Source organism: Harpia harpyja, chromosome 5, assembly GCF_026419915.1.
Source record: "Harpia harpyja isolate bHarHar1 chromosome 5, bHarHar1 primary haplotype, whole genome shotgun sequence".
Classification (NCBI taxonomy): Eukaryota; Metazoa; Chordata; class Aves; order Accipitriformes; family Accipitridae; genus Harpia; species Harpia harpyja.
Genome location: NC_068944.1, coordinates 32042869 through 32331226, shown reverse-complemented (window position 1 = coordinate 32331226; position 288358 = coordinate 32042869). Strand labels below are relative to the sequence as shown.

The window sequence follows — 288358 nt, the reverse complement described above, 5'->3', positions numbered from 1 at the left end:
TATTCCATACCATGTGATGTCATGCCCAGTATATAAACTGGGGGGAGTTGGCCTGGAGGGATCGCTGCTTGGGAACTAACTGGGCATCGGTCGGCGAGTGGTGAGCAATGGCATTGTGCATCACTTGTTTTGTATACTCCAATCCTTTTATTATTATTATTATTATTATTGTCATTTTATTATTGTTATTATTATCGTCATTTTATTATTGTTATTATTATCATTACTAACTTCTTCCTTTCTGTCCTATTCAACTGTTCTTATCTCAACCCATGAGTTTTAACTTTTTTTTTTCTGGTTCTCTCCCCCATCCCACTGGGTGGTGGGGATGTGAGCAAGCAGCTGCGTGGTGCTTAGTTGCTGGCTGGGGTTGAACCATGACAACATGTTAGAGCAGGATAAACAGAGAAGCCAGAAAGGAAGGAGCATCAAACCACTCTGGTCACATTGTCTTTTCTCTCTCTGTGCATGTATCTCATTGCTCATTGGCTACCAAGCTCTCTAAAATAAGTGCTATACAAACCCATTCAAATAACTTGAAAGGTAAACACAACCTGGTTAACTATACTGTAAATTCAGTGCAGAGGGAATTCATCCTGATGCATGTGCCTATTTGTTTTTACATTATTGAAATGAAAGACAATCCAGTATTAAGCAACCAACCAAGTAAAGGATTTAGACAGTGACAGTCCTGAGACAATTTCTCAAAGTCAGTAACTGTGGCTGAGCAGTGAAGAGCCCATCCCTCTGCTGCTGTAGACTGGCATAGCTCCACTGAAGCTAATGTTGTTAGCTAAGCATCAATTTTTGCAAGACAAAAGAAAAAAAGTAGTCAAAGACTCAGGATAAAGTAAGAGACCTTTTAGGGTATGGTTTATTCATGTTGGTAGCCTCAGTGCTAGCATAGTTGATACATGTTTGCTGAGTCCACTAGGATGCACATATTACCTTTCAGTATATGCAGAATATGCAGAATAATAATACCTGCAATGTTTGTAGGCAGCGGTAACAGTTCACTGGAGTAAGAGGCTGAATGTTCCAGCCAATATACAAAAGCAATTGCTTATACTGTTCCAAGAAGTTTGCAGTGGTTTAAGTCCCCTTTCCACTGGCTCAGGTATCACCACGAATTAACAGACAAGTAAGGGTGTAGCAGCAGTGGTACACTAGGTTACACCACAGATTCTGAGTTAGTATCACTTATTTGATGTAGGAAATGGGAGCTCGCAGTACTAATGACAAAAGGTTGAGGCATCCAGTGCCAATATAAACTATCTTGGCTTTTACTGACAGCTCCTTTTCTTCATTTCCAGAGAAGCATTTCCAAGACACAAGATTTGTATCTCGCTGCTACATGCTTTCTACACACAGTGCTTAAGGGATAATCCCCAATGCACTGTAGTATATGAAGCAATAAATGGCTGCTGAGATTAATAGACTGAGCAAAGCTGAAGCATTTAATCAATCTCCAAAAACTACTCATTGCCAGAATATTACAGGCAAGAGAATTTGTTCCTCATGTACAACAAACCTTAACAGGGAACAGCAAAATTTCTATTCACCAGTGAGGACTTAAACTGCTGAGCTGTCCTCTTTCTTAACAGGATACCTCAGTATGGGGTGGAGATGAGGGGACTGACTGCAGTCATAACCTAGCAGGAAACGTGTACAGGCTTAGACCTGACTGGATAAATATGCTGCAGGCAAGGGTTTCCATGCTTTACGTGGAAGGGATAATGTCCTATTTCTCTGTGCCGTGTTATCTTTATTTAAGACAGAGAATAATAACAAGTAGTAGGGCCTTTTCCTGGTGTATGAAAGAGCAGAATATGAGGAGACTTTGGATCTTACAGATGGAGCCCAACTTAGACACAATTTACACAATTGCAACTTACAGCATTGCTTTAAAGTTCTTAACTGTGCATCAGCAGGGATTACTGAAATGAGGTTTACTCTGATAGACATTGATGGACACCTTACAGCATCTAGGTGGTAGAATGCTAACAATAGTAAGGAGCTCCTGTCCAACAGGGAGCTCTTGTATGAACACACGACCTACGTATGCCTTACCAGCGCAGCGGTCAGGCTTTCTGACTTCAGAAGTTGTCTGTAGGCTCCCAGTTTCCCACAGAAACACATTCAGTGACCTGCCTCAGAGGGCATCACACACCTCTTCCTGGCCTGCGCCACCAAAACAATCCACAAAGTTCAGCAAGTCTCTCTCAAAAGAAACTCATACTTCATGGTAATGATTAATGTAAAGATGTGAGCCCAGAGGGGGCAGGAAGAAGATGGGAATACCTTTCCCTACACCTCCTCTTTTTACTCCCACACTTTGTCCTGTATCCTTCAATTACATGTTTATTTGTACTTTCCAATATCTGATCAAATGGAGAGTTAGAATTTTCACTGTGAAACCACTTACTTGTTATTTCATCTGCTCTGAGAAATGCTGGTGCATGGATTGGATGCTCTGAGAAGTGCTGGTACTGCATGCCATCTCACACTGGACTCTTAACTCATCTCTGTTTGCTCCTCTTCTCTAGATGCTATACATTTTCCCCCTCCTCTCCTTCTCCAGAATATTGTTGCTGGTTGTCCCAGTTGTACATGACCCCTACCACAGTCTCTTCCAGGCCTTCTTCATAATTTTTAGAAGGTCAGTCCTAAACACTTCCAGAAAAATCATCCATGTTAAAGGAAATATATAATCAGTGGTCACTTGAAAATCTTCTCCTACATGACCAGTTGATGCTTGCTCAAGGTTGTGTGAGAATGCAGATGAAGAAGCATTGCTGCTTCAAGCTCAGGTGTTTCAAAAAGCAGATTGATAGACTGGATTGGATCTGAATCAGGTTTCTAATACTAATCTTTTCAGCTTCACAGAGAGGGGGAAACTATAAAAGCACAATAAAGAAGATAATGGCTGTTCATTTGTAAGGAGTTTGAAAACAAACAAACAGACAATAAGCAAAACCAGATTTACCTTGCCATAAATCCAAGGTAATCTGCTTTTCTCCAGTATCTTTGTAATGAATTCTCATTAGTTTACAGATGGGGTCATGACACTTAAGTGGATAATGTTACATGCCATTGTTGATCTTTCTTCGTTCATCTGATGGATGCCCACGCTGTCCCTAGGATGTTCTTACTTTTGAACTCCATGTGACTGAAATATGTATCAACTTTCAGTCTTTCATATAATGTTGGAAAGGCATGATAATTTTTAATGAGTGCAATTAAGAAATTATTTATTAGAACAATACACTGACTAATCTAAACTGAAAGTTGATAGAAAATTGTCCTAGTAAGTTAAATGGGAGGAAGGACTTTCTTAAGGCTTTACTCCAGGTTTCATTTAGACAGGCTTTATGCTGAGGAGATTCTTCAGATTTTAATTACATCAGCATAAACTTGGAATATAGTGCAGAGTCAGGTACTTTATGTTTCCATCTGTAGAATACACTCTCCAGAAACCTTTCCAGAGCAGAAGGAACTCTAGATATCTTTCACGAGTGTAGCACAGTAGGAATAGTTGTGAGTTTTATTTCTTTCACATGAGAAACGTGAGTTTTCTGGAGCCAATTAAGTTCATCAATCCTTATCACTCCCAGTTCTGAGAATTTTAAGGGACAAGTTAGAGCAGTTGGCATTGCTAACTTGAAATGGCCTAATGTTGCATTTTTTATTTTCCAGACTATATCCACATTTCAGATGTGTATTTTACAGGTTTTCTGAAAAACTCTGTCATCAAAATTTACATATGTTCCCATGAGAACTTAAGGGATGGAAAACGTCATGCTAATGTAAAGAAACAGATTTTGACTGTGACAATCCATAACTAATTTGAAGGAATATTACCAATTAGTTTGAACTCAAAGCTTGACCTGCCTTAAAATCATTTTGCTATGACAAGAAATGTGTTTTTCATCTTAAAATCACATTTTAACTTTTTTCTTTTTTTGAAAAAAAGAACATCCACTACTTTTTCTCGAAAAAATAGAATAAGCTCTAACAGAGTAACAATTTAAATGCATGATATTTGAAGTGCTGTTGCAAAGAGAAGAACTGTCCATGTGGAGAAAACAAATTAACAAATGGGAATCCAGTCCAATTCTTTATTCCGATGATGAGTAAAGATATTTAGATGAGACTGTATACCCTATTTCCAGAGTACTGTAGACTTTACTAATTACATTGCAGAGATTCATGAAAAAACTCAAAGTAAACCACATCACATGCTTTTGACATATGATCCATAAAAAGTATAGAAGGGGGAAAACTTTATTCCTATTGACTTTACTGGGAAGAGCAATTAGGTACTTGAAAGAATAGATAGTGTCAGAACTGAGGTCACTCAGTCCTTGCCCACATGTTTAAAGGACAGTCTTGCCTTCTGACAAAGACATCATTTTTCTGATTTATTTAAACTGTACTTAAATATCTACAGCAAGAGAAGTGGATTTGATATTGCCATATGCAGAAATTGACAACATAGTAAAATAAGTGTGAAGCTCAGTGCAGCCAGAATAATGGCATTTTATTCTGATGGTGTATTAGTATTTTTATGCCTACTTTGCAAAAGATGTAATATAGCCGGTACAGGGTGACGTGGGCACCAGAGATATTTCCCAATTAGCTGCCTTCATTAATTCAATGAACCAAGACCAAGTCCTATTCTGTGCTAGTGCAGCTGATTTTCAATAGGGCTTTGCTCTGACACAGTTACTCTAGTGGGAACTTTTTAAAAATCGAAACACATCTTTCCCAACTTTTTTTAGGTACATATATGACCATCTAATGGCTCCATGAAGAGCTTTTTGTAATCTAAGCTTTCTTGTTCTTAGCTTGAGGGCCTTTCTTCTTGACCTGCTATTTTCTGAGAACTAAGTAATTCCCTTCTTTCATTTATGCTGTTGGCTTGATAGTATTTATAAACCCTGCTCTTTTCTCCCTTGAGTTTGCACTGTACTAGACAATACAAAATTTGCCTTATACTTTCTCCATGTAGTACAACTTATTTTCCAGGTTGTTGTGCTTTAACCCCAGCTGGCAACCGAGCCTCAACACAGCCGCTCGCTCACTTCCCCCACAGAGGGATGGGGGAGAGAATCGGAAGGGTAAAAGTGAGAAAACTCGTGGGCTGAGATGAAGACAGTTTAATAAGTAAAGAAAAAGCCGTGCACACAAGCAAAGCAAAACAAGGAATTCATTCACCACTTCCCATCGGCAGGCAGGTGTTCAGCCATCTCCAGGAAGGCAGGGCTCCATCACTCCTAATGGTTACTTGGGAAGACAAACGCCATCACTCCAAGTGTCCCCCCCCTTCCTTCTTCTTCCCCCAGCTTTGTATGCTGAGCATGACATTGCATGGTCTGGAATACCCCTTTGGTCAGTTGGGGTCAGCTGTCCCAGCTGTGTCCCCTCCCAACTCCTTGTGCCCCCCCAGCCTCCTCGCTGGTGGGGTGGGGTGAGAAGCAGAAAAGGCCTTGACGCTGTGTCAGCGCTGCTCAGCAGGAACAAAAACATCTGAGTGATCAACACTGTTTTCAGCACAAATCCAAAACATAGCCCCATACTAGCTACCATGAAGAAAATTAACTCTATCCCAGCCAAAACCAGCACACAGGGCTAAAATAATTTTTATTGCCCCAGACCATATTTTTTGGTTCTTTTTGTGGGTGCACAGATTTTTACACTGTGTGAATTGGAACTGCTCATACTTCCAGGTGTGGCTGCTACCTGAGTCATGCATAATCATCTTAACTCAAGATTTACATATAATCCTCTCCTTTGATATATAACCATGAATACCTTTGAACTTTGTGGTAATGGAGGTGCACTGCAAATTTTATTTGGTTTCTTACTGTTCAGGAAAGTCCTAATCCAGCCCCAAAGAAGACTTGATATTAAAGCTACTTAGCTGATTAGGAGGAAAAAGGGGAACTGAACTGTGCTATAGCCAAAAAAGCATAGAAGAGACAAAAAAGAAGGGAAACAAAATGCAGGGAAAGTATGTAGAAGCAAAGTTAGAGGAATTTGGGGTGATTCCATCAAATGTTACTAGGTGAACGGGATCCTTCCTTACAGAGCAAACTCAAGGTTTCCCAGCAGAACAGGCCAAGCTGAATTTACCACCTCAGGGCTGGGAGGCAAGTCTGCCTTGGCTAGCACCGTCCTCAAAGAGAAAAGGAGGGAGGATTGTAAACAAAATGCAGTGTGTGGGGTAGGGGGAAAGACAGAGCAGCTTCTGGGTCCATACTCTCTTCTTCCTTTATTCCTCAAGCAGTAGCTACTGCCTCAAGCATCCTTCCACCTCCCCTGGTAGCACCTACACCAGGTCCAAAGCTTGTGGTTTGCAGGTATTTTACCATCACTAGTTTACTAACAACAGTTCCCTTTGACTAGAGCTGGCCATGCTTTGTCATGCATGAGAGCTCAGAATGGCAATATGAACTCATTCATGTTTGAGACCTCAGGAACATGCACTGGGGAGATTTTCCAGGCTGCTCTTTATGTGCCTGCTTCCTCTACTTAGGCTTGAAACATTGGTTTGAGCAGGCCATACCCAAGCAGTGAACCTCCAGCCAAAAGCCCTTTCTACACATCAGGCTGGTTTGGTTTGTACAGCTTACATAACCTTTAGCAGAACAGAGCGAGGAAAATAAAATCTAAAATAATAGCAAATAAAGTACTGTCAGCAGTTTCTATAACTCAGTGGAGTTTCATATGCAGAAGAAATAAATAGAAAGGGAGCTTGACTGCATGACTGAGACTCTTTCTGCTACTGTATTCTGTATACTGGCTACACTAGAGCACACCTGAAGTCTTACGGAGATGAGTCAGGGGCTCCTGAGGTAATACAAGCCAACAAGGAAACGCCAGTGAAATACCTCAAAGGAATTAAGGGGTGTTCCTCTAGGAAGGCGACATGGCCAACAGCCCAGCTGAAGTGCCCCTACACCAATGCACGCAGCGTAGGCAACAAACAGGAGGAGTTGGAGGCCACCGTGCTGCTAGAAAGCTACAACCTAGTTGCCATTAGTGAAACTTGGTGGGACGAATCCCATGACTGCAGTGCAGCTATCAATGGCTACAGGCTGTTCAGAAGGGACAGGCGAGGAAGGAGCGGTGGAGGGGTTGCCCTCCACATCAAGAAATGGATAGAGTGTGAAGAGCCATCTCTGAAGAATAGCCACAAGCAGGTTGAAAGCTTATGGGTAAGAATTAGAGACCAAGGCAACAAAGGGAATCTTGTCGTTGGTGTCTACTACAGGCCACCCGATCAAGGGGAGCCTATTGGCGAAGCAGGCTTTACTCCAGCTACAGGAGGCATTGCACTCACAGGCTCTCGTCACGCTGGGGGACTTCAACCACCCAACATCTGCTGGAAAAGTAGCACGGCAAGCTGTAGGCAATCCAGGAGACTCCTGGAATGCGTTGAGGACAACTTCTTAAGTCAGGTAATAGATACCCCTACCAGAGCGGATGCGATACTGGACCTCTTGGTCACCAACACAAGTGAGCTAATTGGTGACATTGAGATTGGAGGCAGCCTGGGCTGCAGTGATCACACACTGGTGGAGTTTGCAGTCCTGAGGGATATGGGACAAGCAAAGAGTAAAGTCTTTTAGGAAAGCAAACTTGCAGCTGTTGAAGGAATTAGTCAATAGGACGCCCTGGGAAACTGCCCTCAGGGACAAGGGAGCAGAACAGAGCTGGCAGATCTTCAAGGATGCTTTCCATAGAGTGCAAGAGCTCTCCATCCCCAGGTGTCAGAAATCAGGCAAGGAAGGCAAGAGACTGGCATGGATGAGTCAAGACCTGCTGGTCAAACTAAAGGGCAAGAAGGAAATGCACAGGCAGTGGAATCAGGGACAGGTATCCCAGGTAGAGTATAAGGACGCTGCCTGGTTGTGTAGGGATGGAGTCAGGAAGGCCAAGGCACGGATGGAGCCGAATGTGGCAAGGGGTGCAAAGAATAATAAGAAGAGCTTCTATAGGTATGTCAGCCAGAAAAGGAAGGTCAAAGAAAGTGTACCTCCCCTGATGAACAAGACTGGCAAACTGGTAACAACAGATGAGGAGAAGGCTGAGGTAGTCAACAAGTTTTTTGCCTCAGTCTTCATGGGCAATCTCTCTTCCCACACCTCTCGAGTGGATGGACCACAAGACGAGGACTAGGGAGCAAAGTCCCTGCCATTGCAAGAGAAGATCAGGTTCGTGACCACCTGAACATACATAAGTCTAAGGGACCTGATGAGATGCATCCCAGAGTCCTGAGGGAATTGGCTGATGCAGTTGCCAGGCCACTCTCCATGATATTTGAAAAGTCATGGTAGTCAGGTGAAGTCCCTGGAGACTGGAAAAAGGGAAACATTGCACCCGTTTTTAAAAAGGGTAGAAAGGAGGATCCTGGGAGCTACCGACCTGTCAGTCTCACCTCTGTGCCTTGGAAGATCATGGAACAGATCCTCCTAGCAGCTATGCTAAGGCACACGGAGGACAGGGAGGTGATTTGAGACAGCCAGCATGGCTTCACCTTGGGCAAGTCCTGCCTGACCAACCTAGGAGCCTTCTATGATGGAGTGAATACATCAGCAGACAAGGGAAGAGCTATGGATGTCATCTATCTGGACTTCTGTAAGGCCTTTGACATGGTCCCCTACAACATCCTTCTCTCTAAATTGGAGAGATAGGGATTTGATGGGTGGACTATTCAGTGGATGAGGAATTGGTTGGATGGTTGCATCCAGAGGGTAGTGGTCAACGGCTCAATGTCCAGATGGAGATCAGTGACAAGTGGTGTCCCTCAGGGGTCTGTATTGGCACTGGTACTGTTTAATATCTTCATCAATGACATAGTGGCATCAAGTGCACCCACAGAAAACTTGCAGATGACATCAAGCTGAGTGGTACAGCTGACACACCTTGAGGGACAGGATGCCATCCAGATGGACCTGGACAAGCTGGAGAAGTGGGCCCATGTGAACCTCATGAGGTTCAACAAGTCCAAGTGCAAGGTCCTGCACCTGGGTTGGGACAACCCCCGGTATCAATAAAGGCTGGGGGATGAAGGAATTGAGAGCATCCCTGCGGAGAAGGAATTGGGGATACTGGTGGATGAAAAGCTGGACATGAGCCTGCAATATGTGCTTGCAGCTCAGAAAGCCAACCATATACTGAGCTGCATCAAAAGCCAGCAGGTCGAGGGAGGTGATTCTGCCCCTCTACTCTGCTCTGGTTAGACCCCATGTTCTGGTTTCAGCTGGGATGAAGTTAATTTCCTTCCTAGTAGCTGGTACAGTGTTATGTTTTGGGTTCAGTATGAGAAGAATGTTGATAACACTGATGTTTTTAGTTGTTGCTAAGTAGCGTTTATACTAAATCAAGGATTTTTCAGCTTCTCATGCCCAGCCAGCAAGAAAGCTGGAGGGGCACAAGAAGTTGGCACAGGACACAGCCAGGGCAGCTGACCCAAACTGGCCAACGGGGTATTCGATACCATGTGACGTCATGCCTAGTATATAAACTGGGGGAGCTGGCCACTGTGGGATGGATTGCTGCTTGGGAGCTAACTGGGCATCGGTCGGTGAGTGGTGAGCAATTGCATTGTGTATCACTTGTTTTGTATATTCTAATCCTTTTATTAGTATTGCCATTTCATTATTATCATTATTAGTTTCTTCCTTTCTGTCCTATTAAACTGTTCTTGTCTCAACCCACGAGTTTTACCTTTTTTTTTTTTTTATTATCTCCCCCATCCCACTGGGTGGGGGGAAAGTGAGTGAGCAGCTGCATGGTGCTTAGTTGCTGGCTGGGGTTAAACGACGACACCCCACCTGGAGTACCAACTCTGAAGTCCTCAGCACAGGAGAGACATGGACTTGTTGGAGCAGGTCCAAAGGAGGGTCACAAAAATTATCAGAGGGCTGGAGCACCTCTCCTGTGAAGACAGGCTGAGAGAGTTGGGGTTGTTCAGCCTGGAGAAGAGAAGGCTCTGGGGAGACCTTATAGCTGCCTTCCAGTACCTAAACAGGGCTTATGAGAAAGATGAGGACAAATTTTTTAGCGGGGCCTGTTGTGATAGGAGAAGGGGTAATGGTTTTAAATGAAAAGAGGGTAGATTCTGATGAGATACAAGGAGGAAATTTTTTATGATGAGGGTGGTGAAACACTGGAACAGGTTGCCCAGTGAGGTGGTAGATGCCCCATCCCTGCAAATGTTCAAGGTCAGGTTAGATGGAGCTCTGAGCAACCTGATCTAGTTGAAGATGTCCCTGCTCATTGCAGAAGGGTTGGACTAGATGACCTTTAAAGGTCCCCTCTAAATCAAACTATTCTACGATTCTGTGAATAACACAATCAGGACAAAGGTAATCTTTGACCTGCGTATATGCAATGTATGCACTTTTTCTAACTACTCCATCTTTGGTATTTCCTGCAAACCTTGCACTGAGATCCTGGCCTCACCCAAACCAGAGAGCAGCAGCTAATTCTCCATTTACCCTGTTGGCAACAGAACAGCAGACCTCTGCAAAGGACAAAACAGGCATTCCTGAATGATGTGTTTCTAACAAGCGTGACTGGAAATCACAGGAGAAGTGTCCTAACGTTTGCACACCACATTACAAATGATACAATTCAGCCACCAATTAAAAAGGATCTTATCAGGCTTTTTAAAAGAGATGCACGTTTTACACACCGCAGAGACATTTCTTCCCCAAAAGACAGCAGGAAAAAATGCTCTAGGTACCAATACAGGAAAATTCTCACAAACATCTTTCCTACACTATAACCATCAAAGGTGTTACTCTGGGTAATTGGTTTTTGTCATAAGGCATTATAGCTTCTTGCATGTTTTCAAACCATAGAAACATAAAGCATTGCAAGATCTTTCACCACTGGCTCATGAGGAGATCAGTCTGTTCCCCTTGGCCACTGAGCAGTTTCTGTAAGAGCCCTTACACCTGTGTCACTACAGTTCTTTCTATTTAACCCCTTCTGGAAGCTCATTTAGAAACCACTACTTGCAGGGCAGGCAGAAGTATGCTTACTTATCTCAACAGACCTCCAGCATTTCTGGCTCTTCAGTAGCCGTTTAATGTTGGGCCCTCAGGAGACAGGAATCTAGCTGTTTCAGAGCAGATTCCCCAAATTGTCTCTGTTAATCTTATTATTGTGTGCTAAGGTCCAAGGATCTTCTACAGCCGAGGCAGAGGTTTCTGCAGCATGCAGCAGCTTAGCTCAGTGCCCTCTGTGGGGCAGAGGTACAGGGAACAGAAATACATGGCAAATTACTGATATTTTATAAGGCTGGTACCTGTCCCTTTACAGCCTGCTACTGGCCCAAACCAAGCCTGCCGCTATTATCTTTATCAGTCTAGAGAAGGTGCGACACCACCAGTCAGTTTTTCTAAGCCACTAGGGCAAAAGGATGCATATTAAATCTGTCTCTGCCCAGGGATGGATTTCAGCATCTCACAGTCTGTCACAGCAAACATTGCAGCCCTGTTGGTGGTGATGGTAAAGGTTTCCTCCTAAACAGAGTAGAGGGAGAGCTGCAGTTACAAATAGCAGCTCAGGCAATCAGTTCCAATTAAAGAGTAATTCAGTGACAAATAAAACTCCAGGCATTAGTGAGTTCCCATTTTGGTGAAAGAAAAAAAAACCCCAAACTTCCAAATGTATCAGATCTGCTTACATTATTTCATTATTATTAATAAGGATACTCAGGCAAAGCAGACCAAGCCTTTATTAGCTGAAGCAGCAGTTTGGCAGCGACTGGAGTTTTATTTCTCATTGATTAAGTAATAGGTACAAGCTGAACCAGTAACCTCATGTGAAGGGTATTATTGCTGAATGCCTAGCAGATTTGTGCGAAGTCTTATGGCCACAGGACAGATAGATCTATCTACGTTGCCTAGGGTAAAACTGCATGAATGACTCTGAAAGGAGATGCTGCTGCATCACATCATGGCAAATAATTGTTAATTCATCTTAGTGTGAAATCTTTCTATATCTCATGTAAAATAAGCCACTTTTGTGGGAGGGTTGATGCAAGAACATTCCCTTTCAGTGCACTGATGGGGTTAAGTGCTGCCTTTTGTGTGGAAAAAATGGACAGTGATTCAGTGGACTTCAAAGAAAAACCTGCTCTTCCTTTGTTAATCCCTGCTCTGCCAGAAATACTGAGCACGTACCTGGAGAAACGTCCTGCCACAGAGGATGACACCCAGTCCTGCACCCATGGGCTGCACAGCACCTACAGAGAAGCTCTGGCAAATCCAGTCCTGTCGTCCCCAGATGTCAACCTTGTCCCAGTGCCTAGAAATAACACTTCTGTAGAGGAGCTAGAAGAAGAAAACATTTGTTCACGGTTGGGTGTGGGCATACTGGTTTAAACCTCTGACAAAGATGAATTTACAGTGATACGTCTGCTCTGGCATTGCAGTGGCTGAAGTGCAAACATTTTATTGCTGACACTGCTGTGAGAGAACTAATCTGCAAAATAGAGCATCCTAAGCCACAGCAGCTCTTCGCCTCAGGGAACGTGAGTCAGGGTGCTTAGATTGCACCGGTTTCTATTAATTGCCTACTTAACTCCAAAGAGCCAGACATGGCTATTTCATTTAAACTTAAGTTTTTACAAACTTAAAATAGAATAAAATATAGGTTATAGCAAGAGTTGACTAAAAAATTGTTAGACTTCATTTCCCTGTCTTGTAATGTGATGTGAGAATGAAATGATGGCAGACATGGAGCCACATGTATAAAAAAGCCTCTCTTGAACATTCCCTTTGCCCAACATTCAGGCCTTACTTACATTTGACATGAATGTCATGGTCTTCACAGAACAGATCTTTTCCAAAAGGTTCAAGCTCTGTCTTGCATAAGCATAAAAATAAATCATAACTAACACTTCATAAACTAGTAAGCTTACACTGTGTGCTGCTGCTTTTTCCTAAAAAGCCAGGAATGCAAATACCCATCTGGATGTAAAGAGGGTTTGAAATAGCTACAGGAGAGATTTCCTGGGCAAACAGAGGCATGCTCTTTATTCGTGGTTGGTGAATTTTCCTCTCGTATAAACCCCATAGCTGGGGCCAGCTATTGCAGAAAACAGTTATTAAAATCTGCTTTGTATTTCAGAGAATGCATGATCTTGGTCAGTAACACTTGGGACTTTCTTTTATTGTGTGCTGCAAAAGTAGCCTGGGATACAAGCAGACTGTTGAGGCAGAGAGCAGATATTTTCTCCGTATCTGATTTATTGGTTGTTGCATGGTAAGTAGTGGATCCCATTTTGCCTTATCATTTCCAAGTGAAATTCTCGAGTGGAGCCTAATCGGTGCTTGGGTGCAATGACCTGTGCAAACAGAGGCAGAATTTCACACTGCACAAAAGCCTCCCATGAGCTGTTAAGAGACGGAGTTGTTGAAAACAAACACTGGAAAAAATTTTTAAACACCTGAAGATGCATTATTCAAACTTTAAAGGCCCTGCTTCAGTACAATGTGGGATAGCCACTGACTGTTGCAGTGCTGTGTGAGAACGCAGAACATTTCACTGCAAAAATGTGATCTCGTGGGCTGAACAGAGGCTCTCCAGTGCACTTGTTTTACAGCGATTTGGAGACTGAGCCCGAGGGCAGCACAAGGTCTGTTTAACTTCGTTTCCTGCAGGCAGAGACTGAAGCAATATTAGAAGCAGACTGCACTGGCCTGTAGGAAGCTCACAGTGTTGGTTTGGTTGGTTTTTTTTTTTCAGCTGCCTGCCAAAGCCCCTGATGTTCCAACTTTACCCCAACAGGGAGACAGAGGAAGGAGAAGGAGATGTAATGGCAGATGGCAACCCACAAGGAGGCGAGAACTGCATACTGCACTTTGGCACTCGGTGACAAGGACAACTTTACAGTAACCTAGTTTGCTTATAAATTGGATGAGGATTATTTGCCGCTTTTTTTCCCCCCCATCTTCAGTCAGATCATTGCAAGGCATGCTAAAAAAATTTAATTAATTAAGTGACTTCGCTCTAGGAAGCTGTATTTCTAATGCTGATGAGACATAAGAGAACTGATTTTAATGTCATTAAGCCAGACAATGTTGTGTTATTTCAGGCTTTGATACAGTTTCAATGTGTAGATGAGCTGGGGGACAAATTTCCTTACCCAGTAAAGCACCAGTGAGTTGCTCAGTCATCACTGTTACCTGGCCTGAATGCCCCAGAAGTCCGCAGAAATTCAGCAGAGGTTTTGCTGTGCTTTCTGCATGTCTTTGCCTTCAAACAAAAGTGTGTTCGACAGAGGCAGACAACAGGTAAGGGAAAAGGAAATTTGGCTTTCTCATAGTTTTCTGAAAAATGGTTCTCCTGTCTGCTTCTATCCATTAAAATTAACTTGCTATCTAAATGGATCTTGTCTAAATTAATTGTGCTGTCTCCGTGTAGTGTTTCCCCAAGGAATGGACTGAAATACTGTTATGTCTTTGTCTGTTCTTGGCTGATTGAGATATTAATTAATTAATTATATGAATAAGCCTAGGAAAATAAAAGTAGGTTTCTGTCTTAATTCATGTGAGTAATGGGGGCTAATGCCTCACACGCGGAGCTTGCCAGTGGTCACTTTGCTGTGTGACCTGGTCCACTACTCCGTCATGCCCTAGTTGGTCAGGGCAGATGCAAAGAAGAAGCCAGCTCACGCAGGGAGGGGAGACACGTGCGTGATGTGGGGCACCGCAGCTGGCTCCCAGCAAGCGCCATACAGCGACCGGTGCTGCGGTGGGCACAGGTACCCTCTCGGGTCCTGGCCGCAGGGTCGTCCCCTTCGAGCGGTGCTGCTCTGGGGTTGATTCAGACTGGTTTTGCAAAAGTCGGCTAGGCTGGGCTTAGTGCGCTAATGCTGCTACCTCGCTTTCTGCTCAGGGCTCGCTCATTAGGTGATCGTTTGTTCCGGACGTCTGCCCTGCCCTGCCTGATGTAGCTATGTCCCGCACATGCCGGAGCCTGGCAGAAAGCCTTTGGATGAGCAGGGAGCCTCAGAGTCCAAGATGTTGCTTTTTTGAAACTCCTGGACAAGCAGGACCCCTTTTCCGATCCAGCAAATGGAAATGTGAGTGCTCTGCAGTGCTGACATATTCTTTATGATTGAGATGGACATGGCAGCTTTGCTTTCTCTTTGTTTGTTTGCTCATTTTACAAGGCCTCTCCAGGATTTTTAGCTACAGGAAGAACTTCCTTATTGACACTCCTATTCTTCCCATGGCGTGGAAAGTAAACACCTGAATCATATAAGCTTACCTTGGCTCTAAGCTGAGGGGAAGGTAAATGTACATTTTCTCTGCCACTAGCTTGCTTAGAACATTATATATATATCTGCATATAAAATCATAAATATTTAGTTGGAACAAGAAATGAGTACTTAGTATTGTTTAGGAACGCTAATATTGCAAACTTAATAGTTACAATGGCTATTTTATGCTGCTCACCAGTGAACACTTTATGCTCCTGCAATATGCCTACTTCCAGTGTGCTTATTAAAAAAAAAAAAAAGCATTTAAACATTTGAAAAACAGAACTTACTTTGTAATTTAGATATGACCGGAAACATTTAAATTTCAAAACTCAGACTTGATTTGAAAATAACCATATTCCAGGAAAGTAGGTGTTAAAATTGCTTCTATGTTCGGTCCAAAACTTTCTCTCTCTGTAGGCTCTGCAAGCTTGTGTAATTCATATTCAGCTGAATACACTGAGAAGGGTTCAGGTGTTTGCTTCCCACAACAGGAGAAATTCTTTCAGACATAGTTGGGATTTACCAGGTCCCTCAGTTTCCCATTGCAGGGTTGGCGGAGCCCAGAGCCTGCGGGAGGGAAGCGGCACTGTTTGTAACACCTGAACGTCTCAGAAATGCTCAGGCTCTGCTGTTGGCTCCTCTGAATTAAATGCAGAGCAACTCACTGACTTCAATGCTGTTGCCTTGCATTGCCCCTGACAGACTGAAAGCACAACTTGGTTCTGTGTAACTGTCACCTTGCTGATTTTGCACAATCGTTTTGCTTGAAACGATGAATAATGCCTGGATAGTGTAAATTCCCCAAGGGCCATAGCAGACGCTATCAACTCTGCCAGTGGTATCGAGGCATCTGGGAAATTCTTTTATTTCCACACTTTACACTTTAAGAACTTGGACACTTGATTGCAAAGGAGTTGGCTTTAAGAGGCTGCAAATTCCAGAAGACACACAGATAGCACTGAAATTTTCTCAGACAATTAATAATAATGACTGAAGAGGCTGAGGAACAGGAAGCATATTCTCCTGTCTGTAGTCTACACAAGGAAAAAACAGATTCAACTCAGCATTAGCATTCAATACCTATTTTTCATATGCCATCTATTGTCCGTGGCAGGGAGACCCTACCTTTGAACCAGATACCCCACAACCCACAAGCAGTTCTTACTTTTGTGAAGAGCAAAAGCATATTCAAGCCCTGACGACCCTGAAACTTTGCTTAGGAGTGCTGTAATTAGAGCTTGTGTCTCTCTACTTCAAGCTTTGGATCTGCTCAGGAAACCTGGAGGCTTGGCTCTAAAACCAGCATTCATGTTAAGATGCTGTGCTAGTTACACTCTAGACTTGTCAAAACAATCTAACCAACTCTGATAGGAAACCAGAAGCAAGAAGGAAAAATTTGGCTGAATTCCTATATCCAAATATTTTTACAGCATGAGAAATTGAACTAATAATGCTTCTGTCTGGTTAACAGCTGTCAAAGGATGAAAAATAAGCTACTGGGAATGTAGTCAATCACTCACTCCTTTTAATGTGGTGTGAAATCCATAAAGGCATTTATACTGAATCTTAATGTGTTTTATGGAAAAATCACTGGTAGCTGTGTTGAAGAGATGCCAATTTTTAACAAGCAGCGTCTGGTGCTTTCCGGGCCACTCTACGCATGTGTGTTCTGTAGGGAAAGATGAGTTTGCACTCTGTTTGCCTCTGGGAATGCATGTTTAGTAACATTCCCTCTCTTATCCCTCTGCTTGAGGTGGGTCACCAGGACGTAAGCTTCATTCACAAAACCCACATCTGAGCTTCATGCAATTCCTCTCTGCCGGCGACTGCAGTTTTTACCTTCATGCAGGACGACGGCTCCTCTCCTGGCAAAGCACACACGCTGCAGTCCTGCAGACGTGGCAGCACCCAGGGATGTAATAACCACGACAAGCCCTACTGATTTTGCAAGACTGTTTTTCTAAGACAGCGAAGCAGGTGTAGCACCGTTTGCAGGGCTGTGGCCCTAAGTTGTGTGCTGTGTTCTGTAACCAGTGGGTAATGCTAACACTTCCCTGCATGACACAATGAGATATTAATGTGTGTGAAGAGCCCAGTGTTGAACCGCATGCAGAACAGCCTATATATAGCAACAGATAGCAGCTTTTGAAATCAGGATGGCAATTTTTGTGACTGATAGCATTGGGAAATGAAGTGCTCAGTGACTGCGCACAGAGAACACGTGGCTCAGGTTGTTGAAGGATTTGTGTTTCGCTGTGGCCCTGCTCTTCACTGGGTTTTGTTGGATGGATACAGCTGGATACAGCTGGATATAGCTGTGATGGTCACGGTCTGTGGCATCTTCCTCATCCTGACCCAGAGGAGATATACTGTATCAGGTGGTGCTAATGTATGGGCTAAAGCCCCCTTTGGTCACCCTCCTCCTCTGGATCAGCAGACCCATTGCAGGTTTTAGGCTGGTGAGTCCTGGGTGACTGCAGGGAAGCTCATCCTGCCCAAAGCACTCATACACGAAACCAGAGCCAGTCCCAAGGTTTTCTGCCATTGTTTAAGGTAAAAGCACCATGTGAAATGTAACTCATGACACTCCCTTCTTTACATCTCCACTAGTTCATCTGACTATCAAAATCAGGCTAGCCATTAAGGGCCACTCTCAGTGGTAGTTTAAATCTACAGTCCTAGGGACCTGAGTAGGTGATAGCCCCTTTCCCATAAATTCACAACCACTTGAACCTCACTCCCCTTTCTCATGACGTAGACTCATTTTGTGGTCTGAAGCTCACCTGGTATGCTCAATCCAGGTGATGTTTTTAATTAATTTTATAGAGAGACAGGAACAGAAACAAGACAGTACCCCAACTATACACCGGCATATAAATTCCATGCATGAAAATTGTAAAAAACTAGAAAAATACTGAATAGACTCTTGCTGTTTTCTTTTCTGTTGGTTACCTTTACCTAGTGATCTGTAGAGGTGAGCAGTTACTATTCCTCAAATCAATTATTTACTCAGTTTCATAATGTATCTTTCACACGTGACTTAAGTCTCCGGTCCACACTTTCTCATAGCTCCACAGTACAAATTATACAAATCGAGGCAATAGAAATGCTTAGCAGTGGGATTACACCCAGAATATCTTCCTGATGTCTTGTCACAATGAATTCTCCTTTCCAAACTGGGAAGGGCACAGGCACAGTCATAACAGGTCAGTCCAAAATAGAAAGTAAGTGCCTCAGGATGGCTGTAGGGCTAACACTGGTGTCACAGTTCCTGTCCAGCCTGATGCCATCAGTATAATAAAAGCTGTGGTTTCAGCTGAGTTCCTTCCAGACATTAGTTCAGAGTGCAAAAACTACCCAGCAGAACCAGGGTCTGTGGAGGAAATGACCAGGGCTGAACAAGCATGATGGTTAACTCCATTCAAAAAAGAAGGTCACCTATAAGGCAAATACACATTAAACAGCTGTCTGCAGCCTGCTAAGCCAGTGACCAAATAGGAGCATTGGACTTCCAGTCCCTTAGCTCTCAGAAACATAACTGTTCCTGAACTGTTTCTGAATTTACGCACTGTGTAACATGCAACTAGTACTAAATATATTATACCAAACCAACATTCATGCTTTCTTTGCTCTATTTATTCATTTTCCTCTTTTAACTTAGATCAGCTCCCACCCTCCAGAAACTGCATCTTACAGTAACATTGTATACTAGTGATACACAAAAAATTTGGAGGCTTTCCTAATATAACCCCTGTGTTCCAGTGTGCTGGTTTTTTATTCAACTAAACATATTACGGCCTTGTGCTTCTCCCTTTCACTCATGCCAGAAAAGATACATCATTTGCTTCATTAAGTTCATACCTCGTAACATGCTGTTTTTCCTACTGGATGACAAGTTCCCTCAGCTTCCACTGAATTCAGTAGTGATAGGGGATGCTTATGAGACTGAGCCTGAATTCTCAGCTAAGTGAAGCATTTGGGGTTTATTGCAGTCCCACTGAAATCAGTGGGGCATAAATATAATTTTAAACAAACATTGAAGTACTTTGCCAAATGCAGCTAGACTGCTGAACATAGGTCTCAACAAGAAACTGTTTTCTATTTCTTGTCATGATAACGTATTTTGACACACTGTTATGGTACCAAGTCAGTCATATAATCTTTAACACATTACAACCAAGAGAGAAGTCAGCCTGCTGTACTGAAATTCATGAATAAGAGTCATCTGTAGCTGAAAATCAGCTACACCCATTTTTATATTAAAAGTGCGATGCCCCTATTTCCCGAGAACTCTTTCACTTCTATATCTCCAAGGAAGCTCAAACTAGGAGTTAGGCAGCCGGTGAAGAGATGGGGTGCACAGACTTCCAGACACATGTTTTGCCCATGTGTGGAGAAGGGAATGTCACACGTGGAATGCCCAAGGGCGCGAGCATGCTGGAGGAGCACAGGGGCCCACTTATGCACCACAAGACCTCCTGAAGACCGCTGTGGCATTGACCAGACATTTTACACAGCCACATATCTTCCCCAAATACATCCTTTTAATGTTTGGTTTTAATTATTATGTTTAGTGTATGGTTTCTCTTTCATTTAACTTGAATCTTTGTTCCAGTGTTACAGCTACAGTGCTGAACACTTCCTTGCTGTTCCTGCAGTTAATTCTGTCTTCCTGGCTTTGATTAATTTTTGGAATTTATCTAAATTATTCCTTAGAGTGTTTGTGGTAATAAATCATTGCCTAGTTGCTAATTTCCTTCCTCAAATTCAGATACTAAAGCAGTAGGAGTTCTAGAAATGACTGTGAATCTAACACTTGCGATGGTTACATATATATGGAATTGTTCTCCCGGCGATCAGCAGCATGAGCTTATAGCATGTAGGACGATTACATTCTTTCAGTCAGCTCCTGCGACACCTGAGAGCCTGTATGCAGACACCTAGACCGGCAAGGGTTCCCAGACTGGCAAGCCTCCACAAGTCCCATAAGGAGAAAGTTTTATCAAGAGGGAGGAACCGGCAGAAGCTTTATAAAGAGGGAGGACCCAGCAGCAAACCCATCTACGCATGTTAAGGGTGAAAATATCATTCCGCCACTAACTCTGATTAATGTCCTTTATTAGACCACTGGGACTATCCCAACTATTAATCCTTGGTCCCCACTACCTCAGTGTGGAATCACAGCAACGCTACAAACGCCTTTCTCCCGCCGGGCCGCCTCGTCTCCATCGCTCCCGCCGCCCAAGGCAGCTCAGCGCCGCAGCGTTGCAGAGAGGTGCCCGTCGAGCCTTCACCCGAGTCCTCTCACCTCTCCTTCTGTCACCTTCGTCTTTCACCACGAAGCCCCGTACGAGGACGGAGAGCAGAAGCAGCCCCCCCAGCCCCGCACCGCGGCGGGAGGAGCGGCGGGGGGCAGGGGAAGGGATTCCCTCCGCCCGTGCTTTGCCCTTTTTACCAGGAGAGGGAGCAGGTATCTGCACATCCCCCGGAGGTTTTGTTCAACCTCTCCGCAGACTCGCAAAGCTCCGCGTTTTCCTAACTGCAGAGGCAGGCGCGTGTTTAGCTTAAAGACTTTCTCACACACGCACAAGTGGCTTTTAAGCACCTCTTAAATGGCTGTACGTTTTTGCACCTGTGAGTCATTAGACACAGTCCTGCCACCCTTACTCATAATCCCGAGTTTCACAAAGAATTTCCCTGGAACCTGGGGGTCTCCTTTTTAAAAAAGAAGAATTCCTGGAATTAAAGATGACGGGAGTAGGCTGTCCAGAGTATGCGAAGGAGAAGTGTTACACATCTTTAGTTTCAGCAAGCAGAAGGTAATGCACTCGATTCAGGAATGAAAGACAAAAAGAGAAATAGGAATGCATTTGAAAGGTCATGGGAAAACAGCACTTCCAAGAGGAAAGCAGATTTTTTTCAATAAAAAATGTGAGGACGGCTGGGTTCAAATAGCAATGCAGCAACAAATACCTGTGCTTGCTGTCTGCAGTAGCAAATGCTATGTTGTATGACTCCAATTAAACACAGCTTTACACAATGCACGGCATAGTATTTTCCTTTCAGCTGCGAGGGATATAAAGATCTTCTTGTTCTAAATTCTAAGTAAAATAAAATTGCACAGAAGACACTATCTGTGAATGGGAAGCTGTTATGGCTGGCAGTGCTCCCATGCATGCAGGCAGGACAGTGGTCACTCTGGTCAAGTAATGCCTTGTCACACACTGCAAAGTAATATTGTGAAAGACACTAATGATCGTTTGAACTTAGACAACTTCATGAACCCACAGCAACTGCATTTGATTGTTACCTGCCCTGGGGAGTAAGTTGTCTCTATATTGCCTACGTGCCATGTGAAAGCATCCAGTCTGTGTCTACATAGTTACCATTTCTTTTAGATCCATAATCAGTTCAATATGCTGGAAGATGCTAGTGTTATCATGCATCTTTTATATCTTGTGACAGAGACAATTTCATCTGCAAGTATTACAGGGCAGACTATGCCTGTAAATAGAGGAGGCAGCTCTGCTCCCAGACTTTTTGTGCTCTTGGCAAGTTCATGCCAACACCCAGAAACTGCAGGAGCAGCTCCACCACTGCTACATCGCCACCCTTGCTCAGGAGTGTTGCATTCTTTAAAAAATAGCTGTTTTCCACAGCAAGCCATGAAGTGGGACCACCTGATGCCCCAGGCCACCTCAGGCAAGTTAGACAGCACTGCAAGGGTAGGGAACCAGAGAGGCCTCCAACTCTCTGCTGCGATTTCCTATCAATATAATGCCAGTTCTTCCACAGCTTTTTGGTTATATTTCTGTATCTGGACTTCCATCCTCAGGAACCTTGGCTGTGCAAGATCTGCCAGACCTAGGGATTGTGAAGATGTCTGCACATCTTTTTGCAGGATGATGTGCTCTGAGCTGAATGGAAATAATATTGTAGGTGCCATGCCTGTAGAAATAAAAGGAACCTGAAGACATGCCCTGAGTCAATCCCAGTGCTTAGAAACCAGAGACAATCAGAAAGCAAAATGACTGCTACTGAAATAGATGATGTAATGGTTGTTTAAAGGAAGATTTTGGATTTTCTTCTTCATGGAGTTAAAACTGGAACAGACTTCAAGTGGTGGACCTCACCCTGCCATTTCTGCCTGCATCTGCATCCTGTGTCCCATCTGTCTGACTTCCCAGTTTCGCAGAAAGTCATGCCCAGGGATGAGAGAAGGCAGCACCTCATGAGGGCCAGCCATGCTTTCCCAGCGAACAGGAGACAAATCTCCCCACGCCAGTGCCCACCTCCTCAGTGCAGTACTCTTCTCCTCCATGGAAGACAGGATGGCAAGAGCAGTGGCTGCAAACATCTTTCCTAAACCCAGGAGTTGGCCTAATTTTCTTGTTTCATGCGATTGTTAGAAAGGAAAATCAAAGTTGGGTATTAAAGAAGTGTCAGCAAGCAAATGGGTTAAATGGTGCCCTAAGTCCGTGAACACAGATGCGTGAGGGCAGAACCTGTTTATAAACTGCAGCGACCCTGCTGCCTGGAGATGACTTCATGCCTGAAGAACTCCTGTAACCTTTTTCCATCAACGCCTTTCTTTTCCTTTCGCATAAAAGTCACGCAAGGACATACACTACATTATATGAATGTCAGAGATAACTGCCCAGCAATTGTGCTTTCCTTTTACTTCCCTTTTCCCTCAAAAGCAAGTCTTTCCTTTTTGCTGCATGTGAACAAAAATGGGATTTGATGATGAAAATCTAATCCCCAATCAAGTCTTTCTTTACCAGTAAAATTTTCAGAGAAGATGATAAGCAGACACATAAGTGCAGCTCTTTGCTGTGATGATCACAGAGGAGTATAATGAAGATTAATCATCATTTTATCAAACTATATCCATTTTTTTAAGCACCTTGATTAAACAACAGCTTAAATTCTGTAGAAGTGGCCGAACCCAAGATATGCTACAGTGATGTGCTGGCATCTTCTCTTCCCTGGGAGCCCGAGGACAAATTCTCTCACGCTCTCCGCAGAGGAGCCAGAAGGAGTAACACAGCAGTTAGCTTCATTCCCACTTCTATGCTATGCGCTTTGCTGCACTGGGAGTTATCCCCAATTAACTACCTTCAATTAATTTCCTGAGTAGATGCTCTTATTTTGGAGCAAGCACACCTACTTGTGAATTGGTGTAACTATTTTGCACACAGATATAAAATAGGTATTCCTACGTAATATATGTGCAATGTCATATCTCTCATGCATGCCTATGGGTGAGGCAGTGGGTACAGATGGGACTGGATGCATGGTGAAATTAGGGCAGGCTGCTCAGGCTGAAAGGGAGACGTTTGAGGCTGGGCAGCATCTGTAGCTCCCCGTTATCCTCATTCCCACATTATTTGTAAAATCAGCTGGTTGGGGAGGAGGGGAAGCAGCTGCGTCCCAAGGGAATGCTTGCTCCGATGCTGTTTCCCCTGCCTTCTCCATGCTTCCACCATGCCTGTGGCTGCCTGGCCCCGCTGCACCACACTGTGGGTGCTCCAGGCCCTGCACCCCCCCAGCCTCCCTGCCAGCTTTACTTCACACCGCGGGCATCCTCCCTGGGTGAGGCGGGCTCCTGCCCCACTCCCGCACCCCAGGGCGCACAGCCAGGGCACCCAGCAGCTAACCCTTCCCAAAGAGTGTCTAGCAAAAAGGAATACATCTTGGAGCTAGGAGCTAAAAAACTACCCTAGTTTAAGAAGGCGGGTTGATTCCCAAGCGTGAAATACCCAGGCCATAAAATATTCAAAACACCATTTCTGCTCATTCTTACAAATAGCCTTACCCAGATGGGAAACACACAATTCTCCCACTTCCCCTGTAACTGGCTTGGCTGGTGGGCAATGCCTTAAGACACAAGTTTTCAGGCCCTCAGCATTTATTTACCATCACCACCGTGACTAGCGAAGCATGTGCTCAAGCCTGTTGTTGGGACAAAGCCCCGAGGAGCTGGGCTATAGCACGGGCAGGCACAGGCAGACGGCCAGTGCCTCAACGAGAATAGTCATTACACAAACTTAGGTGTGGGCAAAAAAACCCAAGCCATTTTCCTGTAGCACCAGTAAGACTAACAGTCACATATAGGTTGCCTACAGATGCCTTTTTTCTGGAGGCCTCAGATTGCCAGTCCCTAAGAGAGCAGACAGGCTCCCGCTGTGTTTGCCCCTTGCTGGTGTCCCTCCCCGAGTACCTGCTGTGACCCCTGTAGGGGCAAGGACCAGGGGGAAGCCTGAGCAGCTGTCCCCATGCTCTTCCCACCAACGCTCATGGGATACCTTCCTGAAATAAATATCTTTCTACTGGTTGTGGGATATTTCGGTCTGCTTGCTCCTGCTTTGCTCTGAAATAACTTCTCCAGCAAATGCTCATCCTAGAAGTATTTGGAGATTTGCCTGACTGAGAACCGACCAAAAATGCGCATTTTTGACCTCATATTTTACATCTAATAGATCATTTAACGAATTCATATTTCTGTCCCTCTCTCTGATCGTTTACTACAATTGGATGCTTGAAAATAAAGAAAGCATTAGGTGTTCTGAAGATTTCTAGGCCTCCTGACATGGCCATTTTCAAGATAATATTAGGAGACAATAGGAAGCATAATCATTAACTACCTGGTAGTGATGTCAGACCTTCTGTTCTCTTGGGTTAATGTATGATTTAATCACCACAAATGGAGGTCTTCAATATGCCCTTTTACTGGGATTAAGTTCTGGTTACATTTTGACATCCATAAAGACTTCAAATAAATACAGTGATCTATATGCGTGATATGGTAATTGTGATAACTTGAAATTGAGAAAGATATTGATAATTATATGCAGTGAAAATGGCTAATGTTGACCACCTGATAGCATTGGCTATTTCACTGATTAACAGCATTAGTTAATAAAACTCCTGCTGACTTAAATCTTACCTATGCCTTATCATAAGATAGAGAGAGAAAGTAAAAATGAAATATATAATGGTTTATATCTCAAATGTAGCACAGCTGGCTGGCATTTTTGGCATGATGTATGTGCAGACACATCACAAAGCAGCCAAAATCAGCACAAAGCCCAGGGCTGCATACATTGCAGACTAACAGTGAACCACTAAACCCTTTATGCTGTGACTCCAAGGCCCCCAAAGATTACTGTATTTTATCCTACAGTTTCCTTTCTTTAGCCCACCCTTACTTAAAGTATACTCTACTAAATGGGCACTGATTTCTCTTATTAGTGGCACTCCAGAAAACAACGGGAAAGCTAAACCCTGTGCAAATTTACCTTGCTTTACTGCTATTTTATTAATATCAAAATGTGGCTCCTGCCTGTGGAACTGGTGGTGCTGGAGCTCTGCAGCCAGTGAGCCTGCCCAGCCACTGGCCCTACAAGCTGCCTTGCCTCTGGCCTGCTGAACCCCCGTCATGGGCTGAGAAGGCAGCTCACTCTGGTCTCTCTATCCTTGCTACTTTGGCTAATTGTGGTATAGATAGTTGTCAGCAGGACTTAAGCAAAAGCATCAACTCATTTTCCTAGGTTAGTGATTTACAGCCAGATAACAAGTTATGGTCACTTTTGACAAGGATCAGAGGTGAAGCAGTGACCCAGAGTTGAAAGGTAATGCATCCTATTACCAACCCACATCTGACCGCTGCCTTGCAAGCCTCCCCTCGCACTCGCTAGGGGAAAGCAGATGTCTTATTAGCTGCCATCCTTAAGTGGCTTTTGTCATCATGTCAACCTTGAAATAACACAGGGCTGGTGGGGGAGAAACAATGGCCAAAAAATGAGCTGCTAGACAGTTTAAATAGAGCAAGGAAAGACATTGGTGTTTAGAAAAAGCAAAATGCAAAAATGCACAGAAATATTTTTTCTAGCTTTGTGGACAATAAGGGACTAAGACTTGCACCCAGTTATCACAAATTATTGTGATACTTAAAATAGGAGGTGCTTCTATAAAGGATGGACTAAAGAAAGCAAGCTGCAGAAAAATTTGGGGTAATACTCGACACGCATACGTTTATAAAATGTATAGTTAGCATAAAGCCTATCTGACAGGTAACCTACTCTGTCTGCCAACATCTAATTTAATTGATGCTTTAGAAATGTGGATGCCCATGCAGACTGCTCACCTGGCTGCTTGAAAGATATTCTTCATATCCCTGAAAATCACTCTTTTAAACCAAGGGATTAATTTACTGGGGCTGAGATAAAACCTTTGATCCCTCTTTTCTGTCCATAAGAAGGAAGGCAGGTGAAGCAGAAGCTGACACTGAGCTAATCTCGGGCTCTCCTGGTGCCATATGTATTTCAAAGCCGAGGAGGACTAGATCCGGCTTGTGGCAGAGCAGCCAGGGCACAGTGATAGCTGGTGGCTCCATGATGGGGGACAAGCTGGGAGATGAGGGCAACCACAGCACGAGCTGTGCCCTCAGCAATGGGGCGCAGGCCCACAGGGTCTGGCCGTGGTGGCCAGAGCCAGGTCCATTGACAGCCCCAGGCAGGGAAAGCGGCGAGCCAGGCCTGGAGTCCAGCCGGGGAGGCCTAGGCACCTGATCTGGCATTTGCCAAATTTTTTCACCCACAGAAGATGTCGTGTTCATGCTGTTGTGTGTGAGAGAGAAGGTTCACGGCTGTTGGGCCAATAGTTTTTCTGGCTCCAGAGAGGGTGATGGCCATGTGTGCCCTTGGAGAAAAAACTATCAGCAAGGAAGGAAATTAATGATGGAGTTGCTCTGGGATCAGCCTTAACGCTGCCCTTGTTCTGCTTTAGTGGTAGAAGCGCAAGGAGGGAGGTAAAGCAGCACGCTGTTGATACCAGACTGGGAGACACTGCCAACAGAGCAAGGGCTGAAATATTATGTGAAGGCATAATGCATGAGCATGAGGGCCAGTGGGGTAGAAATGGAAATTTGTCTAACAGCAAAGTAATAGTCTCCGTGTTTCAGGATTAATCATGGAAATTTCTTTGAGTTCATCAGCTGTGAATGACAGAGGAGGAGTAAGTCTTGGTTTTATTAGTCACAAGGTGACAATGAGCCACTGAGATGTGTTGGCTGTGAGGAAAAAAAAAGGTGACCGCAAAATCTATTAGGCAAGGTACTTCCTACAGAGAGCAAGACTTATTAATGCTATCACAGAAGTCTCTGGAGAGATCTCATCCCTGCTGCTTTATACCAGTCACTCTCAGTCAGGAAAGACGTGGCCAGCCTGGAGCAGAGGCAAAGGTGACGGCTGGGGGCAGTCACTGTCCTATGAGGGAATACGCACAAGAGTAATTAGCTCAGCAAAAGACTTTAGAGCTTATATGATCGCTCTTCATAAGTAATTCAGAAGAGTTAGCAGCAGGAAGGGAAAAGGGCTATTTAAGTTAAGCTAAAGAGCAGTTTTGGCACAAGAACGAGTGGTGTGAGAGGCTGTGGGGATCCCACCGTGCCAGCGAGGGAGTTGAAGGAAGTGAGAAACACCATTAACCTTCCCAGCCGTCCTTGGCTGTGGGCTGAGTAAGCCGGCTCAGTGGCAGGGGACTTGGTGGGCTTTAAGAGGGGACTGGGAGGCTAATGACAAGTTCATTGGAAAAGAGAGCTCGGTTCTGGGTAGCTAGGGGCTTTGGGCTGGGATAATTAGTGGATAATACAAGCTGATGTTTGCTTTTCTAATAGGCTATAGCTATTTTGAGACACTGAGAAGTTTGGGATATTGAAAAGGGTGAAACTCAGTTTGGCCTGTGCTGAAGAGTGAGGTTATAAAGCTGAAGTGGGAGTTGGCAGTAAGCACAAAATATCCTTGTCTGGGTCTGGGGTCTTCTGCCCCTGTGCCTTGTAAATCAATGCTGGAAAGGGTTGGGGAAATACAAACGACAAAATGAGTATATATGTTGAGAGTAAAGAAGAAAAGTTCTTCGTTCACACTTTCAAGTTTAAAGTTACTATGGCCAAAGTACAGTTCAGCTCTTGGTAACTTCAGGCATATATAGACTTGAATTTTTTCATATTCCCTGTCAGAAACTACCCGGCCAGATACTTCACTGCAAGAGCAGAAGCTCTGTTGTACAGTAGCACAGAGGACAACACACACTCTGCAGATCTGTGTGCTATCTACAGCTGTGTACACTTTCAGCCTCCAGAAGAGCTATTCCCTTTCCTTCTTATGCTGGCAAAGTCAATGAAGAAGACTTCATTAGCACCAAGTTGAGGTGTATTTGTGGTGGGGAGTCTTGCACCTGTCCAAGCTGTGTTGATCTGAAACTGTGAAGTTGTTAAAAGGTGAGCCCAGGTGTCCCTGTGTCGTTTTTAAGTGATACTGTAATACCTCTTGAATGTCTTAACTGCCTTCAGAAAGAAGTGTCCAGGGCAGTATCCGTACTCACAGAAGTGCCCTCCAGGCATGCGCCACAGAACAAACACCAAATATATTAGTTTTTTCAAGCTCTCCACCATTACACACACAATACCCTTCAGGATTCTAAGGACTGCTTATCCCACTCGGCTCCCTCCTAGCTGCCAAAAGCCTCTGCAGCAGAAGGAAGCCCCTTCTCTCTACCAACAGCACAGCCTCCACGGTGCAGTGCAAAGCTGGTCTTCAAAAGGTTGATGTTTGCTGTTGTTAAGGTGCAAGACACAAGCAGACAACTTTTCTCTGTGTTAATGGAGAGCTTCTTTTTGCCTTTGACTAATCTGAGAAAGTGCAGGTCCACTGACTGTATCTGCTGTTCCCGGCGAGGGCTGCATTATGGTTCATATGACTCTGTGTGGGAAGTAGAGATCCCAAGTAGTAAATGCTACCTCAGGAAACAAACAAACAAATCAGATATGTCCTGGTAACTCCCCCCGCCCCGCCTTTCTTGTCACACATTCATTTTTACAGCAGAAAATCAAAAGTCAAAGAGCAAGATCTCGTGTAAAACTTTGTTGCATTAAATCACGGGAAGGCAGTACCTATCCTGGCATCTCTGGTTGCCTTCTGAAAGCAAATGCTTGCTCTCACTTAACACTACTAGCTTGAATATAAGATGTCAGTATTGAAGGTTGGCTTGGTATGTTGACACAGAAGATGTCCTAACACAGGAAGACAGGGTGGGAGAGTGACAGCAGGTGATCAAGGACAATCCACCCTAGTGAATGAGCATTAAAGGCTGACAGAGAAGCATGAACTTGATAGGGGCGGGGGAGGAAGGAGTTTGAAGAAACACTGATTGAGGTCAAGAAGATTTCTCTTTTAAAAGGAGAGAGACAGAGGAACATTAAACAGGTAATGACAAAGTAAATGGAGGAAAGCTACTGCACAGTACAGCTGCATGATAATCAGGAGAGGTTATACATGTATTCACTAGCTATTTGCACTGATCAGCCCAGGGACTTGGATCATGATGGTATCTGAGCATACAACAATAAAGGGAGATTTCCCAGATGATTGTAGGCATGAACCAAAATGAACTACCTGCAGATCTGTGGCCATGTTGTAATGCAATACTGCAGTATACCAAATAAAATATCCAGGAGTTCAAAGGCATGCTCTGGACCCTGTCTGCCTCCATTCCCTGAGAAGCTGAGGGAATGCATTTAAAGAGAATAATCATGTGAAAATCAGGGTCTGTACAGCTCTCCTTCTTAGGGACAAGTAACTCCCACTGAGATCAGTGGGACATAGTCATAAAGGGTCTGAATTGAAATCCTTTCAAATAAATGGGAGTCTATAGTCCTTCTATTTGCTTCAGTTATGCTTTGTTCTGTATTTTTTCTGAGTTAAGAAAACAAGATCTCTGTTACTTCAGGTCTGGAGAGAAGTGATATTTGTATTTCTATTAGTGTTAAAAACTGCATCCTTCTTTTAGTGTAACCGCCCTCCCCCCAAAACCTTGTAAGCTATACTTCATAAATACTACCTTTTGGACTAGGCAGGATTAAGACAGACTTGTTAATGCCATTGTTCATAAAAGAACCCTTCCGGTGCTTCAACGTGAAAGTGGGCTGCCCTAGAATACGTATCTGCATCCTCTCAACTGCACCATCACACTACAGCAGAGCCTGGCAAATTTAATTACCACACAGCATTCTGTTTTCTCCCAAAGAGAAGAGAAATGTGTTTGCCTCTTGCCCTGGGCTTTCACATGTTGTTCAGAAAGCTCCTATGCACCATCACGGGCTGGGTGAGAGCTCTGCGAACACAGGCCAGCTGCCAGGAAAGCTGCCTCCAGCCCTGCTGCTCTCATTCCTGAGCTGTCAGCCTTGCTCTTCCAGGGGAGCAGAGCTGTTGGGGGCAGCCGGAGCTGCACCACTCTGCTGCCCCGTTGTAATTACAGCACACCCAGCATGCGGGCTGTTAGGAATACCTTTATTAAGCAAGTGTCGCTGACGTGGCTTTCCCTGCTAACGTGTAACACGGCTCTGCTTTAAACCTGAATGTTTCTGAAGCCCCTGCAGTGGCTTAGCTGTATCAATCGCTGTTGCTGTTAGCAGTGCAGGTGGAAGGGTGGGAAAGAGCCTGAAGCCGATCCAGAAGAAGGCCTGCATTGATAGTGCTTTTCCTGTCTATGTGATGTGGGAATTGTCAGGATGCCAACAATTCTGCTCCTTTTGAACATCTTCTAGCAAAAGAGACTTCGGATTTCTGTTCCAGTTGAAATGCTTCCACTGGTTTCTCTTGGTTCCACCTGAAAAATAGGCTTTAGATCAGAGTGTTTGGGCCACTGATTTTCTGGGCACATTACTGATCCCTGGGGCCATGGTGCACCAGCAGAAACCCCAGGAAGGTTCCAGTGGAATGTCGTCTGTGAAAGGTAAACTTGACCTGAAAATAGATTTCAGCTTCACATATCAAAATTAACTGAAATGATTTTACTTCCTGGACAGAGACTGTCTTTGTGATGGTCAAGAAAAAGCAGTGCAGGAGGCACTAGCCGGAGCTTTTTGTACCCTCAGAACCTGCCTCAATCGTCTACCTTCTGCCCTTTAGTAGACCCGTGTCCAGCTGATGCCATCTGCCCATGGCCCTAAAATCACTACAGTTACACCCGCCATGGTTCAAACTGGGAATACCTGTACGTTCACAGCAGTGCCTCACATCAGGCAGTGCATACAGATTAGCATGAATCCAACAGTGGCCTTGCATCTCCCAGAGATTCTCCAGGGCTGAAGACTCCTCATATGATTAGTTAAACACTCTTCACAGTTGCTTTGCATTATTATAACACAGAGTACCATGACCAGACTGGAGGATCTGTTCCATATACTGTACAGAGCCACAGCCCACAACACTTCTATTCACAGTCCACTACGTGGGACTATGTCTCAATTATAAAATCACACTCAAAATATTTCTAGTTAGTACAATTACAATTCAAAGAATATTAAACTATTTTTTGCATGAGTTTAGAAAAAAAAAAGATTTAATCCAACCAGAAGAATAATATGTCCTGACTCAAAGAAGGGAATCGCTGATTAACTCTTAGCATACAAAAATCCTGCCAGTTTCTGCTAAAAGTCACCATGCTCCACACAGAAATCACTGCTGAAAATCAGAAGACGAAATTACTTTCCATGTAGAGGTAATAAGTGCATTTAATGATGGGCAGAAAAGCCTGTTAGGACATTTCTCATTCTGGGAATTTGCAGGCTAAGGAATTAGCAGAGACATAAAATGAAGACACTTGGACAGGATAAGAAACTCAAGTTACTTTCACCAATATACAATGTGATGGACTCAGCAGCCACTTTACTGGAGCCTTTTTTTAACTGGGATTGATTCTCTATGGGTTAAAGGTGCTTTCACTGCTCCAGTTTTTTCAATTGGCTTGGAGGGTGATTATTTTTTTCAGAATGAGAAATTTGCATTTAGATGGTCAGTGCAGCTACTTCAATCTTGACATCCAATATAGCAGGCTGGGTCTGTGCATGGTGGCAGAGACATACCAAAGACCACTCCATGTCCTACACTGTCCCTTCTCCCCACACAGGAGGAAGTTAGTCTGGATTTCTTTTCTAACCTGGGACACACATGATTGATCAAGTGAGCACTAAGCCCTTGTCCAAGAAGGTTGTATAGGGTGGCAGTGTAGCTTGTTTCAGGGTTGTAGTTTTACTGTACAGAACAGAAGAATCACTACTTGATTTGTTTTAGTATCCTAAGAGTCTCTCAGACCAGGTGCTGAGACTTCTTGTGGGCAAAACCCAAATGGATCCCTTCACCCCAGGGGGTTTACCATGCCAGGCTCCAGTCTTGGCAGTAAACCTAATAGACAGCCAACCCTATGAAATCAATGGGGCAACTTACGTATTCACAGCTATGGATGAGTGCACGTGTTTGCAGGATCTGGGTCTTCTTTTTTCCCCTCTTTCTTTCAACTTGCTGGACTACTGGAAGTCTTTATGTGTGTGGCAGACTGCTTTTCCTTACGCTGCTTAGATGAGACCCCTGAGATAAGCGTGAGTATGGGAGCACAGTGACTTCAAGTCAGCTCTGTGCAAACACAGGGACTGTTTAGCTTTCCGTGAAGTACTGGGATGTCTGTGCTTTGCCCAAGCATTGTTGATCACCTTCTTAGGAAGCAGTGCTCTCCTTTAATTTCTGGCCTTTACCAGGGAAACCATTGATCTAACTGGCAGCTCAAATTTATCAGATACTGATCAGATGCATGTTTGCTGAAGACAAAGGTCTTTTTGATCAATTGCATTGGGAATTTTACCTGGAATTCAATACACATACAGTCTCTGAAGGCAAAGATTTTCACTGAGTTTTATCCTGAAGTATAAATAGCCTTTGACTATAATTGTTTTACTAATTTGCAGTCATGTCTTTTCCGTACGTGGATAAGATTTCTAAGTAAGTGTAGGTTATTAAGATCAGATTCTAGCAATGATTATGCTGCTGGTTACTTTCCTGCTTACAGCATGTAGCCTTTTTTCTCTTCCCTCCTCAAAGGGATTTAGTTCTAGTAGACACCCTTTTGTACTGAAACTGTAATTATTCTATCGTCTGTTGTTCATTTACTAATGTTGTTAATTCTCTTCAGGCATATTTTTCTCTTTTTTGTTGGTGCCTTAACACTTTATTCTGTAATATGCTTACTGTTTTTTCCAACCTTATTGCAAACTAGAATTTTAATCTCTGAGACAAAGAATATAAATCCAACTTCCTGAAAATAAAAAAACAAGGGATTTTATAGTTTATTTGATATTAAGAGCTAATAAACTCAAGAGACTGGAGAATGCTTACCATCTCTTAAAATTAGGCTTTAAATTTCCTTAATTGAATTAGAAGAAGTATTATAGAGATTTACTTGATTTTCTGGAGCTCTTCAAACCATGTGCATTAAAATGCAGCCAAATGTAAGTTACATACCCAGGGCAAAGGAATAGGGGTCATACCTACAGAATGGACGCTCACATCTTAGGAAACGGCAGCATGCAAGAAGATATGAGGGTCCTAAGAAACAGGCAACATAGCAGGAGCTCCCAGTGCCCTGCCTTGGTGATGGGCACTGTGTATGAACTGCCAACTTGTGAGGACAAGGGATTTTACCACTAAATGGGTCATCGGGGTCACCATTACTGGAATAGTACATGTCATTCTGCTGCTGGTGCTTTAAAAAAAAAAAAAAAAGCAGGAAACAAACAGGAGAAGTCCAGAACTGAAAAGGACAAAGATGGGGCCTGGACAAATGCTTTGAAGGCTGGAAGAAATGCCTTGCAGTGAGAGACTTTGAGAACTCAGTCTGCTTAGCTTAGCAAAGAGAAGACTGAGAAGTGACTTGGTATCACTGCAAAGTACCTTCACAGAGGAGGAACACAAATCCAAAAGGCTTTAACCTAGCTCAGAAGGCAGGAGAAGGAATGAGGCTGACGGAACAAGGGAAGCCAAAGACAGGCAAATCCAAAACCAGGCATGTTTTTAATGTTGCAGAAACCTAACTGTTTGAAGACAGAGCTAAGCGGCATTGTTGATTGATTGTTCATTTCTTCATGTCTTCAGTCTTGTCTAGAAGATAAGGTTCAGTTAAACATCAGTAATTTTGTGCATGGGTAACAGTTCATGTTCTCTGACATACCAGGGGTTAACCTACACAACCACAACACTTTTGGTGTTAAACTTTACGCTACTACAAATGAAGTGCTGCTTCAAGTGGAAGTGAGTCTCATAGAGTTTGAGGTCTCTTTTGTAATGTCCTACTGGGTCAAGCAGTGATGACAGGCAAGTTTTTTTCTCCTTCTATGCTTTTTCTGCTTTTCCATTTCTAAAATAGTGGATAATGTCACAAGTTTCAAGTCGATGTTTAAGTCCAGTGCGTTTTGAGATCCTTGGACAAAAAGCTGAAGCATTAAAAGGATAAAAGAGTACTTCTGCCTTGGATAAAAAGCCAAAATATTAAAAATCTCATATTTGCTCTAGTATAAATCTATGTGTATTTCCAGCTGTGGTGGAGCAGAAGAAAGACTGGACTATTTGCTTCCTGAAGTCTTATGCTGAATACCAGCAGGTTACCACTCATGGAGAGAAGAGGTACCCATATCTATCTGTACATCAGGCAATTATTTTCACCATAAGAATAATGATAGGAGTGGGGTAAACCATCACTGAAACTTATTCCCTCACCACTCTATTCCTACGGAATACAGTTGTTTTACAAGGTCCTTTTAAAAAAAGTTTATGTAGCATTAATTACCTGCTGTAACTGCCGTGTGAGACCAGTGTTTGTCAGAGAACAGTGACTATGAGATCTCCCATCTGAGAATTGCCCCAACGGAGACTTGAGGTGCTCTGGAAGTATAACCCATATCAGATTTGCTACGGAATTATTCTTGGCTGCTTGCACTGGTCTCATTTGAGTCCTAGCTAACTGAAGAGCCAAGAGCTATGAAGTTATTTTCTATTTCACTTTGATAATTTGGTATTGAGAGGGAATATTCCCCAAGGAGAGGTGAAATCATGACTACAGTTCATGGGTGGACATTTGCTGCTTTTGGTTTATTGCAGGTAGGAGTTCCCGCCTACACTACAATCAAGCATGCAGAAGCTGCGGCATAGTAGGATACTGCTTGTAGAAAATGCTATTGCTTTTGAGTTCCTGTAAAAAGGCTTCTCTGATAAGAGATATCCTAAAGAATATTGCTGTAGTATTATATGAAAAGAAGCTTGTTCTGGAGCCATCCTTGACAGGCTGCAGGTTGTGATATTTTCTATCTTTTTTTTTAAAACCAGAATTATCTGCACACAGACAGTGACTTTGCTAGTGAGCCAGGTGATTTTCCTGAGCTTCACAAGCACAAGTTGGTCAGATGTCCTGCAGAACATCTTTTTTTGCTTGCCTTTTTTTCTTGTGCACATTGGTTTTAAACAATTCAGGAAGTCCAAAAGCAGCATAAATTTTCTCATCGCCCTTACACATGTGGTTTAAAACTTTGTGGACATGTTAATAGTCAATTATGTTTAAAAGTTTCTTCAATCATCACCTTGAAGCTTGAGGCTGGGGATATTAATGGTGAACTGGGCTGGTACTGGTTTTGTGAGGAGGAGTTTTCTCCGGTATGATAATCTATGAACACTAGAAAAAAGTTAGGTCTAGCAGATATGCATTGCACAGTACTTAACAGTAGTTTGAAAACCTAGTGCAGAGAAAAATCTCAGGTTGGGCCCTTCTTGTTTGTTTAATTAGTTTAATTTCATTTGCTTCATAAAGTTTAGTCCTTATAATTTTAGTGCAGATAAGCATTGCATCAGTTTAGGTGCTTCAGTGAAGTGTTTCTTAATGGCTCAGATTTAGCTCAGCAGATAGATGGAGGTGTTTGCAACTTGCTGAGCAAAATGCTGGTGTTTTGTGTGTGTGTGCAACTTCTGCTCAGCACAATAAGAGCTGTGTACTGAGCATGAAGTGAAGGACAGCTGGTGAGAAACATTTGGCTGAGGCCAGTTCAACAGGTAGAAGGTTCCTGGTAAGGCCTTAAATACACATTGGCCATTAGGTGTGGAACTTGGATTTTATGATTAGGTGCCTACTTTTGTTTTATTGGGCTAGGGAAGACTAGAAAGCTGTTATTAATTTCTGGACCTATTTTATAACATTTCATATTATCAAAATGAATCGCATTTGAAACCTCCAAGACTCACGTTCTCAGTGTTTTGCTTCATCTTTATTTTTCTAGTCACATGGAAATCTTGGTCCAAGGTTCCCAAGGGGACTGTAGACATATAAACATTTTTAAAACAGGTATGAAAATTGCAGCTAAAAACCAAGTCGAGACTTGGAATGCTCTGGATGCTAGTTGTAGCTCTGATGGATTAGTAGAAGGACTAGAAAGGTTACTTCTATTAATGCTTCGGTACTTCAATAACCCTAATTTCCCTGCCTGTAAAATGAGCATTTACCTACCTCTCAGGCTGCTATAGAAATCAAGCTCAGGCCTTTGGGAAGTTAACAGGGACATTTGCAAAGCATGTTATAGTTTACAGGCAGCATCCTTCCCCCCCCGCCTCCATTTCACAAAACAGGAACCACTTCAGTACCACTAATACACCAGTTACCCAGTAGGAATCCAGTGATTTCAGCTCCAAAAAGGTTTGAATAATTCAATGCCATTTGCTATGTGAATGTAAGCTGTGACAGGGAAAGGTCCGAACCATCAACAGCCTTGACTCTACCCCCTCTTCCCACTACAAAACTGCCACGTTCAGTTAAATTTGTTGCATTTCATGATGAGGAGTGAAAGCAGCCATGCAGCATGAGATGAGCCTCCACCGCCAATGATACTTTATTAGCTTCTGTTCACCAAATAGCATTTTCAGCAAGTTGCCCTCTTCTACTATACGGAGTTTCCTGGAGATACTGTACATATATACAACATGCATGTGAGTGTATTAGCAGTTGAAACCATATTATTAGTCTTTTATTAATTTGATTTGTAGTTTGCCCATGACAAATGTATGTTTTCCTCCCTTCAGAGCAGACTGCTTGCAGTCTGTACAGCCAGAGACGCTGCTAACAAAAACTAAGCCACCACCCACCAAAGCGAAATGACAAACATGCTGGGACAGGGTCTCAGTGAATTTATTTCTCACTTGTTCACTAGAATTATGTAGGTTTTGTTGCACAACCAGTACTGACAGAGATGTTACTGAGGTTTGAAGCTTTTTCTTTTAAACAGAGGCTGTTCTTTCCTTTAGGAAGAAAAAACCTAGCATGCAAGCCAGCCCGGAGCGCAATGCCAGCTGTGCAAAGAGGGCTTGGGGATGGGTGGTCCTCAGGCCACCTCATTGCTGGGCTTGGTGGTGGCTTCCATGCGGCAGTGTCTGCTTCTCAAGCTGATGTAGCATGGCCCAGCCTGGCTTTTCTATATGGCATTTCTCTATCCTGTGCAAGCTGCTGGTACACTTAAAATAGCAAATATGAGCTTCTGAAAGGAAAAAAACATTAAGGAGAATGTTATTTCCACAGTTAACAAACATAAGACTCTTGTTACGTGTTCCGCCTCCCTCTCTCCTTCGCATCCACGTCTGTACACATGCAGAAAGAAAGGGAGAAAACTGAAAAAAAAAAAAAAAAAAAGCACCATTAAGACCACCAAAACCATCTGCACTCAGACTTGTTACGTGTGTGCATGCCAACCATTTGTATACAATAACACATTTGGAGAAAGGATTTTAGGAAATGTGCAGCCCCTGGCAGCGAGTGCCTGAAAAGCATTTGTGATGCCTAGTTTTCATTTAGTGCATGCTTTTGGGTTTGTGAATGTATCCGGCCAAGAGCACTACCCTCTTGCCATGTTCTCTTAATAGCCAGCATAGAAACAAGATGCAGATCATGACTGAGGCTGCACATTTTTTTAATAAGACACAAGTCCCTTTTCACGTTGGAAGTTGATCTCCTTTAGGGAGAAATCCTGCTTTAACTCTTCTCTCCTTTTGAATTTTCAGGAAGCATGGAAGGAAGGTCTGCAGGGCAAGGCTGGCATTGTCTCCACGCTGTAAAGCATCCTTATCTATAAAGGTAGCTAGCTTTGCACTTTATGGCTTTGTCATTTAAAACAAATAACTCATTTTGTTAACTGAGCTTTGAATTTTGGGTTTACACTTTCTCAAAAATAATTTTGGAAGTGAATAAGGGAAGAAAGTAAGGCAGCGGGGAATAAAATCAAACCATACTGATTTCACATAGGTGTTTATTCACAGTCCTGTGGCCAAAAAATCAAGGCAGAAAGCACTACTTTTCAGTATGAAAAAAATCCAAGTAAATCATAGAACTAACAGAAAGCTAAGGGCTTCATGTAGGAAATAATCTACAAAATTTTTTACTTTATGAGCAGCTCTTATAGATTTATCTTTTTAAGTAGCTAGAAGGCCTTTAAAACTTATTTGTGGTATGAACATGTGATCCCTGCTGCTTATGTAAAATGCACAGGAGTGAGAAGACCTCGTTACCGAGCTAGGATCATTTATTAGCTGCAAAGTGAAATAATTGAAGTTAACCTTGGGCATTGCTGTAAATAAAACAGATGTACATCTGCACTGAAAATCAGCAATATTATCATCATTAAAGTAGATTTCAGGATTATTTATGCCAATTCAGAGGACAGCTCAAATTATTGAATCACGAATTTTCAATATCCAGCTTGTGTTATGATTGTATATGGCAAAACCAATTTGAGGTGCTGGGAAGAATAAGCATTGCCTATTTGAAGCACCTCAGCATTTAGTGCTTTACCTCTGATTGTGCTTTATTGCTGCATAGCAGCTTCCACACAACCAGGAACAAGCATTTTGCTGGATAAGCAAGAGGTGGTCCTTTAACTAGTCACTTTTTCAGAAGCACAATAATCTCAAGAAAAAAAATTTGCAAAATCTCTGTCTAAGTTTGTTTCCACTCAGTTTCAGTCAAAACAGCATTCGTTCTTCATCACAGTTACCTTGGTGAGTTTGGATGGCAGTAACTCTGCAAAAATAGAAGTTTCATAATAGCAAATATAGGCCATAAGAAACTCAGGCAAATGAGTGTTATCTTTCTGTACATGTGCTAAAGTTATAGGTAGGAGTTTTAAAAGTACATTGATCACTTAGGCAAAAAAAAAATTGCTATTGATTTCCAATGGGATTTACACCTGCAAGTCATTTAGAGATTTTCAAGATGTATTTAAGTAGGTAAACATCTAAGAGGATTCAGAGAAACAGGGAGGTTATATTCTCAAGGGCTCTTCAGCATTTGCAGTGGCCAGCATCTAGCTGCCCTATCATCTAGTCCCACCCTTGTCCAGGCCCAGGACTACCCCAATGTGATCGACACCAAGTCAGGGCACTCATGTAAGAGAGCCCAAGAGACCGAAGAGCAAGGGACAAGCTAAGCAAAGGAAAGACCTATCTGAAACACCCATGAGGTGCTCACTCCATCCTCCTTGTTTTCCATACTGCAATCATCGTTTTATATGGAAATCAAGGACAATGGCATGCAAGGCAAAATATTTTGTTCTTAAAAATCACTTTTTTAGGGAAATAAGATTTCCTCAGAATATTTTTCTTTCAAGTGTACATTCCTACCATCTTCAAACACAACTCAGTTATAAGTCTCAATTTATTGTGTAAAATGGTACTGAATGTTAGTTGAAACATACATTTTTAAATCAACCTATAAAACTTATTGTACATAGAGTTAAAATTTATTTGTACCTGAGCTTCAAGTTAAGGTTTAGCAGGCTTCTGTCACCTGTCCAACAATGCTTATACAAGAAAAATACTCTTTGCAGTGCTGCATTTGAGGCTGGGCGTAAATTCCACACCACTTAAAAATGTGACAGAACCAAGCTTTGAAAACAGAACATGAGCCCATTTCCTAACACAAGACTCCTAAAGTATCTACTCATATCTCTTACTAAATCTCGAATTTGCAAACCCCTCAAACACATGAATATATTCATATCCAATTTTTCTTCAGTTTAATCACATCACTGAGACTTAATGTTTCAAAAAATCAACATCTTATTCAGAGAAAGACTGCATTACAAGAAAGTCCCTTGGCTGAAAACAAAAGGATGAAACTTTTCCAGACTTAACATGAGATATCTCCCTGTTTTGTCTCCTGTGCCATGTTATGATTAAGAAATACATTTTCTGTTGCATTTTAACGTTGGCAAAATTAAATACCTCACAGAAATCTGACACTCTTTTGACACACCTTTCTACATAAAATGACTCCTCTCTACAGTTGTTTGCTGCATCATGCAGCAGAATCACAGAATCACAGGGTCGCTTAGGTTAGAAAAGACCTTTAAGATCATCAAGTCCAACCATAAACCTTGCACTGCCAAGTCCACCACTAAACCATGTCCCCAAGTACCACGTCCACACGGCTTTTAAATACCTCCAGGGATGGTGACTTAACCACTTCCCTGGGCAGCCAGCTCCAGTGCTTGACAACCCTTTCGGTGAAGAAATTTTTCCTAATATACAGTCTAAGCCTCCCCTGGCACAGCTTGATGTTTCCTCTCGTCCTATCTCTTGTTACTTAGGAGAAGAGACCAGCACCCACCTCACTACAACCTCCTTTCAGGTAGTTGTAGAGAGCAATAAGGTCTCCCCTCAGCCTCCTTTTCTCCAGGCTAAACAACCCCAGTTCCCTCAGCCGCTCCTCATGAGACTTGCTCTCTAGACCCTTCACCAGCTTCGTTGCCCTTCTCTGGACACGCTCCAGCACCTCAATGTCTTTCCTGTAGCGAGGGGCCCAAAACTGAACACAGTACTCGAGGTGCGGCCTCACCAGTGCCCAGCACAGGGGGACAACCACCTCCCTGCTCCTGCTGGCCACACTATTTCTGATGCAGGCCAGGATGCCATTGGCCTTCTTGGCCACCTGGGCACACTGCTGGCTCATATTCAGCCGGCTGTCAACCAACACCCCCAGGTCCTTTTCCACCGGGCAGCTTTCCAGCCACTCTTCCCCAAGCCTGTAGCGCTGCATGGGGTTGTTGTGACCCAAGTGCAGGACCCGGCACTTGGCCTTGTTGAACCTCATACAATTGGCCTCGGCCCATCGATCCAGCCTGTCCAGATCCCTCTGTAGAGCCTCCCTACCCTCAAGCAGATCAGCACTCCTGCCCAGCTTGGTATTGTCTGCAAGCTTACTGAGGGTGCACTCGATCCCCTCATCCAGATCGTTGATAAAGATGTTAGAAACAGAACTGGCCCCGATACTGAGCCCTGGGGAACACCACTTGTGACTTGCCACCAACTGGATTTAACTCCATTCACCACAACCCTTTGGGTGTGGCCATCCAGCCAGTTTTTTACCCAGCAAAGAGTACGCCTGTCCAAGCCGTGAGCAGCCAGTTTCTCCAGGAGGCAGCAGTCCCGTACCAGGATTATCTAACTTTTTTCAGCTTGTACGTCCCTAAAGGTTTTCAGTGGCAGAATAAGTACCAATAAAATGAGAGTATGTAGTACAGTAAATTTTATGATAATACTTCCTAATTTATGTTTTTGAGACAGTTGAGTTGTTCTGGCTTCAGAAAGAGTCTGTTCTTTCATTCTTTTGAGGTTAGCCACATGGTTCCCAACTTTCCTTGACAGCCTCCTCAGCTGCACAGAGCAATTTCTCCCCTGCCCAGAGTGATTCCCCCTTGGGGGGCTCCAATTCTCAAGTTTAGGCTCAAGCCTGGATGGAGAATTCCAGAAAGCTTAACTTACAGCTTTGCTTACAAACCTGGTGTAGGGCCTACTACTTACTGAACCACTGGAAAAAAACCAACATGGAAATGATCTTATTTAAAGTATTATTACTCACTTATTAATTATTTCCAGAAGTTTTCTTCCTTTCATCTTATTTTGTAATCTGGGTTATGAGTGTAAAAGAAGAAGTATGTATAACATTTCAGTGGGGAAGTCTTGAAAGCATAGCCACATCCATGATTTTTATTTCAGATGGGCAATTCAGCATGGCTTTAGGGAGAAAACAAAAGAGAACACTGTTTAGACACCAATAAAATTCAAGGTTGGGGTCTTCAAAATAAAGCATCAGCTTTGTCAGCTTACCAAATCCAGGATCTGGAGTTGCACAGCAGTATCTTTTAAATGAAATTGTCAGTATTAATTACTATTAAATATCATAATAGAAAAACAGGGCATAAAGGGACTACCTAGTCCCTCTCACTGTTTCAAGGCAGGATTGACTATACCTGCCAGCTTTTACTCATGTCAACTGCCAATATTCCTTGCACCGATTTAAAGCCATTGCTCTTATCCACCATATTTGAAGAGATAGCCTCTTCCTCCCTGAAACAGTCACTATATACTTGCAAATTGTGACTATTCCTTTTCTCCCACTCCCAGATTTTTCTTTCTTAATCTAGATAACTTTTAAAAAAAATCTTTTATTTGTAGGTTATGTTCTTTACTAAGGAGAACATGTTATTCTCCTCTGGATGTTCTCCAAGTGTGCCACATTGCTCTTAAAGTATAATATCCAAAACCAGCCACAGTTCTCCAGCTGAGGCTTGATCAATGATGGGTGGAAAAAGGATCTTTCCATGTGTCTCACAATCCATATTTCTGTCTATCTCCCACTCTTATGAGATTCAGGGGGAGTGTTGGCAACAGTACAGTTATGATTTATGTTTAGTATACTCCCAAGACCCTTTTCTGAAAAAATGCTACCTAACCATTTATTTTTCATCCTCTATTGGGGAGGAATAATCAACTAACAAATGTATTGCATCTTATTTATCTTTATTGAATCTCACCCAGTATTTTTAATCCATTTTTCCAGATCTTTTAAATTCTAAGTAACCCTTGTGTGCACTTGCAGTCCCTCCCACCTTGAATCATCTTCAAGTTTAACTCCCACTTCCACTGCCTAAGTCAGAGACCAAACAGATCAGCATTAAAACAGCCAAGATGTCTCTGATGCTTCACCCCAGCTAAAAGGCCTATTTCAGTGTCAGAGAAGGTAAGGTGGCCTGACACCTCCATGAGGAACCAGCATAGGCTGTTACTCATTTCTTTGCAATTCCCCCCATTACTTACCAGTCTTTTTATGTGTGTTCTTTCTAGGAAGTGGCATCAGGCTGGCCAATCTACACCTACCACTATCCTCTGCTTTTCCTGCTTTTTTTTCCTGAGAGATCTATCCCATTTGTCCTTTTGCCAGAGCTTTTTCCTACCTTCAGAAATATCCATCATGTTCTAACACAACTTTAGTCAGTTTTTAAGTATTCCAGGCCCAGCTGATTTCAAAATAACTAACTTACTTAGGCTAAGAGCACTTAGCTCTCTCCTTACTCTTGGAGGAGATCGGTACTTCAACTAATAACTACTTTTACAACACGTTTTAAAGTTAGCAAAAGCTATACACTCGTCATGAAACTTGATGGGTTTTTTGTAAGCACGCATTATAGTTCCAAAAGTACATAAAACACTGGTGGGACTCTATGCTTTCACATTTTAGATGTATTCACCAATTTATTAGTAAGTGAAGGGCACAACATAGTTCATAGAACATTGTTCAACAGCATTCCTAAATTTTGATCAGACCCTCCTTGCAAGAATCAAGCTTCTGAATTAGCTGAACACTGTTCTGAAAGCAGAAATCCAGTTGTTTACTGCCGAATCTATAGGCTATTGATGAAAGCAGAGATTTGTTACTCCATAGCTTGTCCTCCCCCCATATTTATTGATCACTATCCAACAGCTGTATTATCACGCAGATTTCTTGCTTTGTAAAATGACTGATGTCTGCAGCAATTCTATCAATGCCTTTTATTCCAGTCATGAAAGAAAGGAGACGGGGGATGATAGCAAGAGTCAAAGATAACATCAGAACTCAGTCTTAATTTAAGCATATAATCTCTAAAAAGCTCTGCTTTACCCATTTATTAGAGTAAAAAGACGAACTTAGCACACGCTTTTGATGGCCATTACTACTGCCTTGTTAAATGACTGCTCCGAACACCTCCCTGCAGGTGATCCCATCACCAGCGACCACAGAGCACTGGTTAAAGCCTGATGAAGTTGCAGCTGGAGGATGGTCCAGATCCAGGGAACTGACATAGCAGAGACAAGAGAAAAACGTGAGTATTAAGCAGTGCCATCTAGTGTAGTGCAGGCACTCCTTCGCAGGGAAGGGAGCCGGGCCCCAGGCCTTGTTTAGCCTTGAACTGGAAGAGAATCACAGGACTAAATCCATACACACCACAGAAGGGTTCTGATGGCAAATACAAGTAAAAGATGCCAGAGTGGTTTTGTGCCTTTTAAGTTCTGCCTGATTTGCACCCTGAATACTCGGATCCTTTTCTTTTTCTTTTTTTTTTTTTTTTTTGGATCTTTGCCTGAACTACAAAGAGAGGAGTGTGTCTGCATAAGCCTCTCTACATTTGAGCATTCATACTGCTGGATTAAGAGACCCATTTGAGCAGTGCAATGACAGATGGTAAGAACTTGGTTGGAGGGAGATACCAAACCAATTTGTGTACAGCACCTGGTACTGCAAGGCTTTAAGGGAAGCTCTAGCAAGATTTGAAGCCCCTGATGGTACAGACTCTTTCATTAGTGACTTAGAAGAACTCCTACAGAAGAGGTTAACACATTCCCTAGTTTTAGGCATTGCCCTTCCTATACAGAGCTCTGCATTGCATGGTGGTAAACTCTCCACGTTCCTTATTGGAGTTTACAGCTGCAACATAGTTCAAGGACAAAACCATGGATAAAATACTCTACGAAATCACATCAATTGCTGTTAAAAGACAATGGACACATACCACAGTCAATTCTCTCACATAGGTCAGCAAGGATTGCTGTAGTAAAATAACCTTTGCATCAGCTGAAAGTTTTCCACTTGGCAAGCGTCTCCTCAGTCCTGTTTCCCTTTCGCAGACTAGCTAGCTGAACTGAACTGAATACAGGCAACACTTTCTGAGACTCTCCCTAAAGGGACTAAATCAATCACAAGCATAACTCAAAGCCAGGTAAAATAGGTAAGCCAAATCTTACCACCTGACTCCTTCCAGCTCTCTACCATCACCTAGATAGCAGGCAGATCACCCAGTTTTGCATAACAGATCTTTATCCTTAACATGACCCAGTCTCTTTAGCTCTAGCAGGCTCCCTCCCTTAAGTAAGCTGCTTGTTAGCCTTATCTTATCAGCTGGAAGACAGCTGATTAGTTACAGGTAGAGGCTAAACCCATCATCTCAAAGTCCCATCTCACATGTGACCTGATGAATTATATTTTTTTTAAATGTGTGGAAAATGCCCGTCTTTCTAAGCACATACTTTGAGAATTACAGGTTACTAAGAAAACAGGTGAAATTATGTGACCTGTGTTATGCAGAACAAGGGGTTAGATGAGACACTGCCTTCTTCCTTCTTAAAAACTATGAATGTATTTTGGTTTGAGCAGTACAAGAAATGCTTCAACTTGTGCCTCAGTTGTAAAACTACATGCCTTACTACATGAGAGCATTGTTGTCACAAAGAAACTGTCTCCATAAAGGAAGTAAATTCTTCAAAAATGGTTACCTATAGAAATGGGCAAACTAAAGCTTTTGAAGTTTTCAATTCTCTGTTTGGGCTTCTAAAGTCATCAAGTCTGCAGATAAATATGTCTGTTGTTATTCAGGAAACAAATAGTTGGAAGTGCACTGAAAAACAGAAAAAAGCGGGAGCATGGGACACGGGGACGGGAAGGGCAAAGCACGCAATGGCCGGGCGCTCCCCACCTGCTGCTTCGCCCCCAGCCCCACCTCCGCCCCTGCAAAGTGGGGAACTACAGGAGAGATTTCTTCTCGCCCCTCTGCTCTTCTGCTCCGCTATCCTGTGGCTTTGCAGATGTCACCTGCCTCCCTGTCTCCTCAGAGAAGGTGCCTCTCTGCTTCTCTGGTCAGCTGGGAAGCTGCAGGGGAGGAACACGCCATGCGGCTCGCTCGTTACACCCAGCTCTGGCTGAGGCTGGCAGCAATTATACAAAACCCCAGATGAAAGTGGCCTGACTTTATGCTGCCCACTTGTTAAAACCTCCTTCCTTTACAGCAAGATCATTGAAGAGTGCATGCCAATATTGTTGGCAATATGTCATTTATTGAGAAAACTGGAAAAGATGTCCTGTATTATTCCATCGTGGATCCCCTGTTAAAAAACTCATGATGAGGAAACAGTCAATTATCCCACTGTGGGCTCTTAGAAGCTACTGCTGAGAGCAGGCAGCTTCGGCCATCCTGATGCCTCAGGTAGACAGGCCCTTAGATTTGGCCCTGTGTATAGACTCAAGGTGCAAGCTAAATGTGGTGGTGACTTTTACATTTTATCGCTGTGTAATTTCAAAATGCCTTTTCAGAGCCTGTGTAAAGCAGCCAAGCATAGCATTCCCCTGAGAAATTTCGCTGTACAATAAAGGATTTTTACCAATATTTGCTACCAGCAATCCAGTTCCCAAAGCAGGTACAATAGTGGAGGTGGAGGTCTCAGAATAGGCAAATCCCTTATGCCCAATACACTTCTCCCACAGTATCAATAAACCTAAAGTGTAGGTTTGTCTAGCAACAGTGATTCACATTAGAAACTGGAGCAAGCTTTGGGGCAGGGTGGGTTGACTGCAAAATTCCCACCTAAAAAAAATGTTTTTAAAAGTTAAGTGTGAAGCAGTTAAATGTTAGCAGTGCCAGAGTCCAGCCTAGCAGGGGTCTGTCAGTATTGCCCTGCACCAGTGGGTTTTATCCACTAACTGAAGGGTTCTGAGTGAGTTTATCTTGCACGTCCAGACCGCACTTAACCACATTGATCACCCTTCTCAAAGGGACTGTTGTTCCTTCCTATTAGCAAAATCTCTGACTAAATATTTAGTGATTGCTATCAAAAAAATTCAGCTGGAGAAATAAAAAAAATCAGGCCACTGTGGATGTCCTCAGCAAAATTATGCAGGATGTCATGTCAAAAGCAGGAACTGCCCCAATAGCACCCTGATCTGGGCTCACTCTCTAATCACGTAATTAACCCAATATTGCAAATAGGTGAGGTTCTGAGTGATTTTTATTCTTCCAAAGTTGCTGTTACCTGTTAAATTGCACTGCAGATAGCAGCAATTTTCCCTCCTTCTCCCTCATCCTCCAAAAATCTCCAATGCTTTACAGCGCATCGCCACTTACTTATTGCTTAGTTTGCCACCTGAACATTCACATAGAGCTGACTGACTAATCTCTGCAGTTAATGCACATCGGCGGTAGTCAGATCACTCATATCTGAATCATTCATACCTTGTGCAAGCTGACTCTCATTCAGGTGTTTAACATGCTAGTCCAAGCATAGCTCTACATTACAGTCATTTAGTAAATGAGTGATTGTTTTGGTCTTCGGAAAGGAAGGTGGGAGAGGGGAATATTTTTGTTTTCTGTTACAGCGTTGTTGCCACCTAACTTGCGCAGAAAAAAGAAGTGATACCCAGTGTCTAACTCTTCTTCCCTTCCTTTTTGTTTGGTTAAAATTAAAGATTTTTTTAAAATTGTCTTCATTATGTCTTGATACGAATTTAAGAAAAGCACTTATGAGTTGGTCCTTCTTCAGAAAGAGATGGTGCATGATTATAGCAAATAGATTCATCTTGACTGCGGATAAAATTCATAGAAGAATATATTCTGTGAAGTAAGTAACTGACACGAATAGTTCGACCTATGGATTCTTTAAACTATTTTTTTATTGCTATTTCTACCCAGACCTAATGTGGAGGGAAAGGGCATTATTTTTACAGACAAATTTGTCATCTCATTTTGTTACCCCCCCCCCAAACAGTGAGAATATCTAACTATTGGTTTTCTCACCTATGCTTTAAAGTGCATGCTTTACTGTGTATGATCATTGCTTTTGTTTTATTTCTCAAGCATTCTGTGCTGTATGTAAAGTCAGTTCTATTAACAATACTGTTTATGCAGAAAGAGTGGTAGCACTGTAGCTGTGGCAGTTCAAAGATGTAAAGTTTCCAGGAAAAAGTAACCTCTTCAATTAGAACAACTGTTATATTCATTTTTCCAGCTGTAATAAAAGACACTTCCTCCTCTATCTTGACTCTTTTATACAGCTACGTATGTTGTAATGGCTTCAGATGAACTATACAGAACTGCCCAGAGCTACACTTTGAAGTAATGTTTATTTACAGTTCTCTGTATAGTTGGTCTCCATGACTTACCATCAAAATATCGAAAGGGTTCTCCTCTTCCTTGTGAGCAGTAATTTTCTAGGTCAAGTAACATTTGCATTGAGCACTGCTCAGAGACAGACACTCTGCTAGATTTAGACAGTAGGGTTTGATGCAGTGGCTGGGAAGATCTTGGACAAATATTGAAACAAAAATTGTCTGCCTAGTTTAAAGTAGATTTTTCCTTCTTATTTCATACACCTCAGTGAAAGGTGACCAGGAATAGAGAGGTCCTGGTCAGAGAGGTCCTGGTCAGAGAGGTCCAATGGTGTCTTATTTTACATTTAATTCTGCATAACAAAATCCATGAAAAGCTATTAATTGATTTTTTTGTATATTTTCAGTGTGGCAAATGCAGCATCATTTTGGCTTATCCAGTAGAATTCAGTGAAATCAAAGTCAAGGTGCCTGCTGGCTTCAGCAGCGACAGGACCTCATTCCTTAAATTGGGTCTGGGGTGTAATTTACAGAAGAGCCTGGAAAAATCAGGAGCTCACATTCCACTGAGATGGACAAGGAGTGGGGCATCCCGCTTCCCCCTGCACCCCCGTGGTGAACTATAACCCACATGCCTTTTGGAAACAGCTGCCATCAATTAGATGTCAGCTCCTCAAGTAGTGCAGGAACGGTGGGGTGAAATGCAATGCTCTGTGCTGGAGGTACTCAGGCTAGATGATGATTAGGGGTTTCCCAGCCTTAAAATCTTTGAATCCACATGCCAGACTGAATGTCCCACCTGAACAGCAAGCATGGAGCTTATGTTATAGTCCTTCACTGTACATTTCCCAAGCAAATGTAAATAAAGGGAAAGATGTTTGAATCATACTTACTAGTTACAGTAGGAGAATATAGGACATAGGCAGCTACGCATTAGCTATTTGGTGCAAGTTTATAGATCATAAAGCTGGAAAGACCATTTGTGATCATCTATGTTTGTCCTGTATTACGCAGGTTACAGGACTTTCTTGAATTAACTCCTGTAGGAACTAGAGCATTTCTCTGAGAAAATCAATCAATTTCAACTTCAAAATGTCTAGTGATGGAGAATCCATTACAGTCCTTGGTAAATTGTTCTAATAATTAATTACCTTCCATGTTTAAATGTGTCTGGTTTCAAATTTCACCGTTTTTTGTCAGACTTTTTTCCACTTCACTGAAATGCCATATATTATCAAATTTCTACTCTTCTATTCTATTTCTACAGGGAGAAGGGAAGTTTATAAATGATAACCAACTCTCCCCTTAACCTTGTCTTTGCTAAGCTAAATAGATTGATCTACTTAAGTCTCTCATTGAAAGACATCCCTTCCCCTCTTGTAGCCCTTCTCTGAAGCCCTCTCTGTCGGCTGATGGTGGACTCAAAAGTGCACACTACTTCAGTCACCACTGCACCTCTGCTGATACAAAGGCAACACAGCTTTACTCTGAGAAATCCTGCAGTAGATAGGAGGCATTGACCCTTTGACTCACATCCCCGGACTGAAAATTTACATTTAGCAGATTATTCACCATTATTCTTGATTTTTTTTTTTTTTTTAGAGAGCCTTTATACATATGGACAAGACCCCAATACTACAAATGTATATACTGAGTCCTGAAGTGAGCCTGGAGATCCTAAGCACAGTTATGCTCAGTCTGAAATGGGGCTGATCTGGCAGGAGTTGTGTGCAACAGAGAAATTGATTTCTCTGAAGAAGGGGCACATATAAACGGCTTCTCTAGATACACTAAACTGCGCCTCAGACATGGAGAACAAAATGCAGCAAGCCCCCTTAACAGACCAGTTTTCATGTGTACTCCAAGGTCTGTGACCGTTGCTTGGTTTCCCAGACAGAATTGAAGATATTGGCATTTTTCTACAACACTCCACATAGTCTTTCTGGATGTGTCTCCTTTCCCGTTTGGGACACCCAGCAATACCAGAGAGTTACAGACAGAGCGGTATCTGGAAAGGTCTTTTACCTTTAGTTATCCTTTAGGATATATTTCACGCTTACTCTTTAAAACAGGCCGATGAGGAACTTCTTGTGTTGTATGTGTGCTTTGGGATGGTTTTGAGAACAGAAGTGACACAGTTTGCCTTCAACACACCACGATTATTTCCTGCAGTATGTTTGCAAACCTGCTGTCTGTTTTCTAGGGATACTGCATCTACCGATTGATTTATTGTATTTTAATGCATTCTCAGAGGCCTGTAGCAAGTGATGGGCTAAGGGATCACCTTTTTCATGAATCCAGATGTGTAAATAAAAAAGATAGAAAAAGCAAGGTGAACAATTGGGCCAGCCAGCATGAGCTAATGTATGACGGACAAGTTCTGGTCTAGCCTATGTTCTTTTCCTGTTTCCTCTGATAAATGAATACATGAAATAGAAAGTCACTAATATGCCAACAGGTAGCTTTCTGACCATGCTAAGCACAACAACAGAGTGGGTGGTTACAGAGTGGGGAGTCTTGCAAGTTTGGAGGCAAAGGCCAAAATGGCCTTTTCCTTCCCATCAGAGACTGGAAAGCACCATGGCCATACTTGAGCTTACAGAGAGAGTAAATATCTTTAAAACAAACAACCAAAGCAAACCAAAACCAAACAGCAGAAACAGTAGAACAGCTTCCTAAGCTACCCGTTCTATGGCCACGTACATCTCTATCTCCCTGGTCTCTGGCATGACTGAGAGTAGTGAAGGCAAGATTTTGCTCAGGAAGTTGAGTGTGTTACCCGATGAGTAAAATTCCCCTACTGAGTCATCATTTCTCTAGCATGTAGTATCTGTATAACAAGTTGGCCAGAATTTCAACACTGCATATGGCTTTTTCACACATGAACACATTTTCAATCGTGTACTTGTTTGAATGGGGATATCAACTTCAGAAAACAAAGTACACCTCTGGTTCAAAAAATGGCTGTGGGAAGTACAAGGAGCTCCAGTTTTACTTTCTTTCATAAAAAACAACACACAAAGTTCAGCTGGAAATGTATGAAAATATATAGAGCTTAACACTGCAAAGTTCAGTATGTGTTAAACAGAGTGAGGACTTTGCTAAGGCAGCATTGTTCTCTATGGGATAGTGGTCATAAATATAACTACTCATGCAATCCTTCCCATTTCAGGCATACTGCTGTCACTATTGAGGTTCTTCACTAAGCATTTTTTTCTGTTTCAGAGCCTTGAAGCATTACCCAATGGGCTGGTTTTTTTCAGATGGTCTTTTCCTTTTGGGAAGAGAGAAATCAGAATGATATAAGAGAACTTCCTGGTTCAGGTGAATCACTCAGGCTTTAGCAGCAATGGACAAGTCTCAGAGGTACCTTGGAGACTTGTAAGCATCCAAAATACAAGGCACCAGGATCATTTTTGTTAAAGCCACTTCTGCATTGCTTTATATACTAGAGAGTGGTCATTAAAAGGTTGGGGACAGCAGGTAGACAAATGGCACTGCTTAAAAGAAGTCCTTCCTGACACAAACCAGGCATTTTTGCTGCCTCGTGCTCCATCTCTACCTCTCTTTCCATATCCCAAGCACAGAGTGAGGGGCTGTATCAAACAGGTGCCTGGGCAGATTGGTCACGGTGATGTCCAGCTCCAGCTACACTGTTGTAAGACTCCGATTGTGGATTTTGTTCCAAGTAACACGAATATGGGATTAAGGACCTCAGGCACACTGAGGTCTAAATGAACCTCCTTCTAACAGCAAATAACCTGCAAGGTCTTGGTACAGATAAACGCCATGATTCTGGCAGATCTCCAGAGACAGAGCACAGAGGGGCAGTCCTGGGCTCATACCTCATTTAATTCCTGAGTGCTGTCATCTTTCACACTTGGTGCCTCCTTGCTGCACTGCTTGCAGTAGGGCACAGCTAGTTAGAAATCAAGAGAGCCACAACTATTTCCCTGCTGTTGCAAACTATTGTGCATTTTTGCTTCTATCTGCAGGTTTCCAGATTGACATAAGGGGTTGGGAGAGCCCTGGCGCATAGGAGAAATATGGAATAGGTGTTTTGTCCTTGACTAAAAAGCTACAAGGTACTTAGAGTAGATGGGACCTGTGAGGAGGTCCTCTCCAGGCCTGCAGGCCCAAGCTAGGAGACCTGCAGGACACAACGACAACTATCTCCAGCTCCCTATCCTGGGCATTTTCTACATATAATGCCTTGAAATTCTCTACCTAATTTGATTTGTGGCAGTGTCCCGCTGCCCTACAGGGGGAAGGGACCTTTCCTGGTCAGAGGTCCTCTCCTCACTCCTGAGAGGTGAGGAATAACCCAGTCATGCAGAGTACACAGAAAGCAGCAGACCAACAAACAAACAGACAAGCCCAGGAAAACCCTCCAAACCAAACCAAACCTACTTCTTGGGTCTGAACCAATTTTACTTGCCATAAATTAATGGAGATCTGCACCCCACTTCTATTTGTAAATCCCCAGTTGTTCTGAGAATTCTTTTTATTTAATCAGTTTGGTTGTTTGTGTTTACTTTTTAAAATTAATGATCTTTCTTCTGTTGTTACTGTTCAGAATGGGGTTATACTGAGTAAAATCTATTCAGTATTTTAACAGCAACAGAGAGACCAGCCTAAGAAGCGTGCAATAGATAAGCTGCAGTTGGTGAGTGGGGAAAAGTTGCAGGAGGGCAGATACTATTTATACTGTTCTGGATGTGGTGTTTTGATGACAACTTTATTCAGGACACCGAATATTACCAAGTCAAAAGCTACCAATTATGACAGTTTCTGAAAGGGCACTTTTTTATGACCATTTTATGACCCTAGACATATAACCGCAAAACGTGCATGGTGTTTTCCTTTAAAGAGCATGGCTGGCTTATATTAAAACTACCGTGGCAGAAATTTGGGAAGTACTTTGAACAAATTTCACCTGTGAAGCAAGATCAATTAGGTCAAGGAGCTAAAAAAGATAAAATAGTGAAGGAAGTAGTATCTGCAACATGAGCTGACACTCATTTCTTCCATCTTGGTCTTTAGCTAGCAATCCCTTTAATGTTGTGAAGTGGTGGGAGGGCCCTATGCTGCTGATGCAAAAGTAAAATTTGCATTTTTCTTTTACATCATATGCAAAAGTAAAATTTGGATGATCTTTTATACTGGGGAGGGATTAATGTTGTATTCTGCCAAATATTTCAGATTGAGTAATCCTCTTCTTTTTTCTTCCTCCACAGTTTCCTGCTGTTGCAAGGAGGACAGTGCCAGCTGGTTAACCACACTCTGCTCTGCTCTTGGCTTTGTCTAGTCGTGCCTGACACAACGGCTGTAGAGCCGTATCTGGAACTTTCTGGAAAAATTTCCAATTATCACATCTTCCTCCATGGCAATAAAGTTGAGAATGCTAAGAGAGATAAGCTGCTAGCATTTTCAGAACTGCCTTGTTAGTCCTGGCTTGGCTTAGGCAACACACTGGGTGATATTCCAGTAGCTGGTTTATATTAGTGTTGCTCTAGCTGAGAAAGATACGTTACCTGTAGAAAGAATAAAAAATCCTACACACACACACAAAAAAAATCCTTTGTGCACACCTTCTCCTTTAGGATAAAAGCAAGCAAAGTTGAATGTAAGGCATCATTATAACATTAAAAAACATTCGATGCCCATATACAAACCTTAACACATTTGAAACATTCTTTTTTTTCCACTGTATGTTACATATTTAATCCCTTTTCCTTTCTTTATTACTAAGGAAATGAGGTCATTTGCATGAAAACAAGAGCTTAGATTCTTGAAAGTTTGTCTATTCCTGCTTATATTTTCCTGCTCTGAAGGGATCGGAGCCTTCTGTAAAGGGTATCGTCATTGCTTCCAACCCAACGAGCTGTGATGAATAAAAAGCAGGAACTTTTAAACAAAGACCCTGTTTTCATGCAAATATTCTCAGTAATAAAGCATAGAGTAAAAGAAATATGTGAAGTTATGTTTTGCAGAACTGCTACTTAAAGCAAAGCAGCTTTGTAGAACGAAGCCGAGTCTGAATTTTTCTAACTGCAGTTAAGGGCAAGTGAGTTTGAGTATTTTCCATACGAAATTCCAAATGTCTACAAACAAGATCGTTAAAAGGCAAAGATGGAATATATCCCAATATTATTCTCATTAGGGTCATCAACATCACTCTATGTGAAAAGTTCCCAGCCAGAATTATGGCACCATTCTCCCATTTCTTTATAAACCCAGGAACATACAGCCTCTTTCCCCCAAAGGTTTAGCAGCCTAGTATGTTCTTATAATCCATCCCCGAGTCATTGCCTTGGTCTACGCCCTCTTAATTTTCCAAACTCAGCAGTAACTCACCAAAACCTACTGAAAAAAATAGAGAAGAAGATTGGAATTGGAAACAATAGAGAATCTGTAGGAAACATTTATATTTGACAACAATGAATAGTTTAGGCTTTGCTTCATGATAGCTCACTCAGTAGATAAATCAAAAACCAGGAGGTGTTCATTTGCTTGCAGTTTTCATACATTAAGACCACCAAGTCTCGACCTCCCTAGTTTCTGATCTTCTAAGCAGCAAATGCCTTGAAGTTATCATTAAGAACAACTTTCTAGAGTGGTCCTTTGCCAGTAATATTAGTAGGTGGAACGGTGACTATTTTCTCCTTGTGGAAGCCATGTCACGGCAAGAGTCCTACCTCCTCAAGTGTAATGAGGTGACTGATCATCCGACCGCTCGGGGATTTTGTCATGTACCCGAAACTAAAGGAAGACAGTGCAGACAAGCTCATGCAGTGCGTGAACACTGAATTCTGCCTTCACAAGCGGCAGGGCTGCCATCACTCATTGGTACTGCCATCACCAGGCTGGAAAGGGCATGAGAAGACTTCCACTGAAATTGTCTCCTGCAAACAGGAAAAGCGCTAGCAGGTATGCAGTTTAAAATAAATAATTTGGAGTTGCAGTTTCTTTATTCCACAGCGCATCTTCTCTCAGTTCAGCACAGAAGATTTTCAGTCTGCACAGAACGCAGACTTTCCCTCGTAACTCATGGACATGGCAAGTTAGAAGTGTCAAAATCATTTTTCTAACTATGTCGGTGAAGAAAAAAACAAGAGACAGAAAATTCTTACCCTCAAAGGCTACTCTTAACCATCCAGTAACTCCATAACAAGCACTGTGCTGAAATATTATGGTGCACATTTTCTAAACGCTCCTCTTTGGCAGAAGTCGGATGACAGATTTCAGCCAAAAGCCTCCTCTTTTCTTCATCAAGTTTTAAAAACTTGAAAAGTGTCTTCTCAGCTTTTTCCATGGACTCAGTGCTACGTCACCACAATGCTGCAATTTCATCTAGAAACACTGGTAACTTTAATGAGAGACATTAGGCCCCATTCTGCCTAAGTCTTCACTTTCTATTGCCAGTGGACTCGTTAGAGCTGATAATTCCAAAAATACAATATTTATAACTTATTCATGATTTATTTCAAACCTCTTTCACAGCCTGATGCACATGAGGCAATTTAAATTGCCAAAACTCTGTTTTGCAGCTAACACTTCATTACACTGAATGGAAAAGTTCACACATCTGTTGGTGTTGTATTGTTTCGGGCTGGCTGCAGAGCAAACAATCCAGCAAGGCACAGATTTGCCATAGGAAGGCTGTCTCCAAACCAGAGGACAGAAACTTTCGTTTTCTGACAAAGGTGAGTGAGTTCTGCAGCATGCAGAAGAGCCTCAGCCCGTGGCACCGAAAAACCGACACAACCCCTTTCCTTCAAGGATGCTAGGGGAGATTCTTCAAGTTCAGCTGAGTAATGGGCTGTCACTAGAAGCCTTGACAGAAGGAGGATCTGTGCAAGCCCTTTTCATTGCAAGGAGATCCCTGTCTGCGTTATTAAACCCTGTAAATTCTGATACCATAAAACCGAAACGGTGAACCTAACCTCATGCAATTTTCCTTATTTAAACATAATCTCATAGTTCTAATTTCAGAGTCTCAGATGATTTAAAAATTGGAAATTAAAAATTTGCATTCTAAACTCATCGTATAATTCTGCTGAAATTACTATAGACATATATATATATATGGATGTATGTAATGAGTACAGGTTATGCAGATATATTCTATAATGTACATTTATATGAAAGTGAAGTCGTGTACCATGCAATTGACCGTATTTAGATCACAAATTCTTCACGGTAAGCATCATTTTTGTGTCCTGTGCTGATCCATTGCCTGGCACGGTGGAGCTCCAGGATGCTCCTAGGACTTTTGCCCACGTAATTGAATGGAAGCAGTAATAAAACATCCATACCTTTCACCAACGCAAATCAAACATCCTAACTGTAAACCAAAGAAACAAATCCAGCTGAGTTAAATATTATGCTAGTTTCTACACTCCATCCCCACTCCACACCACAGTTGGTTTCCATCCACTTTTGTTTCTCTCCTGTCATTAAACAGTTTGAAAAAATAATGAGTTATTTCTGGTTTTTCTAAGGCACGATCCAAACTCAGCTGAATTTAGGAATTTGTCTCTGCTGAGAAGGCATATGGCTCTTTACATGATCCAAAGCGGTACTCCTGGATAAGGAATTATTTTCTGATACACTAAAGTGCTCCTGCGATATTATTTCAAGCATTTCACTCATCCATGCTACAAATGTCTGTATCACCACTCCTGACTACATCGCTTCCTCCTTCCCCCCCTTGCTTTGTGAGCTTACTTGGGATTTAGGCGTAGCACGGTATCAGTGTGATATGGAAGTTACCGAGACCCTCAGCAGGAGGTTGGTTTGAGAACAATTATCTGACAGAATTGTTTAGCAGTGCAGCCCCATCTATGTTATGACCCTTTTTCTAAATGGAGATATAATGGCACATTAAAGTAATGTTACATCTCATAAAGCCTGCTGGGTGAGGGTTCAGCGAGGTTCCCCTCGCTTCCCTTCTGCACAGCAGTTCCTTTGTTACTGCCTCTCCTCCAGATCCTGTGATGGACGGGAGTCCCGCGCTCCTCTAACACTAAAATGGGGCTGCCAAGATAATTTACGGGCCCCGTGGCCAACAAAAAGTCTCAGGCCTCCCTGGGTTATCTCTAAGTCCTGCTTTTCTCCGCCCATTGTGCCAGCTTGTCCTCTCAGATTTTACAGATGCCAGGAAAGGTTTTGGCAAGACAAGCATCCTTCAGCGCGCTGCTTTTAAACAACAGTCTTCTCCCGGCTTCGCCTGCGTCTGCGGCGGTGTTTCTACACAGAAAGCAGAGAGTAAACACGGGACCGGGGGGAGGGAGAGAGCAGAGGAGCAGAGCAGCCACGGTGCGGGCGAGTTGGGTCAGGCACGGGGAGATGGTGGCCCGCTTGAGGTGCCCACACGTGGGGCCGGCCCGATGGGCTGTTGCGGTCCGGCCCGATGGGCCGTTGCGGTCCGGCCGGGGTGCACAAGGAAAGGCCTCTCCCAGCTCTCTTGGCACCTTCCCTTTCTGCACTAGAAATCCAGGCTCGGTGTGAACGGTTTTGCTGGCACCGCAGGCCGCGGCAGCCTTTTCCCGCGGGGTGCGAGGTGGTGAAAGCGGAGGGTGCTCGTCCCTGTCCAGGCCTGGGCAGGAAAAAAATCCACAGCGTTGGATTCGCATCCTCTGCACCGTGTCCTTCCAGGCCCCGAGTGACCGCGGGCACAGGCAAGATTTCTGCGGAGGACGCCGGGTTAAAGCTCGGGAAGCCCACAACCCCCTTCATTTCCGCGCGGCCGGAGAGACAAGGGCACGTGCCCGGGTTTCACCCGGTGTCGGCCTCCCCTTCCACCCAACGGCCGCGGGACAAACGCCGAACCGTGAGGCGGCCGCTCGCCGCCAGGAAGCACGGCGCCCTGCCCCGCCGCAGCCCCGGGCTGCGATGCCGCCGCTCCGGCCGCCCGCGCCCCCCCAGCCTCCGCCGCCGGGGCCCCAACCCGCGGCCGCGCCCCCCGGAGCCGCCGCGGAGGGTCCCACAGGCGACAGGAGATGCGGGGAAGCGCCGGCGGGGGAGGGTGGGGGGTGCGCCGGGGGAAGCGCGGCCCCTCCGCTCCACCGGGCGGGGGCCGGGCCGCGGCGGGGGGGGAGGCGGCCGGGCCGCGGAGCGGCTTCGCTCTCCGTTTCCAAGGGAGAGCCCGGCCCGGCGGCGGCCACGTGTCCCCGCGGGGACCCCCGCCCGGCCCGCCGCAGCCCCCGCCGGCCGGTGCGGCGCAAAGTGCGCGGTGCCGCCGCTCCCCCCCCGCTCCGCCGGCGGCTGCGGCGTGCGCGGGCCGGCGGCGGCTGGGGCGGGGGGACGGACGGACGGACGGACGTCCGCCGGGGGCGCGGAGGCCGCCAGCCCCCCGCCGCGGCCCTGCGCGCGTTTCTTGCTCCAATAAGCAATAATTAGGTCCTAAGCTAATGATGTGTCAGCTGATCCGCTCGCTCCGTCTGCGCGCGGGGAGGCGGGAGGGGGTGCTGCGCCCGGAGACATCGCCATGGAAACGCTGCCCTCCCCTCTCCCCCCCCACCCCGCCCCGGGCGGCCCGCGGCCGGCTCCGCGCCGTCCTCCGCGCCCCGCCGCGCCCGCGGAGGCGGGGGCGCCGCGCGCGCCATCCCGACATGGGACAGCGCTGCCCGTCACCGCGCCGCGCCGCCGTCGCCACAGAAACTTTTGTCCCGGCGGCCAATCAGGGCGCGGGGGGGGGCGCGGAGCGGCGCTGGGCCCGGCCCGGTGCGCCGCCGCCGCCGCCGCCGCCGCCAGCCCGCCGCGGAGCGCAGCGCAGCGCGGGGAGCGGCGGAGCGGAGCGGCGGTGCGCGGCCTGCGGCGCGCAAGCAGCGGCCGGGCCCGGGTCGGACGCGTGCCCCAGCCGCGGAGGTGCCGGCTGCGGGCGGGGGCGCGGAGCCGGGCGCTGGATGGCGGAGGCGCGGGCGGGCGCGGCCGCGGAGAGGCGACGAGAGGAAAGCGCCGCCGCGGAGCCTTCCCCCCGCGGAGGGGCTGTCCTGATTAGCGCGGCGGGGGAGAGCGCGGAAATCTCCGGCGTGAACTGAAACTGTGGCAAAGGGAGGGGGACAAACCCCCGAGATTGCTTTTTTTTTCTTCTTCTTCCCCCTTTGAAAAAGGGGGTTCTGCTCAGCATCCGCACGCAAACTTACTTGAATGCCTTGTAGCCAGTTTAGCCCAGAGACCAAAGGATACCCCGCACCCGAGGAGTCCTACATGTGTGAGCACCATCATTACACTGGCAGAGCAACCGAGAGCCGCCTCCTTTCCTTTACCAACATCCTCCTGGGACTGATCTCTCTCTCCTCTGGTCCAATATCCGAGCCTATCTCGTATATATCTGGTTGGTTTTTGTTTTTTGTTTTTTTTTTTTTTTTCCTCCATCTGCTGGGATTGCTAAGTAAATAAATAGAGGAAAATTCCTAAAAGGGCATCTGAAAATTCAGTGGGACTGAACATGAGGAAGTGAAATGCTCACAGACCGTTATTATTTTTTTTTAATATAAATTAGAAAATATGTGCTTAAAACGCGGATCGGATATATTAGGCTTAGAAAATAGCAGGTAAGAACTTTCTTTCTTTCTTTCCAGTACCTTCATGCCCGGAGCGGGGATATCTAAAGCAAAGCCGCCCAGCCCTGGAATAAAGGGGGAGCGAAGAGACCAGTTTGCCCTTCAGTGCTTCCTCCATCCTGCGCGGCGAGGCTGCTTTAGGGAAGAGGCACAGCCCGCCAGGACAGAAACAGAAAGCCTTTCGAGAAGGCAGCCGAGGGCTGCCGGGGCGGAGGAGGGTGGGCTTTTTTTTCTTCTTCTTTTTTTTTTCCCTTCCTTCACCTGCACTATGCAGGGTGAATCCGGGTGCAGCTGATGTATGGAAAAGAAGAAGGATCCGAGTCAATATTTTATTTTCTCTTCGCTAAGCCGTGGGATAGGATTTTAATTATTTATCCACCCGAACCCTCTCCGGGTAAGACGCTGCTGGAGCCAGTGGGATAGTCCTGCCTTGCACAATTATTAAAGAGACTGATCACGTACAGTGGAAGGATAAGAGGAGCCTCCACCAGACCCGTTTTGCCTCCCGTGAAAAAAAAAAAAAAAAAAAAAAGGAGAACATTGCCACACCACTGAATTGATTGCTGCCCCCCCTCACCCATCCCCCTCCCGGCCCCCCCACCCCCCCGAACCACCACCACCACCACCACCACAACAACAACAACAACAACAAAAACCCCGCTGGGATCTGCCTGCACCGGGACCTCCTTCGCCCCGGCTCGGAGCTGGATGCATTTTTCATGAGCGCTGGGTGAACAGGTGCAAAGTGCGGCAGGGCGGCCCGGCCCCGCACCCCGGCCCGCGGCGGGGCGGCGTGTGCGTGTGTGCGCGCGTGTCTGTGTGTGTGCGTGTGAGTGAGTGTGCGAGTGTGTGTGTGTGTGTGTGTGTGCGCCCCGGCGTGTGCATGTGTGCGTGTGTGTACTAGGAGATTATGGAGAGCGGCGACCGGGACATGTACCGCCAGTTTCAAGACTGGTGTCTCAGGACTTACGGGGACTCAGGAAAAACCAAGACGGTGACCCGTAAAAAATACGACCGGATCGTCCAGCTCCTGAACGGCTCCGAGTCGAGCTCCACGGATAATGCCAAATTCAAATTCTGGGTCAAATCTAAAGGCTTCCAGCTCGGCAACTCGGACGAGGTCAGTGGTGGTGCTGGAGGAGGGAAGCAAGTGCTGTACGTGCCAGTCAAAACCACGGTTAGTAGAGAATTGTCTTCCTTGTTCTATGTCGGCCGCTGCAGCCCGCTCCGGGAGCGAGAGGCACAGGGGGAGCCGCAGCCACAGTTGGCTCCTTCCTCCCTCTTCCCCCAAGTCATCATCACCATGTTGCGTTTGCCTGTCACATTATACACCGCCGAGGTCTTTGTGGGTCCTTTTATTTAAAGCGATCGTGCGCACAACACACCCTGCCGGGTCGGTGTCGTTCTCCTCCTCGTCCTCCTCGTCCCCACCGTCCCCCTCCGGGCCGCCGCGGCGGGTTTGGGGTGGGCTATTGTCCCGCCGCCGCCGCCGCCGCTCCGGCCATTGTGCCGGGCCCCGCCGCCCCGGGCAGCGGCCCCCCGCCGCCGGCGGGGCTGATCGATAGCGCACGGGGGTAGCCTGCCTGGCACAAAGCCAAGCGTGGCGCCGGTCGGTGATTTGGGGGGGTTTCCCCGGGATATCAGTTGTTGGGTTTGGTTTGTTTGTTTTTTTTTTTTAATTTTTTTTTTATTGTTAGCGCGCAGCCCTTGAGCCGCCGAGCCGCACGACTGTCCCCGGCTGGCTGGGAAGCGCCGGCTGCGATAGTAACGGCGGCGGGGGGAGAGGATGGATGCTCAACAAAGGGAGAGAGGGTTCCGCATGACCGAAGGAAGGGTGTTATTTTGTTCCTCTTGCTGAGGGTTGCACGGGTCTCGCAGCCATAAGGCTTAAAACTCAATTTGATGCGCTAGGCTAGCGTGGCATCCCCCGGCAGGCGCTGGAGCTGCAGAGCTCGGTGCAGGTCTGACAGCGGGAGAGCTATTATGCTTGGTGGTGGCAGAAGCGATAGATTTTCCTATGTAAGAAGATGGGGACTGTTGGCTGCAAGTAGGTTTTGCCTATTGAACTCTCTTAAATGTACCATTATTCTTACTTCTTACGCTCGGGGTCACGCAAGCTAAGCTTCTTTTGTCTGTGCGTGGGGCGGGTGGGGAAGGGGGAGCTGAGAACGGAAACCCGGCAATTAAAAATATCCCTGCCTGGGCATTTGGCTTGGGTGAGCAATATTCTCTCTCTCTCTTTTCTTTTTTTTTTTCTTTTTTTTTTGAGTGGTAGCTTATTCTGACCTAACGGGAAGGCTGCTGGGTGGCGCAGCAAAGGGGGCTTCTTGGAAAGTATTCTGGGTTGGGTTGTGACGTAGGCTGCCGGGGAAATCTGCCGCTCTCTGCCTCGCTGAAGTCATAAACCTGGGCATTCCCAGGGGCCGGCTTGTATTTGCCCCCTTGTCATCAGTGCCGTCATGCCTGCGAGGAGGCAGAGGTGGGAAATTAATTTTAAGGAGTTTACAAATATGAAGATGGAAAGTGAAAGAGGAGCTCTGGACAGAGTTTGTTCCCTCTCTATGGTTTTTATTCACCGAAACGTTCTAGGTCTGCCTAACCTTCAGGTTATTTGCCAGATTTCTGTTCTACCATTAGATGACTGATTGCTAATCTCTGACCCCAGAGGGTACTGTAGATACAATTTATAACGAAAATGTTGTCTAAAGCAGAAGTCTCCAATTAGGTCGATATTTTTTAATGTCTCTTCTACTTACTGAAATAATAATTTTGGAGATCCAGTAGGCAAGATCGTTTGTTCCTAAGACTACCCTTTTCACTGCAGGCTCAAAACTGTAAGCAAATTCAGTATTTTTTTTTTAATTACATTGACTACGCTACTAAATAAAAAGGCTAACCTATATTTCACATGATAGAATTTTAAAAATTAGGTGCTGTTCTGGACCTCTGAAACACAAGACTCAGTGATGATCAACTTGTCTATTTTCTCTCACCTTTGCTAGGCCATGAAAGCCTGGAGTCCCACCTTGCATCCCCTCTTCTAGTTTATTTTCAGATCAAATAATCAAAATTTTAAAATCCTAATAAAATAAGGATGCTTGCTAATAAAATCAAGAAAGGAAAGTTAGCATGACCTGTCCTGAATATCTGTACATTACTTGAACAATGACATATAAACCCTTACAGAAAACGTCTTGCATGTAGGTAAAATTCCCTCCTGCTGGCCAACATCAATCTGTTATCCAACATAAATGAGAAAAGGTGACACTCAGCACTCTCATACAACATTCAGCTCTGAGAAACAAATGCTGCCCCCCCTCCTAAACCCATGAATCTGGTGTCACTATCCCATCACAGGAGGCAGAGGAGTATTTAAGTAGGGTGGCAATGGTTTGTATGAGCTATTGCCAGGGCAGGGGCAGCACCTGCCAGGTGCTGAAGGCTCAGAAACAACCCCTTTGACATGACAGGGATGCAGCCCCTGGCCCACAGAAAGCCAGTGGCAAAGCTCCTATTGACTTCAAGAGGCCTAGGGTTTCACCCTACCGGGAATGATAAGTTACCAGGGGGAAAGATGGGATTTTCATCAGACAGTAATTGTTTGTAAGCCTTGAAAGCCCATTCTCTCATTTCTTTAATTCTTACTAATTATTTAAGAGTTTATTAATTTATGATCATTTAGAAACATCCCCACTGGTTTTTTTTTTCTCTCTCATTGTTATCCCATACATTTGAGCCTGTCCAGTCCGCAGACAGAGCCACAAAGAGTAACAGATCCCCAAACTGTGAATGTCTCCCTCATCCTCTCCCTCTTCTTGTCCATCACTTGATCTCACCATAGGTAAAAGTAATTTCAATTTAATATTAATCCCTGCTGGCAGCATGAGCGCTCCCTCTGCAGTAACAGGATGGATGAAATTACAAGTTGGACTCTACAGTCACAAGCTGGTCAAAAATAAGCAAATATTCAAATACTTCATTAGGAATTATTCTCTCCTTGAAGGTTTAAGATTTGCTGCTCAGCTTTGCTGTCAGCCAGAGAGATTTGCTCCTGATGGTGCTGTAATCCACTGCTGCTGGTAATTAGGCATCATTACTGCTGCGTTAAAGGGAAAGAGAGAAGGAGAGAGGACAGGCTGGGGCTAATTAACTACTTGATTCTAATGAAAGAAAGAGAGCCTGATAGCAACTGGGAGGTTGCACCGGAACAGGCTAGATGTACAACACAGACTTAATTGAAGCAGGGGTGTCTTGCAGTCTCACAGTAGCTGAGGCTTGGTCTACTGTCATATTCTGTGGGCAGTAGTGCATGAGGTATTATTCTGTTTTTCCCCTGCCTGGTTGGGAAGTAGCTCAAAATCACAGGCCTACCTTCAATATCAAGTTTAAGCATGCCAGCAAGGAGAATGCATAGATGATTATATGCTGGCCTAATCTATTTTACGGGTATGGTCTCCTCAAGAGCAACAGGAACAAATCAATTTCTGAATGTTCACATCCCTCTGTGGCCTAGGAGATGCACTTTTGGTCACCAGGCAACAACATCCCCTGCAAAACAGCCATTTTAGGTCTGGAGTGGGACAACACACAGTAAGGTATTCCTATATGCAATCCAGTGAGTATCTCACTTCTGCAACTTTGCAGATTGCTCCTGTTACCACCGTAGGTTTTCTTTTATTAAGCCCAAACTGGGCTTTATGGAAGTAGTGAAATTATGCCTAACCTAGACACACTGTATAAACATGTTAGGCCAATAAATTTGCCACATGGCTGACAGTATCGACTTTTAATGGTTGGTACTTGCAATCCATCAGGAGTCGTGGAACTAATATTTGTAGTATACTATCTTTTCCAATGGTATACATGATTTTTATGGTGGATTTTTTGGTGTGTATTTTCTGCATATTTCTTTAACTGAAACTGTTTATCGATTGGCAACTTGAAAACAAATTTCTTTTCACCACTTTTCTTTCTCTTGCTTGATGTTGTCCATAGACACAAATATGGCTCCTAAAATCAGTCTCGATTTAAAAATAAATTCTAAAATAATGGCCCAAGTTGTATCAGCAGATTCTAAGCAGAACTTTCCTGTAAAAAAGAAGCGCCAAGATGACTGCAGGATACCTCTCACATACAGAATTTACACGGTATTAGCAAACTAATAGAATATAACCTCAAAGGCCAAGTTCAGATTGCTTTTATGTCATTATTAATTTGGAATGACTCCACTGACTTTAATGAAATCTCAAGCCTAATGTATGAATTTTCCTGTGTCTTCTTTTATATTTTCCAACTATAAGCATAGAATGAACTTTCATTCAGAAACCAAATTTTGTTCAGTTTAGTTAAATCTTTAGATGCTCCAGGAGGATCTGGTACCTCTTGGATTGCTGCTAGCAGACCAGTGAGGGTCTTTGCAGGTGTGGGGCTCTACTACTGAATCTGATTACAGGATTTAGGGCTTAAAATTACAGGCCAGTCAGTTCTGTGGAACAGGCTGCATCCCAGCCCACCTCTTGTTCTGTTAGTGGTGAAGAATAGGAGGTGGACGTATGACTTTATGGTTCGTTTGATTTTGTATAAATGACTTTGTTTATGAACAATAGAAGAAACAGATCACAGTATAGATAGCTTATATGTCAAAATACGGTGCTTTAAATTATGTTTTAAATTGTTCATTATTTTAGGGTATTTTATAGCAATCTGAAAATATGCAGCTTTGCTTCATTGCATTCCTCCCCATTTTTGTAGCCATCAATATAAAAAATGAATAAAAGTGTTTGTCAAATATATATTGGTAGCTCTGTAGCCTACTGAACTGCCAACACATAATGGCAGTAAGTACCACAGAAAGGTGATGCTGAGGGTGAGCTACAATTTATCCCAAGGTACAATTCTGCAGTAGTTTACAGTCCCGTTAAATGCACCTTCCAGGCTCAGAAGTGGTATTTGAGCCTTGCCATATCCACCCCGTTTTAACTGCCCACCACATTTTCCTTAACCCCTGTTCAGGTCTGCAGAGCTTCGTCTCCTCTGGTTACCCACAGCCTCTGCCCTGCCATTTGCAGACCTCCCAGTGGACTCAGTGAGGAGGGATGCTGGTGAATCAGACAGACAGTGCTGGAAAATGGTCATAGCAGATGGAACAAAACCGGTTGAGTTGGCAACTCTGCCATGCAGCCATTCAGTGAAGTGTTCATGAATAAAGAGAATAACCCTGTCCCAAAATTTAAAGATGTTCAAGCGGCCATATGTAAGACGCCATCTCCACATGCGTGTGTGAGAGAGAGGCAAAGGGAGACGAGATCTGAGATTTCTTGGTAACAATGTTGAGCTAGAATTTTCCAAAGAACTATGAGCCAAAGAGAGCAAATTTTTAAAGAGGGAGCATTTTAAAGTGCTGCTTCTGTAACATTAGAAACTGTTAACGATACTTTAGAAACATTAAATAGGGTGTAGCAATACCATAACAAAACCTACTACTGATACATCCATCCCATGCATACAATGAGACAGGACGACAGATTCAGTGCTATCCCCTGGTAAAGGCCAGGCTTGTAGCTCAAAAGCCCCAATCTTTCCAGTCATACAAAATAAAACATCCCACTTTAATTTTCATGCTGCTATGAACCTTTGCTGAGAAGACTGAGGCAACAGTGAGCTTGGTTCTTTGCTGTCTTACCTCAGCCTCTTGTCAGCGAAGCTGCACTGGATTCAGTCATGATGCAGTGTGGTAGGGACTCCAGCTCAGACACTTCAGCCCTGATTTTCTTTAGATGTACCTAGTGTTGTTTCTGTGGCTACATAGCTATGTGATCAGTAGGAAATAAGCAGGCATTTGCTAGCAGGTTAGTGCTAAAATGGGCTGATGGGCATCAGTACAGCATAATGGGACTTTTCCTGATCTTTTTACAGAGAAAGTTTCTTTCCCTTAACTTCTGGGGTGATCACAATTGCTCTTGTTCAATGATCTAGACGGAAAGGAGACATAGTCCGGAGAGACTATACACATATGGGCACAGAAGGACTCCATGTAGAAAGGGCTTATCATGCAAACAGGGCCCTGGGGGAACAGGGCTAGTGTTAGTGCTGGACGAATGTTAATGGAGTTAATGATTCAAATTTCATTTTATGCTACAGAAATAAATTAAAATTGGCTGACATTGAACCATGCATTTTTTGGTCTGCTGTTGAAAGGAGGCAACCAGCAGCTATTGGGTTTGGTCTGAAGGAAGCTATTTGGGTCCTGATCTTTCCCCATATGCAGGATACACCTGTTGAGAGTTTGCTGGTAAAAGAGGAACAAAACAAGCAGGGCAAATGTTGAGGAGAGATATAAATGAGGTAGATGTGGAGAAAGATCATGAGACAGCATGACAGGAAACACTCTCCAGGAGCATCATACCAGATTCTGCAGCCTCCCATGCACCACAGAGCATCACAGGAATCTTTTGTTCCTTGTTGAGTAGGTTGACCCTGGTCAACACAGCCTCCAAAATGAGTAGAGCTTTCCAGGACGTAAAAGATGTTTTTATCTTGTTATGTCATTTTAAACCTGCCAGAAGCCTCTCTGACTTTAGAAAACTCAGGAGGTATTAACTGGTGCATGATAGTTGTTTGCATTGTCCTGCAGCAGCACTGAAAATGATCCTGTAGCTTTCTTAAATTACCTTTTTGTTCTATTTAAATAGATGAGCCTTGAAACCTTACAGTTCCACTAGCAAGGTATTTTTTAATGGTTTATAAACATAAAATAACCAGGTAGGCACTGCCAATATCCAGGAGAGACTTGCTACAAGTTATGGCATTGAGCATTCTTCTGGATGCAAATGGATTTTCTTAGCCATGATCAACTTTATCACAGACAGTTGTACAGGCTTCTAACTGCTTATTCAATAACTCTGCAAGCTGCAAACCCTGACAGTTACTATGTGCATCTGCAGGGATTACAGCTAGTTGTTGAAATTGAATTGTAGGGTTTGAACCATTTAGTTGTATATGTGGATACTCTTCAACTTAAGGGGCTATCTGTAGTGAACATTTTACTTAATAAATCTGATCTATGTTAGACTTAACCTCAAGTAAAGACTTTTTTCAGAAATAAATATTCTGTATAGACTTGGAAGGACAATTTTTATTAAATGACCTACTTGAGCCTAGGATGAAACCTTATTCAACCTTTTTCACTTGAGTGCCTGTAATTAAGCTCCTCTGGGAAATGAGAGGTTTTACATATTACATTGCCAGTAAGGTCTGTGCATCTGAAAGTTTTGTAAATTTTGTTACCCCAAAGTTTTTAGTATGACAAGACATGGATGCTATAACATTTTGACTGTAGTGAAGAAAATTTAAGAGGTGAGGTCACTTGCACTTAAATGACTTACGACTCTAACTCACCATACAACTTTTAAATGCGTACATCATGTGATTGCTCTCTTTGTTGCCTCTGGACTAATACCAGTACCAATACTGCAGGTGGATTTTGTAGAAAACTTGTTCAAGGCAGATCCAGAGCTGAAGTAGCTGCCACTAAATCGTGACCTACCTGTAGGGTAAAGTAGCACTGTATTAGCAGATGGGAAATCAAACTTGTGAATGGACTAATGCTCACTAGCCTGAGCTGATAGAAGATGAGTAACAAGCAAGTAATTATACAAGTATTGAGATACAGTAAGAGAAGAACAGCTAAGGTATGGCCAGAGGTTTCAGCAGACAGGAAAGACAAGGAGCATAAAAAGGTTTCACAGAACTTCATTTTTCAGCGTGTATCTTCTCTATTGTAGGCAATGAGGAAATACCTGTCCTGGGTTTACATTTCTCAGGTGATGAAACTGAAGACTGGCCAGAAATAGAGAAATAAAAAAAGAGATGATGGAAAATCAAGGTATTAAACTGCAGTGCATCACCAGGACTAATACAAATCCAAGAACACTGAAGAATGAAGTAACTAAAACATTATTAAAATCTGTCATTTGCCACTATATATGGCAATGATACTGGAGGATGGCAAAAAATGTACTAGAAAGAGAAAAAACAAGGTGGTAAAGATAGCTCATAGAAATGACAGACCAGTGAACCATATTTCAACACCAGAAAAAAAAAGGCAATAAGAAAATCATTAAAAATAGAGTTAAGTGTCAATATGAACTGTACCTGGTTGGTGCAACTAGTTTGGATTTTGTAAGGGTTAATTATGTTCCTCTAGCCTGTCACGTTCAGAAGTCTTTTGGAAACAGTTTTCAGGTGAAACTTTGCTTCTGGCTTCCTTCTGAAATGAAACCAATCTGATACTGACTTTATTAAAGCAGGGGTGAAACTTTGGCTATGGTGACAAATTAAAGCTGGTGAAGAGTTGGGAAACCATAGGAAGTGTTTGAGAGCTATACAAATGCAGTCCGATGTGCGTATATACGCACACATAAGTATATACGTATACATATACACACATAAACTGAGACAAATGAAGGAGTTTCAACACTGGATGGAAATGCAAATTAATTAGGTTAAGCAAGTCAAGGAAGAATGGGAGGGAAAATAGAAATATCATAACAAAGGAAAAAAGGAGAAATCATGGCAGGCAGAATTCCCTACAGACCATTGCCAGATAATTTACATTTTATGCCATTGTGACATTAGCTTTTTGAAAGAAAAGGAAGAATTCAAGCTTTTCAATCACATGTAAAATGTATAGAATTAGTATAACATCTTAAGGGAAATATTTAGGAATAATTTCAAACAAATCAATAAGCATCTCTTCAATAAGCATAGCAGGTATATCAAAAATTGGCATTAGGAAAAGTGTAGAGAATAATATTGAAAACTTATTCTTCTCATTAATTAAATGGTATGTGCTCGCCTTTAATAACATGCTTAGTGTATTTATCTCATCTCTAAAAGGTCATGATAGATGAGAGGTCCAGGGAAGGTAACTAAGCTAATTAAAGAAAAGGGGTACTTATAAGAGGAATAGATTTTAATGGTTATATCACCCAGAAAGATGAACGTTAAAGAACACGCACAGTAGAAACCAGACATGTAAAGAGGTAGAAAGAAGCTGAGAGAAATGGTGTGGTGTAAATACTGATGAACAGCAGAGATAGAAAATTCAGCAGCCACCCTTTTTATTCCTACTCCATCTTCTAAGACTCTTTTGACAACCATCTCAAAAGGTAAATTCAAAGCTAGGCCATTGTTTCATAACCCGCAGTGTTGGGAGTGGAAAGTCTGCATTGCAGCCCCTAGAGAAACTCTGATTGATTCAGCCAAAATTTCTTCCAAGGATTTTGCAAGAGAATGATAGTTCCGTGGCTCTTGTAAGGATGTAGTATGCTCTTCACGTCAGTTCAGCTTTGCTGGCTGGAGCAGAAGTCAGGACAAGGTTATGTTCCTGCCCTTCCCACTCTGTGCCCCTGGGAGCACGGGCATTGGTGATGGATGGCACTTACCTGCTGCCTTGCTGTTACCTGGTCTCTTGCAGCATCTGCCCAGGTGTTTTCCTGTAAAGTGTCTATCAATCAGGGTTAGTCATGTTGCAGCCCATAGAGTCAACACAAGGAAAGACTTGTGGAGGGTGGTGAAATCCCAGCATCTTCTCAGCCCTTTCCCCTTTGTACTGAATTTTAATATTGCTGGTGGTCTCAGCCTTCATGCTCTTGTTTCATGAATAGATTATTAAGCTTTAGGTATGTGTTCTTAGGTTGGCCGAAGCTAGCAGAGGAAAATAATTTGGTCATTATAGCACAATACACCTGCAGTTAGAGATTTATTTGTTTATTTACTAGTTACTGAGCTCTGAAACATCTTTTGCAGACTCCCTTGGAGACTGGGACTAGATGGTTCGTTCATCAGTTTGGCTGTAGCAGTTTCTATGGCTCATTGCTGTACTGATATTACTAGTCTGGAGGAAGGAAGGAGACCATCAAGTTTCTGAGCTGCAACTCTATCCTATGTGGACTGGTGCATGAGAGTATTGTGGTTTCCACAGAACGTTTGCGATGTATCATCACCTCTGTTTTCCAATTTGCTCCACTTGTGATGAGAAGTAATGTGCTGTTTTCACCTCCATATTTTTGTCTACTTGTGCTAGTTTTTTTGTGTGTATTTGTTGCAGCTATTACCAAACTCTTACTATGGTGGGAAGAAAAGAAAAAGAGAGCAGAATTATTAGAGAATTAATTGCAAATATGAGAGGAAATTAGCTCATTCAAATGACAATTTCTGGAAGACTTTGCTTTTGACCACTCTGACCAGCAAGTGTGGCACATACATAATTAGATGACTCGTCCCATTGCATTTCTCAAGAAACTGCAGTGGAAAACAAAAAGAGTGTAACTCTTCCTTTTCTCCCTTAATCTAGTCATAGTCACAATTTTTTTTTTTATGACATCTTTTGATAACCTTTATCTTTTTATATTCTGAGAGTTCAGCAAAGTCCCACGGCCATGGTTGCCATAATACTAAAATATTTCATATGTAGCGAGCAAACAGCTCAGCCTTCTTTTAATGAGTGCTATATTCCAATTCCAGGCATCCGTCTAAAACTTGTAGTTCAGACAGACCACATCTTTTACCCCTTTTCTTCTCAATTTGGGCTTATCCAACAAAGAGATGGGATAGTAAGTTCTGTATGGATGCAGCAGCAAGACCCAGAACTTCTCAAAAAGACATATGTTGTAAACTCATTGTACTTTGACCCTGCTTTTTTAGAAAACCTACACAGATCCTCTGCTGTGTTTTGCCAGTGCACAAGGCCTGGTTATCATTGTTTTGGTGTAACTGAGAGTTGAATTGGGAATACGGTGAGCTTTCAAGGCGTTAAATTTGCACCGAAGCAAATAATAAAGCAATATAAATAAAGCTGGGTCTAGAGCTGAATAAAGCTGGTTAAAATAAGACTACTTTCTTCCTTTTTAACTGCCCTTCTGTATAGCAAATTCTAGCGTTATTCTCTTCAAATCAGCCCAATTTTGGCAAGATACATCAGACTTTGATGAAACTGAGGAACTGAAAAGATTGTTTTACCTGTATTCCTAACTGAACCTTACAGTTTCAACTTGAAACAAAAGGACTGCTTTCAAAAACTGAGTAGGAAAAAGCATTCCTAAATAGGAGAAAGTGGGTCAAATTTTGTTAGTAATAGTAAGTAAGTAGAACATTTTAATTAATAGAATTCTAACTTATCATTGAACTTTAATGAATTTATACATAATTACCAGGGTGGTTTTTCTAGAAATTTAATTCTTAATAAATGTAAAGTCAGGAAAATTTTCACATATACAGACTTCAAAAATTTTAACAAATTTGCATTATCATGGTTGCTGTAATTTGAGAGCAGGCAAATACACAAAGTACAATATAGATGGTTATGTGAAAATATTTTAAAGTGAATTAGTACTTTGCCTAATAGTTCCAAAGAGTGAACTAAGACCTACAAAAGAGCTGAAAAACTGTAGCTTTAGGTAGTTGGAAGGAGTCAAGCTGTTTAAATCTGTGAGGCTTTGAAGGACCAGTCCTGTCATCCTAAATTGTGCTGGATGAAATGCCCTCCTGGGATAGGACCAGCAGCAGGTCTGTGAATCATTTTTTTGGCACAAAGATTATGCCCCTGTATTGAAGACATAATGCAGCCCTCGGGTGATGCTTAGTCTTTGTAATGGCCAGTACCCAAGGGAGGAGTCCACCCACAAAGCATCCGCCATGTGCACTCAACACCCCGATCAGTTGGTATCGGTTGACTAGGTGGCAATGACTGAATTCTCAATAGGATATGTTCAGATGAAGTTTTTGTATTTGCAAAGAATAATTACCCATAACTGCTCTCTGTTTTGCCACAGTATATCCCAATGTGCTAGACCAGTGCTTAGTAAGTGTATAGACATGTTTATAAAATGTATAAAAATATCTAGAAAGGTGTAGTTACAGCAAGGCCCAATTCAGCTGTAAAATAATACTAGGAGCACCCTGCTCCCACCTCTTTGGTTATAATCTTCTGGTTGCACTCATTGCAATGCACTGTACAGACAGTTCTCCGTTATAGAAGTCCCCATATTCTGATTGTTTAGGGATGGAAAAACCAAACTGGAGAATGGGCTTGATCTTAGTCCTTTAAACTCTCCATATATTTGTCGACTGAAAGTGCATCTCTCATCTTGTCCTCTTCCCAACTAAACATACACAACACACACTCACTGTCAATTACACTGTTGAGGTTGTTTGTTTGCTTAAGTATTCTCCCCTTTCTACGGATATTGCATTAGGACATCTGCTATGGGGAGAATTCAGCTCTCTTTGCCTTTTCCCTCTTTGAACTATATTTGCATTAGAGCAATCCTGCTTCTAATAAGAGTGGAAGAAAAGTGAGATGAGAGAACAAATGGAGTAAAGCGTTAAAGCCAATCAACTATAAACAAACTTTGGCTTAATAGCGCCCTATGAGCTCATCCTGAAGCAAGAAAGTCAGCTTTGGGAGAGGTGGAGGCTGGGGAAAGTAAAATAAGCACGGAAAACTCATATCATGCATATAACAACAACAACAACAATAATGAAGTAAACCAGGTAAAAGGAGGCTGATGCTTCCTGTTAATTTGGTAATAAAGCTACTATTGATCTTCAAAACCAGTATTTAAGCAGCTAAGCATACCTGTTGGCCACCTATAAGCACAGAACAACCTTAAGATACTAACTACCTAACAATTAAAACTGCCCGGAAAATGTGAGGAAGATGGAACATGATTTTTTGGGGGTATTTTTCATGGAAATTTGATTTCAGCAAGATTTTTAATAAATTCTATGCCTGTTCCCCAGCATTTATTTCAAATTGGAGTTTATTAGTCAACATTTAATTTAATGAGTATCACAGCATGACATAGCAGAAAGTAGCTAAGCAGAATGTTGCTAGACACTAAAAAGCTTGTTGTTATACAAATATGCAAATAATTAATATAGGTGCTAGATACACCTCTCAATTTGAATTTGAATGTGTTCGCCATTGTGTCATAGCCCCAATATCTATGTGGTGTCTGCAGCACTACGTATTTTCCTTGATCCTTGTCATTTGTCTTTGCTGCTGCAGATTATTATTTACTAATAGGCAGAGAACAGTTTTTTTCCTTGCGTTGCCTTTACTTCCAGACCTCGAGGCCTGCTGTTTCTCATTTTGAATTCCAATCCAACGGCAGGTGCCCAGATTCAAATGTATATTATCTATGGGCAGTAGGATCAGCCCGTTTGTGTAACATCCGTTGAACTGAACCACTCACTGTGCTGGCTGCATTTTAATATTGTTAATCTTTCTTTGGAAGGCACGCTATTTTGGTGAGCAACCAAATGCAGTCTAAGCTGCACTCAAGAGGAGATCTACAAATGGGTTTCTAAATCTAGGCTTCTGTAAAATTAAAAAAAAACAAAACAGAAAACTTAAAAACATGTAACTGGAGAATCTATTAGGTCCAATCCACCCACAACCATCTGGACCAGTAAGTTATCTATCTTATTTATCTAAACAAAACTTTGGACATGACATGAGCAGAAATGAGGTGAATAAGTTGAGCTGAAATAATTAATCTTGTAAAATGTCCGAGGCCAAGAAGGCCGATTTTAAGAATTGCTGAATGACATTACCATAATAATGGGAAATAGACCATTTTAAAGGCAAAACCCTGTTCCCAGTAAAGTCAATAGCAAAATCCCACTGACTACAATAGTACTGGGATTGGTCTGCTAAGTAGCAAACCATGCTTTAAAAAGATCAATACTTCAATTTTACAAGGTAATATGGATAGCAGTATAGTTGCCTATTATCAGACCCCATAGTCTGTGGATTTTCTCTCTCTAATAATACCGAGGTTCAGCACCTATCTTATGAATCATCGAAAGACATAAGCTGTTTCAAAGCATTTCCCCTGCCCCTAGCCGAGAAAGCTCTCCAGAGGCAGGCTACGCCGCACGGAGCGTGCCTCCATCAGCGCCGCACCGTAAGGATTGCTCTGAAATGAATGACTGCCTCGCTTGAAAAAAAAAATGGCATTAATTGCTGCGGATCTTGCTGTAGCATTTGATGCACAGAACTTCAATTCCAATTCTTAATACGTGTCAACAGAAACGCCCTTGAAGGGGTCAGGTTTTCATTTCAAACCACGCCACAGAAAACACTGGCGACAGTTTTATTTTGTATTTTCCTTTTACGTTTCAAGCGTTGCAGTGCTGTGATTCAAAACAGAGCCGTATCCCATACGTTCATCTTTACACAAAGGATATGCATCGATTTTAACAGAAACAGAGACAGACTTTGGGGAAGGGGCTGCCTTTTTCCACACCGGCAACGCAAGGCCAGCCAGAACGCTGTATTTTTATTCCCTGAAGCTCAAACCGTCCCTTGCAATACAGCGCGTTTTCCAAGCCCCTCCGCCCCGGGGCACGCCGTACCCCCAAATCTGTGCGTGATGGGAGCTAAAGCGCTGAGAGGCCGCGTGTGCCGTGCCCCCCCCCCGCCGCCCCCGGGGCTGCGGGGCGGGCGGAAGGCGCGGTGACCGTGACTCCATCGGACATAATGAGCGCGGCCGTTCGGCAGCCGGCAGGCATTCCCTTCACCCCTCCCCCTGCAGCCATATGGTGCCGTAAACAACCGCCGCGCCGTGCGGGGTTGGGTGGGTGGTGGTGTCCTTCCCCCCCCCCCTCCGGCTTCTCCCCGCGCTGCACAGGCCGCGGGTCTCTCCCGGGGGCGCCGGCCGGTGCTCCGGAGCGCCCCGCCCCGGGCGCCCCTTGCCGGGCACGGCGTTGGGGCGGGGGGCGGCGGCGGGCGCGGACGGCTGCGGAGGGGCCATCTGCCGCGGCCCGGGGTCCGGGGCCGCCCCGCGGGAGGCAGCCCGGGCCGCGACGCCAGCTGGGTGCGGGGGCTCCCTCAGGGGCGAGGAGGGGACGGGGGCGAGGGCCGCGCCGCCGCTTCCCCCCGTGTCCCCCCCGCCCGCACCCCAGCCCGGTGCCGGCTCCGCCGCCGCCGCGGCTCCATTAATTGATTGAGGGCCTGGGCTGGCATTGAGGGCACGGGGGAGGGGGGAGCGGGGACAGGGTGCGGCTGTGCCGCCATCGCCTCCCCCCGCCCACCCCCCCCGCCTGTTCCTATGGTAACCGTGAAATACCGCCGGGACGGACACACACACACACACACACTCGCACACCCGCTCCTCACGCCCACTCGCGGAGGGGGAGCTCGGCCGGGCCCGGCCACCGCGCCCTCGGCACCGACCCCCCCGCCGCGCCGCGCGGTTCCCATGGCGACGGGCTGCCGCAGCACCTGTGCGGCCGCCGCCCAGGCGGCGCAGAGCGGCCCCCGCCCGGCCATCGGCCCCTCGCCTGCCGCCTCGCCCCCGGTCCCCGCCACAGCCCGGCCTGGCTCCCGCCGGGGCTCGCCGCGAGGCTGTGCCAGCCCTCCAGAGAAAGGGCCGCGGTCGGTAGGTCGGCAGGCGCAGCCGCCATCCCGCGGGCCGGTGAGCCTCGGCTGTGCCCCCGCAGTGGGCACCGCCAGCCCCGGGGAGCCATGAGCCAGCACCCGCGCGGTTAAACGTGCTGGCAGGTAATAACGTGAGGTAAAATAGTAGCTCCGGTGTATTTTCAGTGCAGCAAATGCCCTGTGCCACCTCAGCGTGGTGGCTGCTGCTGGCACCGGTAGGGCCCAGAGTAATGCTAGCGCTGGAGATAGGTGGGTCATACCCTCCTCTGTCCCGAGCAGTCGTGTGGGCGGCCGTGGGTGAATTTCTACGCTTAGCCTGCCCCGTTCCTGGCAGAGTATGGGTGCTGGTGCGCGTATGTGGCGATACGGCCGGTACCTATTTCATCAGGGCGGTCCCGGATGCCCGCAGCGCGCTTGCGTTATGGCTGTACAGCCTGCAGACATCACGGGCCTCCAGGAACTAGTGGTTTGACTTAGGGAGGCCCTTGTCGTTGGAAACAAGCCCCAAGTCTCTCAAGTAAATTCACCGTACCATGACGTGATGCCACACGAGACCCTGCTGGCGGATGTAGGGCTGCCCAATGGCACAGCAGCTACAAATACTTGCTGTAAATAGTGACATGTCATGGTTGACATGACTTGAGGTGCAGGGAATGGAAATAAAACCTTGTGCCACTGTCACTTCTGATGTTCACCCTTGCTTCTGCTTTTGCCAGAACCCAGCACTTGAGACACCTCTTGCTTACCAGCCCTGGCACTCTCTTACAATGTGTGCATAGCTGTATGGTATGTAGCATAGTATTTAGTTATAGCTATCGCTGAAAAGTAGCGTTGCTCAACTTTTGGCCCTCAAGGTACTAAACTGGCTATTACAAACAGTCAAAATGTTATGGTACGAAAATGTGGTCTTGGGTCCCTGACGTGCAAATATTAATCTGATGATATACTTTAAAGCCAGGTCTGTCCCTCTAAAGAAGACTTGTGAGCCCCTTCCTCCATGTAGCTGAATGGGGCAGCCCAGGAATTGGGAAAAGGGGATGGATAGGAGGAGTATCCTTAGCCCCACGTACTAGAAGAGGTTTCTGTTTTAGCCATAATATAAGAAAACTATTTTTTATCAGCTTCACTAAGTGCTGGATTGCATGTCATCGAATACAGCTGGAGGACTCCCATTGTCTTTAACTGAACACAGCTGAGACCTAAAAAGATAGTAAAATACCTGACCAATAATAACATCACCCGTGAAAATAAAAATTGGATTCCTTTGTGAAAAACTAACCACAAACCTGCATCTGTGTCCTAAAGACGTTAATGTAAAAAAGCGCAGGAAACCTTCTCTTCCTTTATAGGTGTTAAAATAGCTTAAAAATAGAGTCTTGTCAACTGTTACAATTTCATTGTGAGTCCCATGGTGTTTGTCATTTTTTCTTAAAAAATCCCATCTCCAGTAAATGCTTGTGAAAATTCTACTTTTGTGTTAAAAAAATTACACAAAAATCATTTAGTAATCCCCATAGCTGTATAGAAAAGATTGTCAGTCTTAGCAACAACTCCCCGTCAAATCTCAAAATCTCTCAAGGGCCATGGGTATTTCATTATCAGCCTTTTGACTGATGAGTGTATAAAATGCTAGTGGTTAGTGTGGTTCTAGAGACTGATACTGTTGATTTATAAACCATGAATGGTCTTGCAGACTGCTGTTTGAGAACTTTCACTTTAAACTCTGCCAATGTCCCAAGTAGACCCTGTAGACTTAGAACCAAGGAAATAAAACAAGTGTGTTTTTTCCTAAATCATAAGATTTTTCAGACCAATTTAATGATTTTCCATACCCTATTTCATTAATGGAAATATCAGTTAAGTAATTATTCTTAAAAAAAGGCCATAAATATGAAAGATGAGAAAATGAAAGATATAATTTCAGCAGAATCTTTTCAACATAATGCCTAGTAAGCTCTTCAAAAAAAATTTCAGAAGGTGCTCAAAATAACAAAAACAGACTAAAATTTAATTACAGAGATAGGAACACTGAATACATCTTAAATTATATAAAGCTCAGCCTCATAATAGGGGAGTCTAGAAGCTTCAGTTTCTGAAGTTTACAAATCATTGTAAAAGCTTAATATGAAAAAAAATTGCATGAGTATGCTATACCATAAAGCAAGCTCTGCAAAAGGAGAGCGTTCTAGTAAATGCCTTGCTGAAGACCGTATTTCCCAGGTGCCATCTCATCAAAACCGGGAGGCATTCCTTCTGCTGCAGTACAGGAGCACAGGAGGATCAAATGTGAAAGCAACATCAATGCCATTATTTCTTGGCCCCATAATTCTAATAGGTTGACTTCTGTGGGACCAAAAATGCAGAATACATTGCTACAATACCTACAGCATCAATAACTTGCAGGAATTAATTCAGAGATTTTTGTATAGCTTGAGTTATACATCAGTTGAGCTAATCATAATGGTTCCTTCTAAACCATTATGATCACCACCACCATAAAAAGAAGCATGGCCAGCAGGTCAAGGGAGGTGATTCTGCCCCTCTACTCTGCTCTGCTGAGACCCCACCTGGATTACTGCATCCATCTCTGGAGTCCTCAGTACAGGAAAGACATGGACCTGTTGGAGCCAGTCCAGAGGAGGGCCACGAAAATGATCAGAGGGATGGAACAGCTCTCCTATGAAGAAAGGCTGAGAGAGTTCACGTTGTTCAGCCTGGAGAAGAGGAAGCTCCTGGGAGACCTTATTATGGCCTTTTAGTACTTAAAGGGGGCTTATAAGAAAGATGGAGACTTTTTACCAAGGCCTGTAGTGATAGGACAAGGGGCAATAGTTTTAAACTGAAAGAGGGTAGATTTAGATTGGACATGAGGAAGACTTTTTTTTATGATGAGGGTAGTGAGACAGTGGAACAGGTTGCCCAGAGAAGTTGTGGATGCCCCATCCCTGGTAACATTCAAGGTCAGGTTGGATGGGGCTTTGAGCAACCTGATCTAGTTGAAGATGTCCCTGCTCATTGCAGGAGGGTTGGACTAGATGACCTTTAAAGGTCTGTTCCAACCCAAACGATTCTGTGATTTTATGATTCTGTCTCTGTAACTCATGATACCCAGTATAACTGAGGTCTGGGAAAGAGGAATGCAAACAACAGGATGCTAGACTGGATGCTGTCATCTTAATAGATTTCTTTATTTCAGTGAATATGCAGAGCTGAAACAGATACACTGAATGGAGAAGGAATGTCTGTAAGCTACAAGTGGAAACAAGGAGACAAAAAAAAAAGGAGCATCTGACCAGAAAATCTAATAGGAAAAAATTAAATGGAGCAACACTTTTTGCTTCAACGTCCAAAATCTGAGGGAGTTTCAGAAAGATTTTTTGGGGCATCATCGGAAATCATAAAATGTGTCTGTCAAAAAGCCTGAAGAAAAAGTATTCCTGACCCCTGGAGGAGAGTGCAATGATGGCATTGTGTTGTGAAGTACCCTCAGATGGCAGGTTACTGTTAAAAATGACTGAGCAAGACAGGAAACAGGCTGTAGTGGTGAATAGATAGATGGGATAAAACCCCAGATACAGAATGAAACCCCATCCTAAATGCATTGTGCCAGCTTGTGACAGCTACCTCAAGAGTCTGTTCGTTTTTCTTAGGCAACGTTTAGCCAGCTTGCCATGCCAGCAAAGTATTATTGAATCAAATTGAATTTAATTTCACACACACCCATACGTAAAAAACAAACACACATATTTACCAGACATGCAGCTGTGCCTGATGTCTCCCCAGAAAGCAAATTCCAAGATACATGCAGAATACCCCCAATGAAAAGTTATGCTAGAAATTATTTGATTTGATGGGAAATTGCTGTGTCATTTCCTTTTAAAGACTGTAGCACTGAAAATACAGTACTGTAACAGGCTATTTGCACAGAATGGAGCAGGGCTTGTCTGCGTGGTCTTTTTAACATCTTTGTGCCGATCCATGCTGATTTGGCAGCTGTAGACATAGGATTTTGAATTTAGAGTTTTCCTAGTGAGGGAGAACTGGCCTTATATGTGGTTTGGGTAGCAGGTGTGATTCATCAATAAAGTAATAGCATATTTCTCTTAGAGCAGACAAGGCTTAAATGATGTAGATAAAGTACATATTCAGTCCACATAGCTGACTCCATCTGTTGGTGCAAGTGCTGCAAAGCCTTTAGGTTATTTGGAGATAGTGGTTGCTATAAAGTGCAAGCAAATGAGTAGGTGCAATGTATTTACAAAGAGAGAGATGTGATACAAGAATTCCTACTACACTGGCATCCTTGATTTTACTAAATGTTTCACGATACACATGATCTCCTTCTGCAGTGTGTCTTGGGAAATGTAGTTGAGGAAGAATCAAGCCTGATGTAAGGAAAAGGTGAAGGTTTGAGAAGAGCAAATTGCAGCTTCCTGTAGGCACAGCAGCATCTCAGAAGATGCAGTTTAATGTTGAATTGATGCAGAAAGAAACAAAATATTGCATTTGCAAATTCAGTCCTTGCTAATGTTTTATTCAGCAGAATAAAAATGTTGTCATTCATGTTGTCATCAAGATGAAAATAGACGTTGGCTCTCCTTGTAACATAGATTTAAAGCTTTATACCCTTAGCCATCTGTAACATGTATGTGAAACTGTGATCTCTGTATCTGTATCAGCTTTGCTGTGGAACTAACACTGATGGTGGTGTGTCCCTAGTCCTTTGCAGGCAGAGCATAATTTTAGAGAGAATAGAACAATTTGGGAGGTTGAGCCATAGTTTATTAAAATCAATGTGAGTCTTCAATGGGATTTTTAATTACGTTAGTATTCGTGAAGAAAGAATGTGCTGGACCCCTTGCAAGGGAAGCTGGTTTTGGCAGGAGCAGAGCAGGAATTAGGAACTATGCTGGAACCAAGGCAATGATATGGCAAAGCTTTAGGGAGGTGATCACCTGTTTCTCGCTGCCACTGAGAGGCCCTTGCTAACTCTTTCTCAGCAGGTATGATCTAGTATGGCAGAGAAACTCTATTCCCTAAATGAATCCTAGAGAGTGCTAGTATCACGTCTGTCTTCCAAGTGAACATAACTAAGGAACTGCAGGACAGCAGTCTGCAAACCTTTTGTAGCAGGCAGTTGGCGAGGGCTCAGCCAAAGATTCTGTGTTTACCTCTACTAGTCTGTAAAATAGTCTCTCAGAGGGAGTGTTGAAAGCTACCTCAGAAGAGTCATTTAACACAAGACAGAAGAAAATACATCATGAACAACAGAAGACAGTCCCTTTTCTGTCAGGGGATGGGCTAAGTCACCATTTGATTTTTCTTTCATCTGTAACATCCCTGATTTTGTATAGTACTATTTATCTCAGGAGATCCCATAGCGCATTGCAAGCCAAACTGTGAATTACAACCGGCTCTGGGTTGGATGGCCATATCCATCAGTCAAACTGTACACAGCATGTGTATGTAATGAGAGGAGGAGAAACATTATTGTCATTATTATTACTGAAGACATCCGAGTGCTGTGTCCCATTATCTTAATACAGCCAGTATACACAGAGGAGCGAGAAAATGGGCAGATCACTTAATATTGGTGAATTATGGTTTTGCTACAGTTTCAACACAGTAGTTTAAACTAAGATATTGGGAGACAGAGCACCAAATTCTGGTGAACCTGATGAATAATATAGTCATTATAGTGTATTTAATACATAATTGAATTCTAATGCTATGTTTCAACTTGTCTTCCTGTTCTGGTAAACAGCTGAGAAATTTAAAACTTTATTCCTTTTATATAAAGAGAAAAAGTGCAAGTAAGGATACATACTCAGAGAAAAAAATGTTAATATAGTGCTTGGTTCGTGTTTTGAGCACAGAATTGTGCTAATAATTATGAAGATTCATATAGTTTGCATATTAACTGTTGTAGGTATGAAAGAATAATCATGAACTTTAATTATACAGAGCGGACTATTTCATCTGCATCTTTCCTTTTCTTTCATCAGCTGTGCTTTACGTATACTAATATTAGCATGCGAAGCAATACTGTATGGTAGTAAATTCATGGGCATGCCTAGATTAAGGCAGAGACTTGCAAACATCTGATTAATAGGGAGTCTTCAACTTGCAAATAACTCTGATTTCCAGTCTTCTATCATGCATCAGATGTTGGGTAAATCTGATTACCTACTTATTCAAAACACCTATTTTTGCAGTACTGTTGAGGAAATAATATGTTTTCCTTCATTATTTGATTATTTGATTGTTTCTTTAATTCTGTTAAGAAAAAAAGGGATGGTGGACAGCATCATTAGTGATCAGAACTGGGGTGTACCTCTTATCTTCACTAAAAAAATCAAGCAGCTGATATTTATGAAAATTAAGAAGCCAAATTTACCCAATAAAACAGCATTTGCAAAGTCAGTGTTGTAATTTGTAATTACTGTTTCTGTGAACTGTTTGCTGTTTAGGGCACTCTCCAGATTTGATGCAGGAAATGTTCTGTGTAAAATTTTTGTAACTGAGTGTCTAACCCCTTTCTACTAGGAATTTACAGTCCAGACATCTATGTCTGTTTCAGTTTCAAAGCAACATAATAAAGGAGAATAGTTCCATTCACTCTGCTGTTTTATAATCAGTGATACATGTGCATGTTAGGTAAGACTGCAAAACATTTAAAAGAAAATTCGTACAGAGGCATATCTTTTAAGGTTAGGCTTTCGAAGAAGGGGACTTCTATGCAGTAAACATCTGAGTGAAGGACACAACAAGCATGAACCCACTGAATTTCATTGCCAGTGGCAGAACAGACACAGATTTTGATTCCCAACCCTCAGATGAGTGGTGGTGCCTGAGCATGCCTGAGAGAACATGCACACAGACCCTGTGGAAATTGCTAACCATAAATCTGTTTAAGCCCTGAAGAAGTGTTTGGACTGCATGAGGAGCTGCAGATAGACTGAGAGAAGAGCAAGGGGGAGAAGAAGTAAGAAGTAGTGGGGAAAATGCATTTTATCTTGCCGCTTCTGTAAGAAGAACCAATATCACTCCCACAAACATTTAAAAGTAGAGTATTCTCACTGCTTTCAGAAGGGCATTAAGTAAGGCAAGAAAGACTTATGTTCTTACAGTGCTTCTTGCAAGAAAGGTTGTTAGAATTTATTTAGAGAAAAACAGTCTACTGGATCTTCAAAGAAGTTCAGGAGACTGTTTCAGATGCTTGTATGCTCTTAGTGCATAATCCTACAGGCCAAACAGAGTTTGGTGGGCTTTCATGAAGGTTCATCATGTGTACCATTAGCAAGTGTTTTCTATCACACAAACAGCTTCAATGTAATATTTGATACAGAAGAACTTTCCTTCTAGAGGAGACTACCAAAAGGATTTGTAAAGGCTCCCTTTTTCAGTCACCGCCACCATTTTTCTCTTAGATTCTTTTTAGATATATATTTCATTTACGTCACTGTAGCAAAAATTAATTGGCAAGGTGAAACTGTAGATCAGTGTTGAAATTTTCTCCTGAGCAAAGTCTGGTTAATATTGACTTCAGTATGCAGTAGCAGCATGTTTGTGCTGAATGGTGATATGAACTCTCCATCTGCAGACGTCAGCCTCCTAACTATTACACTGGTCAGGACTGAACATATGGTTGAGCAGTGTTTTTCAAAACTTGGTTCTGCTGGCAAGGATTGGCCTCTTCATGCTGTGGACTTTGTTTATGGTTGAGGAAGGGAGCAAGAAGAAAAGGAGAAAAAAATTGGTGTAAATGATCTGACTATCTGCATCAGTGTTTCCTCACAGAAACACAGGTTTTTGAATCTGGCACTTGTTCTTGCCTAGGTTACCCAGGAGAGAAAAGTGCTCTTGGGGTGTGTGTGGGGGAAGAATTGGGGAAATGTAATTTAATTAAAGAAAAAGCCAACAAATAAGTTGTTAAAGAGCCTCACATAAGTCTGCTGAGGTAATTTCATTTTGTAAAACCTGATCTCTGCACACACACACAAATATTAACAAAACTAATAATTAAAAAAGCAATATTCTTTATTTACCAACTGCTTTAGTTTTATGATACTTTTGACTGCACAAGCTGTCCCTCAGGTCTGAGATAGGATCAAAAAAGTTGGGTTTTTTAATGTATTTTTGGAAGGATAACTTGCACCCCTCATAATGAATTTTTCTGAAGAACATGATCAGATGTTTGGTTCACAGCATTTGCTGGCTACACCGAAAACTTGTTGCCAGTACCTGACATGACATTTGCTGTTTCTGTTTCAGACCTGGTGGAGAGATTGTGTATCCAATGTTTTGCCTGATTTTTCTAGATACTGCATTGCTTCATCTGAGAGCAGATCCTAGTTCTCCCTACAGTTCCTGCTTTGCTTATGTTTGTAGGTCATCAGGGCTGTAACACCACTACTGCTAAAACTGCCTGCATGCAGAAGTCAGTGTGCCAAGCACAGACCCATGCATTCAGTTTTGTACTAATCTGACCACCAAGTCCCCAGTGGCCACTCTCCCTGGTCAGGTAACATTACCTGTGCAATTACAGCGAGCCCCTTGGTAATCCCTGCCCATTTGTCCTTGCAGAAATCTAGAGGGACCTCCATTAGAGGCTGTTAGTTTATACTCCAGCAATATTTAGTCTTGGAAGTACCTCTTTGCTCCCTGCAACAAACAGCTTTCTTCCAGTGGGAAGTATATTGGTAATGTGGCCAGAGAACCAGGCCACACGTGGAGCACGGGGTGCCCTGGAGACTCCTGTCCCCTTTGGCACTGGAGCAGGGGACAGTTGTCATTATTCTCCACTTTGCCTCGCAAACAAGGTTGCTGAACCAGCGCCTGGGTTATATCAGCACCAAGGTTTTGTACAGGTGATGCAAAGCCACTAATGTTTTCTCATCTGTCCCTGCCATAAGCTGCCTGTACAGCACCAGTGCAACTTAAAATCTGATCCCCAGTGTTTTTACTGATGTTGCTAATGAGGTTACCAATTAATGGCACCTAACAGTCTGTTGTAGCAGTGGTTTCGGTGATGGAGACAGCTGTCCTCTGGAACTGTGCTGAGATTGTGAACTCATTTTGTGTAAGCAAGTGAACAGCTGTTGCAGAAACATCGATGGGAGAGATTAGGTCACACACTTCATCTCCCTGCTACCCCAGGGCTATTCCTTGCAGCAGGCAGCAGGTGGAAGGTGGAAGAAACTTCAAGGGACAAAAGGCCTTGCTGGAGTTGGACCCAGAGATCTAGACACAAAACCACTATATCCCATTAGCAGTCCTCTGATCCATCCTGTTCCCCTGACTTTTTGAAGTATTTTACCAATTAACTAGGATTTTGAAGCAATTTTTTATTTTCTTAGAAGTTTTGTCACTGAGCTGTGTTGATCTGTGGTGTGGTATCCTCTTGGCACCTGATTCCAATATGTAACTCTTGGCACCTGCATATTATGTTATTTATTAAAAAATCTCCCTCTGCGAACACCCTTGCATCAGAGGCTTATGAGTATTTGGAATATAATTTAAAAACATACATTTAATTTCACAGGCAGCACTTTGGGGTAATGAGTTCTCATTATTTAAGCTTCACTTTAGTGTTAGGTTACTTTTGGTGTACAGTAGTTGCATTTCATCAGTCTGAAAAAAGGTGGCATTATAGATCTACATTGCATTCCCCTAGTGCTTGAATACCTGTAAAGTATAGCACACTTTAAAATATAATTGTGTAATTGTTCATTTTTGGAACATGACAGGAATGTTAAGAGTTAACATTTAGTTAGTAGCTTGCCCGTTTCTTTTTGCTGAACTGATGATAATACCAGTTATTTTAATTTAGAAAAAACCCCCAAACATCCACTCTAGGATTCACACCCATTAATTTTAAAATCCCCTACAGTCAAAAATATGTGAAGAGAATTAGTTGTTTTATCCTGGTAACCTTATTTGGGAAAAGCAAATCTTTTCATGCTCACTAAAGTACTATGTAGTACAAAGAACTGTCTATTTTGAGATGAAAGTAAAATAAGTTTTGTAAGTATTGTCATTGCTAGTAACTTTTAGAAACAAGTTTCATGGCAATTAATGTACAGCATGCTGAGCTGTCAGAGTGGGGAGCTGAAGTCCCTTCTCTTCAAAATACTCACTAGGAGTAGATGACGCTTCCAGATTTCATGTGAGATTGAAAAGGCAGTTCCCCGGCTAAGCATTTAGCTTGGCATTGCAATCTTCCCTGGAAAAGTCTTGGAGTAACTGTTCACAGCTTGACAGGTATAATTATCAGATAAAATGTATGAAGAGTAGAAAGACATGAAAAAGTGTTTAAAGGGAATGTCATTTTGGTATTTGTACACTTAGTGGTCACTTGTGCTTCACTGAGTTGTTATCCTTCTATTTTTCTGGCTTAGCCTGATGGTGTATTTACAATTTTTTGAACAACTGAAGAAATCTGTGCACAGAAGGATTACCACCAGCCTCAGAATCACTCCTTTGAACTTTTTTTGGTGTCTCTTAGGAGAAATCTTATTTTATAGCTATCCTAATACTTACCTCTATGTTCAGTTTTACTTCCAGTAAAGAATAACATGTTACTTTAATGGGATGAATTTTCACACACTTTCATCCTGTTTCGTGGTAGAACTGAAGTCTTGGCAGTTTTTTAAGCTTAAAAACTGCAATTTCTTAGAATTCACACAATTACAGAAAATTCTGGTAGAAGTTCCTCACACCTAGATGAATCCTCTAATGAGTCGTCAAGAAGGAATAAAAACATTAAACATTAAAACTTTGATCATGAATGTGAGCTTAAACAAAAACTTCAGTTAAATTTGGCTGTTACACTCCTCATCTGTTCAGTTATCTTTAGTGTCCTAGCTAGGTTTATTAGCTTTCAGTTGCTTACCAAACAGTGAATTTGAAGTGGGCAAGGGAAGTGTGCTGGATATTTCCAGAATTGTAGTGAGTATTTTCAAAAAAATAGACTTCAAAGTCAAAACTTAATTATTTGTAATTAATAGAAAAGTAACCCACTAGAAAAGAGACAGCTTCCTTCAGGGAACAGGAAACAATACAATCTGGTTATCGAAAAAAGAAATAGTTATTGCTTCTCTTTTAAAATATAGACTTCCGAACAAACTATTTTGAAATGGTCTAAGATCAGAAATTATTTTTGAGATGATTTTTTGAATGAAGAATTCATTGGTAAATTATAGTTAAGTTCAATTTAATAAAAAGAAATAGCAATTTGCTGAATTAATTTTTGTTGTTGTGCTTAGAAATTGACCAAAATTGTTCACCTTTGAAGCACAAACTGCCATCTCCCCACAGTTGCTATATGTGCTCTTCCTCTCTGTCCAATTCTAGCTTTGGTTCAATTGGAATTGTCCCATACTTTTCACTGAGTATGATGCATTTAATGCCTGGGTTAATTGTTCCTGTACTAAATATACCAACTCAACATACTTTTGTAGACAGAATACAGCATTAATTTGCTTTCTCTGTCAAAAAATAAAAGGAAAGAAGGCCAGCTGTAATCAGGCTGCATCTAATGTTGGAAGCATCATCTGTTGTTTTAACAGGCTAAGTAGGCAGGAATTTGCTGGAGAGGGAGGCAGGTGGAGGGAGTCATGTGGCAGATATGGTCTCCATGTCAGAATAGGTGTTTGTTCAGCTTCTTTCTGCTCTTCCCAGTCATGTGTGTCCCTGAGCTAGATACTTAAGTATCTACCTCATCGGTTTGGGTAATATTCACCACCACGTGCATCTGTGAAAAATCCTATCTTGTTGTCTTACTAAGGAAGCTATGACTGCATCTGCACTGGCATTTTAGTTTGGAGAATGAATGTGCCTTTGAAACAAAACTCCTGACCATGCTCGCTGTGCTTCGTTTCACACTGCAGTGTTTTTTCAGTGCATGAACTGGATTCCTTTCAGTGAAAGAAAACTGACATTTGTTCTAGGCATGCACCTACTGGGTTGCAACCAGAAGTGGGTGTCCAGTGCAGGGGACCAGGTTAGAGCTAGCCTGAAATACGTACCATGTGGAATCACCTCCTTGGTATCAGCTGCCTTGCTTTATAGATCTGCTGCTCCTGTGGTGCCCTGCTTGCTCACAGAGATACAGCTCAGGGTGTTTAATTAGCCTGCAGCAACAGACTTCACAAATAGTAAAATGTGGCCTGTCGTGTGACCTGTTTTTGTTCAGGATGGCTGTGTAAATGTTTAAACACTTAAGGAAAAAAAATAATCTGGTGTAGTGTGCTGAAGGAAAAGAGTATTCAGACCTCAGTTAAGAAGTAACTCTTAACTGTGAAGAGTAAACTGCAACCAGGGCTCTGCCTGTTTTGTATTCCTCACTGGGGTCTTCTCTGTCATTCCTTCAGGGCTCTGAGCGCAGTTGATCTTGAGGTGATGTTTTGAAATTGCCTCTTGCTTACCATGTTCATGCTTATTTTCAGTAGGAGACACAAGAGTCAGTAGACACATTCCATGTTTCATTTCAAAGGTCTTCTGCACTAACACTGATGATGATAGATCTACCTATCCATCCACACTTCTGAAGAAAGATGAAAAAGAAAAGTTTCTTCCCCTCTACAATATGGAAAGAGTTTTAAATATTTATCTCAGAGACCACTGGCCACATTACTGTCCTGTTCATGCCAAAGGGGCCTCTGAAGATACCTTTCATAGAATCATAGAATCATTTAGGTTGGAAAAAGACCTTTAAGATCATGGAGTCCAACCATCAACTATGCCCACTAAACCATGTCCTGAAGTGCCTTGTCTACGTGGTTTTTGAACACCTCCAGGGATGGCGACTCAACCACTTCCCTGGGCAGCCTGTTCCAATGCCTGACAACCCCTTCAGTAAGAAATTTTTCCTAATATCCAATCTAAACCTCCCCTGCCGCAACCTGAGGCCATTTCCTCTCGTCCTATCTCCAGCTACCTGACAGAAGAGACCAGTACCCACCTCACTACAACCCCCTTTCAGGTAGTTGTAGAGAGCGATAAGGTCTCCCCTCAGCCTCCTTTTCTCCAGGCTAAACAACCCCAGTTCCCTCAGCTGCTCCTCATAAACTTATGCTCCAGGCCCCTCACCAACTTGGTTGCCCTTCTCTGGACGCGCTTCAGCACCTCAATGTCTTTCCTGTAGTGAGGGGCCCAAAACTGAACACAGTACTCGAGGTGCGGCCTCACCAGTGCCAAATACAGGGGGATGATCACTTCCCTGCTTCTGCTTTGAAGGTATCTTGTCTATCATGAAATAATCTCCAGGCCCATTTTACTACACTTCAAGGAAAGAAAGGTGACAGACCTTCCCTTTGCAGTTTGGCAAGTTGGATTTCACAACCCATGATCTCTAATTGCAAGAGCTTCATTTAATAGAGCTAGTGATTCACACCAGATGATGGCCTCACTTGAAAGGACTCAGTAGGATAGACTTTTTGGGTGGGATCTTTTAGACTTACATAACACTCAGCATTCACCTCTTATTGTTTATGGACAGAGACTTGTCTTTGGTGCTTTCCTGTCATCTGGACTGGTCCAAGAGATAAAGGAGAAAGGGACTTTTGCTCAGTGTTGATTTGGTCTCTCTTGCTGTTTATGGGGTCTCTTAGACTCCCCTATCAAGAGAGTTAGAAGACTTTTTCTCACCTACAGCTTTCATAACATCCCAAAACTTTGTGTCTCTTGTTTAATCTGATGTTTGTCTCTCATCTCAAATGGCATATTAATTTGCCATTTTACTTCACTTTATTCTCTTTATTTTCATGACCTATTTCCACAATTAGTTTGACTCATTGCTGCCATTTCCTAGCTTACAGTTTTAGCCCTTGTAGGGTTTGTTGCTCTAAAGGTTCCAGAAGACTTGTCAACTGAAAATGGTTCCGGTGTATATCTGCCTTAATATAACTCTGATTTTTCCTGTCTCCATCTGCTGGTAAAATATGAGATTTGCTGTTCAAACAGATCATATAATGAGTAACAGCAACTATAAATTTCAAATAATAAATACCCCTTTTGCTATTATAGACACTTTCCATTAGGAACTGGATAGAAGTGATTGATTTATTTATTTTTAGGCCACTTAATAATAAGTATGAAACACTAATAAATTTTGATCTGTACTGCACTGACAGGAATGATTCAGATATTCGAATGGTGTACTAATAACCTGGGAATTCAAATCAGTGTGCTGATGAAACTAGATTGTTCATTTCCTTGGGAGTAAGAGACATTCTTAAATGGTCATCACTGTTTTTAAATTTTAATATTTTTACAGTTACTGAGCAAGCAGATAAAGGAAATAACATATAACAGGTTTTTCAATCTGATCATTTATTTTAACTTATTTCTGCAGACAAGTATATAAGGCTCATGTTATACATAAACTACCACTGGTTCCTCCTAACAGTTACAATACAAAATTTTTCCAGTGTTGAATCCAAAGGGAGTAAAACACCTACATACAATCATGTCAGGAGCTCATTATGTATAAGCTAACAAGGTGGGGGTTTATGTGCAAAACTTTTTGTAAGGATATAGTTCGTTCAGAGCACAATGTTTTAGTCAGCAAAAGACTTTGCTTCCCATCCAGGGGAAATGCATTTTCAAGACTGTAAAAGGCGATACTAGTCAGCAGAGGTGTGGTGACACAGATGTGCTTTAACTCTGCTGTCGTCTGAACTGGTTGGTTGTTGTTACACATATTTCTGCAATCAAAGCAGTCTTACATTTGTATGTGATTTGTGTTCTGTAATTAAATATTTAGGTTGATTGTTATTTCCATCTACTCCTAATGTTTTGTAGATGCTTCTGGCTTTGATGCTTTTACAACGGAGGTTTTTATAGACCTGAACATTTTCCATAGAACCACCAACCAAGCCTTTACTTTTATTTTCTATTTCTGTCTATCATGTGTTTATAGGAATATTTTTCAAATGTGGTAAAGATACTGATAGTTATATTCATTCACAAATTGAGAGGGTGTTTTATGAAACCTATTTCCCCCAAGAAATTTCAACATGAGATGGTGTAGGTATTCTCAAGCAAGGAATTGCAAGCACTTTTGTTTCAGTGGCTTTAATTTTAAAGGCTTGTATTACATTTTTTTCTCCTCTGCAAAGTAACTGTAAAAATGACAGCCTTTCATTTAATAGATCTTCTTGCTGTCTTGATTAATAGTTTTATCTGTTCGCTTCACTGGCAAACCTTTTCCCCCTTCTTCACTCCCACTAGCCCTCTAGGTTCCACCTCAATAAAACAGACTGACTCTCTCCTCAAGCATCCTTGTTCAAAGGGATCCTTAGCACTTTCCAAGAGGTGCACAACTCTCTGTAAAAGTAAATTCTGTCCAGAAATTTATTCTTTGTGTAGACATCTAAAACCAACCAACCAACCAAACATCTTCAATCTCAGAGTGCAAATGGAATTTGTAGGGCTGAAAATGAAAAGAAACATCTATTTATTTGTATCCTAAGAACATAGGAAGAGCACTGAATAAACATAAACCCAAGAGTAAACAGGAAACCCTGCAATGCAAAGAGTAAAATTAAGTAATTTCTCACTGGTAGAGATTGAAACCATTCCAGCAGCTGTAGGGATGAATTGTATCTTGGCACTGCCTGTCATGCTGTTGGCTGGCGAGGAATCTGAGACAACTGGTTTAGGATAGGGGCATAGCTCTGTGATGGCTGGAACAAGTGGGATGAAGCTCAGCCTAAAAGATTTAAGAGTCTAAGTCCAATTTTTGAAGTGAAACATCCAGTGAGGCTTCCATTCCTAAGTAATTTTTGAAAGTAGGGCTTGGACTGTTGCCATGATGAATGAAAGTCCTAAAAATACATCTGTGATTTATAAATATCCTCCTTGCTATTCCAGAGTTGTTAGTAACCAAGTCACTTTGAAAGTGGCATTTAAGCTTCTCAGTCATAGAATTATCAAGAAGGAACTCAGTTAATATCTGGTCTATCCAAGACAGGATTTACTCAAACGATCCCTGACAGATATTTGTCTAACCTGGTCTAAAAATCCTCCTGTGACAGACATCCCACAGCCTCCCCAGGCAAACTATTACTGTACTTGACTATCCACATCAATAGTAAGTTTTTCCTAATGTCTAATGTAAATCTCCCGTGCTGTGGTTTAAGCCTATTACTTGTCCTGTCCCTTGTGGACATTTCATAGCCTTTCAGACATCTGCATAGCATTATCATGTATTCCCTGATTCGTCTCTTTTTAGCCTTAGTTGAGGCTAAAAAAATGTCCCCTTAGGCACTGTGAAAAATTTTACCCAAAGCCAGCTTATGAAGTAGAACTGCTTTGTTAATGCCTTTATCAAATAGCAATTTCAGGATAACAGTGTAGTGTAATGGCCTATGGCAGGAAAGCCTGATACAACTGTGTCCACTTCAGAGACTTTATGGTTTAAATGGAGATTTGAGGTTGTATCATTTGCCCAACTTTTTACTTATTGGGATGTCAGTATTGGGATATCAAAAGTCTCAGTAAGTAGCTACCTTATTCAAGTTACTCATCTGGTGTATTGCTTCTGCAGCTAAAGCTTACATCTCTGCACAGCATTGCTAGTTGCCAGATGGACTGAACAGCTTACTCAAAGCAGCTCAGCACCTTCTGCAGCACTGCAGGCTTTCTGAAACAAGGTCTACCGTACTGCCTTATACAGCACCCAGCAGACTGAAGCCTGACCTAATCAGGTCCAGGCCCCACCAGATAAAGTTATGATGAAATTACAAGTATAAATGTTAAATAATAGTATTGTCTTCCCCTGAAGCAGTTTCCACTCCATGTAAACCATTTTTTTCCTACCCTTTTTGACTGACAAGATTTGGAAAGTTTGTGTTCATTTTCTGGCACTTCAGTTAGGAGGCATGACAGAGAGTTTGTGCTGATTTTATTTCCTTGTATTTTTAGAAGTAGTAGCAATGCTTAGAGTTTTATTCAGCTGTATGGAGAAATGCAGCTTCAAGAGCACACCCACATCATGCCTACCTGCCTTTGGGTATCAGTGTAAGGGGAGGGAGGTAGGAGGACTGTGAAAAAAGAGCATTGCACACTATGGCCACCAAAAGCAGTAAAATGAGTTCTGTTTTTGAGTTTCTTTTTTGAATGTATTCCTAATGTTTGCATGTGTCAGCTCTGCTGAGGTGGCATCTCAGGTTTTAAATTAATATTGTTGTAATGCATTTCTCTTTAATTAAAAAAGAGAGCTCCCCCGTAGGAAATTTCCTAAAACAAAACTCATTAGTAATAAACAGATTAAATCTTTATCAGTTAATCAACACTATAAACTTCTGAGCGTTCGGAGAGCGGCATGAGATAACACTGTCGTCATAATAAGAGTGTTTGAAATCATTAGGGACCCCGCCGTGCCGTTTGAGTGGTGAGAAAATAATGATTGAAGATGGGGCCCCCTACAGAGCTTGTGTGAATTCCCCTAAAGATTAAAGCTGCAAAGATTGGATTTTATGTTGGCCCCATCTCTAAAACATTTTTTTTTTAAATAGTGGGCAATGGTAGTGGGCAATACCAAACGAATTCTTAATGATGCTGATACCAGAACCTGTCATGATGCTACAAAATTTTTGAGCTGGTGGTTAGTGAAATTTTAGAGACTGTTCATGGGATGGGAGCCTTGCCACCTTCTCAGAGCAACTGTTCCCAGCTGATCTCTCTGAGGCTTTAACCTGTCTGCACTGCAAATTCCTCATCTTCCTCCACCCTGAATCCTCAACACAGTCACTTCCGTCAGGACTGTGGTAGTCATCATGCATATGCGGGAGTTCTGCTCTGGTCCAGTCGTCTCCTGGGGACAAAGAGCACAACCTGCTGTGCAGATGGAAGGGATCACATAGCTTTGGGCAGGGACCTTTCTGAAGAAGGTTGGGCATACTGGAGCAAGACAGGACAAAACTTGTCTGGCTGGTAGTATATCAACACATCCTAACCTGATATCATTTGGAGTCATGCACATTTAGAAAGTTACTCTATAAAGGCACTGACATTTTCTCCATCACTACTGGGAATGTGTCAGAGCTCCTCTTTGTCACCCTCGGAGGTTCTTCAGAGCCATTGGGACTATTTGGGTTCTTTTCCTTGAACTCTATGAAAAATAAAAATAAGTGGGCTGGAATAAAAATAGAGGCAGTAAGGAAAAAAAAAATCATGGTTGTTCACATCAAGCAAACTTACTGGAATGGGTTAGCAAGAAGTTATGAGCAGGGGGACGGCAACTGGGAGTCATACATAATTACTGCCTTTTCATTTCTCATCTTTCATCTTTATTTGGTCACCACAGCAATAATTGCATGTGTTTGGTCACAAAAGGGTCAATATAAATTGGTTTTGTTGTGGCATAAGTTAGAGCAGCAGTAACGGTATTATCAAACGTGTTAAGTTTGGAGCGCCCTTATTGCTTAAAATACACATTGAAGCTTAGGTGACACTGCTGCCTCCAGAGGTCTGAATTCAAATACTGTGGTGGAGTACAAGTGAATTGCCCATTCTTATTTTATTCTTCATATACTTAAGTTGTATTACAAAACACAGCCTGCTTGATAGATGCCTGCTGTGGAAAAACAAGAGTCCCAGTTCCTGCTCCTTCATTAGAATTGAATCCATAGACAGCTGTAAAACAAAAACCCCTCATATGGATGGTCTTGTTTAAAAGGCGGGAACTGAACTGCAGTGATTAATTTCAGAGACATTGGGGACTGTTTCTGTTTAGAAGTCTTTAGCTACCATGGCACTATGACTTTTGAAAATCAGATGGTAGGTGTCCTCACTTTTCTGTCACTTGTTCCAACTGGACATCTGTGTGCAAAAATCACAAATTTTAAAAATATCCCTTTCTTTTCCTCATATTGTGCTATGTCTTCATGTAGTGTATTTTGAAGCAGGTTTTGCAGGGGTAATTTGTTTGTAACAACTTCCTTTGTATTCATAATTACAGTCAGCTCTGTCACCTGTGAATTAAAACCTTTTATTAAATATCTTTATGAAATGCTAGGTGCAGATTTACTGGGAGGGGAATGAGAGGATAAAAGAGCTGTTGCATTCTTATTAACCACCGCATAATGCATTTCTGTGCCACGTGTTTGGGACTGCTTCTACCATTGAATCTTGTTTGTGCATTTGGAGAAAGAAGCACAGATATTTTTTGTTTCATTTTTTAAATACTGGAGTGAAAGATCACTTTCTATCAAGAGGCCAAATGCCCTGGCTTGGCAAAATGGACTGCTTGCAAGGGTCCATGTGATCCTTCTGATCGTACAGCTTTCCTACAATACTGTTTCTGTCATTCACAGGATGGGTGACCTTCAGATCTCAGTGGAAGGGGCTTTAACTCCCTGCTAAAAAAGGAGAATGCATCCCATGATTGTCATAATTTATCTATTCATCCTGTCTTCCTTACCTTTTCTTTTCTCTTTTTTTTTCTTTTCAGGATGGAGTAGGTGTAGATGAGAAGCTGTCTTTACGGCGGGTAGCCGTCGTAGAAGATTTCTTTGACATAATCTATTCCATGCATGTTGAAACTGGGCCTAATGGAGAACAAATCAGAAAACATGCTGGACAAAAGAGAACATATAAAGCAGTAAGTAAAAAAAGCAACTAAAAGTGAACATCAGTCTCTAAAAGCGTGAATTATTTGGGCTTAGTCACATGGTGTGCGATTTGTGTTTTTTTCCAACTGGATTAGTACTGCAACCCTCACCCTCAAATTTATTTCAGAGATCTTTCAATAATGCATGAAAACACACAGTTTAGAAATCACATTTTCTGTGTAGTAAGGGCCAGATCCATTGACTTCAGTAAACATTTTCTCATTGGTACAAGCAGAGAATTTATTCTTTCTGTAATGGTTTGACAATATCTCTATTATTAACTCTGTACTAATTAGTTGTTATTAAATGGATGAAGTCTTAAAGAAGACTTTGCAGGTGTTGCCACAACTTTGCTGAATGAGGTGCTGTACTTCAGCATATGAATGAAGTTGCCTTATAGTTTATTGCTGCAGACTAAGTATACTTAATGGTTTCATGGTATGAAAACTTGTAAATATGCTAAATTCAAAAGGCCGGAAAGCTACTAGGTACAATGAGAGAAGTATTGAGAGGGCAGCTCTCACACCTGCATAAACCGGCTGAGTAGAGAGAAATGATTATTTCTACGATTTTTAATTGCATGTTGTTGCTTGACCTAACCAGTTCAGCCACTGCCTTAAAATAGCTATAAATAGCTTTTGTGGTTAGTGGCACAAATGTAACACTTTCTTTTCGTACAGAGAACTAATGAAACATTTACTGCGCTTTCCTAAGGTAGTTAAAATGTATGTGCTTGCCTGGATTTGGATGGCCTAACTTCCATGTGCAGGGCTGTGATAGTGCCAGGCATGCTCAGCGGTTGATCCTGATCCACCTGCCCAGCTGTTTCCAGCTGCTGCAGCACCAGGAGCTCCCCCAGGGCAGTAGGGCAGGGAGTCCCAGCCAGGGCCCATCCCACAGCCCCGGCCAGGGTGCAGGGCTTCTGAGGCACCTCTCCCCGTGGCCCCAGTGGGATGAGGCCCACGGGGGGCTGTGCACAGGGCCCTGAGGTGACCTGTCACCCTGAACACAGTGTTCTTCACCTTAAAAGCAACCTGCAGTCGTGTAAGCTGTTTTTCATCAGGGGTCACCAAAATGTGGGGGAACTCCAGGTTTCTGCTACCCACATCTTCAATTTTAGCCGTAAGAAATTGCTATTTTTCCATTACTGTTTTTTTCAGATATATAAGAATCTTTGCTATGTGTTTATGAATCCCTTCACAGATATTTTATTTATAGGATATTTCAGGTGGTTTGTTGTGGGATAAGGTCTTGGCAAAATTTCTTATAATTTGTTCCCAGCGGTATTGGCCTTAAGATAGATATATGAAGGAAGACGTCAGTCATCTGGTGTGCTTTTGTAAGGCTTGGAGTGTTATTTTAGGGTGAATAAACACAAACTGTCTAATTTTCATCTGTCACCTTGACCATTTTGATACTTGGTCTTCTCTTTTAGAAAGCATTAGAGAAGTAATATTTTCATTGACCTTTCTATTTTGTTTTACTTCCGTAAGCTGTTCAAAGGTATAGGTCACAAACTTTGTATAATAATATACAAGTATAAAGAATACTACCAACTATAAATACAATACTTCAAGTCATCATCCTGCAAATACATGCCAAGTATAATATTTACCATTGTAAGAATCCCATGATTCCAGGTCAGATAAGAAATTTGTGTATTGCGAACAGCATGAAAGACAACTAGTGTATCTTCTGTGAGGAGAACTATTTGTACAGATTCAATAGCCTGCACAGTAGATTCATTTGATGTCAACTGTTATTGCAACTGAGACCTGAGCTTATTATGTCATTATGAGCAGAGGATAAGGATGTCCAAATGTAAGTTTGTGTCATTACCAGAGTCTGCAATATTTGTGCATTCATTTCATTGCATATTTGTTTATTAAGGGCATTGAGTCTTATTTCCCAAGGACAGGATTCACATATATAATTTTTAAAGTCTTCTATAGATTAAAAAAAAGGAAAAAAGATCTATCCTGATGCGAGAGTTAAGTAAACAGGCCTCAAATTCTACCAGACTAGCTGGGGAAATGCATGCTCCTTTACTGGACCTGTCCGTGAAAATGCCTTCACTAAAAATGATGAGCTGTGGTGTCAGTCTGTTCCTGCAAGCCATGCAGTATCTATCTCCTCTGTGGCATTGCAGGAGGAAAGAGGTAGTATCTCGAGTAACTGTCTCACAAAGCATTATATCCTAAAAGCTTTATAAATCAAACTGAAGTACTTTGGTGGGGTTTAATTTTATTAAGTGAATTGGGAACAACTTAATTTAGTCTTGTTTCTTCATTCACATGTCAAAAGTGAATCATCCTTGAGATCTGTGAATGTATTTATCATGCATAAGTATTCACTAAATAGTTTGAGTGAAGAGTTTTTACAGAAAGGATGGTTCACAAACTGTATGCTACAACTGCTATTTGTTATTCATAATTCCTGGCATGTGATGATCACATTGCTTCTGCTCTCTGACTGGATAACCAAAACATTTTAACAGAGAAATGATGGGGAGAAAACCACCACGATTTTGGTACAAAATTGCTAAGCTTCTGAAGTTCATAAATATTGTCATGGATTTTCAGTACCCAAGTATTTCTAAAAAATTAGTGGCACAGCCCTAAGAATTGCAACATATTGATTTCAAGTAATTGCTTTGCTTATATATGTGTGTCTATTTTCAATAGTGAACCTGCTCCACTCAAAATTTTGAATAGCACTCAAGAATGATTAGAAGGGTAATGAAATTGTCAAAGGTGACTTAATTAACTACTGTTTGCATTTATCTAGAGTAGCAAACTTGGAATAGGTAGAGTCTTTTTAGTTTTTGATAGAGTTACCCCAGATGCTGGAGTGCTAAAATATATCAGTATGTCTCTCTGAAAGCGTGTTCAGAACAGCTTACAAACTCAATTAGTGAATCTGTAATCTGCACTGACTTGTTTACGTTAACTGTGTGGAAACAAATGGCATTTTTACAACTGATTGATTTCTGTGGGACTTCCTACAGTGGTGCCTCACGGGAAGATAAATAGGATATGGTGCTTGGTACCTCTAAGAGAGCAGCATATTGGAAGGGAACCTTTATATTTTAACTGGGGCAGCAATGTATCAAACTCAAACTTTATGATTTCTTGACAAATATCCTATAGATTAACTAGGAAAGCATCTATGCTTCAATATTTAAGTTTAGAATAAGGTCCTGTTTTCTTCTCTGCATACTAACAAATAAGAAGGGAATTGTACAAAGTCTATCTAAATGATGTGGGAGAGTAACCTTGAAAATATGCAAAAAAGAGTGAACTTCCTGTTTAACTGGCAGGTTTTGTGCTCAAGTGCCCAACTTGTATGCATTATAAGATTGATGGGCTGTATTCCTTGCCAGCATAGCTGTAGGTAGATCCACACTAGCAAAAAAAAGACCCGGCTTATATATATAAAATGAAACTAAGATCTTTAAATCATATCTGGAGTATGCCAGACTGAAGGAATACTTAATACGATGTTTATAATCTCAGCTAGTTCCCTGGTTCCCAAGGAAGTTTACAAACAGGGAAAACATCGAGGGCCTTGGTCTGGGAAATAATTCCCTCACAAAGGCAGGATATGTGACACAAGGCCTGGTCAAGTCAGTTGCTCAGCAGGGGCACAGGTGACTAGGAAGGTGCGGAAGGTGAAAAGAGCATGTTCCTTGGTGCCAAGGAAAGCAGCGGTGCCCAAACAGGTCGCTGCTTGTCCTGCATTCCCCCCGGGTCCTCTGTCAGGCTCCACAGGAGGGGGGGAGAAATGTGCTGATGCAAGGAATTGGTTAAGTTGTCAGGAGAGAGTACCAAGGATCCTTGTAGGGGTGACTCTGCTAGCACTCGCTGCTACAGCTCAATGCCCTAGAGGAACTGTGTTGTGTTGGGATAGTACTTTTCACTCTTTGTCCTAAAGGAGTTATTTTTGTATAGGCATCCCACTCTGAAAGGAGAACCGCGGTGTCAAAGCGGAGATGGGGATGCACAGGACAGAAGTGTTCAGGAAAAGAATCCATCTGGTGTATTGGGAAAGGCATGCAACAAGTGCATAGTGGGCTTTCTGTGCCTTTGTAGAGCTGCATTTCTTGATTTAAACTGTTCTAAAATTTAAATTTGAGTGGTGAGGGGTATATCAGAGGTAGGAGTAACTGGGAAAAGTTGTGGCTACAGTAGCAGCATAATGCAACAGGCTCAAGCTGTTAGGACAACTCTTTGCGATTCAGTGCAAACCAGGAAAAAAATAGCCTTATTACATTTTTCAAGAAACTCAAATGGTCTGTGACCAGATGGAAGATGGAAAACATCTCTGCCTCCTCTCAGGCCCAGCTATGGGTACAGGTAGGCCAGATTTAGTGATCAAGCCCTATATTTCAGAGTATATTTTATTTTCTTTACTTTCTTTAATATTCTTAAAAAAGATGTTAGATTTTAATTCATTTAAACAATAGAGTAAGTGCCTCAGCTTTGTATGTTATATCTAGACAAAGTTTCCCATAATTAAGTGCATTACCTACCTGAGAACTGTTTGTGTAAATCTCATAGCCACCTTAAGCACCTTAAATTCCATGTGCATATTCTACTTGAATGTTTTTACCTGTGAAGGATGATATAATATCTGCCTGTTGAGCCTGTGTAGCCACTGTGCAAAGCTTTGAAATGTTACAGCAGTGAACTTGAGTAGTGAGTGAGGGTTGTGATGGCTGAGCAGGAGAAATGGGTCAGTTAATAAAACTCCCAATCCATGAATGAAAAAAGAGCACCGGGCTGATGAGCTGGAAGAGAAGCAGGTTTGTAAAACATGGGGGAGATATTGATGTGTCAAGGGAAAGTAGCTTGAGGCAAGACTCTGATCAGATAGGTAGTACATAAATATGTAACATCTGAGGCAGAACAGGAGTCTATTAGGTGTGGGGCAATATCTGGGGTCCTGTTCTTCACCCAGTTGTTGCAGTAATAAATGTTTCTTGGTTTGGGATCGGGCTGTTCAGTAGATTCCCTCTTTCCTGTCACCCTAAGAAAAAACCTTCCACAGATTGTGAAACATGGCGTGACTCCTTTCCCCTCCCAAAACAGGAATGTGCTTGCGAGTCCCCTCTGAGCATCACAGTGAACGTGTTTTCCTCGGGAAAGAATTTTTTGACAGGTCGCACTGTGAAATAACATAATCTCCTTCCAGTACAACTTCCCTGATCAAACAGGGCTAAAGCAGGTTTGGAGCCTGGCTGGTTTCTGTCCAGGGTAGACCTTGTCCTTGGGGAAGCGGAAAAATACGACGCTTGTGCAGGGCCTTAACGCACTTAAATCCTTGCATCCACACTGTTCCTGGGTGCATGGTGAAACAGCCAAGCCCTGTGCACTTTTACTCTATGGACTTGTTCTTGCTTCTTTGCAAAGGGCAAGTGTTGAGTGTCCTGGCAGTAGTCCTGCTAGCAGGTGTCCCCCATCGCTTCCCTCGCAGAAAGCAGCTTCTGCTACACAGGGAGGGAAGCAAGCCGTGAAGCGCAAGTTTAGCACGAAAGGGAACAGCATTTTCCCCAGTATAGCAGGGTAGCGAGCTCTTGATAAAACTCCCAGCAGTAATATATCTGCTTTCTTATGTCATCCTTCTATTCTGACCTCTTGATGAGGAAAGGAGAGGACTTTCCTCGGCTGGCTTGCCCTCCTGTCATCAAGAAACCAATTTCTGCCACCTGGTTTGATGGCTGTGGGCCCAGGACGGATTACCGTCTTCACTCTCCCTGTCTCTCTTTCTCTTCTCTTGGAAGTCTTCTTTCGATCATCTTCGCCCCCTTACCCTCCTTAATTAAAAAAATATACACACACACCAAAAAAAATTCTCTATTCTGACACATCGTATCTTCCAGACTACACATACATCCTCCATGTTAATTCTTTAGGGGTTAATAGGTTCACTTGCAAAATTTCACTCCCTCCCCTCACAGTTGTCTTTCCTGCTCTGCCATATGTGTCCTAAAATCTGCCTTTCAGTTTAGAGCTTGTTAATTTTCCAAATAAAAATGTAGCTCTGAAAGCTACATCATCACAACATCCTGCACTTAAATAATCTGAATATTGGAGAGCATAAAAGAGACTGCCTGTTTTCTCTGCCTGCAGTGATGGAGTAGGAATGCAATACGCTTCTCATAGACAATTAGGGCATGCATCACTTAGCTCCAGTCTAAATCAGATTACATGCTCAGGTACTGGATTACTTGCCTTGTAGTAGTTGTGCTCTTCGTGGGATCCAGTAAATAGCATGTAGGTCAATTATAGGTCTAGAAGGCCTTTGTTGCTGGGTGATGTTTTGGATGGGTTGATATATGTCAAAATCTATTATAGACTTTTTGTGAACAATGAAATAAGATCATAAAAGTTTTGACTCTGAAGTTGCTGAAGTCAACTCCTTTTATTTTCTTCTGAGTTCAGAGTTAAAATGAGATATGTGTAGGTGCACATGGACTGTATTGTTAGGAAATGTTTGCTTCTTATCCTGTAACTTTGGGGGCTAAAACAAACCCTGTATGAGTTTTGCACTCTTTGCTTAATGCTCCAGACGTCTAGTTTCTTCTTCATATAATTTTTTTCCCTTTACAATGTAAAAAGCATTCAGCTGTAAGAACTATACCTAGTACACAATACCTAAACACCAACCTGCTAGGATTGCTTATTTTCTGATTTGTCCATGGTGCAGAATACATCCAGATGCAAGATAACACATTTCTACAAGCAACAGAAGATATGCTAATGTGCAATAAAACCACTAGTAAGAATAAGGAAACCCATTAGAATACTTCTAAAGCTTCATATTTGAAAAAAGTATACTTACTTTTTTTTCAAGCAATGCAAGTAATGTTATCAGTATGGTAAATCAGCACTGATTGTTCTTTGATTGGTACAGGCATGTGTGTGAGCAGTTTCTTGTAAGTCATGCCAAAAACATGCCGGTGTGCATTGTTAGTATGTGGATGTAAACAATGCAATATCGCCCACTTCAATTCACTTTTCTGGCTTTATTTTTTCTTAAAATGTAGAATTGTGTGCATTTGGGTTTTTTTGTGTAGAATTGCAATAAAGCAATATTCTTTTATTGCAGCACATCACTGAATGAGATGGTCTGGCTATATTTTTTGTTAGCTAATGGCCTTGAGAAGAGAGCTAGGAGCAGGGCCACCGAAGGCAGTGAGAATATACAGCATCAATGAGGACTGAGTCATTATTGCTTTCTTTCAGATAGAATAGAGGACAGAAACAAATTTTCCTGATGAAGTCAGACCACTGTCTAAGGTATTTCTGTATAATTATTTAAAAAGTGTCATAGGTCTCCAGGTTGTGCTCTGAAATACTCACATGCAAGCCAGCTCCATGAACTACATCAACCCAACCTTGTGCACAAGCTGGTAAACTCTACTGAAGGGTGAAATACAGGATTTTGTGTTCAGCCTTGTGCTAATTTGGTTAGAGAGCTTCCCGGCTACAGCTGATGCTAAGCCAGCTGGTTCGGAGCATGGCCAGAGTGAGCAAGCAGCTATCTGCATCTTATGAAGTAGATGTGCCCTTCCTTAATGAGAAAGGCAAACAGAAGTCTGCACTGTTGGGGACATGAGGTTTGGGGGGAGGTTTTCTAAGCTTTCTGGCATTGAAAATTGGAAAGAGCTTTTTGTGTATATTCAAGCAGCAAGAATAAGGAAAGCTGTGGGTTATGTCCTCTATGTATCTCTTTTAATATCATACCTATTGTATTACGGCAGTTTATACAGGCTGAAGTCTTGGAATGTAAGTGGTTGATTCAAATTACAAAATAAACAGGGGAGGAAGTTGGTGAAAACTGGTGTTATTTAGGGAAGGGCATCCTTAAAACTGTGTTGCAGTGGGAGGCTGGAGACACAAGCATCTGCTATGTGGACAAATTTAGTTATAAAACCCGGTTCCCTTACAGTCAGTGGAGCATACCTATCAAATCTGGGCCTTAGCTCACTTGCTTTCCGTGGAGGATTTTCATCTTGTTTGAGCAGAACCGGAATTTTGACAGAGATGCTTGATTAGAATAAATGGAGCATTCCTATCAAATGCAGGCAACTAATGAATCCATGGGTAAGCTCCATTAATTTCAATACAGTGCTAAATGTGTTAAATGTTACGAGAGAGAGGTTGCTGTGTATGTGCCCTTACCAATTTTCTTAATGCTAAATTCTAGCTGATTTTAAGTTCTTTTTTAAGATTCCATAAAGCATGAGTATAACCAATGTTTTCATATTTAGAAAGGTAAATAAGCATCTGTTCTGTGGTATAAAAACCAGGAAAAATAATCTGAAAAAAATTGTTTTGGTAGCATCTCCCATTCAAAAATGGCTTCATTTAGTGCCTTCATTTTCAGATAAATTTTTTCAGGCCCAGAGAAAATCTTTGCCAATTTTCATCACAGAACAAATTTTGCTTTTATACTAATCCCCTTCTCCCCCTCAAAATAAGATTTCTGTTATATAAGAAAACAACAACAATAAATGGCCTAAACAATACCATAAACAGGATGGTATAATTTGCATTCTTATTTTACAATGCATCATTTTCATGTATTTCCATGACTCATGTCACATCAACAAACACTAATTTAAACTCCACCTATTTTCCAAAATACTGTCATGATAAATTTGGTCCATGGAGTTTTAGGAAACATAAGTTTCAACACAGGTTAAGTAGGTGACGAGCCAAGGGGAAGAGTGTAAGAGAGTTAAAACTTGCCATTGCTCCTCCTTTTAGCACCCTTGTGAGGAGCATGAGTGATTTACACAGTATGGAATCCCATTTTACATCCAGTTAAAGAAAGTTACCTTGTCCTTTCTTGTATCCACACTTTGATACACCCCACCTCCATCCTTCTGCACTTCCTACAGAGACTTGCATCAATGCAGGGCTTGATAGGAAATCCAATCCTGCTGTAGGTTTTACAATAAGGGAATACAAGCAGGTATCAGTTGACTCTCTTAATCTCTCTTGCTGGGACTTTGTCTTTCTTTAGGGGTTGTCTCCATTGCAAGACAACCACCTTGGTTGGGAAAAGAAAGGCTAGAGATTCCTTACAATACTTGCACTGTTCAGTGTATATACATCAACATATATAATGAATCACAGAAGAGCCATTACATGGCTTTGCCTTGTAATGATGTCATGAAAATATCCAAGTTTGGAGATTCTTCCACCCATCTGGTAAAGCCGCTCCTGTGCACTGGCCTCTTAGTGAAGAAGTTTCTGCTGATGTTCGGTTTGAATGTCCCAAACCGCAGTTGGTGGTTGTTGTCCTTGGTTATACCCTCTGAAGAGTTTCTCTCCACAGTTTTTTAACTCCCCTTCGGGCAGTGGTGGGCTGCAATTAGATCTCTCTCTGCCTCATAAGCTACATGAAACAAATCCAGCTCCCTCAACCCTTCCTTGAAGGTTTCCTTTAGATTCCAGCTGCCACGGTGGCCTGCCGCAGAGCCTGCTCCTACTTCTCAGCAGCCTCCTTGAACTGTGGAGGGGCAACCCAGGCACATTATTGCAGCTGCTGTCTCACCAGCACTGAGTAGAGAGGGATAATAACTTTGCTTTATCTGCTGGCCATACACATAACGTAGCCAGTATGAGATGTGCTTTATCTGTGATCAGAGAGTGTGCTGTTGGCTCATTTTCAGCTTGGCGCCAACCTCCAGGTCCTTTTCACCAAGGCAAAATGTCTATAAAGGTGTATGCATCCTTGGGGGTGGGGGGAATGCAATCTTCAAAACCAGCAATACCTGTTTCCTCCTCTCCCCTTTCAAAAAAGAAAAAAAATCCCTCTGTCCTGGTTTCAGCTGGGATAGAGTTAACTGTTAACACACAGTTAACTCTATCCCAGCTGAAACCAGGACACCCTCTGATGCCTGCTTGTGAGTATGTGGTTGGAAAGAATGATAACGTTGAAATGAGGAAACAACCAAAATCTGTTATTTCAAGGTAAACCAGAGTCTTTAAAATCCAGCAATTCTGAAATTCTATAACTATTAGTAAAAATAACATATTTACTCCATAGTATTAAATCACAAGCTTTCCAAGAATATTTTTGCAAAACATTCAAATACAAATTTAAAATAGTAAAGAGACTGTGATTGCTGCTAATACACTGAGTCCTATATCTCTCTACGTGTTGTTACAATAAAAATAAATAGAGCACATAAGCCAAGCACTTTCTGGTTTTGGTGTTGGTTATAAGAAAAAGGTTACTCTTCAACTTTTTTTAAAAACATCCCTCAGTGGGATGCCTGTTATGTATGAATCTTTTTGCTGAAAGGAATTTGAAAAAAACCTGTAAACAGAACACAACGCCCCTTTTGATATAAATGAAATTTTGTTCAGTATCAACTGTTATTAGGGATTAGATGATAAGTAGGCAGATTGGATAGATGTTTCTTGAAATCCTACATAGTATGCAGAACATGCTTTCATTGTGCTTCCTGGCATTATAAGATAATATGCCTTATTTGGAAATATAATGATCAGTTCTGTTAAATCATGTTCAATCAGCTTATATAATAACACCTATATTTTGTTATTCATTTCAGATTTCAGAGACCTATGCCTTCCTACCGAGAGAAGCGGTGACACGATTTCTAATGAGCTGCTCAGAGTGCCAGAAAAGAATGCATTTAAACCCAGATGGAGCAGATCATAAAGGTAGTTTTAGTGTCAAATAGTGGGATGTAAAGTAATTTTACTCCTAATACCCATTTATATTTTCCTAGCTTAAGTGAGGGTTCATAAAAATTTGGTAGACTGGAACAGTTCAGTAAGTCAGATCATCTCATTTACTTAAGCTGGAAGGTAGTGAATCTTCTGCTTTCACTTAAGGATGGAGTGTAATACCATATGCACCCTCAACAGAAAGATGATTTTATCTGGAGGAAATAATTTATTTTGCTATGGAAATGTTTATATGGGGGCTTAAACATAAGGAATAGATAGGGTGCATGTGCTGTAGTCATTTAGGGAAGAAGAACTCATCACTTTTCAGGGTTTGAACTTGATTTTCATTTTTCTTCGGGAGACTTCCATCTGTACAGCCTACAAGCGATTGAAGATGCCAAAGTTAGAGCTAAATGACATAACTGTCTGACTGACTGCAGAGTAGGCTGATGTAGCCTCCGCAATTAACATATAATGCATAATAAATATTTTTATTGCAGATAATGGAAAACCTCCAACTTTGGTGACCAGTATGATTGATTACAACATGCCAATTACTATGGCTTATATGAAACACATGAAGCTGCAGCTACTAAATTCACAGCAAGATGAGGTAAAACCTGAAATCTTTTGGTTTTCTGTTCTCCTGTGTTCTTTGGTACTTCTCTTTGCGGTAGCCAGGAAACTGAACTGAAGATGATTGTTGATCCCATCTTTATAATTTTGTTGCTAAAATAGTGAGTCTGAAACCAAACCAAGGCTGTTTGCAAGTATTCAGGTTGAGAGAAAATGTCATGACTTACCACCCTTCCATGGCTGGGGGTAATATGCCGTACTGCTTCAAATTACCTGAAGGTGCCCTTTTACTGTCTGGGCCAGCAGGAAGGGTAACGGGGGTAGCATGTTCACCCAAGACTTAGTGCTGTGTTCAGCAGTGACTTTCATTGTCTACTTCTAGAAAACAATACCATCAACAGCTGAAATGAATGCCATGGTGTTCTCAACTTTAGCAGCCAGGATGCAACACATTACAGTGAGATAGATGGAAACCTTGGCAACATCAGCTGAAATCTTTAAGGCAAAAAGCTTGATAAATAAGAGTAGGGGTTGCTTTTGAACTTTGAATAAAAAGACAGGAAACAAAAGGAAGAGAAGTAGGCTGAGAATCAAGCTTCTTCAGAGAGAATTGGAATTGAATGGTATTTACTTCTAAAAAATTATTTTCTTTCTGTGATTTATTCAGAGTTTTTCCAGATCCTAAGTGCTTCATCAATTGGATAGCACCTACCAAATTATTTGTAATAAACTCATTTTGCTAGAAATGTGTTCATTTACCATTTCAGCTGCCAAATAGTTAGAAGCCCAGCTATGTGCCAGCCAAAAAGCAGTCCTACACGCTGTGTCCTTCTGCCTGACTGCAACATATTTTTTAATAAAGAAAACCTTCAAAAACAACCTTAGCAGCTGGATTATGTCAAAGACCCTGACTGACTCCTGACTTCTGTGGAATAAGCCAGATTTGGTTTCATAATAAGTAGATATGGGCTATTGGTGGAGATTTATGAATTATTCAAAACCCCATAGAACAGGGATTTCATCACTCTTTTAGAAATACCAGGATCCTTGTTTTGCTTTTGCCTTTATTTTAATTGTGGAGGGTGTGGGGAGAGATCCCTGACTCAGAGTTCTTCATGCACAAATACAGCCTGGTCATCTTTCCCTCCTATTGAGTCTCCCTTCTGCATGCTGCCCCTTTTTAGGGATCTGGCAGCAGGGTTTCAAGCAGCAGGAGAGAAGAGCTTTATCCTTGCAGCAGCCTTAGGAGTTAAAGGACTCTTTGTTTTTTCCACTTCTTCCCTTTGAGAATTACTCCACCCACAACAGGGTCAAGGGCTCATGCTGGATCAGGGCCACCTACCACAGTGCCTCTACAGCCTGAATGTTTAGGTGTAGTCTTTCTGGTCTGATGGCTGAAATTTGTGTTAAACCAGTTTTTTCATCTAGATGAACCAGGGTAGATGATATGGTGGCAGCAAGAAGCGCCATTGCTTGCTATCTCCCTGCCCAGCTCAGTTTTGCAGCTCTAATGTTACTGTGTATGAAATGTTTGTAGCACTGGATTTATGAAGATAAAAGTAATTTTTGATATGTTTTAGTAATAACGTCTTTGCCAGGGCAGAGTGGACACAAGGAAAGTCGTCAAGATAATCTTTACATCTTTTCTCAAGGCAGAGTTTTGTTAAGAATTTCTTTTTCCTTCAGGCTGTACATTTGTTGCACTGAGAACAAAATGGCAATGAAAATGGTGTAGTACAAAGCAGGAAGATTTTTGGTGCATACGTTCAAGCTATTTAATGTACTTGAAAAACATGCTTGGGTTTGTAGGAAGACTCTGTTTCCAAGGTTTCATCAATCATATCTGTATTCTTGTGGAGGGGGTGGAATTGAGACAGGAGTAAACTTGGATCCCACGACTAGCTAGCACAGTGACTGAAAGCCTCCTAATTCTCTCATCCTCAATTCATCATTTTTAAGCTGAGGCCATCGATGAAAGGGAAACAGGCTTCATCTAACAGGAGAACTCATCACTGTGTGGGAATTTACAGCTGTGCTACAACCGGTGCAAAGATGCCAGTGGCTCCCAGCTCCTTTCCCCATGCCTGTGTGTCCACGCAGATTCAGATGAATGTTTACACAGGTTGGGGAGCGAGGTGGAGATATTCTGCAGAGTGCTGTAGGCAAACATAGGCCTGCCCATGTGTGTTGTTTTATACCTATGCTAGCGCTGGATAGCCAGCACTCGTTTTCTGGGAGCCCATACAGGTTGCCTAACCCCAGAACTGGAAAACGTAAGCTGCTGCTTGCTGGTTCCTACAGGATTCAATGGGAAATACCACTGTGTCTTAACAGAGGCCCAGCCTTCCAGAAGGTCTGGGGGAGTTTGTGTTCTGATCTTACTCTTTGAACAAGCAGTGTGCATTTTTCCTAAACCTCAGAACCAGCTCAGCATGTGCCTTGGCCCCCTCTCTCTGGGGCAGGAGGCTAGTGGGCACCATGGTTCTTGTGTGAGGGCAGGGTTCAGGTATTTGCTGCTGCTGTACCTGGGGTGCTCCCGCCTTATCTGAGCAAGGCAGACAGGTGCCCACTAGAGAAGATCTCACTCTTCCGTTTAGTGCTTTACAAAACTTTGAGAACAAAGTATGTTTGTTTCGTTATTTGTCATTGTCCTGGTGTGACAGTGCAAAACAGCATCACCGTGCGTGTTGTCCCACTCTCACTCCTGAATGGCATTTGGCAGTACTTCATCCCAGTTTAACAAGAGTTGTGACTGCAGGGAACTTGCCTTCCGAAAATGAGAGAAATGCCCCTGCAAGCTGGAAACATCACTGAGACCCAAGAGAGGAATTGATTTAAAGGCCAAGCACTCAGAAAGAAGCAAGCAGCTACATTAGTATCTGTAGAAACCAGTTCACAACAAGTACACAGCAAATCATATTCTAAAGATTGCTGTTTTTCTGGGTCAATTCTGGTGAGCAACCCAGAAAAATAGTCAGAATCCTGTCAGTTGTTTTTCTTTTTTTTCCCCTAAAAAAATAAATAATTATATTAATTAGAAAAGTATTTTAAACTGATCTTCAGGGAATACAAAATTATTTGCCATATTTTTCTCTGTGTTCTTTAAAATGCTTTTCTTCATAACAGGAGTAATTATCTCAGAAAAATTGTTACTAAAAATATATCACCTTAGGTTTGTATGTTGCCTCAGCAGCTTACAGAGCAAGACTTGTGGTTGCGTAATTTTTAATCCATGAGTGGATGCATGAACTTCAGTGGGACTGAAACAAGTGAAGTTAAACATGTACGTGAATGTTTGCTGGACTAGGTCCAAAACTGTTTTGCTTTTATAAATGGGGACAAAATATTTGATTGGGACTTTTACTTTTTGCCCTCTGCTATCATCCCTAGTAGATGCTTTGTAATTAGACTTGATGGATAAATCATGTTGAAGATGTATAAGGTAGAATAAATTTGAAGTGATTCTCATGTGATTATATTACTTTGGTTTGCCACTGACTGTCATTTGAACATGCTCAGAACTTTTATAAGCTTTATCATTTTCATAGATGCTTCTTTAAACACAGTAGCAGTGTAAGGGTGACATCATGTCAAGGGAATTTGGTGGTGGATTCTTATTAGGTCAAGCGGCCATTCGGAAATACCTTACTGTGAGTGGTCATCATGGGGTTACTGACCTTGCTTGGGAAAGGTAGACGATTCAGGTAGGGAATGTGGAGAGCTCTCCTCAACCGAATTTGAATAACAAGGACTTGGTATGGGGTCTCTACTTATTAGCCCTCTTTTGCAAAATACTAGGGAAACAGTTACAAGTGTGCGGTAATGGAGTATCCTCATAGTTGGACAAATTGCATTTGTCAGATTATCATATCACATAAACACTGTGTTTTCCTTGCTCTTCTTTATGTGCTCTGCTTGTTTGCTTATATACACAAAGATTTAGCATGATTACACCCTGCTCCAGGTGTGAGTGAAACAAATGGGAACGAGTGAACTGCACATATAACGTGAACAGCATACGATGTTTTCTGACATGTCTCTGAAACTTTCCGTTTGCAGGATGAAAGCTCTATAGAAAGTGATGAGTTTGATATGAGTGACTCAACTAGGATGTCAGCTGTGAACTCTGACCTCAGCTCAAATCTGGAAGAGAGAATGCAAAGTCCTCAGAACCTCCAGGGCCAGCAGGATGGTAAGGCTCTCGTTTCATACAGAAAATGTGGTATTGCCTTGTCTTTTTCCCATTCTGTGCCTTCATTTAGTACCTGCTGTGTCCTTTTCTTCATAATGTGTTTCATTAGGTAATTTGAAATGTATGTTACCTATGTCTCAGCGTGAAGAGGATGAAGTTGGGTTTTTCTGCAGGTTAATTTATTTGTTGCTTAGGCAACAGGTGAGTGCTTAGACCACTATACGTTAGGTATTATTATTTTACTATTTTTATATACATAGTGTGACCATACACAGGCATAAAAGGAAATGAAACTCAAACCTTTCTGAGGCAACCCAGAAGGCTGAGAAAGTTGTTTTTACTGGTTGCAATCAGGGAGAGGGGTGTGACAGAAGCATGGTTATTTGAGAGCTAGGAATTGGGATGTGGTATTCAGAAGAAAGGATGAAAAAGACAAACTCTGATAGGGAAATAGAGGTAAAAGAAGAGAAAACAGAACAAGCAGCATTGTAAATTTGAATGTTAATTATTTCTAGGTTAGTTACAACACAAAGCTAATTCGTTGGTGAAAGAGATGGAAGTTTTACTTTGTATAGAAGATGCATAGATGTGTATGTACTCTTTGATTTCAGCCCGTGTTATAGAACAAGTTAGATGGGCCTGGTTTGGAATGAACTTTCTCCTTGCCTATGGAGCTCACAAAGAGCCTGCCCACTACAGGCTGTGACAGTGGCTCATGTGTGGCACATGAATGCGCGACACCCAAAGTGCAGGTCCATTCTATTGCTATTAGAAACAGCACATTGGTATTCTGTACTTGTGACGCTGTAATTTCCTGATCATGTGTGCCAATTCGGAAGCGCTTCTTATATTTCTCCTGAACGCTAAATATATGGGATTTGACAGTTAAGCTGGATTCTTTCCACTTTATGCATCATGGTCAATTGCTAGCTGGTAAGCTATTTAGGTGAGAAAGGGTGTGCTGAGTAGTGGCTGATAGGATCTGGTGATGGGTAGGACATTCTGCTGTGTTGCTCTCCAGACATATAAGGGAGAAGAATATCTATGATAATTTGGTAGGCCAGATTCTAACCACAGCTGCCTTTTGCCTGAGTGTCCTCAAGCTATCACAAAATTTGTGCAACTTTTGACTTAATTTCTATGTATGTTCACTAAAGGAGCAGTTCTGATGCACAAGATGTAAGGAAAGTCAGTTCCCTTTCCTGTTGAAGTTTGACTTTTCAGGGCTAATATATTACAATAATACTGCTAAGTTTGAGTTTTCAGGGGTACTTTGGAAGGTGCCATTTTTAATGTATCATCTGGCTTTCAGTGCAAAACTGTGCTTTAGAGGTTTTTGCTTACCTATATACTCAATCTGTTTCACATATATAGAATGTTTCTTAATAGTAATTGTGTGCATGTGTATGTCTGAAATAAAAAGTATAGCTCAGTACAGTAACCTATGAAGAAATGCCTGTTGTACATGTCTTAATACCTGCCAAAACCAGATTGATGTGCCACATCTAATCATATTAGAAGATAAGTACGAATCATACAACGCTGCAAATCTGTCACTTGCTATTTAAAATGTATGGGAAATAAATGCACTGTGGTCTTTGAATTGCAGGTAGTGTGATCTTACAGAATTGCTTTAAATCTCTCAGCTTTCCTTCTCTTCCTCCCAGATGGTACTTGCTCACCTTCCTAAGGCAATCCTATTTTTTGCTGCATCTTCTGCTAAAGCATCTGCTGATACAGAGATTTGAAATAGCAGCTCTTCCTGCTTCATGGTTTTCCTGTGCTAGCTGTTGTCAGGTAGCAAACCTGAGTGTAGCTAGTTATAGCGACACTGCTTTTTCAGATATGGGAGAAGAGGCTGAAGGAGCAACGGAAAGACTTTAGAAAAGGGGAGGAAAAGAAGAATGATAGGAGAGGGCAGGAAAAAGAAGACTGGAAGAAAATAATGAACACAGGGATAGAGGGTTGGAAGCAGGAACAGGAAAGAGGGAAGACAAAAGGGAACTTAAATGAACTTAGCAGTACAATCCCTTTTGCTGTCATAGCCTTCACTGTAAAATTTTACAAATTTAATACTTAATTCCAGCACACGCATACCAAAACCATCACCAAAGCACGAATTTGTGTGTCTAAAGTGATTCCTGCCCCCTTCCCTCAAACATTCTATATGTCCATGACAGTTTATGTCAGCCACCACATTCAGTCTACAGATAAAGACACTTGACATTTAGCTCATCTGAAATGTCTTTGCTGCATTCTGGCAGGTGAAAACTTACTGCTGTGTAAGGCTGCCTGTGCACACATGGTTGGGAATGGTGTCTGTGGTGGAATGGGACAGCACAGGTCTCCTGCTGCCCCAAGCATGCCCTCATTGGGAGAATGATTTGCTAATGGGAATCATTAGGAAAACTGCTGCCTGGGGTGGATTAGTGACAGCTCCAGTGTACATAAAGGTGATGTGTTCTATCACTTTGCTTAGCTGGCTTTCCATGTGGGGTGGCATGAGAATATTTTGGGACATCTATTATTTTTTTCCATGGATTTCAACTGATTTGGTACTAGCATATCAACAGAGTCCGTGTACCCTAGAGGAATGTAATAGTGAGCTGGGCCATGCTACTGGGGGAAAGATGGAGGCTCCTCTTCCAGTTCAGTTTATCAGAGCATAGTGGAATGCTGACACTATCTACATAAAAGGAGTAAGATGCTTTCATACCCTCTTCCATTGAGGCTATACCTGCATCATATTTAGATAGGTATTTGGCTTTGGGACTCCATTGCAGAGCTCATACTAGAAAATTTGACTGAGGTTTCTCAATATCTTCCAGTCTAGTACGCTGTGTTCTGCTTCTCATGGTTAGGTTGTTTGAACCTAAAGAGCATAAAGGCAAATATGAGAGCAATCTACAGTATCAGCTGAAAGCAATAGACTTCTTCACCCAGAAATGTCATGGTAGGTAGGAAAAATGCTGAGAAGAAAGGCACAGAGAGGGAAGGTATTTCCTCGCAGTAGATGGGTGCTGGTACTGTACAAAAGTGCTGGTCTCTGCAAATGTACTGAGGCTTCATAAGACTCCTTGTATAAAGCATATTAGGTTGAGAGGGAACAGGGAATTGAGGAAGAAATGAAAAGTGGGAAGAGTTGGTGAATTGTATCCATAGTACTGAAGTTGCCAGAATACTATGAAGGACAGTTCCCACTATAAATTAGCCTTTGTACGCTTTTAAATAACAGGGCCTTGACTCACACCTGCTGGTGAATGGCTGAAAATAGCATCCTGAGCACCTGCAGGGCTGCTGCAACGATGGGGGAGGAGTTGGAAAAGAGCTGCTGCTCTTCCCTGGGGAGTTAGAAAAGGAAAGCAGCTCTAATTTGCAATTGGTTCATTCCCCAGCTGGTAATGGGGTAGGGCTATCTGGTTACCAGTGCCTCAGAGCTGCTTTCCCTAGCAGCCAGCTGGATAATAGGGCTGCAAATTGCTGGTATGTTCCTTTCTCTTTTGCACCCTCTCCCCTTGCTTGCCCCTATTTTCTTCCTTCCCTATACATGCTACAGCTTCCTTGTCCTAAGCTGGTTCTTTGGAGCGAGCCCTGCATACCATTCACCTGTGGGCAAAGCTCCCACTCGAGAGCTGTCTATAACTCTCCTTTCTCCTAATAACGCTCCAGGGACTCTGATGTTGCTGGATCAAACCCTTTTGCCCTGGTCTCAGACCACAGACAGCAGGCAAGGTTTGCACACTGAGCTGGAAATAAAGGAGCTTGTCTTTTTTTAAATTAGTGCTTCAACCTGTACAAAAATGATTTTTGTAGTGAAAACTGACCTCTAGATAGGTCTGTCACAGGGGCAACAAGAGCTGCTATCCTGAGGGAAAATGGGACTCTTGTTGCCCTTGCCTGTTAGCTGGAGCCCTGTGCAGAACAGCTGAGTGTGTTTGCTCCCTTACTGTGGTGGCTCATTAGTTACTAAGTGTCGTGGTTTAACCCCAGGCAGCGACTAAGCACCGCGCAGCCGCTCGCTCACTTTCCCCCTCCCCAGTGGGATGGGGCAGAGAATCAGGAAAAAAAACGTAAAACCTGTGGGTTGAGATAAGAACAGTTTAATATGACAGAAAGGAAGAAACTAATAATAATAGTAATAACAATAATAAAATGACAATAATAGTAATAAAAGGATTGGAATATACAAGTGATGCACAATGCAATTGCTTGCCGACCAATGCCCAGTTAGTTCCCGAGCAGCGATCCCCCCCAGGCCAACTCCCCCCCAGTTTATATACTGGGCATGATGTCACATGGTATGGAGTATCCCTTTGGCCACTTTGGGTCAGCTGTCCTGGCTGTGTCGCCTCCTAACTCCTTGTGCCCCTCCAGCCTTCTTGCTGGCTGGGCATGAGAAGCTGAAAAATCCTTGACTTAGTCTAAACACTACTTAGCAACAACTGAAAGCATCAGTGTGTTATCAACATTCTTCTCATAACCCAAAACATAACACTATACCAGCTACTAGAAAGAAAATTAACTCTATCCCAGCTGAAACCAGGACGCCAAGAAATGAGAGAGGTGTAGGGGGATGCTCTGATTAGAGGAAATTAAGAACATGCACAACTCTAGAAGTGACGAGAGTTAGGTATAAATTTTATGTTGAATTTTGGTTTTGTTTTTCACTATGTGAGCTATCAAATAAAAATCAGGGATGAGACTATTTGACTGTAACTCAGTGCGAGATGCAGAATTCATTTATTTTCAGTATTTCTCACTGTACTGAGGTACACCAAAACATATCAGTGTTTTGTCTGGATTTGGGTGGAGGGACTATGTTCTTTTCAATCTAGTTTTTAGAAAATGATAGTTACATGTTTATACGTATTTAAATAGAACTCCCCCTCACAGGCACTGTATGGAGACTGTGCTTATAGCAGCTAGGTATGACAAAATATGTCACCATTCAACCTTTGATGGGGGTTGTGCTATCATCTTAGATGTGGAGATTACTGATAAGCTTTTCCTGCTTGTATTTTTTTCAGTTTATAGAAAATTGAGCAATAGTACTGTAATTCAATGGAGGACTATGCCTTCAAGTAGTTTGCGGTCATTTGGATGGTGCCAGTTCTCTTTCCCTGGCATGTTCAAGTTGCCAGGCTTTCCACAAGATAGATGTAGGAGATGTGGTTGTTCACATTGACTATTCCCTTCACTCATTTGGTATTTGTGGTAGATACAAGTATTGGAGTCAGTCATCTAAATACCCATTTTCTGCATTGAATCTATAATCTTTACTCAACAGCTTCACCTGAAACAAGTAACATCAGCTGATTAAGTTGTCAAAACTGTGTTTGTGCAAGGGAGCAGAGCTTGCTGTACCTGTGGTTGCTGTTGGTTTGTTCACTCTGAACAGAGTCCAAGCCATTGGTGACATGGCAGACCATTTAAAATTACATTTGAGCTGGGGCCAGGAGAGCTGACTGAATTTTGTGATATATTCAGACCTTCTAGTCTTTGTTGAGCCAGTGAAACTTGAAACATTTTGGGCAATAATCTCACTTCTTATGACTAAGGATGAAACAATAAATACCAGTCTTCTGAAAGAGATTTAAGATACCTGTCTGTCTCATGGCAGTGGAAAAGAAGAGAGGAGTACAGTAACATCCAGGCAACGCTAGCAATACAGCACCTTATGCATAGTCTTTTATGATCTTGCTGTAATTTCCCTGAAGGGAAAAGCCCACCTGTATGAACGGGTTTTACCTTTCCCCTGTTTTGGGAGAAAGAGCAGAGACAGCACAAGCTGAATGAGGGCAACAACCACATCCCAAAGACAAGCTGGCAAGAGAGAATGAGGAAGGTCTCTGCTTTGGCTGCCCAGCAATCTGTTCTAAGGATAAGCAAAGGTCTCCTGTCTCTGCACCTGTTGATCTGCCACCTTTTGCAAGCACCAGCTTCATTACTGAATAAAGCAAAAGACGGCACAGTCACACATGCATGTTTCTGAGTAAGTCTATGGGCTGCACTGAAGTATTATCTTGCACATGTCAAAATCACAAAGGTTTCTTTAGACAGGGGGTTAGTTATAATATATTGCTCTATCTGAGAAAATTAGTATCGTCTTCACCTAAGCAGAGTTAAAGCGGATCTGAGAACCTGGCATATAGTACTAGTATTATTTTGCTTCAGTGGAGCTACACCTGGGGTGATTTGGCCCATCAGATTTGCTTTGATGTAATATTATTTGCATAAACCAATACATTTAAGAAAGAGGAAGAAAATGGTGAAACAAGGACAGAAAGCCAGAGAGTTGTGGAAATCTTGTTTCAGTGGGATTTTAATGGCTTCTTTAGAGATGATACCTTATTAATGCAAAAGGCACTACGAGTGACACTCTAATGCCACTTGAGCAGTGTTAATGATGTCAGTGATAATGCATCGTACTGAGCCTGGCCAAGAGCTTGGAATGTTGGTGCAGCTATGTTAGAAACTTTCAGTCCTTAACATCATTAAGGAGAGCTGGGTGGGATTTTCAGCAAATCAAGTATCTTAATGTACTGGCTGCTGACGAGGCAGCTGGTATGTGCATTGTCATCAGAATAATGAGCTGATATATGAGATATTTCTATTGTATGATGGATGAAAATCTTCCTTTGACTCTCTATACAACTCAAATTTAGTAAGAATTAAGCATCAGTGTTTCTCCATGGAGAGCAGTCCTTCCTTACTCCAGATTAATGGAAGGAACTTTTAGAACTTCACTAACTCAGTGGACCTGCCTAATCAGACAAGGGTCTCAAACCAGGCTGTGGACATGAGCACCCCTCTCACTGAAGTGTAGCAAATGGAGTACTTTTACAACTGACTCTTTTAATATGTAGGGTTACTTTATTTTCATTTGCTAGTTGCAAGCATCTTATAAGTTGGCTGTGCTGAATGTCTCCCCTCTGCTCCATTTTACTTCTGTGTGTCTTCTCTCATCTTTTAATAACTTGTGTTCTTTTTCTTTGATATGTCTTTGTTTTTTATCTTATACTGTAATTTGCTTTGGAGACTAAAATATTGTTAAACATGAATTATGCATTGAGCAGACTCTGCTAGAACCTAACTGGTCTGTTGCAACCAGAGAACAATCCCATTTCCTGCGCCACCCTCCCAGCTGCACAACTGTCACTTTCTATTACACTTGCCTTGAACAATTGAGTGTGGCTTGTAATGACAATAATTGCCTCAAAATTGTTTGTCATGTTTGCCTTGTTAGCAACAAACTACTAACTGTTGGTTACAATCAAATTCTCAGCTATTACTCCATAATTACATCAGGGAATACTTGCAGCCAATAATAGCTGAGAAATCAGAATTATCTTTTTACATGGAATTCTGAAATGCTTGCAGACCATTCACTATTCACAGCCCTTCTTTTTTACATCAGTAATCTAGTGGTAAGTGAAGCCTACCCCTGTGTAAAAGGCTAGCTGCAGACTTGCATTCTTTTGCACCTTCAAAACAGGTCTGCGGGTTGCACCAGTGTTGTACAGGTCCTCTATCCGTGGGCATTTCACTTTGGCAATAATACTAACCAACCAAGCTATCTTTTCCTTGCGCAGGTACTGAAGGGAGCCAACTTGCCTTTGATTTCAGTGTGCAAGCCCTTGTAACTAAGCTTAGTGGGATTTCTGAAAGCATGGGTTTGGTTTTGGTTGACTTTTCTCTGCTCTTTTCCCTTATCTTAGTATCTTTCAGGCTTTTTCCTCCCATTTCTCTGTAACATTAAAATTAAGGAGGGGTATTCTGGTATAGGGATTTAGTTTTGGTTTCCAGTACAGGCACTTTACCCAGTTTATCCTTTCGTATGTACCAGTTGACTTTAGCAGGACCTATGTGCACAGATTGCTTAATTTAATTTGATCTACTTCCTTACAGTATAGGTAGAGGTTTTTTTCCTAGCTACTGTTAAAATGTATGCTAGGTATTGACTCCACTTTTTTTGCTATGATGTTTGATATTGAATAACATAATAGAGCATTTTTATTTCAGTAAAAGGCATGTAAAATAATGTGTTTTAAAGAAAATTAAATTTAGCCATTAGTTCTTCACTGTGTTATATTTTAATTAGGGAAGCTATTAATTTTTTTTTTCTGAACAGGAAATTCCCTGGAGATACTGGGCTGTCTTGTGAAAGTTTTGGGTTTTTTTTAATGGAAATTTCTTTAAAGTGTTTCTTGTTTGATAAAATATTTGTAATACTGAATGTTTAAAATTAGGAGTAATTTTTTAACCAAATGCAAATACTTTGATTACAAAAGGAAAGTAGTACTTTTTCAGCACTATAGAGTTTTGTAATATTTTAACACATAGGAAGTGGTTCTGAGATCTGTGAAGCGGTGTTTTCAAATAGTTGATTTAATGTTGCCAAATAGTAACCATATTTGTTATTCTGAGGCAGAGGGATGTGCTATCTCTGGCACTTCCTAATAACAGGATGGAAGAAATTATATAATCATTCTGAAAGGTTCAGGGTAGGATGAAACTCCAGTAGTGTCCTCCAAGTATTCGTGAATACTGATAGCCTGGTTATTGTGAGAAAGATGGAAGGGATGGTTTGCATGTTGACTGGAGGCAGAAAAATACAACAACTACGTTTAGCATCAACACAAACTAAAATACAGCCAGGCTCTTTTGCAAGTTTATTTAGCACTTGATGACTGGTTAACAGCTTGCTGGGAGACATGTGAGGCTGAAGCAGTCTCTCCAATGCTGCCTGCCAGGTGGGCACTGACCAGTGCTGGTTGCTGAAGGAGCACCCTTCCAGAGAGACAAACAGATTTTAGTAGCTACTCAAACCCAGGAAAAAAAACCCTACTCTGGGAAAAGAGGAGGAGGAGCACACCCTATTTAGTTGCCTTTGTGGGCTGTACTGTGTGTGATGCTGAGAAACCAATCCAGAGCCTCAATTGTAAGGGTTGGCATTACCATTAGCATAAATTCAGATAAAAGCTAACATAAAGGAAGAATCTAAATTTATAAAATACACAATTTTCAGACTTAGGTGCACAGAAATGAAGATAAATTGATGCCTTAGGTCAGCCCCAAGCTTTTCTCCATTTCCATCAGATAACGACTCATTAGTGTGCTAGTCTTGCAGCTGAAATGTGGTTTTCCAGCAGAAATAGTGCCCTGAAATCAGTCCCTACTGCAGAAGTTCCTGGTTATGGGGATAGTTGCATCTTTATGTCTTAAGTCCTTCCTCAGTGCTTCAGTTTCATTTCAGAGTTTTTACAAGCCTGCTTTCTTGTGAAATGAATCAAGGAGTCAGCTTAATGCATCTCTCAGAGAGCTAGTGACTGCTTCTACCGAACTTCTAGCAGTCCTGATGTCTGTGTGCTTTACTGGGTAGACTTCTTCCCTAAGAAGGTAGAGTGATCCTTGTTAATAACCATCCCAGATCCCTGCTATAAACAAACTGTTAAACTTGTGTAAAAGGAATAATTACTTCTGACTGGAAGGTGGAGTTCAAACCTCTGTGTCTAGCTTTTCATACTCTGAAACTTGGATTTCACATAAACATAGACATTGGCATGGAGATTTAAATGAGATCATAAACCAGAACAAAGCATGTGGTTCACTAGCAGCTTTTAAATAAGGCAACAGTAATAGGTACTTTAGGGCAATAATTGATTAGAAAATTTGGTTTTGTGCTTTGAGAAACACTGTGATAAAACCATGATATCAACAGACTAGTCTAAATTCTTAGGAGCGATAATTGGTATTACTGCTTTGATGGGAAAAGAAATTGGGAGATACAGACAGGCAATAGGTTTGGTTTTTTTCTCTGCAAAGAAAACAAAATACAGAGATGACATTTCAGTTACACAAAGTTACTGTTCCAAGAGGAACCAAAATATGCAGCGTACTAAAATTGTAATGACTTAATTGGTAAAGACATGCAGTGGGTTTGTTATGTCACACTGTTTAAGCATCTCTTGGATGGTTATTCTGAAGGCAGCTGATGCTGCAGCCTGTCAAAGAGAGGATGAAGAGACAACTACAAGACTTGAGAACTTTTAATGCAAATTACCTGCAATGGGAGAAATAGGCCTTCTGCAAGAGGAGGTGGTACAAATATTGAGAGCAGCCAGGTGGTCTAAAGAGGCAGAAAGTAAATGGAAGCAACCAGTGCTGTCAAATCTCTTTTAAGAGGACTCCTTGTATGTGTATGAAGAATCGATAGATAATCTTTGAATAGTTTACAGGTCTGTATACAACTTCGTTACCAAAGAAAGCTATGATTTCTATCTGTCCAAAAGCAATCAGTAACTTTTAAAAAATATCCTTCTTAGTTAACTGTCGAAGGACTGTATTTTTATGAAAAGTTTCAAAGAACTGTGAGATTTAGTAACTTGGCTTTTGGAAATCATATTCATCATGATTGTGTCCAAAATATATGGGTGCAATTAAAATCTTACTAAAATCAATTATAAGAATTTCTATAAACTCCAGTGGAGACAAGGTTTCATCCTTCATGTTTTCGTAATAGGTTCTGGGCAGTTGAACTGATCCTGAAGTAGTTAATGTGGGTGCTGAAATTGCTACTGGTTCTTCAGTTAAACCATCAGTGCAGTTTATGCAGAGGTGATAAGGTTTAATTCAGTGAGTTAGCCAAGCTCTGTCTGTGTTCCTGTATCTTCCTTTCTTCTTTCTGCTACATTTTTGTGATCTGTACTAGTTATGTGTGCTCTCTAGGAACTGTGCATCTTTGATTCCTGGATCAGACTATAATCCCAGGTTATTCCTGTACATCTGTAGTCACAGACTTACAGTTGCACACGTCGTTATCTTCTGCAAATATGCCCTATTTTAATTAAAAGTATGGTTGTTGTAAAGCCTGTTAGAAAGGACAAATATTTTTCTGTTCTCTGAATCAGCTACTCAGCAGCATGCTTCCATTCAGTCCCTGGAAAAAAAAGGGCCTAAAATGATTGCTTACTCAAGGAGGTGGGAAAATGGTGGTGACAGCGTTAAAAAGCACGTGGTATGGGTGGATTTGGAAGAGTAAGATGACAACCTGGACAAGTTCTCCACAGTGATTTAAGAAAGAGGGTTCTGTGGCGATTCTTGAACTTAATTCTGCCTGTTGGCATTGTAAAGTGCTGATTTCAACAGAAGCTTACTTAAATCAGCTTTGCAAAGGAGAGGGTAGACATGGTAAAATAATTATTTTTTCTCAGAAACAATTCTTCACCACCTAAGAAATCATAGAATCATAGAATCATTTCGGTTGGAAAAGACCTTCGAGATCATCAAGTCCAACCATTAACCATGCCCCCTAAACCATGCCCTGGAGTACCCTGTCCACTCGCTTTTTGAATACCTCCAGGGATGGTGAATCAACCACTTCCCTGGGCAGCCCATTCCAATGTTTGACAACCCTCTCAGTAAAAAAATTTTTCCTAATATCTAACCTAAATCTCCCTTGCCTCAACTTGAGGCCATTTCCTCTTGTCCTATCTCCAGACACCTGACAGAAGAGACCAACACCCACCTCACTACAACCCCCTTTCAGGTAGTTGTAGAGAGCGATAAGGTCTCCCCTCAGCCTCCTCTTTTCTAGACTGAACAGCCCCAGATCCCTCAGCCACTCCTCATAAGACTTGTGCTCAAGGCCCCTCACCAACTTGGTTGCTCTCCTCTGGACACACTCCAGCACCTCAATGTCTTTCCTCTAGTGAGGGGCCCAAAACTGAACACAGTACTCGAGGTGCGGCCTCACCAGTGCCGAGTACAGGGGAACAACAACCTCCCTGTTCCTGCTGGCCACACTGTTTCTGATACAGGCTAGGATGCGATTGGCCTTCTTGGCCACCTGGGCACACTGCTGGCTCATATTCAGCCGGCTGTCAACCAGCACCCCCAGGTCTTTCTCTGCCGGGCAGCTTTCCAGCCACTCTTCCCCAAGCTTGTAGCGCTGCATGGGGTTGCCGTGACCGAAGTGCAGGACCTGGCACTTGGCCGTGTTAAACTTCATACAGTTGGCCTCAGCCCATCGATCCAGCCTGTCCAGATCTCTTTGTAGAGCCTCCCTACCCTCAAGCAGATCGACCCTGCCTCCCAACTTGGTGTCGTCTGCAAACTTGCTGAGGGTGTGTCCTGGTTTCAGCTGGGATAGAGTTAACTGTCTTCCTAGTAGCTGGTACAGTGCTATGTTTTGAGTTCAGTATGCGAAGAATGTTGATAACACACTGATGTTTTCAGTTGTTGCTCAGTAGTGTTTAGACTAATGTCAAGGATTTTTCAGCTTCTCATGCCCAGCCAGTGAGAAAGCTGGAGGGGCACAAGAAGTTGGCACAGGACACAGCCAGGGCACCTGACCCAAACTGGCCAACGGTGTATTCCATACCATGTGACGTCCCATCTAGTATAGGAACGGGGAAGTGGGGGCAGGGATTCGCCGCTCGGGGACTGGCGGGGTGTCGGTCGGCGGGTGGTGAGCAATTGCACTGCGCATCATTTGTACATTCCAATCCTTTCATTATTGCTGTTGTCATTTTATTAGTGTTATCATTATCATTATTAGTTTCTTCTTTTTCTGTTCTATTAAACCGTTCTTATCTCAACCCACAGGTTTTGCTTCTTTTCCCGATTTTCTCCCCCATCCCACTGGGTGGGGGGGAGTGAGTGAGCGGCTGCGTGGTGTTTAGTTGCTGGCTGGGGTTAAACCACGACAGGGTGCACTCAATCCCCTCATCCAAATCATCAATAAAGATACTAAACAGAACAGGGCCCAACACCGAGCCCTGGGGAACACCACTCGTGACCCGCCGCCAACTGGATTTCACCCCATTCACCACGACCCTCTGGGCTCGGCCATCCAGCCAGTTTTTCACCCAGTGAATAGTGCACTTATCCAGGCCACGAGACACCAGCTTCTCAAGGAGTATGCCATGAGAGACAGTGTCAAAGGCCTTGCTGAAGTCTAGGAAAATAACATCGACAGCCTTTCCCTCATCCACTAGGCGGGTCACCTGGTCATAGAAGGAGATCAGGTTGGTCAAGCAGGACCTGCCTTTCGTAAACCCATGCTGACTGGGCCTGATCCCCCTCTTATCCTGGAGCTGCCGTGTGAGTGCTCTCAAGACAAACCGTTCCATAATCTTTCCCGGTACCGAGGTCAGGCTGACAGGCCTGTAGTTCCCCGGATCCTCCCTCCGACCCTTCTTATAAATGGGAGTCACATTGGCAAGCCTCCAGTCCTCTGGGACCTCCCCTGTTGACCAGGAATGCTGATAGATGAAATTGTGTGCACTCCTAGCCTTCTAGCCTCTTACAGGCAGATCCAACACCGCCATGGCCATGCAGAAGAACAGGTTCCTTTCAGAAGAGCTTCTACTGTACAGATAATTGACTTGGATGGGTAGTGGTAGCTTTTTAGTCTTTTTTCTGTTTCTTGGACCCCCTTCCAGCATACTACCTGGTTTTGAGTAGTCCAGTTGGTAGTCTGTGGGCAGTTCTGTTCTATGGATGGCTTTTCTTTCCAGGATGGCTTTGATGCCTTCTAGGGCATCTGCTGTTTTTGTAGATGCTGGGTATGAGCCTCTGTGAGTAGAAGAGGATGCTGCGATGTGGCTTCAGTGGGGAGGACAACTGGGGTGTCCCAAATCAGGCACATGGCCCACCAAACTACCATACTGTAATAGAAAAAAAGCCCATTGCTGCTTAGGTGAAGTTATGCAAGGACCTTGTGTAACAGGTGAGCTGGCTAACACCTGAACAGACTGGCTAGTAAGACCCCAAACCTAACTGACCATGAAGTACACATGTATGATGGAGAGGGCAGCTGTTAGCAGTACCAATATCTGGGGCTTTTTCTTTGTATACAGATAGAAGGGAAATAACTATTTGTTTTTTAAACTGTTCCTGCCCTGCAGAGTAAATTTCTCTGAATAATAATGAGTTTCTTTAAAGATATTCCTGTCTTGTGGGTCAGGAAGAAATCTAGTCTCCTATGCTGTCTGACTACCTCTTGGGAATACTGTGCTGCAATTATCTATACTTTCAACCTGAATGAAGAAATGAGGAGAAAACCACTCTTCTGACTCCATTATTTCTGCTGAGAGTGAAAAGTGTCCCCCTTCAGCACCCTTCAAGGCAGGAAAATTTTACTTACTCTGGTTTCCTATGTGAGTATGTGGTGGATGCCTTACCATTTGTTTCTCCCTGGCTGTACATGCAGATGTGAACAGAAGTCAGTTCTGAGGAAAGATCCAGAGAGTAGAGGGTTATGAAGGCTGCTTAGGGAGTAACAGAAATTGAGCTTGCCAACTTGACAAGGTTATTTTTCCAGCAGCATTTATTAAAAATAAAGTTAGAACTGAGTTGTATGTTGGCCCTTTTGTATATTTCATTACACAGTATGGAACAAGCACAAAGCTAATTCAAGTGGACACAGAAGTATCTACTAATAAGAATAGATTTTCTGTTTGTATGTTTCGTAACCATATTTATAAATCTATATTTCTCTTACCACATGTATCTCTTTCTATAGTTATCTAAGTAAACTGAAAACTCCTCACTGAAGGGAGGCGGAGCTTTGTGTCATGGGAATCTGTTATTAAGCAGATTAATACATTTTCCTGTGCTCTAATTAGAGACCATCTCGGAGAGTTCAGAAATATCATGGGCCTGAATTTCTGGAAGAGCCAATTCTGTGGAGGCTAAATCCAGCCAGAGCAGTATAGAATCGTAGAATGGTTTGGGTTGGAAGGGACCTTTAAAGGTCATCATCTAGTCCAACCCTCCTGGAATGAGCAGGGACATCTTCAACTAGATCAGGTTGCTCAAAGCCCCATCCAACCTGACCTTGAATGTTTCCAGGGATGGGGCACCTACAATCTCTCTGGGCAACCTGTTCCAGTGTTTCACCACCCTCGTTGTGAGAAATTTCTTCCTTACATCTAGTCTGAATCTACCCTCCCTTGGTTTAAAACCATTACCCCTTGTCCTGTCACTATGGGCCCTATTAAAAAGTCTGTCCCCATCTTTCATATAAGCCCCCTTTAAGTATTGAAAGGCTGCATAAGATCTCCCTGGGACCTTCTCTTCTCCAGGCTGAACAACCCCAACTCTCTCAGCCTGTCTTCATAGGAGAGGTGTTCCATCGCTCTGATCATTTTTGTGGTCCTCCTCTGGAGTGGCTCCAACATGTCCATGTCTTTCCTGTACTGAGGACTCCAGAGATGAATGCAGTACTCCAGGTCGGGTCTCAGCAGAGTGGAGTAGAGGGGCAGAATTGCCTCTCTTGTCCTGCTGGCCATGCTTCGTTTGATGCAGCCTAGGATATGGTTGGCTTTCTGGACTGCGAGTGGACACTGTCAGCTCATGTTCAGTTTTTCACCCACCAGTATCCCCAATTCCTTCTCCGCAGGGATGCTCTCAATCCCTTCATCCCCCAGCCTGTATTGATACCAGGACCTTGCACTTGGACTTGTTGAACCTCATGAGGTTCACATGGGCCCACTTCTCCAGCTTGTCCAGGTCCATCTGGATGGCATCCTGTCCCTCAAGGTGTGTCAGCTGTACCACTCAGCTTGATGTCATCTGCAAGTTTTCTGTGGGTGCACTTGATGCCACTATGTCATTGATGAAGATATTAAACAGTACCAGTGCCAATACAGACCCCTGAGGGACACCACTTGTCACTGATCTCCATCTGGACATTGAGCCGTTGACCACTACCCTCTGGATGCAACCATCCAACCAATTCCTCATCCACTGAATAGTCCACCCATCAAATCCCTATCTCTCCAATTTAGAGAGAAGGATGTTGTAGGGGACCATGTCAAAGGCCTTACAGAAGTCCAGATAGATGACATCCATAGCTCTTCCCTTGTCTGCTGATGTATTCACTCCATCATAGAAGGCTCCTAGGTTGGTCAGGCAGGACTTGCCCAAGGTGAAGCCATGCTGGCTGTCTCAAATCACCTCCCTGTCCTCCGTGTGCCTTAGCATAGCTGCTAGGAGGATCTGTTCCATGATCTTCCAAGGCACAGAGGTGAGACTGACAGGTCGGTAGCTCCCAGGATCCTCCTTTCTACCCTTTTTAAAAACGGGTGCAATGTTTCCCTTTTTCCAGTCTCCAGGGACTTCACCTGACTACCATGACTTTTCAAATGTCATGGAGAGTGGCCTGGCAACTGCATCAGCCAATTCCCTCAGGACTCTGGGATGCATCTCATCAGGTCCCTTAGACTTATGTATGTTCAGGTGGTCACGAACCTGATCTTCTCTTGCAGTGGCAGGGACTTTGCTCCCTAGTCCTCGTCTTGTGGTCCATCCACTCGAGAGGTGTGGGAAGAGAGATTGCCCATGAAGACTGAGGCAAAAAACTTGTTGACTACCTCAGCCTTCTCCTCATCTGTTGTTACCAGTTTGCCAGTCTTGTTCATCAGGGGAGGTACACTTTCTTTGACCTTCCTTTTCTGGCTGACATACCTATAGAAGCTCTTCTTATTATTCTTTGCACCCCTTGCCACATTCGGCTCCATCCGTGCCTTGGCCTTCCTGACTCCATCCCTACACAACCAGGCAGCGTCCTTATACTCTACCTGGGATACCTGTCCCTGATTCCACTGCCTGTGCATTTCCTTCTTGCCCTTTAGTTTGACCAGCAGGTCTTGACTCATCCATGCCAGTCTCTTGCCTTCCTTGCCTGATTTCTGACACCTGGGGATGGAGAGCTCTTGCACTCTATGGAAAGCATCCTTGAAGATCTGCCAGCTCTGTTCTGCTCCCTTGTCCCTGAGGGCAGTTTCCCAGGGCGTCCTATTGACTAATTCCTTCAACAGCTGCAAGTTTGCTTTCCTAAAAGACTTTACTCTTTGCTTGTCCCATATCCCTCAGGACTGCAAACTCCACCAGTGTGTGATCACTGCAGCCCAGGCTGCCTCCAATCTCAATGTCACCAATTAGCTCACTTGTGTTGGTGACCAAGAGGTCCAGTATCGCATCCGCTCTGGTAGGGGTATCTATTACCTGACTTAAGAAGTTGTCCTCAACGCATTCCAGGAGTCTCCTGGATTGCCTACAGCTTGCCGTGCTACTTTTCCAGCAGATGTCGGGGTGGTTGAAGTCCCCCAGCGTGACGAGAGCCTGTGAGTGCAATGCCTCCTGTAGCTGGAGTAAAGGCTGCTTCGCCAATAGGCTCCCCTTGATCGGGTGGCCTGTAGTAGACACCAATGACAAGGTTCCCTTTGTTGCCTTGGTCTCTAATTCTTACCCATAAGCTTTCAACCTGCTTGTGGCTATTCTTCAGAGATGGCTCTTCACACTCTATCCATTTCTTGATGTGGAGGGCAACCCCTCCACCGCTCCTTCCTCGCCTGTCCCTTCTGAACAGCCTGTAGCCATTGATAGCTGCACTGCAGTCATGGGATTCGTCCCACCAAGTTTCACTAATGGCAACTAGGTTGTAGCTTTCTAGCAGCACGGTGGCCTCCAACTCCTCCTGTTTGTTGCCTACGCTGCGTGCATTGGTGTAGGGGCACTTCAGCTGGGCTGTTGGCCATGTCGCCTTCCTAGAGGAACACCCCTTAATTCCTTTGAGGTATTTCACTGGCGTTTCCTTGTTGGCTTGTATTACCTCAGGAGCCCCTGACTTATCTCTGTAAGGCTTCACGTGTGCTCTAGTGTACCCAGCAAGTCTCAGAGCAACAGGCTGAGTACTCTCACTAGCACCCTGTCCCTCTAACCTTGGCGTGTCATCCCACAGCTTGTCACTGGTGAGTCTGATGTTATCCCCCTCCCTCTTCATGTCTAGTTTAAAGTTGTGCCAATGAGCCCCACTAGCTTGTGAGGAAAGACCCTCTTCTCCCTTTGAGAAAGGTATATCCCATCTGACGCCAGCAGGCCTGGTGCCGTGTAGGCCATCCCATTATTGAAAACCCCAAAACTGTGGCAGTGACACCAGCCTCAAAGCCATGTATTAATAGACTGGGTGTGTCTGTTTCTTCCAATATCACTGCCCACAACTGGAAGGAGAGAGGAAAAAATTACCTGTGCTCCTAATTCCCTTACCAACCGTCCCAAGGCCCTGAAGTCTCTTTTGATCGCCCTTGGACTACATGTTGTGGCTTTATTGCTGCCCACATGGAAGAGCAGTAATGGGTAATAGTCCAAGGGCCTTACCAGGTTAGGAAATTTCCTAGTGATGTCCCTAACCGGGGCCCCAGGGAGGCAGCGGACTTCCCTAAGAGGAGGGTCTGTCTGGCATATTGGACCCTCTGTTCATCTCAGAAGGGAGTCACAACTATAACCCATTTTTTCTTCCTCGTGGAGGTGGTCATGATATGGGGGTAGGCCTTTCTGACCTTGGCAACACCTCTGGTGTAGATGGACCATCATCCACATCATCCATTGACTGACCTTCCACATCCAGAACCTCATACTTGTTGTATAGAGGCACCTGGGAAGGTGAGGTGGGCAAGGAGCGGGTTCGTCTGCCACCCCGAGCATGGAATTGCCACCATTCACCCCTTTCCTTTAAGCTATTGCCTTCTACCTGGTGGTGGGAGGATACAGGATCCTCTTGGTGTTGTGTTTTTTCTGGTGGATGTTCCTGTTTCTGTCTCAGGGAGGGCAGAGAATGGTTCCACCAGTGTACCTCTTTCTCAGAGGTATATATTCCAATACCTTCTGAAGCTCCAAGGCAAAAAAAAAGAGTTTACGTCTCTTTCTTGTTGTTTTGGTGTGGGTGAAAAAGGTTTTGTTTGAGTGTATTTATTTCAAACAAATCACAAGGTGTGTGCTATCTGAACCAGCTTGTGTTTTCCTGTTCAACAGGAGCAACAGCAAGAAACAGTGGATGTCAGTGTGTGTAGCTCCTATTAGAATATTACAGGTTGTATCTGAGGGGCAGCAGTAACTATACCAGCTTAGCAGCACATTCTTCTTTCAGGGAAGCAACATAAAAAATACATTTGCATGGCTGTCTCTTGTAGAAGCAGCTTCCATATATATATAGAATATATTCCATATATTAGACAGAACATATATATAAAAATAAAAAAAACCCTATAGTGAAGCTCTTTCCATACTTCAAAGTGTTTTCCTGATACAGGACAGTGCCCATCTTAGGGGCTTCCTCTCAGAGCTGTTTCCAGTGGTGCTTTGCAGGGCAGGTCAGAGATTGAGGGGAGAACATAAAGCTGGTGTGGTATTGGTGAGTCTCCTGAGGCCTCTTCTTTAGGTGGTTTCATTCTTAAGTACAGTGAGTTACAGTCAATGGCTCAATGTCCAAGTGGAAACCAGTAACAAGGGGTGTCTCTCAAGGGTCCATACTGGGACCAGTACTATTTAGTATCTTTGTCAATGACATAGTGGGATTGAGTGCACCCTCAATGAGTTTGCAGATGACATCACGCTGAGTGGTGTAGTTGATTCGCTAGAGGGAAGGGATGCCAGAGGGACCTTGATAGTCTTGAGAAGTGGACCCATACAAGCCTCATGAAGTTCAACAAGGTCTAGCGCAAGGTCCTGCACCTGGGTTGGGACAATTCCCAGCATCAATACAGACTGAATGAATTGAGAGTGGAGAAGGAATTGGGGATACTGGTGGAAGAAAAATTGGGCATGAACTAGTGATGTGTGATGACAGCCGAGAAAGCCAATTGTATCCTGGGCTGCATCAAACGAAGCATGGCCAGCAGGACAAGAGAGGCAATTCTGCCCCTCTACTCCACTCTGCTGAGACCCGACCTGGAGTACTGCATTCATCTCTGGAGTCCTCAGTACAGGAAAGACATGGACATGTTGGAGCCACTCCAGAGGAGGACCACAAAAATGATCAGAGCGATGGAACACCTCTCCTATGAAGACAGGCTGAGAGAGTTGGGGTTGTTCAGCCTGGAGAAGAGAAGGTCCCAGGGAGATCTTATGCAGCCTTTCAATACTTAAAGGGGGCTTATAGTAAAGATGGAGAGAGACTTTTTAACAAGGCCTGTAGTGACAGGACAAGGGCAGTGGTTTGAAGCTGAAAGAGGGTAAGTTTTATATTGGACATAAGGAAGAAATTTTTTACGACGAGGGTAGTGAGACGCTGGAACAGGTTGCCCAGAGAAGTTGTGGATGCCCCATCGTTGGAAGTGTTTGAGGTCAGGTTGGACGGGGCTTTGAGCAACCTGATCTAGCTGAAGATGTCCCTGCTCATGGCAGGGGGGATGGAAGAGACCTTTAAATATCACCTAGTTCAAACTCAAACCACCCTAAGATTCTGTGATTCTGGTAATCAAGGTGAGAACTCATACACTCCGGCTTATAAGGCCTGTGTCAGAAAAAGAAAGGAGATTTCTGGGTCGTTACAGGTGGCAGATTATTTATTTTTGCTGCCATGGCTGTTGTTTGGGAAGCCAATAACATAGAATCTTGAAAGGTCCCAAAACTGAAGAGTGGGTAATTTAAAGCTGGATGTTGTTGTTACTGGAAGATGATCAGGAGTCCCTTCCTTCTTCCTACCACCTTTCGTTTGTCCGCCTTCATTGTGAAAAGGCTTTTTTCCTGCTATCACCTAAACATCAAGACAGCTGGAGAAAGAGATGGATTGTGGAGTGAAAAGCTTTGTGCATTGGTGTCAAAGTGATAAGAAACATTTTTTTCCACAGGTTCATGTAGTTATTGGGGAAGAACACTGGGGCTTTTTTTGTCTCTAAGGTGTGGGTTTTGGCAGGAGAGAAACAGTTTTCGTAATGATCCTTAGTTCTCAGTCTAAGGAAGTCTGAAATATTTCTCCTCAATACTTCACATTTGGTTTTTTGCCTGCTGAATCTATGTCATATGAGGGGAGAATGGTAGTAAAGGAAGGGGTGCTGGTGGTTGAAAGCATGTACTTCCATGAGAATGGACTGGAGTAGAGCAAATAAAAAGGTAAGCTATCTTCATGCTGATTTCTGGCTTGGATTCTGAGTATGAGAAGAGAAAGTCAGTTTTAGCAGCAAGGAAAAACAGTTTTCCAAAGAGTTGTCTGGCAGACAGGAAGAGAGGCAGTAGTGAGGGGCTTGGCAGAGGCATAAGTGGTAGTTAGACCTCTAACTCCTGCAGAGAGGTAGCAGAAGAGAGAGCACTTTTCTGCCATTTGTGCCTTTGAAAGTACTGCTCTTGGTGAAGGTTTGCAAGTTCTCTTCTAGTCACTCCACAAAGCAGCTGTTTAAAAGAGTATTACTTGCCAGTGTGTGAAAGGAAAATGTCAGTGCAGGCAAACTTAGGTGTCTTGCATCATATTCTCAGTGGGCCTACAATGGTTTATAGCAAATGAGGTTCTGACCTTGTTTAAAAACAGCTATTATTTTCTGTCTGCAATATTGATTTCTGTGATAGTTGATAGTTGTCAGTGCATCCCTGTAAATATGAAAAATATAATCTTAACTTCATTAATTATTAGGCACAATTTATAAGTCCAAAGTGCAGTGGTAATAAAGAAAATCTGCTGATGTCCACCTGCTATCCATTCTCGTCTTCAAATGGCGAAGTAACCGCATAGATGTTTGTGGTGAACGCCTGCCTGATTTCAGTACAACAAAATCTGTTCTGGAATACCAGCAAGTCAGTAACACAGCGTAAGTGGCATGCCGTATTATGTTGTCTACATTCCAGAAGAGACGCTGTCACCTCTTCCACCCACCCTCTGCATGTGGAGTAGCTTTTCAAAGCAATCTGAGGGTGTTTGCCTGTGCATTTAAATTGAAGGCCTGATTCAGTAGCTTTATTGTTCTAAGCAATAATACTAAAGGAAGTATTTTCAGTTGGGAGCATTTGGGGGAATATTACCATCTTTGTTAAATGTACCCATCCATACAACAAGAGTGACAGCCATTTCCAATGACTCAGAGCATCATTAATCCAGAATGTTTAGAGCTATTAGCAGGGACAGCAAAGCTCATAGAGGTTACTCTCCCATCTTCCTAGTTAAATCAGAAGGCCAGTGGAGCTGGGGAAATGAGGCAAAGATGTGTCTTTGACAGAAGAAGAATGAATGTCTGTTGCTTTGAGTCACAGCAATATATATTATTTAGAAGCTGGAGGTATCAGAAATTGTCAGCAATATGACTGAAGGCCAGAACATAGCTTGCAGACTGTGAAATAAAGAAAACAAAGTAGTCCAAAAGATATGGTTTAATAAATTGAGTTACCAATTTGGTGATGCCAGAATTTATTGACGTCTGTAAGTAATGTGTCCAGGAACTCTGGTAAATGGGTAAAGAAGAGGGAGGACATTACTGTCATATTCCTCCCATGAGAGTGAACAGAGGTGATGGAAGTTTTTTAGCAACTACGAGCTCTAATGGGAGGGAGCTGTAGAGTTAGTGGAAAAAAATTCCACCTTAAGTTAAATCTGCACTACTCTTTAATGAAATGTGACCAGCTTTTGGAAGGAAAGGATGGGTTTTGGCCCTGAACACTGAAAATGGTTTGTATTTGTTTTTGTCCTGGATGTTCATACTGATTCAGCACTGACTATATATAGAATTTTTTTTTCTTTTAACAAATCCACTCCTTTGATATTAAAGAGGAACAGCTTTTACACTAAGGCAGAAATCTGGAGGGTATTTTAAGATCCACCTACATCTTGTGAGATAGTCTTTACTACTCTAAATTAGATTCCCTAAACATGCCAGATATGAGAATGAGTAGAACATATGGATTGTCCAAAGGTATCCGAAGTAGGAGCCTTTTCTTTCTGCGTGCTACAGCTCAGCTCAGCCTGAAGTGTGATGGGCACTTTTAGTGACACGTTCATGCTGAAAGGAGAGGATAGCTGTGAAGATAGGCCAGAAGCTTTTTCTCTGGTAAGAGCTCTGCTGGCTGCATGATGTGATTACATAAAAAACTGTAGGGAAGCTGTGAGATGCTAATGTTTTCAAGGTAGGGCTGAGGCCTTGCTTTTAGATTTTGCATCATGACATATTTCTCCTTATACCCATATAGATCCTGTGCAGGCAAGCTTTGGCAAAAACACAAAACGCCAGTGAGTTCCTTTTGTTCTTTGCTTTAAACATAGTCATCAATGAACCCTTTAAAGTCCTTGTTTAAAAAAATAAACGTCTGTGATGTTTAAGTTTGAACCCAGGTTCCAGGTCTTTATTAGCCAGTGTTGGAGTCTCACGGATTGCACATCCACATCTTTAGCCCAAATGAGGTTTATGTAGTTGAAAAGTACTGATGAACCCTGCAACACACAGAGGATTTTGGAATATGGAAGGGTGTTCAAACTTAGTCCATTTCCATTGAATCCACTCCGTATTGACTTCACACTAAGGTACAGGCACTCGTGTGCTTAGTTGCAATGAGAGAAGCTCAGTTAAATGAAGCTGTTCCCTATTGTGTAGCTTCCCACTGTTATGTTTCCAAAGAGACTGTAACCAGGAACATACAGGAAGAGCGGAAGGTTGTCCAGAAGGGCTGGCTGTCCCCAGCTTCTGGCTCTGAGGAGCAGGGTAAGGAACAGAATTTTAGCTCTTTGGATGAAATTTATCTTGGCAGGGTGTGTCAAGAATCATCCGAGCTGTAAGCTCATCTCATTTATGCACAGTATACTTCCTGGGTTTGGAGGAGAAAGGGAAATAGTATATTAATAGATATTAAAGAATAATAAACAGTGCATTTCCATGGTATGTTCAGATCCTCAGAAGTGTTACACACTGGGAACTAACATACTTCTTAGTTTCCAATTTGTAGCTGTTTGCTAAGCAATGCAGAGAATCCTTGTAAATAAATTAACCAAATCACCTGGGACTCTTTTTGTATTTAAAAAAATACATATCACTTTTCTTTGTATAGCTCAACCAACCTTGCAATGGCAGGTTATCTGCTGGCACACAGCAGAAAGTTTCTGCAGAGTAATATTGCCCCCAGTGTTATCCAGGTTGCTCAGCCAAACTTATCATTAACAAGTTTGGCAACACCCTTAGGCAAAGAGATGATTTGATAATGAACAGCCATCATCCTATCTGAATAGACAGCTATTGGACATAGACTGCCAAGAGATCATCTGCTGAACTCTTTGAAAGTATGAATGCCTAGCTGCAAATGTTTTATACTCTTTCTTTTTGAACTGCTCAGCCTACGATAATCAATCAAGAATAGCTTCAGTAAGTGTGTGCTGGAAGTTCTTCCTTGAGGGAGAGATTTTTGTTCTGGCACACACATTTTACATCACTGCGCTTCCCTGTGTGTGCTCAGATCTATTTGGACTCATTTCCACAGCATTTCTTTCATTCAAATGATCTGCCTTTGATTATGTAGGTGTTACGGATGCACGACTACCCAAATCCAACAGGTGTTAAAACTCAGATTTATTTTTCAGCAAAAGTTAGTTAGAAGTCCGGTAACATTTTATAGAACCACAGGCTCAATGATGTAAAGAGAATTAATACTACACGGCCGACTTAAGAATCCCCAAGATTTAAAGTGATGGCTCAAAATGCGCGTATCACTCACATAAAAGCTGAGGGCTCTCTCCCTCGAGGAGTTACCTCGGGCGGCGGCGGTGCCCCGGCCCGAGGGGGAGTCCCCGACTGCAGACCCACTGCTCCGAGGAGGACTGCCAACGTGTCCTCTGGCGGGACCCCATTTATACCCCTGTCGAATCTGACCTGTGGTCATTTAATTCTATTGGCTAGGAGGGTCACCTCGGTGTACCTGGCGCATCTCGATTGGCCAGTTCAAATTTCAACCTGCAGCCTCCAGGGTTTCCTTCCCCTTCTCCCTTCCTGGAGAAGTTTCGTTTCCTGCTGGCAGGATGGCGGGGGCGGGATGTACTGCCACAGCAGGCCTTCAGTTCTTTTTTTTAAAATCCTGTGGCATTGTAAAGGTTCAGCTTTTGAGAGTGTTGTGTTTTCTGCCCTTGTGTAGAAAAATATGTGCAAGGTTATGTGTAGATCATATTTTCTAGATACTGTTTAGGTTCTAAACGTATACAGGTGGTACAGAATTACATTTTTGTGACTATTTTAGGTTGTGAAAGTCACCTTGGCACAAAGGTCTGTCAGAAGGCAGTAGATTTCATGCATAGGTGCATATGATTGTCCTTTAAATAAGAATCGACTTTTCTGATTGTATATATGATTTTTTTCACAAGCATATGAAGGAGGTCACACCAAAAATCTGTTGAACAATTTTGACCAAGCAGAGTTCTTTTGATTTAGTAGTTTCGTGAAGATGCAACACCATGTGAGGAAGACAGAATGATAGCTACTCTGAATCTAAAATATACCTGAAAGAAATAGTATGTGCAAACCAACTAAAATGGAGCCTCTTAAATGGGCAAATGGGAGGGCCTCAGGCAATGAGAATTTAATTTTCATACTGCTTTCTTACTAATACTATATGATTCCAAGTGTATCTTCTTAGGAGATAAAACCTCTTGATTCCCCGAGAAAGATAGTTAATACCATCTGAAAAAGCCCTTAAGTGTTTGTTAGGCCTAAGTATCACCAAAGCCTTTTAACTAGTCACATGGCAAGAGTAAGATGGCCAATACTCAGATATGTTCATATAGATTGTTGTCTTATTCTCTTTGCCTTTCTGATTAAGTCCGACCCTTTAATGTTGAGAAGTGTGGGAGAGAGAAAAATTTTAAACGTGTACCCAGGCCCCTGAACCACATGTCAGATAATGTAGGGAGATGTTGTGTCATGACAAAAACTCTAAATAAGCAAACTAAATGAGCAAAGGCTTAAACTTTTAGGGTTGAGCGTCCCATCTTCAGGCATCAAATCCATTCTTTGATGTTGCATTAAGCTAATGTAGCCTGATTTTTCAAAGGTCATCAAGGCCTGCCCTTTACTGTTTCCTTTACTAAATCATTGCAGGGAATCCTATCTGTTTTACACCTGCTGACAGGCACTGAAATGTGACAGTTTAGCCAAAATGAATGAAGAATCATTAAAATGGATATTTTACCAAATACTGACAGTGGCTGACTCTAGGTATGGCTAGCTTAGAGTCGTGGCTAGCTACACCACATGACAATGTTCTCCTGTCCCACAGCTCCCAGTTCAGACTGGGGACTGTCCCGAGCCCTCTGCAGACCGCTTCTGACATGCAGGTCTGAGGTCCTTCCCGGCGGTGAGCAGAGCGAGGAGGGACAGTGCGTGGGCAGGGTGAGGGCATCTGCCCCAGCTGGGGAGCGAGGAAGTGCTTTCCTGTCCCTTTTAAGACTCAACCCGTAAATAGCTCCCTCAGAGTGTTTGGCAAATATTTTTTAATTAATCTCAGGAAATTTTAAAACATCCACTGCTGACTCAGATTTGGGTTTTGATGACTAGATTTGTAAAGGTATTTAGCTGTGTAATTTTATTAAAACCAATGAGAACCAGGCCTCTAAATACTTGTTGGATAACAGTTGTGAAATAAGGCATTTATTATGGTTTTTGTACTCTAATAATATTTTGCTGCAGTTTTGCTTCTGTGGTTTTTTTTTCCTGTTTTGTTTTCTGAAGAGAATATTAAAAAAAAAAAAGTAATGTAATCATCAATTACTGTAATAGCCACTAGAGGTCTACTGATATCAAAATTCTGCCAACATCAATTATTTCTGCAAGTATTAAAAATGTTTCATCCAAAAGAAAGTGCTTCTTATTAAACATTAATTGTTTGCTTTGTGAGGTGTATCATTTTAATTCTCTGAATTTTTAACCTCTTAGTGTTGTTTTCAATTAAGTAGTATTTAACTGAAGTAGGGAAGAGTTGCACACAACTCACAACTGAAAAGTGACTTAAAAGATTGCCAACTATATTCACCAAGTAAGTATATTATAATGTAATTCACTGGATAGATATATTTCTTAGTGGTTAACCTTGCAGCAAACAATGTTTTAATGAAATTGTTCTACAGTTAATGGCTTCTTATGGTATTATTGAATTCCATCTGCCTTTGAGGATTATTTTTATTTCTCAAAAAATAAAACAATCTTAAACCCCTCTTTTAAATGACCTTAGTGTGATGCTTTTTAAATTTCAAACAACAAGTGGGAATTAGATTACTGTATTTCCTGTAGGCCTAGTTATTCATCAGAAGAACAGGAATGTATTCGTTGGGACAACAGGGGGGGACATGTTACATTAATGACTTTTTTTCCAGAGACTTCTCTGCAGTCAGGTGACAAATACCGCTTCTTGGTCAAAACAAACACAAAACAAATCAACCAAACAAAATGGGTAAGTCACAGTTGCCCTTTGACTCATGAGCTCCTTACCTAGAGTTTGTAGGGAATCAGGCTGGGGCATGAGAAGATCCATTTGAGACCTGGCTGATGGTTAGAGTTAAACATGGCTTTATCTGTTCCTGCTTAGCAAAATGTTTTTACATCTTCTTTGTTGTGGCCTAACGAGTCATAAAACAGTAGTCTGTGGGTCTCATAAGAAGCGTCAGGCTCCTCAGATTTCATCTGACAGTGCTTCCTATTTGGTGTCTATTTGCTACACCTATTTGGTGTATTTTTTGCTTTTTTTGAAAGAAGGTGGTGTCACAGGTAGTGTTGCTGAAATCAGCTGCTGTGCTGAGGATACAAACGAGGCCTGGTTCAGCACACTTGCAAAACTTTCCTGATGCGTACTTAGCTGAACTGGGTGCTTTGCTGAACTGGGATGAATTTCAGTGGAAATATTGATTGTATATTGTGTACTGTATTGGGTCTTGTAATGAAATATTGTCTGTATACTGACTATATTGTGACTGCTGTACTCCCCCTGTTCTTAGCCTAGCACTAGCTGTTAACTTGTGCATAGTTTTCTTCACTTACTGAAGGATGAGGGCTGTGATAGTGTGGTGACTTCAGTTAGCTGTGTGCGTGAAGTCAGTAGCTGATGGCTGGCAGCTAAAGAAAAGGAAAATCTATAAAGTCTGTCTTTTTTTCAGATTGTTTATTATAAAGGAAAAAATTCTGATGCCTACATCTGTCAACCTTAATATTTATGAAGGTATCCAGACATGCCTCTTACTGGTCGGACTGCTTGGTATGAGTATACCTCTTTAATAAGAGGGGAAGTCATTAGTGTGATAGCAGAACAACTCAGGGTAAATCATTATACTGAAGGATTTGGTAAACCCATCTATAAATGGCCACTGTGTACATAAGTCATGCCCAAGATATTTTGCACTTATTGCCCTTTATGGAAAGATTTCCTTTTTCTTCTTCTTCACTTTGAAGAGGAAATGCCATATGAAGAGGGCAATGCTTTCCTTATGAAAGACCTGTGAAATTAGTTCTTTTAAGAATATCCTTGCTTTCTTCATTGAACAGTTGGAGAATCACTCAGGTCCTTTGTGCAAAAGGCAAAAGAGCAGATTCAGTCAAGGCAGTGCTGGGAGGTGTAATCACGTCTCCCTGTGCTGGTCTGGGTCCAGCATCCCAACAGGGATTCCCCTCCAGGGAGAGCAGGTGGTGGAGCTGCTCTGCCCTCCCTGGGGTTTCAGGGGAAGGGTAATTTTAAATTGCTGTCAGGGCTCCAAAGAAGTCTTGCCAGTGAAGCTGGGTAGAGCGAAACAGATATAGCCAGAATAGCTAGCAAAAGTGAGGACAAAGGGTGCATCCTCCAGCCATTTGTCTATCCTATTAATTAGCATCCATTCCCCACCTCGTATCTTGGCTCCTCAATGAAGAATTATTCTGTTTTCATCTAGTGTTGAGAGACTTGGTTGAAAAAAGCTGTAGATTATTATCGTTGTTACTGTTATTAGTGTTATTATTATTGTTATCATCAGCCCTCTCTTAATACTCCTCAGAAATTGTTCTGGTGCCAGGTCCCCCATACAGACCTTGTGATGACTGTAGCTTCCGTACAACCCTGAGTTGTTCTTAAAGCACTGGGCAACAGGCAAAATACTGGGGCTTTATGGCTTTCCTCCTGAACATCCCATATTGAGAGGAATGAATGCTGAAAATGATTAGTGTGAGGGACAGAAAAGATACAAGATATATCATGAGCATGGACTATTATGTTTTTCATACTTAAGTAAAAGCAGATGTAAGCTATGTGAGGCTAATGGGGCATTACTTACAGAGTCTCAATGTAGCAAAACTAATGGAAACATTTTTCGTTTTAGCTCTAAAATATAGTGTTTAAATGGAATTATATGGCAAAAGGGGTGGAGCCAGCACAGCATTTTGTCCAGATGTTTGAATTCCTCATTATCCTTGCCCCAGAATTGGCGATTCACCTTTCAGAGCTTTATTCCCTGTATGTATGTCAGCAGTATGTGAACACCTTCACAGCAAGTAGTAGGTTTGAGGGGAAAAAGGAATATCTGGACTAGGAAAAGGCACCTTATTTCCTTTTTCCCTTGGGTAGAATGTGGCAAATTTCCATCCTCTGCCTTCCTTTGCCTGTGAAGAGAAGATGAGAAGTCAAATGACAGTTTATTAGCACTCTCTATGCTCACCACTGTCTCAGGCTGGGACCTCAGCCAGGAACACGATTAAGGCATTAAGAGTAAATGAGAGGAATATTGTTCAGTGCAAGATTCCCAACCCTTTCTCAAGCTCACAGATATAGCCAACAGATTTGACTGAATTCACAATGAAAGCATCCTTAGGACCATAAAAGCTTTTTTTTTATTTCATTTTTTATTTTAATTCTCCAGAAAATGTGGTTGATGTTTAGGAGAGATGTAAACAGAAATGCTTATTCAAGCAAGATCCAAAGAAACACCTAAATGAAATGCAAAAATCCGTTTTGCTAAAAAAAAAAAAAAAAAAAAGGGCAGATTTCAGGATATATCTATACTTATGTATATATGTATGATTTCTCTAATAATTTTGAGAATTTGGGGCTTCTAGTTTGGGCCACTTGATATCATGAAAGTGAAACTTATGGATAAATAACTCACGTTTCTGGAGTCCTTTTCACTTTATGTGCAAGATAAGAAACCTTGGCAACTTAAAGTATTTAGATGCTGTGTTCATATTAAATGCATTAATTAAATACCAGAGACTCAGTGAACTTGATATGGATAATATGCTGGAGAAAGCCATCCATGGTGCTGGTTTTATTAACTGAGTTGACATACTGTGTATTTTACTTAAGGCTAGGGTGTCTATAAATAGAATGGCCTCAGACCTGTGGCTTAGAGACAGGACCTGGGTTTGTCTGCTGCAAGTTGGGTGAAAGAAAGCTTTGGAAAGGGCTTCCCTCTGGTATTGAGTAATATACACATAAATATGTGCAGGGGAAAGATGGCTTTTATATATACCATAGAATCAGTGGCTGGAATACTAAAATCCCTGTATCTGAAGCCTTTACTTCCTGTGACAGCCTAATGAGACACTGACAGTGGCTGTCTACTTGTTCTGAGTGAATGTCCTGCATTATGTTGTTTGTGTTGTACTGAAGGATGCTGAAGTGAGGTTGTCTGACTGCTGTCCCCTCGGGAAGCTCAGGAAGAGATGTACTGAATCCCCCATGAGCCTATCCTCAGAAACAGTTTTCTACCTAAATAAATACCGTCTCCTGGGGATCTTCTAGAATAGTAACCACTGTATGACTGCCAGTATCTTTTCATACTGTGAAAATCTGAAGCCTGAACTATAGCATCTATAATATGGAGGCATGGTTTAAGCATCAAGAAGGGGATGCATCTTATAATTTACTGACTGAACAGCATTGGCTTGCTACCTGTTTCTACATGTAACTTCAGTTGTATACACTTCATACTGTTTGGGACTAAGCTTTCTTAGGGACTTTTGGTCTCCTTATTTACCATACAAAAGCTGAGGTCATCCATGGTATTTCTTAGAGGTGTGTGCTAAACAAGGGAGGGAAGAGTTTAAGGCATACTGCTGTATTCCTGTGTGGGATTTCTTAGCTGGAAACATATATGTGTATCTTAAAAGTCTGTAGTGTGAGTCCAGCCTATCAGACCCACTGATGTAAGCTTTACAGACAGCTTGTATGTTCTTCTGCAGAAGAACCTTCGTAGAAACCCCTTGTGTTTGATAGCTTTATATGGAAGAGTAGCAGATTAAAACTTCGCAATCTACAGCTCCTAAATCTTTTATACATAAATTGATCTCATATTTGTACACTTATGGAGAATTGTTAGCTAAAAATCTTTCCTACTTCTTCAAACTCTGTTTAAACACTACAAAAAAAATTTACATACAGAATATGAATTCATTATCTTATTATGTTCTGTGTGCTTCCTTGAACTTTATTGCATTATCGCACCTTGAAAACTGATGTTATAAAACAAATACTAGCACAAGATGCTCTAGGCTTAGAGAAGACACAGTAAAGAAAGACTAGAATAGAAAGTAATGTGGAATGAAGAGACATTAAATAAATTCTTGGACTCTTCAGTTTGGAAAAAAAAAGATATCTGAGGGAGGGGTATGACAATGGTCTGTACAGTTGTAAGCAGTATATAGCGGTAAACATGGTAGTATTCTACACTGTTTCTCATACTGTAGAAAATTGGGACACTTAATAAAATGATCAGGCAGTGAGATCATAAGAATCAAAAGACATTTTTGCACACAGGACATAATTAAGTTGTGGTATTATTGTCACAGAATGTTGCAGAAGCTGAAAAAATGAACAGTTCAAAAGTGGTCCTGAAGCATAGATCAACTGATGGCTATTCAATACAGGTTTTTTAAAATTGAGGAGATCATAAAGTATTGATTGCTGGAAGCTGCAAGGATGTACTAGGAGAAGTATCATCATATTTTACTGTTCCTATGGTCTTTTGCTCAACTTCTGCTTAGAATTGGGATACTTGGCAAGATGAATCTTTGCTTGAGCCACTGTGATTATTTGTGCTTGTTTTTAGATTTCCAGGCATCACATCTATATGTCAGATACTTGAAGGTATACACTTCATAGTATCAAGCAAGCAAAGTCCTGCAGATAAAGGCAGTGAGGGGATTCCCTTCACCTAACAGAGCATCAGAGAGACAATCTGTAGCAAAACAGGAAGAAAAGGCAATGTTCAGTTGCATGTTGTATTGCGAGCCTGCTGTTTGATTTTCGGTCTACATTGTGCTAATTATCATCATGAAACAACATAAAGGCTGACTGTAACCTGAATTGCTGTCTTACCTCCCCCAATTGCCTAATATATTTTTTTGCCATTAGGTGACGTAGAATTCTTCACTGAAAAGTATCTGATTGTTTTGTAGAAACATGCTCAGTTCAACCGTCCTGAGGCCTTTGAGAGTCTATTACTGCTGACAATCTGCTACTTTTTTTTTTTTTAAAGAATATGTTATTAGATGCACCGGTGGTTATGCAGAGGAACAAATAAGTCAGTCAAAGTGAAGTACTTCTGAAAAAAATTAACCTTTTTGGGGTGATAGAAGAAAATGCCTAGGCAGCAAAAATAGCACTATGGCAGCAACCAGTGTGCAAGCCCTGCTCTGGTCATGAGAGGGGGGATGCAGAACTGGGATGCAGTGGGCTTGCGTTTCTTTCCTAGTTACCTTTGTCCTGGTCAAGTCTCTTGATTTCTTTCTGTCTTGTTTCCTGTCTGGAGAGTGGAGGTGATAATATTGCTTTAAATCCATCTATTTTCTGTCTTGCTTGGTTAAGCAGTAAGCTTTTAGGCCAGGGAGTTTATTACTATGTATGGGTACAATGCCTGGCATAGTGGTGACCTGATACAAGCCAGGGCATGTAAGTGCTAATGCTCTTACATGTGTACATATATTAAGCAGAAATACTTAAAAAATCAAACTAACCAACCAAAAGAAAAACTGCTTGAGGACAAAGAATAGGCAAGTCCTTGGCTCTTCACTTCTGCCCATTTTTCTTTCTTTACTTCCCCTCTTGTATGCTGCTGACACTATCTCACTTTCTTCTCCTTAATCTTTCTCAGCCTGACTGTTTGATGGTGTTCCTTAAAAGAAAAAAGTAAAGTGTGAGGGAATCACTGCCTGAACTGCATGTGCCTTCCTGCTTCAAACATGCACTTGGGCACTTAGGTGTGCTCCTTAACAGTTGTTCTGTGCTGCAACTGGACCCACCAGCTTGGCTGCTTGTGCCATCCTCATCTCCCTCTTCTGTGAAAAGAGTGACACACTCAGACACGCCTTGGAGGCAGAGCTTAGTGGAGACGCAGGTGTTACAGGCAGCCCTGCAAGACATGCCTACTGGCATCGTCAAACCAGCGTACCAGCTTTGCAAAAACAAACCAGAAGCACACATCCATGCTTCTTACTGGGAAACCAGTACCCCAGGACTCTGGCTCTAGAAAGTGATTCTCTGCATCCATGACCTTTTAGTGATTTGGTGTCAGGAAATGTGAATAAAAATTAAAAAATAAAATAAAAGGGACTTTATTCCTTCAGTGAAAATCTTTAAGCCTGAGATGTAGGGGAAAAAATATTACCATTCTCATTCTGATGTAATCAAAGCCTTTATGTAATCTGAGCGTTGGTGGGGAACAGTCTTCCTGAATTGTGTTTACTAGTGGGAGTTTAAGAACTGATATGTAGGTGGGAACCGACAACACTACCCCACACATCTCACTGCTGCACTGCATGGATGGGGCTAGGCTGGTACCAAGACTAGCCATGAATGTTAGCCTCAGCAATTTTGACTTGCATAGGGGACATATCACTGGGTGAAAAACTGGCTGGATGGCCGAGCCCAGAGGGCCGTGGTGAATGGGGTGAAATCCAGTTGGCGGCAGGTCACAAGTGGTGTTCCCCAGGGCTCGGTGTTGGGCCCTGTTCTGTTTAATATCTTTATTGATGATTTGGATGAGGGGATTGAGTGCACCCTCAGCAAGTTTGCAGACGACACCAAGTTGGGAGGCAGGGTCGATCTGCTTGAGGGTAGGGAGGCTCTACAAAGAGATCTGGACAGGCTGGATCGATGGGCTGAGGCCAACTGTATGAAGTTTAACACGGCCAAGTGCCAGGTCCTGCACTTCGGTCACGGCAACCCCATGCAGCGCTACAAGCTTGGGGAAGAGTGGCTGGAAAGCTGCCCGGCAGAGAAAGACCTGGGGGTGCTGGTTGACAGCCGGCTGGATATGAGGCAGCAGTGTGCCCAGGTGGCCAAGAAGGCCAATCGCATCCTAGCCTGTATCAGGAACAGCGTGGCCAGCAGGAGCAGGGAGGTGGTTGTTCCCCTGTACTCGGCACTGGTGAGGCCGCACCTCGAGTACTGTGTTCAGTTTTGGGCCCCTCACTACAGGAAAGACATTGAGCTGCTTGAGCGTGTCCAGAGAAGGACAACCAAGTTGGTGAGGGGCCTTGAGCACAAGTCTTATGAGGAGCGGCTGAGGGATCTGGGGTTGTTCAGTCCAGAAAAGAGGAGGCTGAGGGGAGACCTTATCGCTCTCTACAACTACCTGAAAGGGGGTTGTAGTGAGGTGGGTGTTGGTCTCTTCTGTCAGGTGTCTGGAGATAGGACAAGAGGAAATGGCCTCAAGTTGAGGCAAGGGAGATTTAGGTTAGATATTAGGAAAAATTTTTTTACTGAGAGGGTTGTCAAACATTGGAATGGGCTGCCCAGGGAAGTGGTTGATTCACCATCCCTGGAGGTATTCAAAAAGCGAGTGGACAGGGTACTCCAGGGCATGGTTTAGGGGGCATGGTTAATGGTTGGACTTGATGATCTTGAAGGTCTTTTCCAACCAAAATGATTCTATGATTCTATGATTCTATGACATTAGACTTGCTAACATTTCTGTTTTAGAGGAACCAGCTGTGTGATTGGGAAGGAAGTGGCACTTGAATTCCTCTACATTTGGCTCCTCCCTGCCCCCCCCCCCCCCCATGCATTTAGTATAACTTTACATATTTTTCATTTCTTAAATTGGAAGGTTACAGTACCATTAAAGTCACCCATTGGAGACAAATAAATTATGCAGACCCACATAAGCTGCTGTGCATGACTGGAATTCCAGCCCCTAGTCCTGGCCATGCACTTCTCACTGAAATCAGTTTTGCACCATGGGACCCACAAGTGGTTTTGTCACTGCTTGGTTAGGCTTTGAGCAATCCTTTTATTGTCATTTGTCCAAATGTCCTAGTGCAGTGTTTAAATCTCAGCCAAACCATCTTTTATAGTGAATGTCAGTTCATCATCTCCCTCTGCATCTGAAGCACTTGGACCATGATGCAAACCTTCATGACATCAGTGAGCAGCCAGTTACTAGATCTTCAGTAAGCAAGGTTAATCAAGGTATTTGGAGGTCACATACACAGAATTTATTTATGTTGTTGTGACTAGAGAATACAACTAAGAGCATGTCTTTGCCTTTTTCACGGTGAGCAAACTGTTGCCAGTTAAAGCATTGATGTGGCAAGATGTACCATATCCTAAGATGACTGAAATCACTGCACTAATTCCCACAGATTTAAATGGATTTTACCATAGGACTTTTCCTTATTATAAAAGCAGTGCTTAATCTGTTAGTAGTGGTAGTGTACTGCAGACCAACTGTGCACCATCATTGGGAAGAAGCAATAGGGAAAGTTTTCACTTCAGCTGAGTCTGAAAGACTATTTAAATCTTTTATTCGATGTCTTAGGGTAGGCAGTCCGCAGAAGTTCATTCAGGTAGAGCTATTCCTCCCTTTTATGCAACATATTGAGGTTTGTTTTTCACAAATTCACTGATTAAATGTTTGTTTTTCTCAAAGCAGGAGAGGGAAGAAGATATCCATCACTGTCTTGACATGATAGTTTTTTCTGCTACCTTACTATACACATGGAGAATGCTTTGCTTCGAGCAGTAGAATACCCTGTGGATGTGATATCCCTTTCACCCCTGCTTTCCTTCTCTACAGTGAATACTCTTAGATCAATTTTATGGTGCTGTCTCTGTTCTGTCCCTATTAGATGTTCCTCAACTTTAATGTCTATTCGTGAGAATTAGCTAGCAGATGGAGTAAGCAGCCAAGGTTATGACCCAGGTAATGCTCTTATGTCTCAACTCTTGTTTATTTGTTTGTCTTATCTGCAATGCATAAATGATTTACTGCAGGGTAGGTGTCCTTGGAATATGTTCTTCATATAATCTGTCTAATGCCAGCTGAGATATTGAATCAGTCAACTGCCATCTCTTCTGGTGAGAATGTAAGATAACAATATAAATGACAGTTTCATAATTCCCCTCTGGAAACTGAGGAGCTATTGCTCCTACCGGGGCCAAAGAATTATTCTTTACATACCTGCTGATGAAACTTAACAGAGCTTTGGAACTAGGTGGAAACAGCAAGAGGAAGTAAAGTTTTCTTCATACTCTTCCTTGTGTCCTCTTGATGTGCTATTGCTTCAGCATCTCATACAAGTTTTCCAGAGATGCATCTCATAGCAAAGCAAAGAACTGATGCAGGTATTTGGGTACAGATCAGCTATGCTTAAAAGATCTTAGATCCACCTGTCTAACTGGGTGTTCGAAAAGCATCTGTTTTACAGCTTGCACTGTCTTTAGCTTCACCTTATTCTCTTCCTCAGTTTTCATTCTAGCAGCCATGGGGTAATATCAGTAAATTTCTTACAAATATACTGACATATACTGAACCAGAATGAAAATTTGAGTATTCAACTCTTTTCCGATATTGTATGTTCCTTGATTATGATGCTTTGTCAAGCCAGAGCTGGCTAGCATATCTTTCTTGCCTCTTTTTATAGTTATGCAAAGAAAAAGAACATAAACTGCTTCATTTTTGATTTTGGTAGTCTTGGTCAAGGTCAAATATTCATCCTTAGATTTTAAAAGATAAATAGCTGCAATGCTATTTTTGTCACTTTGCTGGGCCATTAACACAGTATCACTTTTCTTGTTCCCTCATCTTGATTTCACTGTGTGTCTGTCATAAATGGCAGCTCCTGGAGAAACATCATCAGCCAATATGATTTATGTAAACTTTGTTATTTACTGTGATCTTTAAGATAGAGATTACTTAAAATATTTTCTCCTGTTCTGAATTCATAAAGCTATCCAGGGAGAATTAAATAGAACTTCCTGCCTGGCATGATCGGGAAACAGGTGTTTTTGGTCTTTCAAAGCTGTTTGTTCACAGAACTTTCAGTCACCTCACTATGTGTTATTACATCCTATTTCCAGCTTTTTTTGATATCAGTATCTTTCTCCTCAACAGTAACTTAAATTGATGTATATGGGAAAAGAAGCTGTAAAATTCTAAAAAGACCAGATATTATATCAGGGAAAATCAGACTTCCTGTTACATTGAAAACAGACCTAAACACATTCAAACACAGCAATGCACAGTAGATCATCCAAAGTACTATTGTGACATGATTTGGACTAACAAGAAGGAAATTTGATGCGGCTTTTAAAATTAATTTCATTTGAAACCATAAGCACTACGAAAAGCATTTATAATACTGATAATATCTACTGCAGTTGCATTATGCTGTGGGTTTTTTGTTTTTTTGGTTTGTTTTTTTTTTTTTAGGTAACTGAAAAAAATTTGTCCATTTAGAAGACATGTTCCAGTAGAGTTATTTCTGCTCCTGCATAGGAAATAAACAGGTGGGAAATATGCACAGAGGAGTGAGACAGGAGAAGCCCTTGTATATTTACTGGTAATGCTTAAAATTGATCAATATCCCATAATATCATAAATATCAGCAATGAAGCAGAAATTGCTTCCATAAAGCTAATTTAGATTAGGTTTTCTTGTCTTAACTAAAGGTAGTATTTGAATTTCTTCAATGCTTGAACAATAAACACCTGGATTTCCAGGATTTTTAAAATCAGCTGAAAAAGCCAGACTGAATAGTGTGGCATAGAGATGCTGCAAAATTACGAACACTAAAAGAATAAAGCAATAAATACACTGGTTATCTTAATTTTATTTTTTTTTTTTTCTCTGACAAGCCCAACCTGATGCTAGCCTGCCCCATTTGGATAGATTAGGCACAAAGACACAAGGTTGTAGAGCAAAATTCACATGTATAAATGGAAATCCATTAGCTTCTTTAATAGCGTTAAATGTAAATATTAGAAGTAACAGATACAGAAAGGAAATAAATTCAGAGTATACTTTAACACTGTATAACAGGAACAGCACTGAGCTTGGAAAACATAGATTTGGAAATGAGCTCTCATCTCAGAGTGTGAATAGGTTTTACATTACTAAATATTTTCATTTGTCCAAATTTACATGGTGCTAAATGCAACCTTTTTGTGATAGTACTCAGAACATATTTAATTTAAATATTTTAAGTGCCTATGCCTTGAGTTTCCTATTTCAAAATGTATAGTTTAATGCTCACACTTATATTTAGGTAGATAAAAATGATCTGACCTTCAAAGCATCTTGCATTGAAATGGAAGGTAGCGAATGTGAATCTTGCAATGTTGCAGCTGGTATCCAGGGAACTGCAAATGAAAAAATCAGAGGTCTTCACTGGTCACATTGGCAGAAACTGCCCTGAAGAACGGGGTTTCTATGCACAAGCATAATAACGCAATGTAGCAATACAATGTACTGAGGAAGAGTCAGGAGCTCAAACCTGTTAAGAGTCAAAACTATTTGTGTGTGAAAGAGTCACTGAGCTTGTGGCTGGTGTAGGGTACATCTATGTGCTGTTCAGAAAAGGGTCAGGGTCTGCAAGCTTGAGCACTGGAACACCCAGACATTCACTCAGTTTAATTGGTGGCTCTCTCCAAGGTCTGTGCTGGGCCATTTCAGCTTGCTTGCTCCAGTGCGAATCTGTTGTAAAGGAAGGTAGGCCCTCAGTTAATGGGGATGAAAACGTAATCCATCTGGGTTTCCTAAAGGTTTTTAACAAGGCCCCTCATAAATGCTCTGTAGTATCTAAGTGGTTGAAAAATCAGAAATAGAGAATATGAATAAATATTTGGATCTCTCATTGGAGAGAGGTCACCAGTGGAGTCTCAATGGATTTGCAGTAGGGCTCTTACTGTTCAAAATATTCATAAATAGTTTGGAAAAAGGCTGGAGGGCAAGGTGACACATGTTGTTGACAAGACTGTTACTCAGGATCCCAAAACAAAGCCTGGTTGTAAAGAGTTACGGAAGAATCTCATGGCGCTGGGTGATAAAATGACATAAGAAATTCAGCTGTGGTGAATGTAAAGTAAAAATAATGAAGAAATGTAATCTTCAATTTATATACTATCTACAAGGTCTATGAATGGCTTGGAATAAAATCTTGGGGGGATAGTAAATAGATCTATGAAAAGATCAGCTCAGAGCTCAGTAGTGGTTTACAAATAGACTGTTAAGAATTTCTTGAAGTAGCACTGAAGATACGAGTTAAACAGGATTTGTACTTAGATGTTATACCAGCTAGTGCAGTTGGAAAAAAATAGTGTTATGGATTGATAGAAGTAGTGCTAAAGATACGGGTTTAACGGGATTTGTAGATAAATGTTAAATCAGCTAGTGCGGTTGGAAAAAGTAGGCAAACTTTTTGGCACACAAACCTTGATGAGGTTGCGGATTGAAGGAGGACACTTCAGAGCTTAATATAGAGCTTAATATTGGATCCACCAGGAAAGAAATAGACAGCAAAACAGCGAATAGTAGCATCCCCTTTTTCACCACTGTCAAAGACAGGATATTAGGCTAAATGGACTTTATCTGACCCAGCACAGCAATTCTTACATTCCTGTCACATCCCTGTGTAAATTTATGTACCTACAGTGCCATTCTGCCCTCTCTTTTCCAAAAAGTGTATAGAAGAAAAGGTACGGGGAAGGGTGATAAGGAAGATCAAACATACAAAATTGTCTCCATGAGAGAAGAAACTACATCGACTATGACTCTTTAACCTGGAAAAAGGATGATTTAAGAGGACATGACTGACATTTTTAAAGTAATGAGTGGCGTGGAGAAGACTAAGAAGGACAAATTATTTGTTGTCTCTCAAAATACAAAATGTATAGGCCATCAGATGGAATTAACAGAGGTCATGACCAGAATAAGTAAAAGAAGATACATTTTGTGCATCACAAAAGGGTGTTGTAGATGCCAAATGCTTATTATAGGTTAAAAAAAAATTAGAAAAATTAATAGAGGGAAAATCCTTGAAGAGCTTTAAAAGTCAAGAATGAGTCTTTAAGCTATTCATTGGCTTTTTGCATTTTTCAGACCCAGATCACACACACCATATCCATGCAGTTCATGTTCAGGCTTCTCTTGGGAACAAGACGACCAAGTCCCTCCAAGGACTTGGACATCACAATATAATGTCATTGTTGTGCTTTTACAACCACTGCTGGAGGACTGCTGTATGTCTGTCTCATCAATTGGTTAATTTGGGGTTGCCATGCAGATGAGATGGGTTAAGTATTATGCAGTGTGGACAAAGCTGGTCCTGCCCTGAACGGCATGGACACAAGTCAGTCTGCTCTAGTTGGTCCAGAGGCCAGAACCTACTTCCTAGTGTGGTCCACAAAGCTGACAATGTAGCCAAGATATATAAGGTCAGGTTTAGGAAACGTCTGACTGAAAGGTAGCTGGGTGGTGGGAAGGTAAGCCAGGGAAACATGGTCACTCTCTTCTCAATTGTGCCTCTAGCTGTTGTGTGGTGTCAGGGTCAGGAGAGTATCTCTGTTATTATCCTCTTGCAGAATAGTAGTAAGGGATTATTGCTGGAAGTAACAACATGTATTTCAAAGACATTGTTATTTTCTATATATCCTCTTTTTGAATGTCTATCAGACATAATGGTGTAATGTATGGTATAATCTTTTATTGTTGGTCTCATTCACCAGAGACTGTACTGCCACAAAGTAGCCCATGTAACTCACAGAATCACAGAATAGCTGAATTTGGAAGGGACCTCTGGACCTCGGTCCAAGCTCATTGCCTGTTTAAGAAAGTTATGAAATTCAGTTTTTAGAAGATGTATAAGCAACAGACATTTGAAAAAGCATTTTTATCTTTGCTATGCCTCTCCACCACTCCCAATCTGATAAACTAATCTTACAGATCTAGAAAAAAGAACATCTTACTGAGAACACCTGACCTCATCTTGCATTTATGATTTCAGTGTAGAAATAATTTAGTTTAATGTTGTTTAATGTTGCCTATGTCTCCCAAAGGGGTAGCTTATCCCTTCAATGAGTACTTCTACATTTGGTACTACATTCCCAAAATACAAGGCATTTGCTTAAGAAGACAAAATTATATTACAATTTTACAAGTACAGGCTGTTTTAGCTTTTCTGTATAAATTACTTTGGCTATTAGAATGAAATCACAGTAATTTTTATCATTTTGCATATTAAAAAATTCATATCTCCTGAAATGTGTCATTACTTACAAAATCATTTGATTTAAAATTCCCAAACACTGATTCTGCTAATACCTACTCTTATTTGTAAATCTTGAGTAAAGTCAGTGAATTGAGAGGAACCACAGGTAGAGAAAAATGGTCTAAGAGGTATCAGAAATAGGTCCTGATTGCCTATATGATCCAGTGGATAAAATTACAGGAGGAAAATGCTTAATTATATAACACATTTCCAAAAATAAAATAAGATTGTGTTTAAGACTCTTGAAGTGCAAAAGCAAAAAATTTTGGTTTTCATTTACATATTTAGGTGTATTCTGATTATTAGCTCTGTGCCATGAGGTATTCAAAAAGCGAGTGGACAGGGTACTCCAGGGCATGGTTTAGGGGGCATGGTTAATGGTTGGACTTGATGATCTTGAAGGTCTTTTCCAACCGAAATGATTCTATGATTCTATGATTCTATGATTAGTTCTGTGCTTAGAATATGAAAAGTGTTTGCTGTCAGAAGGTAGCGGTACAGCTTGCACTGGTGTAGGCTTCTTCTTGATTTATCACTGCACTAGGACTGAAGGTCACTCAGCATTTCGTATAAGGAATTCATCTGACAAAAGCAGGATCTGAGCTACCAAGGTATATTTAAAAAGAGAAAGGAAAGGATAGGGAATTAGGGGGTTTAAAACCCCAAATCACTGGTTTGATCCTGTAAAGTACTGGGCACTGTTGCTCTATTTCAGCAAGACTTTACACGTGCTTAAACCTTTTGTTCAGGGCTCAGCATTTAGTACTGTTTAATCTCAAATGAATAGTTCTTAAAAAGAAGATTGATATTTCCTTTCATCCACAGATTTCAAAGGACTCTGTGAACAGCTATATACAGAAACTATATAATAAAAATGAGAATTCAATGGTGATTTCGGAGTTAAACATAGTAAAGAAAAAGACAGGAAATCAAAACAGAAACTTTCACTTTCTCATGTCAACTTTTCATGTTGGACCTATGTATAGTTTTATTTTCCTGTCTTTCTTCCTGTTTATTTTCAACATGAAATCCTCAGACTCCTCATTTGTGGCCAAAGCTATGAATTCATGCAGAAATATAGGACAAAATGTGTCTTCTGAGCTCCCACGTAGTGTCTTTAAACTGTGGGTATTTTTGAGAGGAAAAGTGGCTGTTGTGTATTCACCTCTCATCCCCCTCCCAAGCAAGAGGGTAAACAAAGAGCAAAATTAAGACTCCAACCTTCATAAAGGTAGACTTTACCTTCGAAAAATGTATAGCAGACCCATGAGAGCAGTAGGAGCAGCTTGTTTCTGCTAAGGACCTAGAGCTGGTTACTCTAGTCAAGCCTTGGAAGTATGTTACACGTATGTGTTTTTCCTTAGAGTAGATGGCTTAAATACATATAATCACTTTTCATTTTATCTTGCTCCTTGTTCTGGCAAGCTTCACCTGGGTTCACTAAAACAGTTGCCTTTCCCTGGGTATACCCAGGGATATACTAATGCAACAGGGGTACCTGTGAGCTCGTCTATGTTCCAGGAGATCTCTGAACTTCACACATTTAGAGTGCTTCTGTTTCTCCATGTGTGTGTGAGAGGGTGTGTTCCTGCTAAGGGAATGATTCTGGGTACTCATCTGAAATAAAACACAAGAAGGTTCAGCCAGAAATGGAAAGAAGATGGTCAGGGTTAATTTGGACCCATTTTAGTAACTGGGTGCTACTTGTTTAGGGTGCTGGCAGGGGAATCCATTCGCTATCCAACAACTAAAGGAACATAGTAATTCTATTTTGTATTTGGTTGAAAGACTGAATTTCCAGAAACACAAGAGTCAGTATTATTAGATGGAAGTTCTGCACATGAGCATGAAGAAATGAATGTTTGCATTCTAAGGGCAATATTTACTGATTTCTGCAGTCATAGTTTGTGAAAGAAAAAAGAAACAGAACTTTGCTTTCATTAACCATAATAGTAGTTTAGCTATTTTCACAGCATTAATCTTGCTGTTAACTGTTCTTTTCACATTGTGAGGAGACAGCATATGACAGGAAAAATCTGTAACATCATTCAACATCTGATTATATGCTCTTTTTCCTCAAAACCAATTTGCATGCCTACAAATATCAGTGTTTCCCAGTGGAATTGAAGGTGTAAAATACTGTCTCTCGAGCTGCAAATTATTTAGCCAAAGATTTTTCAGTATTTGGGAATTCTGACTGGATGATTTCAAAAGCAAAACCATATGTTGCTTACATGATTTGGCATTTCTCCAGTTGCATAGAACATGAGTGGAAAAGTGGAGGGAAAAAACCCCCAGCCCTAACACTAATTAGATGATAATAAATACAGGTGCTATACTGTGTGATGTAATTCATCTTCGTAGCAAGCTGTGGGATGAGTCAGAGCCAGCAGATTCTGAGGGATACTGTTTTGTGCGTGTATATTCCTGACACATGCTAAGATCCAAACTAAAGTAAACCTGAAAGGGTTGTGTAACACTGAGATACTCTTCAAGGTTACAGAAGAGCAATATTGCCTAGCCATGGAAGATAAATTGTATGCTTTTTGTTTGGTTGGGTTTTGTCTGTGGGCTTCTAGCTGTAAATGCAATTAGTGTGGTACCAGGAAAAAAACCAGTGATTTGATGATAATTTGGAGATCCTGACTTGGGCTTCCCTATGCTTCCATCCCTTCAGACCAGACTTCCCAACAATTTCCTGATGCATTCCAGGCAGCAAGGTGCCTCCCCCAGAAGGCACCTTTCCTCTCCAACCAAAGCCTTATTCCCAGCCTTATGTGGTTTGCCGAGACTAAGTTAGTTGGGACTAACTGCCAACTATCCTGTATAACTTGCTGTATAGGGAAAGCTGTTATACATCTGCGCACAGTTTTGCCTGCTCACCCCCCACCTCCCCTACCCATAGGAGTTCTGGCTAAATGTAGCCTCTGGGCACTTTCTCTTTCATGTGTCAGAGAAGGTTCTTTTCTTTTAAAATTTCCAGAGAGAAGTGGATTCAGATGGTGTAGATTTGACTCATCTGCAGCTCTTTTAGTACTCAGATAGGTCAAGCCATTACAGGTACTGAGGGGTCTGGTGTATCTTACCTGCTGATGGGGTGTTGTGTGTGTAGCCACACACATTATATGCTTGAGAGCAAAGGCACAAAGGAGGAAGGAATCTGTTCTGTGCAAATGGATGGTTAAAAACATGGTTAGACACCTGCCTTACATTCTAAGTTGCTGCTTCTTTAATGTGAAAGCTCACTGAGACACGCTTGTATCTGAAATAACAGAGAAGACACAGTCATGCTCCAGGAATTTACCACAATAATATGTTGTGTGGTTTTCTAAGAGAAATTAAAACACAGAGAAAAACCCTTTGCATGAAAATTTGATTGAACAATTAAAAAATGTGTAAATAATTGAAATGCAGGGACTATAAAAGCTTTCTATTATTCTCATTGAGAAAAAAATATTTAAAGCATAGGATCCAGACATTATTCTGGGGCAGTAAATAGCTGATATTTACAGTATGGATTACTCAATTTTCTTTTGCCTGATGAACAGGGCTCCCAAAGCTTATTGTGGCTGTTTTGTCGTTTATGTAAGACACGTGGCCGCTGTGATTTGCTTTTCTCAGTATCCCCTCCCCCATCAGCAGAAACCTTTGAGCTTCAAACACAGATGTTGTACTGTGCTCTTTGTGTGCATGTATGTGTATGAGTGTAAAACCATTAAAGAAAGACTGCATGGCTAATATGCTGGAAAACCAAAGCTGAAGCACAGGACTTGGCTTGTGACTTTATTTCTTTTCCTTTATTACAGTGAGATGTTAGTGTGGACTAAGTGTAGGACTAATATGTATGAACAAGTAGTGGTTTAAAAGCAGCCACACTGCTTATAAAATCAGCAATTTAACGTAAGCAGGAATGGCAGTTTCATTAAATAATGCTATGATCTCTCAACCATATTCTTAACTAGTAATCTCCCCATAGCAAAATACATAGCTAATCAACCTCCTAGCCTGTCAGTAAACTTGCAGGGGAATTAAATCCTGGAGGAAGAAGCCTGTAGCCCCGGAGGAAGGCTGAGTGCATGTTTCACTGTCGTCTTTTCAGCTCATCTCAGTGGTCCCACTGCTAGAATGTGCTCTGTTGTCATGGCAACCCCATCTCCTGCTTCCTACAGGAAAGATTAGCTCGTACTGTGCACTGGAGAGAATTTAGGGGAAGTCAAGCTAATCCCTGGGTGCACTGCGAGAGAAAGGTTGGACCTCGCCTGAGGGATGCTGTATCTGCAATGATAGAATTGGCCTGCCACAGACACTGGTATTTAAGTTGAAGAGCAGAATTCACAGTAAGTGTCAGATCCTCCAGAGAGGAATATTGAATGAGGTTTTCTAAGTCTTGGTGAAGACTGTCCCATGCCAACAGTGGAATGACAGCAGGAGGCTGTGTGTGGAATACCAGTATGTTTCACCTGTTCAGGTGGTATTTCAAATATAGATTCAAAGCCTCAGTTCCCTGGAAACTAGGTGATAAAATTTTAAAACATCATCGTGAGATGCGCACCTAGAAACCTGAAGCATGTCTCATTTGGTGCGTAAAGCTGAACAAGTGACGATGAGCATACCTTGCAAATTGTGTATGCACTGTGCGGCGTGCTTAAGAATTCCTGTGTGCTGAAAAATAAGCGGGAAAGCGTGAGGAAACCGATCTGTGTGTGCTGCAAACTCAACTGCAAAAGTGCTGAACTATCAAATTAAGCATGAAAATTTACAACTCCTGATTCAACCTTGTTTTTTCTTCATATTAAAACCCAAACTGAGAAAACATGAGCTTTTTAAAGGTATAGTCATAATACAAGCTTTTCTTTGAGGAAAACTCATTTTAATGTAGCTAAATTAAGGTGGTGTGTGACATGATGCAGCGTGTGAAATGTGTGTTTGTTTTCTTGCTGGTAGAGTTAAACAGAGGGTATTCTAGCTATTCCATTTCTGGTTATTTTAATGCTCTGGCTTTCTTTGATATGGTCCTGTATTTCACTTTAATAGATACTGAAGACTCCCAGCTTTAAACTAGACTGTTTGCAGGAAGATTTTAACTGTCTGATTTTTATTACTGTCAGCTTTTCCTAAACTTATTTTTTTCAGCAGAGTTTATATGTTCAGCCTATGTATTTTTACATTTTTAGTATGCATGCTTTTTCTGTTGAGTTTTTAATCAAAAAATAACTTTATCATTATTTAATGGTTATTTAATATATAGTAGTATTCTCTAACTTAGATCTATGATGCATATATGTGTTTTACATGTATAAAATTTATGCGTGCTTGTGTGTTTCTGCAATACATACATGCATATCCATATGCAGACAAATGGGGTCTTTGTTTTAATAAGGCCTGTTAGTGATTCATGATAATATAACACCGAGGAAGTAAAAGACCTGTTTTCACCTTGAAGGATAGGTATTTTTCTCCTATCTAAAATGTTTATTGTTGCAAAAACCTAATAAACGCACTCGGTCCACTTAAAGAAACAGCATATGTTGTATTTCTGTGTGTGTCTCTAGAGTAAAAAGGGAAAGCGTCGTGACTGATATGATGAAAGAGCACTGTGTTGCCTTTCCAGAGACCTGGGTCCATGGAATAGGTAGTGAGGGGACAGTTGTTTTTCTCTCTTCCCTCTGAGGGCAGGTCAGAGAGTCACACATAAGCTCCAGATTGGTTAGTATAAGAGCGGTCTTCCCTGAAAACTTCCTTTTTTTGGTTGGTTTACCAAATAGTAAGAGCGTTGATAATCAAAGACAATGTCTGTCTTCTTTGTAGTTAAAATACTCAGTAGCCAGTCTACATCTATTATATGGAGGACTATAGAAATAAACGCAAAAGGATGGAAGCTTTAAGCCATTATTTAGGCTGGCTCTTGATTCTGTGGTAGACATATGGGTGACAGGGAATCCACACAAGTGCCAAGCAAAGCAGGGATCAGGGTAAGACAAGATTCATCAAATAAATGTTTTTCATTAGAAAGAGCACTAAGAAATTTTTGTTTGTTATGCGTCAAATTAAATTACTGATTAAAAAGTCCCTTCTGTGATAAAATAACACAAGGGAACATTTGTCAGAGAATCCATTGTATATTTTCACCACCTCTGTGAGGCTTTGTTTTAGAGTGACACCTTTTAGCATAGCTGTTTACAGCTTTTAAAAAATTTTAGATGGGTAACTGCATAAATTTCCTACCTTGTGTGTCTTCTTATTAAATTAATTCACCACGAAGTTGAATTTTTTTATCTCAGGGTCATGACTTGTTTCCCTTTTTTTTCCTCCAACATTTAACTTGTCTATGGAATAATGTTGGCTGGTCAAACATTGTCTCAGCTTTTTTTGTCTTCTGCAAAATGTGTGATTTTTAGGAAGTTGGTCCAAGTTTTATTAGGACTGAGTTTTCACAAAGGGACTTGGATTCCTTATCTGCATTTACAGACAACTTTAAGCACCAGCTGTAAACAGGACTAACTGCACGTGAGGAAGTGCAGTGAGGTTCAAAGCCTGCACCCAAACCCATAACCTGTGTTGCATTCTCTTCCGAGAAAAGGATGTGAACGCCCCGTGTAGCAGTGGGACTGTATTACACACGGGCAGGTACAATTGGTAGAGATGGCTCATGCTCAGGAGTCCAGGCCTCCAAACCCGAGGGAGTTCCTGTATAAACTCTGTTTCGATTAAATAAAATTAATTTCCTTGAGTTACCAGAAACTAAAAAGCAGATGTCACTCTGCTTGCTGTTTACAAAAAAGTCAGAGTTCCTAAACTCTTAAAAATAATAGATGTAGCATATTCTGCCAGGGCTTCTCTATGGCACTCTCCTGTTGTTAGAACTGTTGGCTTCCACACAGCAGTGGATCACTCCTGTGCCCAGGCTTTTCTCTTCATTCTGTTTCTGCCCAGCATTCCTGCTCCCTACAGGTATTGCCCTCGTCCTGAACTGCCTTCTCCCTGTGCCACTGTGTCCTAGTGTGCAGGCTGTCTGCTGGCTAGATGTTGAACTGGCTAACATAATGGTCTCTGATGTGTCTTTTCCATGCATAAAAGTAGGATGATTTAATGTATATACTGATTCACCAGATCAAGGTTTTGAATTATGACACCAATCAGAAAAATATTGTTAATAGTGTGTCGCGCTCTTTCCTTGAAACATTTCTCATGATTGCAAAAATATCCCCCAAAACTTGTATAGCACAGCTTCTGCCTAAAACCTCCATTTGGAATTCATGACTAACAATTTGTTCCTCTTTCATTGAGATACTCATTCAGGGAAAAATAGGTAAGATGTTCAGCACTTCCCAGGTGGTATGCTGCACCTCACAGAACCTGGCTGTCTTTTAACATCCACAAATATGATAAAATCACAAACTCTATTCTGTCCCAGCAGGGATCTTGCTGCTGGTATTCTCATTAAATCAATAATAGAAATAATGAATTTATACTATATACAAACTTTACACACAATGTATATGTCTCTCCATATCAGAGATTTATCCTTCACGTTTTAGTAAGAAAACAGTAATAGCAATGATATTTTTTTCTTAGTTGCAAGGCATTTTTTTTTTTCCTGGGGCATTTCTGCCTCTTTTTAATTCCTTTAAAATGTACGTATATATTCATGTTTCCAGAGACTACAAATGGCCAATGTGAAGGTGGCAGAAGTGGCTCTCAGTGAAAGAAGTGTATCTTCAGTTAAAACAGGAAGTTTAAATCTGTTAAGATTTTGTTTGCCTTTAAACATAAGCTCAAATATTTTGATTAATATTTGTATTTTTCTTTTGTTTCAACAAATCTGCAAGGATTTAAAAAATATCTTTTGAGTTAACGGTTTGCCCTAATTTGAAACAGTAATAGCCAGCCACATGGGAATATTTTATTTTAAACCTCCTTTATCTTCCTTTTCTCCTCAAAAGTAAAAGTCTGAAGCCACTAATTGTATGTAAATTGCATGAATTTAATGGACTAAATTATTTCCCAGGCTGCACACACTGGCTCCCATTGACTCTAGTGTGATTAAGATCATATGCATCCAAAGGTAGATTTCAGCCCTGTGTACGGTGTCTTCTGGCCAGCTTTGTAGCAGTTAATTAAACAGTGCTTTCTCAGTGCTGTGCTGCTGGCTTTGTGGTTTTTTGCATAATAAGTTCCTTATATTAGCTGAAGACCTAAGCAAAACAGCAAGTTAACTTTCAGCAGGGCCAAATGCAAAGTGAGAGAAACCAAGATTTCCAGGGCAAGTTCTCTGTTTCTAGTGGTAGTTGAGGTACTATGTGCTGTCTGGCTGACAGCCGTAATACTAAAAGGAGTGGAATTGTTCTTGTTGCAGCTCCATTATTCTAGTTTTGTATGCTTCTAGCCATAGCAAACTGAATTTTCTAGTCTTCTCCAAAGGTCGTTTGTAAGGCCATGTCAGCAGGTGGCTACAAGGAACATGAGGGGCATACATGCATCCTCTAGGGCAATGCTGAGGTTTATTTTAGATTCCAAATATCAAAATATCAAATGTTCATATCAGTAATATCAAAATTGCAATTGTACTAGAAAGTTATATAACGGGTGTCCAGGGTTTCTGTCGTTCTGTTGCCAGAAGAGTCCACCTGGAGTTTTACAGGGTATAGGAGAATGAAAGTGAGCTCAAGATTTGAGTGATCAATCTTTTCACACATAGTGCATTTTAATTTCTCATTGCAAATTTATTCTTGTCAATAGATTAGTTATTGTATCCTGGTGTGGACTCCTTTAATGGTCTGTCTTTAGGTGGATAATCAGTCATTTCGTGTTTGTCATTTCTCTAGTCATTATGGTTGAAATTGTTTTCTGAAACATGCTGAGGAGAAGACGACTACTGCACCTGTGGATTGATGGCAACAACAGCAGCGATCCTGACTGCATCTGTAATGTGTGAATGCTTTCAGCCAGCAGCAAACCTAATGGGATCTGATCAAAACTATGTTTTGGATATTCAAGTCCAGGGGCAAGAGTGCCATGATATCCACTAATGTCCTTCCATTCTGCTCTTTGCTACTACATAAACTACTGAAGAGTCATTTTGATGGCTCATGCTGTGGTTACCACATGATGTAGAAATTGCATTAACAGTATCAGTCCTTTTACTGTCTGCAAATGCGCTGTCAGCATAAGTCCACTTCCAATACAAAAGCTCAGACTCTACTCCCTGTATTTTATCTTAATTTCCTGTAGCAGCAGCTGTGGTGTTGAGTTTGGCAGGGACTCATAGTGTAGGAAACTCCAGAAACTGCAGATTTCAGTGCTGAAGTTAAAAAGAAATGCATTTTGGGAAAACAGACTGCTTGAGAATTGGGTAATGATATCTACATAAAAGGGATTCCACACCAGTGATTCTCACCACACTTGTCAAGTGGTTTTTGCCATTTGTTGGAGATATTTCAAATTAGAGTTGTCTCAGGTGTTCTTCAACAGAAGAAGATAATGTTGAAATTAAAGGAGTTCTGACAAAATTTTAATCTTCAAAGGCTTCTCAAGTTCAGCCTGAAAGATTTTGAATCAAAAGTCCAAAAGCCTCATAGTACATTTTTCCTGGGGTTGAGAGATGCAGGTTCAAACCTCTGATCTCAGTCAAGTAATGCAGCGACTTGAATTTAGGTATTTTCTGCATCACTGATAACTGTTCCATCTCCATCTATATGTGTTTTTCTCTTCTTTGCTCTGTTGATAATGTGTATACAACAGGATGTTCACTGTACAGGAGAGAGGCACTGACTCTGTATCCCACTGTTCTGGGACTTCAGCTAATATTGGGGAGACAGGATCAGGAACTTGAAAAACTCTTTTTTTCTGTTTGCATAAAGGGGGATGCCAAGAATATCTTTGAAATATTAGAAACTTTTCTGAAGAGGAAGGTGATATCTTTAGACCACCTTCTAAATCTTTCTCTATTGAAGCTGCTATAGTTGACACAGGGTAATAAGGAAAGGGTTTTTTTTTTTAGAAAAGCTGCCCCTTGAGTCCTCCAAAATGTTTTTGTTCGTGTGTTGGAGAATCAAAGGTGCTTAGACAGCTGAAACTTTTTTAAGTACCTGAATGGACATATATAGTATGATCGGTCATTTTGTATCAATATTTTTCTGTATGTTGGAGCCTATCACACTCATTTAATCAGGGGTAATAAAATTATGCTTTCCCCAGGTTGTTTTGTAATTTTTGGACCAATTAAATATCTAGCTCTGAAGTTTTCTGTTGATTCCTATGTGCAGAATAAGGAAAAGTCTCTGAAGCTGTCATACCTGGAGCATCTCTAGGTGCTATCCACAACAAGATTTCCCACACAAATTTGTGTTTGAAGTGCAGTTAGTAGATTTTCTCGGAGTGCATTTACCATTGCCAGCTTTCACTTAGTTTGTTGTTGTTGTTGTTGTTGTTGCATTGGTTTGTACTATTTCTTCTGATGGCGGTTATTTGCAATTGCAGAAAAGGAAAAATCTGCTCCTCTTTTGTGAAAGAGGGCACACTAGGCATTTCATGCTGTTGAGTATTGGTATTATTGTTTGCTTTTGCACTGAATATAAAAGATAACAGCCCACCAAGATTGTAACAGTTATTGTAAATAACATTCTATTCATGATCAAGATTGTTACCACGTGTTTAACTCTGCAACATGCATAACTTCTCTGCTTGTTCCAATGATAGCAACTTTTCACCCAGAAGTAATACTCTTATTGTATTCTCAAACCCAGCTTCAGATCCATGTTCCGCTTCTAAAAATTTTAAACTAAGCTTCTGGAAAACACAGTTCCTTCAGAATTGGTACATAATTGTTATTTAGGAAGGAAGGTGATCAGTTTATGTAGGTGATGATAAGAATTGCAAAGCAAACTGGGGATTTGAAAGAACTTCCCGGGATTCTGTTGTTTTGATGGACATTTACAGGTTATTTAAGCAGGAGAAAGACTATCAGCAAGTGTTGCTTGTTCTCTGCATTGTTTTTTGCAAACACTATATTTTCTAACTTATCTGAAAGCTTGGGAACAGGTTTGCCATATGGCCGTTTGTCATACAGCTGTTTCTAACTTGCATTTCAACAGATTAAAGTAGCTATACAGTGATGAACCCTTCAAAATACGAAGCATATCATGGGCCAAATAATCTTGTTTACAGATTTTAAAGGGAAAACAAATTATATAGCGGGTTTTGCAATATCATTGTCCTTTATTTTGTTATTTAAAATAACACCAAGCATTTCTGTAAGTCTCTTGCCCTAGGCTGTCCCTTCCTACCCTAGTTAGCTTTGTAACAGAGAACATCATCTGTGGGCCGGATGCTGTGTTTACCAGGAGCAGCCTGCCAGTTTCCATACACGGATCCATTGGGCAAGCTCAGCAAATGGTCATTTCTTACGATTTTATGCGGCCCAGCATTCTTAGCCAATCCCATATTATAAAGAGGCCAAGTAGGTATTACAGCTGGACTCTTTGGTATGGTTTTATTCTTTCCCTTTGTAGCGCTCTGACCTTTAACAACAATCTGTACATAAACAGTTGTTGGAATTTTAGTGAGAATAGGACTGATTCACTGTGATTAAAAGATTCTTAAATTTCATTGGTAATGGTACCTCATCAATTCTGTCAAGCACAGGAAAAGCATGTGCTGCAAATACTCTGTATGTGGACTGTCCTGTTGCTGAATCCTGCTGGGCTACCAGAAGCCTTTAAGTGAATTACAAACATGGACCCATTATTTTATTTCTTAAGAAATCTCTTCAGTCTGCAAAGAACTGCAAAGCAGTTTGTGGATTCTCTCTGAAGGTTGGTATTCTGTTTGGTCTACATTCTGGCCTTGTTGAATGTCCTGGTTTCAGCTGGGATAGAGTTAGTATTCTTTCTAGTAGCTGTTATAGGGTTATGTTTTGGAATCAGTATGAGAAGAATGTTGATAACACACTGATGCTTTCAGTTGTTGCTAAGTAGTGTTTAGACTAAGTCAAGGATTTTTCAGCTTCTCATGCCCAGCCAGCAAGAAGGCTGGAGGGGCACAAGAATTTGGGAGGGGGCACAGCCAGGACAGCTGACCCAAAGTGGCCAAAGGGATACTCCATACCATGTGACATCATGTCCAGTATATAAACTGGGGGGAGTTGGCCTGGGCTTGTATATTCCAATCCTTTTATTATCATTGTAATTTTATTATTGTTATTGTTATCATTATTATTTTATTCCTTTCTGTTCTATTAAACTGTTCTTATCTCAACCCACCAGTTTTACCTTTTTTTTTTTTCAATTCTCTCCCCCATCCCACTGGGTGGGGGGAGAGTGAGCAAGCAGCTGCGTGGTGCTTAGTTGCTGGCTGGGGTTAAACCACAACATTGAGTAATCTGGTTTTGAGACTAGCTCTCAGTGATGTTTCAGCAAGGGGAAATAGACTGCCTTAAAGAGAAGAAAAGTTTTTGAAAGTTACTAAAATAGTATTGTGTCCAAGAACCCGTAGTGTTTCTGTTGGCATTAGCTTCTCAGAAAGGAACTGTAAAATGATAGTCTTCATGCAAAAGTTTTCAAGCACCAATAGTTTTCAAGTTTTTCCATCTTTCGTTTACACTTTTGTTTAATGCACCCTCTCATACTTGCTCTGTTCCCCATGCAAGCACAGTCCACTGCATTGCAGTGGGAGGGAAGGTTCGGAAGAAGAGATGCATTGCTTAGTCAGGTGGCTTGGCAGTGAAAATTTCAAGTCCACAGCTCTGGTGAGGAATAGCAGCAGATATGCCAGAACTGTCTATCAGATCCTTTGGGCTTTGTGAAGTTTCTGGGCATTGAATCATAGTTACTTGGTTTGCCAGAGATATTGTGCTGACAGACCATCTAGCAAAATCATTCTTTTTTGTCTTCAGATACCTCTTATTCTAGTCCATTTTTAGAAGATGTGTGACCAAATGCTCAGCTGTATTTTGGGAATTGTAAAAAAATTTATTGACTTGGATGTCTGTGCTGAAAATAATTTCTGAAAATGAAGGGGCATGTTTTATTTTTGCCAAAAATAATTTCTGAAAAGGAAAGAGCATGTTTTAATTTTGCCTGTCAGATTGGAAGTCAACATGTCTATCTCTAGTGTTATGAGGCAGTTGGGATTTAAAAGTGGTGACTTTAATGAAGACAGAAGAGATCTTCTTGGAGTATTAACATCTCATTGGAAGTCTGCTATCTTCTGCCTGATATCACCCAGTTGGTGGGAAAGACTTCAAATCATGGCTGTTTGTGGATAGAGTTTGCAAATCTACCACTTTTCAACCAAAGCTGTATTATGTGATTCGGGATTGTGCTGTCTTGGGCCATGCAATTTTTTAGTACGAAAAAATATTAGCTGTCGTAAACTTCCAAGCTGATTCTAATGCCTTGCATATGATAATGCCTGTACATCCCTCATGGCAGTTTTGGCATTTACTACACACAAGAGATTTTTCAAATCAAGGGAGGCCAATCATCAGCACTGTTTATTTTTGTCCCTTTTGTTTGATGCTTATAATTGTAATCAACATGCTAGGAAGACTTCCAATATGCTTATGTCCTTTACCTCAGTGGCAATATTTTTGTGTTCAAGTGAACCTTCTTTAGCATTGGTGCCTGTTGTCACCTTTTGCATTCTTTTGCTGGTGTTTGGGCTGGTGCTTAGCCTTTGTAGATGCTGAATATTTTTAACTTTTACTTGATAACAGCGAAAAATAAAATTAGGAAAGCATAATGGATGTAACATTAAAAAATGATTGCTTGCCAGATGGAGAAGGGCCATCAAGTTTGTTATCAAGTGTTGCTCTGTGTGACCAGAACACTGTTTTCACTCAGGCAGTGAGGAGACCACTCACTGTAGTTACCCAAGGCATGCTCAAATCAGGAAACAGCAATGTACATGCTGCCATGGACATCCATAAGCATTTTAAAGTGACAGAATAAAAAGCAAATTGAATTGAAAAGGGACATGTAATTTATATCCCTTGAACATGCTTATTTGCTCAAGTTTGTAATAGCAGCTTTCCAAGCTCTGGAATTCTTCATCGAATTTCTAAACTTACAGTTTATCTGTAACAGAATCCTATGCTTGATCCACTGAGACTGTGTCTCAGCAAAAACATTCATTACATCACAGTCATTAAATAAGGAAACAGCAACCCTAATAGAGTCCGAAACTTGTATATTTAGTGTTCTAATTTCTCAGATTCACTAACAGACACTTTCCTAATGTATCAAGGAAGTTTTAGTTCACTGTTGGTAATGCTAGAACTGTGATGAAGTACAAATGCCATAAGTTCCTAATTCATATTCAACGTACTTTTCTTCCAGTTCTTCCCAATTACATATTTATTACCTATTTTTAAACTGAATTTCAGTATGTGAATATTAGAGGCGCTTATATTACTCTCTGCTGAGTTAGGAAATTTTCCTGAAAGCCTGTATGTTAATATGAGTGGAGAGAACTGATTGGAAAGGATGTGACAGAATTGTTCTAGAGTGAAAACCAAACCTTTTGCAAAAACAAATTCATTTTACCAACATTTTCAAATGAAAAATAAAAAAAAAATTATGAAAATGGTAGGAAATGTTTTCATTTCTAGTTATGAAGCATTTTTCATGTCCTAGCTTTTAGCATGCAAATAACAATAGTATTATTAGTATGTAAATAACAATAAAATGGCTTTAATTTACTTGATACAAGTTTTTAAACTATATTTTTCTGTATTAAAAAATTAAAAAATTTAGATTGTCATTTTGAAATCCTGAGCTACAAAGCTACAAACCTGATGATGAAGTGTCTAATGAGTCTGAACTTTTTGTAGAAATACTGTTACTGAGAGTTATGCTGTCAACTCAGTTATTTTCATTATTATAGAGGTACCCAAAATATTGGGCTGACAGGTAATTTTCAACTTAGTTACTCTTTGTTTTATGCACCTAAATAGCAAATCTATAGCTACTGAGACTGTGTATACATTACAAATATAAAGTAAAGAATGCTTGCAAGTCTTCTTCAGAATGGTTCTAAAATAAAACTTAAAATATAATAATAGTATCTGTTGAACTTAGCAGAACTCTTGGTTTTCCTACATTTGGGCATGTATAGATATCCTTTCCCAATTATCTTCCTTTTTTTGTTGGATAGGTAAGATTTTTTCTTATTTCTACTTCATTGTAGTCTTCTAGTGATAGGCAAAATATTAACAGACATATGATTTTTTTTGTATTTCAAGAGGAAACTTCTGTTCAGTTTTCTTCTAGGAATCTAGCAGATGGGCAAATCCACCAATTTGTACTGTAAAGTTTGGGGCCCAAGTCAGAGTTTGGGTTAAATGTTGCTAGGGATGTGCGAAGCTCAAAGCAGCCATTTCTGTTTGCTCTTAAGGCTTTTCCCCCTTTTCTCTCCCAGTTTTACTGATGGAGGGGGTATAACGAGCTTTTCTATAGTCTTGCTGCCTTCATGGAAGAGCAGGCAGCAGTTTGCTGAGGGGCTGCAGAGCTGTCAAGCGATCATTTTTCTTGCTTGTGCTCAGGGCTTCAGCCTTCCAGAAGGAAGTATACAGTGATATCACTGCGTGAACCTGCTCGACACACTAAAGCTGGTAGGCTAAATTTTAGACTTTAAAGGGCTTTATTAAAAAATGCCAGTATTTGGGGCATCCGGTCTGCAGAGAATTTCCTCTACTGACTCCAACTTGATCTATCCTCTTTGCTTTTATCTTCTGTCAGATCCTGATGAAGTAAAATATGGCATCACACACATGCAGTAGGTCCGAGTGGCAGATAAGTTAACATAATTCCTTTCAGCCCCATTTGGGTTGACGTTTAGGCACCAAACATGCACCTGCATGTTAGCCTTTTGTCTATTGCTGGCACAGCACCAGATTCTTCTTGCTGCCAGGAATGGTGGCAGCTGCTGCTGCCCACAGCAGCTTTTAGCTAGAGCAGCATAAGCCTCTTCCATGCTGGACAAGAAAGAGGAGAGGGTAAGATCTCCTAGGTTACCTCTTTTTACTTTAAGGAAAAGGCTTCATATTTATCCTTCTTTTCTTAACATGTTGCAGTCTCAAACGTCTTTGTTGCTGATATGTTCTGTACATGGTTGGAATTTTAGTGAATCTCAAAGGTCAGAGTTAGTGTGTCCTGAGCCCTGCTTGCCTGCCTGTCTCCCAGCCTTCCTCAGTTCCTAGCTTCATATCAATAAACTGCTCTGAAGTCTGGAGTCCTGTTTGAGATGAGTGTAAGGCAATACCTCTGGCATCACTCATATGTTATTGGGCTGAGAACTTGTTCCTGCAATGCTTGTCCAGAGATGGAGCTCTAAGCCACGTTCTCGATGTCAGATGACATTTTGCCTGTCAAATATGATCCTAAACACAGCATAAAAACTTTTAGAAGAATTGCAGGTTTTCTATATTAAGAACTGCGTGATAGACCCTTTGCCACAAAAAGCGCCCTAGAGGTTTCTTCAGAGTAAAGGGAAAATCAGAGATTTTTCTCCCCAGAGGCAGTGAGGGCTATGTCTTTTGAAGTGGAAATGCCAAAGCACAAGTACAAACTAGATGCATAGGGATAATAAGACTACTGTGCACCCAGTGAGCTATTCAATTGGTTATTTACATGTGCGGTACCCTCCTAATAGCCATTCTGCTTCATCTCCTTGTTGTGTGTATGCAGGGACAGTAGCTCTGCAGGCAAAGTAAGCATGCAATCACTCATGAAGCTTTATAAATGAGCCCTTCTATAACACTGACTGACAGGGCAGTATTATTTTTCTGATAGCTGCTGATGTCATGGAGTGGCAGTTGTTCACTGTTCTGTTATTTAATGTTATAATTGAATAAAATATCTGCCTGTTTTGTGGCTCCAACAAGAAGAGGCATTTATCCATGGAAAAATCATGAATTACTGGAGGGGTTGTTTAATAATGAAATAAGATTTACAGCCTGGCTAATGCTGATTCCACTGTGTATGTGCCTGTGTATATGAAATTTACAGTACTCTTGTTGACAATGCTAAGGATTAGTTTTGTAGTTTGCTTTGTTCCTTTTTAATTCCATAAACGCATGCAGTGAGTAATCATATAGAGTAGCTCCGGACCTATTCCTCCACCACTGAAAACAGCAGTGAGGGATTCATTGATTGGCATTGCACTGAAACTGATGGACATTCCAGGTTCAAATTTCAATGCAGTGAGTTCCATAGCTGAATTCACAGAAGCCAACCACATCAGGAAAGCTACACGTATCAAAAGGAGAAAAAAAATTGTTAAAGTTAGTGAGGTTAGCTGAAGAGGACAATTAAAACATATTCTTGTAATAGAGCAAATACAGTCTCACTGCGAATGAAGGGACAAAAATAGTGCCAGTAACCTTTTGGAGGAGCAGAGAAGGGTGCTTGAGGTTTACACAGGTTCAAAGAGAGACTGGATATTTGCATGGAAAAGAAATCTGTTGAGCATCAGTATGTTACTAGAAACCACATCCAGCTCAGAAAGACCATGAGTTGAAAATTATCAAGGGCTCAGAAATCCCCCAAGGAGGAAGAATTGTATATGCTTGCCTTATTCTCTTCTCTAAACATCTCCTAATAGCCACCACTGGAGATAGGATATTGGACTAAATGGATTTTTGGTCTGACCAACTATGGCCATTCTTATGCTTTATGAAACAGGGAATAATAGAGGGTCTGAAATTATCTTTGTACCTCCATTAATTCAACCCCTGTTCTTTGTCATAATATGAAAGGGAATGGAGAAGATGAATAGATATAGTTGATTTTGACTAGCTTTTGTTATATATTGAACTTGTGCTTGAAACATGACTTGTGATGTAAATGAAGCATAACCGAATACGTAACTGTGACAAACTGGTATTAAACGGTCCTTGTGAAAAATGGTGGGAGTAAAATGTGACCTCACCTTTTTATCAGTTCATTTAGAAAAATCTCTATAATTATTTCATACTACAGAAGTTTCTGTGAGTCAGCACTCTATACCACCTTTCATCTGATTTATGGTGTTCCTCTCCCCAAACTGCCTGCTGTCAGTTGCCACCAGTAGAGCGTTTTTTTTCAATAGCTCCTGTTAGGAAGATTTGCTAGCATGCCTTGGGTTTGTGGAATTACAGAAGGAACGTAACTAACAGTTTTAAATATTTGCTTATGTAGCACGTTATTTTCATTAAAGTTGTATTTTAACATAGGAAAAATAAAACATGTGCAATATTGAAGCCAAAGGTTGAAGAGAACAGCACAGTAACTCAAAACTGTCTGGAGTCTGTCACTCTTTGGTCTGCAGTACTGTCTCTTGCAAGTGATCCTGTTCAAATGAATCAGATTGCTAAGAGTGTAAGGTGGTGTTTAGCAAGACCTGGGCTGGTGGTATCCAGCCCAAAGAGATTAAAGCAACCTTCATCATACAGGACTTTGGTAGACAATCTTTAAGAGTGGGTTTTATGACAGCCTGCATTTGCACAGCCAGCAGCTTCAGTCTCACTCATCCAATCTCATTCACATCCAATCTCCTCCTTTTAGAAAGAACAGTTACTCACCTTACAGTAACTGCTGCTCTCAGAGATGTTCTGTAGGCAGGCAACCCACCGAAAATATCCATTTAACCTGTGCGCATGCTACCTTGGAATCTGCAGGCATCGGTGTCTGTTTGGGCTGCATATGTGTTCCTCTCCCATCTCCACTTCTTAGAGCAGAATGAAAAAGGTGGCCCCAACAATTGCCTTGTTCATTTGGTGTGATTAATCAGACTCATTATCACCAGGAACGGTTTTGGCTTGTGGTACACCCTCATGTAGTCAGAATGTCTCAGAAGAGCCAAAGGTGCTCTAAGGTTAATGGCCTTTCCCTCATTTTTTGTCTAGTTCCTACGCAGGCAGTCTGCCTTGCTTCATGGCAAAAAAGGGAGCTGTGTTAGAGCTGCTTTGGTATCATGGGGCTCTTGCTTCATTCTTAGTGTTAATGAGAGGGCTCCTTAGCTCCCTGACCCATCACCACTTCTGTCCTTTCAGCAGATCTGAGCTTCCATGTGGTTGTATGGTTGTAGGACTGTGCCACACTGCTGCTGTTAAAGCTGAAGGCCAACAGTATGTATTACTGACTAGTAAAATATGCAGTAAGTTTCAGGTAGCTGAAATCTCAGCTGTATAAACTATGTAAGTATATTCTAAATATTAATTGAATTCTAGCCTGAGAATTAATTTGAGAGAGGGAGAGGATATATTCAGAGATCTGTCTTTATGTAGAATGGCTTGTTGACTCCTTCCTGCCTTACCTGCAAGGAATATGAAAAGTCTGGGTGATTTATAGTATGAAATTGATCACTAAGAGTAATGCAAGAGATCCTTTAAAACATCTGGAGATTTTTCTCTCAAGGAGACAAATGGGAGTTTATATATATACACCTTGGTTTGAGATTCACAGTACTTCAGTGACACTTATATCAGAGTTCAGATTTGTGCTCTCAGAAAACTGGTGTTTGAGGGACATGTTATTCCAGCCAGACTTGGTGCACACTTCAACTTGCTTTGCTTTAAGAAAGCACTCTTACTGAGAATGGTGTTGAGCATTTGACATACCTGGTCTGAAGACAGTTCTCTCTGGGTGGAAGAACTGTATTTTAACCTGTAACAGAAGAATCTCTAATTCTAGCAATATATGTTGTTTGCCCATTCATAAATCTAGACAGTTTGGTAGGAGAACGTAATCTTATAAATTAAGACCTGGTTTCCTGCTCTAAATCTGAGTGCCCTTAAACTGTCAACTGTCATGGAAATCACCTTGCAGAATCCAAGGCATTAAATACAGAGAAACTGAGTTTTGGCAGAAGTTCAGGCAATGATAAAGCGAATGTCTGTGGCAGATAATTGAAGTGAAGGATGCAACAGTTCTGAGAATCAATACTCATATTCAGAGCATCTGTTTCCTTGGACTTTCTTTGGCATTGTCTTTTCTTCCACCATTTCCAAGTTTCCTTCAAAAGCCAGGGGAGAAGATAACACAGTGGTGACTGCAATGAGCCTGGAAAGTTCTCAGGCAGGAGCCTGGACCTCTCAAGTGTGCAGAAATGAAGCTGGTGTCACTTTGTGTCTAGTTGGCCTCAAGGTGATCTGGAAGGATGAGCTGGAAGCTCTAATGCAATGTGATGAATAACAAGAAACTAATTGGAAGTAAGAAAATTACTGCAGTTCTTGTTTTGAGAATTACCCCTAACACGGAGAGTACTTGGACTGAAGGTGCCCAAAGGGTGTTGGTCAGAGCAGAGGATCAGTGTGGAGCTCTCTGCAAAGGCAGGAGAAGGAGGTCTTGGCATCAGGAGGTTTAAGAAATATCAGTCCATGAGTGAGAAGTCCATACCTAAGCCTGGACAGTACTCCTTGCTTTAGCAAGAAGGCTGCTGCCTGTTCCAAAAGTATCTTCCCTCTGCTCTTGGAGTCTTTCTCTGAGGGGTGATGCTCTTTAATCCCTGGAGAAGGATCTCTGCATAGGCGAGGCACCTGCTGGCTGTTTTTGAGAAGTGAAACACATACATGTTTTGCAGTCAGACTTGCCCTTTTCGGGCTTATGCAACAAAACCAGTTGTAGATGTGCTTCCAGTCTTCCAGTGTGCTGGGGTAAGGGTTTGAAAACTGCACAGTTCCTAAAGACGTGTCCTGTCCCGAGTAAGCAGCAGCATTTGATGAGGCCATCATTCACTGTCACGGCTGATGCCTGTGGATAGTGGCAGCCCTGGGAGGTGACGAAGACGTGAACTCATCCCACAGCCTCTTTCGTGACTGCCCCGACACCCAACATGGGGCAGGGAAGCCCTCTGCTCCCTCCTTTCTCAGCTCCCAGCGCCTGTGGTGTGCTTCCCTGGAGGTCTTCCCACAAAACCTGCCCTGTGGTGGCGGTTCAGGCAAGAGGCATGTTTTGAAAACAGCTGTCCTTGCATCAGTGGTGCAGTTGCTACCAAGTACCCAGATGTAGGCTGATCACAGTGGAGTTTTATTTTGCCCCTCATCAGCCAGCCTGTGGGAAGGGAGCCTGGAGCGTCTGCCGACCGGCGGCGCTGCCAAAGCGAGCCCAGGGAGGGCCACTGAGGCTTGCTCAGCCTCCTGCAGGAGGGCAGCCCTGCAGCGTGTCAACGGCTGCTGCCCCACGTGTGCTGCCGGGCCCGGGTGGCAAGTCCCCGGCAAGGGGCAGGGGCCGGGCTGGGCCCAGGCAGCCCCCAACTGCCACCCGCACGATGTCAGCGGGTTCCAGGGCTGCCACCACGTTCCCCAGCTGCGCTCCTGCAGCCTCTCCACTGCCCCAGGGATGGGCCCCCGGCCTCTCCCCCTCGGTGCCTGCCGTTAGTGGTGTCCTTCTCCTGAACGAGGAGCTGTTGGCAAGCTGCCCTGGAGAAGCGCTTGCTGGTGGCCGTAGCTGGGCAAAGCCTTGGCTTCCCTGGGCCTGCGCAGAGCTCTCCCCAAGCCGCTACACCTCTGCCTCTGCAGGATGGAGGAAAAAAATATTTGGTAAGAGAACAGGCTTTCAGCATTAGCAGTTTACTGTTGCTGAGGTGTTGTGATAAATAAAGGTGAGAAAACTGTACAAGCAAACTGCTGGTTGCTACCGAGGCCCCAGCTTAGGTGCAGCCCCCGCTCGCCAGCCAAGCCGGGACAGCGAGGAGGTGAGGTCTCACCTCCTGCCCCCCGGAGAGGCGGTCGCCACTGGGGAGGGTGGTCTGAGGGACAGGTCTCCTTGCCCCTTGGCAGCTGTGCGGCGGCCATGAGTGCTTGCAGTCCCTGCGGGCCCAGGAGCGGGGTAGCTCGGCCCAGCGTCCATGAGCAGGGCTGGGAGCTGTTGGGTCCGTGGCTGCCCAGATCAGATGGTGAATGTGCCTTTCCTCTCCTGGTCCAGACCCTCCTGCCTTTTTCCCCAAACCCAGTTAGTCCCGATGTGCTCTGTGTTTCTGATACATGAGAAAATCTTGCTTTAGAGTAGCCTTATTCTTGGCAAAAATAGACCAGCTGCCCAGGGATGAGAAATGTACTAAACCTTGTAATTTAGTTACCTTGGTAACATCTGTAAGGAACTACTCGCACTAAACCACTATTTTTTTCTTGATCTCTTTTATGGCAATACATATTTATATTTACTTGGCAAAAGTGTGATTTATAGGCATTGTAGCCGTTCTCCTGTACGTTATCCTGACAAACAATGGTTCCCATTTCTAACAAGCAAGGTTAAATGACTGTGAAAGCAGGTGTTTGACTTTAGAGTAGAAACTGAGATTTACCATCAAGTAACTAAGCTTTTGCTAAGCAAAGCCAAAATCATGTAAATACTGTATTATTGTTTCAAAGTATTATAATGCTTGATCACATTTACTCAGCATAGGAATTTTTTCAATGGTTATGTTTTAGAACAAATATAAAAAAGCTGGGTTTTTCTTTTTTTCTTTTGCATTGTAACATTCTTACGCATGTGTAAGTTTTAGTTGCCAACCATTCATCATACAAGGAAAAAAACCCACCAAAGAAATAAAAGCATTATTGCTTATGATTACAAGCCAAAACTAACAGCCTTGCTTTGGACTTTGTCGTTCCTGGATCCGGCTCTATGCACAGCTCTCATCCCACTCCATCATTCCCATTTAGCCATCTATGTCCTGGTAGTGTCTCCTCTGCACTGTACGACCCGGGGCACTTGGGTCCTGGCATGCAGAAGTTCCCTAAGGATCAGACCTGTGAGCTGCAGAGTAGGCAGTGCCCCCAGCTTTCAGGTGGCTCTTTGCATCCTCTGGCTACTCGCTTGTTTCTCTCTCTACTGCCAACAGCAGGGAATTTTCTGAGCCCTTCAAAGGGAGGAGCATCTCTCACTCGGTGACCAATTCAGTAATTGATTTAATTAATTTGAAGCTAACTGTCACTTGTTAAACTGATAATCAAGAAGCCAATTATCTGTTAACAGTCCTAAATATGAATCAGCGGTAACCAAAGTGTTTCTGTCTTAAATAAAGAAATCTTGATTTCTTTTTGATATCTCAGAGCTTTTAAGATGAGTTGTAAATGTGGCTATTTTCTTTAAAAAAAAATAAAGACTTTATATTAGAATGCCATTTTCTAGTTCAGAATAATAAAATTGCATATTTATTTCTGAAACTGCATTTAGAATTTTAACCTTTTTAATATGTTATCCCCTGTAAGACATAAGTCTCAGGGCATGATAGAAAGTTTATTAAGGATAAATCCTGCTCACCTTACTCATTTATGTAGCTGAAATCCTCAAGCAGCCTCAGGTTTTTAAATCAGAACATTTCCATTGCTCTGTTGCAAGTTGGTTGGTGTACACATTTAAAAGTCTTATTGTAGGAACGTTATGTCTTTTATTGTATATACATTTGTATTTATAAGAGGTAATGTAACAGTGGTACATACCAAAACATACCTTTATTTTTTATTGCAGCCATTAATTATAAAGCATTTTGTAAAACCAAAAAATGTTCCTTAAATAAAAGCATTTAAATTATTCTTTTTATTATGTATTTTCATGAAACTTTTTTTGTTACAGGTTTACAAATCAAAGCAATTTAAAAAAAATGTGTTCAGAATGTGTGCCCAGTCCTGTATACTTTCTGACATAAAAGTGTTGGATGAGTACAGCAAGCAAACCACTGATGTATGATGGCTTGTCTATGGCTTTCCAAGTACTTAACTGAATTAAATCATTACCCATTTATACAATATTTCCTTCACTTTTTATATTCTGATCTGAGGGCGGTGAATAGTTGTTTTTTACTGTATTAGTGATGGAGAGTCAACAATTTGATTAATCATGTAGTTTCAAACATGAGTATTTCTGAGCACATCCTTTGAAGAATGTGTCCTGATGTTTTTATTAAATTCCACGTGTCCATAAATGTGTTTGTTTCTTTTCCATGGAAGTTGTTTAGAAGGGCCTGAAAGCAGATGGTGTATTAAGGTACTGATATATTAAGGTCTATCTCATCCTGTATCTCCAGTTTCAATCTGTACACATTCCTGGCTGCTAACCCCCAAGTTTTGTTTCCAGCTTCACTGTCTGCAGTAAGCATAGGCTTGTAGAGCCCTGGGCAGGTATTTGCACCATTAGCAAAACTGTGTAAGTCAGTCAGTCACCAAAAAAGAGGTGCTTTAGAGCAAAAGAAGTAAGCAAATTGAGGGTCAAATTCTGCTGCCATTTAATCCATTGAGGGATGAATTGTTTTACTAGATAGCCTGTTGGCCAAAAGATTGTTTAGAAGTAAAGAAGGGCTGAGTAGTAGCACAGGTGGCAAATTCCAGTGCTGACAAACACAGGATACACAAACCCATAAGCATGTGAAAACACATATTAATCATACATTTCAGCTGTAAAATCTTAGGGGTAACAGCAACACATCCAGAGTTTTCAGATGTAACTTTCAGGCTGATAATTTAGTCCTTTATTGAGCAATATTTTAAAATATATTGTGACACACAATGAACGAGCAAAGTGAACGAGCCCCTGAACAAAATGAAGAGATGATCTTTGTTTCCGGAGTTAACTTTTCCAGTATATCCATATCTTTATGGCCAGCAATGATTACATCAGATGTATTTACATCGTATCTGTGCAAGAGGATGTTTATGGATATGACATATGCTGCTCTGCACCCTTAAAACCTGAGGACTAGATTCTCTCAGTACCATGTGTGTCTCTGTTGATTTCAGAAATATGCAATACTGCAGTAATGAGCATGGTATAAGAATCTAAATAGATCCATAGACATATGGACAGACAGATGGATTAAGGCAGACTTTGTCACTTTGTCCCTAAAATCTTTTGTGATACTTATCTCTTGTGTACACAGTGGCACTAAGGTGTCAGCCCAGATAATTTCCCTTACCTTAGTAATATTTTATGGATTTACATAAAGTTTTTACTTGAAAACGTGGAGGAGTGTGTGTGCACATTTTGCAGAAATGTACTGGTACTAGTAATATAAACCATTTTCATTCTATTTTGAAAAACATTGTGAAGGTATAAATTATGTTTGAACTGGACAGAGATGATGATGTGGCATGTGACTGAAAATATATATTTTTTAATAGATGATTCAGCCGCAGAGAGTTTTAATGGCAATGAGACCGTGGGACACAGTTCCAATGCTTCAGGGGGAACACACTGCAGGGAGATGGCAGAAACCAACAGTAATGGCAAAACAAATCTGGAGCAGGATGAGCAGCCTCTGAACCTGAGTGACAGTCCCCTCTCTGCTCAGCTGACTTCAGAATACAGACTAGATGATCACAGCAGTAATGGAAAGAACAAATACAAGACTCTCCTAATTTCTGATCTCAAGATGGAACGGGAGGCAAGAGAAAATGGAAGCAAGGTAAGATGCTTCCACATGCTCCAGATATGAAGTGTGTAGCTTAGAAAAGGAAAAGATTTGTGAGGCCAAACCAAAGGTTATTCCCAGCTAAGCACTTAATGCAATGTGTCTAATGTTTGTCACATCATTACTCAAATGCTATACATAGATTTGTATGCTCTGTTACACATATATGATGCATACGTACATAAAGTGTATGTGGATGTACATGGGTGAATACATATATATAGGCATAATATTGTGCTGACACACTGACAAAAACCAGTGCAGTTCTCCACCAGGCATGAACTTTATCAGTCCATTTATTGAGAACTGTCTACATTATCCATTTGAAATATATATATATGTTAAACTATGTATATAATGTAATACATATATATATGTATATATACTGAGATACATATATCTATGTATATTTATAGATGACCATCTCATTACATGTATTACGTATCTGTAGAATGAATCCATGTGAATGTTAAGTGCGTATGCCCAAGAGAATTACTGCATGTGAATTAACAACATCTGAAAGGAACTGATTTAGTTCCTTCCTGATTGTTTGTGTTATGCAGGCACCTAACCTGAATTAAAACTGACAAGTTTGCTTTAAGAAGCTGTAATCCCTTGAGGGCTTTTCTCTGTAGTTTCCGTTATGTGGGTACAGAGAAGCGAGGGCGGTTATATTGTAGATAAAGACAGATCCTATAGACTAGGTAGCTAGCTTTCTAGGAAGGTGTTTGTCATGAGGGCATACTGTAGGGAGGGTGAAGAAATGGCCTGTATCACAGAATTTACCTATTGACCTTATTGGTGACAAGTTCTTGTTTTTTATCTGATAACTCCCAACTGGATTAACACTTTTACAGCAGCAATAATAGGATGTCAGTACTAGATCCAAATACTATTAATGCTAGTTACTAGCTTTCAGTAGCCCACTACAAAATAACCTGACAATATATACATACTTTGAATGATCACATTTTTTGCAGGGCTTTGAAATAGTAGTGGTACAGAAAATCACTTTTTCTAGGTATATCCAGAAGGAGACTGTACATGACTGATGTCTAGAGAACATTTATTTATGCTAAAGTTTTAACTCCTGTCTTCATTGCTTGTGGAGTAAAAATAAAAACTTGGAATGTTTTTTTAACTCAAGTGTCTGGTTTTGGTGGGTAGAAGAAAGGCTGACCAAATGGGAGATTGTTAGTCTTTGTCTTTCTTGGCCTTCCAGTTTAGCAAATCATGTATCCCAAAACCTTCTCCATAAAATCTTTATGAAAACCTGTTTATCTGCATGGGATATTTTTGTTTCCACAAATTTTGATTTTATTGAAAATGTTCTGAATAGATCTAGTCTCAGAGTGCGTATACACTCCAGTGGTGGATTTACTCAGTACTTTGTTGCACAGTGAGTCCCAAATTGGCTAATATGAACAGTATCTTCATTTGCTTCAGGGCACATTGTTCCAATGAACATTTTATAAGCCAGCCACCCAAATATTGATAGACACACAGGCTCTTTTGCCTGAGGTACATTGTTTCTGCCATTACTCTTGCAAATACACAAATAAGCTTGGTGAAGAAAGGGAGGAGTCTTAATGTGGAACTCCTTTATAGCCAAGACAAGAACATAGTCTAATGTCACATTTCCGGTTTTAATCAGTTCCAACTCAGATGCAAAAAAAAAGGTATCAAGAAGTGTTAAAAATCTGCTTGTAATGAATTGAGATGACAATCAAAGCTGTCTCATTCTTTGTTATTCTACAAATTTTAAGAGGCCTGAATCATCCCCCACATTGATATAATCTTTCATCACTCACTGTCATCCTACCCACTCTATACTGCCAACAATATGCAGATTTGTCTCGCCTTTTTGTCCTAGTGAAATTCATATTGATGTTTACAGTTCATTTAAGTGATTCATTAGGTATGCAGCAAAGATTATTAAATATGGCGTGAAGACTTCAGGAAGAACACACTCCTGGGATAAACAAAAATTTGTCAGAGATTTGTAAGCTGAGTGTACAGTAAAGGAATACTTTTGCAGCCCATTTTGTATTTTACAGATGAATTCTACTCTTACTTTTTAAATTTAAAAAAAAGTTATAGAATATTTTTAGAAAGAACAAACCCAATGTATTAGAATAGAATGGGACTGTACAACATCTCAGTGTTTCATATGCGTACATATACACTCATATAAATCATTACTACTCTTTTACCTTAAGCAGTAACATACAGGCTAAAAAGTCAGAGAATGTTTTACAAGCCCTAGACCTGATCAAGAAGGTCCTCTTGCCTCTTCCTGGTGAGTCAGATTACTGGGCCCCTCCAGAAGATTGTTCTGGCCTTTACTGAGCTGATTAATCTTAAACAATGCAGAAGATCAAACTCCTAGTTGTGTGCAGTATTCGCTGGATGCACTTGGGCAAGGGTATCACAAGGAATAGCCAGAACTCTAATTCTCTGCCAGAAAGGAAACAAAACGAACAAGTAAGGTTAACAGAGTACTATAGTTTACCAGGAGCCACATCTCACATATCCTTTTTACCCAGAATACACCAAATATGTGCATTGTTTTTTGAAGTCATCTAGGAATTCTCCCAGTGTGCTCTCAGCATCTAACCTCCAGCCATTCACAGTTATAGAGTTATCAGACACAATTAGACCTGAATAATGGCATCACTGGTAGTGATGGGTAAGCAAATGTGTTTAGCGTAACCTGTAACCATTTCTTTCATGAGAAAAATAATCCGCAGTGTTCACCAAATATTAAATTGATATGCCACTTCTTATAATGTAGTATTCTTGCAGTATCTTTATGTGGCAAAGAACTAAGAAAAGTTATGTGAGAAGCTAGTGAAGAAAATATCTGGTTTCTAAATGACGGGAAATATATTTTAATTATTGGATTAGCATTGCAGGAAGTAATACATTATGCTTCCTCCAGCTTCTACAATGGCCCATTCAGCCTGCAGAAGGTGTTACTTGCTTGAGATGGCCAGGACTCTCTGAAACCCAGAGGCAAAGGGCTGGAGCTGGGAAGATCTGCTCTGAGTCTCCTTTTTAGATACTGCATCATATATGTGTTTTTAAGTTTGAAGCCATGTTTTCTCTGGTCAACTTGTATCCATTCTGACCTGTCACTAGGTTTAAAGATAACACATCAGAGCTGAATCTAGCCACAAAAAGCCAAAACATTACTGATTTTTTAAGGGAGTTTGTTTTTTCTGGAAACAAGCACTTTTGTTAAACTATATTATAGGTATTTGCCTGTACAACACTGTTTACAAGAATGATACTTCCTTCACATGTGTAGTGGTGGGCCCCACCATTTGATGATACAGTTCTGATTGATGATTTTGTACATGCTGCAGAAATATGAAGAAGCAGCTGAGATAAAAATGGTAGTTTTTCCATAATACTTTCTTTGTAAATATGACAGCTAATAGGCAAATGTTTTTTGAAAATGGTTACTTCTTTGTGGAAGTTCAATTTTTAGAATATTCATCTTGTCAATACCTATCTGAACCAATTATATGCTTATGCTATATGTAAAGTTTGCTAGATAGTGGTGTCATTCTGTAAAAGAGTCTTGGATGTCAAAACAGGGATACTTAACTTTTCTCTAAATTCAGGCCTTTCTAACATACACAGAGGAAGTCATCAGTGATTTGTAAGAAATGTAGTTTTTTGGGAAGAATAAATCGAGTTTTCTTGTCTGAAAAGACTGATGAATAACTGGAGATTAGATAACCCTGTGAACAAATTTTAATTCAACTTTTCAAACTACTAGGGTATATTATGTAAAGAATGCTCTGTTCAGTCACTTCAGAATATGACTTTTAAAACTGATGTTGATAACACTCTTTAAACAAGAATGATGTTTCAGTGGACAGTGTAACTTTACTCTTTGAATCCTCAGTTTCAGGCAGTGAGTATGTGTGGTAACCTCTTCTCCGTGTAAAAAGGCCACATGCTGAGTGCAGTGGAGGGACTTGCCAAATTGTAACATAACCTTAAAATCTGGTCCAAAATGTTTTAGCGCTCACTGAAAAAGTGTTATGCAAGGAAGAAATGGGTTTTCATAGTCTTAAATACATATATGTAAGTATGTATGTATATATGTGTATGTGTATATATATACTTTATGCTTTTATTAAGCTGATATTAGGGAACTGATCCTCCAGTAAGACTCAGATGTTCATGCAGTGGAACTTTCTATAGCCATTTAGTGCTAAACTGAAGTCAGTGAAATTTTGAATAGCTGCAAAAATTTATACATAAATTTACCTTAACAGGGCTGGGTCTTTGTACTACAAAAGGCTTATAAAGTACTCACCTGTAAATGCTCTGCAAATGCAGTTCTATGAAACCAAATAGTTAAGTGCACATATAAATTATTTTAGATCATTATATACTTATGTGTGAGACTGCTGGGTTTCTGTATGACCATGGTGAAGTCTCTGTAACACCGAGATTTTTGATTTCTCATTCTTGTGTTATTGCTTTTTCCTAGACCATATATTTTATTTTGAAAACTCATTATATAGCTTTATCTCTTCCACATAATTTATTTCATGAAATATAGAAAGCCCATTCCTTTTAAATTATTTTGTCTTTTCTGCATTTGGATAACAAGGTTATTGTGATGTGGTATGGGAAAACAGGTTTTTGAGCGAACCAGCCATACTTATATTGTGCCATGTATTTTACCTGGATTAATAAATAGTTCATTATGTCTGTATTGCAAAGGACGTTCCTAATATGCAAAACTTCTCTTTGGGCTATCCCAGATAGAAACATGTACTACTGATCACGAATGCGTAGGAGATGCATTAAAGTGAGGTGACAAGGAGGATGCACACCATATGTCCATTTTGTCCAGATACCTACTAAATGTGGACAGTTGGTTAATGTCTTCTTTCTTTCTACCAGACAAAATTTCTGATAGAAAAATTGGACACCTCCATGCCCTCTGGATGTATGGTAGGCTAAGTTAACATGCATTATGTTTAGCTCAAGTGTGTAATTGGCTGCATGTAGAAGTGCACAAGATAAGTAATTTTTCTCTAAGTCTGAAAAGAAAAGCACAGTTTTAAAGGAGAGAACAGTAAATAATGATTGCTGCATACAGTGACCTTTAATTATAATACTGCATTCTAATGTGCATGTCATTATAGTTACAGTGGTTCACAACAAGGCAGAGCTTTCATGTAGTTTCTAAAAGGAGGATCTTACTTTCTGTCACTCCTTTAATGCTGGGCTTTTGAAGTGTTTCTCAAGCTTTTTTCTTCAGCCTGATGTAAAGAAAGAACAGTGGTGTTGTCATGGGCCATTGCCAGGGGCTGTTTACTCCCAACTATTGCAACTTCAAACTGGTGTTGTAATGGATGCATTTTACACTACAGCAGGTTAGCCTGGCAGGTTGTCCACTTTCAAGACACGTCCCGCTCTAAGAAGGTATTTAAAGACTGTAACCTTGCATGGGATCTGAAAACCAGAGCATATGTGAGATTCTGGGTGAAGGGTCATTTGAAGTTCCTGCACACTGCTCTAGTTAAAACTTTAGTCATCTTCGGTAGTTAGTCCAGCTGTAGAATCTTGTAACATCTGCTTTGCTGAACCTCATCATTACTGAAGGGAACTGGGCAGAACCATCCAAGCAGCCTGACCTGCATATGCAAATATACTGATAAGACTGTTCTAATCTGCGGGTGCATCATGAATCCAGCTGGTTTCCAAAAGTGCACATGAATTTAGCCACAGATAGACACCATCTCTGAGGAGTAAGGTAGAGTTTCAATGTGTTTCTTTCTCACTCTCTCTCCTTTTTAAAGGTAGGATTATATCTTAGTAAAATATGAAAGGTCATTCCTAATATCCAGTGAACGTCATCACATCTGACGTGTCTGAGGCATGTGAAGTCACTGTCTGTCTAGTTCCCCTCTGCCTCTATTTTTGTCTGCAGGTTTGCTTTGGGAAATGCTCAGAGTATAAGTCTATATAAGTAAATGCTCTTTCCAAAGCAAGTGGAGTCCTCAGGAGTTACAGTGGGCTTTTATATAGACCAATAGTAGCTTACTGAGTCACTTAAGTAATTTATTAAAAAAATTTCTTAATGAAATGTGAAACAGGTGTGCATCTACTTGAAGCAAGAAGTAAACTGCAGACTGTGGGAATTTGGCATGTTGAAGAACAGTGTTGGAGACATTTATTATTTATTTTTTCTTTTTTTTTGTTTCTTTTTTTTACTTCACAACTAAAACATTTCTCATTTCTTTTTTTCTTTCATCATCATTATTTATATTCAGGTGGCATAGGTAGGTTTCAGCTGAATTGGAGCATTGTCATATGGTGCTTATACGATATGGTTACCTCAGCTCTAAGCAGGAAGGAAAGCTGAAAAGGGTAAGATAGAAGTGTCTCCTCCACTTCTGAGGATACCATTAAACTCTGCATGTTGGCTTTTTTGGTATAAAGAAAATACCCTTTTCCGCTTCTAGTTTATGCTGCCAAGTGCCCAAGTTACAGGTAATGAATCTGGATTAGGAGTTAGTTAAGCCTTTCAGAAAGGAGTTTTTGACTCCAACTCATCCTCTCCACAGAAATTCTCACTCATCTCTCTTGCTTGAAGTTGGATCTCACTACCTAGGTATGGCGTAACAGGAAGCTAGATTTTTTTGTTTGTTTTAATTGTTATATTTTATTTCGTTTCCATAGTCAGATAGAAAGTGTTAAAGCAATGCCATATCTTACTGACTGCTATTTTGTTAATGCAAATATCTTAAGAGTCTGCAGTCCAGGTGTTTGACAGCCTTATTTTATGGCTTAATTATTAAGACTAGGAAGAGGCTTAGTGTGAAATTCTGTTTGCTACTGTAATGAATAACCTGTGAGGAGGGAGGCAAAGTCTGGTGAAAGGTATAGGCAGGAAATGTTACAGTTACTGGCATACTAGATTTTGAGCAAACAACAGAAGATTGGGGCAGAATGCAAAGCCAGCATGGTACACACCCTGTGGAGCAGCAAGACATCAGCACAGACTGAGCCTGCAGCTCCACAAGGGTCCGGCCTGCTTCCACTGTTCCAAGCAAGCACCAAGGAGAGGACGGTGACTTCTTTCAGCTGTGCCTTAATTGTCATTTGATGGATTCCGTCATTGCTGCTTTTCACTAAATCCTTGGAAATAGTTTGTACTGAGAGTCAAAAGTAAAAATAATAAAAGAAGTGAACTGAAGGTGAAATCTGCCCCTGCTGCCATCACGTGTAGGTGATACAAGGCTACAACATCTTTTGGCTTGCATCTCACATCTTTGGTGTGTGAAGGCAGGCTCAAAGGTTCTGTTGAAGTATGCATCTTTGTCTTTCTCTGTTATGCTCAGGTTTGTGCAAAGGTAGCAGGCATACCAGTGTTTTTCACAGCTCCTTGGGAGACGGATGCACTACAGTGGGAGGAGATAGGCCCCTTCTCATATGCATGGAGAACATTAATGAAAGGAGAACAAAAAGTGTATGCAAGGAGTTTTGTGATCTCTTCATTTTTTCCTACCCACTCGCCTACACAAAGTGAGACAAACTAGCCTGTTTTCTCTTTCCCTATTAATTCCTGCTTCATACAAAGGGGTTTTATAGGTTGGTCTCTTTGTGAAGACTGAGTCCTTTATATTTTGCTTTACCATTTTATCAAACACCTTGGCTTTACTTTCCCCTACTTTTAGAAAATGAGAAAGCTGAGAAAATCACAATTTTCTAGCTCCAAAAGTCAGTTTATTGGTTGTTTGGAGAAAGCAGTACAGTTCTATGAAGAGAAAAAGGTCTTCTTTTTTTGCTGCTCTTTGATAGAGGAATTGTCATAGGCCACTGAGAAGCTTTTTGGTACTGAAAAATTGATGTTAGTTTAATGGTTTAATAAGCCTTTTCCTTGAAAAAGAAGTTGAATTTATACAGCATTTTTTTCTCCAGACTTGAATCTTCTGATTTTGGGGGTTACCCATAATAAATGGGTAAATGGAACGTTGTTATGAAGAGAGACAACTACAGGTGCCTGAAAAAATCAGTGCAGTGTTTGTCAGAAAATATGAATGCTCTAGCGTTCTTTAACAGTCACATTCATCAAAGTCCTTTGTCTATGATAACATCAGTTCTGTGTCTAATTCCTCCCATTGGAAATATATTTAGTAACAGGTTTTCATGTTCAGTGAAAGCTCTTGAAAATGAAATTGGTTTCCTGCAGGGCATTCATTACAATGATGTAAATCCAGATCAATTAAACTGAAGTTGATGATGCTACTCCAGATTTACATAGCTGTAATGGAGAATACAGTCTGGCTCCATGTGCGTATGAAATCCCAGCTAATGTAAAACTGGCACAGAAGAGTATAACTTTTAATGTGACCTTTTATAAATTTTCTCAGAAGGTTTTTTTCAAAGGGACAAGTGCACATTGGTCAAGTATCAGACAGTGGTGCTGTTGATTCCAGATTGCGTGTGTATTACTCACAGATACAGCTGTCTATCCTCATTCACACTCACCTTTGGAGTCATAGGTCCCTCATACTGAAACAGAAGCAGTTGTACCTGGAGGGGATGCAGGACTTTGTACAACTAGGTTTTAGTGGCTGGACATCTGTTCAGACAAGAGAGAAAGCTATCAAGTGCATCTGCAAGGAGTGAGGTAAGGTGTATGAAAGTACTACTTTCCTCCCTGTTTACAGACAAGCAAGCACTTTTTATAACTCAACAGCCTGGGAACCCAAGTCTGTACCTTTCAGGCAAATTCCTGTTGACTTCAACCAGGGTTTGTTCCTGACAGATACCTTCAAGGCTGGGCCTTGTTACAGTGAATATCTTAAATCCCTAACTCTTGCTTTTGTGTTTTGTTTTGTTTTGTTTTTTTTCTTAGGAAGGAAATTGAATTTGTGTTGAAGTCTTACCAGGTCAAATGGTTCACTGCAGCTTTTTCTTCTGTTATCACATATGCAGCTCCTCTACCAACTAGAAAAAGACTGAAAGCAAATCTTGCTCTTGGAAGATTAAATACTATTTGATGGTAAATTGAGCAAGATATAATGGGGCAGCAATAATTGCTACCTACTGCAATTGTGTTTAGTCTTAATATTATTTACAGCTGATGAACTCTTTATTTTTCGGATGCGGAGGTTGAAGAGCTGATCCTCAACACTAATCTGTGATGAATGGCTTGATAATTGGCCACTTTCTACATACATTACACTCCTCCAAAACTATATTGTTATTCATGAAGTTGATAATCCTGAAATGTTACCCTGATTTTTTCTTCTGGTATTGAATTCTTTTCTATATACCAAGTCAGCTGCTGAAGAAAGGGAGGAAAGAAGTCAAAGATTTTTTTTTCTTTTTTTTTTAATGACTTTCATAACAACATATTGCTGAGGTTTTAAAATAAATATATTTTTTATTAGTTGTCTTACAGATATCTCGCTTTCTAATCTTGTTTTTTGTGGAATGAATGCCAGTAGTCAAATGTCTTGATGAATACTTGATACACCTTCAAACTGTGCTCTATAGCAATTGCTGAGAATAATTAGGTACACTAGAACACTGAATGCTTTTTTTGGATACTTACTTATTCACAAAACTGGATTTGCACGGTGATGTGAGAGAAGTGAATAAGTCAATTTTTTAATGGAGGAAGGAAGGAGAAGTAGAATTCAACTTTAAAACTATTTAGCTATTTTGTTCTCTTTCATCTTTCTTTTTGTTGATAGTCTTCTAACCCTCCTTTTGCTGCTTCAGCTTTTTCTGTTAATTCTCCTCTGTTCTCCTCCATTTGCTTCCAAAGACTCCTAGGAAAACCTATATGAAATTTTAGTTTTAGGAACAATATAGTAGATGTAGATAATAATATGAATTACCAGTAAAGAGGACGTAAGAAATCACCTGAATTACTGAGTCCAGTCCTCTGGAAATGGCAACCTAGGTAATAGACATTTACTCTGCAACAGTTCAGCTCACTAAACGTCGCAACGTCCATGAAGTTCTGATTAATAACCTTCAGCCTTATAGGAAACAACAATGGTGCAGCTGTAATATGCCACAGGGAAAAAGTGAGGTACTGGAATCATAGTTGCTGTCCTAGATCCCTGCAACAATAAGGGATTTGCTAGGTGGATTTCCCAGATGGTCTCCAGCAGTATCTTATTCCCTGCAGAATAGGGAGTAAAAAAGAACAACCTCCAATAATCCCTGTCAGTCTGCTTGAGGTTTTGTCTGCCATATGTTTCATCAAAACATCCTGCCTTATATTTCGCTTCTAACAGTGACTGATTTTGAGTACTTCAAAGAAACAATTAAAAAAGCCTCATCTACATTAGTTATTGAGGCAGGAAGGGGATGGTGATGTAGGTAAGCATTGAAACATGTGAAACTTATGTTATGTTTATTACACACAGTCAAAAGATAGCAATCAAATAATTTTGCAAAACGTGTGGTAATGAATAAGTCACTGACTGTTACAAATATTACAGAACAGTATTCTTGCACAATCAGTAAAAGATCCTGGAAACTGGTACTTAAGAACTGTGTAAACAGTCAACATTTACTTTTCACTGGACACTGATGAAAGAGTACGAAAACATGAGCAAGTATGAAAATATGCAGCCAAAGGTAGGGGTCTGTAACTGTTGTGAGTTTTCATTCCACCCATGGAAGTGTGGCATATCATGAAACATTTTAATACTGGATGAATTCCATATGTATCTGTAGAGTTTTTACTAAGCTGCTGCTTCTTGGAGCTCACAGTGTTTCTATGAAATACTGCAGCTGTTGCTTGGATCTTGGCATGGTACAGCTAAGTATTTCCCATATAGGTGCTTCTTCTCATCAACTGCTTTGGTCACAGACTGTCATTCTCAGTGTCCCTTCGCACCTATTCAGTCTGTGTTTTCTCAATGCTTCTCACCATGAATATGCCATGAGCTACTCCCCAGAACTGATGGGTCGTTATCCATGCTGTTCTCTTCATATACATACATACATACACACAAACACACTTTTTCATAAAGAGATATATTTATTTATTTATATATTCTTTTTTTCTCTCCCTTGTCTGATGAGAACAGTCATATCCAGTGGCCATGACCCAAAGTTGATGGAATCATACAAATGAATCAGGAGCATATGAAAAGCTTATATCTCTTGTTGTTGAGGCAGCTACAATGACATACACCTAACCTTTGTGTACAGGTGCTCCTGTAGACAAGAGTGTGTGATTGTCTTTCATGTGCGTTTTAATTAAAATCAGGATGATACCTTGTATGTTGCTTCTGTCTCCATTTTATATTTGGGTAGAGGTCATGAAGTAATGTGTTTCCTCCTCTTGTGTTTCCCATGGAATTTGGGAATTGTCTGACTCCATCGTGAAGATCCCTTGCAGAACTATTCAGAATTTCTGCCCTGTACCTTCTGCCCTTGAGCTCCTGGGCTGTGCGGTCTCAGGATGGATAAGAGAATCTGCATGAAAAACAGGAAAAGGTGAGTTGGTTTCCTTAGGGGTTACCACAAATGGCCCCAGTATGGCCTGTCCTGAGTCCTCAGCATTATACTATGAGCTCTAATATCAGCTCTCAAAAAGGGACATGGATATTCTTTGGGCCTTTTGTATTGAATCAGTGACATATATTTTTGGACCCCCTCTGAATGCACGTATCTTTGTCTAACTTTGTACAGTTAGTCATACGCTCTTAAAAAATCTTTTGCAGGTGGAACCCCGTGGGACTGGACCTGTATCAAAAACTGTATTAAATTACTAAAATAAAAATTTTAAAAATTCCTGTTTCCCCCAGTGTGTTGCTTAGAGGGAATAGCTGTGTTTAGTGAAAAAGAAATCAGATGAATCTGGGGCATGTGTGCCACTTCGAACCCTCTTGGCCTCACCGGGAAATTGAGGGATGGAGGGATGGATGAATGAGATACAGGCATCTTTTGGACTATGCTTGTGTCAGTTGTGCCTTAAAAATGACTGTCTCATAAGGTTGATGCTTCTGTGTGGTTCATTAGATGCTTTTTAAAATCCATGTCTATACATAATCATGCAATTAAGTGTCCACCCTGCCTTCAGGAAACACATAATATACAGGTTTGTGTAATATTGAAAAAAGATATTGGAAGCCATAGTGCATTTGAATAAGTGACAAAACACTTGCTACACAAAGAGGGAATTAACTTGTTAGAGATAAAGCAGTGGCGACTTCATCACAGATCTCATTGGTTCTTCCCAATAAATAGATTGTCTTTTATTTTAGAAGACAAAGTTATTAAAAGATTCAGCAGATGAAACTTATTTTTTTTTAAGTTAGGTTGGAATTGAGATAAAATATTTTTACAATTATTGTAACGAACCATTCATATTAAAGTAGTTAATTATTACACAAAAATTTCTACATAAGGTATTTGTTCTTTTTAGAAATATTTGTTCTAATTTATCTGCAAGTTATTTGGCATAATTGTGTTATTTAGGAAAACGGTGACAACTATTCCCTCCTGTTCAAGAGTTACCAGGTGACGTTCTACAGTGCAGGCATTCTTTTTTGAGCTTAACATCTATGAATCTGTAGAAGTGTCTTGAATGCTTAAAGAGCCAAAAAGGCTTTTAGCCTCTCAGACTGCCAGTTCCCTGGCATAAGCTTTTGAAAAACCTGGCCTAGATGTCTATATTTCATAGTCTTTAGTGCTTAGCCCTGCATACATCTGGTTTGGGGTATAAAACCCAGGACAGGATATTTCTTTTTACTGCACTCACTATGCCAATTCAAGATCATTCTTATTAGTATAAGAGGTAAGTAGTTTTTAAGACTATCTCTAAACTCTGTTGAGATCACTTTTTATCTTCCTTATTTTTCCTTTTTTTTAATAGGAAATTGGCAGGGAGTATGCTGCTTTGCTTTTACTCTGTTTCTCTGTTTAGATTTTGTTTGTTTCTTTGTTTTAATATTTAATGCTCACTTTATAATGATGTTTACAGTACCAAGAACTTACATCTAGGGCTATATATTGCAAATAGCATAGTGAATCTACTGTTCAGCGGTGAGACATTCAGTTATCTCTACTTGAACTATTCTGCCCATGTAAGGCAGGCAGTGTCAGTGGTGGCAGGATCTTCAAAACTTTTGCTCCACCTTTTATTATCTTTTCCTAGTCAAGAGTTATGTCCTTTAACTGTATATGATGCTGCAGTGTTACTTTTTACATTTGTCATTTAACATCTGTAATTCATATGGTTAATTTAAGTTTTAGGATATATTGTTTCTAATAAGATAATTCTGTGCATAATAGCTTTATACAGCATGAATCAGTCATTTATACTTTCACCAATATGTTAATTGCTAGAGATTCCAGTGTCTTAATTCTTTGGATTTACATAGCACGTTTGGGATTCTGAGAACATCAATAAAAATAAATCAGCTTCACATTGGATCAGTCCTGTGAGGCAAGCATATTCCATCACTGTCTATTGATTAGTAAATACAGGCATGACATAATTCATTGACTTTCCCAAGGCCAAACAATCTGTAGGAAAGCTGGATTAGTCATTTGTTTCCTGTGTGCTATACCTGAACATTAATCACAGTACTAATCCTTACCTTCAGACATTACTGTTCAGTTGGAGTAAAGAGGCAGAATCAACTTGAGTTGAATAGCCATTGGAAAGCTTCCTCTGGTTTTATTAGCATAGCTAAAATTCAAAGCAGTTTTAAAAAATGTTTGTTTTAATTTGTGCTTTGCTGGAACCACGAGGATGACAATTTCACTGATTGTCTTGATAAATCTATCCAGCCCTCATCATGAAAACATATACATGTATCCACAAGAGATCCTATGGACTACATTGTTAATACTTATGTGAATAAGCCTTAGTTGCCTTAAAGTTAGTTGCTTTCCTTAAATTTAGTCATATAGCTTCCCTGTATAGTGTACTTACATAATACACAAGTTAACAGCTGTGGCAGTTCATCCTGGTTTTAGATAGCAGAATGGGATTCAGTTGCATAGAAATAGGCATCTGGTACCCTTGTAGGGACCTAGGGTAATCTTTACCCAGCAAACACCTCTCTGGAAGGATGTATCTCTCGCATTGGCCTTCTGTCTTATTTGCCAGCACTGTACAGTGCTCCTATTCCATCCTCAGATAGCAATGGGGCTCAGTTGCCTTTCACCTAGTCATCTGGTTCCCTTTCAGACTGTCTTGCACATCCGTTTAGCCTCTTCTCTTGACAGTGAAGGAAGTTCAGAGTACTTTGGTACAAACTGCAGTTAATTCCACTTACTTACATTGATGCTGTGGTCTTTTTTATATTCCTGAGGATAGGAGACCAACATTTGGCCTCTGAAATTCTTTAAATGTGTCTCAGAACATGGCCCTGGCCTTGCAGAGCTGGGATGGATACAGCCATTAATTTGCTGATGGGATCATTGATTGAACTAAGTAATGGGTATGTAGCCAAAACTGAGAGAACTGCATGATGATGAGACTGTAGAAGTGTCAGAATAATTGTCTGAAGCTATATAGCAGTGCCATTTCTTCTGCTTAATTATGAAAAAAGTCAAAATTAAAATAATAGTTCAAATCGTGGAAGCATTGGACTTCAGCTTTTCAATTTATGTACAAAATATGAGTATGCCTGTGCATCTGTGTACCTGTATCAAGCAAGTTGTTTGACTCCCTGCTTAAATATTACTTCTTACCATACAATCCTTGTTTCACAATGATGGTATATATAGCTTGCTTGGCTGAGTACTCTCCCGATTGCTAAATTTATGTCCTGCTTAATAGGCCTATGTACTTTCCATGTGTTTCTGGCAAATGCTTTTGACAGCGTGCCTTTATACACATCTTTAAATTGCAGATTCTTCTTCCAGCAACCCATTTTCTAAAACTTATGCACTTCAGCCGCCAAAACCATATAACTAATGTTGACACCAACAGATCCCGCAGTAGCTTACACAGACCACTTATTGATGTTACAGCAGCTGGGCACTATGTTTACAATTCACCGATTTTTGGGCAAGTGTTAACTGAAACATGAAACACAGAAAACATAAAAAGATTTAAAAATTAAGAGCTTTTTTACTTTAAATAGCAAGGAATATACACAGCTGAGGGCAAAAATGAACATCTGCTGGTGCTCCATCTCTTGCAGTGCTCTGCAAAGTCCTTCTGCTGCAGGTCAGAGGCTGGGTGTACAATAGCCTCCCTCTTCCTTCCTTCTTTGAAATGGCTTTGTCACCAGGACATGAAATTTCCACTGCCATGCGGCCATTTTAGGCCCTTGTTTCATCTGCCTGTTCAGCCTTATTGGCATAAATGACTTTTTGTATTATTACCTCCTGTCTCCTGTGTTGTTGGGAACTCTTCCTCAATCAGCCTTACAAGTTAATCCAAGTCAACTGTGTTGTGATCTGCTACATAATAACTTATTGACAGAATTCAGCCCCCAAAGTGGATCCATTCTGTATGGTGATCTCTTCAAACAGCATTATCCCAACTGATGATTTCATCACTTTCAATACCTCTTCTTACACTTGTGCCAGAAACAGAAGTCTCCCCTGTTGCCTCTGCTATGATATATGAAGGCAAAAGCCAATAGAGGAATCAGAAAAGATTGGCAAGAATAGAAGACATTCCCTATCTGTTTTTGGGAGCATGCATTTCAGGTCATTGCTTTACCTTTGCTAAGGTATCAAAAGAAGGAAAAATTCTGAAACTGTGGAGAAACCAGTGTAATGTTATGGAGACTTTAATTTAGCGAATAGCATGCAAAATGAAATCAGTAGTATTTTCACAGAGCAGATTTGCTGTAGATTTTGTTGAATATGGAACTAGATTGCATACAATAGTCCTTTTGTATGGTACTTTTGAAGAAGCTGTTCTAAAAGTTTTTCTAAGTAGAGAACAAGGAAGGAAATGATCCTGTGCATAGCAGTTCAAAAGCAAGACTGGCAGCAGAGCACTGAAGGGAACTATTTCTGCAAATGGCTTGTCAATACTTAGAGCAGATTTGATCATCAGCATTGTTGGAGAGCAGCAAGAGGGAGGCTCCTCCATAAGGGAAGGCAATCAGGGAGTTGACGGTGGCCATGACCCAAGCCCCACAGCACCCCGCAGCCTGCAGGGCAAGGGCTGCTGACAGCAGTAGCAGGTCCCACTGACAGCCCAGTGACCAGCAGACAAGCAGGAGTGGGTGGGCAGGTCCCAGCTCAGTGCAGGAAGGGCAGGCAGCAAGCCAGGAGCAGCCTGGGACAGCACTGGCCCCCACTTGCCCACAGCATGGCTCAGCTTCAGTGGGGCTCCTGGGAAGGGGCACAGAGGTGGAGGTCCCAGGAGAGGTGGCCAGAAAAAATAAGGCCCGCTGGTGCACTCCAGGTCCTGACAAGGGTATGGATTGATGACAGAAAATGTAAGAGGGTTTTAAGTGGCAGTGGTAAAAAATGAAATGTTAACTTCAGAGCCCATTCCTACCTCACATGGAAGGACTTGTATTAACTCTGCAAGGGCAAATTTCCATGGGCTGTGCTCAGGCTACAGCCAGCAATCTTACACAATAGAGATGTTTACTTCTGTCTTTGGTGGAAATGCAGAATCCAAGATACGGGAAAGCAAAAGGACAGCATTTAATTTCAAAAATTAATGGGCCTCACTAATCCTACCCTAAAGCCTTTCATCCTTCCACAAAAAAACATGGTCTTACCTTGAATTAGTTAATTGAGGACAGTGCAGTTTTCAGTGATCAGATCCACTGAAGCACTAACCAAGGTAAACCATTTTTGGTGCACAAAGTTAAGGCATAAAGAGTGTTTCCATAGCTCCAGTTATTTAAAGCCTGTGAAACATGAGCTCTGCAAAACATAAGGCAGCAAGGCTTTAAGTTTGGTCCCATGATCCTCCTGTCAGCTGTAGATCTTCAGACATGTGCCAAACCATGAATTTGCCTGTGATCATTAGGACTGACCAGGGCTGGTATTTTTTAGGATCAAAAAATCATTAGAAAATACAATAATACATTGTAGAAACATTACTCAAGAAGTGTCAGTTTGGAGGCTGATTTATTTGCACACAAAGAATAGAAAAAAGAGAAGATAAATAGGCTTCAGGCTTATTTCAAGGTGTTTTATGAAACAGATACTGAAATACTGACCTTGGAAATAGTGAAGGTAGTCCACAAAGCAAAACCAAGTGATGTAGTGTTTCCTCTTGAGAAGAGAGTTTTCCAACACTTCAACACCTTTCATGGTGTGTGCGCAATTACTCCCTATTTGCTTCTTAATTTTAACCAGATGATAAATAAGGATTATTTGATTATTTAACGTATTAATATGAACATATTAGAAAATGTTTTGGAAGTGGTGGTAGGGGAAATAATTCCTTGTGGTTAGTTTTCAATGAGAAGCCTTTGGTGAGGAGAAGAGAGGGATCAAAACAGAAGCTTCTCTGGGCCTTCGGAGTCTTGTGACTGGATGATTTTGCTCCATGTTCTTTGCAAGGTGAGAGGAGACCTGCCAGACTCCAGTGATATTTTTTGTAATCCCACTTTTGGCAAAACATCAGGAAAAGGAATGTTGAAGAAAAATATCTTCCTTCATCCTCCCTCTGGAGTTTGTCTGAGGGATGGCTTGCAGGGAATTCTCTTGCAAATCATGAAGTCTGAGGTAGTAAAAAGGGAGTGGTCTGGCAAAAAAGGTTGTAGGCTCTTCTGTAGTTTTCTCACACTGATAACGCTATTAAGGAGAGTAGTTTGGTATGTTTTTCCTGACTTTTGAAGGGCTGAATGGTGAATGATAGAAAATTTTGCTTTCAGGTTATAAACTTCATTTTTTGTGGTTTTAAAGAAAGCTAGGGTTGTCCTAAAACTCATGTGGAACTTTGATTAAGCATATCATGCAGAATTTATAAGCAATTAAAAACTACTGGATGGTCTGTTTGTCACACATAATGTCTTAAGAGCAGGGCCTTGGAAGGGCAGTGCATTAAGAGGAACATGGCTGTGCGCAGACATATTGCTTCATACATTAGTTAACCTCTCATAGGTTTGTTAAATAAAAGTAGCAACTTGGAAAGTTGAATCTTTTTAAGAACATCAACTTATCAAATAATTTTCATGAAAGTTATTCCATGCCTTCAACAGATTTTGTATAACCGTCACTTTATACGTCTTGCCTTCAGTCAAGCTGTGAGGTGAAATTATATTAAATACATTAAAAAAAGATTATCTCCCAGCCTTATTCAGTATTGTGAACTACATAATAATGCCACAGAACACATTCGTACTTGTACAAATATCCAGAAAAATAATAGTACATGCGCAAAGTTTTATGGAAGTAGCTAATAAGTATGGGATTCTTCTCTGTATGGATACCTCCCCCACACCACTTTGAAATTCATTCTACCTAGAGCAAGAATTTGCAAGATACTTGTTAGATTTTTTCAAAGTATTACTTTCCGTAAAAATACATTTAGATGCAAAGTGTTATTTAGAGATTTTTATGCCAGACTCTTCCTGCTTTACTCATGTCCCAGGTAAGAAATGTTCTCTAAAATCTTGGTTACAAGGAAAGTTTTATCCAGAAGAAATACCCGTTTGCTATCCATATGCTGCAGTTTATTCTATCAATGTGAAAAGATGTTTGTTGTGGTCCTGATCATTGTCTTGATTTTGTTTCCTAAGGAAGTGTTTTATGCTCTGTCAGTTTGTCTGTCCCTGCCTAACCTTTAAAACTATTGACCAATTTCAATCTAATTTGATAAGGTAGGAATCTTGACAATGTTGAGTTGCTACAAGTTCTGTGAAAACCTGCATTTGACTCAAGTAGAAAGACCCAGGTTACTGCCTTCATGAGGGCCTTACATTTTGAGAGGCAGAAGCTGCTTGGGCAATGAGTACTCTCCCAGCCCTCGACAAGCCACAAACTCTTGCCCTGTGAGAAGTGGGAGAGATGTGGAGTGAAATGGAGAAGGCATGCCAGTGAGGACTTGGGGATCTAGGACATAAGTCAATAGGATGTCAAGTTTCTTCAGTTCTACTTTTTGAAGATAAACCTGTTTAAGCATAATATACTGGATATTTCTGTATAGGAATCACCGAGCAGATATTAAAGCTACTCCTTTACAGGACTCATCGAGGTAAACTATGACTGCCAGAGTGAGTCACTTCCCTGTATTTTGTTTGTTGCTTATGGCACTGTTGAAAGCACTTACTGCATAGAAAAATTCAATAGCTTGAACCTGTATCATCACATTCATTTTAAAACAGTAGTACTGGAGCTGCAAAATTTCTTGACAAGACTGAAGAGGTCATATTTAACAGAGAAAACCTATTTCTATATACTTTCATTGCCTGCATGGTGTTACTTTTTAATAATGGAAAACAAAGCTATTAGTGTCCTATGCCACATGTGAACAGATCCTTGTGTTCAAATGGAGCCTTACTATAAGATTTGTAGTCCCAGGGTCTACAAAAGGAAATCCTGTTGTATTTACTTTGTTGACTAGAAGATTGACAGGTAGTTCAGCAAGTTGGAATAGAAAGCAGAATATACAAAGTAATATTACGGATGTTGCCTTACAGACAAGTAAACATTGCTGGTTTATAAATTCTGGCATTGCAAAGCTTGATGGTGTAAATACCTTTAAAAATTGCAGTGGTACATGTGTGTTTCAGAAAACCTTCTATCTGGGGACCATTTTCTGAGTCATAAAGTTTTCATTTGGATTTTAGAAAATCTGCCTGTAATCCCTTAGCTACAAAATAAATACACTGCAGCCTTTTCAGACCCCATAAAATTCCTTCTGGTGAGCTGAGTCACAGTTTCATTGAGAAATCTTACGTTTAGAGACTCATAGCTCCTAATGCTTATCTAGATAACCGGCTGAGATGCTTTTCAGATGCACATCAGGAGATCTTAAAAACTCTTGCCTGCAACAATCAGTAAGACAAGAAGAGCAGATGAGTTTGTTTTCTGTTTTGTGCAGCTATCTTTAAATTTAGACTGTACCCTAACCTTTCACACTCACACACACACACACACATGCTGTTGACTTAATCAGTCATAAGGAACCAGTAAAGATCTTGGGATAAAAACTGTTAATGTTTTCTTGGTACACAGATCACAGCGCAAATCGTGGCAGCTAAACCAGCTTCAGGTGTATGGGTGCTTTTTTGACCCCACATGACCTTCTGCTCTATGTAATCAGCTCTGATCCGTCCCTCATGGACCTCACTAGGCAGAAAGCAAGTTTCGTGCAGGAAAGTTCAGAGAGCTGCAGGGATGCCAGTGCCAGCTGATGGTGCTGGATGCATGCAGGAGGTCTGGCACACTAAGGGAAAGACTGCACAGATAGTGCATGTGCAAAAGAGAACATTCTACTTAGGTTTGTTAAATCTGGTTACTCACTAGGGAAGGGGAACTTTACTAAAGTTATCCTTGCCTTTCAGTTTTTAAAATTAATTCTTGCTTACTGGTTTCCTGATCTGTGGTCTGGCCACACAGCAGAGGAGAGTCAATGCCACTTCCAGTGACAATGATGGAGGGTGTTCACAGAAAACTCTTCTGTCCCTCACATTCTGTGCATCTTGTATTTGGGTTTATTAAAATACAACAGATGAGAGTTATATTCCCCATGCATACTCCAAAAGGATCTCAGCCTGTAGATCACAGCACTGCATGTCTTGAACTCAGGTAGAGCTTTGTGAAGGAGGAGAATGGGTGAACACACAGTGTAGGCAGCTGCACCATGAGAGGGGGGGCACTTTCTCAAAATAGACATATGGATGACTTATTTTTATTTTAAAAATAGATTCTATTTTGTTTTCCTCTTTGTTTTTTCATCTATGGAAGCTAAGGAAAAAGGAAAAAGTAGTAGTCATATAACATAAGAAAGCAAATAGAAATGGACACAAACTTTTAAAGCTTTTTGCCAGTTCAGATCTGGATCAGAACTTTTCAGCTAGCTCTCTTCATGTGATAAACTGACTTACTATAGGATCAAATCCTTTTTCACTGAATTTAGGGGAAGGGCGGCGGGGAAGATTAAATCATTTGGGTTGGAGCAAGATACAAAGCAGTTTTTATAGCTGTTCACTGCTCCATAGTCAGACATTGAGTTGTGATATCAATATGAGAAAATGTACTGCCTGCTCTGATTTATTCCATTCTTCTGGTATACTTCTAGCTGGTTTTCCTCCCAGAACTCTTCCTCTACAACAATGTGGATTTAATGTATTTTTTGGAGGAAGTAAAGTTTTGCCAAATAGGATTTTCTACTCTGCTAGGGGAATTCTCCATTGCTGGGTGGTGATAAGAGCTGAGCCTTGTGCACTGATTTAGTAAAATAAAGTGAACGCATGTAACAAAGTTGTCGCTAGAATTTGCAACTCTCTTAATAGAAGCTAAAAATATTGTTTGTTGTAAATGAGTTTGAGCTTTTACAGACCAGGTCTATTAGATTATCTTGGAAACTGCTGCTTGATGGCTGCATGGTTCCTTCTAACTGAGCTCTAAGTACCAATGTGACAGAAACATTTTGCAGTAAACAAAGATTATGCACGGAGTCAAGTTTGGAAGTGCAATTTCCTTTCCAAACAGCAGCTGTTCAGGGAGCTTACACTATGCTATGCTATCCTGGAGGAAGCAGGACAATTCTATTCTCACAAACCTGAGAGTTTAACAGGCTGCATATAAAATCCCAGGGCTCATTTATAACCAGGCCACCCAAAAGTTCTAGCTCACTTTTGTATCAAATATATACTAATGTTTGTACAAGTTAGAAAGTGCTATACCATCTCAGGCAGGTAAACTTATGGATTACAATGAGAGTTTCTGGTTTCTTCAGGATGGTACTATGAAAGCTATGATCCAATAGAGATACTTAATGATATTGGCAGGGAGTTAGGAGGCTACTGTGATCTCTCTGATTCTTCTGGGGAAGAGCATTTGCTCTTCAACACAACTGTGGTGTTTGCTAGAATTGGTTCCCTGAATAGTTTGATCAGGAATTGCCTTTTCTTTGGGAGTCATGTTTAATGCTTTTTATAATATTGTCCTCCATCCCCAATCCCCCAAATGTCAGACTGTGTCTTTAGCAGGAGCACAGCCAGCGTCACTTTAGGACTGAAAGGTTCTTTTGTTGTTTCTGTTTCTTGGTGCTCTTTTTGTATCAATCCTAAGGATGCATTGGTCTGGAGGACCAATGGCTAGAGATTGCCTTTATGAGGAACTCTACTGCAATCTTCTTATGGTTGCTGTCATGTGCTAACCTCAAGCAACACATCTGGCTTACTTGTATGATAAATGCTTTTTTTCTCCTTCCCTAAACAAAGAGGGTCAAACTACATGCATTTCTTACAAATCAGTCTAAAGATTTATTTGTGCTAGATAAGTAGGGAACTAATCAGTAAGCTATTCCATCAGCTTCAGCTACAGACATCTCATCTGCTCCATTGTCACTCAGACTATTGCAAATTAGGGCCAGTTTTCTCCCCCCCCCCCCCCCCCCGCCCCCCGCTTTTAGGAGTGCTGTCTTCATCTGTCCCCTCTTCATTGGTCTCAAGTTCTAAATCTCCCCACCTGGCCCTTAAGCAATAATTAAGGCAATTAGCCTCTGTCTCCCAGGGCTAGTTGCTAGCACAATCCAGCTGATTTACCTCCGGAGATGTTTTATGAAGCTAAGCAAAGAAAAAAAAAGTTGCTACTAGAAGCAGATAGAGGTAAAAGGCAGAAAGGAAAAGAACAAGCTAGTCCTTCATTCTCTAGTTGTGCCCTATACTTCTCTGTAAGCAATATGCTCCTCTCTTGCATATGCAACAAATTTGTGTTGTGCCCCTGTTGCATTCCTAGCTTTCCCCCAGAGAAATCAATCTTTAGTATGTCATTGTATTACTGGGATAATTGTAAATGGCTGTTCAGTATTGAACAGATTATTTTGGGTTACATGCATGTCATTAATCAATTGGCTTTGGTTTTTTGCATGAGTCTGTCTCTCAATATGTTACCATTACTGTCTTTTTTCCTCTAATCTGTACTTCTGAAGATGTAAATGATCGGTCAGACTCTCATGATCAGAAGAGAAGGAGTGACAGGACTGTCTCCTCTCACCTATTCTGGCATATGACTGTAGTGACTGAGCAACACAAACTGAAGGAGGGAGAGCCTAAATTTGTCTCAAACGATGGAGACAGGTGAGTTGGAGATCCCTCCTTCGCTGCTTCCACCAACTGATTTTTAATCTCCTTCCCAAACATTTGCACTTCTGCCATGCTCAGGCTGGAAAGGAGAAAGGTGGGAGAATCTCTGAAATGCCATTGTGTAGGATAAAGTAGGAAGACGAAATCAGCACAGGGAATAACTTATGATAAATTCAGAAAGAGCACACCAAGAAAGGTCCATTGTTAAACCATTTTCCTCTCTCATCCTGTTCATCATTTTTAGTTCCTCATTATTTCCCACTTTCGTTCTGTGCACTGTGTTCTTACTCATATAAGTTAGGACAAAAAATGCTGCTCCTCCTTCCTTATTAGAAAATACACGTCCAGAGCTCAGCATGTAACTATGTGTTTAATAAGTCCCACTGCTGGGTAGCCTTTATAGGTAGTTGCTGAGTTCCTGGACCTCAAATAGCACTCTTTTACCGAAGTCCTGGCAAGAATAGGACAGAGGCATCCTTCATCTTCGTTGCTTTCTTTCTCTTTACCTAGTGAAAAATGTTCCTCTCCTGCGCTGCTGCTTCTCTTGGGACACACAAACTCTGCAGTGGTGATGGATTATTGTCCCTACATCTGTCTCTGCTGTTACTCTCTGGAAGTTTCTTTTGAAACTTTGTACAACCTGGAAGCCTCCTGTGTAGCTTCCATCTCCAGCTTTCCTGGGATACACAGAGACAGGGGAGCGGGGTGAAAGTAAGTGTCACAAAAAAAAAAAAAAAATTTCTTAACTCCTGACTTCCTGATATGACTTGAACTCCTTCACCTGTGAATGTGTTTGCTCCTTGGGAACATTGCTTTGCAGGTAGAAAAAGCTTACATATACCTGAGCTGCGATGGAGGAGTAGAAAACTGTCATAGTAAAGAGTGGGAGGAAGAAAAAGGTGGTGGAGTAAAGGGCCAGGTACAAAGTCTTTAGATTCTCTTTGGTTGTAGTTCTCTTAGCAAGGGCTTCACCTGTAGCCGACAGTCGTAGATTCAAGGGATGTTGTTCACAAATAAGCACATAATTTCCCAGTGTAGATTCAAGCTTTTGGACTTGAGAAAATAGCCTTATCTTTCATGTTTGTAATTGAAGAAGAAAACAGGTTATTGAACCTTTTGGTGTCACAGCTTAAATTTATGGCAAGATGGAGCAGAGAGAAATTTAAGGAGGAAGATGTGAAGGAAATAGTATGAAAGTCAAGAGAACAATGCAAGAGGAGAATGAAGCAATAAGAACTAAAGGCATAATGAGTTCAAAGAGAAAGAAAGGAATGAGAGGTTTCAGGAGAAAGCAGCTTGGAAAAAAAATGGTTTAAACTGAACCAAGGGGCATGAACAGAAGGAACAGCAAAGGAGGAAAAAAAAGAACAAAGATTGTGGCAGTTTTCTAGTTCATTGTAGATGTTTGACAAGGGGCCCATGACTAAACCAGTGAATTGCATGTAGTTTGTATTCCCTGGTTTGTATTCCTCACTGCTAAAGTGAGGAAGGGGATTAATCTACTTAGGTTTTCCAGCAGCAATATGCTCAAGATTAAAATAGAGCATCCGATGATGTCCGGCTGACAAGAAACCCTGCTCTTCTGTATTTAGGACAACATTATTTCCCTGCATACAGATGCCTCTAAGAAATTAAAATCCTAGAGATGAAACAGTAAGCTTAGGACATTTAAACTACTACTCAAGAAATTATTTCATTCCTGTATTTCAATTCCTGCTTTTGCTGACAATAACTTCATACCTAAGTCAGACTTCAGAGGCCATGACTGCAGTTTTAGTATTCAGCAACTACTTTTGTTTTAAAAGCTAGCAGCAGTTCAGGATATTTTCTAACCATAGGGGTAGCACTGTTGGCCATTAAGTGGTCTTTTTGGAGGATAGATTGAGTTTTTTCAGGGATTCTGCTTTTACTTGCAGAAGAGTTCCTATGAAACTGGACTGTTGTACCCCTGCTGACATGCTCAGTTATGTCTTACTCTTCTGTCACTTAGATGAGGACAGGCTGCAAAGAGAGTAGTGAGAGTCTTAAGTCTTACATTGTGATTGTCACTGTGATATTCAGGTTTATATAGGTCTTCTCCATCTTAGTTACTTCCTAAATGTGTTGCCTGCATTAGAGGTTTCATTCTCAAATAAAATGAGAAGAAATTAATAGCCCAGTGTATTTGCAAAATAGTTTTTAGCTCTTACCAGCCAGTTGTCTAAAAATTGACCAAAGAATTGGTGGTCAAAAATGCTCACTACATGCCTGTAATGTGAACCTTAGTAGACTGAACTGTATTTCATAAGAAAAACATTCCCTAATCCCCATATAAACTGTCACTATTTCATTTAAAAAAGAAAAAACCCTGACAAATGGAAGGCTCTGGAATCTGGGTGGAAACTGTAAAGGTTCTTGGCAAAACGTTAAAATTTCACCCCAAATTAGAAATGGTAGTTTTCCAACAGAAGTTTTTGATTGATGCATTTTGAGAAAAGCTCAAGAACTACATGGGGCACTCCCAGGCTCTTCGCTTCACAGAGCTATAGTAGTACCTGCAAAGTATGATAATGCTGTCCTTAGGAGACCACTCATGAAGTTCCCTTACCTTTGATAATAAGGTAGGTTTTCTTTTTTTTTGTAAGGTAGGCTCTTACAAGAGTATAACATTTTCATTCAGATCTTCTGGTTTGATTTTGCATGTACTATAGGAAATGTTTAAATACTCTACTGGTTCACGGTTTGCATAAATCCAGAAGTTTGTGATGGAGCTTTCCTATTTGTTTCTCAAATTCACAGAAACTTTGTCAGATCCTTTTAAAGCTTCAAAATGGTGGTGTATGATGCCAAAAATAATTTAGGCTTTTATTTGTGTATGTCACCATTTAGCTTTGACTTTTCAACTCCTACAAAGGACATTGTATTTTTGCCAAAACCACAACAGTCACATTTTGCAACATGACCAGTTATTGGGGGTTATATAACTAGGGTTTTTAGTATTTGGTTGAAAATACCTGTCTTCCTACATCAGTGACAGGAGTTCTAGAAGTCATTAATAAAACAACTTTGTAAAATAAAAGCTGTGAGAAGTAGGCAAGTCTCCTGCTCTGTTAAATCGGCTCTGCCCCGGTACTCTCGACACTGGTGGGCTAGGGAGGTTTGGACATGCTTATTCTGACTCTTCAAGAATTCTCCCCCTCCAGAACAGCTGGGGAAGGAGTAGGAGCCTTCCTGAAGGTGCTGAATCAGGTAGTAAGAGATTTGTTGTGGATAAATTAGAAAGAAGCTCGTTAAACTATTGCCTCTAAATATACTTCATTTTTCTACTTGACTGAGAATTCTCAGTTGTCTCTCTGTTTTTACTCTCTACTAAATTTCTGAGGTTAATTCTACTAGGGCAAGGTGATGTACTTCAATAATGTTGGTCAATACCAGTGGGGATAGACCTACGGTAGACTATGTTTTAGCTAAAAGGAGAAAATATACCACAGGAAGTTCTGTGTTTCAGGAGGTTTTTCAATTATTTCTTATCTTTAAATTATCCAAACTTCTATCTATCCAGATAAATCCTGCTGGAATGAAAGTGTCTGGGTAATTTACAGTTTACTCTACTTATTGCTAATAAATGTGCTTCTGTTGAAAGGAATATTATAAGCAAACAGATAATATGATATAGACTGGCTAATTACTGAGAAAGAACGAGTAGGTAGTCTTAAGAACAGTCACTATTCTCTCAGTGACTACTGTAAAAACAATGACTCTGGAGAAAAGACCATGTCAAAGATAATTCAGGAGAAAAATCTTTTTATTTCTTAGTTCCTATTATAAATAACTGAACAGTTGTCTTTCTGGAGCTCACATTGTTAACACAGAGGAAACAGAAAAGATATTTTAATATTTCAGTGTAATACAAGTTCTGTGTATAAATGTCTTATAAAATCTACTCCACTTTACATGTTAGATAACACTTTGATAGAGTCAAACCTATGAACCCTAGATTTCAGCTCTCCATTCTTGCAGTAAGAATGCTGTTATCCTCATGCTCCAAATAGCAGAATTATACACAGTGACACCTTCCCATTATCAAGCGTGGAATTTTATGAAGGAGCTGGAAAGGCCAGTTGTGGTGTAACAAGGGGAGCAAGCTGGTCATAGTCATATACAGAGATGGGTAGGACGAGCAAATGTGTGACAAGTTTATAAAAATGAGGTTAACTGGATCTTGAAATAAATGGTGAGATGCTGGAATTGTATTTGAAACTTTACAGTCTTTTCTGTAATGAGAAAAAAATGATGGGCAGTAAAGTTCCACACACATGACAGTATGAAGGTTTAAAGGGGCTATGTAAAAAGGATAGTAACAGTAAAGTCTGAAAGACAGAAGGGCATAGGATTTAAGAGGGACTGTGGAAAAAATGGTTTATTAATGAAAAATAATGGAGACCTGGGCTTCTCTCTATAAAAGCTGAAAGAGGATTGCTTAGGATAGTACCTGAACCTTAGTTTTCCAGTTATGCCTCCTGCTTTACTGTTTGAATTGAGGAGAAAAAGATAGGAACATTTGAATTCATAGTTTCATCTTTTTTAATACCAAAAGGGCATGTATGTGCCAAATGTATTTTATGTTTTCTAATGTGTTATTGTTATTACATATGTTACAGATTTAATGTAAAAAAGAAAACACTACCTCCCTTAGACAAGTTCCGTGCAATATGGAATACTCACAGTTTGCGCAGGAAAGAAAGTGGAACTCTAAGAATCCAATATTCATTTCAAATATAATTTTAAGGGGAAGGTATAGGACATAAATTTTCCCTTAACCTTACAGGCTTAAACTTTTAATATTGTTTATATGTCAAATAAAATGCATGCTTCTTACTCGCAGACAGTGCACCAGAAACCAGTGTGTTTGTTATACTTTTTTTCAAAAAGCTTGTCATATGTAGCATCAGTTAAAAATGTAAATGTGAAATAAAAAATTAAAATCAAGTTCTAATTTAACTGACGATGCTGGAAAAAAAGTCTTCAAAGCAATCAAATCTGGTGTCATCAGAATATTCTAATCCCCTTCTGTATCATAGCAATGGTTTCTATAAAAATATGTATACACAATAGCACATGGGAAAATATGCGGAAAAGCACACCTAATTTGCAAGAGTAATTGCTAAAATTGTAGACTTTTGTGTATTCAGTGGTACAGCAGGAAAGACTGAGATGTAGAAAGAGCAGAACGAAAGTGTTGGAGGTACAACTGAGGGGACGAGCAGAATTCTGTCAGCTTTAGATTGTGGTTTTATTTACTCATTAAAAAAAATATATTTAGTAACTCTTATGGATGTGGAGGCAGATTTCTAGAAGAGAATCATCTATAGCCAGCAGAGTGTTTTCATCTCTGCCTACCTCACAACTCCTTTCCTTTCCATGCAGTATGGAAACCTGCGCTACTCTCTTGCCAACTCCTCAAATCACCAAATCTCTTCAGCTCACAGGAGTGCTGTGGTTTATGAGTGACTAACGTAACAACTGAAAGAGTTACACACTATCCAACTAAATGTAAAACTATTCAACTAAATGTAAATGTAAAATGCAATGTAAATGTGAAAAATGAAACTTCATTTTAAAAGAAAATCTGCTACGCTTCCTTCAGAGGCTTTTTTTTTCCTTGAAAGGTGGGGTCTTTTGTTCCCTTTTGGCATTTTTAAAAAATTACATGGCTGAGATTTTTCCAATTTTTGGTCATTACAAATAACCAGACTCAGTAATTAGCTTTCTGTTGCTGAATAACTTTTTGTCCAGTAATCAACAGCCTTCTTTGTATACTCACCGAGATAGCCAAGATTGTCTTGCTGTCCATTGCTGGGAGAAGCCTCCTGCAATGAGTTCATGTGAAATCATCCTACAGACCATGTCTGATGACCATACACCAGTGTTTGAGCCTACCAGGCACTGGGGCACTATGGTAGGCTTTATATTTATTAATATTCTGGATTACTTCTGCTTTATTTCTCACAAAATAACAGCATGACTTCTGTTGGCAACTATGGGGTTTCTGTATCACTGTCTTTTGCCATGTATGGGGTATTCTTTTATCTTGCAAATAAAGCGATAAGCTTTTCTGCTGTAAGCATATTAGAAATCTGTGAAGCAATAAATGAATATATTTTCTATAGAAAGGCCTCAAATGGAATACACTTTGGAGTTTTGGGAGTTGCTCTTTGAGAAAGTTTCAGACCAAACAAAGAACATGCAGAGCAGACCAGTAAGAATGATTATGAATCTAGAAAACATGAGTTTCATAGCATGAATGAATTTATTGGGAAGAGAAGATTGAGAGGAGGGGACGTGACAACAGTATTCAAATGTCTGAAAGATTCCTGTAAAGAGGGAAGAGAATGCTCTCTTCTCCAGGTACACCTGTCCCCCATTGCAATATGTGGTAGGTACATGAAAAAGGGATAGGCTTAGTTCTGTTTATGAAAGTCAGAGGTGGGTGTTAAGAATATTTTAATAATTCTGAAGACAGTGAAACACTGATGCAGATTGTCTGGGGGATATATGGCATCTCTGTCACTGGAAGTTGTAAGATAACAACCAGACAAACAGTGGTCAGGAATGACCTCTGACATTGTTCTGTGGCAGCAAGATGAACTAGGTGACACTGTGATGTCCTCTCAGGTCTTTTATAGTACTATTTGACACTTACCTTACTTCAGGTGACTTTTGTTGCTGACTTGTAATGTATTAGAAAGATGTTGATATTTCATGTCACAAGCTCCTGAAAGCAGGTTGTTAGGCAAGAACCTTTACTTTCATTTTTATAAAGCAGAAGTGTCTAATACTTATTATTGCAAGGAAGAGATTAAAATAATGAACTCAGAACCTTCAGAAAAGGGCAAGGACAAAGCGGCAAGAGTATATCTATCAACATCTCAGTATTTTTAAGACAACTTTATAATCGTCTAAATGTTTGGGGGATGCAATACTCTTGGCCTTAGCCTTAGCCTCATTTGTTCTCCTTGAATAATTTCTCATTATACTTTGCTGTCACTTTCTTTTCCAACCCACATTTGTTAAGCACAAAGGTTTCACCTGTGAAATATCTTGTGTCTACTAATGCTTCCACTCCATGATTGCTTTAATGTTGCATTGCTGTCAACAGAGACGTGTATGCTCCCTCTATCCCCTCCATGCTTACACTGTCCTGTCAGCACAAAGGTTTGTCCTTTCAAGTGGTGAACTAGAGCCAAGAACTGATCCTGGTCTTAAACAGACTGGCAAAAAAAAAAAAAACAACAAACCAACCCCAAAACATTTTAACCAGGATCACTTCTCCAGTCTAGTTCACTGCAGGACCATAAAATTGTATGTGTCAAGGGGTGTACAGGAATCTGAATGAGCAGGTTCCTGTCTGGCAAAGGTGGGAGAAGCCTTTTGAAAGGACAGTGCAAGACCTAAAATTGAGGAACATGTACTCAGGAAAAGTTGTCCTCTGCTCTTCTACTCCATGTTTGTTTAGCACTGCAGCTGCTTAGTAGAGTACCAAAAGAAAATGCTTCTCAGCTTTTGCACAACTGCAGAGTCAACACAAGTGAGAGAAACAGTCTGTTCCTTCTCTGACTCAATATTCATCTGTGTAGAAATATAAAAAGGTAGAAATTTTATTCTTAACTGAGCTTTTGTAACCTCTTCCCTCAGTTTGCTGATGCAACAGCTAGGAAAAAACCCACCTTTTTTTCCTGGTACTGTACACAGTCTTCAAATCCACTATGAATAAATACGGATTCCTGCCATGCAACCTTCTCAGATAGTTATTCTCCATGGTTCATTTAAGATGCTAAAGTTGTTCTTGAAATAAATATTTTGGAGAAGACATTGGACAAGGCTCTCTATGCGATGCTTTCTTTAAAAAAAAAAAAAATTACTATTGCATTTTTGAGAGACATAGCTAATCCATTTTGGCCTGAATTTCTTTCCTTCACAAAAGCAAATCTCAATCCTGGCGCATAATTTATGATCTTGGCATCCAGCCCAAACATATGTACATACTGAAATCAGTTTTGCATCTGTTTAACTTCATGCACATGAGTAGTCTAATTGGATTTAGTCTCATGAAATGACTCATGCGAAATCAAGTGTTTGCAGAACAAGGGTTTCAGACAGTAGGGTTCTTCAGGGCAGTTGCTCCTACAGCTTTATATGGTGCCTAGCACATGAAATGGCTCTTTGATTATCTAGAAGCCCTCTGCATGCTGTATAGCTGTGATGCGAGGTGAAACGAAGAAGTACAAAAGAACAAGTCTGGCAGTCTAGGTCAGATCTACTACTGCATAACACTTGGACACAATTTCAATAATTGTAACAATTAATTAATTGTAACTTTCTTTTTTAAAATATTTTCATTTGGGAACCTCTTCAGCATCAAAGCAAATCACTCTTCTTATTCCTTCATAACAGGCTACCAGGCCGCAGCTGTCACACTTCTGGTAGCCATTGGCCGGTTAAATACTGTTGCTTATATATGCTAGACACTCTTGATAAGTTACAGCCATCATCTCCTATCAGTATGGAACTATATTCTTCTGGAGCCTGATAATTCAATGGATTCAACATCTCCTACAAGGAAGAGTTATCTGAATGGGCAGCAATGTCGATATTCATCATCTTCCCAGAACAAAATACCGGTGTGTCAAGAAAAGAAACAAGTTTTTTTTCTGTTCTCCCAAGTCTTATCTTCCTATGCCATCTCATAACCTGCTAATCCTGAACCCTGGCTAATTTCTTGCCTCATAACTGGGCAGTCATAGGCTATAGGAAGAGAAGAGGTGATGCTGAGCTTGCTACTTATTGAAGGTGTTTGTATCTAGAGGCTGGATCTTCTGTTTTCTTTTGATGTTTTCTCATTCTCCCTGTCTGCTATAAGAGTCTAGTGAATGGAGAGTGGTCTAGAGATTGAAGAGACTCAAGGAAGGGGATGAGAGAGGCTGCAAGTTCTGATGTTAGGAGCATTAAGGATTAATAAGTGGAACTCCGGGGAATTTGTACTGTGAGAATGTAGTCTGGGGAGGATACATAAAAAAGGAAGGCTTGGAGTATGAGTGCTGTTAAGGCAAGGCAAGGAAACATATAGGAGTGACTCCAAAACTGATGGTGTACATAAGATGGAAATGAAAATAGGGAAAGAAAAAAAGAAGTTGGAGTAAGAATATAAAGCAAGAAGTATACCTTAAAGATGAATGGCCTTTACCTCCTACCTCACTGCCCAGCTACATTCTGTGATTGGTGAAAACACCCTGAAATAAAGACAGTTTTAGGAAGCTCAGAATGTAGATCAAGGCATGTTATTTTAAGTATTTGAAATGTATTTTTGATTGAGGCATTATGCTCCTGACTTTTGGTGACATTTAGGCAGGAGGTACCTAAAAAAAGTATGTGAAGTTCATCATGTAATACCTGATTCAGGACTCTCTGAAGTTAATAGACTACAGTATGCTTTGAAGCAAGAGAGGAAAACATTGAAATATTACAGGATTAAAATATTATAGAAGAAAAATTGTGCTCTGAATTATCTAAACGTGAATCTGATGGTTCTGGCGAAGATACTCACCGATATGTTTGTGTGACTGGGGGAAAGCTATGATCTTAAAGTGTTAAGTTGTAGAAGGCTTTTTATTATTGATGTCTTTTTGTGGTCTGCAGTTTGAAGTGCATACAGAGGAAACAGGTAACTGAAGTCTTGATATTGCAAGGAAAAATGCACAGTATTGACTTTTGGTAATTGAAAACTTTTTGGTCCTACAAGTGGATACACTTTAATGAGATGGTCATCTGTTTTATCCAGCAAGCTGAATTTCAGCTCAGGGGAAAGTTCTGAATGCTGATATGCAAAGAGACAATGGTTTTGCTGTATGATTCTCAGGAGATCATTCAAAATGTTAACAAACCTACACATCTCTAATTCATTCTGTAGTTTTGCAAGTGAAACCAGAACATAATCATCTCCATGTTTTGCATAACTTATTGTAGCTCTTGATTATTGATTGGATGAATATCAATCTTTCCTACTTAAATCCTCTTTGCCTTAGAACGTGCAATTTTTAATCCTTTACAGTTTTGTGCAAATCAATTGCCCCTTATTTACATCTTGGCTAATACAAAGAAGTTGGTATTTTTAAGAAACTTCTGTATGTAGTGCTTAAACAAGGCTGTATGGCAAAGATCTCATGTTAACTGTAATTATCATAGGTAATTCATTTGTTAATTGATTTACTGAATTTGCAGCTGGTCACTTTTTTTAAAGTACTGAAATTAATATTGTGAATTCTTCGCTCTTACAAGGATTATGAGCACTTTATGTTGAACAAAGAATAAAAAGAAATAATGGAATTATTTAAATATTTATATATGTAAAGCATTTTTGATGAGAAGACCTTATTTCCATGGTGAATTTTTACAAACATTCTTTTTGTCTGTTTTCAGTCCCCTGCACATAGCTATTCAAGCTATGACTCTGGCAAGAATGAGAGTGTAGGCAGAGGTGCTGAAGATCTGTCTCTGAACCGAGGAGATGAGGATGAGGATGACCATGATGAGCAGGAAGATCCTGAGAAGGTTAATGAATCAGATGGGGTAGAAGCTGAGCGACTGAAAGCTTTTAACGTAAGTCCTCTTGCACTCATTGTCTTGTTTACTTTTACTATTCCTTTTACATTGTTATTTATGAGTAAGTTTGACAATTAAAGGCACATTAATTTAATTTGCAGGATTTATTTCAATTATTATTTTAATGCATATTAAACACTTGCCAACAGATGACAGATTTACTGTGTTTTATTTAGAATTTTAAGGCAGAGTGCCATCTTTACCAGTGAGGCAAACAAAGCTTTGTTCTGTATGTGTGCATGTGCTCCTGTGTGTGGATGTGGCTGTGTGTATGTGCATGTTCACCCATTGAATGGAAAGGGGCTGTAGCTAGTTTATCAGAAGACCATTCTGGTGGTCAGCTGTTCTCTATTGCTTTCCCAACGTATGTAATTATGCATGAAAACACAAGCAATTGTTCAAACAAAGAAAAAGTGAGAGTCAGTTCAATAAAATGATTAGCAATCACAGCTTATTGTTAATAATGAAAGTTAAGTAGTGCCTATTTTCACAATCTGTTCTGGTTTATCTTACAAGTTCTGTATCCTATAGACTATTCTTTTCTTGTCTTTTTTTTTTAATCAGCTTCCACCCCCCCCCCCCCAACCCCAATAACCCTTTAAAGAACTGTTTGCTTAATATTTCTGGCTTCCCATTACAAAGCTCTTCAGTGGATAGAAAAAATGTCTTCCTATCAGTAAGCAAGACAGGAAGCTAGGAAGAGAAGAGAGCTGCCCTCCAAACCCATCTCCTCTGTCTCCCTCTTGCCAACAGATGTTTGTCAGGCTGTTTGTAGATGAAAACTTGGACCGAATGGTCCCAATCTCTAAGCAGCCCAAAGAAAAGATCCAGGCTATCATTGACTCATGCAGGCGACAATTCCCTGAGTATCAAGAGCGTGCCAGAAAACGCATACGTACTTACCTCAAGTCCTGCAGGCGGATGAAAAGAAGTGGTTTTGAGATGGTGAGTTTTGATTTAAAACCCAGCCCTAGTTTCCATCAAAACCCCATATGTAAATCCATGGCACTATTTTGTTTTCATCTTAGTGTCTTTTTTTTGTTTGTTTATTTTTTTGGTAATACCAGGTCAGAGGTTTCTTTTTCCCTCCTTCATTCTTCCTGAATTTATTCCCGTTGTTCACTGGTTTAAAAATGCTTTGAGACACTAGAGTTCACAAGATGAACTAATATGGATGTATAGAAAAAGAAGAAGAAAGCAAGGCATAAGGAGGGAAACCCAATGATGGCATATATAGTGACTTATTTCCTACTTCAGGTTACACTTAGAGATTTCTGCCTGGAAAAGTCTTGCAGTAAGATGGATTTTTCTTTAAAATGCCTCTGCTAACTGGATTTCTATGAGCTCTCTAAAAATTAGATCCTGCTAGAGAAATTCTATACCCAAGAAAATGCCCAGTGTAGTAACATCACACTGGCAATGGTTTTGGCTTTGGGTTTTTTTCTTGTACATTTTAGACTATTACTTATCAGTAAAAGTTACTCCTTTGAAATCTTTCAGTTGATATATAGGTGTGCAAAACACATTAAATGGTTTTAAAACACAGACATCAAGCTTACAGTTTGAGCATCCCAGTGGTTTAGTAATTGTAATTGAACCAAAACCCATGAAAATTATGATGGTATACAACTGTCAGTGTTTTCAGATATTAATATTTTAATATTACTCAGTAGCACAAGAATGGGTAAATAATAAGTCTTCTCACCAGTTGGCAGCTTTATTATCTCTAAAGAACTTTTGCATTTCCAAAACCCAGGAAAGTCAGAAGAAACTAGGTAGCTACACACCTTATGTTTGATGTGTCATCTTAGCTATCTCTCTGGCCTCTAGATGACAATAAAATCACCTCATCATTACAAATAGATATCATTTAGTGATTAAACATATCATTTTTTTTTAATGAATCATCTGCAAACCCATTGATTACATTAAAAAATTACTGGAGATGATTGAATTTTACTGTTTCTCTCTTTCTCTCTGTCTTTCTCTTTCCTGTAGTCTTTGCAGAATACTTACGATTTCCATATGTTGTTTAAGATGTTAGCTGACAGTTTTAAGAAGAAAATATCAAGTTTATTTGTAGGATAAGAGCACTATCAGATAACACAAAAAGCAAAGACAGAAACTAAATTTTTGTATGTGTTTGTGATTCTAATTGACTGCATGTTTTTATTATTTGAAACATTGGGATAATACCGTTTCTGAACAATGGAAACACAGGTGAAGAGACACAGGTAGAATAAAGGACATCTGTACAGATAAAAGTGCCAAAGATTGACTGGTGATGTACATGTCAGATTGTAGAGCCTTCCAAAATAAAGAAAAACAGAACGTAAATATTTTCCATGATACACTAAGTAGTATCAAATTGCATCTACTCACTTTGGTTGAAAATAATTCAGCAACGTCAAGTTCAGCTTTCACGATGCCAAATATTTTTATTTTGCTGTACTTTCAATTGAAAATACTTACAAAATTAGCCGATGCTAGCAAGTCTCCTCACTGTTCCAATTTATGGCCTCATTACTGTCATTATTCACACTGATGAGCAGTTATGTAAGCTGGCTTATTTTTTGTCATCTGAAAACGTTGCACAACTGTTTTGCAATATGAATAAGGGGCTTACAGTCTGACCCATAAGAGCTAGGTTGTTGGCTTGACTTCAGCACACATTTGCAAATGTTACTTTCATATGAATAAAGGTTGCAGGATCAAATTTATTCTTGGGATGGGAAAAGGAACAGAGGTTACCATGAACATGATCCTAATAGGCAATCTTTATAGTTCAGAAATATTCACTGTTTTTATAATGTTCCACGACACTTTATGATGGGCTTTATTTCTTTTTAAACAAACAAATTACCCTCTAAAATATTGACTTTGCTGCCCATGAATGGAAGTGACAAGGCACTGGAGCTCATGCCAAAGATTTCAGCCCCCTTGGGCCTGAAGGGAAATCTGTCCTGCTTCTCTGTTCACAGGTAGGAACACAAGCCAAAGACTATCCAAAGTCTTTGGAGGAGCTCCCATTAGCTTCCTAAGAAAATAAGCGGTGTTTTATGTTTATGTCTTGAATAATTCTGAAATGTAATACGTATCTATTTGATGTTTTTAATTATTTTCTGATTTCTAAATTACTGTATCAGCACCTCCTGATTATAAGCAGTTTGTTAAAATGCTACCATGGACAGAGGCACTTGACTGTATGATTATTTTAAATGTACTTACCATTTTGACAGTGGAAAAGAATCACTTTGTCTGGATAATAACATTTGTTCAAAACAATCATGAAGGGACATGCTGGTGTTGATTTGAATAAGGTGCTACCCTCAAATATAGCAAAACAGGATAATGATCTCCTCAGGAGCAATAGTGGTACCGTTGTTATATTAAATAGGATGTCAGATAATAATCTCCACAGGAGATGTCTTTTGCTATAGACATATTAAACACAAGTTTTTAATTTTGTTCAGGTTCAGAATGCTACATTTTGAGCATCTAGTTGCAAGAGAAAAAGAGAATAATCTCATATATGGCATATGACAGTTCAGACTGTGTGTGGAGCAGTGCAGCTATCTACAGCGTCATATTGTAAAGTGAAGAGAAAATGTAAACACTAAGTTAAATTAGTGTAAGACTGCACGGCCAAGATGAAAAAGCATGCCTGAAGCCTGCTTCTGTCAGTTATTTGCCATCTGTAATCCAAACGACAGTTCTTGCTGCCTAACAGGCCAGTTCTAGCTCTGAGGCAATGGGAAGGACTCAGTCTAATGAGTGTTCATATTGTTAGTTAACATGTTTCTCAGTATTAATATTTTTAAGGACTGCTTATAGTTATTCTGCTTCTATCTGCTTCTACTTATGACAGATAGTTGTCCGTGGACTCCAAGGCAGCTTGCATACCTTCTTGTTACAAATATTCCTTTGAGGAGTTCCCTTTCTACATTGGAAATGCTTTGTCCATTTGACTGTTCAGCTTGTAATTGTGCCTTTTTCATTCTGAAACAAGCATACCCCTCAACAAGACACTGTCAAAGTTTTTCTCATTAGATTGTTTTTCTCCTCCCATTGTCTCTTGCTTATGGACTGTTGAGAATGTTCTCTTACTAAGTTCTATGATCTTGCTCAGAATCTTTCATTGGAAGAGAAGTTTGTCAAGTCCTGAAATCACTGGCTTTTGGATGGGATCTCTAGGTTGTGCTTCCACCTGCGCTATGCTGTAGCACTTTGTGAACTTCTTAAAGTTCTTGATGTTCTTAAAGACATTCTTTCTTTTTCTCTTCATTAGCCCATAAGCAAAAGAAAAAAAAATATTACTGTCACTTTCTCAAGGACTATTATTAATGAGAATTCCTTTATATACATTAAGTGATTTGTGACTTATATATGCTATACAAGAGGAATTTTCTCCCTGAAATGGTCAAATGACCTGTTTTGCTAATGTTTTTAAAATCTGTCCTTTAGATTTGTCCCAGCCTCTGTATCTATAGAAAACTGCCAGTTAAAAAAAAGACAGTAGACAGCTGCTAAGGCTATGTGGTATGTATTTATTTAGTTACAGTCCAGAAAAATTTTAATGCTAGAAATAACCAAATGAGGTTGAATTGACTTAATAATTACATTTTCTACTATCTGCTTCCTCCCATCTTCATGATCTCCTATCATCAGTCTCACTGCATTGTTTGAAACTTCATCTTACAGTATCTTTTTCACAGTTATGGCATATTTTCTATGTGCATCCCAATGCAAGAGCAAGGTCTTAAACTCTCATTCACAAAGATATTCTTTCTTTTGTTTAAGCAAAAGTAAACCCTCCTTCCTAGGCAGTACTGTAATACAACGCAATAGTATCAAAGAGCAAAGTGTTCTTATATATTGGAGAGAAAAAGCTAGTTATAAATGCTTTTCATTGTCCGAAGACAAGTTTGCATGTGTCAAAGAAGAGTCACACTATGCCTGAAGATGGTTCCTCAGTTAGATCCCAGTGTTGTTCATCCCAGCTCCTTCTGTCCTATTGCCAGCCTCAATAACAAATAACTAAGCTCTGTATTTTCACTGCTTCTGTCATTTGGTTGTGCCAATTGGCTTTAAGAGGTGTTTTAATGATTTGCAACTATGGACATGTTGATCGAGGTGTTTTAAATGTGTCTAGTGGCTTGGAGTGCTTCTATATTGTGATTGAGCAACTTTGGTGGGGACTGGTTTGCAGAAGGGGGTATGTTTTCTGAAATCTGCCTCGTTAAGATTTCTCGGGATAGGTACCTAGCCTCTGTTTTTAAGTTTTAGCTTTACAGAGAGGAAGCTTTCATTATTTACTGAATTTAGTGCTGAATAGTCCAGCTGCCCTTGCAGTCACATGGCTTTTCAGTCCTCCAGGCCTTTTATGGCTGGAAAGGTCATAAATGTTTTCAGGAAGGTGAGGGTCTGTGGATACAGGGATGCATACATAATCTTGACTAATAAGCTGGGAAGCATTAAGAAAATTATCACAAGAACAGTTACATGAAGATCTACAAATAATAATAGAGTTGTTGCTTTGTACTATACCCCAGACTGTTGACTGGTCACTTCCCTTTCTAAGCATCTCACCCTTGTTTGACAGTGGTTCCCTTATGTAAGTCTGATGGGCAACATGGTTGAAAAAGGGCAAAGCTACTCTCTTACAAACTTTGACTTTTTCCATTAGGTCTCACATGTCCTTAAAATAAAATTCCCTAAGGCTCTTAAATATTTTTTTCCCCCCCAGAACAGTTCGGTGAATACTTATGTGATTTTTAAGAACTGCCTTTTAAATCTGTCTCAGATACCTTTTTCTTTTCAATAACTTTTGCAAGTATGGGCAATTTTGGAAAAGTGAGTGGTGGAAGAATTTACACTTTTTCCAGTAACCTTGGAAAATGTGAAGAAGTTAGCTTTGAAAAAGAACGAAAACTAAAAATTGAAAAATACCTAGCAACCTGATAGTAATTAGTCTTCACAAAAGATAGGAATGCAATTTTGACAATTGTTTCATTTTTTAAATTGGATTTAGAAGAAAAACAATCTCCTCCAAAATAAGTTCTGATATAGAAAAAAACCCCTTTTTATGGAAAAAAAAAATCTGGGGTAAAAGAATGTTCACCCTGATTACCTGTAAACTTGAAATCAGAAAAAAAAGTAGTAAATATGTCGGTTTTTCTTATGCTGTGATTCTGACTTAGATTGAGACCTCTCCTGCAATGATACTTGATTAGCTGGTTTGTGCCAGTAACAGGGAGCCAGTTCAGTGTATTTGTTTAGGGGAAACAGGAACCAATGTTAAATCAGCCTCAGTTTTTCCTAGTCCTCTGGAGCTTTGCTAGTAAACTGCTTGCTATTGGAGCATCCAATCCCCACCTAACACAGAAGAGGTTAGTTCAGCATGACAATTCCTGGCGTTCTCTGTCTCTCTGAAATACCAGATAAATTTGGGATAGAGGTAATCTTACCTAATTTTGCTAGAGAAATTAGGTGACTTGAGCTATTCCAGAGAAGTTCATCCCCAGCTGTCTCATGAGTCAACTTCTGGAGATACCTGTCTTTTCAATGAAACAAAAAAGATGCCTAGATGACTAGTTTAGGCAAAATACTTGAGTTTTAGGTGGATAAAGTCAGAGAGATATTCTTTCTGTTGTTCACGTAAGTCATTTAAAATTTTCACTAGCCCCACTGAAACTGGTCTCTTGAACAAATGGAGCAGGACTTGGCCCCATATGTAGGCACAGCAGCAGCAGCAGAACAGTGGTTGATTGGAACGTGTCACTTGCTTAACATTTAGACAGGCATATGGATATGTTAAGATATATATGGATATATTTAGGTGCTGTCATAATCAAGGTGCAACATGCAATGTTTCAATTAAATGTACTTTAAAGCTGGAAACTTAAAAAAGCGATGTGAACATCATTGAAGGTTTTAAAAAGCCTCTTCTGCCATTTAAGAAAATATTTCTAGTTATTTCTCTGAATTCCTTAGTAGGTGTTACAATTGAGTATTTATCACAAGACTGCAAGACTGAGCAAAATATATCAAAACCCAGACTGAAACACAGTGCTACAGGCATTAAAATGCCAGTCCAGTTGTTTATATTTCACTATTCTGTACTAACTAACAATTATAAAAGTACATCCAATACAGTGCAGTACTGTACTTCAGTCTGTAAATTAAAAAATACTCTGTGGAAAGGTTTCTGAATCCTTTGTAACGGTGCAGTGTAGAACAGTTCCGTGTCATACACTTCACTGTGTTACACTAAGTAAAAAATCTCATTTGAAGATAATGCATACCCTGTCTTGTAAAGTATTTTGGATGTTTTTTATGAAAAAATGCTACTTAGGTATTGCATACTGTTATAAATATGTTGGGGACTTTAACACATTGTGTTAGAGCTTAATAAATTATTATGAAAGAGTTGTGGCATACTTGCAGTATTTCATTTTGGAAATGAACTGGTCTTATGATACCTGAGGAGAAAGCTGACATGCAGGAGAGCACTAGGAGGTATCATGTTGTTAGGAGCCCAACTTGCAAAGAAGTTCTTGGTGGAACTGGAAAAAACTCGGTTACTGTCAGTGAGGCATCTTAGGCATTCATCTTCACCTTTGGATGCCCAATCACTTTGAAAAATTTGGAACTGTTTTTTTTTCAAGTTTGAGTAACAGTTAAAATATTTTCTCATTCACACATTTATATTAGAGTTCATACATTTATATTAGGCTCTCTATGAACAAAACAAAGTAACTTGTATGTTTATGTGCTTGCAACTGTCTTATACTGAAAGATCTCCTTTTCAGTGTTAATTGGCCTAAACTAGAAGATGGTATTTATGCACAAATGTCAGGTTATAAAGTTTGGCATTTTAGCAGGTGTGCATGTGTGCCTATTATCTGACGTAACAGGTAGCTGTATTTTTTTCAGAACTGAGTCAGACTGGTGTAGCGTGTAATAGTATCTAGACCAAGCTTCTGTGTGACAACTTTGGCTTTTAAATACTGGATCTCACAAAAAATGCCAAGGTGTTAACTTCAGAGACAACAGATCTCTAACCACAGGAGGACAGCACGTACAGCAGATTGCAAACTTCTTTTTGGTGAATATACTGCTCCTAGTGGTTTAGACTGAAATATAATCCATCCGTTATATCAATAATTGGTAGATTTATACCAAAAATGTACATCTGAAATTAGAACATAGCAGTTTTTTAGCTTCCCTATAGAAATACAGGAATTGTGTGACTATGCCAAAAAGGATATTTTGTTTCCCATGAGGGTAGTTCAAAGGTACATCACTTTAAACAGAAGACCTGATGATATTGTATACAGTTGGTGTACTGCAAATGGGTATTCTACAGCATATTGAAAGCGCTAGTCTCTTTTATAAAGTTAAGGAATCAGAGATTATACTTACAGAGCTAATTTCTAGAGAATCTGGGCCAAGAATTTCTCATTTCAGCTACTAAAAAATCAGCAACCATACAGGACTACTCCATAACTCCAGAAAGGCTTGTTGTAAGATGTTTTGATTGTTGAGATCCAGATCTAAAGACCACCAAAGCCATGGAAGGATCTTCATTAGCTTTACTGTTCTTTAAAGCAGACCAACAGTTATTTGACTATGAAGAAGTATCAGCTAATTTGATTTTTCATTAAGAAATCTGTGAAAGTGTATCTGTCAACAATTTGTACACTCTTCAGAAACAGATAAGGGGATGAGTGTGTAAAATCTTCATATCAATTTGCACAAAAGTGATTTCTTTTAAAACCATGCAAAAGTTCCTGTCCAGTATGGTGGTTAAGTGTGCTTGTTGCTTTGTCATCACTGTCATCTACAGGCTCTGTGGTGGTCTCAAGAATCAGGTTTAAATTCCCTTGAAATGCAGTTTCAAATATGAGAGGACTGGAGGTGGTTGGTCATCTCCCTTGGGCTACTGAGGGAATTTCAACCACTTCCTGAATGTCAGTCACTTCAAAAGATGTTAAAAAAAGAGGCATCCTCATGTACATGAAATCTAGCAGGTTTCAACAACATCTTTTCTCAGAATGCTCTTCTCCTACATCATGTTAGAGGCTGAACGTTAGTTGTGTGTCAGCTGAAGAGATGTACAAAATCAAAAAACAATGTGTGTTCAAAATGTGGCTGCTGTTTTAGTGCAGTCACAAGCGGTATCATGTTTCCAAGTAAATACAAAGGAATTCTGTATACTGCTGCTGTGTGATGGACAGAGGCATATAGTCTTCTCAGAAGGTCTGTATTAAGCTGTTTACCAGATTCCCTCTATGTTTTATTTATCTCTTCACCTGCAAGTTACTATAAAATTTTCACATGCCTCTTTTCTATCTGTCATTGGTTCAAAAATGACAAAAAAGTTATCCTGCCTTCTAATTTTGCTATGTGAATTGGTTTTTTTGGTAGTCTAAAGGTTAGAGGCTTGCTTCTTTTCTGTTGTTTTACACATGGGTAGTTCCAGTATAGTTATTTCCTGCTTTACATCACTGTGAAGTAAAAGAAGTACCACACTGGGGCTGTGAATGTTATGTATCAAATGACATTAGGTGCATTCTGCCAGTTAAAGCTGGTTGGGAATTTTTTGATAATGCCTTTTTTTTTTCCTTTAAGAAATGTTAGTCTGTCAAAGGTTTTCTGTTTTGACGTACTCCAGTAAAATGAAACCTCGTTTCCTACTAGTCCAGTGGGCAGCTTGTGGATCTAGGAATTGTGGGGGGAGCCTGGGAGCCCTTGGAAATAAGGACTCCTTGGCTCCCACATTTCCTGCTGTAGTCCCAAACATGCAGGAACCAGGACTTAGCTCTCAGCTCTGCAGAGGGGAGCCTGGTAACCTAGAAAATGCTGGTTTGGCTAAGATCTGCAGGCTCCCTTCTGCAGAATTGAATGATGTTGCTTTTGCCATGTTTCCCAAGGCCTTTGTGTCTCACCCTCGGATAGGGAGTTGAGAAATATTCAGAACCCCACAAGGACTGGGGTGCTTGAGCTTCTTACAGAGGTGGTTTTATAGCTGGTAGTCATGGTAGAGTTCATGAATAATCAGAACTACAGAAGGTGAGGAAGTTAAGCTAAGCCAGAAGGGGCCTCTGAGCTTAGAAGATGGGGCTATTAATTCAGTTTATTTAAAAACATCTTTTAAAAAGTGGTTATTTCAAAGCAATTTTTCCTTTTAGGCAAGTCTTTTCAAAATTGATCTTTTTGACATTTCACAGATATGGCATTTCATGGAACAGAAAATCCTCTTTTTAACAGCTCTACTTTTAGTGACAGAGGACTGTGTTCATCTTCTCAGTCAATGTCAGACTAGTACTCTGCCTGAGTTAAGCTGATAGAGCCTGAACCTTAATCAGATGATTTTTCTCCTGTGCTTTGTTACCGTATTTTACTCCCCAGGTGACTCAACTGTGCATTCATTACATTCTCCCTATTCACTCTAGATAGTTCTTGACATGAACATATCAACAGCCAGCTGCAGTGACGAGTGAGACAAATTATGGGTTAACACATATTTCAAGAGGAAGATACTCCATTACTTGGAGATTTTCTCTTTTTTGTGGCTACTAACTTTGAGTTCAATATTTCAACAGTGAACACGTAACCATTGTACTCCTATTCAGAGAAAAGCACATGACTGCTTGATTTTTATGGTAATTCTTTATTTTTTATTTTATAAAACACTTCAATAAACCTATTCTCTCCCATAAACAAATAAGCTGGGGGAACTTGGGCTCATTTTACTTTTTGGTCAGAACATTAATTTTTTGGCTCATATGTCACCTTCTAAAAATCCATTGATGTATAGGTATAGTTATAGGTCTAATTAAAGACCTGAGCTGGAGGAATTAACCAGGTGTTTACTCACCATTTTTCAAGAATGTCATTGTGTGGCCACTGCTACAGGAACACACTGAGACCATGCAGCAAACATAGTCAATGTACCTTGAACATACATAAACCAGTGGCATGTACAGTGATACTTGGCCACCAAACACAGGGAGGGATCTAGTGTGGCTAAGTGATGCAATAACGAATTCAGAGTAACATCACCATTCTGGGGAGGCAGAATGAAAAATATAATACTTTGTCAGTGAAAACATTCCGCAAAGACTTCCTCCCTCCTCTGGAGCTCTGAGGAATGTGTCTGCTTGTAGTGTAATGTTAACTTCTGTAATGACACCAGGGTTTAATATCAGTGTCCCTCATCTCTTAGACTTATTTTCCGAACCAGAAACAAGTTCAATAGTTTGTTCTGTCAAATCAATCCAAGTATATTTTATTGTAGTATTGCAGCCTCTGATTGTCTTTCTTACACAGCTGTTACGCTGATGCCAGAGAGCTTGTTCTTGTATGAGTGGGGAGAAATAAGCCTATTGCACTAGTGAGGGAGACCCATAAATCCCTGTCTATTTCTGAAAGCTAGTTCGGCTTCTGGTCCCAGACAGACTGTGGTCCTATACATTAGAGAAAGTACGGTGTCAGATTAAAAATTGGTATTCTGCAGAGCACATCTAAAGTCTATAAATGGACTTTAATTTTTAAAGGTAAAATTGTAATATTAGTAATGGTTAGTTTAATTAGTTCATGGAATGTTATGAAAACCATAAAATCAGTTGAGCCAATATAATGAATCTGTTCTAAGGTTGTCTAAGAACTGAATGGGAATACTTCAAAACTTTCTTCCAAAACTCAGTGACATTTCATAGCGGGTTCATATTTATGCTTTTGGGAGTAAGAAGGCAAGACTATAAACCCTCCCCCCCACCAAAAACCACAACCCAAAACCCAACAGTGAACAAAAAAGCACCACCACCACCCATCCCCCCATGGCTAGTTCCTCAGTAGGTATAAATTTACACAGTATTTTTTAGTTCAATGAAGCTTTGAAAATTTATGGAAGTTCAGAACCCGGTTCAGTAAATTGCAGTCTCTGGAATGGGCTTATATGTATATCAGTATCTATGTTATTATCCCCATTTTCTTTATTTTCTTGGTAGTTCAGATATATCTTTGTATATTAATGAAGAAGATTAGTTTTATTGTGAGCATCTTTCAGAAGATTGTTTTACACGTAATTAGGAGAAAGAGGTGTGTACATATTCTTCTTAATGAAATGGTAGGGAAGATCATATTGGAGTTCATAACCAACAATGTAGCTAAAAAGATTTTAGCATTCCCTTGTTTTGGGGGGATTCTTTGCACCTCTAACCTAAAACATGTAAATGCTATGAAATTAGTAATGAGGGGTTTTAAATCAGAAAAATGAACCATAGCTAGTTGAACCACAAAATATCTACAGTGTTGGAAGGCTGGCATTATCAAAAGAAAAACAGATTTTTTTTTTTTTTTAGTCATTTTAATCACATCAGTCATGTTGCAGCAAAGAATGCAAATATTCATATACTACAGATTGAGACTGCTCTGAAATGTTCTGACAATCTGTTATGTTTTGAGTGATGTTTCAACCCTATCACTTGGGTTTTTTTGTTTTGGTTTTTTTATGATGATAAAAAAACACTACTCATCTCTGTCACATGCTGTACAGGATAAAAAGCCTTTCAGTTTTCTTAACAAGAATCAGACGGCCAGGGTGCTGCTGGAACGCAGAGAATATGCCACTGTCTGTTCAAAGTACAGCTTAATGAGCCAGACTAAACACACTGGACAATAGAGCTGTGGAGGGAAAGGGCTTCTCGTGGATCTATGGATCAGCTGCAGCTTTAACATCTAACTAGTTTCATTTTTCATCTTTACAAGTTCCATTTCCCTGTTTTGTTGGTATAAACTGCATTTCAATGAGCGGACTTTCCTGCCTAGGTGATGGTATTGTGTGCTTTGAAAAAGGATATCGTGGATTATGCTAGAAATAATTTCTGTGTTTCTTTTTTCTCTCATAGTCACGACCTATTCCCTCACACCTTACTTCAGCAGTTGCAGAGAGTATCCTGGCTTCCGCCTGTGAGAGTGAAAGCAGAAATGCTGCAAAAAGGATGCGGTTGGATAGACAGCAGGTACTGTGTTGTTTGGGGGTCTACCACATCCATATTTATAAATGCACTGGACTCATTTACAGAGGATGCCATGCAGAAGGGTGGTGCTATCCCTTATACGTTTCTTGCTGGCAAGAATAATTAAAATATAAAAGCTGTAGTTCTTTAAATGAATACACAAGCATGTCTTTCTTTGTCTATATTTACATAAGGTGTATAAGGGTGTCTAGTATATTTATAATGTCCAGCTGGATAAAGCTATATATTTGCTTTTTAACAGTTGTAGATTTTGAGGGCATAGTGTGTAATCTGCGTACTAGAATTAAAAGGAACAGAATATACAGTATATGTAATTTACATAAATAACAGAAATGGTGCATGTATCCATGAGTCAGTGTGCTTATCTGTGCACATACTCTCTTTCAAAATATGTACACATTTGTAAATGTAAGGTGAAATAGTGTAAGTTTCTGAAAATATCTATTTGCCTGAAACAGAAAAGTTATTGTGATATATAGCAAAATCCTGTCAATTAACTTATTAGTGAGTTTTTAAAGCTCATATCAATATTTATTTTATTTTTTTCTTATGTGATTATTCAACTACTATAGTGCATGTTAGGATTTAATTATTTTTAATTTGCTAGGAATTGCATGTTTTCTTTCAATTTTTTGAAATCAAACTGGTAGCTTATTCCAGGCTTTGATTATTTAGTTGCTTCACAGATACAGTGAATGTCTAACATTCTTATTGAAGACTATTATGCTTTATTTCTCTTCATGATTATCACAAAGTCAAATCTTAGTAATATCTCAGTTGTTCCAATATATGCCTCTGTCATGGTAGATGAACTTTTTTTGTGGAAAAGGACATTTTTTAAAAGAACATTTTCCCTTTATACATAGTCTGTTGAGTTCTTTCAGGTCATGCCCTAACTGAATAAAGGATTCCTACTGCTATGCCTAGAACACTGATAGTTTAGTATCTGAAAGTGGATATTGCTATTTCTTTTTGCTGGCATATTTTTTGCTAGTATTTTCATTACTGTGGTACATTTGCCTTAAGATTTACAAATCACATGGGATGTCAAAGCACTAATGTATGGCTTAGTTTAGAAGTAGTGCTCATCCAGATTTTGCAGGTTTTATATTCTCTCATTTGTTCTCTGATTTTTCAGTAATAATTGAAAAAAAAAAACCCAAACCCCTAGAAAGTCGATGTGCTTACCCCAAAGAGAACTAGAAAAGACTTGTGCAAACATCAGTTACTTTCATTGCACAAAACTGGTGGCTCAATTCCTTGGTCTAGCCAGGGTGAGGCAGAGTTTTTGAGTGATTTAAATGAGAATCCCATAATACTCCCCAGAGAGCCAGACAGCTGTTGAAACCAAAAACAATTTAAAAACTGTAGACAGAATTCAAAATGCATATTAGTAGGATATTTTTTTCTCTTATTTGTGGTATTACTATCACAGAAGGATTTGGTAACAGTTATCATCGAGGGGAGAGATATTTCTTTACTTTTCATTACAGAATTAAAAATCTGTAGGCAGAATGGCTCCAAACTGATCACCTTAATTACAATTGTGATATCAAAGTAGCAAAGCTGCCTACGAAGAACAGGTGTTGGGTTCTGCTTCCTTCAGCTCTGCCCTCTTTTTGGCAGTGAGTTCTCCGAACACTGTGGAGACAGTTGCAAATAGCACCAGCCATTTGATTCAGCAAGCAGTAAATTAGCTGGGTTGATGTAGCTCTGGTGCTTGCAAAACTGTTTGTGAATTCAGGGTAGATTTGCTGAATAGTTTTGGCTGGAAAAAATTATGGCAATGTGTGTTAGGTAGCTTCATAAAACTTGTAGTGAGAAATTTACCCTGCAGGGCGGAATAGTTAAGTCATTAGAGAAGTAGAAAAACTTCATTCTAGCCCCAGTTCCATTGAAATTTAATTATTTATTCCAAGTATGTGACATTAACGAAGTAGACCGAGAGCAAAGCATTCCAGAATATTTCTGAATGGGGTATTTAACACACTACTGTGCTCTGTTCTTATGCTGAGATGGGAAGCGGACCTGTATCCTCACATCCAGGGAGAATGCCTTATAGGTAAAAGGGTTCTAACCTTCTCCTCTTCCTATTTTTGCCTTTTACTTACTTTTAAATTTCCTTCACTTTTCTTAGATATGTCCAAAGTGAAATACTTTCATTGGATTTTTTTCTTAAACAGAGTAAGGTTGAAAAAGTTCAGTTCAGCATGTTGTTTTTACTGTTCCATAGCTCAAAAAAAAAAAAAAAAAAAAAGATGCCTTGTTTACTTGTTAACATGTCTCCATTTCTCCTTTTTAAACATAAATTTCCAAAATTGGGCATTATGCCAATGGGTGGACTCAGGCTTTGAGGACCCTTCAGTGGAAATTTGGGAGGAGGAAAGGGGAAATAAGATTTAGATAATGAAAATTACCACTTCATAAATTATATCAAGAGGTCTTCTTATGGAGGACAACCATTAGACAGTCCTGGAAAGTAGATTGTTAAGGGGATCTGGTAAGAGCACTCATTCAGCACTTCCCCTCAGAGCTGAATGGAAGCATTGCATTAAAGCTGCTTTATTCTTGCACGCAGCACAGTGAACGTCTGCCTTTTATTCTCCAGAAGGGTGATCTGCCTCAGACTGAGATGTAACTTGCATCCCCACCACCACCTTTTTCAGAATATTACCCATAACACGTGAATGTATTAAGAACACAGTGAGTGTTATGCCCAATCCTGAAGCTAAAACAACACTTCAGCAGCTTCCTGAACTCCTTTTCTTGTCTTGTTTATGCTCTTTCCTCTTCTTCTCCATTTCTCCTCCTGCCCCTAGCACAACACGGTCCCTGAACAGGAAGTTCTGAGCATGTTGCATGTACGTCCGTAATGGAAGTCTGTACTTCAGTAAAATAATATGGATTTCCAAACTAAGTATGTTTTTGCCTACAGTGTTAATTTTAATAGTGGTTTGATGAAAAACCATCTCAGTTATTGCTCAGCAAAAAGAACCAGCTTAAAAGTAAAAATTATGGAAACTTCTAAGAGTTCATTTTTTTCTTTTGAACGGATAGAGTATTAGCCATGCTCATGAGTATTAGCTGTTTCTTTCACAAGTATTAAATTTGAAGGATTGGCTTTATATACCTATAATCCTGTGCACAGATTTGTTATCTCTTCAGAATAAACCTCTCCAAAGTGGGTGTGTGTCTGCGCACACACAAATACTGCATCTTATGAATGACTTTCTAGGTATTTCTGATAGCTGCAGTGCTTAATATAGCCCTGATCTAGGGATATTGTTAAGTCTGATAAAGTTAAGTCTGAAGCAGGAAGAAGCCATCCTATAAAACCCTATATGCCTTAAATTCCACTCATGTGATCTTTGTATTTCCTAACTCAAGGCTGAAAATTTCTGCCTGCAAAAATCCAATTTTAAAAATAAGTTAATGAAAACTGGTCTCACTGGCATCAATTACTTATTTTCCAAATTGTTTTTTTTCATGGCAATAATTTATTTCATAATGGGAAAATCAATGTGATCTTGTCTGTCAGGAAACTAGTAACTTCCCATAGTTTTTGAAACTGCAACAATAAAAGCATTGGCAGTTTCTGAGACTTCTCTGTAAGGAATATAAATGTGTTTACTAGGTCACGGTAGCTTGGACTATAATGCTTTGGCTGTCTGACTGTGTTAGATGTTACTCAAGTGCTCTCTTTAGCTTCAGTGCATTTTCATTATCTTGAGATCAAGCTCTGCTGGTTGGCCAGTAGCTTAAGTGCCAAGAAGTTATATATTTGATACCTATTACCCAACTGAAGAGTTCTGTCACTTCCACTTTTTAATTCTGCCTGGTAGTAAAAATAATTTATTCCCTTGCACAAATTTTATAGATTTATATATTGTAATTGTATAGGATTACTGATACTACTGGGCTGGATTTGGTTGATCTTTCCCAGTCCAGATCAGGCAGTGGGTACAGACGCAATGCAGAGCTTTTGTGTTGTTCTCCAAGTCTTCTTTGCTGAGTCTGGATACTGAAAAAGGGTAACTCGTGTCTTGAATTTTGAGGACTTTTTTCATCACAGTTGATAAAAATTGTAGAAACAATAAAAAATGTAGAAACAATAATTGGATCGACCTTCTGTGACTTGCTTCAGTCAGAGATAGAAGAGGTAATCCTTAAGATTTCCTGTGCTTCTGAATGATACCTTGGGATGCTCTCCTGGGATAATCCTTCAAGATCCTTATCACATTTCTAGCAATATTCAGTGTGAAGCAGTTGCACTGAAGTGGAGGTTCTGAACTACTATCAACAAGGGAGTAATGAAACAAATTAAGTAGAGCTAAAATACAGCCCTTTTTACATGCATTCCTTACCTATGGTAAACAGGATGACTTCTTTTGTTGTGTCCTTCACTTTACAAACCAAATTGTGTCTTGGTTGGACAAAAGAAGAATGGTTAAATAAGTAGAAAAATCTGGAAAAAGTCATCCTGTTATTACTGTCGTGGGCAGTGAACAGAGGTTGGGATGCCTGTTTTGTGGGCTGCCACTGCAGAGGCCTCAGGTCTGTGGGTCTACTTGTTCATCACAGAAATGGAAGGTTCGCTTTAAGAGCTTAACCATTGTCAGTCTTTGCTTCTTCTGAACAGGTATGTGCGTGGTGTAGTTTTTGTAAAACCTCATCATAAAACTGTCTGGAGCACTGTTGGGCTATGGTACTCTGTGGAAAGTGGAGGTGGATTAGTGTTGTTACTGTCCTGTCTGAAATCAAAAAGACCAATGAAAATTCTTCAAGGGAAGCTCGAAGAGGAAATAGTACTTTATATACATCAGTATGTGAGAGGACCTGCCCCTTTATTTTTCCTAAGGGAGATGAAAAGGTGAAATCTTCCTTTGGAAAAGCAAATAAGGATGATATTAGGAAAAAATTGCCTTCACCTTTATTTGGACACAGGTGGTTTTTGTAACAGCTGCCTTTTGTTTCATTGTTTTGTTGTTTAGAATTGATTCTTTTTGCATGCTGTCATGTTGCAAAATTTATGAATGAACATTTTTTCTTCTAATTGAAATAAGAAGGTTTTGGTGATCAAGACAAAATGTCAGCACCTTGGAGTGAGGAGGGAGGATGAATATGGGAAAGCAGGAAAAGAACTGAATCATAGAATACTATGTCTGTAGAAGTCTATGAACCTTTTTATGGACATGTCGTGTATAGCTAGCCAGATCACTTAGAAAATTGATGTAGCTTCATTCACACCATGTTGATTTGTACCAATTAGGAATCTGGACCTTTGAGAATTCATTATTCTATTTGTAGATAGGAGAATAGTGGTCACATATGACTGCTAAGCCAGTGGACTGGATTCTCTCCTGGATTCAGTCCATGTTATTTTAGCAATTTGACCTCCATTTCAGTGAGTAATGTCATGGAAGAGCTACCATAGCATGGAGAGTTTTTTGGTCAGCCAAAGGGGTGAGCTATGTACACTTCTTTCATCCTTATGCCCCAAGTGATCGAACATGCAATGTATGATTCTTTGAAGTTACATAGCAAATGACAAGTTGAGCCCAAAGAGAGCTTAAGCTCAGAGGAAAGTCAAAGTTATCTTATATATCTCCCATCCTAACAAAGGCATTTCTCAGCCAGAGCCGGTGCTTTTTAAATTCGTAGACTCTTCACAGAGTGCTTGTCAGTCAATATTTTATAGAATATACATGATAAGAAAAAGGTTTTCTGCATTTTCATTTTTTTTAAAATGTGAATTTAAAGGGTACAGTTTCTTTTCATTCCAGAGACTAGCTGAAAATAACAAGTCAGAAAACTTTAGAGCCTGACAAAGGTGTTGTCCCAATACCTTCACTGCACAGACATGAGAATAATACTTTTTTTGTAAAATTCGTAATTTCTTTAGTTTGATTTATTTCAACTATTCTTTATCACTATCTACAAGCCAAATGTGAGGTAGTACAATGAAGCTATTAGGATATGTGTATATCTCCATGAGTGCATGGGAGACGATTTCTCTTTCACTGAACAAACCAGTTATATGCAGACTTTAATTTTTCACATGAGATCATATTTGGAGATGGCTGCAAGACAACTTTGCAGTTGCTAGAGTATTACTTACTTCATCTCTATCTCTGCTTCAATTATTTCATTCTCTGCTAGGCATCTCAAAAAAGTTCTCTAAACATAAACGTTAAATGCCTTTTTTTTTTTAATCATAAGGTTAAAAGATGTGATGTAAGATTAAGATAAATAAGATTAGGATATATGTGCAGGTTATATTTCTGAGTCTTGTGGAAGTTACCAGTTTCTTTAATTATAAAAGCTAAACTCAATAAAAAAATCTTTGATAATTTGAGCTTTTCAAGTTTGTAAGAGCAAGTCTATGCACTGTGCACAGACTATCATGCACTATGATGCTATGAAGCAGTTCTTTATGATAAACACTGAATGCATTTTTTAAGAAACCTCTCATCAAGATGACAGCTATAATTTTTTTCCATGCTGTGATTTGTAACCAGGCAAATTAAATATCAATAATCTTTGTGGTGGAGTGAAAGATAATATCTAACCCCCAAGGAAGAGAAAGTTTAATGATCCCAGGCTTACACTGAAACATAAATGAACATAAATTTGCAAATAGGCACCTTAAACACATTCTTCACCCCCATTCTATTTTGGGGGATATAAGGAAGGCAAATCTAAAGTTTTCATTGCTTTAGTAGCATTTGAATAGGGTGTTAATATTGCAACATTTAGTAATTTTCACAATACTGCTTTTAGCTGCTAGAGCAGTAGGAGTAGGTGGCTATTAGGTTTCTGACAAAGCAATTATGGCCTAGACACATATGCTGGGAGCTGACCTGACATTTGCCTCTGGATAGTTGTCATAGCAGCAACCTGAATAGAGCAGCTTGATACAAGTGCCGGTTGCAGACTGGATATAGGTTCTGTGCTAATGCAATACATCTGAATATTAATAAAAGTGCATATGTACTGCCACTTGGAAATCACTGCTACTGTTTCCTTCCATTTATATCTAATTCCTAAATGTTCGTTTTCAAAGAAATTGAGGTTTGTAAGGAGATGTTAATGATCTGCCTCCATACAATTTCTGGTGCCATTTCTCTGCATGTAACAAGGGGGTTGACCTAAAGAAAGACTCTTCAAGCACAGTTTTATTAACAAAAAAAAATGTCTGGCTGTTGCAGACCAGGAGCAGTTTGTGTCTCGATCAAGAAGGAAAGAAATTACTGGTGGACAAATTACAAGTAATTGTAAAACTGTTTTGGAAGAAACTAATTAAAAATCTGAATTGAAGTGAGGGCATGGACCTCCATTGCAGGATCACTGTATCTGGCTTTCAGCAGTGAGGGGGAAGAGACCTTTAAACCTTCATATTCTGAGGACAGAGAATTTGTGTTTCAGCTGTGCCACTAATGCACAGCTTCTAAATTTTGACACTGAGCAGTTATTTCCTGTATTACCCTTCAGACAGCAGGAAAGAAGGAAGAAGGATATGTATTTGTGTCCCTGCATGTAAGTTGTTCTTCTCTTTCATGATCAATCCAAACTGCAGCTCCCAGGAGGAAGGAAGAAACAAATTGCAGGGTTCTTAAATGCTCTTTTTATTCTGCTATTTATATTGCATGTTTTTGTATCAAGGGCAGATTTGGACAATATTCGTTACAGAAAAGGGAGTTATGCAAAAATATCTCCCAGTGGACGTTGGAGAATGCCCTGCTGAGGCAGTGCTTCTGTGGCAGAAAGCTGCAAATTCAGAGGGAGCACAAAGAAGAGGTTTTGTTTCATGGAGATGGAGTCCTTGCTTCAGCTGTTCAGTATGCAGGAAGAGCACATCAACTATACATCCTTGTTAGAGGTGGAGGAGAAAGCATCAGGAGTTCCCTTCCTCTTGGGTTTCACAGAGCCTAATTTGCTCTAGAGAATGGGAAAGAAAAGGAACTTCGTCCATGCTGACCACAAGTGGCAGCAGTGCAGAGGGATGGGGCCATGTCCTCTCTCTGCTGTATATTTACATAAGACCTGAAAAATTCCAGCTCAAAGTGATTTTCACTTCAGAATGGGAGGCTTGCAGAGTCTTAGATAATAGAAAAGAGCAAAGGGAAGCAGATAGTTCACTTAACATAAAGCAAACAAATAGAAATTGGAATCCCCAAAACCACAAGAGGCAAAAGTCACTTTAACTTGCAAAGACCTCAATGCCTCTTACACTACAGAAGCTTTATTAATAATAGCTTTTTGTATTCAGACATCTCATTGTGATTTGGTATTTAATAGGGGTCAGAGTGATTTCTCTACTTCAGTACTTTATCCTTTTTTATCTGCATTCAAAATGATCACTAAGATGACTGTAACGTCCTTGGATACCCACATGCTTGTTTGCATTTCAGGCCTTGTTCACTTCCATCATTTCCCTACCTAATGATTATTTTACTTCTGAGTTGGTCTTTGGTTTGCTTTTGTGGTTCCAAATGATATGCTTTAACCACTGAGGCACAAAATGTTATGCAGGCACCATTTAGCTGCATGTGGATTATTGTCAGGAGATCAAATTATGTACTAGCATTGGGAAACTTAGCTTCCTACCCACAATGCACTGGCCATATTGTCAAGGGGAAGAAAATAAGCGGTATGCATTGTAATTTTAAATCCTGCTGCCTTTCAAGTCAGTGGCAAAATTCCTGATTTCAGCAGTGCTGGATAGGGTTCTGTCATTAGCAGATGCAGCTGGAAGGGACTGCCGAGTATCACAGGGCAACCCCCCTGCCTCCATGCTCCAGCCCAACCTACATTAAATTTGCTCCATGTATTGGAAAGGAATAATGTGCGAGGCATGCAATTGCAAATAATTTCATGCCTTGGATTTACGGTGAGGCCCTAAGGTAAGCAGATAATTTTTCACCTCAACACAGAGATCATTAAATTAGAAAATGCTTTATTTTTCCAGACTGTTCATGCTGAGCATATATGGTTGAATTTCAAGCTGCTGATTTCAAGGAACACTGTAAACACCCCGAGCTGCAGTAAGATCTCGAATGTGAAGTAAAATTGATGCCAATGTAAGTTTTCTGTTCTGGAGGTTGATAAAGCTGAAGGCTCAGAAATGGAGTGTCAGGTTGTTTCTTGGACAGGAACTTTTAAACAACCTTGTCCCCCTTCCTACCATAGGTGGAATGAAAAAGAACAGGGACCAGAACAGCCTTCTTCCCTGTGTCTTTAATATCCATCTCCTGTCAAGGAGGCAGAAGAGGAAAGGCTGATGGAAACGTAGATATAAAAGTTCTCTCCTCAGGCTCAAAGATGGAGGTTTTGGAGTCACAGCTTTTGTTCTTCCTGCTCCCATGTTGAAAGCCAAGAATAGAGACCTTTTTACTTACCCCTCCCTTTCATATGGCAGAAAGATATTAAATGTGAAGCATTTTCTTGCCTGTTAGATGTTTCTAGCGTAGAGACAAGTATGTAAAAGGCATGATTTTGTCCTTCCTTTCCTGTGTTTAGCTAATGACTTCATTGCACACACCCTCCTGCCTACAGCACAGGCAGGGAATAATGTTTCTGGTCAGTAAATCCCTGTTATCGTGCAGAGGTTGAGCCAGTTTAATGAAATCAATGCAAACCCAGCGTGCATGTGCAAACTCTTACTTTTCAAGACTGGCATATTTTGGTTTTGGTTAATGAATTAGTAGATTTAAAAGACTTTAAACAATAATAAATTACTCTTAAATTCAAAGCATCAGTTGCACAATGGATTCAGATGTATTCCTTGGTTAGAACAGTGCAATTCTCCGTGCAGAGAATACATGTAGAAATGTACGCACAGACTGCTTATGTTTGGTAGCAGGAACATGTTTGTGATTCAACAACTGGCTTGATGTCCCTAAACTAAATTTAGAAACATATTTTTCTAAGAAAAAAATAAAAAATGTAATAAGCTGTGGGAGCAGGAGCTGAGTGCATTGCCTGAGAGCAGCACCAGCTGCTAAAGAGGCTAGGCACAGGGCAAGGCAGCCAAGCAGGCTGTGGCCAGCAGCCCAGGCATTGTGCCAGAAGAATCCTCCCCTGAAATGAGAATATTTGGCGAACAGATTTGTACTGCAGCGCACAAATTTCATGCTTATTACTCATGGTATTTCATATTAAGCTTCAGTTTTACTGTCTCCATTAATGAAGCAAATCTGAAAGTGCATCCTCCAAAGGCCAGTCAAAGTTCATTTCTTTGTTTCTTTCAATGGCTTATGCTACTCTGGTTTGACGATTGTGGAATCAAAAGGCCATACCCCAAAGCATCACTTCTTATCTACTGAATCTTTTAAAATACAGAACTCTCAGAGTACTGAAGTTAAAGGATGTGCACCAAGTTCTGTCAAAAATTTAGAGCAGGTCTTCTTCAGTAGCAAAACATTTTCTTTCTACTAAATAGTTTGAGACAGGGTGGGGAGGTCAGGGTTTTTTTAAAATACCTTTTATTTTGAAAAGATTTTTTTTTTTTTAAACTGTAAAAGTCAAGTTGTACCTGAGGCAGTGTTCAAAAACAGACATCCTGCATTTAATTCATAGAAAGAATTTTGGTTTTCACAAACATGCAGTTCAAGTTTTAACACAAATTTGAAATAAAATAATTAGCAATCAAATGTATCAAACACAGGGTAAAATATCTTTAAAATATCTGAACCTACTGTTGAAAACAGTCATTAAGTGCATGGAAAAAAAGTAATTGCTCACTCTCTAACAGACAGAAAACTGGTTTTTTTTGAAAGACAGCTGTCTATAACTCCCACTAGAGTTTACCTGTGGAAGAGACACCATACTGTAAATATGGCAATAAGCTGGAATCTTCAGCATGCTTGTTTTTTTCCTTTTCAAAGCAGAACACAGACATTTTTAATTAGTTGAAACGGAGGAAGTTAATTCAGCACTGACTGCAAATGCTTCATGTCTAGGCTGTCATCTTCTGTTTCTAAATGAGAAGAATTTCATTTAGAATCTAATATAAAGTGCTTTGGTCCATTCCCCCTGCCACACACTCCAATATATGTAATATTGAAAGAAAGTGTGGGGCAGAAGAGAAATAGAAAGGAGAAACACTCAAAAGTCCAAATCATACCCCATAGTTTTCCAATAAAGCCTTTTTCAGTAGTTGCATCTCCATACCCCAGAGCTAGCAGGTGTATGGAAAGCTGTTTTGTGTCAAGAAAATATGCTGTCAGTGGTGGGAGTGATACCAGTTGTAATGCAGTAGACGAAGAGACCTATAGTGGGAGGTTTAATTATGTTGACCGTGATGATATTGTAGTAATAAATCTGCAAAGCTGGCACAAGCATTGCTCCAGTCCTCCCACACACTTTCCCCTGCATGCTCCCGAAACATTTGATTCACGAGTTTAAAAATTTTCTCTGTTGGTGCTCTGGTGCCACAGTCCTCCTGCACTGAATGGAGTAATGCTGATCTATCCCAGCTGAAAGTGTTGCCCATCATAGTCACTAAAAAATGGCATGTTGGCAAGGGGGAACAGAAACGTCTCTCCCTATCGGAGTGCCTCACTGAGATAATTTGTCGAGGACAGTACACATAAGTATGAAAAATGAAGAGAAAAATGCTTGATTGTGATCATAAAAGTGGAGCTGCCTGAGGCATAGCAAGGCTTGTTCTGAATGAGAGGAATACACCACGAAGGAGGAATTTCTCTAACTCTGTATCCTTCTGGTTCAGCAGTAAGTACTGCTACGCCTTTGTTATCACGCATCAGTTTCAGTAATACATTGATTCATTCAGCACCATTACCTGCAGGCAAAACTGCTCTTGGGATGGGAAAAGATGACATTGTTTTCTTGTGGTTTATGTTTTTTCTGTTTGGAAGAAAGGTCAGATATTCAGACTCCGCCATTTGTACTGCCTGTCAATGAGGAAGCAGCAAAAATGATCAGGAGCCGTGTTCTTTTGCAAGGTGCTGGCCTCTGCAAAGAAATTGGCTTTGAAAGGACTGGAGGGGATATGCAGCAACGTAAGAATAAACATGACATAACCCGTACTTCGTTTGCACTGAAGTTTTACCTTTATTTTCTTCAGACTTTCAGCTAATCTAATTTCAGCAGGGGCATCCTAGGCCCTGGAGTTCATTATGCAGTGCTTCATGTTTGGGATCAGGCATGTATCAAATGAGCTCTCCTAGGAGCAGGCTTAGCAAGCCTGCTCCCATGGTGCTGTGCCTTGAGCTGTCTTAGGCTGAGAGATCTATGGACGTGGCACAGGGAAGGAAATGATCCTTCCATATTCTCTCTGGTCCCATCCTCTGTGGCAGGCTGAAGGGGTCGGTGATGCAGTCTCCCGAGGGAAACTGGCTTTCCTTTGAAGGAAAATGTTGACTGAGAGTGGGTGGGGAAGTGCAAATAGAGGAGGGGGGGATTGTCAAGGTTGACTACTGAAACAAAGCCTAAATCAGTATCTTATGATAAGGCCCAAGGCAAGGGCCACTCTGTGATGTTCTTTAGGTCAGAGTGAAAATCTGCCTTTGTTTTCTGCCTATCCTGAGAGGAAGAAATTCTATATGAGGCCTGGGCCCTAACAAATCTCTTCTCTCTGCTGGTGCAACAGGGAGGAGAAAAAGTTCCTCCTGCCCCCTCTCCTCTGGTGTTCCTCTGCAAAGCAGAAAATAGTGGCCCTGAAGACTCTTCTGCTCTTTGCATGGCACCTTTGTCCCTTTTTCTGAATTTGTACCACTTTCTCTGTGGGAATTGTCACATGTATTTTGTGAAATATGCCATGAGCACGTAGGATTTTTGCCAAAACTCAAAAGCATTGGCACAATTCGTGTAGTCAAACCAGGTCCAGTTCTGCCTGTTACATGCCTGTAGCTGTTTGTCATCTGATGCTGGCCATCGCTGGACACGTTATTTAAAATTGCACTGGGGAAGTCATTGCTGTGCATACACTGCAGTGAACTATGCAGTCTTGCACTATGCACCTGTCTTATACGTTGAGACAACTTTCAATTAATAGTGTTGAAACCATTAGCTAACTAAATTTTTTCATACATTAAAATTCTCTAGAGAAATAAAAAGCATTACCATGTCCAATATAACTTATGAAATAGCTTATGAAGGGTGATAACTGCAACCTAAGAAAAGAACAGCAGGAGCTATGGAGAAATTTAACTTGCAGGACGCTTTCTGTCATTAGTCCACCTCAAATGTGGTTGCTACATTGAGTTACACTCTAACATTCCTTTGTCCCTCATGGAAAAAAGCACACCAGGGAAAGCACTTTCAAAAATCAACTATCTAGAGCTTCACTAAAGAACAGTAAGTTTCTCTCAAGCACCACAGAAAAAGATAAGTGCTATCCTTTTCCATTTGGACAGAGAGACATGGTCCTTTAGAAGAACGCAGTTTCTCTTTCGCCACTGACTTTGCATCACAGTTATCTAAACTGTGGGAATAGCTCATCCATGTGTCCATGCTCAGCCAGCACCACTAGTGACCTCTGAAAGCTCATGTTGCTCTTCTGCTATCACAGTGGATAATGAACTGGCCAAAGCTGACAGGCTATGAAAAATGATCCCTCTGCTTCGCTATTGCTCCAACAAAAGTGATTCTCCAACAACTCCTTGCAACAGCCATATGAGTACCTCTTCCAAAAAAGTTTTCTGTTCTGCAGGTGAAGTGGCAGTAGTGAAAAAACAAGACTCAAACACTGCAATGTGAAAACACTAACCTTTTAAGATTAACATACCCATTCCAGTCTATTAATAATATGTCATTCTATCAGTAATGCAGAAGACTGAGGTTCATTTTTCTCTCTTCTACACAATAGCACCTTTTTATTTCCGTGTCGGTCTCATGCTTTCATTTCTTGTTGAACACTGGCTCGTGTCATTTTTGATGTCTGGTGACAGCACTGATGCTGGCAGTTCATTTCAGTGTTAATAACCTGAAAGTAAAAGGAACCTACTGCCCTTCTGATCTGAAACTGAATCATGGTGCTTTCTTTTCTTGGCTCTATACCCTGTGTCAGGAGAACAATTTATTGGTCCTCAAACTTTTGGCAGCTAACTTTCAACATTTTGATAGACACTCTTCAAGTTCCCACATCACCATTGGCATTACAGGGAATTTAGATGCCTAACTGGACTCTGTATTACACCTGATTTAGCTCAGACTATATCAATATTTCCTCTCCATCTAAAAAATTATATTTATCATTGTTTATCTAAAATTTGAAAATCATTTTGATACTGGACTTCACAGCAAAATCATCATTAGTACCTAGACTTCTGGGAGTAACATGGTCAATACAGTTGCATCTGCATGCTAGGAGCACTTTTCCATATAATGTTATATTTATGCCAGAAAATTCTATGCTGAGACTGATGTGCTCTCCATGTAATGATGATGAGGTGATAGACAGAAGCAAGGAGAGTGGGATAGAGGGTATGCACTACTGGGTCACAGGCAAGGGAAAGGCAGCAATCTCTGGGTGTTTAAGAAGGGGACACCTTCCAGACCCTGCAATGGGAACGAAGAATCCCATGGCTCATCTTCCTTTAAATGCCCTGCTCTGTGCAGATGATGATGGCTGCTTACCCTGGCAGCTGCTTCTTTGAGCAGGAGCCAGAAAACTTTGAGACTGATGTCTCTCCATGTAATGATGAGATGATAGACTCACAGCTAAAGCATGAATGTTGAGTTTAGCTGGAATACCCAGCTCTAACTGAGCTACAAATTGAGTAGTATGTCACACAAGAACAGGCTTTCTCATTTTTTTTACATACTTGATTTAAGTAAGTAAAAGTGAAGAAAATAATGCAGAGAGAGTGGCAGAGAAAAGCATGGTCTAGATCTGATAACAGAGGGTGGGAAATAGAAAGCTGTGCAGTCTCCCAGATGTTTCTTATGAGAGGAGAAATAGTGTGTGTGCCTGAGGACAGCAATTATGGCCCTCTTGTTTTCACTGCTAAGTCCATCCCTGAATTATCAAAACACTTCCCAATCTAAAAAATACCTGGCATGAGTTCTGTGATATTATTTGAACTTGACCTCATATTTTATTTTAGCCAGCTTGCTCAAATTTACTCTTAGTACTTCTGGGGAAAACCTCAGGGATCTTTCTGCTGGTTGTGCATAGACCTCATCCATAATTCTAGTGCCTTACCCTCTGACGGAGACCTGGAATGCTGTTTATGAAGAACAACTAAACTTAAAGGGGAAGGAATCTGTCCAGAGGGGCAATTATTTTTTAAATCTATCTGTCCTGATGATTTTGGACAACAGGTTATGGCACTGTCAATGGATGCATCATTTTAAACAATACTGTGACTAGCCTGAGAGGTGGAGAAATATCCAAGCATACATATATATAAATATAGATATCTATCTTGGAAAATTATCAGAGAATAACTTTGTCCCTCAGATAAAATATATCTGAGGTATGTTTTAAGTATTTTTCTAAACAGACTATAAAAATTCTAGCAATTCAATTTTCAGGTTTCAGCTATGGGTCTGGCGTGATAAGTTGAAATCTCAGGTAGATAATAATTTTGGATTAATAATCCCTCAATACAGGTACTGGGAATTTTGTAGAACTTTATTCAAAATAGTTTTGAGGTATGAAAGCACAATGCAGCATGGCAAACAGGTGACAAATTAATTTTTCTGTGCACAAATTCATCAGGGAACCTGTAGCAAGTGCTTGGTTTTTCTCACTGTGAGTACTGAAACTCTGCTGACTTCAACTGAAAATCTGGCTTTTGCTCATTGTGCTGTCAGAGAAATAAGGCTTTCTGGGGAAGGTAGTATCTTTTATTAGATCAGCTTTTGGGCACAGAAGTTCTTCTCCTGGTCTAGGAAAATGTATTACCTTTTTCTACAAACCTTACCTTGCCTCCATGCTTAGATCACAGCTGTAAGAGCATCTCCTAAATATTGAAAGATGTTGTCCTTTTAAAGGACTTTAAATAATCAGTACTTTAAATATGAAAGTCAGCCAATGCAAAGGACTACTGTGAAGCTTCATTTGGATTTCAAACTCAGTGAATTATGTAGGTCTATTTAATTTTGTTCAGGCCTCCCTAGTCTTGAACAGGTTTTATTTAGTGAGTAGTAATCCCAGCACAAACCTTAGCAACTGGAGAGGGGAGAAAGAATGTGCAATGGAAACCAAAACTAAAGCGAAGACTCACATCCATCATTTGCAGAAATACCATTTCCACCATTGCTAAGCACATTGAGTCAACAGCCTTACTGCAGCGTTAAAGGAAAATTTAGCCTACTGTGATGTGCCAAAGTAATGTTTACCTGTCTAGGCTTCCAGGACATTGGTCATAAAATTAAAAGCTGGGTCAAACACTAGAGAATTAATTTAATGTAATTAAAGCTAATAAAAGATCCAGTGTTCTGTCAGAACAATGTGTGCTATCCAAGCAGTTGGTAGTATCATCACTTATTAAGATTACCTGACACTTCCCATTATAATACTAGGTATGCAATTTGGTGATAACTTCATGACCTTCAGCCCCCAGGGATTACATTTTCTGTTCTCTATGTCTTCCATCTGTTGAACTCTTTCAGACAAAACTTCAGCCATTTTCAAGAATGAGGAAAATTTTGTCCTGTAAGGGTCATTTGATCCTTAAATGTATTTACCATTCCTTAAAAAAAAAAAAAAAAGCCTCTGTGTTTGGTCTTGACAGTATAGTGGTGTCATTTATACCAAGGATGTGACGATGGATGCACATGCTTACACGGTTAAAATATTTTACTTGCTAAATTCCCAGATTATTTGAATTTCAGTGGGTGTGACTAGGAATCTGGTCTCGGTGCAGAAAGGAGGGGAAGAGTGTTGGGGCTGTGAACCATGGCAGGAGCACAGATAACAAGGGATGAAGGGAAAGGGAGATTATTAGATGGGGTTGGATGAGGAAGTGAGTAGCTGAGGCTGGTGATGTGAAGGAAACCAATCGGGTGAATTAAAGAGCTAGTGGTGAAAGAGGATCAGATATTAATAGCAAAAAATAATGTGGGTTGAAAACAGGAGCTGCCCTGGCTAATTGTAGAATCTGGCTTTGCTCCCCGTGGGACAGCGTTTTGGGGATTAGGAGACTGACAGGAGTCTGAGGAGGAAGAGAAAATCTCAGATGGGACCATCAGTGGCTGTGACACTGATTAAATACAAGTTAGGAAACGAAAGGGCTCGAGTTGCTGAAGCTGCTCAGGTATCACGCATCGAGAGACTTGTCTGGAGAGGAGAGATGAGGATTTGCTAGGCAAGAAGATTGAAACTGAGATGGAGGGTAGAAGATGAAACTGGAGAAGCAAGAAGGATGGAATGAGGAGTTAGGGATTTTGAAGAGACAGTATGAAATAAGTTTGAAGAGACAGAGCACAAGGTATACATGATCAGGTCATGGGCGGGGAAATGGCAGTGATCTGTCCAGGTGTCTAAGAAGGGGCCACCTTCTGGGCCCTGCAATGGGAGCCAGGAATCCTTTGGCTCATCCTTTTTTAAACACTTTGCTCCGTGCAGACGATGATGGCTGCTTACCCCGGCAGCTGCTTCTCTGCGCAAGAGTTGAGACAGGCAGAGAGCTCCCAGCCCCACAGCCCCTTGTGGACTCAGCAGGGTGTCCCATGATGGAACTTCTGAGTTTCTTCCCATTATTTTAAAACTAAGTTACACAAAGAAAAGCCCGTTATGTTGTTATGGTTGCAGAACTCAAGTGCTTTACATATTAGGTAATGCTAGCTTAAGGTTGCCTTTGTTGCCAGAATCTCACCATCTGAAAAGCAGTGATAAAAGTCCTATCTAACAGGAGTATTGTGAGGATTAATTGCGTATGCTTTGAAAAGTGCTACATGGTTTTATCATGTGTTTCTATTTATTTTACTTCTGGTTCAAAAGTCATAGAAATAAATTGGTGGGTTCCAAGTCGGAAAAATATATGAAACATTATCTCCTTTCTTCTAAAGCCATACTACAAGCTATTGAGGCTAAAAAAAATTTTTAAGCACATGAAAGCATGTTTTGTTTTTTCATGTGAATGATTTTTTTTTCCTATGCTGAAAAAATGGAAGACCATATGCAAATATTGGGTCCCTGGCTTGCCTATTTGTTTGAAGACTAATCTGCATTTGAGTTTTCCTAACCTCAAAGTGGTATTCTAAGAGAAGAGTTTATTAACAAGAACAACAAGCAATCCACATTTTTCAGTTTAACATATTAAAAAAGAAAGTATCAAGAAACATGAGGCAAAAATGTGTTTGCCTTTTTGTCTCTTTTCTAATTGAATGGGAAAAAATCACCTTGACATAGAGGCAGTTAAAAGCTGTCATTCTCAGAGTTGTTCATTTGCCAGTCTGGTAGACACTGCATTTCATGAAAGCAGTAGTTAAATGAGTGTCACCATCTTTGCCATTTTTGGAACTTTACCATTTATATTCTTATTGCAGAAATTTTGTTAGCTTTATGGTCAGCTACCATTGTCCATGTGGGTTGGTCTGCATACACACTCCCTTTTGGGATTTACATTTACATGTTAGCAATGCCTATTGCTAACAGTGGAACCAAAGCAATAGCACTGCTGTCTCTTAATGGAAATACAAAGAATTTCCGACACTTGTGTATATATGGGATCAAAACTCAATATAGCACAGATTTGCCAGGGCTTTTTATTTTAACAGTCTCTTGGTCTTTTTTATTATTTTGGTGGTGGTGAAGCAGATGGGGAACAGAAAGGAGCAATGGCATTGTTAGAGTTGCTTCCACAAAGGACAGACTTTTCGAAAAGAAATGTGTATGCTGGGCCTCCACTGGCACAGGGAACAGGAGGCTGGGACACTGCTGGTGAGCCTTGTTCTTTGTACCACAGTCGTGGCATTCTGCACTAGCATCTGTGTTGCTGTGGATGGTATTTCCTTTTAAACTATTCATTAACTGCTCAGAATATCAGTCAGAGGAGAGCAGGGTTTCTTCAATATACAGGTTATACAACAGCTCATGAAATCTTTTCTTAGTATGTACTGTCCTTAGAGGGTTACTTAATTGCTTCCATGACTAAAAATAAAACAAATTGCATCTGTCTGCTCTTTTAAAGAAAAAATTGTGTTCTCCTAGTACAGACCTGGACATAAAACTGAGACATAGATGTCTCTGATATTTACCAAGTTGAGGATCATGGTATGTACTTCACGCTTCCACTTTTTCAAGTGAACAGAAAACTTTGTATTTTAGCATGCTTTTGTACCTAAAAGGTATTTTTGCATTTCTGTGATTTCCGTCATTTTCCAGATGATATGCTCCAAAATAAATTCAGAAGAGAAATGTTGTTAGATGGATGACTTATTTTTATTGCCATATACAAAATGAAGATGGTATAAGTCAAATTCTAGATGGTCAAATGTTATATCTGCATCTTGTTCATACTTATTAAAGGTAAACTATAAACAGTTTAAAAATGGTTAGTTAATACTTCACAGGTTTTATAAATCTGTTATGAATTACAACAGTGTGTGTTCCAGGTAGTTAGGTCAAACACATTAATAAATGGTTGGTTAATTGTTACTGATTATTATGATTTTTTTTAAATAAATTATTAAGCCTTTCCAGTGTAAATATAATATATGGGGAAACAAGAAGTGCTGAATGACTAACACAGAATATTAAAAAAATCTCAGTCTGGAACAACACTATGATTGTTTAATTTCTAGATTAGTTTAAAAGCAAAGGCAATTAAGATGAAAAGAAAGAAGAGAATGAATCTGTGCAGAATAAATCTCGCGTATGCAAAAGTGAATATGATAGTCATGTTTTTTCTCCCCAAGAAAAAGAGAGCCTGGCTTCTTTATCCTTGGTGTGGCTGCAAGGAAAAAGGACACAGTTTTGCCTTTTGAAGTACAAAACGTTTCTGAAAAATGCTTAAATCCCGGGGGATGTATGAGAGGGAACACCTAACCCCCTGGGACCAGGCTAATGGTTCATAATCCTAGCAGTAGGGCTGACACCTGAGCCTGCTCAGAAAATGCTTGCCAAAAATCCTGCCCTACTTCTGCATTTAGTCATCCTGAAGCACTGAGCTAAGCACTTAGACGAGGCCTAGATTTCAGGTCTGAAATGTATGGCAACTTATTCATCATTTAGGTACAGGTGATTGGTCTGCTCTTTAAAAATATACGTAATATTTAGAGGAAGCCACCTTTTGTGTAGTGGCCGAGAGATTAGAGCTCATCCGCAGAACCAGGAGTCCTGGGCTCAGCATCCTCCTCAGCCCCTTTCACCCCTCCGAGGAGTGCCTTCCCCACCGGGATGCCTGGGCTCCACCTCGAGCCCCAGCCCATGGCACGCTGCGGTGTCGCACAGGGCTCTGATCAGTTCACTACAAAGATCCCCCTTCTGCATTGCAGCCCCAGCCTTGGATTCCCGACCTCAGAGCAGCTTGTGAGTTTTGTGTTAGGGAGCAGCTGGATGGGAGCAGGGCTGGAAGCCTCCCAGGGCAGCACTTCTCTGAAAGGGAACTGAGTCATGCTCCCTTTTTGTTTGCTATCATCTCTGTAGCCCTATGAATTGTGCATTTCTCTCCACACAGTAGCACAGCTTCAGCTGACTCCCACCGCAGTTTTGCTTTGAGCCTGGTTGCTAGGAGATGGCAGCTCTGAGTTCAGGTCCCCTTCTCACCACAGCTAGCAAGGACCTTGCATCCCAAATTTTGCGCCTCTTCACCGTGTATTGCAACAAGGAGCCAGAACTCGAGTCTCCCACTTCTTGGCCATGTGCTCTAATGCGTGGGCTGGTACGCACCAAGGGCCCCGGCTCTGCCCTCCGGCCAGGCTCTGCTTGCTGTGCTCTGCTAGAAGCTCAGTGCATCAGCTCCGCAAGAAACTCACTGTTAGGTTTTCAGTGCATTGACTAGAGGGGGCTCTGGAGCACATGCAAATTCAGGGACGTGCAAATTTGCGGGTTCCAGACAGTCAGGATAAGGAAACAGGCCCTGAGATACTCTGCTCAGCTGTAGGAGTTAGTCCCCTTTGCACTGCACCCCTTGAACACAGTCCAGTCCTTGATAAATTTGCAGAAGATCCCTTACTGATCTTCGGGAGAATAAAATGAGGCTCTGAGTGAGTCTGTGGCAGGAAGTATCATCTAGTTTTAGACATAAGAATACAGAACATCTCCGCCTTGAGAGTGTTAAAGATTTGGACGGTGAGTTAAGCTTTGTTGCCAAGAAAGAAATTTACTGTGTAGCTTATGAATATTTTCTCAGAGAAAAGAATACATTTTCTCTTATAAGAGACAGCAATGACCTTTGGAGATAAAAGGTAAATGATATTAAAGTTGAATTCCTGGCAAAAATACACTGCAATTTTGGCCCTTTGTTTAAGTCTATAATTACTTAAGAAAATGCATAAGAGACCAGTTTGGCCAACTCTCTTAAAAATGCAAAGCTGTGCCTCAGCCCATATTAGTGCCCAAGAGGCCCCATTCTGATTGTTTATGGAATTAATTATCTGATGGCTCAGTGTTCTGTATTAAATATTAAAATTTCTGTTAATAATATATCTACCATCTCCTGAGTCATCTCAGTTGTGCCCAAGTCTCTTTCACCAATAAATATCTACAAGACAGGGATATCTTCATCTCTGAAAAATTGGTAGTGTCTTATTTGAGAGGTGGAACTGACAACTGCTCCTAATGCAAAGAGGAAAGCTGCTTCAGAACCCTTTTTGCTTCAACACAGAGACTGGACACTATTTGAACTATTTGATCCCTCTGTGCTTGTATATACATTCTTATTTTTAAGTAAACACTGTAAAAAAGGTTTGAGATATTTTATAACATTCTTGATAAGGTTGGTATATTTAGCAACCATAAAAGGGTTGTGCAGAAGAGAGAGACATAAAATGGACAAAATCTTACACAAAGGAGAGATAATTTTAACAGATCATTTTTCAGTTAGTTACTCTGAAAAGGTCTGCAAACATTCTCATCTCTGTTTTTTTAAATACTGATCTTCCATAGATCCATTTTATTTGAAATCATTGAAATATATTTTCATCACATAAGAATATAAAATCAGGCCTGTAAAAAAAGTCTGCAGGTTAAAAGAAACAAAGAAAAAGTTCAAATACATTTGCAGACTAAATCAGAAATTCTGGCGCTCATGTCCCTGTGGTGGGCTGAGCAGTCACACACTGATAGTTTTCCTTGTTCCCAACTACTAAAACACATTAAATCTTATCTTAATGCTTTTTTTGTTTCACCTGTGTCATTACTAAAGTTGCCACGGGGGCATTCTGTGATCATGAGTGGAGGTGAGGTGCTCTAAGCAGTAGCTATGGTAAGTACAGATGGGGAAAAATATGCTTTCACCTGAAACGTGATCTCATTTAGGGGAAAATTGGAGGGCGTTGTGCTAAATCCTGTTAAATATTATGCAAGCATCTAAAAGATAAACAGGGAGCATTGAAGGGAACTCATGGTGTACAGTTGCTGCTTATACAGAGATGACAAATGCTTTCAAGTCACGTTTGTAGAGGCATCCTTGCCACTTGGCCCTTTGTGGATGGACACTCACTCAGCCCTCTGCAAACACAGGAAATGCTGTTTTATTCCATTCCTCTATTCCTTCTGTCATTTCTCAGGCTGATACATCAAAAGAAGTAGTTGGTGCATTCTGTATTCATTTGTCTTATCGAGAAAGATATGATTCTCTGGCTTGGAAGAGTCACTCAAAGTAATGGCTTTTTTCTATCCTTTCCCATGTATTTCTGGACAGAGTTGCGTTTTGCAGGAGACTGAGCTCTTTAGGGTAAGAGGATGCATCTTCTCCTTTGAGAAACAGCATGGTTGGCTTGTGGAGCACAAATAAATGAATATTCTCAGATTTGTAGGAAACCTGTATTCTTGCTTATTTCCGTTGTTTCTTTTCAGCTATTTGGTTAATCAGAAACACATCTGTGCTTGTTTAACATGTATTATACTTTTCTGAAAGCAATAGATGTGGAGTCTTAACAATGGAAAAGACCCTCTTGTGCAAGGTAAAATGTAACAATTATTCAAAACCTTTCCTTGTTTTTGCAGGACGAGGCAGCTCCAGCTGACAAGCAGTACAAACAGGAGCCAGCCCAGGTCACTTACTCAACATCAGCTGTTTCCAGCACACAGGAGGTGTTGTACATCAATGGCAACGGGACCTACAGTTACCATAGTTACAGAGGGCTCGGAGGTGGGCTGCTAAATCTCAACGATGCTTCTAGCAGTGGTGAGTTTCCTTACAAAATGTCCCTGTGTGTATATGTGCTCATGTGTACATTTCCGCCTGCTGTACAGAAAGCTAGTCTAAGGGGTTCAATATCCATAGGCTATTATCAGATAATGAGCAGGAACAAAATCCTGCAAACAGCTACTGCTGAGCAAAATACTTGCTCACTGCATGCTAGTCTCCTTTCAGTTTCCAGGGACTAATTCACAATAAGGCGAGACTGAACCTGAAGTCTCTAACAAAGCTGAGTAAAAAAGTGCCAGGTTAGATCTTCAGTTGATTTGCATGACTTTATGAGGACCTACACCGTCATTATTGTCCTCTCCTGTACTGATCACGAAATGAGACCATTGGTATTTTTGTGGCTGGAGTTTGAAAACACTGAACTCCATATTTTGTAACACAAATGAATTGACCTAGATTTCTCACATGGTCTCTCTAGCTACTTTAATTTACTGCAGATAAGGATCTGGCATACCAAGTGTTAAATGAGAAATCAGCATCTCCATGTATATTCTAAACTTAAAATGATGCAGGTAATTATGTGTCACCATGAGGCTGTACGCCCCTCTGAAAAAAACAGTGGTGTCATTTATTTAAACAACATTCTTTTCTTCTTACATTAGCAAGCTTTTGTAACAAACAGATGTAAGCGTATTGTATTATTTGTTTGAAATAGTCCCCCATATTGATTTCATACAAATTCAGAGCAAAGGAAAAGGTTTGCCCATTCTGATAACGAGGGTATTGTCTGTCTGTCTGAGAAAAGTGATTACTCTGGAAGCCTGAGGGTCTCTGGCCTCCAAGAACGGTATTTAAAAAATGTCTCAGAGGATGGAGAAATCCCTGGGTTTTTGTCCTGGCTGATCCCTCTGTGGCCGAGTAGGAGAGTGCTGCTTCAAGTACATGGGCTGACTTAGGCAAGATGATAATTGTTCAGCTACAGCCTCTACATTCGACATGCTAAGCAATTTTCAAAACGCTACCAGTGCTGCAGCCTGCAAGGAGTTACTGGTATGTGGTGTCCCAGTGACCTTAGGTCATGTCTGCTCCCTCAGCCCCCACCCCCAAAATCCTCAAAGGTCTGTGAATCATTTGCATTAAGTTTTCAAAAGACTTTAAAAAGATAACATTTTAGTTGTCAAAAGTCTTTGACTTAAAGAGAGTGAATAATGATTACAATTGTTTCCATATGCATGAAAAACACATCTGAGGTACTGAATATGATCTCTGATCAAATATTTTCATAAGAGTAAGACAGGCCGTGGAAAACTGGTTTCTTGGGAAAATGCACGAGAACTTTAAAATTGTCTTTTACATTGTGGCCAGAGAAGATCCGAGCCAGTTCCCACTAAAAACAGTTGGCATTTGCTCTTTCACCCAACTAAGAGTAGGATTAAACTCCCCATGTGTTATTTGTCAGCAGAAGCCATCAAAATTGTCCTGGTTTACATAATCTTAAACGGTGAGGAATCACAACTGTTTTGTGTACTTGTTCTTCCCTGCAAACCTCTTGTAATAGGATACATTTCCATAACTCCCATTTTTCAGTGAATTGTGGGATTTAGGCAAAAACATTCTATGTCACCTCAGCATGCAATTTTAAAAAATGAGGTACAAATTCAACATCATAAATTAGCATTACTTTCTGATTAGAAGCAACATTTTCTGTGTACCTTTAACGTAGAGGACTCCAGTGTTTTTCACAATTAAAGCTTAAGATGGGTTTTGCAGGACAAACAGTTGTTATTCAGGAACTGCCAGATGCTGCACAGCTAAGGCAGCCAGGGAACTGTACAGTGCACTGCATTTCCCTCTGCAGCATTGCTGGGGTGAAGGGACCAGTGGATGTTTACAGTTTGCATACTGACATATGCTCAAACATTTCGTCTTCCTTGCCTTTCCCTACTTGCACTGGAAAATTTTGTCTGTTTGTCCTCTTACTTTGGAATACTAGTAAACCATTATACCTCTGCCAGATGGTTGTGCATAGTTGGAGTGTTGCGCAATGGTGTCTGTCTTCTCCACAGGGATCCTACAGGATCCAAAGCACATAAGCTCCATGAACCAAAAGTCTGTGTGCCAGCACTTGGAAACCAGTTGTTGATGCTAACAATCTAGCTGGCTGCTGATTTGTGACCCACTTGCCATTTCAGGAAGATCATTAGTAAAGTTGTGGAAAGGCAACTCCATCAATTTCTCAGTTTCATTGACACAAAAGCAATCAGTAGCCAACCTAATTATCTCTGGGCTATTGAGAGTAAAGTGCTCTGGCTCCATTAGCCGGTTTCCCTACAGGAGAAATGGGAGGACTTGGAGGCCAGTTCTTTGGGATCTGTCAATCCTCTCTGATATGTCCATGGATATTTGCTTTTTCGTTTGTGGACTAAGAGGAGTGGATGGAGTTGCAGTTGAGAGGGGTAACCATTGCCCTCCACAGACCTCATAGGATAGTTGTTTGCAATTGTTATTCTGTTTCAAGGACTCTCGTTCCAAACATATGCAAGGCTGTTATGATGGTTAATGAGTTCCCTCTCTGGAGAACAGGATATTTGCTTGTGAATTGTTTTCAGGACATAAGAAGTCATTTAAGAATGCATTTCCTTTTCAATTTAGTAAACCATCAAATGTTCTTGTCACATTTACAAATGTTCTTCTAGTGTAAAAATAAATATACACCTCAGTCAGGATGTGTGTATAAACAAATACAGTCTGGTTTTCTGTATCTGCTAAAACAGAAAAAAGGAGAAGTTGCAAAACTAGCTAAAACTCACTGCTTGAATACCTATTTCTGGACCTTCCCCCACAGTAATATGACTATGTCCAATTAGCTCTCCTCTCTAATAGTCCAGCTGATGTGTGTATTTTGTATGCTGTGACTCATTTAATTTGGTTATTTCCTCCCCTATAAAGTTGGTCCCTACTCAGATCCCATCTTACAGACTTAGCTATCTGCTTGCCCAACTGATTGGTGACTCTGGCTCAGGGACCTCTGTGCCTGCTGTTGCAGTGCTTCCCCCCTCAGCCTGTCCTTCCACATGACTAATTACAGAACCATAATTAGCTCCTTACACAACTGTATGGGGCAAGCCTTCATGCCACTGCTCAATATGAGAAAGCAGAATGACACAGCTTGTACAGTGACCCCTCTTTTATTGTGGGCAGGAAAAAAGCACAGCAGGAAAAGGCTTGGGCTTACAGCACCAAGGTCTCTTTTTTTTCCCCTGCTTTTGAACCCTTTAGGCCAAGCGAGCTTGGCTGGAAAGCTTCACCCCATCACCAAGCAATCTGTGGGTTGACAGAGCCTCTGTCAGCCTATACATGAGCTGGAGAGAAGCCTTTGGGCACGTTGTCCTTGATTCTTGTAGATGCTAAACGAGAGCTGCTCTTTGAGAAGGGTGGATTTCCATGGCTCTCTTTTTAAGACTAATGCAGTTCCTGCTACAGAACTGAATAGAGAATCTCCAAGGCAGGATAGCCCTGTGGGTGTGAAAAAAATTGCTTGCCAGCTCCTAGCCAGCCACAAAGGCTTCATGTGGCCCCACTCCATCACACCTGGACTGAGCTTGGAGGGACACCCAGCTTGAGGGCAGGAGGGTGAGGACAGGAGACAGGCTGCTCTGTTGGGAGCAAAATCTCTTGCTGCCACCAGAAGCTGTTGAAGTCCCTGCATGCTGCCTGAGCCTCTCCTGACAGCGTGGGATCGCCCCTTCTCCCCACGTGTTTCTGTCCAGTGGGTCACTGTCCGCCCTCTCCCCATGACTGTCAGCTGTCAGCACTCTCTGAAGCCAGGGCGGGCTTATCAGAGCCTTGCTCCCCACAGCCACTCCGTTTCCTGAAGTCCATTTTCCCTAAGAGGTGTGGAAAGTATTTCTGCTGCCATTGATGGTTTTCCTGGAGGTGATTTGGGGCTGTTTCTTCTGCATCATTGCCCGGTTTTCTAGGCAGAAATGTCAGTTGTTTCCCTTTGTGTGTGTAAAAAGAGAGGGTGTTTCAGACTCGATGGCAGACTGGCTGTGCAGGACATGCCCTCGTGTCATGGTAAGACAACGCATCTGTTGTGTCTCCGTTTCTCTACACAGATCTGCAGCCTACCTCCACCACAGCCTCAACTCAGCACTGCATCCCAGGCACCACAAACGTCCAGTCCCCTTCCAGCTCAGGTGAGTCTTCCTGCTGAATCTGAATATGTTCACACCACAAGCAAATCCTGAGCCCTGGCAGGCTTCTCTTTCAGCCTGCTCTCCCGCGGGCGGGCCTGCAGACCATGACCAATGGCCTCATGCTCCAGCTGGTAGCTGCCAGACTCCTACCACACCACTCACCTCTCCCTGCTGCTCCCTTCCAGAGGCCCAGAAGGGCTGCGCTCTCCCAGCCATTCCCCACTTTAGCCTGGCCTCTTACCCACGTCCAAATCAGCCTTCCTGGTCCTTCTGCCTCCTGGTCCTTCAGGCGGTGCAGCCCTGCTGAAGACGATGGGGTAGATGGAGGAAGGTCCTGGAGCTGATGCTGCTGAACCCCAGCGATCAGCATGGCCATGCTGCTCTGGGGCAGGGAGAGGAGAGCTGAGCACTCTTGTCCACTTTTGCATGTGACAGTAGGGGGGTGCCTCATTTCTGCACCCTCAAATTTGGTGAAGTTGTAACCTTCTGTAAAATCTTGGCATTCGCATGAGCAGTAGTGGCTTCTTGGCAATAAACTAGGAAAAAAACCAGTCCAGCTGAGAATATCCAGTATGTAGCTAATTCGTAAAGTGCTGACTGGGTTACCCGCAGCATGGCTGGCCATGATGTAGGGGCTGAATGGGATTTTTGCTGTGGTTGCTCTCTCCAGCTCTTCTGCTACCTCTACTCTTGCACAGCCTTCTGTGTTCTCAGTGCTATCCTGATGACATCAAAGTGAGAGAGAGAGGAAAGACAAAACAGCTTGTCTCTAACACAGCTGGAGCCTGGAGTATGAAAAGACACAGAACAAGAGTGTTAGAGCTAGGAGCCTGGGAGAGTGTGTTTAGTCCCATTTAAAAAAGGCAAAATGTGGGGTTGGGAGAAGTTAAATGGTTTGACCTACGTTGTGGCAAAGGTGGGAATTTCTCACTGGGAAATGCTGGCTGAATTTGATATTAAGATCTGCCTACATTCCTCTTCCACCTTCCTCCTCCTCTTCAAGTTATTGGATACATGCCATATGCAAATATTAGTCTGCTCCCACCATAGGCATGGAGATGGAATGTCTGCGATATATTGGGCAGTATCCTACTTTTCTACCTTTGCACAAAGCTCAGGAGACAGCCATTAAGGCAAGACAGGTGTATGCCACATAACTAATCTCATACGGTGGATAGGAAACATTACTGGAGGACCTCACATAATCATTTCATCACAAACCAGTGTGTTTGATGATTGTTGAAAATGCATGATATTCAGTGGCTATAGGCATTTCTGTGTTTTCACATTTCTTTCCTCAGGCAACACAGCAGTTTCTTCTGCTGTCTAAACTAGCTGAAGGTATGTTTTCCAGAGGAAAAGGTGCAGAAGGGAGAAAGAAGCTTAAAAGGTCCGATTCATTAGTCCCTGTTTTCTTCATCTGAGATCTGGCACTTGAAACAATAGTTTTAGGCACATCTGTTTGAAGGTGGGAGGAAAAGAAACATTGACATGCATAATATCACAATAAAACATTATTGCAATAATAAATACATCTGATTTAGAAAAAGTAGCACACTTTTATAGTTGTTTCTATTTAGTTTTATTGGAGTATATGAGAAGCTAGTATATACTTACTCCTAAAGCCACTCATGGAGAAAAAAGGGGAGAGGAGAATAGGTGCAATAGAAAAGATACACAAGAGAGATTTCAAAGAATGGGCAAATGTATTTTTCTATAAGTGCCACTGTTTTTTACATCTTCACTGATGGAAAGGGTTGCTTAACTATTAAGGAAAATGTAGAAGCATAGATGCTTAAGCACATATAGGTTTTTAAAACAATTTTTGTTATTTTAAATTATTATCTGCAATAGTGATAACCATTTTGAGGGTCATTGACACATTTATTATTCTTTCAGTAGTTGTTAATTATAAGATTGGGAGCTACCCAGTGACAGCATACAATTCTTAAGGGATTTTTGCTGAGACAGTTGATAGTGTCTCAGCAATCAGTAACAGCACATCTACATCTGACCCATATTTTGGAATTTGATATAAATCATGTTGCTAATGAGTAGTGCATGAGGCAATAACTAGTTCCATTTAAGTCTTGCAATTTACAGAAAAGCCATTTGTCCCACAGTGTATTTAATGACAGATATTCCTAGCAGCTAATTTGATAAATGATTGTCTAGCACATGAAGAGCGGGTTTTCAGAGTTCTCATATTCAGCTTGATGTGGTTCCAACAAGAACATTTTCACCTCACAGGGGAAATTAGGTCTATGTAACTGGACTGAGGTGATAAATCGAAAATATTCCTGTGTTAAAGTGTCAATCAGGTGGCCTCGGCAAGAAGCAGAGGAACAATACTTCAGTGTTCTGAAAGAGTGTAAAAGAAAGGATCTGTCTCGGCAATTTGTTTAACCCAATGCTTAAGAGGATGTTGTATTGTTATAAAAACATGGGAGGTGACAGTTGTGAGTTACAATAGTATGCACTAGGAGAAATAAATAAATAAAAATAAGTATCCTGTCTTCATATCTGTGATATATGCTTAATCTTTGCTTGCACACACAGACATTGTAGAACCTGATAATGTTTGCAATCAAGACTTTTAATTGTCCTGAAGTGCTCCAGGATAGGAAGCAGTATGCTAAAATGTGCAGTATCACCTTGGAGGAACCAGACACTGCAAAATTCATTACAAAAATAGAATCATAGAATAGAATCATAGAATCATTTTGGCTGGAAAAGACCTTCAAGATATTCAGATTTCCCTCTGTATAAGGATACACTTCCTTGTTCCTGTGAAGACTGGCACCTTAATAAATAATGTTAAGTACACTAAAGAAATAGTTCTATTTGAAGCAAGGATAGTTATTAAAAGAAATGGTGGTGAAGCTGTTCAGCTTTCTCCTGATTTAGTCATCTGTAGTGATGGCTTCTGGAGATAGAGGTTCATGAAGTGTCTACCTTAACCAGCTATTTTAAGCCTTCAGAATATCTGTGATTTATTTGTCTGTTTAAAGAAATGTGCTGGATATTTATGAGTAAGATTTAAGTTCCCATGTTTCAATAGCTGATTTGCATAAAATTACACAGGAAAAATGTACACTATAAGGTGCATTTATTCCTTATTTTCTGGATGACCAGGTATGACTGATGAAGCTACAGATAAGTTACAGCATTTTTACCATATAGCAGCTTGAACAACCTTTAAGAATCAGTAATACTGCCAGTGAGTGTCTATCATAGCTATTAAAAGCTGCGACCATCATAGCTATTAAAAGCTGAGACCACTATAATACATCCTAGGGCTAGTCTCTGAGTGAGGTGTTCTCCCAGATATAAAGCTTGGGCTATCATAGGCAAGCTTTGGAGGTGAGGTGTAGGGGGTCACATAACATAATTAAAAGAAGAAGCAAAATCCTTATCGCCACATCAAGCATGGCTTGTTCTCTTTCTGTTCAGCTATCTGCCAGCACATGCAGCTTCCCTTCCTGAAAAGGCACGGGTGTACTCACTGTCCTTAATCCACAGCCATGAACGCTTTTCTGTGTGTGTGGATTTCTTTGCTTTTTTGCTCAGGGGGCTTTTCTTTGAGGGGAAGGAGGACAGCACTGTGACTTATTAAGTACAAGGCAGGAGTTGGAGGGTGAAGTAAAATCCTGTTTTCTTAGTATATAGCAATAAAAGAAAAATCAAGGAGTTTGAAGTAGCTGGGGTAAGTTAAAATCAGAGATTTCTTATTTCCTTTGTGTACAAGAACTCTGTATACATCAGAAGTCTCCCAGACCAAGAGGAGTTCTGGGTCCTGATGATTCTCTGTGTATGCAGACTGCAGATTTACACTTGCACAAAACTTTATTTCCAGTACCTTCAGGGATTCAAGCATATGTATTCTGAAAAGTTAAAAAACTTTCCTCATGATAGTTATCCGGGCATCTAGGAATACAGGGCCAGATCTTCAGTTTGTATAAAACACTGTGACCCTATAGACTTGTGAGGAGTTACACGGATTTATGCATGCTGGACATCTGGTCTTCTAGTTTTCCTTTCAGAGCAGTGCTTTTACTTTGTGTCATCATTTTTTGTAAGGAAAACCCCAGAGATGTAAGCAAGCACATTTCTATGTATTTTCTACTTAGGAGTGAAGTAAACTTAATATCCTATTCAATCACTTAAAAATCTGGATTGCCAATGAGAAAAGCCCTTCAGTCTAGTTTCAGAAAAAGACATGCTCTGCCTCAGCAGCTCTGTTCTGCTGTATATTGTGTGTGTGTTTTTGGCTGTGACATGAATGAGAGACAAGGAAAGAACATAAAAGTTAAAGTAGTTTCATATGGAGCACAATGCCCTCAATATGTCAGTGGTAGCTTTTTCACTACTGCCTCAATAAATATAGAAGTCCTTAATGGCTTCTTACAACCATTCAGTCCAGCTGGCTTTATGATTTGTATACCCTTCTTCTCTGTGCTGGGTTAAGATTTACTTAGAAATATTCTCTGAGCTTCTTCACACTGTGGTCGTTTCCCTGCAGCGTGCAGTCACACAGAAACAAATGCACCGAGCTAATTGTCCTTTTATTTATCCTTTGTACACTGGAAGTCATTTAAAAGTCAGTTCATTTATGCCGGTGTAAAACTGGATAATACAGTTGTAAGGCTAAGTGCTGTTCAGGCTAGTTGCGTAGTAGGAAATAAGATCTAATAGGACCCTTTCTGTTTGAGTAGTTTCTTTTCATAGTCCCAGCTCTGCTTTCATTCACTCAAGGGGAGATTTTCATTAACTTCAGTGAGTGTGAGAACACGGCAATCTCCACATTTATGTGGTCTCAGCCGTATCTCTGCATAAACATGAAAGAAAGAAAAATAAGTAAGGTTTATGACCAGATCTCCAGCTTCTGGAAATCAGTACATCTCTTTCCATTAGTGCTTAAGATAGTGAGTCTGGTTTTGAATCTTGTGATTCTGGTGGGATTATTTAGGAGAACCTCTAGGATATGAATCAGTGTGTTCTGTATTCTACAGTTGAATATGCTACATTTTAAAATTATTCCAGTCTTCTTAGGAAGCAAAGTCCATCCGGTGAGCCAATGCTGAGAAAGCCTTGGCATTGACATACATTGTCCAGATGAAATTGAACAGTGACATTTTTCTCATAGGAAAGCAAGATACATAGCTTTGGATAACTTGATCCCAGTTTCCAGGAGAGTATTAAGATTAAGATCAAGCTAGTCTGATCTTCTGCCTGCCAGAAGTATAGATTTGCTACACTGTCAAAATGAATGAGCAGTACTTTTCCAGATTTGCACATAATAAACTGCTTGGTAGGTATACTTGCCATCTGTATCCTTCCATGTTTAAAAAAGTCCTCAGTCCAATTCTACCTGTCCAAATTTACAGTCCAGGAAGAAAACATGTATTGTGTTAAGTGCAAAAGGCAAACATCTCATCAAAGCACTATACGTCTTAGCTGATTAATAACTGTGGTCAAACGACCAGGGAAGTTCCACACAAAGCCGAACTCCATGATGGCAGATGGTTTTGCCGATCGGGGTAATCTGCAGACTGCCCTCAGGAGTGCTGTCTTCTGCATGCAACGTGCATGGTCTTGAGAATATTCTTTGAGGAAAAGTGCTAAGCATATTGGTATAAGCTGCCAGTGCAACATGGTGATTGCTGCAGGTTCTCTTGTCAGTGTTCAGGCCTTACAAGATCCTTGCAACGTATTGCCAGCTGTATGCAGCCCCGCCAGATGATACTGTACTCCTCACTGTAACAGCCAGATTGTCACCAGCCTAATCTCATTCATGACCAGCTATTTATATAAGTGATCACATGGCGTCAGGGCTAGTCAAGTGAATGACCATTTATCTACGTCTGTAAGGGATTCACAATCTGGCCGCATGCTGATTGAAGCATAAAATGTGAAAAGAGATATCTAGAGAACACAAGTTTGATATTCTGTGATAAAAACTGCAAACGTGCAGATTGCCATGAAGGCTATGATGGCAGCTGGAGCTGGGGGAGTCACAGGAGATGAACCTTCTGCCTGCTCACCAGCATCAGATTCCAGGGCAGTGTTGGGGTGCAAGTGGCTTACACTGTTGGCATACCCCCCAGAGGGTAGTTTTCTGCTGGCAGTGGACTTGCCCCTCGTGTTACGTAAGTAGAACTTAAAAGGTGTCTGTCATATAAATCACTGTGGTTCCTGTCAAGGCAACTGGTAGCTGAACAGTTATTGCTTGTTTCTGCTGCTTCTCACTGGCACTCAGCTGAGAGCAGATTTTGCTGCTCTGCATTTGTAGCTACAAACCTGTGAAATGTCTCTGGCGGTGGATCTGAAGCTTCTTTTCTTTTCCTTTGTTATCTGCAGGTCCAACAGATCTCAGTATGAAGAGGCAGTTAGCAACCAGCTCTGGATCCTCCAGTAGTTCAAGCTCTAGACCCCAGCTGAGTCCAACTGAAATAAATGCAGTGAGGCAGCTTGTGGCAGGGTATCGAGAATCAGCCGCATTTTTATTGCGTTCTGCAGATGAACTGGAAAACCTTATTTTGCAGCAGAACTGAGTCATGTGACCTTCACACTGGCCTGGTCTTATCTCAGAGTTTCCACTAATGACATTTTGATTTCCCAGAGCACACACTTCAGTTACTGCACAGTCTTTTAGGAGAGTTAATTACCGTAATGCCACACTGTTCTTGATCCATAAAGTGATGTGTTAAGGTGCTTCAAGTGAACTTCGACCTCTGGTATTTCCGAGGTACTTTACTGTGTCCAGCCTATTGCTTTTGTTTTAGTGTGTCAGCATAAATATCGAAAAAGTGGCTAGAAATTAACTCATTCTAACAAGTGGAGGAAACAGAAGATGCTGTGATGGCTTAAAAAAAAATGGTTCAAGATCCAAGTGCAATATTAGTGGAATGTGATACTGACTCATTGGACTTAAAGCTGCAGTATATGGCAAAACGTTGCCAAATGTCCTGTTGCTACAGGGCACAATTGCAATTAAAAGGATCTTGTATTTTAAAAAAATGTAATTTTTATAAAAAACAAAACAAAAGATTTTTGTTTTCATTCAAGATTTTTCATTTTTACTTTGGTAAACTTTTTCACTGGTCCTGAAAATGTTTTGAGAAGCTATTTTAAGTCCCCCCTTCCTCTCTTGAACCCCTGACTGTGCCCTTCTCCCCAACTTCATATTCTTTCTACAACAAGTAACTCTTGATGCTGGATAATTCTTCCCCCGTGTACTGTAAATTGTCATCTGTGGAATACCTTCCAAAGGAAGCATGCATTTCCTGCATTCATGCCATTCTCAACTCCATTCTGTAATATATTGCAGCTTTATTAGCAATTAATAAAGAGTTGAGGGTTTTTTAAAAAAGACATATCATTGAGAAAAAAAAAGATAAATTGATTTCTTACAGTGAGCTCATCTAACTCCATGATCACTGCTGCTGTCCTATACAAGTCCCTCTAGTTGTGATTGGACGTAGATGATGAATGTTAAGAGGTTGCAAGTGACAATCTGAAAATTTGCACTCTTGTGTGTATTTATTTTTTTTTCCTTAATTTAAACAAAATTCTTACCGAGGAATGTCATTGACACTTCTGGTATGATTTGTATAATTCCCAGGCCTAGCTAAAACCTGTACAAAACTGTAAATGGATGCAGCTGCAACTATAATAAAACTCTTCTCTCCCCTTCCCCACTCTTCCCAACCCCTCTATTTCTTATTTTATAATATTGATTACACATTAATGGTGTTTTCTTTGTGCACTACAGCAGGCTTATTTTTAAGTATATAGAAAAAAGTACTTTAGTTTATGCTTACTGTACTATTTGTTCTGTTGTTTAGCTTTTGTTGAATAACAAGTTTCTTGTGCATTCCTAAATTTGCCTTATTTCATGTACAAAATTTTATGTAATTCTGTTTTTGACAATGAGTTTAAGGCATCAGTGATATTTTATATCTACTTGTTACATATAGTTTTCCAAGTAATGACTGTGATTGTGACCAAGTAATGTGCACTTTTTCTTGTAACTGTGGACATTGCTATGCTTTTTTTTTCTCTAGTGTTTCTAGAATTACTGTTGCTTACAGTCATGTAAAAGAAAAAGAACTTTTGTGATACTGTTGGTGAATATTAATGTGAAAAAGCCTATGAAATATGAGTATTTTGGAGGTACATAGATACACAAACATCTCTAAGTTGTGGACTGATGTTCACATATTTAAATGAGAATTCAAAACCTGAGGGCTGGAATCATTTCCTCTGTTTTGTTTGGGTAAATAAACAGATTTCTGTGTTTAAATACATGATTGTGAAACATTATAACATTTAAACTGACACAGCATTTAAGGCTATAAATATCATTGTCTTTAGACAGGAAAAAGGGCCTTCCAGTCCAATTCATGCAGACACCCAAAGCTCATTTCTCAAAATTATTGAGTAAATCCAGTAGGCTGATCTAGCTGGAGCTTTGTATTAATGAAGAAATTCCTCAGTAAGAGCAGAAGCGGGTGGCCCATAAATCATGAGATCTGAGTCACTAGCATTTTATCATTTTAAGTTGGCTGGAGGCAACACCATTTTACCACTCTACATTTAATCTTAAAAATCTATTGGATGTCTTTTTAAAGGCACCTATTCTTGGATATGAGAATATTGTTGCAAATTCTTACTAGTTGTTACCCAATCACTTGAGAGATGCATTTGCTCCTAAGATCTTCTCACCATGCTTGTGAAAACCTATAGCTTGTCTCTACCATAGATGTGTGGTTGCCTCAGCTTTTGTCTCACCAGGCATTCAAAAGTCTGTTAGGAGCCAAGTGCCTGTTTCCTCCCTTCCACTTTCAAATATCTACAGCTTCTTCTGTCTGTTGCATGCCAGGAGGGGATGAAGTAGGTAGCTTGTGCCAGGTCACTATCTTGGCCTCATCCAAAGAAAAGTTCTGGCATACATCTTCCACAAAGAAGAGTGGCAACTATGCCTAGGTTTCAAAGTTTCCTTAGTCCCGTTGTGGAGGGCAGTGTGCCTCAAACTGCCAACTAAGCAGCAACCAGCAGTTTTTCTAAGAGGCTGTTTTCCAGCCAGGAATGCTGTGCAGCTGGGCAGCCTCACTGCTTTTCAGCTGTCTTACTAAATCCAGGTAAGGACAAGAGGCTAGAGGATGAGGAATTAAGAGATTTACTTCGGTGTTCTACCCTCTGACTCCTCTTTCCTCTCCCCCAATTACTCCTTCTCCTGAGGGAGAAGTAGGAAAGTTGGGGGGGTCACCATATGATCTTCAAGGCCTATGGCTGGTCTCCCCTTTGTTCTGCTCCACCCCCCACCTACTTGGTAGTTCTCCAAGTATGTCTTCTACAGCACACACATCCTCTCCTTCTGGCTGCCTTCTCTGAAATATTTAGGGCCTTCTTCAATTGTAGGAGCAATTGATGTCCTTCTCTAAAGGCTCATACAGATACTTAGCTTTCAGTCCTGAAGTGGTTTATCTGTGCCAAATTCCAGCATACTGATGGATTTTTTTACTCCATAGCTGTTTCCACCTCTAAGTACAGGGTTTATTCATCTCTTCTTTGGAACAATCATAGATTCAACTGTAGTTTTAACTTCCTCTTCTTCTAAGAGGCTACTGAAATTTGGACTCATCCTGTGAAGGAAAGATCATAAATCTCAATCCACTTTCGTGTGTGCAAATCTAGATCCAAGCATCGCAATTAAATTTGCCCTCTTGGATCCTGTATAGGTCTCAGAGCCACTTACTCTTTGCCTGCTTTGAACCTCCTAAGGAAGTAAAGGTGCAGGTGTAGAAGGTCTTGCTCCAGCTATAGACTGAGTCAGGTATCCAGAAGTAACTTCAGAGTTATTTCTTTCTCTTATCCACATCTTCTGTAATCAATGCCTGATCACCTCAGCCTAAATATTGCTGTTAAGATAAGGTCAGTCCCTTCCAGCATGGGCATGTCCCCTGAGTATGACTGCTTAAGGCTGCCTTCAATAAAGTGTTATCCTTATATCCAATATCTTTATTAAACTAGTACTTCAAGTTGATGGATATCTCACTACAGAACCTCATCAGTGCAGCCTGGCAGGTGCTGGTCTTCCTTGAGACAACCTCACATCTTCCAAACTATCCTGGAGTTTCCTTGGGAATGGTCCTGTAAGACCTTCCGTCTTCAGGGTGTTGCTGGAAAGGGAGGGATGGTGGGAGAATGTCAAATAATGTCCCTGAATTAAGTACCAAACTTGACCATGGTCTCAGTGGGTTGAGTCTCTTACATCCACACTGGGAAGACAAGCCATTTTTCCATTCTTCTCTCTTTTCTCCCTGATTTCCAGGGTAGTTTTCATTGATAGGGCAAGCAGCTGTGGGTAATAGCCTTAAATGCAACCTTAGGCTGTGGAATTGGACAATCCAAGCAGTTTAGCAACTAACCAGATTTGTTTACCACTTTTGATGTCTGGAAACTGGAATCAGAACACATGAAAAGAGATCTGGAGTCAAAAGTTTTTATCTAGATTGGCACCTTGCTGCCTGTCATCGAAGGAGACTGCCACTGTATCAGCCATGATGAGTATCAAAAGCTACAGAAAGACAATGCATAGGTAAGTGAATATTTGACAGTTCAAAACATGCCCATCCTGTATGGAGAAGGAATTTTCTGAATGACGAAAATCAGATGAACATGTAGTCAACCATAGCTATAAAACTAATTGGAAAACAGTTTTACTGAAGGGATTGGATATTCTTGCTGTAATGACCTGAGTGTCTGCTGAATACAGTTTTAAGTGGAGGTAAGTTTTGTGGGTAAAACTCCATTGAAATAAGGAACAATTTCATTTCTTTCAAGTTCCTAGCACTGTGTTAAAAACTTCCCATAAATTTGTTAAAAATCCTCTGAATTTGGCTTTGAGTGACTTGTGAGACGTTCATAAGGAAGACATATGTTTTGCTATATAAAGAAAAGCAGATCTCAGTAGATCCTGGAGTCACGATCTAGCCCTGACTCCAACCACTACTGAAAAACAGTTACCAGCACATGAAAAAGAATTGTGAAATAATGGCAGAAATCAAGCAATGCCACACAGATGGCTGCTGGAGTAAGTATGTAAGAATATAAAATGTCTGTACTGGACAAGACCAATTGTTCACAGCATTGTATTCCATCTCTGATAATAAACCAGATAAAGATGTAGCAGATATAGCAGACCAGAAGAATAGAGCAAGCATATAGCAATGCTCTCTAAATGCACATCCGTGGCCTATGACAACTTGAGGCTGCAGTGGGTTGTCTCTGGCTGGCAGGTAAGCCCCCACCCTGTCACTCGCTTACTCCCCACAGTGGCACAGGGAGAGAATCAGAAGGGCAAAAGTGAGGAAAAAAAAGTGGGTCAAGTTTAATAAGTGAAGAACGAAAAAAGAAAAAGTGATGCAAAGGCAATCACTCACCACCTCCCACCAGCAGACTGATGCCCAGCCAGTCCCTGAGCAATGGCTGCTTTGGGCACACACCCCACCCCAATTCCCCCCACATTTTATTGCCAAGAATGACATCATACGGTATGGTATATCATAAAGAAAATATTGGGCACAAAAGGCAAATGAGTTGGCTGAGGCCATGCAATCTGTGAACGCCCAAGCTAGGTCTGCTGACTCCTTTCAAACGTCCTGCCCCAGTAAAGCACACTCCAGATATGCCAAGTGCAGTACATAAAGTCCAAAAATTGGATTCTCTTTTTCTGCTAAACTTTCCTCAGGACTGGATTGAATGTTGGGGAAGAGGGTGCAGAAATTTTTTTTTTTTTTTACTCTAACCCAAATAACCTGCTTAAATCTCTCTTTCACCACTGAAGAAAAGGATCACAAAGGAGCTGGAAAGGCTGTAAAATTAGTAACTGCTTTATGAATAGAAACTTTATGTTGTGCCACCTAATTCAGTTAATTTCTCCAAGTGTGGAGAAAGATATTTTATGCAAAGTTTTTTGTTCCCTTTTCTAATAATGTCTGGAAACACAATGGAAAAGAATTCTAATTATTGTGACTATATATATATAATTTGTTTTGTAAGTACACCTTTGCTGTGGTAAGCCAACTATAAAATTATGGTGTAAGGAGAGTTGGGAGAAGGATCCAGTTTACCAATTGCACATAGATAGGATTGTCCTCGTTTTCCCTGAGAGTCTAGGCAACCGTTGACTCAGCAGGGGGATAGATCACAGTAGCTAATTAAAAAGAAACAATGTTGCCAATTTTTCCAGGTTTTCTAGAAAATAATTTTAATTTAATCTTTTCCTAATGCTTCCCTGGAAACTTAAATCAGATAATTTTTCCCTTTTTCCTGCAAGGCTGCTGTTTTGTTATTGTAGGGCTGCTAATCAGTTCTTGGTGCTGGTTTGTTTTTTACAATCAGTCACAACACAGTGAAGCACTCATAGCAAGACAAGCACTAGGAAGAACTGGAAAAATAGAAAGGATAAGTATTATTAATTTTTCAAGCATGTCTCTGTTTAACTGTTTTAAATTAATTTTATATGTGGTTGCAAACTCAGAGTGCTTTAGCACCACAAGCTTGACCTATTTATTTCCTCTCACATTCTGTAGCAGGGAGGGAAGGATTTTCTATGTGGAGGAATAGCTTCTAGCTGAGAAAAGCTCTTACTGCCCTAGCCAGCAGGCAACCTTATTGGCGTTCATTTGCTGCCCCTGATATTTGAAAATTACAAGCTACAAGGCATGCTTAACTTGCAGATCTGTTCTCTAATAATTAGAGGCACAGGCTAATTTTTTTTTAATGTCTTTGTCTAATCTTATTTTTATTCTTTTCAATGCAAACATTAAACTATAGAGAAAAACAAAAAATAAAATTATAGATTTAATATAAATCTTTAATATCCAGCCTACAGTTGAGGTCCACATTTGGAAAACTTTAGTAGTCTCAGTGCTGAAGTACAAAATCATATGATTGCTCCTTTTTAAAAGATTATTATTAATAGTGTGTCTTTACAGTATATGGAACCCAGATTTCTTCTGCTATGTGGGGAAATCTCTACAGTGGAAATCCACCCTCTTCTTTGGACTAGGGTGTCAAAGGCGGCAGCATGCCCTGTCTATTCTCCCTGCCAAGTTCTTTGTCACTCTGTTAGCTTACAAAAATTGCTGATGAAGGGCTTGAAATCATGCTCAATTAAAAAACTACCACATGGTTATTGACTAAAGTTTAGTGGTTTAAACACCAAATCATTTAGATCCTGGTAGAATCATAGAATCAAAGAATGGTTTGGGTTGGAAGGGACCTTAAAGATCACCTCGTTGCCCCCCCCCCCCCCCCCCCCCCCCGCCATGGGCAAGGACACCTTCCACTAGACCAGGTTGCTCAAAGCCCCATCCAACATGACCTGGAACACTTCCAGGGATGGAGCATCCACAGCTTCTCTGGGCAACCTGTTCCAGTGCCTCACCACCCTCACAGTAAAGAACTTCTTCCTTACTTCTAATCTAAATCTACCCTCTTTCAATTTCAATCCATTGCCCCTTGTCCTGTCACTACAGGCCTTAGTAAATAGTTGCTTTCTGTCTTTCTTATTTGTTTCAAGGCTGCATTAAAGTCTCCCCAGAGCCTTCTCTTCTCCAGGCTGAACAACTCCAACTCCCTCAGCCTTTATTCATAGGAGAGGTGCTCCAGCCCTCTGATAATTTTTGTGGCCCTCCTCTGGACCTGCTCCAACAGGTCCATGTCCTTCTTATGCTGGGGGCCCCAGGGCTGAACACAGAACTCCAGGTGGGGTCTCATGAGAGCGGAGCAGAGGGGGAGAATCACCTCCCTCGACCTGCTGGCCATACTTTTTTTTAGGCAGTCAAGGATATGATTGGCTTTCTGGCCTGCAAGTGCACATTGCTGCCTCATGTCCTATTTTTCATCCACCAGTATCCCCAAGTCCTTCTGCACTCTCAATCCACTCATCCCCCAGCCTGTATTGATATTGGGGATTGCCTCGACCCAGGTGCAGGACCTTGCACTTGACCTTGTTGAACTTTATGAGGTTCACATTGGCCACTCCTCAAGCCTCTCAAGGTCCCTCTGGATGGCATCCCAGAGGTATCAATGTTTTGACCCATTACTGCAGTATGCCTAGGAGTGGGCTGTTATGATTACTGTGGGATACTGTAGAAAATCTCTCATTCCCGATGGCCTTTTGGCTGGTCATTGCATTCCCAATATTTTTGGGCTGAAGAGTTTGTGGAAAATCTCTGTGAAATGCTATAGCTCAGGTATTGTGGGCAGTTTGGGAATGTTTCAGTAGTAGTTCAGAAAACCTTCCAGTGGCAGTTTCTTGTATCACTGTCACTGGGACTTCAAGACTGATATTTTAGAACTTGAAAGAGAATTCCATTGTCAAGATATTGAGAGAAATGTGATTAATAGCTGTCACTCTGTACATCATGCTAGGTGGTACATTTTTATGATGTGAAAAAGTGAAAATTAATCTTCTTTGCTTAAAAAGGTCCATCTGCCCATCCTAGTCACTATAAAAGGCCACTTTCTTCTTTTCTTCTGTAAGGTAGAAGGAGAATACTAACAGGGATACTGATTTTTTATTAGCCTTCTATTGCTCCCCACCAATAAGAGGATGTCATTGTTATGATAATACAGTGTGAATGACACAATACAATGAAAGAAATCAGTAAGCATTATAGTGCCCTGATGAGTACCAAGCCCTGAAAGGACGCTGCAGATCCAGATCTGTTTGTCTTAAGTTACCTGAGTCAAGACTCAACTTGACACATTTTGAGTGGGCACAGTTTACTCTACTTGTCAACATTTTGTTCCCTAAATTTATATTAGTGAACTACTGGAAAGACTTACCTAGAGTTCAAATGTTGCAGATCCTGTCCCAAGCTGTGAATAGCACCTACCGGGGCCACTCTTGAATGAGAAAAGGGATGGCACTTGTTGAACAGAGAGCAGCTCTCAGGCTAAGAGCTTAGAAAATCTTTATAAAAATGAGAAGCATTCACCTAAGACATAGCTTTGCCTGGTTCAGGCTTTGGCAAACCTCACAAACAGAGTGCCCTTATGACAAGGTGAAATTTCAGTTGTAACTGCAGCTAAAACATTAAGAAAGATATCCAGCTAAAACAATCACATCATTTACCTGGATGAAGTGCAGAGTTGATTACACATCTCTCATTATAACAGTTCTTCCAGCAATCACAGCTGAGTTGGGAAGCCTGTACCAAACACTCTGACTATATGTTGCTTTCTAGAAAGCTGACAGCTCTAAGATGAAGGTAAAACGCTCTTTCATTATTGACTGATTCTCCTCCAATTCAAAAAAGGGTAAGCATTTGGTTTGGGTGCAAGACACTGTGTGTTCATCCCCTGAAACTGGCTAACTAATTTGCTAATGTTCACTTGTAAAATTTAGTTGGCGAGTAATAGACTCAGCATGAACACTAATAAATGGTAAACCACTCTGAAGTGGTCGTTATTTGTGACAAGCAGGTACACTGTGGTAGCTTCCCCTTGTGAATTTTTCACTGTTGTTTTATGTGAGAATATTGCTTTGAAACCGAGGCCAAAGTAGAGGCAAGTGAAAAATTGGCCCAGTCTGGCACCAAACAACCCAAACTGTGTTTTTGCAAGCTGCTGAGCAGCAGCAGTTTTGAAAATCAGTCCCTGGAAAGGGCCCCAGAAGAGGGTAGCTGCTTTTCTTTCTGTTTGAGAAACACTTGGATAATTAGGAATAGGATTTAAGGTAAGTATTGCCAAGACTGGGTCCTGTGTCACTGCCTTCTCTTTTCCCAAAGCGTATTTAAAGTAAGTGTATTTATGGTAGGAATTCAGCAGAGACCAGACTTCTGCCCAAAGTATTTTGAGAAACCAAAATAATGTAGTGATCTTGTCTCATTTCCTTCAAGAATGACAATATGACATGGTGGAGGTGTGCTGTGTAAAACCCACACTTGTCAAACTAAAGAAGTTTTATTAACAATTAAGCAGTTTTGATTCTGTTCTGCAGATGGCAGTGCTTATTGCAGTGTTGTGTTACATCCAACACTCAAGTAAGACTTGGGTGCTCAGACCTCCAAGTCAGAGGTGCAGAAGGGTTTCTGTGTGGGCAGTTGGTGAGTCTGAGCTAAAAAGCTCCGTCAAGTCTTGCCTGACTAAAGGTCACTCATGGGGTCCTTGTGGTTAACCATGTACACTGCCGTGGTGCCTTCTTAACCTCATGCTATATTTTTTCTTACACTTTTGTTTGGCTTCTTTACAGAATTTGTAGGGTTGGTGTTTTCACTAAAGGGCAATGCATATTCTTAAATATTTTTGCTTCCATCTGTCCCGAGGAATCCATTTAATGAGACTCCATTTACTTTCTCATATTAACCCCTTAAGAATCCAAAAATTCAGTTGTAAACACAAATGCCTTAAAAACACAGGAGTAGCTTCAAAATATGGGTTGCAAAAATCATCAAAAATACCTAGAATGGTTTTACATGATCCCTAGAGCTTAGAGCAAGAACTTTGCTGAGAACATGAAGCAAGGGTAGACAAAGGAGGGTTTATACATTTCTAATAAGATATTACACTCCAGTTTTTCCTTTCCTCACTGAACAGTAACAGGCCCTTTCGTTTAACATGGTGGGGGTTTTTTTTGCAACCACAATCTTTAAAGGGCTAAGATAAATACAAAAAAACCCCACCCAAACCCAAACTCAAAACATTCTAACAGATGCTTTCATTAGGAGCAGGAAACATATTCAAGAGAAGTCATCAGGCCAGCAATCAGGTCAAACTTAAAAACACTGCTAATTTATTCCTCTTAACCTGCAACATGTCTGTACAGGCAAAGGCTTGAAAACTAAACACCCTATCTGGCATTCATACGCTCAGCTTGCATGGATGTCCGTGAGAGCTGAGAATGCCTGCTGCTCTGCAGGCTTGGTATGGGGAAGGTGAAAGAAAGCACGTGTCATACTGTAATTTGCAGCAGCTCATCTCCGTGAATACAGGTTTGCCTATGCTAAAACATTTCCCCCGCTCTCTGGTCATTTACCCCACTCTAGAATGTGGATATTAATATGACATTCTTTCATGCTTATTTAAGGTATTTTTATGTTTCATCATCCTCCTAGCAGGAGGGAAGAGCAGGGAAAAAGTGTGACATGCAGGTATAGTCATAGCTTGCTATGATGTTTTTACATTTATAACTGCAACTTCAGTGGGGCACAGTAGTGTTACTGAAAGGGGATGATCCTAGTTAGCCCAGGCACCTGACTGACTATCATCTGACATATTACCATTACTTTTAATTAAATTCTCAGACCAGCAGCTTTTTTTTTTTTTCCCAGAAGGATGAAACCAGGATCATCACAAAAATGGACATCGCTGCAAGTGTGCTTTGATGTGTGACAAAAACATCTAAGCGGACAGCTTTTAGATGTAGCAAATGTGTGTGGCATTCGTTTTGAATCTCTCTCTTCAAAGGAGAGGTTATCATGAATTTCTTCAGAGAATGTCACTCCTCAGTCACTTACCCACCCCATTATTAGTCTATCCCTCTGAAGGGCAGGTACCATTCCTGGAACAAGGAAAAGAGATATATTATACAGGCATCAAAAAGAAAGTTTTGGGGCAGTGACAGCGGTTTTCATTTGCAGCGCACTCAAAACAAGGAGACTAACGTCTGGGTGGTAGCATCTAGCAAAATTAACCACCTTTTTAACTACTGACATCCAATAATTTAAATAAAATTCCATAATTATTACTGTTTCTTTAACCACTTTATCTCCTACTACACCAAGAATTTTCACAGGTTGCTGTACCATGACACCTACTGGCAGAGAGAACCAAAATAAATAGATGCAGCTCTTTCTGAATGGTGAAATACATGTTTCTGTCTACACTGGGATTTTTGTTTCACCTTGAAGCGATTACTGATGTATGTACATTCATGTGGGCAGCCCAATCACTGCAGCTTGGAGAGGGGTGAGGAGGAAAGGGAGGTGGTGTATTTAAACACAACAGTGTCTGCAAGGGCCCAGTGCACCCCGGGTCAGCGTGGCCTGGGGAAGTGTTGCGTACTCAGCTCCTGTGCCCTGGAGTCCAGACAAGCCACTTCATTTTGTGTTTGTCTTCAGTTGAAGCCATAATTCATTTCTGGTTTGCCCTAGTCAAGAGAGCAGAACGCTCATGTAAAAGACACCACCCCTGCCTGAAAAGTATAGCTGCTGGTTTAGGCTAGGTTTTTGGAAAGCAATAGCTCATCACTGAGAAGCAGCTTTAACAGACGTATTCTACACGGTCTGCTGTAGGTAAGCTTGAATTTCTTTTATTTGAGGTAACAGTTGATTCTGAAGACATTAGGGATGGATTGAAGATGCTGTGAAGAGAAGCAGTGGAACTGAGCTTTAAACCCTTTTGTATGGTTGTCATTGTTGGAGGTCTTTTTTTTGACTTACAGACCTTCTCACCTTATATCACCTGTCCTTTGTTGGGGCTAAAATACCCATATGAACAAATACAGAAAACAGATTTGTATGAACTATAATCAGGCACTGGTGGGTTGAAATTAAAAATACCATATTTTACCCTACCACTCCATCAATGGGTGCAGAATTTTCTGAAATGTTTCTAAACCAAGAAACTTTTTGTCATGTTCACAAAAATAAAGCATCTTTCCATTCCTCGGTGCTAACTCCATTGGACTCTGACCCTTTCAACCATTTTATTCCAACTGAGATCTGCACTCATACTACTGTTACCACCTGGAAAGCCACCTGCTTCCTTAATGTGTCTTGGTTTATTATTGAATAGAATTTCCCTATTGACTGGCAGCACTTTCATTCCTCAGGATATGGTTTACCAGTGAGCTATTATCTATGTCTACTCAAGCTTTTGAGATCTAGTCTAGGTTTTCTTCTCTTATTAAACTACCGTAACAATGTCAGTTATCAAATTGTCATCCCTGTTAAGTTCTTCCACTGTGCATAAATCCATTTTCACACTGCACAAGGCAGAATCAAGCAGCTTTTCCAGCAGTTTACAAGCAGTATGTCTGGCCAATACTTCAGCTGCATAAATCATCTTATGTCACAAAAGTATGAATGGGAGCTTAGGTATATGGAGAGAGAGAGAGAAGCAAAAGATAGTAAGGAAACCAGCATTTCTCATTTGTTGTTTGGTCTTTCCTTCTAGGACGAAGGAACACAACAAAAGGAACTTTTTTCTATTGCAGCTTCCAAAGCAGTAAACCATATGGCACAGTCTCCCAATAGAAAAAGTAACTTTTCTTTAACCATTTTTGAAAACTCCAGTTTGAGATGTCAAAATATTTTTTCCCACATGACCATAGCTTTAAAAGCTGTGATTGTATTTTGGCTGCATTGGATTTCACCTGGAACAATGTTTCAGTGTGCGTTTTTGTATTGGCCCATAAGCAGATGCCCCACAGTTTTGTCAAGGAGGAAAATGCAGACCTGAATTTTGTTGTTAGGTTCCTTTTTACTGCAGCCACATTGCCTCACTGGTTTATGCATGAGAAAACCCCCACTTTCTTCACTTGTATTTTCTTTTTGCAAATGAGGACTTGCTCTTGGATGTTCCTTTCAATAGCAAATTGCCTCTCACCTGAGATAAGACAGTGGCAGGAGCCTTCTTGTTAGATCAGCCTCTCCTGAGACCTTTCACTGATGTATTTACTGCGCATTGCAGCCAACAGAGGCTGAACCAGGAAATTTGTCTCCTAAATCTTTGCAGAAAGAGACTGGTTTTTTTCATTAATTTACACCAGATAAGGTGATTTCTAAGACATGTTTTTCCTTGAAAAAAGCTTAATCGGGTAATTATAGCTGCAATGCCACTTCCACTGTCATCTTTCCTCCTGGGTAAAATTTTGTGCCAATTCACACAGACAAGTTATTTAAAAGGGAGTACCTCTCCAAGAACCAGCTTTTCAGCTAGTTTGCATTATAAGGAATCCTTTCCCGATGCCATCCCCTATAGTAGTGCTATTTACAAGCTCAAAGGATGGCTTGCAAGTTCAGGGAACTGACTGTTCAACACCATCCACATCCCCATGCACTGGCATTGCACCTCTAAGCCTTAGCAAAAAAGACAGCTGCCACTTTGGATGTCCTGAAGGTCTTCTGAGCATGGAGCAAAGCACCTGCATGGACTTGGGGGTGGAAACAGATCTAGGTATTAACAACCACTAAAAAAAAAAAAGAAAGAAACAAATTCCGTTTACACATCTACATTTAACTCTGTATAAAGACTGCAGGCTGCATTTATATTTGATTCACAAATCCTCACTCTTCTTTGTAGGGTTTTCCCTTTATAAGCTTAGTGACTTAGTGGCCCAGATTCAACCAAATACATACTATTACTGTGCTCCCCTTCCCAATCTTTTTCCCCATGTCTAGGGCAAGAGGGAAGGGAAAGGGACTTTAGGAGGGAGGCTCAGTTTTCGGCTCCCAAACTCAGAGCAGCCCCACCTGCTTTTGCTAGGCATGCGGAAACTGCCTTTAGGGATCTCAGGCTCCTGATACAGCAACCAATTTTTCACCTCTGTTCAGGCAATCAAAATCTTAAGCTTATCCTGAGCACACAAAATCTGGTGTTTCTTTTCTTCGTGTGCCTTTGTGTGTAAGAGGAAAGAGTGTGGATCAACAGCTGCCTTTAGTCAACACAGTCAATCGGCTTAAGAATGTAATCATCTAGAAAAAGGAAGGGAGGCTAAACTGCTGTCACTTGCTGCTAATAAAAGTTACAGCATTAAATAACAGCGGGAGACAGGCTTTTGTTCACTCTAAGTGAGCATTTGGCTCTCTGTGTGCCTTATACTGTGGCAACACTGTACATTGAGAAGGGTTCTTACAATGGACCAAACTTGGAGGAGACATTTATTCAACATGCTACTTACTCTGCCATTCATTTCCAGTGTCCCCGCTAGTTCGGTGAACATTAGCGCTTGAATAAAGCTCCCCTGTCCTCTACCATCTAATTCTGCATTGTTAGGCACAATCCAGTGGTTTTGTTTCTTGGATTTTGAGGGGTTTCTTTTTTAAACAGCAGTTGGTGGAGTTTGGCACAGTAATTACTGTTGTGTCATAAATTCAGCATAATGGCTGCACTGCAGGACCAAGCAGACAGGCTGTGAGGCAGCAAGCCCTTGCTTAAACAAAAGAGAGCTTTGATAAATAGTAATATTGGTCAGAAAAATTATTAAAAAATATTTGCAAAAAGTATGGGCTCAGTTACCTGACAGATACCATATTTTAACATACCTTTCCCTTTTAATATATTATTTCTCTTAGCTTATTTGGGATTGTGGGTTTGGGGGGATTTTAGCCGAGTTTACTTCTCACATAGCAAGCACTAGGAAGAGTGCTAGAGTCCTGTTCACCCACAGAAGAGGTGAACATTAATTCAGACTTCTGCATTGCCTGATGTGACTAAGGAATGATATGGGAAATCAGACGCCTTGGAGCTAGTACTTGCCGGATGATTCAGGCCTTTGTGTCCTTTCTGAGACCTTCAAGGAGCGTGTTGCCAGTAACTGTGATGTCCACTGTAAACTGCAAGAAGAGGGTAAAATTACTTTAGATAGACAGTGAATAGTTACCTGGAAGTTATTCTCTTTTTCAGTATTGCTAATGTGCTGGGATGAAGCAAGAAAACCAAGGCTACAACAACTGATCAAGCCATGACAAAAGAAAAGTTCAATATCTGAGTACAAGACATGAAAAACCAAAGCCAAATGAAAAATATTCCTAATCAAAATGACAACTGTCAATGGGTTACTGGCTACTGCTATTCAGATAAGTTGTTTCTAGGAGGAATCCCAAATCTATTGAGTTTTCTATGTACTTTACAAACTAAGTAAATATGAAAATAGTGCTATAGTTGTCCACATCGTAGAGATGATGATTGCACCAAAGCACTTGAATTGGGAGAAAAAAAGCTGCCCTTCCTACACAGAATGTAAAAAAAGGAGGAATATTTTAGCCTGTCAGTGGACAAATTAAGACTCCTAGACTTTAGTTTATCATTTACATTCCTTCTTTCTCTTATACTATTGTTTCTAACATCATCAATATTTGGGGAGCTTGGGATGACAATCTATTAAGATTCAGTCAAGCATCTGTTTCTCAGCTCCTCTGAACCAACTCTGCATACCACTGTATACACTGCACTTGGGATTATTAAAAGCATTTAACAACAAGCAGTTAATGTAAGCCAGTGTTAAGTGTATCCAAGATGCTGGGATCAGCCCTTGAAAGCAAGCTAAGTGTGTATTTCAGATAATGCCAGAAGCTAATAGTGGGTGAACACTGACTTTAATTGTAACTCACCGCAGTTTGCTGCCCTGCGTGGTGAGAAACTCCTGTCTGCAGGTCAGAAGCCACAGCATGCCTTGAATGCCCAAAGGGTGGTTGCAAAAGCAGCAACCAAAAACTTCTCATTTGAGTTACTCCTGACCACTTAGTGCTGGCCTGCTTAACACTGCCAGAGGCCTTTCCGCCAGTGGAGAAGGACAGGCAAGGCACCCACCAGTAACACTATGCTGGAGTTCATCCCATGTGGGACAAGCAAAGCTGATGGCCCACGGAGGCTCGGGGCAGGGGTAACAGCATCGCAGTTTCCCTTGTGAGGTCTTGAGTTTTCTTACCTGAGAATTAAGTTGCTAATGTCTCGCTGGGTAAGGTATGCAAGTTAAGAAGTTGGGTAAGGTATGCAGTGGCAGTCAGAGGTAAGACGTTGTTCAGCCCAGAAACTGAGCACTTAGCCTGAGATCCTGAACTGGAAGTGACAGCCTGAGTTCGCAGAGCCATTCAAGGAAGGAAAGAAGAGCAGCCTTTAAGCCTGACAGTTATGTGCCTCCCTGGTACAGTAATACCAGAAACATGTCATGGGAAGATTTAAATAGAAAGTGTTCCATTTAATGGGATTTTGGTCACAGTACTGTGGATCTCTTTAGCAGCATAAAATGTACATTTGAAGCACTGCCCCTTTGCCTTAAACTTCTGGCTCATTTTTCTTTGCTAGTGCCTTAATGGTGGGCACTTTTTTCCAAAGGGAGAAATGATCTGCAGCACATAGACAATTTGATGGCTTAACATATTGCACTGCCGACTGCTGAAGGCAAAATACCAACCACTGCCTCCTTGCTTTATCTGTGTTATATGCTAATTTATGTAACTGCAAGAAAAAGGAATTAATTATGGGATTGTACAGTTAATTTCATTGAACAAGAACACTACACAAGACAACTAATATGGCACTCCTTCCTCAACTGAAGATTTTTTCTCTGGCTTGTATTTTGCTTCTCCAAACCCCTTGTTACTCCAGTCCCTTCTTACTATACTGAAGAAGCTCAGACTTTGTGTGTGAGACCTGAGATAGGGACAACAGAGGAGCTAAAATGGATGAGAGAGTAACTGGCAAAGAAGACAGGGGAGGGGAAGGCTGATGAGAGGGGAAGCAGTAAAAGAGTGAAGGTATGTCTACATTTTTCATCAGAACATCCTTTGCTCTCATGTGCCCCAGTTCCAAGTAGGAAATGGCGTGATTCATGGAGGAGCTGCCCAGTTGCACCTGAGATACCCACGTTTCTTTCATTCAACAACCTGTTCTCTTTTCTGAGGCAGACAGCAACCCCCAGAGTGGATACTGCTTTCAGCAGTACTGCAAGATTCAAACAAAAATCAATTTGAATAAATTCAGGATATACAGTTCTTCTATTACCAAGAATACACAATTCTTGATCGAGTCCCACATACTATCTGGAGCTCCTTGGAGGCCCTTCCACCCCTCAGACCAGCGGAGCACTCCCTCCCCACACAGAAATTTGTGACAGCATATTCATTTCCCCTCTTTGGACTGGTCATCGTCCTCCTAAGCAGAAATAAGTCTTCATTCCTCTACTCCACTCCCTGGTCCCCCTTCAGGCTTGAAGCTCCTTTTTCCTGTAGAAAGCAATTCCTTAAGCCTGCTTCCTTCTCTGCCCCCTCACTGGCCCCAGCCAGTAGCTTCTGAAGCAGAGGGTCTAATGATATCATAGCAATTCTCTTCTTCCTCAACACCAACCATTATCCACTGCCAACATTTTTTTTTGAAGACCCTAAAACCAGTACCTAGTCTTCACTCTGAAAACTTTTCCTGATGCCTTCTATTTCTGCACATCCTGCAAGCATTTGCAAACATTCTTGCCATGAACAAATAGTACATGGTCCCATGATTAAATGGTGTTTTTAGAAAAGCTAGTAGTTACTAAATGTTCAATATTTGCTTGTAGCTATAACACATCTGAAATTTTTAAATGCAGGAGGAGAAACTAAGTAGGATTGGTGTGCAAATAAGTAATATAATGCAAATGTGATATGCAAATCACACTATCTTTATAAAAATTATGGAATTGCCCCATAAATGATACTTTGCACAAACACAGATGTTTGAGGTTAAGGGCAGGGAAAGTAATTCCCAGTTCCAAGTGGTTCATATGGTCTGAGAAGAGAAACTGCAGCCATAGCTTCCACAAGTTTTGTTCTTCCCTAACTTTCAACATCTTGCTTTTTCTACTTCTCCTGCCATATCTGTTTTGCTTTCCCTCCTTTCTCCTAACCCCTCAGCCAGAAAGGCCCCTATAAGTGGTTTCCAGCTCAATGCATCATTGTGCATACATGCAGCACAAAGCACATCTCCAGCCTATCCCTCACCCTCAGCAGTGAGAGAGGTCAGGTTCCATGCACCTGTCCACACGCAGAAGGTGGCATTTCAGCTGTAGGTCAGCATGGACCTGCAAGGTCCCAGCTGAACCCCACTTTTGTCTGTTGCTTACAGATAATCTCATCCTCTTAGTCATTTGTGTTTTGTTCTCTTTTCTTCTCCAGGTTAGTGTTCTGGAACCTGTCCATCCACCCAACATGTTTTAACACTCCTGCTGAACAGATAAAGGGCTAGGTCTCAACTTTCTTCAGAGTTCTGAGTTACCAGTTCCTTCCACCCTTGCAGCCATCCACCCTCCAGCAGAGAGGATGGGCCATTCTGTAAAGCCAGAGTTATCCTTTTATAGGCATCATGGGCAGAAAAAAAAAACCCTGTATACAAGGGTGCTCCTTCTCATATGAAGCTCCTTCTTCCGTGATTTCTTGGTTCAACTGCGATTCATGCTACCACATTCCTGAAAACTCTGTTCTCACAAATGTGTTCCCAAATCCCAGCCCTAATCCTTTGCTCTGGCCTCCATGTGGCATAGAACTGTATTGCTAAATAACTGAAATAAACATTATTACTTTAGGCTGAAATAAATTTAGGTTCTCTGTCTTCTGCTCAGTAAACAAGTGATCGTGCTTTCAACCTCAGTGCAGGCATATTAGCAGCACCTTCCACTTTGATGTGCTCATAAGCCTTCTATCTTCCCATTCTTTTTGATATCTCTCTCTGCAAGACACCCAGACATGATCATACACCAAAGCATTTTGCACGCTTGCGATGAGCTGCCCTACATACCTCCTCATCTCCCCACTGGAGTCCCAGCACCCTGTGATTGGCTCCAGGTCCTCTGGCAATGGCATGCCTGGAAAAGGGGGTTCCCATGAGCCGTGCACGGCTGAGCTGCGTGTGCTTTGTGTTGGTAACAGTTTTCCAGCTCTTCTTTGTGATCAGCAAAGCCCCAGCAGGTGACACTTGCCATTTCCAGTGGTGATGCTGCTGAGGCTCTTTGTAGGCTCAGTTTCGCATCTGTTGAAATCTTTGTACTCAATTCAGTGGGAGCAGTTTTGACCATCAGAAAAGGCATGACTACACTAGGTGTATTTAATGATTCAAAGACTTCCTTCTCGGCAACATGTAGTTTACTCTCCAACAGCTTTCACTTGAGACCTCCTCTGATTACTTTTCCTATTCTACTTTAATCTTCTTCCTCATTGACCTCTGTTATTCTTTGCTTTGATACATCATCTACTTCCAAAGTTTCTCTGTCCTGTTACCCATTTTATTTTTGTCTTTTATCTCATGCCAGCAACTGCATTTCCTTGGCCTTTACACAGAAGTTCACCTGATGACTCTATTTCAGAATGTTACTTTGAACTTCATTTAAAAAATAAAAAATAAAAGTCACAAATCATAGCATTTGCTGACAGTTACTACTATGGCATACCTAGTGTAACAAACACAGTTATTTGTCCCCTAAAGAAGAGCTACCAGCAATGGACCCTAGCATCCCACTGAGTTACTGATTTTTTTATAGGTTAGCTTTTTTGATCCATCTTATGTGTTGCCCCATCTTTCAGCTGAAATCTTGTCTCATTGCCCATCTCCCTGCCACAACGAATGAAGAGATCACATGTTAGAGGGCAATTATTAGCATGACTTTTCTTGATTAAAAATAAAAAGGTGATTCAAAAAGCCTTTTTTATTATTTTTTTTTTTTTTTTAAACTCTAGAAATCTGAATTTCATGGATGAATGACAGGGCAGTATTTCTGAAGTGTAGTAATCTGCACATTATCCTGTGATGGTCCTGTAAGTGCCACCTTAATCACAAATGGTGCATATTAATGAAGGTCCTCACCAGATGAAAGAGAATGTTAAAGAGTAGATGAAGCTTGATGGATTTAATACAACCCACTTTGAGTTGTGCTCAGATTGAGTCAAAGAGCTTCAAGCTACATTTCTGCAAGAGGGGGAGGGGGAAATCCCAAGATGACAGATGCCGTGCAGAGCAAAGCCCTCTCTAAAGAAAGAAATAAATCATTTATGTACAGTATTCACTAAAAACTGCAGGGGGCAAGAGACTGCAGGTTTTCCTTTCAAACAAGGAAGAAAAATGCATATATAATAATTGCTGTTGCAAACATACACAATACACAGAAGGTGAGTCCAGATAAGAGTCATTCCCTTCCCCATGAAGGAACATGGCTAAGTAACTCCTGGGGTACTCAACTGCTAAGAGTATTGGGATCCTCTTGTTGCAAAACAAAAGGAACCTCTAACTTTATAATCTGCTACATTTCTGACTTTTTATCGTTCAGCTGAACAATCCAAAATACACAATTACCTGTACTAACAGGCACGCACACACAGTCCATCTGCCTAAACACGAGAGGTGGTCACAGAGTGTACACAGAGTTGCAAACAGAAGCAGTTGGATGGGGTTTGCACGAACCAGGGTAGGTGGTTGTGCTGCAGCGCTGTCTGTTTTGTTGAACTCATTAATTTAGTAAGGTCAGCGATGTAAGCAGCTGTTGCCACAATCACATTCTGAGTAAGTTTTTTGCTTTTCTTTTCAAAACAAACCACAATTCAGAACAGCAATCCTCTGACTGTCTCAAACTTCATAAAGTAGACCACCCATTTATGTGCTTACGCACACGGGAAAAATGAACTCTTAGGGTCTAATGTACAGCAATGAATTGAAAAGCCTTCTACGTATTGGTCCCCCCTCCTCCTGTTATGACTATTATTACTTGTTGTATTTCTGGAAGCTGCAGGACACTCTCCCCAGCTGGAGAAGAACTCCCAGTGGGGAGGCTTCCCCGCAGACCCGGCGCTCAGTGCTGCCAGCACCCAGCCCTCCTGCCTGCTCCTCCAGCATCGCTCCTGCGCCGAGGGCGGGAGGGCAGGGGCCACGTCGCTGCTGTGATCCAGCCATTTCTGGCTGGCCAATGGTCCCTTGAGGGCTATTAGCCACAGACATTGTGTGGAGGAACTCTGAGAGACTACGGCTGATCTCTGGTTGAGTCACCTCACAGAAGGAACAGCCTGTAACTCTTTTTGGCCTCTTTCCCTGAGTTATGCTCTCAGAGGAGGACAGCGGCAGAATATCTGGGTGTCTCATACACCGAAGTAACCGAAACACTATTCATCATATGCATTCTCAGAAGTGTATTAATCATCGAAAGAGACACTTTTAAATATTTCAAAGATCTGATTTTTTTTCAGTAGTAGCATCTGTTCTTTTTGGAGGGAAGTTTGTGACTAATGGCACTAATTGTACTAATCATCTCAGTTAACAGAGCAGAGATCATATACACACTTACAAATCAATTAAGTGGCTAACCTATAAGCCTGCCTGCCATGTACGTGGAGGCAAGAAAGCCCCCACAAAACCCAGGTTCCCAGGGGAAAAACAAACCCACGCTGAAACATTAGGCTGCGGTTGGCAGGCCTAGTCCATGCTAGAGCTCCGCCACGTGCATCGTACCTTTCTCCTGCTGTCAGCAGCACAGCACCAGTTCACCCCACTTAAGGACTGGGCACTGCGTGTTTGAGAGGGTAAAGTCTGAAGTGGTTGTTGGTGTTTCTCAAACATCCTGCCCTCACATCTGTTGGAGGTAAGGGAACACTGGCATATCTTATCTCTTCAAGCCCTTGCTGCGATAGCTGGCACACACATGTTGCTGTCAGCTAAACCCACAAATGGCTTAATGGCAGGTACATGATAGCCCGTTAGTACAGGTTTGCCTGGGATGCTGGCAGGTGTTTACATGAAATTTTGCCCTGCTTGTCATAGCATATAGGACAGCCAGCACCTGGCAACCTCCTACCGAACAACACATTCTTTAATTGCTCCAAAGCGGTAGCAGCAGCTGCCACCAACCTTGTTAAATAAACAACAGGTTCTGCACCTGCCTGAGCAAAATCCTGACCCAGCTCCCAGCCAGCCAGCGGGCATGCAGGTAGCCCTGCCTTCCCCCTGCACAGCCGCCTCTGGCACTGGCAGGAGTCTATCAGTATTGATTTGTCCTTTGGCTGCGGACGTTTGCCCTGCCCTTCTCTCGGGAGTATTTTACTGAGCTGGGAGACATGAAAATCTCTCTAATTAGATTTCTGGTTTATGGATGATTCTCGTCATACACAAACACATAGCTCCCCAGACATACAGGCGCAATGGTAATGAGAAAAAAATGACTATGTCACAATAGCCAAGTGCCTGTCCCTTGCAGAGCACTTTGATATAGTACGGAATAATTCTGAGTTGTTTCTGAGGATCCAAAGACTTGGTACAGGACAGGGCTTTTTATTCTCTAAGGAGTGAAGCTGTGCAAAAAGCACAATTTTTGTTAGGTATAGCTAGCAAAGACATGAGAACTATGTATCCTGACTTGTAACAGGTGAGCTTGTACTCTCAAAGCCATATATGATTATTTTATCATTCTCCTTTCTACCATGTTTAATTAAAACTTGGCATCTTATTAGATTCTACAGTAAATACACTTGTCTGGATCCACCAACTTGCCAAATCAGGAGGAATAATGGGGAGGAGGTTACTTACCTGCTGCCAGGATACTTCCCCTCTGTTTGTTTTTTTTTTCCCACTCCTTCATGTTGTTGAACAGGACATGCTCTGAGGGACACCGTGGCATCTCGTCCAGCCTCCAGCCAGTGGCAGGTGCCTGAAGAGGCTGCACATGAAGCACAAGTGAGTAAAAAGAAATAAATGCAAAGGTCCTTGTTATTCATGCATAAGACAAAAGCCACTGTAAGAGACAAAGAGATGACAACAAAGAGAGTGGAATTCCAGGTGAGTGCCAGGAAAAAAGCAAACAAAATAACTCCCCCCCCAAAAGGTGACAAAAGATCAAAATGGTCCATTTAAAAGCTGTAGGGGACCTAGTTTGGGGCAGCACTCCAAGAGCAGAGCACCATGCTAATTGGGTTCCATTCTTTTGATCCACAGAGCAAGACTTCCTCCATTTACATCTTTTCCTGAAAATTAAGAGGCAGAAAATACTTAGTGGCAGCTCTTATACTGCAGTTTTAACACACAGACACAGCAAGGACCATCTGTTGGGTCTCTCAGCTACAAGGGAGATGAAAAGGAAAAGGTGAAACAGGAGCACTGCATCTGTTTTGTGGTTGTATATCCAAACAGATATAGGGACATATTAACTATGCTTTGGGAGCATTAAATTCCTGACAGGGACAAGTTATTTACTACTAATAGTTCCCAAAAGCAAGCTGGCACAGCAAATCCCCTTCACACAGTTATACAGGGCTTCAGGTCTAAAAAACCAGTAATGATCCTCAAGAGACTATTACTTGCATTTACTATTTTCCAATAAATTGCCATGAGCCCGCTTTGCAAACATAGCTAATTATAAATACAGTAAATGCTGTTAAAGCACAAGGCTGAAATGCCTGCGTGTTGACCGTCTCTTCTCATGCTCTGCCTTTCAAACGCGATGGTGCTGCAATCACTGCCCAAGTAAAATGCTGTAGTTTTAATAGATCGCCTACTACTTATGCATATGAGTGACAAAAGTGATTTTATTGAGCAGAAGTGCAGGTTTCAGCTTAAGTAGCTCCGAGGCAATATTACCTTTGGCTGTTTGTGGGATCACGTTGCCTTCTAGTGGCTGGCCCCAGCTCCCTCGTACCAGAAAGGTTTCAGGATACTCTTCCACAGACATATCCAGAGTGCAGGATATTTTGTTAATTCCTTCTAAGGAAGAAACAACTGTCCGGCAAGACTCATGCTCTATATTGCTTAGGAGGCAAGAAAGAACAGTCATAAGAAAAGTCCCTTTTTCTTGACACACATTACTGTTCATTTTGAGTGTCTTCTAGAAGAAATTTTGAATATGTTTTAAGCTCTCCACACCTGTAGCAAGCCAGAACAGTGGACGCTTATCAATTCATGGCATTGAATAAGCCTGTCTCTCCTGCATGAGCACAGAGAAAGAGAGAAAATTTTAGAAGTCAAGAAAAGTGAAGTAATTTCTTTCAAAATACTGATTGCACAATACCCATGAGAACTGGAGCTAAAAGAGAGCTTTGGGACAAGGTTTGCTTACTCGACTGTGAGAGCCAGGGTGGTCTCCATCTTAGCGAGAGGGGAAAAAACAGGTACTGCTGCAAAGTAGAAATAGGCTAGGGAAATATTTAAGTCCAGGAATACAGAAAGCAGGAGAGAAAGAGATGACAAAGCCAGATGGGGCAGTCTGCCCTCCCAGATTTGCTAGAGGAAGAATTCACTAGTGAGGCAGTTACCCAAAGCTCTTTTTATCTGCATGTAAAAACAACTTCATCTGAAGTGGCTGCACTTGAAAGGTGTTGGCTGCTTCAACAAAATACTTCCTATGAGCTTGATGTTGGTGGTCCATATTACCTTCAGGATCATCTGCAGGGCTGGATCCTAAAATGCTTATCTGCAAATGCAAGAAAAGTCATTACAAGAGGAATTAGAAATGACTTCAAGAAAACAGTGACTAAGCTACATCACTGAAAGAGGGAGCCACATGAAAATGGCCAAAGCTGTGGACTGTTTAAAGAAACACAGATATGGAAGACAATTTTTTCCTCCTTTGATGTACAAAACTAAGGCGGGGGGGTGGGGGGGGGATAGAGATTGGACACAAAGAACAGAGGGAGAGGAAACAGAATTACAGCTGAAAATCAGAAGCAGAAGCCAAATCATTGGAGGAACAAAGACTGGATCGTCAGCTCAGAAGGTGAAAGAAAATGTGACAGTAAGTAAAATGTAAGGAAGGGGCCTGTTACAAGACAGCTGAAGAAAATGAAAACAAAATGGTAAGAAATTTGAAGGAAAGGCTTTCAGTTGCACAGACTGCAAAGAGCAAGTGGTCAAGGACCGATGCATGGGCTTGGAGAGGAATCCAGTCATTGATGGGGTGGGCATTTTTAAAATTCAACACCCCACCATCGCCTTCCTGCTTCAACAAATAAAAAGTTTATTATCTCAGGAGAAATAAGGTCCTCAGTATTGAGGACTGCTGATTAACATAGCTAAGGAAATAAATGTTTAAATCAAAATGGGATGTTTCCCCCAAACTATTTTATGCATGTACAGAACAGCATTATATAAGAAGTCAGCTTAGACTGTTGCAGTCCTGCCTCTTGGCTCCGTAATCTATGAATATACTTGCAACACATGGCTGTGTCATTTCCACCTGTTCTCCAAAATTCTGCTCATGCACACATTGCATACATAATGGGGAAAAAAGCAATGCATACGTGACCAGCAACTGCCTTCAACACAATCTGCGTGAGATAAACATGACAGAGATGAGTTAAACACATGAATATACCATGCAAAATCCAAGTCTGTTTCTTCTATTCAGAGCTTCGAGTACTGACTCTTGGGGAACTGCCAGTTTGAAGAATGTAGCTCATCTTCCTTGAATATCCAAGCAGAAGGATTGGTGGAAATACAGGTTTCCTCTCCTCTAATGTTTTCGTTATATAACTGCAACTCTGAATCTCCTGCAAAGTATAGAAGCATTAATTGGTATACATTGGTATACCTCCTTTTTTAAACCCAGTAGTAAAAAATAAGAGGCTCCTCATAACTGTGGATTTATACGTAGTAAGATCGCATAACTTATTATGATCCCTTTCGCAAAAAGACTGCCATCCAAGAAAGCTGTGCACTTTGTAGAATATTCCTTTCTGTTGGTCCAGTGAAGGAACAGATGCATACAAGACTGAATTTAACCTACTAATTGCCATTTTTTTTGCACCAAAGGCCATCGGCCACTTTTTTTCTGTCTTGTTAGATTCTTCGGTAACATCACACCGCATGATAAATGCAGAATGACTTGAAACACACAAATATAGTCTTCCAAATTGTCACTCGCAAACTCAGGTCACAAAAAGAAGAAGGACAAAGAGAAAGAGAACTGTTAGAAAAATGTTACTAGCAACTTCCTTATGGTTTTGGTGCTTTGAGAAAGTTGTGGCTCAAAATTTTACACCATTTTCTAATGAAATGTCTCCTAAAGTATTCAGAGGACTACCTCTTGGAAAGAGAAAATAACCCAGAGTACTGTAATCACTGTGGGCTATCTAATGAGATGATCCTGAAGGTAATATGGACCATCAATGTCAAGCCCATAGAAAATATTTTGTTGAAGCAGCTAACGCCTTTCAAGTGCAGCCACTTTAGATGAAATTGTTTTTACATGCAGATAAAAAGAGTTTGGTTGTGGTAAACAAAGGAATGTGTTTGGTATAGGGTAATTAATCACTGTAACTAACTGGAATACCACCTCACTAAAAAAAATAAACTTACCCCTAAACTTAAGAAAACTATCCAACTTTAAAAACAGTAATTCCTTTTTTTTTCAAGAAAGATAAAAAACTCCCCCTCCAATATCTTGATAAGTCTGATAAGGCAAACATATTTGTATTTAACAATTCTACAATATGATCTTTTCAGAAAGTCATAGCATAGGTCAAATGAATGGTATTTGTGAGCCAAATTGAAAGTAGAAAGGAAAGTGGAGTTCAGATTTTAAATACAAAATCATTGGGATTCAGTTAGATGAAGTAGTGCCAAGGGAGAATTCAAAATATCTTCAGTATTCTTCAGGTTCATAATAGCACATTGAATAAAAATCAAAATGTCTGTTCCTTAATCTTCTGGAAAGTATTAATAACCAAGGTAGGCAATGTGGAACAATATTAGTTTTTGTGTCTATGAATTTAGATAGTTGCACCACCATTCTACATTTCTAAATTCATTTACTCGATGAGACACAAAAATAAAGGCTGGTAGCCCTTATGTCAGCATCCCCAGCTATGCTTCACAGGGGCAAGGTTCCATCCCCTTGTGGATGGAGGCAAAAGCTTTTTGTTCCCAAGCAGGTAGTTCTTATTTTCCAGTGTAAACTGAGCTACAGCCACTATGTAGCTTAGTGTGTATGTAGCACTTCATTATTATTCTTCCCATATTGCCATCAAGACAAAAAACCATCAGTCTCCTGGTACCCTGTGCCTGGAACCATATTAGCCTCTATATTTGCAAGCAATGGGAAGTTCATCTCAAGACCATAAAATGCCATCTTAGATTCAGAAATAATGACAGCATGTGGATGACTGATTTCATATGAGGAACCCTAAAATATAAACTAAGCAGCTTTTCTAGGAGGAATCCCGTTCTAAACAGAGAGAGTTGATTCATCAGTTTGCTTCCTTTTAACTTAATCACTCACTCTCAAATTGAAGTGTTAAAAGAACACCTTGTTTTTAAAAACCATGAGAACTCAGTTATGTCTGCATGGCATTTTCTGTACTGTCATTATCTTATTCTGCCCACACTTGGAGTTAGCTAGAAGCAAGCGAGCTCTGAATGAAAGCAAGACAGCCATGCTTGCAGAAAGCTGGGCCCAAGCTAATAAACCTTGCTAAGAATCAAATTTTTTTGTTGCTGTATGTTGGCAACACATTAACACAGCTATGTAGCTTCCAGTAAGGTTATAGCATCAGTGAAGTAAGCTCATGTCTGCTCGGGGCATGTGTAGGCATATTCACAGACTGGGGGAATAAGAGAAGCAAAACAGAGGGTTTTATTCCTTAAAAACCATACACTTAGTGCCTGTGCTGCAGTCATCCCCAGCGCACCAGTCAGCACAGTCAATCTGCTGTTAGTAAGAAAGCACCAACTAATCCTTCTACGTCATGTCTTGGGGAGCATAGAGCCATATAACAGCTTCCAGAGTCACCGCTCTGTCCCTCGTCTGCTCCCGAGACAGCCCAGCTGTAACCCATGACTGCTGCAGGGGCCATGTTATAAAGCTAACAATTGGCTTATGATTAGTCTTAATTTTCCCTTACCAGCCGTAGATTTGGTGTCTTCTTTTACAAATATTGTAATTAAGATGATGCGAATGCTTAGTAATCCTGATTTACAATAATGACATATTATCCATTCCTAATTGCTATTCAATCCTAATTGTCTCCTTGGAACACATACCTGATTAGAACAAGTTTTAAAGGCAAGAACCAGAGCAACTGCTTGGGATCTCAGACCACTGAGGACAGGGCAGGAGGAGGTCTGCTGAAGGCGGAGGAGGTAGAAGTGCAAGACAATAGGGTATGGCTAAGAGAGAGACTCCACCGTGCCTCTGCTTCTGCCTGGAAACTCCATAGCTCTAACACCAGCTCTGCATCCGATGTTAAAAAAAAAAAAAGTTGCTCTGGAGTGTGAGACACCACATGTCAGAAGTGTACTGTGAAACATATGTTCATGTTTTCCCTTTAAGACAGAGTATTTCACATTTCATTTTTTATGTATACTTTACAGATGAATCTATTGTACCAAAATATTGGCAGCTGCTTTCCAACATGGGAGACTGCCTTCCATGTTCAGCGAACTCTCCATGCTTTCAACTATAAAACATTTCAGCAGATTCTTGTATATTGATATTCATTACCTGTACATTTTGCATAACAGACATGCAAACAGCCCAATCAATAATATCAGCTCATATTGACTAGCTATTTCTACCCTGAAATAGGAATGTCAAGCTTCAGTTGATTCACATTCATGCACTGTGTAAACATAATTTAAAATTAACATGTATAAGATAGAGCACATACTTTTATTACCATGTGGAGTAACCCGGCGGATGCACTGTAACACAAAGCTGGTGTACTAGACAGAACTAGTCAATAAAATGCAAGGTATAATTTGCCACCTAAATGTCCCATAAACTGCTGCTGGCTGCTACGAAGCTATAGGCCATTCTTGTGCTAGCATCAGTAGCTCCCTGCAAGCCACAGGAGGGGCAGTGGGAGAGGGTACAAAACATGGCTAACGCAGCCAGAGCTGCACAGGAGGATGAGCAGTAGCTGCAGCTAGAAGTCCAAGAAGGAACAGCGCTTGGGACAAAGGGATGCTCTGGGTACCAAAATACCTCTCTGTTTCCTCTACAGTACACTGAAGAAACAGACTCCCACCTACCCTGCACAACTGATTAGAAAAGAAAATGTAGTTTACACGACATGGTCTAAATATTTCATAGAATCATAGAATATCTCAAGTTGGAAGGGCCCCATAAGGATCGTTGACTCCAACTCCCTGCTCCTTGCAGGACTACCTAAAACTAAACCCTATGACTAAAAGCATCGTCCACATGCTCTTTGAACTCTGACA

General features: G+C 40.9%; 1 protein-coding gene and 1 long non-coding RNA gene across 6 annotated transcripts; one reads left to right on the top strand and one right to left on the bottom strand.

The window, feature by feature from the left end:
• Positions 1-53247: 53247 nt before the first annotated feature.
• Positions 53248-59663, bottom strand: LOC128142182 (uncharacterized). The gene is made up of 2 exons (XR_008235290.1): positions 59548-59663; positions 53248-57649 (listed from the first exon to the last, which is right to left on the bottom strand). It is a non-coding gene; the product is annotated as an uncharacterized LOC128142182 (long non-coding RNA).
• Positions 59195-260765, top strand: NOL4 (nucleolar protein 4). Of its 5 annotated transcripts, none has more exons than XM_052788050.1 (12): positions 59195-61087; positions 95874-96023; positions 106625-106736; positions 107246-107358; positions 111381-111513; positions 177850-178133; positions 211802-211981; positions 212738-212929; positions 224899-225012; positions 248117-248297; positions 252380-252460; positions 258821-260765. In XM_052788050.1, the coding sequence occupies exons 1-12, from the start codon at positions 60878-60880 to the stop codon at positions 259012-259014; spliced, it is 1944 nt and encodes a 647-aa protein (XP_052644010.1). In that variant the 5' UTR covers positions 59195-60877; the 3' UTR covers positions 259015-260765. The 5 variants fall into 5 exon arrangements, with proteins under 5 accessions (XP_052644010.1, XP_052644009.1, XP_052644011.1 ...); XM_052788049.1 differs by having other exon boundaries at positions 59196-61144; XM_052788052.1 differs by lacking the exon at positions 59195-61087 and adding an exon at positions 61646-62014.
• The last annotated feature ends 27593 nt before the right edge of the window (positions 260766-288358 follow it).

What these genes read in the sequence shown, in the direction of transcription:
- NOL4 (XM_052788049.1), top strand. Translation starts at nt 60,878, where the DNA reads ATGGAGAGCGGCGACCGGGACATGTACCGCCAGTTTCAAGACTGGTGT. An exon ending in TAAATTCACAGCAAGATGAG is followed by an intron (nt 107,359 to 111,380) that starts GTAAAACCTGAA and finishes TTCCGTTTGCAG; the next exon opens with GATGAAAGCTCTATAGAAAG. An exon ending in CAAGAGAAAATGGAAGCAAG is followed by an intron (nt 178,134 to 211,801) that starts GTAAGATGCTTC and finishes GTCTGTTTTCAG; the next exon opens with TCCCCTGCACATAGCTATTC.